The sequence below is a fragment of the Nycticebus coucang genome, chromosome 15 (assembly GCF_027406575.1).
Source record: "Nycticebus coucang isolate mNycCou1 chromosome 15, mNycCou1.pri, whole genome shotgun sequence".
Lineage (NCBI taxonomy): Eukaryota > Metazoa > Chordata > Mammalia > Primates > Lorisidae > Nycticebus > Nycticebus coucang.
In genome coordinates, this window is record NC_069794.1 from 34923355 (window position 1) to 35211712 (window position 288358).

The 288358-nt window shown below is 39.0% G+C and overlaps 1 protein-coding gene and 1 non-coding gene across 4 annotated transcripts; both read left to right on the forward strand.

Moving 5' to 3' along the window:
• The first annotated feature begins 13127 nt into the window (after positions 1-13127).
• TBC1D4 (TBC1 domain family member 4) lies at positions 13128-236769 on the forward strand. 3 transcript variants are annotated; one of them, XM_053564151.1, is made up of 20 exons: positions 13128-14188; positions 155864-156454; positions 158312-158401; positions 161761-161865; positions 168099-168231; positions 170200-170291; positions 170562-170672; positions 173221-173340; positions 194329-194403; positions 196548-196774; positions 198511-198675; positions 209095-209255; positions 211262-211471; positions 215678-215836; positions 219513-219671; positions 222946-223190; positions 227467-227626; positions 230200-230369; positions 234257-234433; positions 236303-236769. In XM_053564151.1, the coding sequence occupies exons 1-20, from the start codon at positions 13709-13711 to the stop codon at positions 236534-236536; spliced, it is 3864 nt and encodes a 1287-aa protein (XP_053420126.1). In that variant the 5' UTR covers positions 13128-13708; the 3' UTR covers positions 236537-236769. The 3 variants fall into 3 exon arrangements, with proteins under 3 accessions (XP_053420126.1, XP_053420127.1, XP_053420128.1); XM_053564152.1 differs by lacking the exon at positions 215678-215836; XM_053564153.1 differs by lacking the exon at positions 198511-198675.
• LOC128567010 (U6 spliceosomal RNA) lies at positions 222687-222793 on the forward strand. The gene has a single exon (XR_008374687.1). It is a non-coding gene; the product is annotated as a U6 spliceosomal RNA (small nuclear RNA).
• Positions 236770-288358: the final 51589 nt, after the last annotated feature.

Consider the following 288358-nt stretch of genomic DNA (forward strand, 5'->3'; position numbering starts at 1 on the left):
TGGCCGGGGCTGGGTTTGAACCCGCCACCCTCAGGTATATGGGGCCGGCGCCCTACTCACTGAGCCACAGGCGCCACCCAGTTATTTGCTATTCTTTTCTATTGTTCTCCTATTCTCTATTTTCCTGCTTTTGAAGTTAACTTTATTATTTCCTTTCTTTTCTTTCTTTTCGTATTTAAATATAATAAGCACAGTCCTTATTTTTTTAAATTGACAGATAAAACTGTAATGTATTATTGTATAATATACATATACATTGTGAAATGGCTAAATCAAGAGAATACATATGCATTATCTCACATAATTGTCATTTTTGTAGTGAAAACACTTAAAATTTACTCCCAGCATTTTTCAAGATTACAATATATTGCTGTTACTGTGTTGTATAATAAATCTCTTGAATTTATTTCTCTTATGTAACTAGAATTTTGTAATTGTTCACTAACATCTCCCCACCATTCTGCTCCCTATTTCTATGAGATCAACTTTTTTTTTTTCGATTGCCTCCTTTCCTAATATTCTTTTTTCTCCATGCCATTTAAAATGATGTTGAGTTGAACTCTTAGATGATTTATTTTGTTCTTTTTTTTCTCTTGACCAATATACTTTCATCAATATGTTTACCGGTATTCAAAAGGGTTGACATAAATCACTTCTGTTGTCATTTAATTTTATGTATTTTAACATATCTCTTATAACTTCCTTTTTAATCAAGGATTATTCAATACCATGTGCTTTACTTTCCAGATATATGGATTTTTAAAACTACGGTTTTGGTATGGCTGGGATTACAGGCACCTGTCACAACACCTGGCTATTTTAAGAGATGGGGGTCTCATCAGGCTCAGGTTGATCTTGAACTCCTGAGCTCAAGCAATCCATCCACCTCGGCCTCCCAGAGTGCTAGGATTATATGTGTAAGCCCCTGCACCCAGCCTGGTAGAAATTTTTTAGAATTTATGAGTTTCCTGAGTGATGTGTAGTATATAGTCATTTTTTGTGACACTTTTATGTACTTCATTAAAATTTTGAATTCTCCATTTATTTATTGGAGATATATACATTAAAAATACCTAATTATATAGAAATTTATAAATTGTATTATATTTCATTTACTTGATCTTATATAAATAGTATCTGACAACTAAATGCCAACCAATGCCAATTAAAAATGTTGATGCATTTATTTTTCCTGTAATTCTTTTAGTTGTTGCTTTGTATATTTGGAGCATTATTACTTGGTAGACACACAAACATTTATGTTTAAATGATAATATCTTCCTTATTCTTTCACTGGTAACTATTTCCTCATAGCCCTATTTGTTAGCCTTAAGTTAAATTTAATCTGATAATAGAACCATTATCTTGTCTTTCTTTTCATTCATATATATCTGATGTATTTTCTTCTGCTTATTTTTCACTGTTCCTGTGCTCTTTTGTTTTGTGATTTTAAAACAACATATTCCTGCATCCTTAAAACTCTATCTTTTGGTTGGTGAGAGTCACTAATTTATATTTATTGTAGTTACTTCAGCCTTATCATCATTAGTTTTATTTTTACTACACTTACTTTTGTTTATTTTCTCTCCTTTTTTCCATTAAATAAATCAAATATTCTTCTGCTAGTTTGAGAGACATACATTCTATATCTGATTTTCTAGTGATTGCTTCTTTTTTATGTGTGTGTTTTTTTTGGCCGGGGCTGGGTTTGAACCTGCCACCTCCGGCATATGGGACCGGTGCCCTACTCCTTGAGCCACAGGCACCACCCTAGTGATTGCTTCTTAATAAGACCTTAATTTGCACTAGAATGTTTATTGCAGCTCAATTCACAATAGTCAAGATGTGGAATCACTCCAAGTGCCCATCAACCCCAGAATGGAGTAACAAACTGTGGTATATGTACAAATATTCTTCTGCTGGTTTAAGAGACATACATTCTATATCTGATTTTCTAGTGATTGCTTCTTATTAAGATCTTAGTTTGCACTAGAATGTTTATTGTAGCTCAGTTCACAATAGTCGAGATGTGGAATCACCCCAAGTGCCCATCAACCCCAGAAAGGATTAACAAACTGTGGTATAAGTATACCATGGGATATTAAGATGGAGATTTTACATCTTTCTTATTAATCTGGATGGAGTTGAAGAATATTCTTCTTAGTAAAGTTTCACAAGAATGGAAAAGCAAGTATTCAAAAAACTCAATATTAATATGAAACCACATATCCACAGGGGAGAAAAACATAATTAAAATAAAGTGATGAAGTGGACAGGGGAAAGAGGGAAAGGGGCGGGGAAGGAGAGGGATTGGTGTGCTCTCACCTAACAGGCACAACGTAAGGGCATATGGCATACCGCCTGGGTGAAGGGCTGAACTACTACTTGGACTCTTCCTAATAAATGCAAAAGTGTAATCTAATGGTTTGTGCCCTCATATTAATCTGAAATAAAAAAAAAAAAGATCATACTTGGGCAGCGCCTGTGGCTCAGTGAGTAGGGCGCCAGCCCCATATGCCGAGGGTGGCGGGTTCAAACCCAGCCCCGGCCAAACTGCAACCAAAAAATAGCCGGGCGTTGTGGCGGGCTCCTGTAGTCCCAGCTGCTCGGGAGGCTGAGGCAGGAGAATCGCGTAAGCCCAGGAGTTAAGACGTTGCTGTGAGCCGTGTGACGCCACGGCACTCTACCCGAGGGCGGTACAGTGAGACTCTGTCTCTACAAAAAAAAAAAAAAAAAAGATCATACTTAGGTTTGTTTCCTTACTAATTTCTTAAATCTATCAGTCTCCGTGACTTCTCTGACAAGGATGCACGTGCTCACCTTCCTCTGACTGACTCCTGACTCTCCTCCTCATGTTCTCATCTAGAACTTCTCAAACTCTAATGTGCATCTGAACTGCCTGATGGTCTTGTTAAAATACAGATTCTGTTTCTCAATGTTGAGGGGAGGCTGAAATTCTGTATTTTCTTTTTTTTTTTCTTTCTTTTTTGTAGAGACAGAGTTTCACTTTATCGCCCTTGGTAGAGTGCCATGGCATCAGACAGCTCACAGCAACCTCCAGCTCCTGGGCTTAAGCGATTCTCTTGCCTCAGCCTCCCGAGTAGCTGGGACTACAGGCACCCGTCACAACGCCCAGCTATTTTTTGGTTGCAGTTTGGCCAGGGCCGGGTTTGAACCCGCCACCCTCGGTGTATGGGGCCGGCGCCTTACCGACTGAGCCACAGGCGCCGCCCCGAAATTCTGTATTTTCAACAAGCTCCTTGATCGATGACAATTTTGTTGGTCTAAAAATTATATTTTGACAAACAAGAATGAATCTGGAATTTTAGATTTGTGTATATTAGTAAGTATTCATTATTATTATTTTAGTGAGAGGAAGGAGTCATATATTTTCTTACTTATGTTACAGACAACTATATTAAGTTATTAGGCCTTCTTCCTTCCCATAATCTATTTTGGTAGTGCCTTGGCATCATAGCTCACAGCAACCTTAAACTCTTGGGCTTAAGCGATCCTCTTGCCTCAGCCTCCCAAGTAGCTGGGACTACAGGTGCTGGCCATAATGCCCGGCTATTTTTAGAGACCAAGTCTCACTCTTGCTCAGGTGATCTGCAACCCTGAGCTCAGAGGATCCACACAGCCTCCCCCTCCCAGAGTGCTAGAATTATAGGTGTGAGCCACAGTGCCTGGCCCTATTTTGGTAGCGTAAAAGTAAAAGAAATTCAAAACTAGACTTAAAAAATTATTATTTGCTTTTAGAGACAGAGTCTTGCTCTGTTGCCCTGGCTAGGTTCATTGGCACAATCACAGGTCTTGGTAGCCTTGATCCTCCGGCCTCAGCCTCCCAAGCAGCTGGGACTACAGGCATACACTAGTATGCCTGGATAATTTATTTGATAAAACTTTTTTTTAAAAAATAGAGATGGGGGTCTTGCCAGTTAGCCAGCCTGATCTTGAACTCCTCAGCTCAAGTGATTCTCCCACCTCAGGTCCCCAAAGTGGTGGGATTGCAGGTGTGAGATACTATATACAGCCAAATACAGATTTTTATATCCATCTAAAATATAATTAAATGTTAAGTAGGAAAAAAGATATTCGCAAGCATACAAAGCCTCAAAATCTTCATCAAACAAAAATCACTTTTGAAAATACTCTCAGAGGAAGCACTCCAGTAAGAAAAGAAAAAACTATCAAAAATATAAAAAAAATTGCAGAAAGCTATTATAGTGAGAAATTTACATACAATTCTTTCACAATCGCAGATCAAAATAATTGAATGTATAGATGAATTGAATAATGTAAACATATTTAATTTAAAAGGTACTGAATCATATATTCTTCACTTGGGAATGAAATAATAGTTTCCCTACATCCATAATATGTACCAGGGTGGGGGTGGGGAACGAAAAGTCTTAATAGAACAAAAGCCAAAGGGACAGCAAAGTTTTAAGGAGGAAGTGTCATTTCTGAAAAGTTTCCACTGGATTTGGCAATGTGAAAAACCCAGTGGATTAAAAGGCATTTTGCCAGACTACAGTTACTGATCTACAAACCCGTACATACATAACAGTACCCTGGCACATGCCACAAGTTTTGTAATCTCCAATTCTAGTTGAAAGAAACTACCAAAGTGAAGCTACACAGTTTCTTGCAAAGACCATAATTGTGATAAAATTGAATAAGAAGTCAGTATAGCTAAAGCAGTATCTAAAACAAATGCTTATTTATTTTACAAACCCTTAATTTGATTAAGAAGAGTCCTTTTCGTCTTTGGTCCTTAATGCCTAAGTCGTGAGAAACGCTAAATAAATATTTGCATGTATGCATAAAATATTTGAATGTATGCATAAAATGAGTAGAAGTCTCATGCCAAGTCTTCGTGAATATTTTACATTACTATCTCCTGTTTGTAATCAACTAACACGTTAATTGAGAAACATTTTGGTAATTCTTTATCTTTTTGTTACATAAATTCAAGAGTGCATAACCATTAGAAAAGTTCGAAAACTATAAAATTTCATAGAATAAAAAAGCAAAATGTCCTCTTTATCAATACTTCATTTTTCCAAATTTATGTCACTCAATAGAGGTCACCACTGCTAATATAGTTTGTTGTGTACATTTCTGGGTCTTCTACCGTGAATATATCTAGTAGATTGATATAATGCACATATATTGTCTTTCAAAAGGAAAATATAAATGGAATCATATGCATTGTTCTGCAATTTGCTTCTTTAACTTTTTTTTTTTTTTTTTTTGTAGAGACAGAGTTTCACTTTATGGCCCTTGGTAGAGTGCCATGGCATCACACAGCTCACAGCAACCTCCAACTCCTGGGCTTAAGCGATTCTCTTGCCTCAGCCTCCCGAGTAGCTGGGACTACAGGCGCCCGCCACAACACCCGGCTATTTTTTTGTTGCAGTTCGGCCAGGGCTGGGTTTGAACCTGCCACCCTCGATATATGGGGCTGCGCCTTACCGACTGAGCCACAGGTGCTGCCCTGCAATTTACTTCTTTTTCACTTGATTATCTTAATTTCTTTTTTTCATTAAATATTAATCTCCCTCATTTATTTCTACTTGCCTTAAGAATTTCAAAGATGGATGTACCATAATTTGTTTAATTATTATTCTGTTGATGATCACCGAAGTTTCTAATTTTTGGTCCTTCTATTAATGGATAAAGTAAAATGTTTCATCGTTGGGCATGATGTTTGTTGTAAGTTTCTAGGAATCACCTTTATTTATCAAGGTAGGAGAGTTTTCTTCTATTTCTAGCTGAACTACTACTTATATATTGTGGATAACTATTGAGTTTTATTTAGCAAATGCTGCTGGAGACACTTTAGATGATGAATAGCTTTACCTTTTTGATCTTTTAAATCTTTTAATGGAGTAGTTTATATTAATATATTTCTTAATATTAAAATAAGTATGTTTCTGTCTACATTTATATATGGGTATATATGTATCTCATATATATGTATTGCTGTATTTAATTTGCAAATTTTATTATGGGATAATGCATCTATACTTACATATGAGATTTGGTTAATAATTTCATTTTTTTTACAATTGTTTTCCACTGTTAATTTTGGCTATGATAATGTCATAGTAGAGCTCAGAGGCTTTTAACTTTTGCTCTACTCAAGAATATTTAAAATAAGGCTGAGGCAGGTGTATCATTTGAGCTCAGGAGTTCAGGATTAGCTTGAACAAGAGTGAGACCCCATCTCAACTAAAAATAGAAAAAAAAAACCAAACCAAAACTAGCTGAGTGTTGTGACAGGCACCTGTAGTCCCAGGTACTCCAGAGCCTGAAGCAAAAGAACTGCTCAAGCCCAAGAGTTTGAGGTTGCTGTGAACTATGATGCCACAGCACTCTACCCAAGGTGGCAGAGTGAGACTTTGGCAAAAAAAAAAAAAAAAAAAAAAGAAAACAAGAAGATTGAAAATAACATAAGTAATTTTCTTTTTATTGAGCAGTGTTAGAACTTACCTAAAACTGTTTTCATAGGTGTCCATGGCCAGGGCTGGCCAATCCATGTATTAAAATATCTTGGTACCATGATTTCTTTAGGAAAAGACATTTGATTAAGCTGAACCAACCAAGTCCTTCAAAACTAAGTCTAAAACTTTTTCCCCAAGCCATTAGGGTGGAAGCCAAATACAACAACTTTTCTGTTGTATTTGGTGCTGGAAAAATATTAACCTGGAGCTGCTATAAGCTTTTGCTACCTCAGGGAGAGAGGAAAGAACCTGGTTGTGGTAGGGTTGTGGCCAATCTTGAAGAATGCCTGTTGACACACAAAAGGAGACAGAATTTGCTAGTCCCCAACTGTGGAGCAGCAAGATTTTCTTTTAATGGCAATGATGCCTTGGGATTCTAGGAATCTATGATTTGTTTGATTCCTCAGGATAGACTGGCTGCGTAGAATATCCAGTTTAAGACACCTCTCGGAGTATGTACTACTGACTTTACAAGGTGTCCTTGCTGGCTCAGTGATCAAAGGGAAAACAATGTCAATATTGCCAATATTGGAACCCAGACCAGCCTTTGTGGTCTAGCCTATCTTATTATTTAAAAATGGGGCCAATAGAGGGGAAGGCCGAACTGAGACATGAAGACTGGGAATGTAAAGATCGGAGACTGATTTGTGGAGAACCCCAGACAGAGCTTCCTTTTCAATAATTCAGGGCTGATTTTTGTTATTTCGTAACCTGACTTTCTCCCACAATGCACATAAAGTTACTTCACACTATGCCAGACTCCTCACTGCTTGCCCAGGATGGCTGATGGTAGTCTTCTACTCTTTGTTTTGTAGACAGAGCTCAGTTTCAGCTCCCAGATCCTATTAGCTTTGGTCCCAGAGCCCAGGCCCATTCCTAGATCCAGCAGCCTTGTAAGTCATTGGTTTTCAGCCTTGTAAGTCAATGGTACTACTTACCATTCTGGATTTGGCGTAACATTTCATTTCTGGCATTTAGAAATGTCTCTTTCTTGTTTTCATAGTTATTTAAGTTTTTTTTTGGTATCTGCATTTTTTTAAATGTGTATGGACTGTGAGTGCATGGGGAGCCCTTGTAAGTAAAGCCAGTCTGCCATATTAACCTGGAATTCAATTATATCATACATTCTACGTAATCTTTGCTCTACCCTTCCCAACCATAAATACTTCTTTTCTTCTTTCTTTTTTGAGAATTTCCTTTTGGAGATGTCTGTCTTCCAGCTTTAGACTGGACAGGATGATTTCTGGACTGTCCTCTCCCGTATAGCCCCCAACACAGTAACTGCCTTGCCCTCCTCGTGCTGACTGCAAGACCTCTTCACTTTGCTGACTCTGGCTTGTTTCTGCATTCTTCCCTTAGCCGCATGAGTAAATAGCCTGGATTCCCTTTGCCATGCAGGGCACACAGGTCCTTCCCAGAGGCTGTTCTAGGTCTTCTGTTCATATGCTCTCTCCCTGTTCTGCTCTCTCTCCAGAATGGGCATGGGAGTGTGCAAAGGTCTTGTAGGTTTTCTGGGCTATCCCTGGGAGAGGGCAGTATAGTCTTTTGTTCTGGGAGTTGTTGGTCTCCTTCACTGGCTCAGCCAAGTGACACAGAGCCCAGATCCCCTCTGGAGATGCACAGCACCCAAACCCTCTTATTACCTCTTTCTTCTTCTCTATCTTCCAAGTTGGAGGAAACTTCCTTTAGTATCTAGAGCAGGAGAAATCGACTCTTACAGCATATATTCTAAATCTTTTGCCTTTGCCAGGTCCTTGGCTTGTGAACCCTGAGAGCTCAGAAAGGATTCTTTTGTTCTCTGTTTTCTGCTGTGTCATCCATTCCCTGAAGCAGAAGATGGCATGCCCCAGCCAGCTGCCTGGGCTAGGGGAAGGTCACAGGGAACAATGGAGAAAATCTTGTTAATAGTTCAAAATTCCATTCAGTTCAGTTACAATTGCTTGTGGTTTATTTGTGACCTCCAGTCAGAAATCCTTCACAATTTTGGGGGAGCCATTCTATTCTATTACTTTCTAGTATTTTATAATTAGCTGATAGATATAGTTAGTATGTCACCTGAAATTAGCTCATTAAATCATTTGATATGTCCCTTCTGTGGTATTAAAACTCTTTCCTTAATCTTTAGTTTCTTAAATTCTAATTTTCTATCTATTCAGCTCCATGTATTCATTCAACATTTATCAAGTAGTGAGTAAGTGAGAGCTACTGTGCTTTCTGCCAGAGGAAACTACAAGACAAAACAAACAGTCCTTTGTTTCAAGATGGTCTGGATTGTAAGTAGGAATGTAGACAGATTCAAATTAACCCCAAATTATATAGAATATGATGCAGACGGAATGCATAGAAAAGGGGGCAAAGAAGAGAAGGCCACTAACTGGCTAGGGAAGCAAGAAGTACCTTCAGAAAAGGATTACTCTCGAGTTGGACATTCAGGCAGTGAAGGATGGAGAAATTCATGTTGTAGGGCATTGGGAAGAGAAAGAAATCAGGGAGAAGCCAGTGAAACCCAATAAAGATGTGAGCATGTAACATGTCCGGGAGTGAAGAGATTGTCTGTATGTGAGAATAGGGGAGTGGGGGGAGGCAAATATAATTAGAAAGACCTGAGCTTGGTGCTTAGGAAATGTACCTTTATTTAGAGGTTTTTTTTGGTAGAGACAGAGTCTCATTTTATCGCCCTCAGTAGAGTGCTGTGGCATCACAGCTCACAGCAACTTCTAGCTCTTGGGCTCATGCGATTCTCTTACCTCAGCCTCCCGAGCAGCTGGGACTACAGGCACCCACCACAACGCCCGGCTATTTTTTTTTTGTTGCAGTTTGGCTGGGGCCAAGTTCGAACCCCCTCAGTATATGGGGCCAGCGCCCTACTCACTGAGCCACAGGCGCCGCCCTATTTAGAGATTTTTAAGCAGAGAAGAAAAGTGGATGTGGGGATGTGGAAGGGCACGGAGGAAGGAGAGAGGGGGAAATAGGGTACATTTATGATTGAGAGCACAGAAACAAGGTCTGAAACTGCAATAAACGTTTCAAATCTTATCCCATCAACCCACCTCATGCCCTTACATTAAAATTTTGCAGGTGGTATAAACTTTGAAACTAAGATTTGACTGCATCTTACAACTTTTAGTTAATATTAATACCACAAATTTTGACTGGCATGTTATTAACTTCATTTATTTAGAGACAAGTGTCTCCTGTTGTCCAGGTTGGAGTGCAGTGGTATCATCATAGCTCACTGTAACCTTGAACTCCTGGGCTTAAACTATTCTCCTGCCTCAGCCTCCCAAGTAGCTGGGGCTATCGATAGGTACTACCATGCTCAGTTAATTTTTACAGAAATTTTTTTTGTAGAGATGGGTCTTGCTATGTTGCCCGGGATTGTCTTAAACTCATGGTCTCAAGTGATCCTCCTCCCATCTTGGCCTCCCAAAGGAGGTTGAGACTACAGGTCTGAACCATGGTGCCCATCCATATTTTTAAAAATTCACTTTTGAGCTGGATGCCTGCAGTTTAGGGGTTAGGGCGCTGGCCACTAATCACTGGCAGGTTCGAACCTGCCTGGGCCCGCAAAAACAATGATGACAATTGCAACAAAAATTAGCTGGGTGTTGTGGCGGGTGCCTATAGTCCCAGCTACTTGGGAGGCTGAGGCAAGAGAAAAGCTTAAGCCCAAGAGTTAGAGGATGCTGCGAGCTGTGACGCCATAGCACTCTACCAAGGGCAACATAGTGAGACTCTGTCTCAAAAAAAAAAAAAAATTCACTTTTGGATATCAAGAAGTACCTATAAGACTGCTCAAGTGGCTGGGCGCAGTGGCACATGTCTGTAATCCTAGCACTCTGGGAGGCTGAGGTGGGTGGATTGCCTGAGCTCGTGGGTTGGAGACTGAGGTGGGTGGATTGCCTGAGCTCGTGGGTTGGAGACTAGCCCCTAAGTGAGAGTGAGACCTCGTCTCTAAAAATAGCTGGGTGTTGTTGCAGGTGCCTGTAGTCCCAGCTATGTGGGAGGCTGAGGCAAGAGAATCACTTAAGTCCAAGAGTTTGAGGTCGCTATGAGCTGTGACACCATAGAACTCTACCCAGGGTGACAAAGCCAAAGGCCTGGGGGGCTACAGGTTGATTTATTGTCTCACCAATTGGTAAACATTATAGACTTGCATATTTTAGATCACATCCGCTAAATATTTTTTAGTTGTAACTTGTCCTCCTATTTTCTAAAGTCAAATAATCACGTGTCAGTACTTTTTATGTCACATAATTCTGTAAAGTTCTACAGCTGATACAATGGTGGTAAGCAAATGATAGCTTCAATGGTTTGCCATCTAGTTCATGTAAGTACTAAGTCAAGGGTATAAGTGATTATAAAATAACTTATATCAAACATAATTGCATACTCGAGTATAACAATTTTATTTGACAAGATAGGATAGCTTAATATAAGGTGGGGAACAACACTGTAATCTCAGTGTCGTAACAGAACAAAAGATTTTTTATTTTTAAAATTTTTAAAATTTTTGTTGCCCAAGCTAGAATGTGGTGGCATCATCATAGCTCACTGTAATCTCAAACTCTTGGGCCAAGGGATCCACCTGCCTTAGCCCCCTGAGTAGCTGTAACTACGGGCACTTGCCACTCCAGCCCAGCTAATTTTTTCTTTTTGTAGACACTAGTCTGGCTATCAAGACTTATCTGGAACTCCTGGCTCCAAGTGATCCTTCCACCTTGGCCTCCCAAAATGGTGGATTACAGGCATGAGTGAGTCACTGTGTCCAGCCAGAAGTTTATTTCTCACTTAGACTTTAGAGACTGCTGGGGGCCTGGGAGATTCTCTAGGACAGCTGTCCCACATGTGTTTGCTCAGCATTCTGGGCTGCTTCTGTACGGCTATATTATTCTCCTGCCACTGCCAGAGGAGAAGAATGGGCTGGAGAGCAGAGTAAGCTGGAGCGTGGACTATAGGCAATTCTTAATACATGTCTCTAGGCAAGTCACTTCTCTTCATACTTGACTGTCAAAACAAGTCACCTGATGGGGCTAACTTTGGGGGGAGGGGTAGGAAAGAAATATCTGCCCATGTGCCAGGATGCAGATGGCATCAGATATCGATAGTTATCATGCTTACAAACGTTAGCTAAGCTAAACATCACAGAAACATTACAAGGAAAGAGCAAGAGTGTTTCAGAGCAGAAAGCAATCATACTTCACATGACGTGTAATAAAAGATAATTCCTTTTTTTTCTGTCAGTAAGTGAAAGCCTGCTCTTCATTACTTTATTGTGCCAGCAGAAACCGGCCTGCTGGGGGCTCCACATTCAGTCTCAGCTCATGACGGTTGATTTGGTAGAATCTGCAAGACTTTTGTGCCTTCTCTGGATCTTTGTTCTTTCCTTTCTCTTTTATATGTCTCAGATTACGTGTAGCCCGAGGAAATAGGATCTGTGTAAGAGAGTTTCTGTGTAAAAGAGGTTCTGGAAGGTCTCATTCTACGTTCTAAGAACTTGACGTTGCTTCTTGAATACATTAGTCTATTTTGCACAAGGGTTTTCCAAGAAATTTAACCAAATGATTTACCCCAATCAATTAATGTCTCAGGCTTGAAGCTTAGATGCTTATTAACAAGAAAGCCATCAGAGTGTCCACCAGAAATTCAGTAGCAGTAATGGCAGTTGGTCATATAGATCTTACATAAAATAAGAAAAAATGGTCCCAGGGCTTTATAGAGAGTGAGAAACACCATTGAACTAAAAAACAAGGAGAAACTTGAGTTTTCATTCTTCCTCTAAGCATTGTGGAAGTCAGGAACGTGTGTTTTCTCATTTATTTTGTGTTTACCTCTTATTCAATTCTTACCATTCAGAAAGAGTAAAAAGAGACAATGAGTTCTATTTGCCAAAATGGGAAAAGGAATACTTCTCTGTTTTAAAATCAGAACAGTCAAATTATTAACATGTTTTTTGAGTTCTTTGGAAATACCCATTACCATACATAGAAAAATAAATCTCTACATTAGCTCTGACCTGAAGATATATAACAAATAAAATATAATTTATTTCTATTTAAAGAAGCTGTCTCTACTAAGAACCAGGAAAAGTCATGTTGTGAAACGCTTCTATATTTTAAAGTGAAAACAGGAATTAGAAGTATTTTATAAGATTGTGACTTAAAACACTTTTGTTTTTTTTGGAGGTTAGGATAGATAACTCGGAAATTAAGGTGCGGGCTTCAGAAGGAACTGAAACCAAACAAATACTGTTTATAAAAAAAAAAAAAAAAAATCCAAGCGCCTCTTTGCCAGCGGGCCCCTCTCCAGGGGGCAGCAGAGATGCCCGGGAGAAGACGGAGAGCGAGGCCACCGAGGGGAGCCGGGCTGGTGCGGGCACTGCCCGCCCTCGGCTCGGGACCGCTGCCCCAGGGGCGGAGGTCGGAGGAAGAGGCGGAGAGGCGACTTCACAGATAAGCTGCTGCCGGCGACGCGGGCCGCCCGCCGGACGGGAGGCGGGGTAGCAGCCCGATTAAAGAAGCAGTCTGGAAGGAAGGAAGGAAGGAGCGAGGGAGGGACGGGAACAGCGGGAGGAGGAGCAGCGGAGCGGGCTGCAGCGACGGCGGGAGGAGGAGCGGCCCCGCCAGGCCACGTTTTGTTTTTGTTATTTTCCATCGGAATAGTTCTCGAGGCCCTTCCCGAGGACTGGCCGCGCCGCAGCGGGCGGCCCGAACCTTCCAGGTGACAGCCGGTCACCCGGGTAGGAGTCAGCTCCGCCCAGAGTCACCCCCTCCCGCCCACAGCCCCACTCACCGCCCAGCCCGCCAGCGCCTGCCCGAGGGAGCGCGGCGGCCGCGGCGGGGCTGCAGCGCTCGAACAGGCGGCGGCGGCAGGGACCCTCGGCCTTGTCCTCTGACCCAGCAGACCCGCCGCCGAGGAAGGGAGGGGTCCGACACCCGGACGCCAGCCGGAGAACTGAGGATGCCCATTTAGTCCGCCCTCTGCTTCCCGTCCAGCTGCCGGGCTCTCGCCTCGGTGCCGGTTGCCCGCGCCCGGGGCAGTGCCGCATGGGGCAGGGCCACTGAAGACCGAGTGCGCGGCGGCGCCGCTGCGAGGCGGGCGCGGGTGCCCGGTGCAGCAGTTGGCACAGTTTCGGAAGCGCCCTCGGCGCGGGAGTTGGGGGCGCGGTGCGCCCGGCCGGCCCTCGCGAGGCGTGAGTTATGGAGCCGCCCAGCTGCATTCAGGATGAGCCTTTCCCGCACCCCCTGGAGCCCGAGCCGAGCGCCGGGAAGCCGGGCGACAAGCAGTTCCGACTGTGGTACGTGGGGGGATCGTGCCTGGACCACAGGACCACGCTGCCCATGCTGCCCTGGCTCATGGCTGAGATCCGCCGGCGCAGCCAGAAGCCCGAGGCGGGCGGCTGCGGGGCGCCGGCGGCGCGCGAGGTGATCCTGGTGCTCAGCGCGCCTTTCCTGCGCTGCGTCCCCGCGCCGGGCGCCGGGGCCTCCGGGGGCACCAGCCCGGCGGCCGCGCAGCCCAGCCCGGCCGTGTTCATCTTCGAGCACAAGGCGCAGCACATCTCGCGCTTCATCCACAACAGCCATGACCTCACCTACTTTGCCTACCTGATCAAGGCTCAGCCTGACGACCCCGAGTCGCAGATGGCTTGCCACGTTTTCCGCGCCACAGACCCCAACCAGGCAAGACCCGGGCTCCGAGGCGCGGGGGCGGGCCGGGCCCGGGGGATGGGAGCAGGGCCAGAGGGGCAGGGGACTCACTTTAAGGAGTGACTGTGGTGGGGCTGCTGGCGCGCGCGTTCCACGTGGCGCGCTGGATCGCCGGCTTGTTTCCCTTTCAGGGACCTGGGAATGGGACAGAAGGTGTCCGGGGGCGGGAGCAGACGGCTGGGAAAAGCAGGGGACAGGGAGAGGGACGGAGCGTTGTCCCGGGACATGGGAGGAGCTGGAGAGTCCGGAGACACCGGGAGAAGTGTGCGTCCCGGGAGGACCGCGGTGTCTGGAGTGTGACTGGAGGTGGCTTCCCGGGCCTTAGCCGGTGTGTGCGTGGGTGTATATGCGTGTGTAAGAGGGAACGCGGGAGAGGGTTGGCTTCCTCAAGGCTGGTCGCTAGTTCCCAATCTCCGCGGTGTTCTGCACCTTAATCCGTTTGGCGGGTCGGGTCTAAGTCTCGGGGCACCTGCAGGGCAGGTCTTCTGTCTGGGAGGCTTAGGAAAAAGTTACCATACGCTGTCAGATGGCCAGCAAAGTACAATTCTGCATTTGGGTATTGAATGGGAAGAAGTCCTTTTTTGCAGTTTTTTACACACTTACTGGAGGCAGAATCAGTATATACTTGGGTGATTTTAAATCAGTGTAGTAGAAGAGGTTTCTGATATTCAAAAAATGATTATTTCATTCTTGTTTCTAATATTATTTTTTAGTTTACTAAATGCAAGTGTTCTGTTACTGAACAGGGAACTTTTACTTACATAAAAACAGATGCAGTTCTTTTCTAACAGCGGGAGGAAGACTTTACTGCAGTTACTGTGCCTTTGAAAATAGGCTTTTTTCCCCTTTAATGTGTAGAGTTTTTCCCTCATGTCAAAATTTCCCAAAATACTGTTTTAAAAATGGCTATTTGACGTTTGTAAAGTGCTTTAGGTTCTGTGGAAAAAATTAGTGTTGTCTAAATAAAAATAAATAAATTCTCAGGTTGCACCATGTGGCTTTCTTTTGGTAGCTGAGAAATTAATAATAGTCAGATGAGAAAAACATCCTGTAAATAAGGCTTTAATTTCTTCTTATATCATAATTCTTGAGACTGTATTTGAAAGACGTTCTACTAATCCAGCAGCTGTTTCTCAAAAGGCCTGTTGCTGAATTAAAGAAAGTTTGTCTGAGATTTCATCAGTTACTTTGTAAAATAATTTAATATCTTGATGGTGAGAACTCCCAATGTGAAGAGAAAAATTCTTATTTGTGAACATTGTTATATTAATATTTATGGCAAAATACTAAAAATTATCTCAAAGTCCTAATCATGATTAAATCAATTTCATTTTAATGTTATTTGCTCAAAACTCATTTTTAGCTCTCACATATGTTGAAACTGGAAAGTTTCTGAAAGTTAACATCTTTATCGTATCACTTTTTTCTGGTTCTTGTGTTGAAAAGGAACAAATTGCATTTTTCCAGGACTTTAAGGAATGTTTCATGACTCTCACTAGTGGCTTATCTTAAAGTTATTTTCTTTAGAGCTGACATATGACACATTATTGCTGGTTTCATTGATGGTCATGCACCTTGAATTCTCCATAGAGGCTGTTGAGCCTCACTAGACTCGCTGGTAAGAGGTCAGTTAAGAACATCCATTAGGTATTAAGTGTTTGAGGCTGAATGTGCTTTACAAATATTAACATATAGTATTTAGGCTCATTTTCCTTCTTTAGTCCAGGGGGAGCAGCAGAAGCCATATGTCTTTTTGATACAAGGGAAAGAAACCCCAACTTTCCTGTTGATTGCCATTTCCCAGATGAATCTTTTTTTTTTTTTGAGAGTCTCAAGCTGTCTCTACCCTCGGTAGAGTTCCCTGTTGTCACATCTCACAACAACCTCAAACTCCTGGGCTTAAGAAATTCTCTGGCCTCAGCCCCCCAGTAGCTGGGACTACAGGCACCTGCCGCAACTCCTATTTTTTGGTTGTAGTCGTCATTATTGTTTGGTGGGCCCGGGCTGGGTTTGAACCCTCCAGTTCTGGTGTATGTGGCTGGTGCCCAGATGAGTCCTTGATAGAAAGATATGAATTCCTATTTGCTCTGAATAGAGAGAATCCCTGACAGAGGCTCATTGATATGAAGGTCCAGATATAATTTCCCAAGGGATTACCTCTAGCCATTAATCAGGTATTACAAACTCAAAAACCTCAGAGGAGGACAGGTGAATGAGGACCATCGAGAACTGGATAGTAGATGTTCTTTCTCAAGGTGATATTTAGCTCTAGTTGGAAATTATGTGAATGGAATGCAAGCCCAGTGTTGCCAGAGCTTCTGGTTTCCCAAGAGAAAGTGGCAATCTGAATATACAACTCCACATTTTAAAATATTGGCAGATATTTTAAATATTTAAGAATTTTCTCCGAGCCAAAAAATAAACATCTGAGGGTTGGCTTCAGAAATCCATGGGCTGCCAAATTTAATCTTTGGCTTGAGGGTTTGTTGAGTGGTCGAGGGCAGTCATTGACACTGGGTACTATTTGCCGCATTTCCTTTTGAGCATCTGAGTTCACTTGATATGGCTCTCATAGTAGAGGAGTTGGGACCATTGTTTTTGAAGCATTTATTAATGCAATTGAGATTCCCAAAAGTGATGATTCTGCAGCTGATTGTGTGAAATGCATCAGTTCAACATATTATCATCTAGGAATGTTCTACATGCTTCATAGAGAGTAGGTTCTGCTGGTTATGGGTACCCTTGAAATCGGAAGGAAGAAGACCTGCTGTTTGCTTTGTCCTGAGTTGTACAGTTAAAGTGCAGGATTATTTATTTGGACTTAAGATCATTGTTAAGAGAGTCTCCTAAGTATTTTCTGCAGTCATGGAACAAAGTCTGGAAGGACTGCAACATATCCAAACATGCTTGCCTCTGGTTTGTCTGTCAAGCCTGTTCCTTTTCTGCAATGGGCTCGTCTGTGGGATGACCGTATAATTTATTATTTGATCTGGGCTGGCTTTTATTGCCCACTCCTAATTAATAATACAAATCTAACCCACACAGTCCAGGACAGCTGGGACATATGGTTACCATAGCTAAATGGCAAAATTTGTGATGCAGAAACACACTGAGTTGGAGGATTATTTCTGCTATAAAATGATCATGTTTTAAAGAATATCTATTCACATGTCTTTTTCAAGGATGGATTTACATGCGACCTCAGAGCTGGGACACAATGCTAATAGTTTGAGCCTGTTGTGGGCAGTCGCCAAGGGGAGGTGCTTTCTGGCTCCGTGCCTTCCTGGTGGGCCAGAGTGAACTTAGGGTTGTGTGTCAGAAGCCTGATGTCAGCTGTTCCTCCCAGGTGCACAGAGAGGTGGAGGTGGGGATCAAATGTTTGTCAAGAAAGATTCGTCTGTATTTATCCAAGTCTATGTTTTAAATAGGAGGAATTTCAGGTTTAGCGTACTTCAGCCAAACTTGGATATTTGAACTAGGAAAAGGGCTTAAATATACAGACTCTGTAAAACTCCACTGTCATAGAGTGGATTTTGAAAACCGAGAATATTTGATTCTCTTCCTAAGATTTGGGGTAGGTAACTAATATTCTGCAAATATTAATTTTTATCCGCTTTCCACAAAGAGACTGCATAGTATTATCTCAGTGAAAAAGAAGTTGGTTTATGCTATGCATATTTCACTGCAACAAAAAAATAAAGCAGGAGTTATTATTTTATTTATAAATATTGGAGATTAAAAGTGTTAGTTAACATTTGCAGGTGACTTTAACAGCATGATTATATTTCATAGAAGATGAAGAATCATTTAAAAGAGAAAAATGATTATTACAATTTTCATTAGTTGTGTTTGCATGTATATTTCTTGAAGCTTGCAAGAATGACTTTGAAGCAGCAGTTCTCAACCTGTGGGTCGTGACCCCTTTGTAACAATGAAAATGCATCCTGCATATCAGATATTTACAGTATGATTCATAACAGTAGCAAAATTACAGTTATGAAGTAGCAACGAAAATAATTTTATGATTGGGGGTCACTGCAACATGAGGAACTGTAGTATAGGGTCAAGTCATTAGGAGGCATTAGGAAGGTTGAGAACCACTGCTTTAAAGAGACTTCACTAACGGGCGGCGCCTGTGGCTCAGTGAGTAGGGCGCCGGCCCCATATACCGAGGGTGGCGGGTTCAAACCCAGCCCCGGCCAAACTGCAACAAAAAAATAGCTGGGCGTGGTGGCGGGTGCCTGTAGTCCCAGCTGCTCAGGAGGCTGAGGTAAGAGAATCGCGTAAGCCCAAGAGTTAGAGGTTGCTGTGAGCCGTGTGACGCCACGGCACTCTACCAAGGGCGGTACAGTGAGACTCTGTCTCTACAAAAAAATAAAAAATAAATTAAAAAAAAAAAAGAGACTTCACTAACTGCGTTTAAGAAATGAATTTAATGCCAGTGTTTTCCAGCTCTCAGTTCTCTGAATCTGCAGTTTTATTGTTCCTTTTAAAATATTTGTTGTGGCCTGAGTTTTACTTAGGTAACCAGTTTTCAATTTAATTTTTGTCAATATATTTTAACAAAGTCATTTCTCAGTTATGCTTCATAGTCGGTCATTTTTTCAGGAATACCAATATATTAGTCACAATACCATAGGAACAAAAATCTGAAAGTTTTCACTGATTTCTGTCTTTGAAGCAGTTTGTACTATAGACAGGTAGATTTATCACTTTTTAATTTGCTGTGATCATTTTTTGTTCTCTCTCCTCCCCACAGTCCGAGGTGGAAGTCAGTCTGCCTTGGCTCTATGGTGGAATCTTGCCTGTATATACGAGGGCAAGGTAGAAACATGTACCCAGAGGCTCCCGGCTGCCAGGGAACATGTTATGATGGAAGCTATATGCTGGACTCTACCCTCAATTTCTGATTCTAAGAAGTTCCCTGGTGATGCTCTGACTACTGGCCTGGGGACCTTGGTTTCAGACCCACTGCCCTACATAATTTTGTTCATTTGGTTGGTTATGTGACTATTTCTGTTCCCTTGGTTATGTTTGCAGTAATTTTCATACTTGAAAGTTCAAGGTGAATATGAGGAGGAATACTACTTGACTACAGAAGATTTCCAGGAAGCTCTTTTCCTTCTAGCTTGGTGGCTTTGCGTAGCCTTCCTGTCTGGAAAGGCATTATTCTGCCAGGCATCATAAGGCCATCTCTCACAGGACAATCTGAAATCTAGAGTGCTCCAAAGCCCAAAACTTTGTGTGCCAACATGACACCATCAGTGAAAAATTGCACACTTGACCTCATGCAATGGGTCAGCAAAGACACACAAAATTATTAAAAATATTCTGTAACGTCAGGGCTATGTGAACAAAGTGTTTGTGACACATAAATGAATTTTGTGCTTAGATTTGGGTCTCACCACCAAGATATCTCAAATATTGCACATATTCTCAAATCTGAAAAAATCTAAAACCCAAAACATTTCTGTTTTCAAGATTTTTTTTTTTGTTTTGGAGACAGTCTCCCCCTGTTGCCTGGACTAGAGTGCAGTGATATCATCATAGTTCACTGCAAGGGAGTGAGCTTAAGGCTCAAGGGATCCTCCTGTTTCAACCTAGGTGGGACTACAGGCTGGTGCCACTATCTCCAGCTAAATTTTTCTATTTTTAGTAGCCCAGCTCAGACTGATCTTGAACTCCTCCCCTTAAGCAGTCCTACCACTTTGACCTCCCAGAATGCTAAATGCTAGGATTATGCCGGTGAGCCACTGTTTTGGATAAGGGATACTCAACCTGTATATCCTAATATCAAAATATGACAGTTCTTGTAACAATTAAAGCTTTGTTTATTTGCTTTCTGAGAAGTAACAGCATTCAGTAAGAAACACTCTATTAAATGCCATCTTGTCAGTTTAGAAGGAGTAAATTAAATGCTTGGTGAGGAAACTAGAATTTTCTAGATTATCTTGTGGGTTTATTTGCCTCATGGGCAAAAGATATAAGTCAGAAAAATATCGGTGTGCTTGATATACTTACGAGTATTTAAGAAAATAAGGCAAAAAAAAAAAAATGGAGTTGGGACTGGGCGCTGTGGCTCACTCCTGTAATTCCAGCACTTGGGAGGCCAAGGTGAGTGAATTGATGAGCTCACAAGTTTGAGACTGGCCTGAGCCAGAGGGAGATGCCATCTCTAAAATTAGCTGGGCATTGTGGCGATTGCCTGTAGTCCCAGCTACTTGGCAAGAGAATCACTTAAGCTCAAGAGGCTGAAGCAAGAGAATCACTTAAGCCCAAGAGTTGGAGGTTGCTATGAGCTGTGAGCCAAAGCACTCTACCAAGAGCAACAAAGTGAGACTTTGTTTCAAAAAACAAAAAAACAACAAACAAATGAAAAAAGAGATAGAGTTGGGCAATTTGGTGAATGAGGTGATGACCATCCTGAATAATTGCGGCAAACAATTTTCCTTTTTTTTTTTTAAATCCAGATGTTTTGTTACAAACATCTTGATGGTTGTTTTAGAGTCCTATTTTCTTGTGGAAACGTTGGCATTGCTGAACCACACCAACATCCAGTTACTTGGATGTGCCCTATTGCAAAATGAAAGATCAATTATGATTTAATTTAATAGTATAGTCAGAATTATTTGACCAGAGAAAGGATTCTGCTTGAAATATGGTCTGCATAGGCTGGGTGCGGTGGCTCACACCTGTAATCCTAGCACTCTGGGAGGCCAACGTAGGTGGATTGCTTGAGCTCAGGAATTGGAGACTAGCCTGAGCAAGGGTGAGACCCTTCCCCCGCCCCCACACCTGAGTCTGTACTAAAAATAGAAAAACTGAGACAAGAGGATCCCTTGAGCCTAAGAGTTGGAGGTTGCTGTGAGCTATGACAGTACAGCACCTCTACCCCGGGGCGATAGCTTAAGAATCTTTCTCAAAAAAAAAAAAATGGCCTGCATAAAATATTAATATGAATTTAATAACTTATTGGGATGTGTCAACTAAGGATGTGATTGACTTAATTTAAGGGTGTAACATATGTCTGCATTATGCTGTGTAGTTGCCTTTAGCTCCTTGAGGCATTTCCTCAAAAGTGAACATTTATTGAGCTCCTGCTGGGTAACTGTATTACTCTCACTGCTTCTCCTAGATTATCACATTTTAGCTTAACAGTAACTGTGAAAATTATGTACCACTATTTCCCCCATATTAGAAATGAGAAACCGAGGTGTAGAAAGGTTAAATGATTTCCTCAACATCACAAGGCTTGTAATAGTAGAAGCAAGTTCCAGTCTAAAGCCTGGTCTCTTACCTGTGACGCCGGAATGCAGTTGTTGAAAATTAGGTTTTAGTTGTCAGTCTTATAAAACTTTATGCTATCACGTTTTCCTGTTCATATTAAAAAATCTCCACACTTAAATATGCTTATTAAATTTGTGAGATAATACTGAATGCATGCTTGAATATAGTTATGCCAGCATGTATTTTTAATGGGAACTAAAAGAGTCTGCATGTTTTTTTAGGCTAGTAAAGCTGAATTCTGGTTTTTTTTTTTTTTTTTTTTAATTTAGTGTCTTTAGGAATGGCAGGAAAATAAACTAAGAGTCAACAGTGCTCAAAACCCTTGTAACTTTAGCTTAGAATAAAAACATCATTAGGATGCGTGTTTAAGAACAAGTACAGCCATGTGTTTGAATATATTTTATTGAATTATATAAGCACTACAAAATACAAGTGGTAAGTTATTAAAGTATACTTATATAAATTATATAATTAAATAATATAAAGTATAAAATTATAAAGTAGAAACATGATATATCTTAACTTCATTATATAAAACACATAATATATAAACTTTAATAAGGCAGGAAATACTAGCACCAAATGGTGCTGTCTTCCTTATCTTGGGTAAAAGAGGAAAGAACAGAGGTGGGTGTTAAAGTTAGGTACAGCCCAGAGGCCTGGTGAGATGCCCTGTGGTTTTGTGGGAGTTCAATTAGAGAAATGTGGTTCAGAAAAAATCACAGGGTCCTCAGCTGAAACATTGCCTGGAACCCATGCTGCAGTTTGCGTTTTTTTTTTTTTTTTTTGCAGTTTCTGTTTCTGGCCAGGGCTGGATTTGAACCCGCTACCCCTGGCATATGGGGCTGGCGCCCTACTTCTCTGAGCCACAGGTACTGCCCTGCAGTGTGTGATTTTAAAAACGAGTATCCTTTGCCACATCAGATACTGGTTTTAAACTTCTGTTTGTGGTTATCTTGTAAATTGATTTTTGTGTTAAGAGTTGTTTAAAAGCTTAGAACCATAGAATATGAAGTTTATATCTAGATTTTTGTGAACATATTTATTTTACAATTTTTTTAAATTTCAGGTTAATGTGAGGGTATAGATGACCAAATCACAATATTTGAATTTGTTAGGTAGAGTGCCTCTTGCAGCTATGTCCTGCATCCAAAAGGTGTGACATACACCCCTACATTGTGCCCATTCAGTGGGAGCTCCCCAACCTCCCTTCCCTCTCCCTTAGGCCCCCACCCCCAGTTTGAATTGAAATGAATTTTTCTCCAATGAGGGTGTGAATTAGATCGTCTACTGGCATCATATTAGTATTGAGTACATTGTGAACATATTTAAATAAAATAATAAAATAGTTATGTTAGTATCTAAATTTACCTTTAAATGGGTTCTGAACACAAAATTGGAAAGCTCTAGGTTTAAACTTTCTGATGTTATTTAATATGTTTTTCATATGGGATTAAAATTTTGCTTGGCTTTAATATCAGATAGTCTTGACATAGGTTTGTGCAGCAACAGAGGATATTGGGGCTAGTATTATTTTTTAAGTTACTGATCTCCAAGTTTCATTTCTTGCAAGATGTTGGAGTGGGAAAGAGGATCCCCAAGTAATGAAATCTTCTTGGCTAAAAATAGGAGCCTAAATCTGCTGCCCTAGTTCTTTCATTTTGTGATGTCTTTAGCCAGTTGAATAGTCTTCACTTCTAAATTGTGTGAATTTTCATACACATTTCTGAAATTCTCCAGGAACCTTTGTACTATCCCTGTTCTATACCTTGTGAGTAGTTTATTACGAATTTCAGTCAAACACCATGCTTCTGGTTGAGCAAAGCCAGTAATCTTTGTATCTCAGAATTGTGTCTTCTTTTGTAACTCACAATTGTATCTTCATATACATTTTTAGTAATAAAATGTATAACCTGAACAAATACATTTATGGCTTAGACCATTTGCTAATCAATAAAAGAATTGTTTTCAGGTCCCAGATGGCCTTCACTTGTTTCAACTCACCTCTTGGCCTTGGCTTCACGACTTAATTTCCATTGGCTGGGCAGTGGGAGAGATTTTCCTAAGTTTACCTGAATTAAGCTGATGGTCTTCCTACTTGGTTGTGCAGATATTTCTGGCTTCTAGGTTTCCAGGAGCAAGTTCTTTGGAATACCCGTGGGTTTATGTCATTATTGTGTGTTTTAGTCCTCCCTGATCGTATTGTTCCCTTTGAAGACTGTCCAGTGCCTGTTGCTTCCTTTTTAAATATTGTGCACTGACCAGCCTTATTGGATTTCTTTCCAGTCATGGAAACTGGTCTTCTCTTTTCTGAAAGAGGGTCTGGTGTCTGCTTCTTGCACCTTCCTGTTAACTCTTTGCAAGGCTGTTAACTGTTTTTGTACAGATTTTATTTTGGTTTTTCATATGGAATTTTGCAAAGGCCTATTGGCATGAAAATGGTGATGGTGGGCTTGGCCCTTTATATCCATCCATAATTCCTTTATCTAATTTGAGACTAGTAGGCAGATCTTTGTCTAGTTTCTTACAGCAATATTAAAACCATACCAAAGTGAGTGGTTGTGTATTCTCTTTGTGGACAGTTCTTTGTATTTTAACTTCTTCCTTTGATCCTAAATCCTTCCAGTGACCAAAATACTCTGTTCAAGTAATAATGGCATTTGATAAACTTGTTTATTCTTTGTTCATGTAAATAGAGAGTACATTAGTTGTAGCAATAGCTTATTTGCCATTAGGGATCTGGAAGTTCATTGGTATATAACTTTTCTATTTGAAACTTTACTGTTCATTTTAATAAATGGAGTGTGAACATGACAAAATTAAATCTATCTTAATATATGAGAAAGTAGAAGAGTTCTTTGGACTAAGGAGTATATAAAAATAACTTTTAATTTCTCAACTATTCTCACCTAAGCCCACCTTATGGTCCAACTGAGGTTGTTATTTCTCTTTTGTTTGATATACCATAATTACCTAGCATTTCATTTTATCTTTAGGAACCATACTTTGAACTTCTAGGAGCCAGGTTAACTGTAATAATAATAGTAACTGCCATCTTATATTAATTAATTAGTTAATTTATTTATTTATTACAGACAGTCTCGTTCTCTTGCCCTGGGTAGAGTGTCCTGGCATCATCATAGCTCTCAGCAACCTCAAACTCTTCGGTTGAAGCGGTCCTTTTGCCTTAGCCTCACAAGTAGCCGTGACTACAGGTGTGGGCCACCATGCCCAGCTAGTTTTTTCTATTTTTAGTAGAGACGGGGGTCTTGTTCTTGCTCAGTCTGGTCTTGAACTTGTGAGCGCAAGCAATTCACCTGTTTCAGCTTCCCAGTGTGCTAGGATTATAGGTGTGAGCCTGGACACCTGGCGTATAAATTTATTTTTAGACCAGAAATTATCAAACTTCAGCATGTATCACCTGGAGGGTTTGTTACAATACTGATTGCTGTGATTATAGCAATACAGATCCTGTTTCTGATTCAGGAACTCTGGAGTGAGGGCTTGAATTTGCTCCCAGGTGATATTGATGCTTCTTAGTCTGGGGACCACACTTTGACAAGTACTGTTCTAGTCCACGTGTTGGCAAACTATTTTGTAAATATAGTTTATTTGAATACAACACAGTCCAGCTCATTTGTTTATATATTATCTATGCTTTTGTGCTACAGTGGCATTGTTGAGTATTTATGACAGAGACCTGATGGCTCCCAAGCCTAAGATCTTTATTATATGGCCTTTTACAGAAAAAAAATTTGTAACCCCTCTTCTAGACAATCTTGTAAAAAAAAAAAATGTTTTTTCCCTATTTTACAGATGAGGAAACTAAGGCTCAAATAATTTTACTAAGGACTGCAACCAGTAAGTGGCAGATCTGGGATTCCAAACCCCTTAACTTTCTAAAAACTACTTTGTAAATGTCTATTGATGACTCCCAAATTTGTCACTGTGGCCCACTCCTTTGAGGCTCAGTGTTTTCCAGTATCTAAATGCTTGCTTGCCCATCTGCCCTTGTGAACATGTTAAGTGTTGCTGAAGTTGCTAACATATTTGACTTGTACTTTTTCACTCCCCAGTTTCAGTCCTCGAGGCAAGTCATGTGGACTCTCCCTCCAAAACTCATTTTTTTGTATGTCCACATCTCTCCATTTCTGCTGTCACCACCTAGATCCTGGAATTGTTAATACTACCTGTCACTTATTCTCTCTGCTCTCATGGTGCCCTCCCATCAATCTCTAATTCCAGGGAACGATCTCGAATTCCGGGGAACGGCAGGAATGGTTCTTGTCAAATTCAAGGAAGTTCAGGTTCCCTTTGCACTCAGAGTAATATGTAAATCTCGTGTCATGTGATCCTTTATGACCCCGCCCCCTTTTGTCTCCCTCCTCTCATTTGGTTCTCCCGCGGTCCTGCGTACTTTACAGCCCTGTGAGGCTACTCTCCCATACTTACACAGGCCCAGCTCCTAGATCGCATCAAACCTTTTGTATGTCTGGCTCCCATTTGGGGAGTTTACCTTTTTCCCCAGGTTTCAGTTCTTTGCTTAAATGCAAATGTCACTCCCTCAGATTAGTCTCTAGTGAAAGTGACCTTCTACCTAAAATAGGTAGGTATCTCAGCTTTTCACTTCAGCCTCAGCCCTTTTAACACTTACAACATTAAAAATTAAGTTTTTTTTTTTTGTTTGTTTGTTTTTTTTTAAGTTTCTGTTTTATACCTTCTGGGGAGACTGTCATCATGTCTGGAATGTGTGCCCAGGACAGAATTCACAGAAGTTCATTCCAACCAATTGAAATTAAGTTGAGTCAGAACTGATCCCTGCCCTCAGGGAATTTAAGTCTGCAGGTGAAGGTTAAAGTCTGCTGGCAAGGATACATGTATGTTTTCCTATTTGTTGCCGTCTCTAACAAGGGGTGATTGTATTCTGTTGCATAACGTTATTTTTTGTTATGGATACTTATATCTTGCTTATAATAGTAAATGGCATTATAAAGCAAGCATTTTATTTATTTATTTATTTTGAGACAGAGTCTCACTATGTCACCCTTGGTAGAGTGCTATGGTGTCACAGCTCACAGCAACCTCAAACTCTTGGGCTCAAGCAATTGTCTTGCCTCAGCCTCCCAAGTGGCTGGGACTATAGGTGCCCGCCACAACGCCTGGCTATTTTTGTTGTTGTTGTTGTTGTCCCTGTTTAGCAGGCCCAGGCTGGGTTCAAACCCACCAGCCCCAGTGCGGGTGGCCAGTGCCATAACCACAGAGCTACGGGTGCAGAGCAAAGCAAGCATTTTAAAGTAAATAACTTGTGTAGTTTGCTAAAATATTCTGTGGACTATTTGAGAAGGGTTCTTTTGGTCACTTCTCGTCAAAACATGAGAAGCTTCCTAAAGCTGCCAACAAGAGAATGGATGTCTCTAAGGTTTACATGAGAGGGTTGGGACTTAACCAGCCAGAGTGGTTTCATGACTATTATCCTTGCAATAATTTGATCATTTTTCAGTGTCAGTTCAGTTCTTTAGGTTTCCCAGTGGAAACATCTCATTTGGAAGGCTGCTTAGTTACACAGTGCTTGAGACTGGCTTCTATAAGTTTTTAATGCCTAGTCTAAAACTCACCACTCCAGCTTATGGGGCCTGCGCCCTACTCCAGGAGTCTCACATTCTTTTAAAATCAAATTACGGAAATGAGTGATTGAAGAGGAAATCCACCTGAATGAAGCCAGGATTGGGGAAAAAGAAACAAAAACCAAAACAAACCTATGGTCAATGTCCATAGTGAGCTATTGACCAATTATAAGATGCAAGATTTGCCTACTGAATTTCTTTATTTGCCAAAAAAAGCATGCTTTTGTGACAGAATAATCACTGCCCTTGCATTTATTTTTATTTTTATTATTTTTTTTATTGTTGGGGATTCATTGAGGGTACAAAGAACCAGGTTACATTGATTGCATTTGTTAGGTAAAGTCCCTCTTATAATTGTGTCCCACCCCCAAAAGGTGTGTCACACACTGTGACCCCATTCCCCCTCCTTCCCTCTCTGTGCTCTCCCCTTCTCCCACCCGCACCATCATTAATTGTCCTCAAATCAGAATTGTACAGGATTCTTTCTTCTCCATTTTTGTGATGCTTTACTATGTCCTTGCATTTATTTTATCTAATCCTTGCAATAAGATAGTAAGCTAGATTGATTATAGTTTTCAGTGTCTATTGGAGCGTGAACCAAACTGCAAGTAAGATGGTATTCATGCTCTAAGATTGGTATTCCCACGGGCTGGGGTTGTATTTAAAAGAAAAAAACACACAAGGAAAGATGACTTTGTTTTTTTCTGGGAAAAACTAAAACATGCCCTAGTCATGTGTCTTTATAAATACAGGCTCCCTGCCTCCAGCACTCCTCCTCCCATCCTCCAAGGGCCTTTTCTGCTTCTTCACAGTCTGTTTATGGATGAGCACCACTGGTCCCAACATATCTTTAATGTTTGGTCCCTTGCATGGGGTTGGAGACTCTCTTATAGTATTGAGATCTGAATAGCTTTTATTCCGTTGATGGAACAGTATATGGTTTATATATGCGCTTTTCTGTTTTGTCATCTAAAAAAATAATAATTGAGACAATCTTTGAAAACATGCTTTCCATCGTGTGCTTGGCCTGGAGACATAGCTATTGCTGATGGTGCGTTGTTCAAAACAGCAAATATAGCTGCTTATTAAGGCAAAAGGCAAACATGTAATAGAGAGCTTCATAATATGTTTGCCTATCTACTAAGGGTGTTTTCTTTTGCTCTGGGAGGGGAGGATAAACTCATAAATCACTACTGTGGAGGGACAAGCTGTAGTGTGCTTATCGAGTGTGAGAGTTGGTATTTGTTAGCTTTGAATTTGAGGAATAATACATTACCTTGTTTACTTAGGAACCATTCAGGTTAATAGCTTTTTTGATGCGTGTGATTGTTCCAATTAATCTTTTCTCTGTAAATCTCTTCACTGTGACTTTTCTTTTGAGAGCAGAAGCCATTCTGGACATTGACATTGGAAACTGACATATGTATATAGTCTCCTAATGTTTTTTTAGCTGCCTACATTTTTCAGATGATTTATTTTTAAAAACCGTGTTACCACCATAAAAGAGAATCACAACAAATGCTTTGCATACACTTCAATTTCCATAATTTAAGTGGAGATTTTGAACTGATTAATTTATGCAAAAACTATTGATTAAAAACATGTTAGTTAAATTTGTCCATGTTTGCAGTTTGGGCTTTTGCTATGAATAAACAAAATGTCCATTTGTGTAAGGCAGATAGAGTTAATGCAGGAAAAGCCCCTGCTTGACTCAGATCTTTCTCTGTTTTGAACATGTTCGCTGTGATCTGTCTCAAAAGAGGTGAATAACACCCACTTGAATTTCCATTTGCTGTGTGGTGGCTTTGCAAAGGAGGGAAAGACCACTTATTATTGACTATGCAGGTGTGACCATGTCCATCAGGGGTAGCAGACCTTAGGCGACAGAACCCAGCCTGCACGAGAGGGCTAGACGTAAGCAGTGATTTGTGAACTTCTCCTGTTTCTGAGCTAAGATACCTGAGAGATAAGATATCTTTCCGTCAGGGAATCCAAGCTCTGGAACCTACTCTTCCATAATTAGTCATGTAACAGATAATCTGTCCATCTGGATGGTGATTTCCTCCTGTTCACTCATTCATTCATCCCCTCAACCAGCTCTTCTTTATACAGCAGGCTGAATGCTTCCTGTGCGCCTGGCACTGTGTTGGACCCTGACAGGGAGGGGTGAATAAAGCAAACGCGTTCCTTGTTTCATGTGTCTTACCATTTTGTGGAGGAGTGAGAAAAAACTAAGTAGAAAACTGCATGATGTAGTAGCTGAGTGTCTGGCTCCAGAGGCTGAGGGCTGGGGCTCCAGGCTCCCCGACCACGGCCCTGGGCAAGTTCCTGCACCTGCTGTACCTTCCTCCTCTGTGCTGGGCGATGGGCAGACTGTGCCAACTTGGCAGGGTTGTGAAGAGGGAGGGAGTTCATCTCTGAAGAACTGAGAACACTGCCCCATAGTAAGTGCTTTGTATGTTTAGAGCCAATCTCAAACCGTGGTTAGGGCTGTTAAGGAAAAGACCGTGTGTGACGTGAGGAAACTTACTCTAGATTGAGTTGTGTGGTCTGTACGTTCTTCAGTTCTCTTTTCCTACTAGTCTTAAATTTTGATGCAGTTCTCTCTCCCTCTGCCGCTCAGCACATTTGTTTTGCTACAGGAACGCTGGGCTCGCCCCTAGCTCTATTGATTTGTCCAGGAACTCAGCCCAACCCAGTTCTTAAGTTTGTACCTGGAGAACCACTGGTTCCAGGGCATGTGGCTCTGTTTGTACCAAGGCAAGACAAAGGAAATTAGCTACAGGCTCCAGAAAAAGTTTTCTCCTTGGTTATTGCCTGTAGGTTTAAAGCCTGAAACTTTTATGGTTATTTCAGTGCCAGAGGGATGATGAAATCAACACATTGGGGAGGATGTTGTTGGGAGAACTGGAAAAAACCGTACCCAAATTTGATTAGAAACAAACCTCATCCCTGACTTCTTGTATACTTTTTCAGTTTGCCTAAGTTCAGTTTATTTTTTTGCCACTTGTTGCCAAAAACAAGAGATGAGTCAGAGAAGGTCCCTTAGGGTGATGACAACTAACAATGACTTTCAGATTTGCTTATTTTTAATTTCAGATTGATTTTTTTAATTCCTTTTATTAAGTAATCTTTTTTTTTATTAAATCATAGCTGTGTACATTAATACAATCATGGGGTACCATGCGCTGGTTTTATATTGGCAATATTTTCATCAAACTGGTTAACATAGCCTTTCTGACTTTTTCTTAGTTATTGTGTTAAGACATTTATATTCTACATTTAGTAATTTTCACATGTACCCTTGTAAGATGCACCATAGGTGTGGTCCCACCAATTACCCTCCGTCCACTCTTCCTCCCCCATCCCCTCCCCTCCCTTTCCCCATATTCTTAGGCTATAATGGGGTTATAGTCTTCATATGAAAGCTATAAATTAGTTTCATAGTAGGGCTGAGTACACTGGATACTTTTTCTTCCATTCTCGAGATACTTTGCTAAGAAGAATATGTTCCAGCTCCATCCATGTGAACATGAAAGAGGTAAAGTCTCCATCTTTCTTTAAGGCTGCATAATGTTCCATGGTGTACATTACCACAATTTATTAATCCATTCATGGGTCGATGGGCACTTGGGCTTCTTCCATGATTTAACAATTATGAATTGGGCTGCAATAAATATTCTGGTACAAATATCTTTGTTATAATGTGATTTTTGTCTTCTGGGTATATACCTAGTAGAGGAATTGTAGGATCAAATGGCAGGTTTGTTTTTACTGTAAGTGTTCTCCAAACATCTTTCCAAGATTGATATGAGGGTACAGATGTTTAGGTTACATTGTTTTCATTTTTAAGGTAAAGTTTTTTTTTTTTTTGTTGCAGTTTGGCCGGGGCTGGGTTTGAACCCGCCACCATCGGCATATGGGGCCGGTGCCCTACTCACTAAGTTGTAGTCAGGCCCCTCATCCAGAGGCTTACTGAACACGCTCACATTGTGCATATTAGGTGAGATCTGGCCAATTGCCCTCCCTCCTGTCCCCTCCCCCTTTCCCTCCTCTTCCCTCCTTTCTCCCTCCTTGTTCCTTCCCCTGGATAGACTATACTTGTGTTTTTCTTTTGTGTGGGTGTATAGTTTATATAGTGGTTTAATATTAGTCTCACTATATTGGATACTTTTTTCCCTCCATTCTTGAGATACTATACTAAGAAGAATGTATTTCATCTCCATCCAGGTAAACACAAAAGATAAAAAGTCTCCATCTTTTCTTATGGCTGAATAGTACTCCATGGTATACATATACCACTAATAGTGGGATTTGGTACTATTTATAGGCAAGAGGAAAGCTGGTTGGGAAAGAGATTATAGGAGAAAAATTAAGATTTCTTATTTCAAAAATGAGAGGGCTAGATGTAAGCAGTGATTTGTGAACTCCTATTTCTGATCTAAAATACCTGAGAGATAAGACATCTTTCCATCAGTAATTGTGATTTTTATTTTTATTATTTTTATTTTATTTAATTTTTTGAGACAGAATCTTACTTCGTCACCCTGAGTTGAGTGCCATGGTGTCTTAGCTTGCAGTAATTTCAAACTCTTGGGCTTAAGTGATCCTCTTGCCTCAGCCTCCCAAGTAAGTGAGACTACAGGTGCCCACCACAACGTCTGGCTATTTTTAGAGATGGGGTCTCTTTGTGCTTAGGCTGGTCTTGAACTTGTGAGCTCAAGCAATCTACCCCTTCAGCCTCCCAGAGTGCTAGGATTACAGGTCTGAGCCACTGTGCTGGCCAGTAATTGTGATTTTTAGAGAATCAGCAACTATTTCACCAACATTGAGGTTGGAATCACAATCTTGGTAGAGTGTATGGGAAGGGTAATATTCCAATGTTTTTTGACTTGATTGTACATAAGAACCATGTGGGTAGTTAAAAATATACATGTTTACTAGTTTCTTGGGTCCTTCTGCAGATAATTTTGAATCAGAATCTGTAGGGTGGGCTCTGGGAATCTCTGTTTAAAAGTAGGTAATTGGGATGGTTTAGTTTAGTACTTCTGTATAAACTGGATTGGGTAACCACTATATTAGGGAACTCAAGCTCCTTTCCTGTACAGGACTTTTTAATTTCAATTCCCAGAACCAATTCCAGTTAACTTAAGCTCAGAAAACAGTAGGAGCTATAGGATTTACCACTGTACATTCTTGTGAAAACTCTGTGAGTGGCACCGTTACACTAGTGCTTCTTGACACCACCTGTGGTTACATTGGTATGACTTGTTTCTTTTCTATAGTGGTAGTCAAAATGCTATTTCTGACTACTGGCATACTGGCAATATTGTGACTGTATTAATAGTTACTAAATGCTTGGGTATTTTATTGATGGGTGGTAGATCATCTGTCACTTAAACAGCAGTCAAAATACCACTTTACCCATCAATAGTTGGGCAGTTTCATAAGAAGTCAGGTAGTAATCAGCCTCTAATCAAGGTTCTGTTCTGCAGTCACTGCATGGTGGTTAGTGCCTTTGTGGAAGCTGGATCATACCAATGGATGGCGTGTTGTCAGACAGGGAGAAGTGAGTCTAGGACACGCTGAAGAGTAATTAGCAGCAGAGTTACAGCCCTGGGGAGTGAGAGGGTCTGTGATGTGATGACCCAGGGAGGGTACTGCTCCAACCAAGGCCTAGACGAGGCCCACAAATAATGAGGTGATCTCCAGGAAGTGGTTTCTCTAATTAATGCAATTAAGACTTGTGGTCATTTGAGGCTACATTGGCAGCCAGCCAATTTACCCAAGATAGTAATGATTCTCTCACCTTTGGAAAATGATGCTGTAGGCATTTGGGTGGAGTAAGGGGGTGATTTAGCTGTGCCTTACCAAACCTAACTCCCTCCCTTCTTTCCTTCTTTCCTCCGTCCCTCCCTTCCTTTTCTTTCCTTCTTTTATCCCTCCCTCTCTCCCTGCTTTCCTTTCTTCCTTCTCTCCTTCCCTCCCTTCTTTTCTTTCTCTCTTTTTCTTTCTTTACTTTCTTTTCTCTTCTTTATCTTTTCTTCTCTTTTTTTCTTTTCCTTCCTCCCTCCTTCCTTCTCCTCCCTCCTCCCCTCTCCCCCTCCTCCCCTCTCCTCCCTCCCTCTCCTCCCTCCCTCCCCTCTCCTCCCTCCCTCCCCTCTCCTCCCTCCTCCCCTCTCCTCCCTCCTCCCCTCTCCTCCCTTCCTCTCCTCCCTCCCTCCCCTCTCCTCCCTCCTCCCCTCTCCTCCCTCCTCCCCTCTCCTCCCTTCCTCTCCTCCCTCCCTCCCCTCTCCTCCCTCCCTCCCCTCTCCTTTCCCTCCTCTCTCCTCCCTCCTCCAGTCCCTTTGTTCTTTTCTCCACCTTCTACCCTCACAGATTTACCAGTGCTGGAAGCAGCACATGTAGCCCTGGAAGGAGACAACACACTAAATTGCCTAGTAAGAGACAGGTTTCTGATTTGACTACTCCAGAAAGAAAGCCATTTGGAAATGAAGCATTCTTCTCTTTGCTTAAAAAAAAATAATGGTGTCGGGCGGCGCCTGTGGCTCAGTCGGTAAGGCGCCGGCCCCATATACCGAGGGTGGCGGGTTCAAACCCGGCCCCGGCCAAACTGCAACCAAAAAAAAAAAAATAGCCGGGCGTTGTGGCGGGCGCCTGTAGTCCCAGCTGCTCGGGAGGCTGAGGCAAGAGAATCGCTTAAGCCCAGAAGTTGGAGGTTGCTGTGAGCTGTGTGACGCCAGGGCATTCTACCGAGGGCAGTAAAGTGAGACTCTGTCTCTACAAAAAAAAAAAAAAAAAAAAAAAAATAATGGTGTCAACATAGGATTTTTAAAGGGTAATTTTTGATTACGTATTAGACCATGAGAGCCATGAGAATCTTGTCTTTGTGGCAGTGTTTTAATCATATTTGTTATCGCCATTGTCATCAGCTCTGCCTTGGCCATTTCAAATATTGCTTGAGGCTAATCAGGTGTGAGATTAACAGCCTAGCAACTGGGAATAAGAAGTGTAAGTGATTTTTGCAGAAACAGGTAAACACTGGTTGTGACCTAAGATCGCCTTGATTATAACCAAGGAAGCTGTCAAAAGAATACACATCAGCTGGGGCACTCAGTATTCCCTCCCATGAGATGTGCAGTTGTTCTCAAGGAATGTGGAAGTTTGAGGACCTGGTTCAGAGTTTATGGTAAAATGATGCATAATTGACATTTAAGTTTTATGAAGGTTTTCATTCTTTAAGGAAATTTCTCCCCTAAAAGAGACTTTCAGGAGTCAACATAGCTACTTGTAGAACTCAGTGATTAGGACATTTTAACAGTAATGCTTTTCTTGCTATTCTTACATTTCTATAAAGAATGTGGTTTTTATGGATTGAATCAGGTTAAACATTTCTTGAAATGGCTTCATGGTGATTTCCAAGTTGCTTGAAAATAGAATCATATCCCTTTGAAGGAGTATTTGGTTGAGCTGGGGAGTTTGTAGCAGCTAGCAATTTTTTGAAGCTGTAATATTAAAATAAATTTATAGCTCCATTGTAGATGAAATGGAGCTGGAGAGCACATGATAACTGAAAGTCACAGATAGCCTTCCACTTGGAGTTCTTAGGTGAGGAACAAAAAGAGATGGATTTTCAATTGTTTTTTCTTTTACGCTATTACTTGCATTTCTTTCACGTATTGTAGATTCTATGAGGTTAAAAAAAAATGGCTAACCTGAATTTGGGCTCCTGATTATTTGCTGGTAGACACTCAAGAGCTCCCAAACATCCAGCAGAATAATCAGATTCCCTCTTCTGCGAGCTGGTGGCCTCAGTGGCCAGGATGGTACTGAAGGTGATGATGAGCAGTCACGAGTCATGCTGGCTGTTGATGGAAACACACTGAATGGGCGCAGGTTCGTCGTGGGTCGTGCCCGTGTCCCATCTGTGAGACTCACTGAAGGGGTAAATTGGGTTCAGTTATTTACTTAGCCCTGGTCTCTCTCCCTTCTTCTGCCTAGTCCAGTTACTCAGAGAATGCCCAAGCTCCTTTCCATGCCTAGTGGTTCTGAACTCCTGAACTCCAGCTCAGCTTTCCAGCTCTTTGGAATTTCTCACACTCATGTGGGCTTCCACCTTCCTGTCCGCACGTGCTGGTCTTATCCACCATCCTGGTCTCCTGGTCAGACTTCACCTGGAAGTTCCCCCGTTTCTGTAATCTTCCCTGCCTTCATCTGCCATCTTCCAGTGGAAGCTTGCTCCTTCCTTTACACTCCCTCATTTGTAGCTTTATCATAGCAGTTGTCTAGTATTTTTATTGTTGCTTTGCAAGTGTCTCATTTGTAAACTCACTGAAGATAGAGACTCTGCCATTTTTGCATCCTTAGCATCTAGCACAGTGACTGATGTATTCATTATATGCTTTGTTGAAATAATTTTAATAGAATATTTGTTTTCGTTGTTATTATTTTTGAGTGTTTTCTTTCTGAGTAGGACTGCGCTATATATCCAGGAGATAGAAGAAGTATGTCGAGGCTGGGCATGGTGGCTCACACCAGTAATCCAGCACTTTAGGAGGCAGAAGCAGGAGGACGGCTTGAGCCTAGGCGTTTGAGACAGGCCTGAGAAACAGAACCAGACTTTGTTTCCAAAAAAAGTGCAACAGTTGACTTGGGCATTAAGAGGTTCATATTATAGTTGGAAGAGAAAGCACACAGAGGGAAAATGTTCAGTAATTAAAGACAGTGAAATGGTATGGCCACTGTTTTAAGAAAGAGAACACAGAAAAAACATATAGATCCTCAATAGAGAACCGGGTAAAATAGATCCTATTTGTACAGACAAGGAGGGACAAAGGGAACTGGGGTAGAGAATATGCATATATTTTGCAGGAGGACATGCAAGACCAGAGTAGTGCCAGTGTACAGGGGCTAGATGGCACTGGGACATTTAGAAAATTACTTAATCTCTTTCTCTTGTTTGTGAAGTAGCAATATTAGTACCTATCTCACTATAAAAAGGAAATGAAATAATTCATGTAAAACATGTAGCATAATGCCTGAAACAAAGGACATGCCCACGTCCTTTATATGCCCATGATACCATTATTATTATTAGAGATCGAGCCTTGCTCAGTCCTTCAGGGTGGAGTACAGTGGTGCCATCATAGCTCACTGGAACCTCAAACTTTTGGGCTCAAGAGATCCTCCTGCCTTGCCCTCCTGAGTAGCAGGGACTGCAGGCATGCGTCACCATGCCTTGCTAAGTTTTTAATTATTTTATAGAGATGGCGGTCTTTCCATGTTGCCCGGGCTGGCCTCCAACTCCTGGGCTCAAGCCATCCTTCCACCTTGGCCTCCCAAAATGCTGGAATTACAAATGTGAGCCACCATGTCTGGCCTCATTTTATTATTATTTTTAAAGTTGTTGTCATTACACAGTAGCAGCAAGGCATAAAAACACACCTTTAAAGCCAGACAATCAATCAGATTGGGACTATGGGTGCTACAGGCATCTTCACAGAGAAGATGAAGGTTATGATAATAAATAGGTGAGCAATTAGATGAGTCAACAGGAAATTGGAAATGAACAGGTGTCAGGTCTGTCTGGGCAGGGGAGTGGGGAGGGAAAGGCAGGCAAGTTGGAGAGTGGTTGAGAACAAAATACAAAAAACTAGTGAAAAGAACAACCTTGACGCTAAGGCATTGCTTGCCCAAGGCTGGTGAAAAATGATCTGCTTCCTGCTGGGCCTGGAGCCGGAGTGTGACCAGCCCCAGGCCTGCTGTATAGAGCAGAAAGTGGAGATTGCTGCAAGGGCAGAGTATGGCGAGGTAGATCAGTGGTAGAGGCAAAAGAATGGCTGAAAGGACTTGAGAAACAAGATGCCAGTTTGAATTTGCCTAGGGCTTTTTCTTTCTAAGGCCCCAGGTCTGTGGTCAGTTTCACAGGCCCATAGGAGCTCTCACCCCACTAGCTTAACTTGTCTTTTGCCTTTACGAGCCAGCTCCTATGTTCAGATTTCAGCTGCAGTAGATGTACTTTTTGTTTTTTAAGATAAAAACAGAAAACTTAAAAAATTATACTTAGGAGAATTCAGGATTTTTATCATGGTAATATTGTCAGAAGTTTTTACCTAAAAGGTACAGATTAGATGAAGTGGTCTTAGGCACTGTTTTCAGATTTGCTTGTTTACAAAAATCACTTCTAGTGCTTGTTGGACAATAGAGGTTTCTAAGCTTCACCCCAGACCTACTAAAACCAAATTTCTGGGGTTAGCACCTAGGAATTCATGTTTATAAGCATCCCAGGTGCTTGTGATTAGGCAACTTGGAATAGATTTTGCCTGTGTCAAATGAAAAATTTTTAACTCCTCATAGGTAAAGAATGGTAGTACTTAATTTCTAGATCATGGCCTGATTATACTCTGGTTCCCACTGTGAGAGGTCATGGGGAAAATTTACCATATTCTCCTGTTTAGACCAGTAGCTTAACATAAGAGTTCTTGACCAGAGGTGGGCTTATCCCCCAAGGGACATTTGGCAATATCTGGAGACATTTCTGGCTGTCCTACTGGGACTGTGGGTTACAGGCATCCAGTGTGTAGAGAGCCAGGGAGGATAATAAATATTCTGCAGTACACAGGACAACTACCTACAAAGAATTATCTGGCCCCAAATATCAGAAGTGCCAAGGTTGAGAAATCTAAGTTAACCCCTAAGGTCTGTCTGTAATAATGAATGAAAGAGTGAAGTCTTACCCTGAGGTGTGATGTATATCATTAAGACCACCATCCATATTAAGATGTAGAATATTTCCATCACTTGGTGCCCACTAGAAGTTTTTTCCTGATTTCTGTCACCCTAGATGAGGTTGGTTTGTGTCTGAACTTTATGTAAATAAAATCACACAGTATTCACTCTTTTATGTCTGGCTTCTTTTGCTAGTCATTATGTCTGGAGGTACATTCATGTGGCTGCGGATAGCAGAGGTCTGTCCTTTTTGTTCTTGTGATATGTGTACCAGTTTAGTCATTCATTTTACTGTTGATCGACTTCATGTTGTTTCAAGGTTTTGGCTATTAACAATAATGCTATTATGGACATATTTCTTCTATGGTTGTTTTGCCTAAACTTGATTGGACTTTTTAAATTTTGTGTCTTACAAGACTTTTTTTTCCTTTTGAACTCATTTTATTGGTTTACTTTACATTTGATTAGTTAAGTGTAATTACAGTAGCTGTACTGTGAATGCAAAAAGGACCAGGGACACAAGAGACTTATACAGGCATAGGATTCAATTCAGGTGGCAGAGATGCTTTGGGATATGGAGGGGGCCTGTAGGTACCTGTTGTGGCCCGAAAGCAGTGGGCACATAGAGCATGCGTATTTCACAGAAGCATGGCAGAGCAAGGGGGAAGTCAGCTACTCATTTACAGGAGAATTGATCAAGCCTCTCCACTTCTTAATGTACCCTGTCATTGAAAGATAGGATGGGGCGGGAGAGGGGGGGAACCAGATACTCTGATCTTTTGTTCAGTTGCATGGAAACTATTTCTGTTTTCTTTAAGTTAAGAAAGAATCAGAAGCAGATGACACATACCCATATATTTAGCTGGTGAAAGCGCTTGTGTATTCATGTTTGAATTTTTCCTGGAGAAGTTAATTTTCAAATTTGAAATAATAGTTTGGGGTTAGATAGAGAAATCTGTCATCTGTAAAAGGTGAGTTATATTTGAGTACATTTCCAACGTAGTTATGTAAAGTACTTTACAGACCATATTTCAAAAGAAAAATCTATAGCTTTAGATTGAATCATTATAAACTCTGGGAAAAAAGATGGGGAACTTGCAGGTTCTTGTAGGTCTCGCCTGTTTGTTTATAGAACCATCCAGGTACTAACATGCCAAGATCCACCCTCTACAGTCTCTTGGAAAGCAATCTGCCAATTTGAAATTGCCTATTAAGAAAGTCTGCTGGCTTCTATAAGTTTTCTGTGGAATCTGAATCAAATATAGCAAGGTAGAATCTGTGTTTCATTTTGGCTATGATAGCATCTTTTACTTAAAAGTTGGAAGCATTTTTCCATGCAGCTCTAATTCTATGTGAATAGTATTTTTATATATTACAGAAGTTTTAGGAGAATTTAAAATGGAACATCTGTGTTTAACATTTGTATCATTCTTTATATTAAAGCCTGAAAAGAACCCTATAAATAATAGGAGTAGATATTTTAAACGAAATTTCAGAATGTTAGACTATCTGCTTCTTATCTAAATAGCAATAGAGATGTATTATAGCATAAATTGTTATAAATGATTGTATTTCACACATTATTTTTCACATATTATTTTTCTTTTTATTTATTTATTTTTTTGAGACAGAGTCTCACTATGTCACCCTCAGTAGAGTGCTATGGCATCACACCTCACAGCAACCTCAAACTCTTGGGCTCAAGAGATTCTCTTGCCTCAGCCTCCTGAGTAGCTGGGACTACAGGCGCCTGCCACAACACCCAGCTACTTTTTGATTGTAGTTGTCATTGTTGTTTGGCAGGGCTGGGCTGGATTCAAACCTGCCAGCTTTAGTGTATGAGCCACACATAATATTATTTTATTTTCATTTTGGCCTTTTTTATTATTGGTAATGCCGGATACCAGGATCCTCACATGTTTTTCCTTGTTCAATATGATTAAATAAGAATTTTTTTAGAAGTAGGGAAATGTTTTCTCTTGGTGGTAGATACATATGCAGGGTATCTTGACAGTCGCCCCTAAAATCATCATACACATACAGGGAAATTGTAACTAAATGTACCTTTATTTACAAAATAGTCATACAAAATTTTATGGAAAGGTGGCTAACACATGGAGAATATTTTATAAATGTGTTGCAAAGTTTTGTAATGACTGTTTTGTAAATAAAGGTACATTTATTATCTAAAATTTCCCATTTTACTGATAATTAATATATTTTGAAGGAAATCAAATAACTTGGTTTAAATATGTTTGAGTGGAATCCAAGTATTTGTCAGTATTTGGGAGAAAACCCTGCCTTGTTGACTTAAGTTTTAATTGTATAATTTAATTACTGTATTGAAAATAAAAGCTATAACATATGAAATGTATTGCTTGTTAGAGAATCTTAAGGAATTTGAATTTGAATAGCTAGGAACACCTTGTAACTGGCTTAATTTCTAATGTGCTGCTCAATGCTTAAGGATACTTAGAAACAAAGAAAAAATCTACCTAAAAATCTCATTTATACAATTCATGAAGCAATATGATACTGTATTTGATTTAATTAATCCAACAGTCATTTCTGTTGATCAATTTGTGCTAGGTACATTGGAGATACAAAGAATAAAATCTGGGAAAAGCTGGTAAAGATTTCAATGCATTTGAAAATAATTAGCCTGAAATTTTGCTTATTTTTTGGGGAAAAGATTGAAATCTACCAATGTCAGTATTTTCATAAATGTCACTTTATGGGTTTGCTAAACCTGTATTTCTTGAACTCTTACTTTACATGACAGTGGCCGTTGTCACCATTCATTTCTTTTGCATCATTTCTCTTGTTTTTCTTCATTATTATGTAGTCCCAGAGTTTTCATTTTCCTCTAGACAGGTACTTCAGTTAATGTAATAGCAATATTCTAGAAAAAAATGTATGTATCAGATTTTGATGTTGTCTATTCATTTGCCTTATATTTTGAGAAAGAGGTGTCAAGCCTTTAGCATTAAGCCTTTTGATAGCACCTTTGACATTTAAATTTTAACAGACCCAGAGAAACATATGCAGATACATTTTTTTCTGGCTTTTTTCCAGGAAATTACAAATGGAAAGAATGAAACTAATAGCTTTTACCTCCGCTTACAAGTATATCTTGTGTTTATACTTCCTTCCAGGTAAACTCACTGCTTGTTTTTTTTTTGTTTTGTTTTGTTTTTGTGGTTTTTGGCCGGGGCTAGGTTTGAACCCGCCACCTCTGGCATATGGGACCGGCGCCCTACTCCTTGAGCCACAGGCGCCACCCTCACTGCTTGTTATAGTTATTTTACAATCAGTTTATAATGCCTAGGACTAATCAGTGAATGCCCAGAAATTTGAAAATGAGATTAACTTTTTGGTCATTTTGGAGTTTATGACCAAAAAATAATTAATATTGGGAAGCTCCATATATTCAGAAACTGTGAACATATGATATGAGTATATCTTTATAAATCTGTGAGCATATCTTTTTAAAACTTGTCACATTGGTTGACAAAAATGAGTGAAATGGAAGACTGAAGTGGTTGTCTGGGTCACAGGAGAGGGATAACATTTTAGTTAGGGTTATCTAGACATGTTACATGTAAGTCTTTTTCTCTTTGTAAACTGGCCCTATCCACATGTCATGTGGCTTGTTGGTGTGACATGGAAACCTGGAAAGACACTTCTTCGACCAGAACAACTGTTTTTTTTTTTTTTTTGTAGAGACAAGAGTCTCACTTTATCACCCTCAGTAGAGTGCCATGGCATCACACAGCTCACAGCAACCTCCAACTCCTGGGCTTAAGCGATTCTCTTGCCTCAGCCTCCCGAGTAGCTGGGACTACAGGTGCCCGCCACAACGCCCAGCTATTTTTTGGTTGCAGTTCAGCCAGGGCTGGGTTTGAACCCGCCACCTTTGGCATATGGGGCTGGCGCCCTACCAATTGAGCCACAGGCACCGCCCGAGCAACTGGTTTTATTTGATTTGTATACTGGTCTTTGTATGAAAGATGTCCTTGGAAAAAAAGAATTCTCTGAGTCCCTAGACCAGGCTGGTTTGGAAACCACTGGCCTAATAGAATGTTAATGTATTTTGACGTAAGCTGAGCAGGGGACTACAGACCGCACGCAACGGGCAATACCCATGGCAGGCGACAGAGTAGTTTTCTTTCCACACACTGCAGAGAAAATTGGAAGAACGTGATAGGATTATTTGTTTGCTAACCGTACACTATTTGCTGGAATTATGATGTACTCTTTTAAACAATGCAGGTAAAATTTTTATAATATAAAACTATTTTAAATAAAATGTACATACAATTCAGTATAGCATTTAGTACATTCATAATTTTGTGCAACCATCATCTCTGTGTAGTTCTAGTTGTATTTTTATCGCTATGTTGTACTTTTAAATTTATTTACTGAGTTTATTTATACTGTGCTTCTCTCTCAAAAATGCCTGGAAGTAGCTTCTAATTAAGCTATTAATAAAATAGAAATGGAAGATCATAACCAAGGAATGGAGAGAGAAGTTGACATGTAGTCTACAAGCTGTAATGTAGTTGTTACTGAGTGTCAGCTTTGATAATTACGCTTTGCAGCAGCAGAGAATCAGGGCATGTCTGATAAATTTTCTGAAAGTAGAGAATTCCAGCTCTTCAGAGGAAACAGTTCATTTTGACACTCAGTTCTAAATGAAATTTCTCAATTGAGACTTGCTGTGGCCTTGAGCAACTAGAGTTTCCCAGTGTATATTGGAGCATTTTCAATATGGCCTTTTCTGTAATAACCTGCAAAAAAAGCAAATTTTAGAGATAGCAGATCCATAAATATTTGACGTTTATTTGCTTGATCTCAAATTAGTCCAGATAGCGTTTTTAACTACACACCGATAGAATTTAAGGTTAGAAGAAAACCCTTAAAGTCACATTCCAGTGGGGGTTAGGGACTGACCCCACCAATGGTTTGTTTTCCCATGTTCTGTTGTCCCACTTAAACAGATGTGTGTGTGTGTATATATATATAAAATCCCCTTTGGTGGGGGTCAGTCCCTGATACCACCTGCATTGGCATACTATTAAGAAGGCCTGAGTCAGCAGGGGCCATGGTGGCCAAGGCAGGGGCCTCAGCAGGTCCCAAGGGGGTGGGACCAGTTTGGGGCAGGGATATATATTTTGCAGTCAATAGTGGAATATTATGGATTAGAGTCTAAACTCATTTTTTGTATGTTCATGCAACAAGGAATAGACGTTACAAAGTATAAGCCTCACTGTACACAACTATTGCTTGTGGCTATAGGAATTCTTTTAGTTAGTGTACTTGGCAGGTGACAACTAACACATGTGGAAATAGTAGGAGGATTTTATTTTTGAGGCAGAATCTCACTTAGTCACCCTTAGTAGAGTGCCTTGTTGTCATAGCTCACGGCAACCTCAAACTCTTGGGCTCAAGCAATGCTCTTGCCTCAGCCTCCCGATTAGCTGGGACTACAGGCATGTGCCATGATCTCTGGCTAGTTTTTCTGTTTTTAGTAGAGATGGGGGTCTTGCTCTTGCTCAGGCTGGTCTTGAACTCCTGAGCTCAAGCAGGCTACCTGCCCCGGCCTCCCAGAGTGCTAGGATTACAGGCGTGAGCCACTATGCCCCACCTAATAGGAGGCTATTTATAGTCATAAATTACTATATTGGATACATTTATCACCAACATTAGAAGTATGGAAGGTTTAAGGTAGATTTTGTTGGTTCTTTATGCCTACTTTCAAGTTGCTCTTCCTAATAGTGTTGGTAGTGTACAGCACTACTCACAGTTTAGAACAGTTCCAGTTTCAGTGCATACTTGAAAGCACTGGGTGTAATCATTAATATTTTTTTCTAATATAATGCTAAAAGGAGATTCTTTTTTTTATTTTTATTTTTTTATTGTTGGGGATTCATTGAGGGTACAATGAGCCAGGTTACACTGATTGCAATGGTTAGACAAAGTCCCTCTTGCAAGATTCTTTTTTAAAACATATTGAAGTGTAAGTTTATTTTATCTTAGAAAGAGAAGGTGTGAGAGAGGGGAAGAATGTGGGGAAAGAGGCAGGGAGATAGAGTGACATTCTAAAGAGAGAAAGAAAGTGAATCTACAAGGAGATTCTTTTTTTTTAAATTAAATCTTAGCTGTGTACATTAATGCAATCATGGGGTACCATGCACTGGTTTTTTATTTACGATTTGAAATATTTTCATCACACTGGTTAACATAGCCTTCCTGGCATTTTCTTAGTTATTGTGTTAAGACATTTATATTCTACATTTAGTTAAGTTTCACATGTACCCTTGTAGGATGCACTGTGGGTGTGGTCCCACCAATCACCCTCCCTCCACCCATTCTCTCCTCTCCCCTCCCCTCCCTTTCCCCATATTCTTAGGTTATAATTGGGTTTAAAAGGAGATTCTTATTGTTTATTTTTATGGATGAAGCTACAGCTGTGATGATACAGTTAGTAACATGGAATTATGAATTGATGGGTATTGTACATATGTTATTTACATATCCCTGAACTTTTTATTCAAAAAAATTCAAGCCTATGACAGATAGAAAATAGTATAGTATATGGACGCTGTACTTTCTTCATTTAGATTCATGTTACATGTTAAGATTAAAATGCACGCGGTAGTTGATGCCTATAATCCTAGCACCTCGAAGGCTGCAATGGGAAGATTGCTTGCGCTCAGGAGTACAAGACCAGCTTGAGTGAGAGCAAGGCCCATATCTATTAAAAATAGAAAAATTAGCAGCATAGTGGTGAACACCTGTAGTCCCAGCTACTTGGGAGGCTGAAGCAAGAGGATCACTTGAGCCCAGGAATTTGAGGTTGCTGTGAGCTGTGATTATAACAGTGTAGTCTACCAAGGTGACAGGGGGAGACTGCATCTCAAAAACAAGATTTTGAGACATTTGCAGTATTTCCTTTTTTAAATGCTGAATCATTTGAAAGCTTTAGACCAGGCGTCCTCAAACTTTTTTTTTTTTTTTTTTTTTTGTAGAGACAGAGTCTCACTGTACTGCCCTCGGTAGAGTGCCGTGGCGTCACACGGCTCACAGCAACCTCTAACTCTTGGGCTTACGCGATTCTCTTGCCTCAGCCTCCCCAGCAGCTGGGACTACAGGCACCCGCCACAACGCCCGGCTATTTTTGTTGTTGTTGTTGCAGTTTGGCTGGGGCTGGGTTTGAACCCGCCACCCTCGTCATATGGGGCCGGCGCCCTACTCACTGAGCCACAGGCGCCGCCCTGTCCTCAAACTTTTTAAACAGGGGGCCAATTCGCTGTCCCTCAGACTGTTGGAGGGCTGGACTATAGTTTAAAAAAAACTATGAACAAATTCCTATGCACACTGCACATATCTTATTTTGAAGTAAAAAACAAAACGGGAACAAATACAATTCACACCGCTTCATGTGGCCCACGGGCCGCAGTTTGAGGACCCCTGCTTTAGATATATTATTTAAACGTGAACTTTTTAAAAGATAAGGACCTGTTCTTTCCATAACTGCCATATCATTATTACAGCCAAGAAACTTAACGTTGATACAGTTGTCTCACTTGCAGGCTAGAGTCAGATTTTCCAGTCGTCTCAGATATGTTCTTTCAGCTATTCCTTCCCCAACCCTTCAGTCCAGGATTCAAGCAGGAACACGCCTCACTGTCGCACCTCCTCAGTCTCCTTTAATCTCGAAAAGCCTTTGTTGGTGCCTTTTATCTTTCCTAATGTTGGGAGGTTTGAGGTGTACAGATCAGTTTTCTCAGAGAGTGTAACACGCTTTGGTTTTGTCTAACAGTATTTCCTGCTAGATCTAGGTTAAACACCAAGGCAGAATGTTAAAGAAACATCACATAGACGAGGTTGTGTTCTTTCCCCTTCATTGCACCGAGGAACATAGATGTTATTTGTTCTGTTATTGGTGCTGCTGCATTTGAGAAACAGATCTTTGCTTCTACAAGTAACTTTCTCCTTTGTAATTAAAAATGAAGCTATAGGATGATACTCTGAGATTATGTGAAGATCCTTTACCACCACTGTGGTTCCCAATCCCGGGGCCGAGGTACTGGTCTGTGGCCTGGTATAGAAACCATGCAGTACAGCATCACTGCCTGATGAAGTCTATATATACTTTTTTTCCCTATACATACATGCCTATGATAACTTCTTTTTTATTTGAGACAGCATCTTGCTCTGTTACCTGGGCTAGATCACAGTGGTGTCCATAGCTCATTGCAACCTCAAACTCCTAAGCTCAAGCAACTCTTCCAACTCAGTCTTCTGAGTAGCTGAGACTACAGGCATGTGCCACCATGCTTAGCTAACAAACTGAGCACAGTAAGGTTGGGCACAGTGGCTCGTGCCTGTAAGCCTCGCACTCTGGGAGGTTGAAGCGGGTGGATCACCTGAGCTCAGGAGTTCGAGACCGGCCTGAGCAAGAGTGAGACCCCTGTCTCTACTAAAAATAGAAAAACTAGCCAGGCTTTGTGTTGGGAGCCTATAGTCCCAGATACTCAGGAGGCTGGGGCAAGAGTATTGCTTGAGCCCAAGCGTTTGAGGTTGCTGTGAGCTGCGATGATTCCACAGCACTCTTCCCAAGGTGACAGGATGAGACTCTGTCTCAAAATATACACGTATACATAACAATTACAGCAGTATTTTGTAATAAAAGTTACGTAAATGTGGTCTCTCTCAAAATATCTTACTGTAATGTAATACTTTGGAACTAGTATTGAACTAGGGTAACAACCATAAAATAAAACAGGGTATAAAGGGAGACTACTTTAATTAACACAGTCTTTAGCCTTAACTTAAGTTTTAACATAGTTTTAACATTACATAGTCCTGAAGGTTAGTGGTATGATGGTATTTTGAAATTTTGATGATTCCAAATAAACAGACTCTGATACAGTTTATATTATTTTATTTGAATATATAATATAAACAGTGTGAACTGAATGTGGCATTAGTTAGGAGTTACTGTGGGGAACAGATACCACTCTGGTTTTCCCTAGAGCTGGACACGAAGTAAACTCAGGAGGCAGCATTAGATGTTGGCATTCATTGTTTTACCACTAAGGTTGTGATCAAGACTTCTGGAAAATTCTGCATGGGAAGGGAAAGGACATGAACTTCCATGTCCCCAAAAGAGAGGTGGCAGAGCAGGCAGTGTGAAAAGATAAGGCCAGTGCTTGCTAGGCAGAGACCCAGTCCAGGCTGGTACATATTAGGCACTTGTGTGTGTGTTTTTGTATGTGCACACACGTGTGTGTGCAGATCCTGGTGAGAGTTATTTAAGTTATTTGTTCTTAAGGAAGTGATTGTTTGGAGGTGTCAAGATTACTTGGGAGAAGCAATGTAAAAACATTGACAATAGAAGAATTTTAAATCTAGAAGGAACTTTAGAAATAGTCAACTTTTGTCCTGTCTCAGGTCACAGATGAAATAATAATTACCAGAGTGTGATGACTTTCTTAAGGTCACATAATAGAGGCCTAGGCTGAGAAGAATTTGAGTAGAGAAAATCTTTCAAAGCCTGACCAGCTGGCCCTGATATTATAAATGACCCTTTATTTTGACAACGAATAAGATCGATAGTGTAGTGTGTTTCTCCAAAAATAGTTATAGTAACCTGATCTGATTATAAAAGTACAAACAAAACAAGATTTGTTTCTGATTTATTTTAAAAGCATGGCATGTCCAGAGATGTGAATAGATTGTACAAACAAGCACAGCTACCTTGCAACTAAATGAAGTGCTCTCTAGTGGTCTGGGTTATCCTAAAACATAGGGGTGAGTCTGCAGTTTACCTCTATTTCATAAATTATAACATGCACATTTTCTTCCCAATTCGATCTCTATAGTATAAATGTGTCCTACAAAGTATGGCTACCTAGGTTTGTTAAGGAAAGTAATTATATGAAGGAGGGTGTACTGTAGCAGTTCCAAAAGCCACGATAACTTAGAAAGATCTGAAATAAGTTTAAAAACAAAGATTTTTAGGCTCTTACTTAGGCCTGTTGAGTCAGCAGACATCACACCAGATGATGAATGTGATATTAAAGTGTTTTACAGAAATATTTCAGAACTTTTTATCTGTTTACATTTTTTAGGGAGTAGTGAGTGGTAAATTCCATTTAGACTTGAAACATTTTCTGTCTTCAATCAACATACATTGATGTTGGTCAGCTGTAAGCTCTGCTAATCCAGATTTTTTTCTTTCCTTTTATACCAATACTAGATAAATAATTAGCTGACAGGAGTATTGCCACTACTAAGCGATACTCTGTGTGGGATCACTGATTTTCATGCTCTAGGACCTTATATTTATGGAGGATTATACAGTTTAGGAGGTACTTGGCATGTACTGTCTCCTTGGGTCCTAACAGTAGTTTTGAGAAAAATACAACACCTGTTATTATCCTTTTGGTGTAAATGAGAAAATAATGTGCCCAAGTCCATAACTAATTCATATTTGAGTCTTCACAAGTCCAGTGTGTCATGTAGACAAGGAAGTGTGCTGTTGTACATATTTTAGGTTATAACTTATTCAGTAACTTGAACATTTTTGAGAATAGTTCCATGCACTATTCTTTCTTTATAGAATACAGAGATGTACAGTGTATACCTGTAGATTGTTTAAAACTCTGTAAAGACATGGATCTGAGAAGTGGCAGTTATCTATGTGATTATATTCTCCGATGTCTGCCTAATCCTATTAGAAAATTGCAGTTTCCGTGTAAGAAAAGTCAGGGGCTCTGCAGTTCACATAGACCTGGAGCCAACAGCTAGCTCTTCCAATGGCCCAGTGTCTGTGACCTTGGTCAAGTGTCTTCTTTTGGAATGTTATTTGGAAAACTGAAGTGATTGCATCCATTCACAGGGATTTTGTGATGGTTAAAAGAGAGAACGTTCCTAGAAAACTGGCTGGTCTATAGTTAAGTTATGAAAAATTATAGCCATTAATATTTTCTTCCAGGATTGAAATAAAAAAAAATCCATGTCATAATTCATTTATGGTATAAATTAATATAGTAATAATGCTAACACAAAACTTGAAATACAAGTTCGGAAACAAACATCGTCATCCTCAGAGCCAGGGGCAGTTTATTTTATTTACTCTTTCTCCTTAGAGTTGCTTAGTAAGTAAGTCTCAAGGTGGCTCAGAGAAAAGCTGTAGCACAGTTGTTTTAAATCCAAGTTTCCAGGGTTCATCAGGTGTGCAATAAAATAAAGACACGAAGCGTGAACCACAATTGACTTCTTATTTAGGATGTGAAATTATTAAATTTTTGATCTACTTCTTTTTTTGATTTCCTTGTACTTTTTTATTCTCTTATCTAAATTGATGACCAGAGTGTTAAAGCTTTTACTGAAGAATATTATTTCACTTCTACAGCTACATTGTTTCACCTTTCCCATAAGAACCAAATTTATTTGCTTGAGCTTTTGAAGATGTTCAGTGTCAGCAATTTTGTGCCTTTGTTCTCTGTTACTCTGGCATCTAGAGCTTTTTTTCAGGTTTTGTTCTTCTACTACTTACAAAATGCTTTAAGCAAACTATGAAAGTTCCCCCATTGCCTTGCCTCTGTCTTCTTCTATTTCCCACAACCTGGTTTTCAAAGTTGTTGATTGTCTAAAGTGCTTGGCAAGGCGGGTGGAAGACATGGCAGACAGCCATGGTGCCAAGGCTGCTCCACCTGCTTTGTGCAGTTGCAGATAGCTCTGCTTCTGAGTCGGGACAGGGCTCAGTGGCAAATGCAGACCAGTGTTCTCAATATATTGTCTCTTTAGGGTGAAGGAAAGCCTCTCTGTTGATGTGGGCTGACATTCTTCCTTCCTCCCCTCACTGAGAATCACTGATGTAGAGAAAGGGAAGGTAGAACCAGTCCTCTCTGGCTTCAGAGGTAGCGTCAGCTTTGAGTCGGGGTCTGGAAGGCAGTGTCTGATGGATGTTTATTGATAAGTAAAGCCGGCTCCCTTCTGCACTAGACACATTACCATGAAAACTGGTCTAACAATTTATCTGAATTTGCTCATGCTTGAAAGTATCCTTTGATTGACATATAATTACATTTTGGTAGTATTATTATTATTGTTACTGATACTCGGTCTTGCTGTGCTGCTGAGGCTGGAGTGCAGTGCCATCATCATGGTCACTGTAGTCTCAAACTCCTGGGCTCAAGAGACGCATTCATCTCAGCCTCCCAAGTACCTGGGTGTACCTAGCTTACAGGTGTAAGCTACCACACTGGTTAATTTTTAGATGTTTTTTAGAGACAGGGTCTCGCTATGTTACCCAAGCTGGTCTCCAATTCCTGGCCTCAAATGCTCCCACCTCAGCCTCCCTTGGTGTTGCGATTATAGGTGTGAGGCAACACCTATAATCCCACGCTTTTGTATTATTTAATGCTACCTTTAGTATTTTCAGATGATTATGTCCAAAATACTCAAAACTTTACATATTTATCTGAAGAACTCAAACATCGATCGGTTAAGAAACCAGATATTTGGCACATCTAGGTGCCCTTATGTCTCTTAATTCTTATTTGTGCATTCCTTTAGTAAACCTTAGAAACTCTCTGACAGACCTTGCCTTTTAATTCTTGGTGGCTAACCTCAGTGAGGAGGAGGGGAGGAAGCAGAGACACAGTTAGTTGTCAGTCAAGCACCCTAGCCACTGTTAGCATTCACTTTTGCATCTGGCTGCATCCAACTGGGGGCCTCTTAAAGTGAAGTAATAATGACTTACCTATGCCCAGAGGGGCTATAAGGCACTTCATAAACTAAACAGAGCAATGATCTACATAGCAGTTTACCACGACTGGTGTTTTTCATCAGGTTAAGTGGATGATACTTTGAGCATAGAGGAAGCCCAGAGAAGGATTCTCAGCCCAGGCAAGATAGGAAGCCCTGACTGTATTCTGTTCTCCCCCCCCCCCCCCCCGCCCCCCGTCAATCCTTCACTGTCTTTTTCTTCTTTCCCCCCCACCTCTTGCAAATCAGTCACACTGAAATTTAAGTGTTAGTTTTAGATTATATTATTCCAGAACCAGAGTTAAGTGACTTTAAACTTGTTTTCTATTTTGTGATATCCATAGCATTGCCTTGTTTTCTTACTATTGATTTATGAGGATCTTATGACTATTGATTTGTTAGAATCTTTTTTTTTTTTCTTTTTTTTTTTTTTATTGTTGGGGATTCATTGAGGGTACAATAAGCCAGGTTACACTGATTGCAATTGTTAGGTAAAGTCCCTCTTGCAATCATGTCTTGCCCCCCTAAAGTGTGACACACACCAAGGCCCCACCCACCTCCCTCCTTCCCTCTTTCTGTTCCCCCCCCATAACCATAATTGTCATTAATTGTCCTCATATCAAAATTGAGTACATAGGATTCATGCTTCTCCATTCTTGTGATGCTTTACTAAGAATAATATCTTCCACGTCCATCCAGGTTAATACGAAGGATGTAAAGTCTCCATTTTTTTTAATGGCTGAATAGTATTCCATGGTATACATATACCACAGCTTGTTAATCCATTCCTGGGTTGGTGGGCATTTAGGCTGTTTCCACATTTTGGCGACTGTAAATTGAGCTGCAATAAACAGTCTAGTACAAGTGTCCTTATGATAAAAGGATTTCTTTCCTTCTGGGTAGATGCCCAGTAATGGGATTGCAGGATCAAATGGGAGGTCTAGCTTGAGTGCTTTGAGGATTCTCCATACTTCCTTCCAGAAAGGTTGTACTAGTTTGCAGTCCCACCAGCAGTGTAAAAGTGTTCCCTTCTCTCCACATCCACGCCAGCATCTGCAGTTTTGAGATTTTGTGATGTGGGCCATTCTCACTGGGGTTAGATGATATCTCAGGGTTGTTTTGATTTGCATTTCTCTAATATATAGAGATGATGAACATTTTTTCATGTGTTTGTTAGCCATTCGTCTGTCGTCTTTAGAGAAAGTTCTATTCATGTCTCTTGCCCATTGATATAAGGGATTGTTGGCTTTTTTCATGTGGATTAATTTGAGTTCTCTATAGATCCTAGTTATCAAGCTTTTGTCTGATTGAAAATATGCAAATATCCTTTCCCATTGTGTAGGTTGTCTCTTTGCTTTGGTTATTGTGTCCTTAGCTGTACAGAAGCTTTTCAGTTTAATGAAGTCCCATTTGTTTATTTTTGTTGTTGTTGCAATTGCCATGGCAGTCTTCTTCATGAAGTCTTTCCCCAGGCCAATATCTTCCAGTGTTTTTCCTATGCTTTCTTGGAGGGTTTTTATTGTTTCATGCCTTAAATTGAAGTCCTTTATCCATCTTGAATCAATTTTTGTGAGTGGGGAAAGGTGTGGGTCCAGTTTCAGTCTTTTACATGTAGACATCCAGTTCTCCCAACACCATTTATTGAATAGGGAGTCTTTCCCCCAAGGTATGTTCTTGTTTGGTTTATCAAAGATTAGGTGGTTGTAAGATGTTAGTTTCATTTCTTGGTTTTCCATTCCATTCCAAGTGTCTATGTCTCTGTTTTTGTGCCAGTACCATGCTGTCTTGAGCACTATGGCTTTGTAGTACAGACTAAAATCTGGTATGCTGATGCCCCCAGCTTTATTTTTATTACAGAGAACTGCCTTAGCTATACGGGGTTTTTTCCAGTTCCATACAAAACGCAGAATCATTTTTTCCAAATCTTGAAAGTATGATGTTGGTATTTTGATAGGAATGGCATTGAATAGGTAGATTGCTTTGGGAAGTATGGACATTTTAACAATGTTGATTCTTCCCATCCATGAGCATGGTATGTTCTTCCATTTGTTAATATCCTCTGCTATTTCCTTTCTGAGGATTTCATAGTTTTCTTTATACAGGTCCTTCACCTCCTTCGTTAGGTATATTCCTAGGTATTTGATTTTCTTTGAGACTATGGTGAAGGGAGTTGTGTCCTTAATTAGCTTCTCATCTTGACTGTTATTGGTGTACACAAAGGCTACTGACTTGTGGACATTGATTTTATATCCTGAAACATTACTGTATTTTTTGATGACTTCTAGGAGTCTTGTGGTTGAGTCTTTGGGGTTCTCTAAGTATAAGATCATGTCGTCAGCAAAGAGGGAGAGTTTGACCTCCTCTTCTCCCATTTGGATTCCCTTTATTTCCTTGTCTTGCCTAATTGTATTGGCTAGAACTTCCAGCACTATGTTGAATAGTAAAGGTGACAGAGGACAACCTTGTCTGGTTCCAGTTCTAAGAGGAAAAGCTTTCAGTTTTACTCCATTCAGTAAAATATTGGCTGTGGGTTTGTCATAGATAGCTTCAATCAGTTTTAGAAATGTGCCACCTATGCCTATACTCTTCAGAGTTCTAATTAGAAAAGGATGCTGGATTTTATCAAATGCTTTTTCTGCATCTATTGAGAGGATCATGTGATCTTTATTTTTGCCTCTGTTAATATGGTGGATAACGTTTATAGACTTGCGTATGTTAAACCAGCCTTGCATCCCTGGGATGAAGCCTACTTGATCATGATGAATGACTTTTTTGATGATAAGCTGTAATCTATTGGCTAGGATTTTGTTGAGAATTTTTGCGTCTATGTTCATGAGTGAGATTGGTCTGAAATTCTCCTTTTTGTTTGGGTCTTTTCCTGGTTTTGGTATCAGGGTGATGTTTGCTTCATAGAATGTGTTGGGGAAGATTCCTTCTTCCTCAATTTTCTGGAATAATTTCTGCAGTACAGGAATAAGCTCTTCCTTGAAGGTTTGATAGAATTCTGGAGTGAAGCCATCTGGACCAGGGCATTTTTTGGTTGGAAGCTTTTTTTATTGTTTCTTTGATCTCAGTGCTTGAAATTGGTCTGTTCAGGAGCTCTATTTCTTCCTGGCTGAGTCTAGGGAGAGGGTGTGATTCCAAATATTGATCCATTTCTTTCACATTGTCAAATTTCTGGGCATAGAGTTTCTGGTAGTATTCAGAGATGATCTCTTGTATCTCTGTGGGATCAGTTGTTATTTCCCCTTTATCATTTCTGATTGAGGTTACTAGAGATTTTACTTTTCTATTCCTCGTTAGTCTGGCCAATGGTTTATCTATTTTATTTATTTTTTCAAAAAACCAACTCCTTGTTTCATTAATTTTCTGAATGATTCTTTTGTTTTCAATTTCATTGATCTCTGATTTGATTTTGGATATTTCTTTTCTTCTACTGAGTTTAGGCTTAGATTGTTCTTCTTTTTCCAATTCCATAAGATCTCTTGTGAGATTGTTGATGTGCTCTCTTTCAGTTTTTCGAATGTAGGCATCTAAAGCGATGAATTTTCCTCTCAAAACTGCTTTTGCAGTATCCCACAGGTTTTGGTAGCTTGTGTCTTCATTGTTGTTATGCTCAAGGAAGTTAATGATTTCCTGTTTTATTTCTTCCTGCACCCATCTGTTATTCAACAGAAGATTGTTTAGTTTCCATGCCTTTGGGTGGGGCGAGCATTTTTGTTAGAGTTGAGTTCCACCTTTAGTGCCTTATGGTCTGAGAAGATACAAGGTAAAATTTCAATTCTTTTGATTCTGTTGATACTTGTTTTGTGTCCCAGGATATGATCAATTTTGGAGAATGTTCCATGGGGTGATGAGAAGAATGTATATTCTTTATCTTTGGGGTGGAGTGTTCTATATGCGTCTATCAAGCACAGTTGTTCTAGAGTCTCATTTAAGTCTCTTATATCCTTGTTTAATTTCTGTTTAGAGGATCTGTCCAGCTCTGTAAGAGGAGTGTTAAAGTCCCCTGTTATGATGGTATTATCAGATATCATATTGCTCAGACTGAGTAAGGTCTGCTTCAAGAATCTGGGAGCATTTAAATTGGGTGCATAAATATTTAGAATTGAAATGTCTTCTTGTTGTATTTTTCCCTTGACCAATATAAAGTGACCATCTTTGTATTTTTTGACTTTAGTTGCTTTAAATCCACATGTGTCTGAAAATAAGATTGCAACTCCTCTTTTCTTCTGAATTCCATTTGCCTGAAAAATTGTCTTCCAACCCTTGACTCGGAGCTTTAATTTGTCTTTTGAAGCCAGGTGTGTTTCTTGCAGACAGCAAATGGATGGCTTGTGTTTTTTAATCCAGTCAACCAATCTATGTCTCTTCAGTGGGGAATTCAAGCCATTAACATTTATTGAGATAATTGACAAGTGTGGTAGTATTCTATTCGTCTTATTTTGTGAGAGTCCATTGCTTAGTTTTATCTTTTGCATCAGTGTGGAGGTTAGGTTCTGTCCTTTAATTTCTGAGTTCTTACTTTGCTGCTGATCCATTGTGGTGGTCAGTGTGCAGAACAGGTTGAAGTATTTCCTGTAGAGCTGGTCTTGTTGTGGCGAATTTCCTCAATGTTTGTATATCCGTAAATGATTTGATTTCTCCGTCAATTTTGAAGCTTAGCAGGGTACAGAATTCTGGGCTGAAAATTGTTCTGTTTAAGTAGATTAAAGGTAGATGACCATTGTCTTCTTGCTTGGAAAGTTTCATTAGAGAAGTCTGCGGTCAATCTGATGGATTTGCCCCTGTAGGTCAACTGGCGCTTACTCCTGGCAGCTTGCAGAATCTTTTCTTTGGTCTTGACTTTGGACAGGTTCATCACAATGTGTCTTGGAGAAGCTCGGTTAGAGTTGAGGCGACCTGGGGTCCGATAGCCCTCTGAAAGCAGTGTGTCAGAATCTTTGGTGATATTTGGGAAATTTTCTTTTATAATATTCTCTAGTATGGCTTCCATTCCTCTGGGGCATTCTTCTTCCCCTTCTGGAATTCCTATAACTCGTATGTTGGAACGCTTCATAAAGTCCCATAATTCTGACAGTGAATGTTCTGCTTTCTCTCTCTTCTTTTCTGCCTCTTTTACTATCTGAGTTATCTCAAAAACTTTGTCTTCTACCTCTGAAATTCTTTCTTCTGCATGGTCTAACCTGTTGCTGATACTTTCCATTGCATCTTTAAGTTCCCTGATTGACTGTTTCATTTCCTTCAGCTCTGCTATATCCTTTTTATATTCTTCATATCGTTCATCTCTTATTTGATTCTGTTTTTGAATATCCTTTTGGTTATTTTCCACTTTATTAACAGTTTCCTTCATTGTTTCCATCATTTCCTTCATTGTTTTCAACATGTGTATTCTAAATTCCCTTTCTGTCATTCCTAACATTTCTGTATAGGTGGAATCCTCTGCAGTAGCTACCTCATGGTCCCTTGGCGGTGTAGTTCTGGACTGGTTCTTCATGTTGCCTGGAGTTTTCTGCTGATTCTTCCTCATGGGTGATTTCTTTTATCTGTTTACTTGCCCTAATTTTCCTTTCAATTCCTCTTGCTCTTTAAGTTCTTGTGCCTGTGGACTAAGGGTTACAGGACCAGAAGGGTGAGAAGGTTTAAGAGCAAAAAAGCGATGAAAGAAATGAGGACCGAGTGATAAGAAAAAAAAAAATGAAAAAAAAGAAAAATAGAGAAAGGAGAGTGGTTGGGTGAAAGGAATATTGACAAAAAGAAGAGAGGCACAGAAAGAGGGAGACAGAGCAATATAGGTGTACAGTAGGGTACTTTGATACGACCTTAAAAAAAAAAAAAAAACACCTTCTGGGGGTGCCAAGTGGGGTGGTTCCCTTGAGGTCAGCAGCTCTTTGCTAACCTGATCAGACACAGTACCCCACCTCCACCAAGTAGAGAGGAAAGACAAAAATGCTATAAATCAAACCAAAACAAGCAAACAGAAAACCTTACGGGATAAAATTGGCTGGAAAAACCAAATAATAGTGGTAGAAACACTAACAAAAATGAAGTTCTGATTATTGAAATAGGCAGCAATGGGAAATTATAATTAAACTAGAAAAATTGAGAAAGAAAAAGGATCTGTATGGAAAAGGTTGAACTTAAAAAACAAAACAACAATCTAGAACGTCAAAGTAAACAAAAAAAACAACCAAACCAAAAAAAAAAAAAAAAACCAAACAAACAAACAAAAAAAAACACACACGCAACCAAAAACAAAGCAGTATGTATATGGAATTGAATATTGTCTGGGCAACACGTGGTCTTCTGGGGTATGAGATGTTAATCACAGTTCTGATACGACTGGAGGCTGCTAGTTTCTCGAACCCCAGCAGGTAGACACCCTAAATCTCTCTTCAGCCCACTTAAAAGGCACTTTGAACTTGTTCACTTACTGAGCAGAAGCTTTCTCAGGGAAGTGCTTGTTGCTGGAATCACTGCTGAAGTGGCTATCCACTTACCCTGTGTGTCAAAACTGGCCTCCCTCTGCCCCCGAGGGTTAGGGCTGCAAGGCGGCTCAGACCCCGCCCTTAGGCTACTTGGTCGCTGGGTTACCAGCTCCCACCCAATTCCAGCTCTGCGACCCTGAGGGCGGAGCTTGCCAGGGCAGATCGCTCACAATGTCTGCCTGTGACCCAGAGCCAAACTCTATTAGCTCCGTCTGGCTCAGCGGCTCAGACTGGGGCCCTAGACAAAGTCCAAAGTTCTCCGCACTCCCGCTCAGGCTCTCCCCAAGGCAGTTCAGCTGAGTGCCAAGTCCAAAGACACCAAAACAGTTCACAGGTAAGGCCTTTCTGGTTTGCAGTCTCGCTGCTACTGAACTTACAGTTGCGGGCGGGTTTAGGCGGATTGAACACACGCGACCACTTGCCGGTTTTCCACTGTTTTAGTCCTCCTCTTGGGGTCCAGAAGTCTCTCGCTGACTCCCTGTATCCTCTCGGGGTGATGATAGGCAGATCCCACCAGCCAGAGATGCCTGGAGTCCTATATCCCCAGACTCACGGTGCCCAGATGCAAGGAAGCTGTTACTCGGCTGCCATCTTCGATTTGTTAGAATCTTATTAAAGACATTAGTAATTATAACCACCACTACTGTTTATTGAGAACTGATGATTTGCTAGATTGTTTACTAAAAATTTAGTTCCAAAATGATCCCCTGGTAAGTTTTGTTAGTAGCCCTATTTCACAGATGAAGAAATGAAGGTTTTAAGAGGATGAATGTCAGGAGTCAAATGCTACTTTTTCCCTGTTGGGACCTAACGTATAGCTACACCATGCCAATAGATACAGAGAAGTACAAGAGAGTTTACCTTTATGAAACAGACATAGATGCACTTACGCTATAATACCTATCAGACTGTGATCACTGCTGTAATTGAGGGGAGGATGAGGAATGAGGGGAGGAATCAGAGAGAATGACGTGATGGACTTTTACTGGCAGAATTGGGAATGCTCTATAATTGTCATTCTGTTTCTGGGTTTAGCTGGTCCTTAAAACTTACAATTTTAAATTGGTTCAGATTGTTACAACTATATAATTTTGCAACAATGTAGGTGCTATATACAGTCTGTACAGGTGGTGTGTAGACATCATTGGGCTATGGAAGATAAGTTCATTCACTTGTAGGTCTCTTTGGAACTACTTGAAGGTGGAGATTTGTGCTTTGGTATATTTATATTATTCATCTTTTAATTATCAGTGATAGTAGGTGGAAAAAATGCTTGTCTTACGATTGTGTTCTGTCCTCAGAGTCCTGCAAAATTATTATACTTATTAAATATACAAGAATTCTTTAGTAAAACATACTGTTTAAAGTTAGATGTTAATTTTAATATTTATTATATTATGTCCAAGTAGTTTAGAATATTGCATGTATGCCAGTTAATTTTCATACTGACCCAACTTAGTCTTATAATTAATAAAATTATTAATTTTATTAGTTTAGTTAGTTTCATACTGCTGCTATAACGAACTTGTGGACATTTAGTGGCTTAGTTTAGTTTCATACTGCTGCTATAAGTTAGTTTAGTATTAGTTTCATACTGCTGCTATAACGAACATTTAGTGGCTTAAAACAACATAAATGTATTACCTTACAGTTACAGAGGTCAGAGGACTGATATATATTTTATGATTCTAAAGGCAATCATTTGGCAAGACTGCTTTCCTTCTGGAGGGGAGAATCTGTTCCTTGCTTTTTCTAGCTTTTGGAAGCTGTATGCATTCCTTGGCTTGTGGCCCCATTCCAGCAATTGCATCACTCTGACATCTGTTTTCATGATTGTATCTCCTTCTCTGATTCTCTCACCTCCCTCTTTCCCTTATAAGGTTACAACGATTACATTGAGCCCACTGAGAAATCCAGGATAATTTCGCCACTGTAAGATCCTTAATTTAATTACATCTGCAAAGTCACTTACACCACTTAATTTGTCAAGGATCAGGACATGAACCTCTTAGAATACGAGGGGCATTATTCTGCCTACTACACTGATTAAGCTATCCTAAAAATTTGTTCTTCTAAATAGTAAACTTAGCAAAATAACAATTGAAAGAAAGAATCATAGATTGAGGGATCTATGTGTATTCTAAACAGACACAAGTAAGGTATTTGTTGATGCCGAGATTTGAAGAGGCTCGGTGGTTTAAAATTTCTGTCAAATACTCAGACATTCTTGTTGTTTTGTATAATTAGTGAAGTATCTTTGAGTGGGCATTGTGATTTGCATTTGAGAAAGAACACAAGTTTAAAAGAGCAAAGGTATTAGACTTACTGAATTCTAAGTATGTTCAGGCAGATGATAAGAGTATTAAATTTGAACTTTGAAAAGTAAAAATGATGAATTTTATCACAACACTTGGCCTTAAATTAATCAAAACAAATAAGAACAAAAATTTACATCTAAAGTTTAGCATAAAGAAGTTTAGATGTAGCAGATTATTCACTTACAGTGAAACTAGAATTATCTTTTGGGTGAGCAACTAGGCAGTTTTTCTGGAAATTTTCTCTATAGCAAAAATATTTATAGAACTTCTAAAGAGAAGCATTAATAGTTTTGTTGCTTGAACTTATCGTCAGCTGCAGCAGCTAAGCTCTTTGCTTTCAAAATATATGGTCCATATAATATTATACAAAACATTTGGTACTAAAGGTATTGCTTTATACTTAAATTACCTTAAATGGTAAATACTTTTATCTTATATGCCTTTTTTTTTTTTTTGTAGAGACAGAGTCTTACTGTACCGCCCTCGGGTAGAGTGCCGTGGCGTCACACGGCTCACAGCAACCTCCAACTCCTGGGCTTAAGCTATTCTCTTGCCTCAGCCTCTGGAGTAGCTGGGACTACAGGTGCCCGCCACAACGCCTGGCTATTTTTTGGTTGCAGTTTGGCCGGGGCAGGGTTTGAACCCGCCACCCTCGGCATAGGGGGCCAGCGCCCTACTCACTGAGCCACAGGCCCTTTTTACTATATATCTAGGCACATATGTGTGAAATTATTTCTAGATTTTCTAAAATATGAGTCCAGGGGCTTTGGATTAGCCACTGTTTATCTGTAGTACATGGGTTGACCTTAAACTACTGGAAAACATAGATGAAAAGACATGCTGTGTTTTGGGATAAAAAGTCTTAATATTGTAAAAGTTTTTCATTATGGTTTACTATTTGTAACCTGAATTATCAGTGTCAGAGCCTTACAGATTCTTTTCATAGCTATTATTATAGCATTTAGCTATAAGTTTGCTTAAGATGCTTGGAGAATTTTGATTGGATTTGCCCCCCCACTTTTATATATCTAGGATGGGGCTCTTTTCTATTTTTTCATTTCTCAGCATTCACAAGTGACTTTCTTTTGTTAAGGTGGAAGCTACTTGGAATATTTCGGGAGCTGATAATATTCAAAGGCACAGTTAATGAAATGTCTTAGAGATAGTTAAAAAGCATTGATCAAGTGAATCATTTGGAGTTTTTTATTTAGCATAATGAGATTAAACAGATGCTTCTTTGCTTCATTCTTTATTAGTTACAGGTTTCTAGGAGTTAGTGGAAAAATCTAATTAGTGGAATATGAATAAGAGGGGTCTGCTTCAAAAGGGAAGCTTGACTCTGAGAATTCAAAAATTGGAAGATGTCTCTTGAAAGAGCAGTTTCATCATCGTATTAATTACTGGATAGAGAGAGCAAGAAAGTAGTCTATGAGATTGGAAAGTGGGGGTGTGATGGGAGAATCTGCAGATTTTCTTTTGGCTGTAAATGTTTAGCTTTTTGAGTATCTTCTTGGCATTTGCCTCAATTGTAGAAATTGCAAGTACTTTTTACCCAAACGTTTTCCAGAAAGGATTGTTTTTGAAAAATAAAATAGTTTTATTAATAATATCAAGCATAGCTCTACTCTTTAGGTAGCTCTCTGCCCGCAATCAGAAAGAGTTAGTGCGTCTTCAGATAATTCACAGTGAATAGCAGCAACTTCTCACCAGGAAGGTCAGGGCACTTAACAGCATGCCCAGTTATATAGAGGAATTAGCTGCTACTGGTGAGTTAGCTATTCTCTGAAGTCAGTTATTTGCTGGAGAACTGCCAAACTTTTAAAGCCATCAGCTATTTCTTAGTGCATCAAATGTAAAAAGTTGTATATTTGTTGTATATACTGAGGAATAACCCCCCATAGAAAAAAAATGTTTATTCAGAAAATTTACCCCAAGAAGAGACTTTTCATACTTGACTTAGGCAGTGTGCATACTGTGCAATGACAATGCACAATAGATTTAAACAAATTTTTTTGTTTTAAAATAAGTTCAGAATTTTAGCAAAACATCAAAAGAATAGTACAAAGACTTCTCTAACTTCTGTAGCGTCGGTTTCACACTTGCTAACATTTTTTGGTCATTTTTGCCTTATAATTCTCTTGTGATACAGTTCTACATGTTACTACCCATTTTTAGAAGTATTTGAAAACAAGTTGCAAACCTGATATTCCACTACACTCTTAGTGCTTAATTGGGATTTTTCTAGGAACAAGGACACTGTTAAATAAGCACAGTACAAAAATCAACACCAAGAAGTAAATAGCAACCACTTATTACCATTTATTTAATCCATAGACCTCCATCAGATCTCACCAGTGAGCTCAAAAATACCCTTTTTGTTCTAGGATCCATATCCAGTGTATTTGTTTGTTATATCTCTCTCAGTCTCCCTCCATCCAGACGTTTCTTAGCTGTTTCTTCTCTTTTGTTGCCTTTTTGGACAGTTTTGAATAGCTCCAGTTATTTTTGAACAGGTGTCTTTAGGATCGCCCACACTCAAGTTTGAGCGATGTTTCCTCATTGTTAGATCCAGATTATGCATTTTTGGGATGAACCACAGAAATGTGTTCTCCTGTGGGCATGATATAAGGGGGCCTGAGATGTTGCTTTATCCTATTACCGGGGACGTTAACTTTTATCACTTGATTGAGATGGTGTCTTTCAAGTGTTTGCAATGTCAAGTTGATAAGAATTGAGCACTTGTCAATTAATAATAAGTATTTTGTGGAGAGACAATTTTTGAACTTTTAGCATTACTGTTCACCGATGATTCTTGCCTAAATCCACCATTGTAACACTACTATGGTTATGAAAGGGTTAAATCTTTGATTCCCATGTCCCTTCTTCGTGAATTAGTTGACATAGAGCTTTCTCTTCTTTGTTTGTTTGTTTATTTATACCATTGTGGGTTTATAGATTCTTATTTTGGTCAATGGGCTATTATATGTTATGGTCGTTGTTATTTTGGAAAGGCAAAAATTCCCAGATCAGGCCAATGGAAACTCCATTACTCTGACTTCTGTATCTTTTTGCAATACTCTCATTCTTTGAGCACTTCCTTCTGGCACGGAAATAGGTTTCAGGCTCATTTTATACTTACCTTGCCTCAGTTTGTCAATTGCACATTTCTTCAAGGAGCCCAGATTCTTTTAGTGGAAGATAGTGTTTGGAAATCAAGACCTGGACACTTTGTAGGCACATCGCCATTGGGTGTCGTAGCTTCTGGGGTCTCTCAGTGGACAGACTCACAAAACATATACATAAAACATTTTTACATCTAGAAATAGCATATCCTTGCAATAGAGATTACTGCTTGGTTAGTATTTTAATATCTAATATTTAAAGTTTGTAACAATTAAGTTAGAAGCCCCAGTGACAGAGTCGTTTATTATCAGTAAAATCTTTTGACGTTATCATGAATGAATCACATTATGTCTCTCTTTGAAGATGTTTTGTGTCACTGATATCAGTGTTTTCTTCTTTTAGTTGTTAATTGTGTATATTTTAGTTGAACTATTTTCCTCCTCTTAATGTGGCACATATACTTAGGAGCCATGGTTTCACAACCATTTTTTGGTCTGTGAAATTCTCATAACTTTTTTGTTTTATAGATTTTGAAATATGCAATTTATGTGATTTTTTAGGTTGAGTCTGTTGTTAAAACATTTAAAAATCTTACATATGAGGTATTTTTTATCTGTTGTAAGCTTTTAAATTTGCCATTGAGTCTCTTTTACTTTAGTTATAAATCAGTATAATAGGGCACAATATGAGTGTTATATGTACTATTATATGAATGTACTATGTGTACTATAATGTTAGGAAAGGTCTGTCTCTCTGCAAGTAATTTATTAAATGGTTTAAAGAACCCTCATTGCCTTTACCTTACATTCATATGCCTCAATGTTGGTCATAGGGAAAATCATCCTGTATTTCTATTCCTTAACAAGGGAAAGTAGATTGTTTTTATTTTATGACTTAAGCTGTGTCTTGATGCTCTGTGTGGACGGATTAGGACAGAATAGGAACAAATTCCTACTTGGTAGGACAATATGGTTTGAAGGACATTTTGGATAAGTGGACAGGAGCAGCTGCCCATGCTCCCCACAGCGGGTGAGACAACAGTCTGAAGAGTGCCACTGGTCCTTGAGATGAATCTGATGAATGGGCATACAAGTCACCGTGGTATGACAGGGAAAATGACTCATCCAGAGTAGATACTCAGTGTTTATTGAATGGCATGGAGTGAAGAGTGAGACCTGGGGCGGATGAGACTTGGGGGAGTAAGTAGAAATGAAGTAGACTCTTCAGTGTTGTGTTTTTTCCCCCAATTATTCACTCTAATCCTATGAAGGGCAGCATCAAAGAACGTAAGAACCATGACAAGACAGGCATGATTTTTATTTTATTTTTTTGAGACAGAGTCTCACTCTGTTGCCCTCTGTAGAGTGCTGTTAAATCACAGCTCACAGCAATCTCCAACTCTTGGGTTTAAGCGATTCTCTTGTTTCAGCCTCCCAAGTAGCTGGGAGTACAGCTGCCCGCCACAACACCTGACGATTTTTTGTTGCAGTCGCCACTGCTGTTTTAGCTGGCTGGGGCTGGGTTTGAACTTGCCATCCTCGGAATATGGGGCTGGCACCCTACACACTGAGCCACAGGCGCCACCCAAGACAGGCATGATTTTTAATACCAGCTCCACATCTTAGCTTTTGTATGCCCTTTGCGGGCTGTTTAAATCTTCCATCTAAGTTTACTCATCTATAAAATGAAGATGATAACAGAAAGTCTATCAGATACTCAACAATATTAGTTTGCCTCTTCTGCTTTTTTACTTGTAGATGCAAGAGAAGCTCCATGGTTGACCACCTCCCTACATTGATCACCTCTTTAAGTTGACCTAATTTTCACAGACCAGACATGCCCCACATGTGTGAGTACAGTAGGCCTGGTTCCTTATGTTAATTGCCTTTGTAGGGTGACCAGTGTGTTGTAGTCCCTTGGGTGGTCAACTTACAGAGGTTCTATTGTAGTTATTCTGTTTAAGTATTAGTACACATTTTGAGTTGCTTTCTCTGTGTCATTTCACTTTTTATCTGACAGTGCTTATAAGTCCCCATGCCCCCTAGTCACACTTTACGTTTCCATAGTGTGCTAGTGGAGTGTCCTCTGTCTAAGCCTTAACACCCCTCTCTGCCCCACCATGGTGTTTCATTTACCTGTGTGGTTGCTGACCTACTGTGTCATGGTTGTTATTGTTTGGTTTGCTCAGGACCAGTCTCTCTAGGAAACTGCGGTCCCCAACATGTAGTTTCCATGGAGCTTTTAGTTATAGTCCCAGTGGTCCCTGGGGCCAGAGAACTTTACCTGAGCAGGTAGTACATTCACTGGTGTAGGTACTAGCTCCAGGGGGCCACCAGGCTATGTAGAGCCCTTCCCTGGAGATTTTACACTTGAGTCCTCCCAGTCACAGAGCTGGAAAGGGTGCTGGCTTCAGCTGTAGAGTTAGTTGCACGCAGGTTCCTTCTAGTTACAAAAAGGTGCTCTTTATTTGCTTGAGCTAGTTTGAGTTAGGTGTCTGTTACTTTTCACCAAAGAATATGAACTTTGCTTGGAATCCTTCTCTTTACTGCTTCAGTTGAATAAGCATCATTTAACTCTTAGGCTCAGTTTCAATTTTTCTAAATCGTTTCGTAGTTCCTCTTAGTACTTCTTTCTTAGAATTTAATGGATCATTTTAAAACTTATATGTGCACAAATCTCCTACTATGTGTTTTTTTTTTGGCTGGGGCAGTTTTGAACCCGCCACCTCTGGTATATGGGGCCGGTGCCCTACTCCTTGAGCCACAGGCGCTGCCCTACTATGTTCTATTTTTCTTTTTCTTCTTTTTTCTCTCTTTCATTTATTTGTTTATATATTTTTTCTGTGTTCTATTTTTAAAACATAAATTATCCAAAACCTTAGTGCCAGTACAGATTAAGGCATGCTATAGATACTCAATAAAAGTTTGTTTAATTCACTAAAAAAGGAATAACTTGCCTCCTTTTGAATTCCATGTAAATAGTTTCTTAATAAAAATCTTTGGTAACAAGAATGCAACATAAAATTCCTTCTGCTCACTCATTACAATTGTTCTAACTCTAATGGTTATAGTAGTAGAGATCATTTACACAATTTAGAAAATAAAGGAAAATTTACAACAGAGTTTCCTATAATTCTACCCACGTACTTGACAGACGTATGACATCTGTTTCCTCAAAGTTTTTAAAAGTGAAAATCACATAGAATCAAAGCCAAAACTCATTGCTCATAATAATAAGGTGCATGTGTTCTTACTAGCTTCTACATATCAACTAGAAAATAAGTGATTTCTAAATAACCTTCTATAATCAGTTGTTTAAAGGAGTTTAGTAAAGCTGTCGTAAAGCCCATTGACAGCCTGTTTTCTCTTTTACTCTCTGTTGGACACTCCCAGAAGGAGCCTAGATTAAGTTTGCTGGAATGTTCATTTGTGGGTCACCCTCGGGAACTGAGTTTGAGTGCAATACATTTTAAGCCACAAAGCTTTGTTTGACCTTGTCCTTGAAGGAGATGAACACAGTTAGGGATGGACCTGCATCGACTATATGAAAAAGAAGCGATGGTGGGTGGCGCCTGTGGCTCAGTGAGTAGGGTGCCGGCCCCATATACTGAGGGTGGTGGGTTCAAACCCAGCCCTTGCTGAACTGCAACCAAAAAATAGACGGGCGTTGTGGCGGGCGTCTGTAGTCCTAGCTGCTCTGGAGGCTGAGGCAGGAGAATGGCGGAAGCCCAAGAGCTAGAGGTTGCTGGGAGTCCTGTGACATCATGGCACTCTACCGAAGGCGGTAAAGTGAGACTCTGTCTCTACAAAAAAAAAAAAAAAAAAAGAAGAAAGAAAAAGAAGCGATGGATAGTGAGTGAGCTCCCATGCCAGAGGAGCCCTCAGCCCACACAAAAAAAGCCTTAAGGGAGCAGCTGTTCATATCCACACAAATAAATGGGGAACTAAAAGAATGGAAGACTCAAAACAGAATCAGCCATCTGCATGTGTAATAAACGTTTGGTAAATTGCGATTTCTCCATCTGTCTCCTAATAAGCCTAGAGTAGGAAGCTGATGTAAAGCAACAGCACTAACAGAAGTCCTAGCAATGTCCTCTCCGTATTTACTCTAGTTTCTCATTCTGCTTTGTAAATTCAAGTAGTGACCATTTGGTCATGTTTGGAAAGAGATAAGGATATTAAGAAAGAAAAGATATTTTGAAGTATGTGTTTGGCACGGGGCAAGGGACTCGTGGGGATTGTTCTAAAAATGGTCTGTTTAAATTGAATTCACAAAAATGTCATTTGTTTAAGTTTTGAATGGAATGAAACCATGCAAAACTTCTTTTTTCAGGGTAGAAAGCTGTCATTCTTTAAAGCTATGTGTGTTTCACAGTGAGAAAGGGAAGTCTTCCAACTTTAAAGTTTAATTTTTGTCATCTCTCAGTCAACATTACAGAGTAAATTTTATAATTTCCTATCACTGCGTGAATCTATGGTGAGATACAACTACAGATACTGTGAGACTTTTCCGTGTAAGCTTGGATTCTCAACTGTCACATATATTCGTCATAAATTTTTTTTTAAATGTTCACTGCCTGCTTGCAGTAGTAAATGTCCTCCTTCAATTCATCCGTCTCTGGAGACTTTGTGTTCAATAGCTTTATCTAATCTTATTCTATGTGCACTACTTCTATCTAGTTTTCTTCCTTTTCCAGATTGGTGTATATGTACATACATACATATTTATTTGTTTATTTATTTTTTATTGTTGGGGATTCACTGAGGGTACAATAAACCAGGTTACACTGATTGCATTTGTTAGGTAAAGTCCCTCTTGCAATCCTGTCTTGCCCCCAAAAGGTGTGGCACACACCAAGGCCCCACCCCACCCTTCCCTCTCTCTGCTCTTCCTTTCCCCACCCCACCCTCCTCCTTTCTCTTTCTGCTCTCCCCTTCCCCCATCCCCACCGTGAGCTTTAATTGTCACTAATTGTCCTCATATCAAAATTGAGTACATAGGATTCATGCTTCTCCATTCTTGTGATCCTTTACTAAGAATAATGTCTTCCACGTCCATCTAAGTTAATACGAAGGATGTAAAGTCTCCATTTTTTTTAATGGCTGAATAGTATTCCATGGTATACATATACCACAGCTTGTTAATCCATTCCTGGGTTGGTGGGCATTCAGACTGTTTCCACATTTTGGTGATTGTAAATTGAGCTGCAGTAAACAGTCTAGTACAAGTGTCCTTATGATAAAAGGATTTTTTTCCTTCTGGGTAGATGCCCAGTAATGGGATTGCAGGATCAAATGGGAGGTCTAGCTTGAGTGCTTTGAGGTTTCTCCATACTTCCTTCCAAAAGGGTTGTACTAGTTTGCAGTCCCACCAGCAGTGTAAAAGTGTTCCCTTCTCTCCACATCCACGCCAGCATCTGCAGTTTTGACATTTTGTGATGTGGGCCATTCTCACTGGGGTTAGATGGTATCTCGGGGTGGTTTTGATTTGCATTTCTCTAATAATTAGGGACAATGAACATTTTTTCTTATGTTTGTTAGCCATTCGTCTGTCTTCTTTAGAGAAGGTTCTATTCATGTCTCTTGCCCATTGATATATGGGATTGTTGGCTTTTTTCATGTGGATTAATTTGAGTTCTCTATAGATCCTAGTTATCAAGCGTTTGATTGAAAATACGCAAATATCCTTTCCCATTGTGTAGGTTGTCTCTTTGCTTTGGTTATTGTCTCCTTAGCTGTACAGAAGCTTTTCAGTTTAATGAAGTCCCATTTGTTTATTTTTGTTGTTGTTGCAATTGCCATGGCAGTCTTCTTCATGAAGTCTTTCCCCAGGCCAATATCTTCCAGTGTTTTTCCTATGCTTTCATTAAGGATTTTTATTATCGCTTCTCAGCCTTTTGGCTAAGATCAAGTGTGAGGATTTTTATTGTTTCATGCCTTAAATTTAAGTCCTTTATCCATCTTGAATCAATTTTTGTGAGTGGGGAAAGGTGTGGGTCCAGTTTAAGTCTTTTACATGTAGACATCCAGTTCTCCCAACACCATTTATTGAATAGGGAGTCTTTCTCCCAAGGTATGTTCTTGTTTGGTTTATCAAAGATTAGGTGGTTGTAAGATGTTAGTTTCATTTCCTGGTTTTCTATTCGATTCCAAGTGTCTATGTCTCTATGTTTGTGCCAGTACCATGCTGTCTTGAGCACTATGGCTTTGTAGTACAGACTAAAATCTGGTATGGTGATGCCCCCAGCTTTATTTTTATTACTAAGAACTGCCTTAGCTATATGGCTTTTTTTCGGATTCCATACAAAATGCAGAATCATTTTTTCCAAATCTTGAAAGTACGATGTTGGTATTTTAATAGGAATGGCATTGAATAGGTAGATTGCTTTGGGAAGTATAGACATTTTAACAATGTTGATTCTTCCCATCCATGAGCATGGTATGTTCTTCCATTTGTTAATATCCTCTGCTATTTCCTTTCTGAGGATTTCATAGTTTTCTTTATAGAGGTCCTTCACCTCCTTCATTAGGTATATTTCTAGGTATTTCATTTTCTTTGAAGCTATGATGAAGGGAGTTGTGTCCTTAATTAGCTTCTCATCTTGACTGTTATTGGTGTATACAAAGGCTACTGACTTGTGGACATTGATTTCATATCCTGAGACATTACTGTATTTTTTGATGACTTCCAGGAGTCTTGTGGTTGAGTCTTTGGGTTTCTTTAAGTATAAGATCATGTCGTCAGCAAAGAGGGAGAGTTTGACCTCCTCTGCTCCCATTTGGATTCCCTTTATTTTCTTGTTTTGCCTAATTGTATTGGCTAGAACTTCCAGCCCTATGTTGAATAGTAAAGGTGACAGAGGACAATCCTGCCTGGTTCCAGTTCTAAGAGGAAAAGCTTTCAGTTTTACTCTGTTCAGTAAAATATTAGCTGTGGGTTTGTCATAGATAGCTTCAATCAGTTTCAGAAATGTGCCACCTATGCCTATACTCTTCAGTGTTCTAATTAGAAAAGGATGCTGGATTTTATCAAATGCTTTTTCTGCATCTATTGAGAGGATCATAGGTCTCTATTTTTGCCTCTGTTAATATGGTGGATAATGTTTATGGACTTGTGTATGTTAAACCAGCCTTGCATCCCTGGGATGAAACCTACTTGATCATAATGTATGACTTTTTTGATGATAATCTGTAATCTATTGGCTAGGATTTTGTTGAGAGTCTTTGCATCTATATTCATGAGTGACATTGGTCTGACATTCTCCTTTTTAGTTGGGTCTTTTCCTGGTTTTGGTATTAGGGTGATGTTTGCTTCGTAGAACGTGTTGGGGGAAGATTCCTTCCTCCTCAATTTTTTGGAATAATTTCTACAGTATGGGAATAAGCTCTTCCTTGAAGGTTTGATAGAATTCTGGAGTGAAGCCATCTGGACCAGGGCATTTTTTGGTTGGAAGATTTTTTATTGTTTCTTTGATCTCAGTGCTTGAAATTGGTCTGTTCAGGAGCTCTATTTCTTCCTGGTTGAGTCTAGGGAGAGGGTGTGATTCCAAATATTGATCCATTTCCTTCACATTGTCAAATTTCTGGGCATAGAATTTCTGGTAGTATTCAGAGATGATCTCTTGTATCTCTGTGGGATCAGTTGTTATCTCCCCTTTATAATTTCTGATTGAGGTAACTAGAGATTTTCCTTTTCTATTTATCGTTAGTCTGGCCAATGGTTTATCTGTTTTATTTATTTTTTCAAAAAACCAACTCCTTGTTTCATTAATTTTCTGAATGATTCTTTTGTTTTCAATTTCATTGATCTCTGATTTGATTTTGGATATTTCTTTTCTTCTACTGAGTTTAGGCTTAGATTGTTCTTCTTTTTCCAATTCCATAAGATGGGTTGTTAGTTTGTTGATGCTCTCTCTTTCTGTTTTTCGAATGTAGGCATCTAAAGCAATAAATATTCCTCTCAAAACTGCTTTTGCAGTATCCCACAGGTTTTGGTAGCTTGTGTCTTCATTGTTGTTATGCTCAAGGAAGTTAATGATTTCCTGTTTTAGTCATTCCTGCACCCATCTGTCATTCAACAGAAGGTTGTTTAATTTTCATGCCTTTGTGTGGGGTTGAATGTTTTTGTTAGATTTGAGTTCCACCTTTATCTTATGGTCTGAGAAGATACAAGGTGCCGCGGACCACCCTGTCGGTGGGCTTCAGTCCGAGGGAAAGCAGGGAAAAGGAGTCAGGTTGGTTGAAAGGTCGACGCAGGAAAATGACAGTCTGCTACACAGCACTTGGTGAAGTAAGCAGCTGCAAATTTTACTGAGAGTATATGTTGGTATTTATACATTTTCTTTTCAAGGTTCAAACAATGCAATCTTTATTTTGCTTATGCTTATAAATTATCTTTGTGTCTGCATATGCGGTTTATCATGCATTACATGTTTTCAAGGTTTTGCTCTCTGGAGGGAGGTGGTTTATCAGTAACACCTGCTTACTCCTTCTTTTCTCAGGAATGTCAAGGTTTGCAACTTCTCTTAGTTCTGTAACTCTTTTCAGTTTCTTATGATCTTATTTTTAAAACAGCTTGATATATTCCTTTATGTATAATGCTTGACTATTTCTATATATATTTTCTATATATTTTTACTCTTATTAGTAACTATACTTTGATTCATAATTGATTGTTTGTCAAACATTAAACTACTCTATTGATTTGTATTACATATGAAAATTAGTGAAGCAAGATGTTTTTCTAAGTAAAGTTTTACTGCAGGTGGTGATAGTGCATGTCGTGTTGGAACATCTTGTTTGCTGTGCCTGCATTGTCTCATTTCACTGACATTCATGGTGGGAACATGCTGTTGTGCAGGCTTACTTGGAGCCACTGAGTCTGGCACAGTCATACTTTTTGTGCTATATCTGGATCAGTAAACCATTGTGTTCATTCTTTAAAACCTTATTGATTACTTATCAGGACAAACAGACATTCAGTCTAACATGCACGTACACTGTAACAGAAAGCCATACCCTTAGATTAATGCGATAGAAAAACAGCATGCTGGGCAACATTTCTGTTGCTGCGCACACTGGGGGTGCTGGGGGCTTCGCTCCGGGGAGCACAGACCTCCTTTCCGTCATTTTACAATGCGGACAGCGCCACCTCGCTGCGGCCTGATGCCGAGGGTGCGGCAACAAGGTAAAATTTCAATTCTTTTGATTCTGTTGATATTTGTTTTGTGTCCCAGGATACGATCAATTTTGGAGAATGTTCCATGGGGTGATGAGAAGAATGTATATTCTTTATCTTTGGGATGGAGTGTTCTATATACGTCTATCAAGCACAGTTGTTCTAGGGTCTCATTTAAATCTCTTATATCTTTGTTTAATTTCTGTTTAGAAGATCTGTTCAGCTCTGTAAGAGGAGTGTCAAAGTCCCCTGTTATTATGGTATTATCAGATATCATATTGTTCAGACTGAGTGAGGTCTGGTTCAAGAATCTGGGAGCATTTAAATTGGGTGCATAAATATTTAGAATCGAGACAGCTTCTTGTTGTATTTTTCCCTTGACCAATATAAAGTGACCATGTTTGTCTTTTTGACTTTAATTGCTTTTAATCCACATGTATCTGAAAATAAGATTGCAACTCCTCTTTTCTTCTGAATTCCATTTGCCTGAAAATTTGTCTTCCAACCGTTGACTTGGAGTTTTAATTTGTCTTTTGAAGCCAGGTGTGTTTCTAGCAGACAGCAAATGGATGGCTTGTGTTTTTTAATCCAGTCAGCCAATCTATGTCTCTTCAGTGGGGAATTCAAGCCATTAACATTTGTTGAGATAATTGATAAGTGTGGTAGTATTCTATTCATCTTATTTTGTGAGAGTCCATTGCTTAGTTTTATCTTTTTCATCAATGTGGAAGTTAGGTTCTGTCTTTTAATTTATGAGTTCTTACTTTGCTGCTGATCCATTGTGATGGTCATTATTTAGAACAGGTTGAAGTATTTCCTGTAGAGTTGGTCTTGTGGCAAATTTCCTCAATGTTCGTATATCAGTAAATGATTTGATTTCTCCTTCAATTTGAAAGCTTAGCTTAGCAGGATATAGAATTCTGGGCTGGAAATTGTTCTGTTTAAGTGGGGATTAAAGGTATATGACCATTGTCTTCTTGCTTGGAAAGTTTCATTAGAAAAGTCTGCAGTCACCCTGATGGATTTGCCCTCGTCGGTCAACTGGTGCTTACTCTTGGCAGCTTGAAGAATCTTTTCTTTTGTCTTGACTTTGGACAGGTTCATCACAATGTGTCTTGGAGAAGCTCAGCTCGAGTTGAAGCCACCTCGGGTCTTATATCCCTCTGAAAGGAGTATGTCAGAATCTTTGGTGATATGTGGGAAATTTTCATTTATAATATTCTCTAGTATGGCTTCCATTCCTCTTGGGCATTCTTCTTCCCCTTCTGGGATTCCTGTAACTCGTATGTTGGAACGCTTCATGAAGTCCCATAATTCTGTCAGTGAATTTTCTGCTTTCTCGCTCTTCTTTTCTGCCTCTTTAACTATCTGAGTTATCTCAAGAACTTTGTCCTCTACCTCAGAAATTCTTTATTGTGCATGGTGTAACCTGTTCCCTTCAGGACATACAAAAATAGTAATTCCTTATACATTGAATTGCACAACATACTCTGAGTTTACTATTAATTACAATTGAGAACCATGAATATGAAGGTATGGTTAGTGAACCCTCCTAGAAATGTTTGTCTTGAGATTTGATTTGTTTTTTCATCATCATACAGATAATTTAAAGAAAAGTACTACTTAAAAACATGTGTCTCCATTCTTTAGATTCTTCTCTTGGGATTCTGATTTCCAGTTTCATCCAAATTTTTGCATGTATTCATGATTAAATTGGAATTAACCCATGAGCACACGACTGCACATAGGGAAGTAAAACTTACTGGAAATTAAGCAGGAGAGATAGAGGAGGAGCTTATGGGTGACAACCCACCTACTGGGTACAGTGAACACTATTTGGGTGACAGGCATACTTCCAACCATGACTCAAGCATTATAAAAGTTATCCATATAACCAAAAATATTTATACCCTATAATATTTTAAAATTAAGAAAAGAATATGTATCAAAATGTAATTGTCCTAAACATTGTAGTAATAGTTTGCTTTATTTTTGTACTGTTGTAACTCTTGATGTATTTTGCATGGTACAATTTTTCTTCTCTTTTAGAATTATATTCGAAATAAGAAGGTCTTTTTACATAAAACAAAACAATTGTAAACCAATGCTATAATCCATAGGAAGTGGGTTTAGAGGAGTTATCACTGTAGATTAAACTGAGAGAAGACTTCTGGAGATGGTACCATTTGACTTAAATTTTGGCAAATGATGAATTGAAGGGAACAGTTATGATTGAGACGGTGTCTTTAAAGACTGGCAGTGCCATGGTATTAGTGAGCTCCTTCTAAGGAGCTTTCCTTTGCGAGGAAAAACATATTGTTTAGCCATTTTTTTGCAGTTAAAATTTTTTTTTAAAATATCACAGATTACAAATGTTTTTGGTTGCATGTATCAATTTTGTCATGCTTGACTCAGCATTCTAAATGTGCCCATCACCCCAATAGTGTTCATTGTACTCATTAGGTAGGTTTTTGCTCCTGTGCTCCTTTTCCTACCCCTGCTTGAGTTCCATTAAGTTTTACTTACCTGGGTACACATGAGTGCTCATTGGTTAGTTCTAATTTATTTATTTAGAGTCTCACTTTGTTGCCCTCGGTAGATTGCCATGGCATCACAGCTCTCATCAACCTCCAGCTCTTGGGCTTAGCTGATTCTCTTGCCTCAGCCTCCCGAGTAGCTGGGACTGCAGGCATCGCTACAATGGCTGGCTATTTTTTTGTTGCAGTTTGGCCGGGTTGAAACCTGCCACCCTGATGTATATTGGGCTGGTGCCCTACTCACTGAGCCACCGGCACCGCCCTGGGTAGTTCCAATTTAATAGCGAGTATTTCTGGCATTTGTTTTTCCATTGTTTAGATACTTTATTTAGGACAATGGTCTCCAGTTCCATGATATACCTTTCATTAAAATGAAAAGTGTGATGCAAAACTCAACACTGGCCATTAAACAGAAGAAAGAAGATTATATTTTATATTTTATGCACAGGCTTTGCAGATAGTGATCTAAATTCTTGAGCACCATGAGGTGGAATTGATTCTTCAGCATCGTGAGGTGGAATTGATTCTTCATACATCATAAATTGAAAAAACAGGACAGGAAATGTATAACCAGTAGCAAGAAAGAGCCTGCTGATGGAGAGCCTGGTTTCAGGAGAGGATGGGTCTATTTAGCAGTCTGAAATACAGATATCTCTAGTTATCAAAGCATATTTTTATCTAGACTCAGGAAGTTAATAGATTTGAATAGGCAAGGATACTTGTAGATCAGTTTGTGTGATGGTCGGTAAATGATAAACCTATGGAAGGATACTGATAATTATGGATTATGTATCTGCTTTTTACCATCCATGACCATGATAATGTGTGTGACTCTTACTATGGGTAAATGCCAGTGCCAGTTGGTATTGTTTTCCTCTGCCATATATAAATGCATTTATGTAAACATGCCTATATCTAAGCATGCATTGACATATACAAAGAGGCATAAAATACTAAATTTAAGCAAATTGCTGTTGTGATATTTCTTGATTCTCATAACCTATGAATAGAATACTGGTGTCTGTTGTAGGCATCATTCTTTTCTCTGGCACATGATTTTGTGATATAAACACATAAATTTGGGAGTTTTAATTTCTCACCGATACTTAAAATCCCCAAACACTGCTTTTGCAAAGTTAGGATTGCCTCCACTGCAACTCTGTGTGATGATAACCTGGGTTTGTGGTATGAGAAATTTTGTGGTGATTGGGTGGTTGCATGTTGGCAGTTGCCACAGTGAATTCATTCTTATTTCCATAGGATGCAGGGTGTGTGTTATATATATAAAGGTGTGAGATAAATGTCTAATTTTATTCTTCTTCATGTGGGTATCCAGTTTTCCCAGAGGCATTTACTGAAGAGACTGTCATTTCTCCCTGGCATGTTCTTGGCACCTTTGTTGAAAATCAGCTGGCCATAGGTGTATGGATTTATTTCTGGGCTCTCTATTCTGTTTCAGTGTTTTATGTTATCTGTTTTTTGCCAGTACCATGCTGTTTTGATTACTATGGCTTTATAGTAGGTTTTGAAATCAGGTAGTATGATGTCTTTGGCATTGTTCTCTTTGTACATGATTGCTTTTGGCTATTCAAATGGAAAGCTAATTTTCCATTTGAATAGTTAAGATTTTATTTTCTATTCACGTGAAAATGTTATTGGAATTTTGGTAGGTTTGAATTGAGTTTGTAGGTAACTTTGGGTAGTATGGAGATTTTGATAATACTAGTTATAAAATGATTTTTTAAGGCAATCATGAAATAATAGTATTCTTAGAAGATTTAAAATTCATAAAGTGATTGTTTTCTTAGGGCAATTCCCTGACCATAATTTTTTTTCAAATTGTGTTAAAATATACACATTAGGAAATGTATCATCTTAACCATTTTTAAGTACAGTTCAGTAGTTTTTCATTGTTATGTAAATAATCTCCAGAACTCTTTTCTTCTTGAAAAACTGAAACTCTATATCTGCTCAACAACTTCCCATTCTCCACTCACCTTCCCCGTGATATTTTAAAATTACTTTTTTTTTTTGAGTGAAAATAAAACCTTTATATATATGAGCCCTTAATGAATTATCCTAGGAAGACCTTAAAATGTAGACTAACAGAAAAGTAGTGGTCGAGTTACTCTCTAATGGATGTTTCTGTTTATAGACTTAACAGAGAAGTCTTTCTTCTCCTGCCTTCAGTACCTAGAATCAGGAATTAAGATGTCTGGAATTGATTGATGTCTTCACCTGCTTTGCTTTGTCATTTCATCTCCTCTGATTTGCTTTGTTATTTAATCTCCTCTTTTTCTTTTACTACTTTACCATCTGCCCTCCTCCACTTTTAAAGGACTCTCTCTCTCTTTCTTAAAATAAATTTTAATTTTTATAGGAAGGTGTTGGCCCTAACAAGCCATCTGTTGTTAGAAGCAGTACTTCTTTGTGTTTTTATTGCTGTAATACTGGGCGAAAGCACTGGACTTTTAGAAAATTATGAAGTGAGTGTAATGGAACCTAGGAAAGGCAGTGCTCCACTGAAAGCATCAAGCTTGCACGTAAGGCTGAGCAGCATAGTGGATTAATTATTGAAATGGAAAGGCTATCATTGGTTTGGTTAGAAGATCAAAATAAGTGTAACGTTTGTATTAGCCCAGTGTTGAGTCAACATCAGGTGTTAACCTTTAATATTCCTTTTTGAAATTTCTCCTATCTCCTGTCTAAACTTTTTGTATGAGTTTGTTTTTATGTTCTGTTTCTTTGAATGAAAAGAAAGAGCACAATTGTTTCTGCAACTTATTATTATAATACCCGGGTATTATTCTTTTTACAGTATTACACCGTCTTATTACTGCACGTGAGCCATTATTTTTATTGTCATTACTGTAAATGTGCTTTTCATCAGGGATCTGAGCTACATACAAATCTGAATAAAAGACTTTCTCAGAAACATATTTTGTCCATAACCTGGATACTGCCTGGATTTAAAATGAACTTCCAATTTTTTTCTATGATTCAAAAGTTAATTTTCCATTTGAATAGTTAATTACTGACACAGAGGAAATGTGCTTCCCAAAGGTTTTTATGATGGAGATAAATAAATTAGTATCTGGGATTGTGTGTTATAGATTTTCATCTTGGTTCTGAAAAAGAAAAGACAGTCTGATTTCATTCTGCAGTGGCTTTCTAAATTCAGGCCAGGATTATTATTATTACTCTTTTTTTCTTTCACAGTTTCTTTTTTTTTATTTTTTGTAGAGACAGAGTCTCACTTTACAGCCTTCAGTAGAGTGCCATGATGTCACAGGACTCACAGCAACCTCTAGCTCTTGGGCTTCCGCGATTCTCCTGCCTCAGCCTCCCTAGCAGCTGGGATTACAGGCGCCCGCCACAACGCCCAGCTATCTTTTGGTTGCAGTTCAGCCGGGGCTGGGTTTGAACCCACTACCCTTGGTATATGGGGCTGGCACCCTACTCACTGAGCCACAGGCGCCACCTCTTTCACTGCATTTTTTGTCAGCTTGCCAGGGAACTCTATGAGATTGGGGGGCAGGCAGGTGGGTTTATTTTATTTTTGCTTGATATTTCACAATATGGGTTAACAGTACTAACTTCTTGGAGTAAGATTTGTGGGTGTTACAATAGGTGACATTAAAAACAGTCTTCAATGGACTAAATGTGCATTTGACTGCATAATCTCTGTATATCTCTGTATATCATAATCTCTGCCTCACAGAAAATGTATTTATAGAACTTGATAGGACGGAAGAACAAGAACTTAAGAGGTTGTTTCATCCCATTATCAGTGATTAACTCACAATAATTAACTATAAAACAAATATATTTTATAGATTTAGAATATGGCTGTCCTTTGCTAAGAAAGTACTTCCTTGTTTTTAATATTAAAGGGAATGAGGTGCATTTTTAAGCCTAAAATTGTTTTATTGTGAACATAATTTTATTAGGTTCTCTTTGCCCAGTCTGTAATATGCTGATTCATATCATGTTTTTCTTCCAAGACTCTGCAGAACCCGTAGAGTGCCCCTAGCGCTCCTTTGAAGTGTAATTGTTCTTAGCAAAAATAATTATTGTGGAGTTTTTGTTATAGAACGTTTTGTAACAGGAAAGCATGTATAAATATACTCCAGAGAAATATTTAGTAACACAGTTTCCAATCTATATAAGAGGTTAAGGAGGACGCTCTCTACCATCAGAGGTTGCCGAGGTGTTTCTGAACTCCTTATCTTCAAAAGACTTCTGTGAACTCAGCTGAGGGACGTGATCTTGCAGGTAGCGACACTGGAAATGGGATAGGAGAGACTTCAACTAAGTACAGTGGTGCTTCTGAGGACAGAGCAATTGTCTGTGGTTAAAGGGCCAGAAAAGGCTTTGTTTGCGAAGAAGGTGGTTTGTTTTATTGTCATTGTTCTGAGATGTCATCTGTACCTTAGTGAGCGAGAAGCACTTTATTTATTTAATTATTTATTTATTTATTTTGAGACAGAGTCTCACTATGTCACCCTCCGTAAAGTGCTGTGGCATCCCAGCTCACAGCAACCTCAAAGTCTTGGGCTCAAGTGATTCTCTTGCCTCAGCCTCCCAAGTAGCTGGGACTACAGGCGCCTGCCGGAACGCCCGGCTATTTTTTTGTTGCAGTTGTCATTGTTTAGCTGGTGTGGGCCAGGTTCGAACCTGCCAGCCCCGGTGCATGGGGCCTGCACCCTAGTCTCTGAGCTGCGGACAGGCACCGAGCCGGGCAGCACTTTAAATATCTGTATGGTGGTGGAGCTGCCATATTGTTCCTCTGGTTCTCCCTTTTCTGAAGAAACTTGGAAAGTAAATTTAGCTTTTTTTTTTAAGCAGAGCTTTTATCAGTGCTTTGTTGTAATAAGTGAATAGGGTTTCTGTTGATAACTTATCTCTAAAGCCACGTCCCCCGTTCCTGGGCTGTGGTCTGTTAGGAACCAGGCTGCACAGCATCCCTGTCTGAGCTCCGCCTCCTGTCACATCGCTTCCCCCTCCACTTCCTGTTTGTGGAAAAATTGTCTACCATGAAACCAGTCCCTGGTGCCAGAAAGGTTGGGGAATGAAGCTCTAAAGTTTAAACCAAGAGAGATGTTTTGATTGTAGATTGAGTCCGACTATCCAAGGTTGGGGGCTTGATAACCAGATGTACATCTGCTTAAATCATTCCCACTCTAATAACTGCTTTGCACTCAAGGTCTATCTTCTGAAGTCCTCGTTGGCTGTTATAGATGGGACATTTCTTCTCTAGATTTGTTCGCCTTTCTCCCTTGAATGATTTCCTGCTTTAGTGTTGAAACTGTCATTTAGGAAATTCATAAAGGGTCACAAGGTGGGAACATGGTAGAGAAACACACTGTGTATATGTAACTACCCATTGTTCCCTAGCTCAGTTTCCTATAATTGCTTACTACTCAGGAGTCACATAGTTGATGGTCATAAAGATTTTTAGCTTTCTTCATTGCTCCCTTAGATAACATCACCCTTGTGAAACCAAAGCCTAGTTTCTGAGATACCTTCCAGGACTTGCATTCCCGTGGAACAGCTGATCACCCAGACCTGTGGCCCATCCCGAGGAGCTGACTCAACTGGGTTTGTAGCCCCTATCCAAGTACTGACTCAGTAAAGAAGACAACTTCTACGCCCCTACGGTTCTTTCCCAAACTCAGCCAATTAGCAGACCCACAAACTAGCCTTTTGCCTATAAACTATCTTTAAAAACTCTTTCTCCCAAATTCTAGGGCATATAGATTTGAGAACTTCCCCTTGTCTGCCGGCATGGCTCCTGCTATGTTAAACTCTCCCTCTGCTGTGATTCCTGCTGTCTCAGGGGATTGGCTTCCTCTTGAGCAGAGGGCAACGAACCTGTTAAGGCTGTAACAATGTTTTCTTGGACTGTTCATTGTCTTCCTGTCCCCATGGCATCTGCCTACCCCATTCTATTAGGCCCAACTTGGTAAGTTATTGTTGGGCAGAATTCATAAGGATCTTGGAAAGCATAATTGCATGGTTTTTTTTTTTAAAAAACCTTTATTATTTCTGATTTCAAGAAGCTTTAATAGAAATTTGATTATGACTTCTGCTTTTCTTCTTGAAAATAGAAGCATCTGCATTTCAGGTTGCTTTTAGCGCTTCTAAACTTGCTTATTTGCCCCATAAAATTCTCACTTGAGGCCCCGATAGTTTCAAAGTATAGAAGGATATATGGGAAGATTTTGTTGGTTAGTTAACTGATAATAACCCTCTAAAAAGAAATTCAGACCTTTTGAAATGTACAAATCATGCTGACCCATGATGTACTGCTGTCAATTAACTCATCTGTTTTACTACTACCCTGTTTCCCCGAAAATAAGACATCCTCTGAAAAATAAGACCTGCTTACAGGAAAGATAAGACGTCCCCTGAAAATAAGGCCTAGCGCATCTTTGGGAGCACACCTTAAAATAAGACACTGTCTTATTTTCGGGGAAACAGGGTATGATTGCTCTCTGAATAGCCGAGGCTAGCTCCAGCTAAGAGCATTCACTGGAGCTCCTCTTTTCCTTTCCTGTTTCCACTGCTCTGCCTGCCTCTAACTCCCCACCCCTTCCAGAAGCTTGCAGCCTCTGACTTCTTAATGTGCTGCTTAGGAATCTCCCAGATTCAGGCACGTGGAGGTTCTCTCACCTGTTTTCTCTTTGTCAAAATGTGCTACTAGCCCTTCTTCAGATAACATCTTCCCTCTTCCCCTTCTGCTTGTTCATGCAGGGTTCTTCTAATTTCTGCCCCATGAGACCCTACTCTTAAGTCTCCCTTTAAAATCCAGCCCCCATGCCACTTTCCACATGAGCCCTTCTGCTCCTGCCAAAAACTGTAATCTCTGCTAGTGGCATAGTGTTCTTTCAGCGCTTATCGTATTTGGCATTTTACTGTGGTTATCTGTGTCTGTCTTATCGCTTTGCTGCCTGCATTTTCATAATGCTGGTAATGAACTAGTATAACTAGAAAGCTGGTAAAACCTTAATTAGATACATACATTGTTAGGCAGAAAACCAGGGAATGGGGGAGAATTAGTAGCTTTTCCTTTTCCCTGCAGCAGTGGAATGGGAAGAGGAGAGAACTATAAAGAAGCCCAGTGATTGCTAAAAACATCTCTTAGATTGCAACAGAACCTGACCAGCAAAATAACCTCCTGCAGAGCTTGCTTAAGCAATTATCTGAGGGAATTGTAAAAACTGGTTGCTTATTGTAAAGAGGCTAAGTAAAGTCATATTTAAAACTGAATTATTGTAAAAGTGCCTTGAGTTATATAATCTCTATTTATGTGTGAGTATGTGTGTGTGTGAGAGAGAGGATGGTTATAGGAATCGGTATCTCAACCAACCCTTTTGAAGTGTGACACCCAAGTGACCCTATACGTGGCTGGGTCGTTGGACAATGGCTGCCTCTGGCTTGCCATCTTCAATCCTTCATAGCATGACCAGAACTGTTGCTGTGAGAATAGGGTCTATGTTTTGTTTTTGGGAAGGTGCAACAGAGAGAAGGGAACGAATAAAGAGCACAATTTAAAGACAGCATTTGGAGTTTTTAGAATTTTTTATCTGTGAGTTAAAAATGGAGAAAAGACTGACTTTTTTAAAGGAAGTGTTTAGTAGAGCTGGCCTTTCGGAGATAAATTATTAGCAATTTCTTACGTGTTGCCTACATTTCAGCATTGCTTGGAATACTGTCAATTAACTATTTGTTTAAGTATAAAGTATTCTACTTTAAAAATACAGATTTATTTGAAAAGTTTAAAGGAAAAGCTCTTGGAACATTATTGAGGAGTGCTGGCTGACAAGTTCAAGGTATGTCTTTCATTGCTTACAGTCTTTCCTTTGTTAGAAATTCTCTTCTGCCCTTGTTCACCTGGCAGATTGCCACTCATCCTTTAGGGCTCAGCCCAGAGGCTGCATGCTCCATGTAACTGTTCCAGATCTATCTCCTTCTGGGTGGGGAAGTAATTATCTCTCCATCTGGATTATCAATTAAACAGGTCACTTGACACATTTTGTTACAATTTTTTCTTAATATTCTGACTTCCTAATAGTAGGAATGAATACCATGGCATACTCAACACGGTGTCTGTGGGGATTAGTATTGACATTAGCAAAAAGCAAGTGCTCAAACATTGGTTGATTAAAAAAAAAGTTAGAAATTACATTACCTTAATTTCAAATGAATCTCATTAGAAGATTTTCAATTCCATCATTGCCAGGTCTAAATGTTATAATTCCCAGAAGAAATGCTTAACTTTTAGTCATCAACAATAATGGTAAAATAATAATAATAGAAATATATTTAGCATATACAGTAGATTTATTATATTCCACATATTGTGATTTATATTTACTTTCATTTAATTTTAACAACAGCCCAACCCTGGTGTTAATGTTATTATCACCAATGTGGAAGAAATTAAATGACGTAGTCAAGGTCACATACCTAGTAATTAGCAAGATTTAAACCTAGGTCTATCTGATTGCTGAGCTTACCTATTTGTCAGTAGAGTTGGAACTAACAGGTGAAAAGCCAAGCAGCTATCTGAGGAATTTATTTACAGGAGTTACTAACACATGAATCACTGGAATAAGAATAAATACAAGCAGTTAGAACAGGTTTCCTTATGTTAATTCTTAACTATCTGAAAACAAAACAAAACTCAATTGATTCCCTGAGGGAGGCCACAGCCTTGTGAGCTTGTGTCCCTCTTCCCACTCCTGGTCCCACCCGCCTCTCCACAAAAAAGGCCTTTAATTAAAGCTGTCCTGATCAACTTAAGTTTACAGAAGCAGGAGTAACATCCTGTTTTGAAACCATGCAGGATTTTTGTTTTTATGGCTCTTTTTTTCTCTATCTAGTGTTCTGATTTCAACAGGATGATAAGATGGAATTAAGTTTTAGCTGAGGTCCTCAGGCCGTCCACTCTTATACTCCAAAGGGTGGTGTTACCCCCTCCTAAGTGGGACTATCCAGGTAGTAGTGAGGAACACAGGTTTGGAGATGCCAGCTCAGTGCCCACCTTCAGCCTGAAACGAGGCTGAAAGAAGATTTGGAAGTAGAAGTTGGAGATGTCACCAGGGCAAGCAGCTAGTGCACTGTGAGCCCCATCCCAGTGAGAAGGCAGCCAGGAGAGAGCCTGGCACATGGGCTCTGAGGTTTGGAGGACAGAGGATGGTGTGTGAGACATTCAGGTGGCAGAGACTAGAGGACAGTGGATGGGAAGTCCCTTCCTGTTGACAGTGGCCCAGAGGTGTTGGGTGGAATTGTCAGTGACCAGCTGGAGTCCATGTGTTCTTGACCAAGATGGTGGGGGGTGGCTCACCTCGGAAAGAGGCATGCACCGTTGAGCGTCTGCACGGCAAACCTTTGTAGGGATTTGCAGGGGATTTGCAGGCCGGACTTTCCGGCCGTTTTATCCTGGAGTCAGAAGTGACTGCTGTTCAGCCAGTAGGGGCTCTAGGGCTGGGCGAGTGGAGAGAGGAAGCCCAGCATGCCCCCTGCCCCGCAGCAGAATGAAGTCCACTGTGTGGTTATTACATGGAGACTATTTGGGGAACTTTTTATTATCTAACACCTGGCACATAAATGTGGGGCCTGTCTTAGATTTAATCCAAGGCCAGAGGAAGATCGAGCCTGGTGGACTAGGTTTTCAGGGCTGGATGTGGAGGGAAAATGTTGTTTTATGACTTTTGTATAACACTCTTTCAGTGTCCTTGGGTCTTACTTTCCCCCTCCTGGACTTTAAGCTCCTGAGTGAGCAGCTTGGTAATTAGAGGGAGATGATGTCTCAACCTCCAGGACTTAGTGATTTTCATAAATTGTACAGAGCTAAGCACCTGTTTGTTCGATACTTACTTGTTAAATATGAAATTAAGTCAAGTAATGTCTTGTACTAAAAGGTTTTAAAGTGATTTTTAAGTGATTATTTTTTCAAAGGCAACTTTCAATTTCAGAGTAGTTGTTTTATATATAGAAAAGTTACAAAGATGGTATAGCGCTCCCACCTTATTGCCTAGGTTCCCTTATCGTTGACATCAATATGTCATATTGTTACCATCAATGAAACAATGATTGCTTTTTAGCCATACAAATTATGCTTCTTATAGTATAAGGTAATAACGGAAAGAATGCCACAGAATTTGTTTTCAAGAGTAGCCATTTTGATTTCTCGATCAGGTTTTATACTATTTGTTTAACTTTTTGTGAATTTATTTTCTACAGTTAATGTGCTTCCTGATTTCAGTTGTGAATCAAAGCGTACCTTACAGTTTCCAGTGAATCGTATTGCTCAGTCTGTTGACTCTTGAGTTTCATAAAGTAGCTAAGCTTTTCTTTAAAATGGCCATAGAGACATTGCTATGTATGTGGTTGGTTGTCTGTAGTCTACAATGGCCGGCTTCGTATTAGTGCCAGAAATAACAGGAATCAACAGTAAAGGTCATTTTTAGTTCAGGTCATTTTGTACAAAATCAGACTATCAAGAAGGGATGCAGTAAGACTTTTTTTAATCCAAGAAATTTTCTCCTACGTACAACCCAGCCTTTGTATCTCTGATTCAAAGAAATTTGGTGGCCTCCCTCCCAGGATAATTAGAAAGGAAAGTTAATACCAAGTATAAGAAAAACATTTGAAAAGCCAGAGGCCCTACATAAATTCAAACTACAAAATCAATTTTGTATTAATGTAACCTAGACTTATCACTATTTGCTAGAACCACATTTGTTGGTCTGTTATTTAATACTTATGTGTTCACAAGTACAGTTTAAACTATTAAAGCAAACAGTGCTGAGATTAGAGGTACTCTCAGATGGTATGCCTGTTGGAAAATGGCTTGATAAACTTGTCTTTGCAGACAAGTTAATCACCTGTACTGGAAATCTAATTAACCCAGTATTTTTGCAGAGTCATCTGGTCTCTGCAGCACTGCATTCACTGGAGCTCCACAGGTTCCCAGCCATCAGCGCCATGGTCAGTGCCTGCAATTGGATGTCTGGGTCACTCCAAACTCAGTATCTCTAAAAGCAACTCATCTTTTTATTTTATTTTATTTTTTTTTTTTAGCAACTCATCTTTTTTAAGTCTTGAGAGTTTCAGTGTTTCTCCTAAAATTCTCATTTGAATTTATGGTAATAATCCAGTGACCTCTATTGTCAAGCTTCGTAGGAGTATTAAAAAAGAAAACAAAACTATGTTTTGTTCTAGTCATTTGAGATCCTGTAGGATTGCAGTCCTCAGCACCTGGGCTGAAGACTGGTAGTGGACCGTGGCATGCTGGAAACCACGCCACACAACATCCGTCACTACCTGAGCTTTGCCACCTGTCCCATTTCTTCCCCCTTATTTCTTCTCATTGGTGGAAAAATTGTCTTCCATGAGACATGTCCCTAGTGCCAAAAAGGTTGGGGACTGTTGCTGTGGGGAAAAGGAAGCCTTTTAAACATTGAAGTGCATCACTCGGGAATGCAAACCCCTGTAGGATAGACCCGAGGTACCATGGATGGGTCTTCTTATGCTGATTAAGTGACAGGTCATACAACTGAAATCTTGATAGTGTAATAAAAGGTGACTCATGACACTTAGTGGCAGAATGATCTCCATCCTTTGAAGACTAATTGTCTGGTCTTACCTTAAAAATATCATATTTACACATGTGGTCAAAGGTTTAATACATGCTCACAAAAATCAAATAAAACAGTAAGCGTTTGAGGATTGAAAAATAGACTTTCTTTTTTTTTTTTTTTTATTTTTGGCCGGGGCTGGGCTTGAACCCGCCACCTCCGGCATATGGGACAGGCGCCCTACCCGTTGAGCCACAGGCGCCGCCCTGAAAAATAGACTTTCTATAAGCAGGAGCACACTTAGCGAATATTACTGTACGATCAATAGCTTTCATCCTAGTTTTCATTCTTCTATAAAATAGCCAGTACCCAATAAGGAGGTCAGTTCTGGCTGGTTGTTTTCCTAGAGAACTAGTTTTGAAGCTGAGATCAGTTTCTTCATCGGCTAGTGGGATGCGGTGTGTGAGACTGGTTGTCTTCTGAATGTGGTCAGTCACACCAGCTCACCCAATCCTAGGGTACCTGTTACTGGGGAACAGGGGTGTGTTAGGTCACATCTGTGGACAGGACTTAACCTTCCCTAAGCACAGTAGCATTGTTCTTGATGTCTTTACCCATGAAATCCTAAGTACTTTAGTTTCCATATTTACATTTCAATACAAACCACCCTGTTTGTAGGCAATTACTTTCTCCCCCATCCAACTAAAAACAGCACCATTTTTGGCTGCCAGTGTTTCTGGATAGTCCTCCCTGTTTTCTTCTCTGACCCTCCTCCTTCCTTTGTGCTCTGACAACACCTGTGTTTCTCTCCCTGTGGTGTCTGCCACAGTGTGCTGCACTCTCCTGTCTGTAGTCTGCAGCCCATGTAAGACCGTAAGCTCTGTGGCGACAAGGGTCCATCCCATCTCCTTCATCTTTTCTGCCCCTGAGCACAGTGCCTCGCAGGCTGTAGGTCACAGAATAAAGATTTGTTAAGGGAATGAACTTTATAAATTATGTCTTTTATCCAGGAATTGGCTCTGTAGCTTAAATGCGGAGTGTGAAACCTACCTTCTCTGCAGCCACAGGTTGAAAATTGAGTTTGTTAATAGGTTGGATATTAATTCTAAAACTCTTCCATTGTATGTTAAAATAAACTTCCCCTGGTTGATAGCTTTTTCTGATAATGGGCTGGGAGAACCTAATGACTTCATTCTTTGGTTTGCTTGAAATCACTGAATACATTTAGAGATAACTTATTTTGCTATTTGACTTTAGTTAGGGGGGACAGTAAAAAGGCCTTTTAGACCACTAGTGCCTTTAAAGCCCATAAAGGTTTACTTACCTAACTTACCCTTTATTTTAAAAGCAAGCCATTGTGTGAGGTGGAAAACTGTTATCATACAGAAATGCTTTTTGTGTGAGGAGAAGCAAATTCAGGGAGAACCGAGAGAGGACAGCCCAAATTAATACAGGCATTGCAAAATTTCAAGCCCTCTCTTCGTTGTAATTATAAGCTTGTCTTCCCCAGGCATGCTAACCAAGCCCCGCTGTCCTCAGGCGTGCCTCCAGTCTGAGTTTCGATTGCCTGTTTATTATTTGGAGTTAGACTAATGACATTTCAGTTAAGTGACTCTTGATTCATCCTTAGTCTTTTTTTTTGTAGAGACAGAGTCTCACTGTACCGCCCTCGGGTAGAGTGCCGTGGCGTCACACGGCTCACAGCAACCTCTAACTCTTGGGCTTACGCGATTCTCCTGCCTCAGCCTCCCGAGCAGCTGGGACTACAGGCGCCCGCCACAACGCCCGGCTATTTTTCTGTTGCAGTTTGGCCAGGGCTGGGTCCGAACCCGCCACCCTCGGCATATGGGGCCGGCGCCCTACTCACTGAGCCACAGGCGCCGCCCGATTCATCCTTAGTCTTATGAAAAATTATGGGATTAACTAAAGCTAGAACACATATTGCAAAAGGAGCCAATGCTTTTTGAGCCCTAAGGGTCTTAAAAGGCTCCGCAGGCATCTGAGTTTACTTGGCTCGTAAGTAGGGACTATTGCTGCAGCTTCATACAACAATTTATTATTATTCTTGGAAACACTGTCACCAAATGGTTCTTGCCATTGGAGCATTTTGCAAAAAGTCCTTTCCCTTCAATGTTAGTGGGGTTAAGAGGTATCCTAAAGGCCCACCCAGCAGACACATGGATGATCTTATTTGGGTTTTATGTAAGACGTTCTTTTTCTTACTAAGTAGTATCTACTTCTGTTGGATCACATTACATCGTGAAGAGGGAAGCAATGGTATGTATTTCGTTTTACTCTAATTATCTGCATTACAGTTTGAATTATTGTTTTATTTCTCCTATACTTGCCATTGAATTATTGTTCTATTTCTCATATACTTGCCATTGTAGTCTCAGTGAAGCAAAGGAGCAGTTGGGGAGAAGAGCATTTAAACCATTTGTCGCAACAGATGTGGCACAATGTTGGGGTACTTTTGGCTTCTTTATCTCTGTGGCCTGATTTAGCTTCTGCCACTTGGATTCATAGTCTGTGTGACATGTCTGGCATTTTAAATTAGTTGAAATATTTTATATCTGTGCTTAGAATATAGGTCATGAATTTTCCCCTAATTTTTAAAGTAGTTATTTTCACTTTCAATTTCCTTGTGCTATCTCTGAGAAAAAGACAGGTGTCTAATATTTTGGTGACCAAACACAGATCTGCACATCATGGAGGGTGTTAATTTCTTTCAGCGTGCCCTGACCCACCTTTTTCAGCAAATATAGCATGTGTGGAGTTTATTTATAGTTTTGACCTCTAGTCTTCATTGGCTTCTAGTTCTTTGGATGTAATTCATTAGGGTGATGGGTTGTGCTATTTAAGGGTCACCCAGAGGAGGAGGAGATGTTTTGCATAGCAGGAGGCCTGTCTGCAGCACCTGTGTGATTGTGCCTCCTGGGGGGTGTAGTTTAGGCAGACCTTAGTGGAGGGCAGATTGAAAGAACAGGAGCTTTTTTTTTCCCCCCAGGTTAATTTGAGGGTACAATGAATTAGGTTATAATGTTTGTATTTGATAGGTGTAGACCCTGTTGTAGTTGTGCCCTGCCCCCAGGGGGTGTGCCATATGCCCTTACTTTCTGCCCCACTAAGTGAGAGCACAGCAATCCCCCACCCTCTTCCCCTCTCCCACCTTCCTTCTCCTCCCCTATCTTGAATTGAATGGAGTTTTTCTCCTGTGGGTGTGTATTAGGTCATCTACTGGCTTCATAGTAATATTGAGTACTTTGGATTCTTGCTTGAAAAAATAGGAACTTTTAGTGAAGGGGGAGATGGCCATAGAATGGGAAAGTTTTTAAATGGGATATGATGAAATATATTAAATTTTGCTAATTGTAACTACCGTTTATTGAATGATTATCATGAGAATACACTATGTTTTATATGCATTAGTTTATTTGAGCCTCACCAACAATTCTCTGAGAACTCTGTTATTTTATTTGTACCCAGTAGGCAACTAAGGTTTAAGGTAAGTGGCATTTCAGAATAAGGTAAACAAATTTGGTGAACAAACTTAAAAATCCTGAAGCTGAAGAAATCCTTTAAAACTTATATCAAGTGGGTTAGAATATTTAAAAGGAGTTTTGTATTCAAATTCATTTCCTCCAGAGGTGACAGAGCTGGACGAGTATAAATTAACACTAGTATCTTTTTTTTTTTTTTTTTTAACACTAGTATCTTAACATCCTAAGATTAGAAAGAATTTTTATAGCTATCCAGAAAAGAGATTGCTAAATTTAATTGAAATTACATAAATGTCTAAAGAGAAGATAGGATTGCAGAGAATATTTATTGCCTCCTTGAGGGTTTTTGATCACAACAGAATATTAACTCATTAAGGGGATTTGTGTTTTTCATCCTTACAATTATATTTGGGATTTTGTTTGCTTTACTGAATTAAACTGTGGAATGAACTAATTTTAAAAACTTCAAGAGGCCCCCAATAGTTAAATTACCTATTAGCCAGGCGATTTTGATGTCGGGGAGACCCTAATGAGTCTTTGTGAATAAATCCACACTGGAAAGGAATAGAAGGCTGATTCAAAATGGACTAGTGAATAGAACAATTGTGAACCCAGCCATTATTTTCCTATTTTTAAATTGAGGCATTTGAACATCCTAAAAAGAGGAGAGAACACACTATTTAAAGTGAATACAAATTTTAAAAAAGTTCTAAAATTTTTGTTAGAAAAAAATGTATTATAGAAAAAAATTAAAAACAAATTCAGCAAATGGAAAAAATATGCCCATAACCAGCCATCAGTGTGATACAAAAATTGTTGAGATTCCTGTATATGTATTTCTAGCCTTAAAAAATAAAATATGTGTTGGGCGGCACCTGTGGCTCAGTGAGTGGGACATCGGCCTCAATTTGAACCCAGCCCCAGCTAAACTGCAACAACGACAAATAAAATAAAATAAAATAAAGTAAAATGTATGTATATCATTATGTAAAGACACATTATATATTCAGAGTATAAATCAAAGTTTCTTTGGCTGGGGCTGGGTTTGAACCTGCCACCTCTGGCATACGGGGCTGGCGCCCTACTCCTTTGAGCCACAGGCACTGCCCCAAATCAAAGTTTTCTTAAAGGCAAAACTGGTAAGTGACCAATGGCTCTTTCTGAAAAATGGGACATACACACTTATTTGTAGAGTTATTCTAGGTGAAATGCTTAAGATCTGAAACTTTTATCTGATATTTATGATTTTCAGTGATCCTATCAGCCTCTTCCTTCTTTTTATAGGTTATTTTACCTCTAGATTGGAAAGAAAGAAATAAAACTATCTCTGTTCATAGGATACATAATCATATAAGTAGTGTAAATCCAAAGGAATCAACTAAAAAAGTTATTACAACTAATTAATGAGTTCAACAAATTTGCTGGATACAAAGCAACATATAAAAATCAATTGCATTTTTATGAACAGGCAAAAAATAATATTAATAAAAAATTCTAATAGCATCAAAATAATAAAATACTTAATACATTTAACAATAGTGAAATATTTATACACTGAAAACTATAAAACATCTTTGAAGAACATTAAAGAACATATAAATTAATAGAAAGACACTATGTTCATGTAGAAACATTATATTTTTTAATAAAATGGCATGCTCAAGTCGATTTAATGAAATTCATACAGAATCCCACCTGGCTTTTTTTGCAAAAATTGACAAGCTTATCCTAAAATCTATGTGGAAAGTCAAGAGGTCTAAAGTACCACTGTCTGCCTCAACATCTTAAAACATATGAACAAAATTAGAGGACTCAACTTTTCAATTTCAAATTTTACTACAAAGCTATGGTAATCAAGGCAGTGTGGTACTCTCATGAGGATATAGAACAGAGGCCTGGCGTCATGGCTCCCACCTGTAATCCTAGCACTCTAGGAAGCTAAGGCAGGTAGATTGCTTGAGCTCACAAATTTGAGACCAGCCTAAGCAAGAGCGAGACCTCGTCTGTCAAAAAAATCTATCTGGGTATTGCGCTAGATGCCTGTAGTCCCAGCTACTTGGGAGACTGAGGCAAGAGGATTGCTTGAGCCCAAGAATTGGAGGTTCCTGTGAGCTATGACACCACAGCATTCTACCAAGGGTGACAAAATGAGAATCTGTCTCAAAAAAAAAAAAAAAAATAAATAAATAAGAATATAGAATAGAATTGAGAGTCCAGAAATAGACCCTTGCATTTATCACCAATTGATTTTTGATGAGGGTTCAAGACACTTCAAGAGGGAGAAAGTCATCTTTTCAACAAATAGCGCTGAAACAACTGGATATCCACATGCAAAAGAATGATTTTGTACCGTTTCATAAAATACACAAAAATTAACTCAAAGTTGATCATAGATTTAAATGAAAGAGCTAAAGTGGTAAAAGTTCCAGACAAAAACGTAGGTGTAAATCTTCACGAGCTTGAGTAAGTCAATGAGTTTTTAGATATAGCCCCATAAACACAAAGGAAGAAAAAATAATAAGTTGTGTTTTATTAAAATTAAAAACTTGTGTTTTTAATTTTCATTATTAAGAACATGAAAAGACAACCCATATAATGAGAGCAAGTATTTTAAAATCATATATCTGAAGGGACTTGTAAACAGAATACATAAAGAATTCTTACAACTTAATAATAAAGAAAAGCTTGTTAAAGAATGAGCAAAACATTTGAATGGACCTTTTCCCAAAGAACACATGCAAATGGCCAATCAGCACATTAAAAAATGCTCAACATCATTTGTCATCAGAGAAATGCAAATCAAAATCACAATGAAATGCTACTTCACACCACAGCTGTAACCAAAAGGACTGAAAGTAACTAGTATTGATGAGAAAGTAGAGAAATGGGAACCCTCATACATTGTTTGTAGCAGCGTAAGATGGTGTAGCCACTTTGGTAAACAGGCAGTTTTCAAAAGGTTAAACGTAGAGTTACCAGTGACTCAGGAGTTCCACCCACAGGTGTCCACCCAAGAGAAATGAAAACCTAACTCCACATAAAAATTTGTATTTGAATTTTCATTACAGCATTACTCATAATAGGCAATAAGTAGAAACAACTCAGATGTCTTATCAGGTGATGAATGGAAAAACAAAATGTGGTATATCTATACAGTGGAACATTAGTTAGCAATAAAAAGGAAATGACGTCCTGAAACATACGACAACATGGATGAACCCCAAAAAGTGCTGAAAAGAAAGAAGGCAGGCACAAACGACTACATATTGTGTGATGCCATTTATATAAAATTTTCAGAGTAATCAAATCTATACATGGACAAATTAAATCACTGGTTTCTAGGACTTGGGGAAGATGGTAAGAATGAGGTGTAGTGATGTGATTGGTGGTGGGTACAAGGGCTCTTTTTGGGGTAATGACCCTGTTTTAAAATTGGATGATGGTGATAGTACACAACTTCATAAATATACTAAAAGCCAGTGACTTGTATAGATGTTTTAAAAAGGTGGGGTCTATAAATTATATATTCACAAAGCCATTAAAAAATCATGGTGGACTACAGGGCATCTTACAAGGGTACATGTGACATTTACTAAATGTAGAATACAAACATCTTAACACAATACTAAGAAAATGCCGTGAAGGCTATGTTAACGTGTTTGATGAAAATATTTCAAATTGTATATAAAACCAGCACATTGTATCCCATGACTGCATTAATGTACACAGCTATGATTTATTTAAAAAATAAAAAAAAAATTACGGTGGATTGTTTTCTGAGATTTTCGGGGTTGTTTTCCTCTTTCCCTTTTATTTGGAACTGCTCTTTACTTTTTTTTTTTTCTATTCTCTTCTCTGTCCTTCTCAAGTTTGATTGCACACCCAGCAGTTTGTTGTTAGTGTGGGTTCCTGTCTTTGATGAGTGTTATGGAGAGTTGGTCTCCAGAGGTTGGGCCCTTAGACTGCTGTGGGCCCGTGATTTTTCAGCCAAAGGTGATTTTTCAGCCTGCTCTTTGGAGTAGCCAGACCCTGTCCATCTCAGGTAGTGCACTTGAATTGCGAGGCCAGGATTTGCTGCCTTGGATTCCTCCTGTTCTCTGGGCCACTAGTGACCTCATCATTTCCCTTTGCTCTTATCGTCACCGATACTGAGACTCTGCAAGTCCTGTGTGGGGTTTTCCCAAACCCATGTGTACTGGTATATTCCAAAAGATGCTCTCTCTCCTAATTTTGTTGTGAATGTTGTCCATGGGATTTGGTTTTGCTGTTAAGTATTCTGCTTTTATGTGGAGATTTGGAAAGATCCAGAAAATTATGTTTCTATTGATACTGTCTACCTTTCAGAAGCATAATCTTTTGGACAATTTGAGGAAGAGGTTTGGAAGGAATTGGTCTGATGAAAACAGAGGATATGTTCTTAGAGAAGTTAGTGTCCTTCAGCAAAGAGCTACTGGCTTATTCATCTTTTAAAATCTAACACCTAATGCAGACCCTGGCATTAGTAAAGACCCAGCAAAACATTTCTTGAATGCTGTTGAATTTGTGGAACGTGGATGTGCAGAGGGATGGATGACTGCTTGAATGAGGTGGGTTGGAATTTATAGCTGGTACTCACTTTCCAGTGCTGACATCCAGGGGCCTGGATGAGCAGTTTCTCTTCCTTACTGGTACAGATCAGAAACACTTCTGAAACTGTGGTCAGCTCGTCAGCATTTGTTTTACATTCATATGTGCCTCTGTTTATCAAGAGCTCCTGAAAGGACGCATAACTCTCAAATTAGGTTTCCAGTCTCACTAGGACAGGGATGATCTAAATTGCTCAGGTCCTAATGCACTTGAATGAACCGGCTACCCCCTTCATTGACCCTTAGATGTGGGGCCTATGTTTTATGGTTTTTGATTGACTTTTTTTTCCTACCCTAAAGGACCCTGAATGTTGCTTGTGGATAAATAAATCACATACAGTGTCTAGTCATCTGGGGCCTTTCCAATCTGATCTGGGGGGAAATTGCCTGATTTTTCCTGAGCTCTCTGTTTCTCTAATAAATCACTTTTGTTTCTTCTACTCCCCCATGGATCATAAAAGAGCAAGTAGAACTATATATCTCGTGGAGATGATTCCCCAAAGGCCCTGTGTTCTGAAACTACTGCAGGCGTGTCTTGAGCCTGCGACTGTGATGTGCTGAATTCTTCCTGACCCTGATCCTCACCCACACTTAACCTGCCGAGGCATCACTTCTTTGCTGCTCTGTTCTGCTACATTTCCTTTGAGAAAATTGTGCTGAGGTAGAAATGAATGCAAAAAAGTTGAGTAGGGTGGACATTTGAATTCCTTTGGTGATTTTTCAGCCAGTATACCATGGCATCCTGGTGTGCCATGAGAGGATCTTAGGTACGCTGCGAAAAATTTTAAAGATCATTAATGAAATTATTTTCAAAAGAGGTTCAGAACACAGTCAGTATATTCTTTTCTTTACTCTTTTATTTGATTGACATAGTTTAAGTGTGCTATGGAAGTTTAACTGTAGGTTCAAGTGTGCCATGAGATAAAAAAGGTTGAAAATACACTGCCTATGACATTTTTCAAATTCAGATGATGCCCAGTGAATGTTGGCTGTAAGTAAAGTATGGAAATGATAAAACGTAAGGAGCTCAGTCTGAGTGGCTATGACGATATTGTCATGTCTGGGTTGGACTCATTGGAGGCTTTCTTAACAAACTCTCTAGAGATAGGTGTGTCAAATCAGCTTGTTAAAAAGCAAAGAAACATTGAAGGCGAGTAGCCCTCGGTTGGATGCTCTCAGATACTGCAGCTGTTTGAAAGGCCTGAGAGAACTAATTCAATTAAAGCAGAGAAACCTATCCCTCCCCTGTCAGTGCTTGTTGTGAACATCCTTCTTAAAATACAGTAGCCGAGGGAAGAGAATTGTGTAAGGAATACCACAGCTTCATTTAATTTCAGTTAAAAAAAGAAACAAAACACACAACAAAGAATTTTAAAAGGTAAATAAAGAATTCCTATCTTGGTATACCATACTTGAAGTTCATTGAACCTTCCTTTTATTGGTCTGCTCTTTGGAACTGTGCCTTATTTAGTATATGATGGTTAATTTAATTCTTTAAATAAAGGAGTTTCTGGCTAAAGCTTTTTATGTATTATTATTTAGCCCCCTTTTTTCGTAATAGTAAAAGATGATTATGGTAAACTTTATACAATATAAAAAATAAAAAAATCTCCCTTTCAATTTTTTCTCCTCTGAGGAAATTATAGGCTAATGTTTACTTTTCTAGACTTAAAAAGTACATATATATGATTCATTGTGATGTATAAATGTATCTTTTTATAAAAATACTATCATACTATGTTTTTCTATTCTGCAACTTGTTTTATTTTTCACTTAAAAGTTCACGGTCTTCTATCCACATCGATGCGATTTAATGAGCCGACTTCTCCCTTTTTGTATTAACAAGAGTGTTAGATACATGATGGCTCATATGTAAGAAAGGTGTCAGGGGAAACTGTAGCCCTGCTCAAATGGTTTGCCCTTCTTGACCCTTAGCTTAAAGGATGTGCCATTACACAGAAGTCATTCAACAGTTGTCAAATCAATTGCACGGTTGCTGATGACGGGGAAGCAGCGGCAGCAGCTGGTGGGCAAGTGTGGCCACCTCCATTTCTGTGCACAGGAGGAGGGACAGCAGATGGCCGTATTTCTGCAATTGTTCCATTTGTCACTACAGGGCTTCACGTTAGGTATTTCCTTTTGAAAACATAAAAAATGATTTTAGTGAAATATTTTTAAAAATTACTAGATATATGTACAGAAGAAAGAAATTGTTTACAGTCCCTCATTACCCAGATATAATTATTGTTAACATTTTATTATATTCCTTTTTTTTTATGGCCTTCTATGAAATCTTTTATTGGAAATGGTACTTCACCTGTGTAGTCTTCCTCCCTAAAACTCATTACCCTAGTATGATCATGAGAAAAATATTAGACAGATTCCAATTGAGGAACGCTCTATAAAATGCCTGATGCTAGCCCTCAAAACAGTAAAAGTCGGCAAAAACAAGGGAAGCCAAAGAAACTGTCACCACCAAGAGGAGCTTAAGGAGACTTGATGACTAAACAGCATGTGATGTTCCCGATGGGATCCTAGAACAGAAAAAGGACATCTGGGGAAAAACTAAGGGCATCAGAATAAAGTTTGGACGTTAGTTAAAAATAATGTATCAATATAGGTCCATTAATTGTGACAAAGATACTATACTAAGAAGGATGTTGACCATAGTAGAAACCGGGTATAAGGAGGAAACTTTTTGTATTATCTCCACTTTTTCTGTAAATCTAAAACTATTCTAAAATAAAATAAATCTTTAAAAAGTGCGTAATTTCAGATCCAAATGGCAGTATAACGAGTAAGGTAATTTTCCAGGACATGGTTTCCGTATGTATATTTCCTGTGAGCTAGATTATGATCTCTTCTGCCTTTCACAGGCTGTAATTCTACTTCTAACAGAAGTTTGAAGGAGTCTTGAAAGCTCTTCTAACATATGCAGGATTATTCTTTTTGTTAATAAAGAGGACAATTACCGTATCTCGATGCGTAAGGCATGCTCACAAAATCACATAATAGAAGCAGCCATTCACAAGACCAGCTAGAGTTCCATCAAGACAGATTATTTCTAAGCCATAGGAGATGGACAGTTGTGGCATAAAGGTTTATGGTGTGAATCCTGTTAGAATGAACAGAATTATGTCTTGGAGGAAATTGAAAAACAGATGAGAACAGCTGACCATGAAACATAGTCCTTGAGATAAAATTTTCCCCTATATAACATAGTAGAAAAGTCTTACTGTTAGTAATAGTGAGAATTCTGGTATTTGAGTAAATATTTTTTAAAGAATAGTTTACAAGAGGAAGATGGAACGTGGCTAAAAGTCATTGGAAAGTGACCAAAATACATTGGATATGCAAAATCTACTCATCAGAATTTAAGTGCAGAATTTTCTACAAAAGTATGTGTTATGTTCCACATGTGGCTTGTGTGTTTTTCAGAAAATTTGGGAAGGGACAACTTTCTCAAGGGGTGTAAAGTATAAACTGAAGCCTGTATAGTAAATGCTAAGTGCAGTTGACTGCAGAATATGTTGTGAATCTTCATTTGTTTCTTTTCTTGTCATATGCAGATCTGACAGGTTCAAGAACTTGCCACCGTGTGCTTTCGTGGGCAGCACTGTACAATCAGCTCAGCGAGGTTTTATAACCTTGGTGTATCAGTATCTCACAGTTGTGTTTGTGCCGATGTATAGCAAGGACTTGCTGACTGATGTTCGTTTTTGTTGTTGCCTGTTTTTGTGTACTGTTGCTAGAATGCTGGATCTTGAATTAGAGCAATGGATATGCTTTCATAGTTTTCTTGTTAAACTTGGCAAGAGTGGGAATGAAATCAGGGATATGTTATTCCAAGTTATGGGGATAATGCCATGAAGAAAATGGCAGTGTACAAATGGATGAAACATTTTTCTGAGAGGTGAGGAAGTGTAATATCATGGATGACGAGAGCACAGGGCAGCCAGTAATGAGCAGAACTGACAAAAACATTGCAAACATTTCTCAAATTGTGCGTCAACATCATTGGCTGACTATGAGAAGCATAGCAGACTGAGTAAACATTGATAGAGAAACAGGCAAATCTTGGCATGAGAAAGTTGTGACTCTTGCACTAGCTCACACAGCACCGTCTGTGGTTGAATTTTTAGCCAATAAACAAATAACTGTATTGGAACACTCTACCTCCTCACCTGATCTGGCCCCCCAGTTACTTTTTTCTTTACTTGAAGATAAAGGTAATATTAAAAGGAAGACATTTTTATGAGGATGTCAAGGGTAATATGCAGCAGTTCTGATGGTCATTCCAGAAAAAGTGTTCCAGAATTGCTTTAAAGGGTGGACTAGGTGTAGGTGTTGATGCATAACTTCCCAAGGGGGTTACTTTGAAGGTGGCCATAGTGATATTCAGCAATGAGGGATATAGCACTTTTTCTAGAGTGAGTTCATGAACTTAATTGACAGACCTTCTACAGATTAAAATTGTTCAACATGGTCTTCTTTACAATTGAAAGAAAAGTGTAATGATAATACTATATACACAATTTTGAACTCTTCTTTTTCTTACTGTATCTTCTAAAGAAATTTAGTTATTATTTACTATTTCTCAGAACAAATTGGCTTTAATTCATGTAACTATTTCTTCCTTGTGGCATATATATATGCTATATATATATATAAATTATTTCATATAAATTATTTCCAATAACTAGTAATGATCTGCTTAACAGGTATTTATTTGTGCTCTCTTTTTAAAAGGATTTTTAAAAATTTTTGAAAAGAATTTTACAAGTTTTTATTTTTGAAAATTTAAAATTTATAGAAATATATTTTTCTATAAAAGATAAAGGTAATATTAAAGATTACCTATAATGGCTGAATAGTATTCCATGGTATACATATACCACTATTCAGCCATTAAAAAAAATGGAGACTTTACATCCTTCGTATTAACCTGGATGGAAGTGGAAGACATTATTCTTAGTAAAGCATCACAAGAATGGAGAAGCATGAATCCTATGTACTCAATTTTGATATGAGGACAATTAATGACAATTAAGGTTATGGGGGGGGAAGCAGAAAGAGGGACGGAGGGGGGGTGGGGCCATGGTGTGTGTCACACTTTATGGGGGCAAGACATGATTGCAAGAGGGACTTTACCTAACAATTGCAATCAGTGTAACCTGGCTTATTGTACCCTCAATGAATCCCCAACAATAAAAAAATATAAATAAAAAAAAAATTACCTATAATATTAAAGATTATTTCTATAAAAATATAGAAAAATATATATTTAATGTATAGAATATAGAATATTAAAATATAATATATATTTTTAATATATTAAATAATATAAATTTTGTAATATATAAAATATATATATTTTTATTGAATCATAGCTGGGTACATTAATGCAATCATGGGCATCATACACTGGTTTTATATACCATTTGACACATTTTCATCACACTGGTTAACGTAGCCTTCCTGGCATTTTCTTAGTTATTGTGTGAAGACATTTATTTATATTCTACATTTAGTAAGTTTCATATGTACCCTTATAAGATGCACTGTAGGTGTGGTCCCACCAATTACCCTCCCTCCACCCATCTTCCCCCCTCCCCTCCCTTCCCTTTCCCCTTTCCCCATATTCTTAGGTTATAATTGGGTATAAATGAAAGCTATAAATTAGTTTCATAGTAGGGCTGAGTACATTGGATACTTTTTCTTCCATTCATGAGATACTTTGCTAAGAAGAATATGTTCCAGCTCCATCCATGTAAACATGAAAGAGGTAATGTCTCTGTTTTTCTTAAAGGCTGCATAATATTCCATGGTGTACATATACCACAATTTATTAATCCATTCGTGGGTCGATGGGCACTAATTTTATAATATATAAAGTATATATTATATATAGAATATATTTTTTTATAAAAAATGTAGGTGGAGTAGATTGCTAAAAGTTTCATTACAGGGTCAAATTGTATGAAGGTTTTAGCCAATGGCTTTACCAAAAGGGTAGTCTAATTTATAAGTGTACCATCAATGTGTACAAATGCCTGGTTTTCCTGAACCTTCTCCAGTGTTGTGTTATAATCTTTTGTTTCATAATCTTTTCCAAAGCTAGTGTCTTCTTGACTTAATCTGTATTTCTTTAATCATTTTCTGAATTTAAACATCTCTCTTATATTTATTTTAGTACTTCTCTTAAGAATTATCTATTTATATTCTCTTGTCCTACTTAAGTCTGTGTTTTTCTTGTCAGTTTTCTTGACCTCTTTAAAAAGTAAACATAAAACTTACAATAATAAACCCGAAAGGAGATAGAAGGTTGAGCTTAATAAGTACTCTTTTATAATGATGCTAGAGAATGCAACTAGGAAAAAGAAAAATATATAATTTATTATAAAAATTACTATAATTGAAATTTGTATTATAAGAAAATATGGAATAATAGTACATAGAAAATAATTTTCTTTGTGTATGCATTAATTATTTTGGAGCAGAAGGTGGATTTTGGAAATACTGGAGTTAAGAATTAATTATTCACACTTCCTGCCTTTATTTTTTAAGGTATTTGCTAAATCAAAAATAGTAAGTTTTCTAAGCAGATGGCAGTATACAAGAAAACCCCACAACATTTAGAATGTAGTTGAAGCAATGTGAATAGAGCCAATAATAATAATACTTAGTTTAGTAATAATGAAGACTAGTTTTTAGCAAGTGATTTTATTACTAGCTGTGAAATCAGAAGTAATGATTATCTGAATCTTTTCCCCCCTGCACAAAAGCCCCATAAACTTTCCCCTTAATAATAAAATGAGTAATGTTGTGAAGCTGAGGATCTGCTGGGTGGTGAAGGATGAGACTTGCATTGACCCTGGCTCTGTTGGACCTGATCACGTGCAGGTCTTCAATCATGGGTGAAGGGTTGTTCTGTCTCCTGGTTGGGTTTATTTTGGAATGGCGTGCCTGGAACAGTCCCCCTGAGAGAGGGGCTGGGCAGCACGGGGGCTGCTTGTTCTTTCCTCATGACTGCAAATGCCAGACATACTGTGAAACTGGCCTGCAGAGCTCATTAACCTGGGGCCTGATGGCCGGCAGCCTTTGCCACTCTTTCTGATTTGACAGGGTGCAGAAGATGTTCAGTCGCCTTGTCTCTGTGTAACTTTATCTCCCTGTGAGCTCCGTTTTCCCCTTTTGTACTTAGGCAGTGTATGGTTTTAGATGTATCTCTCTTACTTTTATTTTCTTCATAAATTTTACCTTTTATTCTCTGAATTAAAATATATATACAAAACAATTTATTAGAAATGTTTTCATCACAGATCATGATACATCCTTTTTGTGTGTGTACCTCTGTGTGTGTTTATTAAGGGTGAAGGACTACATGGGAAATTAAATGATACTTATTTAGAGACAGAGTTTTACTCTGCCACCCTGGGTAGAGTATCCTGGCATCATAGTTTACAGCAACCTCCATCTCTTGGGCTCATGCAATCCTCTTGCCTCAGCCTCTCAAGTAGCTGGGGTTATAGATGCCTGCCACAATGTCCTACCTAATTTTTCTATTTTTAGTAGAGATGGGGTCTTGCTCTTGTTCAGGCTGTCCTCCAATTTGTGAGCTCAAGCAGTCTACCACCTCAGCCTCCCAGAGTGCTAGATTTACAGGTATGAGCCACTGCACCCATCACAAAGTGATTTTTAATGTAAAAGTGTATGTACCTAATAAAACATATGAATTGAAGTAGACAAGTGACTTTTTAAATAGGGAATGTGATCAGAACGCTCAGCTTTAAATATTTTATCTGTTTCTTTGAAGCTATTATCTGAGAATGGAAGTATTTATTATACTACAGTCACTATTAGAGAAATGGTTGGTCCTTGTATTAGAAGAATGGTGAAAGTTTCTGTCAAATGATTTACTTAGTCCTTTGGCATGATCTACCCAAACCTTATGGGCAGGGAAGAATGTGGGTTTAACTTGTGTATTTTAATATAAAAATGTTCTTAATTTCTTCCCAGCAAAATTACTTAACCCTTCCTCTCCTATTGAGAAGTCCGAATGATCCTTCTGGAATTCTTGACTTTGGGGCACTCTTTGCAGACTCTTACCCATCCTACAGAGTACACACACCTGAGTTTAAACAAATTTGGATAAATGGGGGAGAAACAGTTCAAGATCTGTGTGTTTTAGGAGATTTGTATTTGAAGTGTTGACTTGAGCAAAAGTCTTCCAAGTTTCAAAATTTGAATAATTCCTCATTGCTTCACGTTCCCTGTTCATTAATTCAGACATTCCTTTTTTCATTTGACAGTATATTGTTCCATCATTCCATTCTCTAGGACTAAAAAAGTGTTTGTCTTCATGAAATTTACCCCCTAGTTTTTCCTACGATTTATAGTTTGATAAATATATGCTAAAACTAGTTGAACTTGTTGCCTTTATTCTCGAGTAGCTAAACAACAACAACAACAAAATTCAAACCAAAAGCATTTTCATTATCCGGAGAATAATCCTACTGCATTCTATCCGTGAGAGAATGCCCATTAGTCTATATGGTCTGTTAGTTATTGCTTTAAAAAAAGAGACACTTTCATATTGCCAGCGTATTGTATTTTTTATTTTGTATAGAACTCTAATAAGAAAGAACTGATTGTTGCAATTCTTGTGTGAAGGTGAAGTCCTATGTTCTTTCTGATTAGACTTTACCCGTTGAGAAAGCTGCCCAATGCCAAGATTCCTTAGTTTTAGGCACTGACTGAAGATAATTGTACAGGTAACCTTGACTTTGAAGTTCCTGACTCAAAACAGCTCACACAGACCAATTACAGCAGTTGTCCTCCAGCACTCTAAATCCCCCCTGTTGTGGGAGCTATCATGGCCAGGAAGTTTGGGGTTTAGGAAGATGCTATGACTTTAGAAAAATTAAGAACAAATGAGGAAACCAAGCCTGGAGGCAAGCTCTAGTGCAGGCATAGGGGTAGAGCTGGGCAGGGAGAAGGAGGTAGGTGGAAGGAACTTTGAAACTTATTTTCCTTCTTTTGTGACTCAGTTTTTTTTTTTTTTATTGTTGGGGATTCATTGAGGGTACAATGTGACTCAGTTTTAAAAGTATTTTGAGAATTAGAGCACATTGAGATGGATGAGAGATCATGAGGTCATCTTGTTTTGGTGTATCACTAATGTTACCTAAAGGAAACTGATGCTTGTCTTAATCAGTGGCTGCGTATCTGCATTTAAATTCTGGAAACTTGTTCAAGGTTTCTCCTATGAGACATTCTCCCTTTTTAGAGTTCTCTTTGCCTGAGAGAGATGGTGGAACTTGAAGATGGATGTGCTGGAGGGCTTTGTGTGCTGTGCTGAGGAATTCAAACTTATCCTGCCTGTGACAGAGAGCTAGTGATGATTATAAACGTGGACACGGTGTTAGGTTCGCATTTAGAAAGAATACTTTGTGATTTAGAGAATGGATGTTGGGGAATTGGTGTTGGTGAATGGGTGAAAGGCTATATTAGGAAGCTACTGGGAGTAATCCTTGCAGGGAATGATGGGAGAATACACAGTGGTACTGAAAAGAAGGGGAAACTGGTTAGAGAAATATTAAAGAGATAAGAGAGATTTGATCTAATGATTATTTGCATATTGGTGTTACAAGGGAATGAAAGGAGACAGAGAAATGAGGTGTTTTGGTTTCCTAGGGTACATAACAAACCACCTTTCCAATTAACAGCGTCAACCAACAGCAGTAGTTTATTTGCAAACTGTTCTGCAATTTTGGGCAGGGCTTGGTGAGGATGGCTCATTTCTGTTCCAGGTAGCATCTACTAGAGCTTCAGTTTTCAGGCTGGTTTTTTCACTGGTTGGTGCCTCAGCTGACCTTGCTGTGACATTCAGAGGTTGAGCAGGAATCTGTCTTGATGTGGCCTCTCCCCGAGCCTGGCCTCCCCTGCCTCTCAGCATGTCAGTCTCATGATAGTCTGACTCTTTGCGTGGTGACTAGCTTCTCCCTAGAGTCAAAAATAGAAGCTGAAGGTCTTCCTCCTACCAGGGTGCAGAAGTCATAGCACATTTGTTCCGCTGCATTCTGCTAATCAGAGAAGTCACAGGGCCAGGTTAGACTCAGAATGAGGGGAAATAGTTCCCCACAAAGTATGTAGGACTCATATTCATCACAGTCTGCCCTCTTTCCACAAATTATTTTCATGCCTTCACAGGCAAAATATACTCACTAACGCCCAATATACTCAGCAGTCTCATTTCATACAGCATCAGGCTCAGACTCAAATACTGGAATTTCATGCATTAAATCGTGTCTAGGTGAAGATGAGGTGGGTTGAGTATGGTTTCTCTGGTGCAGAGACTCGTGAACTAGGACAAGGACAAGTTATCTGTCCCCACCTCCACTCAAACATAAAATGGGAACATAGGGACAATATAAGCACAGTAGATACACCTGTTCGAATTGGATGTGTGGGAGTGGATTATAGAGCCCTGTAGCAGGCACTGGTCCACAGCAGTTCTGAAATTCATCCCCCTTTTCTGGGGGGCCAACAATATACATTCCTTGAGTAGGACTCAGTTCTTCCTGGGAATGGTTCTCTTTGGTTCTTGGCTCCATCCTCTGTGTTGTCCTTCCTTTCCAACAAGAGTTGGCTGATGTTTGCAGCTGAATTTTTTTAACCTGCTCTTTGCTTATAGAAGTTGGGAGTCCAAAGGTCTCTTCATTTTGGAATGTCTCATTTCATTCATTCCAAGCTGGAGTCCTAAGGGCTTTCTGTACATCAAATTGCAGTCTACTCTGCTTGAAAAGAATCGCACCTAGAATATCCTTGAGATAGATGAGTTCTTTTCTACTGGAGGCTGAGTGTCAGGTTGCTGTGGGACAGCCCTCTTCAGAGCCGAAGAAGCCCTCTCGTCTGGCTGAGCGGTTCTGGGCTGTGGGTTCTCAGATTTGAGCTTTTAAGGAGTCCAACTTCCTTGGATAGTATTCTAAGGCCATTGTTACTGGCAGAGCCCCACTTTGGTCTTTGCTCTGAAACAAACTTTTTTGTTTTTTTAACTTTCAGAGTCTTTTGCTGTGAGAGATTGCAACTTTACTTTTAGACCCATGAAGTCCTGAGCCCTTTATATTTCCTCTCATTTCTGCTGGAAACTGAACAGTGCCCTCTTAGCAGAAATTCTCTTGCCTCCTCCATACTTTATCTTAGGCAGCTAAATGAAGCCAGTTCCACTCAGCTTTCTGCTTGGAAATCCTTAAGTGATCTCCAAGTTCATCAGGTACTCTTTCTGTTCTGCACATTACTGCAAACATCAGGTCCCCTGGTTGCTTTGCCAGCTCACAGCTTGTATCTGGTTTTCTCCAACATTCAGTGGCAGTCTGCACTGCCAGCTTCCACTTCTGACTCCCAGTAGCAGTGTCCTTGAGGCCCTTCAGGCCTGCACGGTGCCCACTCCCGAAGTCAGTGGCACATGTCTTAGGTTTTGTTAATGTCAGCATGCATTTGGGGATTCTGATTTTTGTCATATTCGTGGTGTAACAAACCTCCCCCAAACTTAGTGGCTTAAAATGATAGCATCATTTATTTACTCTCTCCCCTGCAATTTGTTAATTTTAGCTTTATTTATTTTTTTTAATTGGCTTTCTCAGGTTGACACTACCCTACAATTTGGATTCTCCTTGGTAAGAACCATTTATGTCTGCTCCTCATGGCATGAACTGGGATTAACATATTCAAGGTGGCATCTTCACAATCTTGTGTGGAGCCTCAGCTGTATGGCTGACATATCTCTTTCCCTCCATATGGCCTCTTTCTGCTGCTAGCTTGGGGTTCCTCACAGCATGGTGGTCTCCTGGTAGTCGTGACTTCTGTGATAGCTGCCGCCTTGCTATCAAAGGGGAAGCAACAAGGTCTTCTTAATCTTTGTGCGCAGAGAGCTCAGAATGTTAGGTTAACTGCATGTGTTGGTCAAGGCAGCCAGAGGTCACCAGCCCTGATTCAAGAGGAGGCAAATAGCCTCGTCTTTCACAGGAGAACTACAGAGAATTTGGAGCCTAATTGACTATACAAGCATAATTCCTAGGCTTTTCTGATTTAGATAACTTTGGTAGAATATGATATTCACTCAAACTGAGTTTTCTGGGAAAGGACATGGTTCATTGATAGAGACATTTCAAGATGACAACTCCAACACAATACAACACAAGAAAACAAAAATGAAAAAAAGGGACAGAAACTGAATCCTGCCAAAGTTATAGACTGATGGAGCCTCCCTCTCCTTGCCAGCTCCTCACCATATAGGTACTCTTTTCATATCTTCTACTTGTTTTCAGTTTTTTCTTTTATCAGATAGATACAGTCTCTTTTAAATTTCCTTGTCAATTTTATCACCCTTCCTTTTATCTCTTTTCCTCCATTTCCACTTTGCAGTGTCTGGTATCTGCCCTTTATCTCTTATTGCTGAAATTGTATCATTAGATTGTGATGTGTCCATAATTAATTTCTTGCTTTGTAGGTGGATTTTAGGAGTTGATCATTACTAAAGCAATAAGTTTAATGCTATTGTGACTGGGGAAGTATTCACGGAAGAGTCCATGTGCCATGATTTTGCTTGTTTTGATTTGCAGCTTTTTATTTTCCTTGGAGCCTCTCTTCACCGTTTTTCCCCCTCGTTTTCTCTATTTTAATCAGACCCTTAAATTTCTTCTGACACCTAAAGCATACTAACTAATCTGTGAAGTCATTTGTTTCCTGGAAACTCCTCAGCTAGAGCGCTCTGTTATCCCGTTTCAGCGGGGACTGATGGCCCAGAGGCCTCCAGGTTAGACTCACTATTTCTTAGATCCTTTGGCTTCCTGTTTCTGAGCTTACTCTCTTGCTTTGTGCCGGCATAGCTTTAAATGATTTCTCCAAAATGTCTTGATGTGTAAACTTCCAGACTCCTTTCTCATCTGAAAATGTATCTATTCTGTCATCAGAATTTTTTTTCAGCATATTAGGAAAAGAAATACTTATAAGTGCTCAGGATATTTTCTATTAAGGATGCTATAAATAAATGTAGGGGAGAGCAATTACCTGGTTTGTTTGTTTTCCTTAAATATATTTTACAATCTTACATTTCTGTTGTTTAATTTTTTTCTTTTTGATGTTCATATTTTTTAATTTTAGAAATTGCATGCAGACATTAGCTATTGGGTTTTAAAAGACTGATAATTACACCAGATGGCAAACTTGTGAAATTCTCCTTAAGTGACTTTCCTAGGGAATCATTACCGTGAAGCAATAGAAAGGGCTCTTAGAAAAAACAACTGTAAAGTGTTTGGAGTATCTATCCCTTTTAGTTCTTATTTAAGAATCTCTTTACTACTTTTCCTGGTGCGATAAGGTTAGATTGCCGAAAACCATTTCAGGAAGGTTTGTCTCTGTCAGTGAACTTGAGCTTTATCTTTTAAAATTCAGTAAGAAGATCCAGAAAGAGTTTAGGCCTTTGGACAGTAGTGCTTTTTAGGTCAATCTGTTTGTTTACCCCTTCTTTGAAATAACCACGGAGTTGAAAATGTTGAGATATAAACTCCATTAACAGTATTCATGTCTGGAGAAAAGCGTGCTTTATAGTTTTAGTATAATGAATAGAACTATCCAGGAGGCCGTAGGGAGTTTTTTCTTCCTTGGTGGAGATGTGAGATTTGTCACTTGTGATTTTTAATGAAGGAAACTGGGTTAAACATTATCCTTTACATGAATTACAAGCAGATGAAATAAGGCTGTGGAAAACATCGCTTGAAAGTGGGGAGGTACATTAATAGCAGGTCATGAGATACACAAGGTGCCATGCAGGGAAGTCCAGGGCCAGCGGGTTGCAAAACCAACCTGATCCTGTACCGAAATAAGGAAGCTTAAACCAGGCAACCAATAAAAACGGAAGGAGCCCCCAAACTAACTGGTTCTGGGGTCATAACACCTAGCAATGTATCACTTACTTACACTCACAGAGAGGAACAAGGAATCTTTATAAATTGTCTTCGATAGTATACAGGCCTTTTACTGTAACACTGGGGGAACGGATTTTGTAGTATGACTTTTGTCATTTACTATTCGGTTTTTTAAAAAGTTTGTAAATGAGTCTCTTCTTTTGAGTTCAGCCTCTTATGTGATTGCTCCTGGTTAGAAAGTCCACAAAGTTAAGAGACATGGCCTCCGAGGTGGGGAGTGAGGGAGGCGGGCATATCTGTGTTACGCCTCTTCTTACCCTCTGCTGATTAGATAACCAACCGTACATGTCAGGGAACTTCTACCTTGGTCCTGAACTTCTGTCTCTGGACTATTTTAACACATACAATAATGGTGATACTCTTTTTAGGAAATGTATTGGAATTGAATAACCTCTTTTTTCCCTACATAGTTACACAGCAAACACACTTCTGTATTTAGTGCCTATGCTCCGATTGTAAGCTTTTGTGCTTGGTACCTTCTGTACAGGATGCGTTCTCTACAGGGGCAGTGATTTCCCCCCTCTACTGTATATTTTGCCAAATTCTAGCAAGTGTTGTGCACATTGTAGTTGTTCAATAAATGTTGGCTGAATGGTGATAATTAGCTGCAGTTCTGTTCTGGTGGTTGTTTCTCTTCAATTTGAATCTGCCTACTTTGCTGTACTAAAAAAGCACAGTAACATTGCTGCTGTTGCTCAGTCATTGCCAAGAACATATTTGATTTGCAGCTTATGAGAGGTAACAATGAAAATATGAGTGAACAAAACACAACAATTAGCCACATACTTTTTAAATTTGATAAAATATTGCTTGGCAAATCTTGCCTTTATTGTATTTGAAAAGGAAATATAAATATTTACACTATTTAATAATAAGATTTATATTCTGGCAAGTATTTGGCATGTAGGTGGTTCTCTCTCAACATTCTTTTTCTTTTCTGTGTTTTCCCTATTTTTCTTTTAAATTATACAGCTGAGAATGCAGAATATGATTGTCTTAACACAACAGCTAAGAAAATGCCAGGAATGCTATGCTAACCAGTGTGATGAAAATGTGTTGAACTGTTTATAAAACCAGTGCATGGTGCCCCATGATCGCATTAATGTACACAGCTATGATCTAATACTAATAAAAAAATAATAATAAAAAAAGAAAAATAATAAATTATACAGCTGAAACATCTGGCAAATCTGATTTAATACACAGCCAAAATTACCCCATTTTGTTTTTCATGGATATTGGTGATTTTAATGATCTGTTGTGCTTATTAATGTTCTTTTCATTTTTAGAATTCTCAAGGGCTGTGAAAAGATCTGAAATCTGTAGGCTCTAAATGATACTTCTGCAAAGCCTGTGTTAATAAATAAGAAAGTAAAGTGGTAAGATGAATTTGAGCTGAAAGTGAGTGGGTCTGAGGTGACATTTGCGTTTTAAACACCAGGGTTTGCGTTTCAGCTCTGTTTACTAGTCGCATGACTTTTCCTTTTCTAACTTAATTATGCTTATTCTGTCTCTCTCGTAAGGTAATTTTAACAGTCAACTTAAAATCAGTGCAAAAGCGCTTTATAAACTACTAGCTCTATATGTAAGATTATAATTACCAAGTCGTATTATGTAATCCCCATTTCAAAGCAACTCATGTAGACATTTTCAGAAAGCAAATCACTGTGATAGACTGACTCATATTCTTCCCCTAGGAAAGTAACTATATTATTCAAGGAAGGTTTTTATTTATACCTTATAAAAAATTGTACCCAAGAGTATGGAACCTCCCAGTTTCCCAGTTCTAAGCAACTCCAGCCTGCTATGTTGTTGCATTGGAAAGTCTACTTCTTGTAGGCTTGGCCTATGCATGGCAAGCCAGGTGGCTGTTAGAGGATAGTCTATTATCTGGTCAATCTAGGCACAGGGATGGATGTCTGTCATCCACTCATACTTGTAAAATGTTTGGAGTGGGGCCTGTGGACAGTATGCCCTAAATTATTTTTATTATATAAATATTAAAAACTGAGATGTTATTAATTGTTCCAGTAAAAAGATAGTTGAATGTAACATTCCAGAGACCAGCTTAATAGAATGGGGGTCAAAAATGAGAATGCAAGGGTTTCATTAGTGTCTAAATAATGAAGGTCTACTTCACATTTAGAGTGTTTGGCAGCAAAAGAAAGGAAAACAAAACCAAGCAGCAGTATGAACAAACATAGGCAGCGTGTGTGTATTTTAATTTAAATTAATTTTTTTTTTTAAGTTAGAAAAGGGATGAAATCCACAGGGAAGAAATGATTATAGGTCTCAAAGAAGAGAGTCTATTGTAGGAATTGGAGTCCCAGTGAGAGATGGTTTGGGGCTCTGTAAAGATGGAAAGATTCTAAGAAAGAAAAGAAACAAGTCTTTAGTGGTTAGAGGCAAGTATGAGAAGGTGGGTATAGGGACAGTGAGACACTGAAGTGGGAGAGGAACACAGGAGAACATTCATGCCAGGTGCCAGTCTGTGGATTAAAAGTGCGTTGACAGTGGCAAGGACTCTCCCTTCTATCTTCAGATTCAGGCGACTCGCTAATAAACGAAAACATAGCAAATGATCCTTTGGTGTGATGGAAAATGAATGTTGGTAATTAAGTAGAAATAAAGTGTGAAAGAGAATATGGTAACATTTCTGGTAATAGTTGGCGCATCGAGTTTGGAGTTGTCAAAATGGTCATTTTTGTGCTCCTTTTGTATGCACTTTAGCATATGGTTTTTCACTTGTTCACGCCACAAGTATTTGCTTATTTAGTTAACAAATATTTGGTGAAAATCTAGGCCTTATATTTTAGTGTGGGAAGACAGATACTGGGAAGATAAAGAAATATAATATACGTGGGTCATTATGAAAGTTTTGAGATACACAAAATCAAGACACATAAAATCCAGGTGAATGGAAACAAATGAAGCCCTCCCACCGTTACTGATAAGCTGAACAAGTCGAAACTTGCACAGGCAAATCAGAAAGGATGCTGGTGACTGTGTTTCTTAGAAGTGAAATAATAGACCCTAACGTAGTCTGTCTCAAACTTTCACAGTGACCTACGTATAGAATGCTAAATGGGGAGACATGCTCAGAGAAAAATTTTTCAGAAAATGGAAAGTGGGCGGGATGGAGGGAGGGAAAGAGAGAAAGAATGAATAACGGAGAAAGAATGAGAGATTAAGGAGAGAGAGAGTTAGTTTTAGGGAGTGTAGCCAGGGGAGCTCTCACTAAAAAGATGACAGTTGAGTCATGGTCTAAGGGAGGTGAGGGAGAGGGGCAGGACTTTCTCAGCCCCAAGGAGAAAGAATTGCTCTGTGGAGGAGCAGACAGGAGGCCACTTGGCCACAGCAGACTGAGTGATGTGACGGGAGGCCAGCAGGAAGGATGCTCAAAGGTGGCAGGGGATCAGATTGAGAGCCGTGAGACTGGATGAGCTGGCTAAGCGCAGTGAGAAAAGAAAAGACAACCAGACGCTGAGCCCTGGGCCATCCCAAGGTCTACAGTTCTGGGAGATGAGAAGACAGAAAAGAGGGAGCCAGAGAGGTAGAGAAAACCAAGGACAGAGTGTGGTGTCCTGGAGGCCAAGGAGAGAAAGTGCCTCAGAGGTTGGGAAATGATCTTGTCTGTCAGCTGCATCTCATGGGTCTACTAAGATAGGACCCTGAGAGTTAACCAGGGGATTTAGCAGTGTGGCCGTCAGAGCCGCTGCTTTGTTGAGGAGATGGAGCAATTGACTGACTGATCTGGGTTTTAGAAGGAAAGACAGAAGAGAGATCTGAGCCAGCAAACGAATGCAGGCAACTCTGGCAAGGAGTTTACTTGCAACTAGGAGGAGAGCATTGGTCTGAGAGCTAGAGAGAGAGGGAAGTGGGCGCAAGAGAATTCTTTTACTATGGGAGAAAAAAGAAACCAGCATGTGTATAAACTGATGGGGAAGATTACAAAATAGAGAAGGAAAAGTTGATGATGTAGAAGAGAGGGGGGGATTGCTACAGCTATGTCCCTACATATGCAAAAGGGGATGGCATCTGATGAAACAAGTTCTATGTTGGGCCGGGGGGGGCCTTAGGTAGCGGCACATTCCTTCACACTATTAGGAGAGAAGGCAGAGCGTGAGGACAAAGGTGCAGCTAGGTGATGTGATGTCCAAGTGAGAACGCGTGGAAGTTCTCTTTGGGTATATATTCCAAAGGTAATATGTATTTTGTCTGTCTGTCCATCTGTCTGACCTCACACACACATCCACACACCTACACAGTGATTCTGACAAACTAGATAGAAGCGGAAGGTGAAGTTTTGTGTTTTGGCAGTTGCTGACGCGTCCCTTGAGGTCTGTGTCATTGTCTGTCTTTTTGTAAATCTCTCCGAAGTTCCCATGCAGCATCCCTCCTTACGCATTCATCACCCCACGCGTGAGGAAGTGCTGTTGTAATGGAAAGGTAGAAGCTCAGAGTCCAGTTCCCCTTCCCTTCTTGTGTTTTAATTCTGGGGTTGCTGTTGCACATTGTTAAATGAGAACGGGAACTATCAGGTGAGTGAAGATTGGTGAAGTTGGTGAGGAAAAGAGGCAGAAATTAGTAGCGGTTTTAGCCCAATTCATAATTGCTAAGTCATGGAAAAAGCCCAAGTGCCCATTGATCCACGAATGGATTAATAAATTGTGGTATATGTACACCATGGAATATTATGCAGCCTTAAAGAAAGATGGAGACTTTACCTCTTTCATGTTTACATGGATGGAACTGGAACATATTCTTCTTAGTATCTCAAGAATGGAAGAAAAAGTACCCAATGTACTCAGCCCTACTATGAAGCTAATTTATAGCTTTCATATGAAAGCTATAACCCAGTTATAACCCAAGAATAGGGGGAAGGGGAAAAGGGAGAGGAGGGAGGGGGGAGGTCAGTGAAGGGAGGGTGATTGGTGGGATTACACCTGTGGTGCATCTTACAAGGGTACATGTGAAACTTAGTAAATGTGGAATATAAATGTCTTAACACAATAACTAAGAAAATGCCAGGAAGGCTATGTTAACCAGTGTGATGAAAATGTGTCAAATGGTCTATAAAACCAGTGTATGATGCCCCGTGATCGCATTAATGTACACAGCTATGATTTAATAATAATAATAATAATAATCATAGTAATAAAAGAAATTAGTAGCAGTTTTAACATCATTCTGTAGAAGCCCAGTGTCAGGTGAGGGAGACAAAGCCTTTTCTCACTTGGTTCTGTGTCCTAATTACTCTGGATTTAGACTTTTACCTGACCTGGACCTGGACCTTTTGATCTTTAGAATTTGACTGTCCATTTAATCTCTCTTCTAACCTTTTTAATTTAAGTTTCTGGTTTATTCATTTGTCTTTGGGATTTATTTTTTCTCTAACGTCTGGGGCCTAGACTTGTGATTTGCTGGTAATTTCCCACTGCCTTTTGTGTTTTAACTTGTTAATGTTCTGGCTATTTCTGCCCGTGTTGTCTCCTGGTCCTTGTCCCCATCTGACTGTCACAGTTGTCTTGATGCCTAGAATTGGTGTGCAGCTAGCCAACCACTATAACATAATGGACTGGATGTTTTTATTGGGCTTATAAACTGTAATATAATTTCCTAAACTTATGGTATGATTTAATTAGTCAAAAATGATTTCTTAATCATGTTTCTATATATTTAAATAGCACTTTATATAAATTCTATAATATTTATATGGCACTTTAACTACCTTTCATAATAAAGCAAAACCAAAAACCGACTTTGGAAATACAGTAGTAAGTCAGATGAAAGTAAATATTTCTACAAACTAGTCTGTTTTTACATATGGTGCTTTCCCGAAGAAGCACAAAAGAAAAAAAAAAAACCTGTAGTAGTAGCCTCTGAAGTAAATAAAACTACATAGAAAAGATGTGTTGTGATTTTAATAGGAAACACAGATAGCATGATTGCTGCTTTGTCTTTGTTCCAAATCTCCTATGAAGGTTGTCTATAGCCCATTTTGACTGCAGGGTAGCTGACAGAAGCAGGGTCAGTCTGTGGAGTGAGTGCTCCTGGAATATATGGGAGTCAAGTGTGCACAGTGCTGTCCTATTTTAAGCATTATAAGAAAAGTCTGGAATATTGTGGTCTTTTTTGGGGGGAGTTATAAACAATATTTATTTTCTGTTATCAGCTGGGGAATATTGTAAAACTTTTTGTGCTTGTTCCTTTTTTGATCATTAGAGAATATTCTGTGTTGCTTTTTGTCCGCTAAATGGGTGGGCCTCCTCACAGGGGAAAAACAGATACAACATTTTCTTGTCTCTGAGATGTTGGTCCAGTGGGTATTGAGAAAACTCACAGAAATTTAAGCTGTAAGGGAAGAACTGCCCTTGGGAACGGAGAAAACAGGCCTTAGACCTGGGATGGGGTCTAGGAGGAGGGACATGAAGGAGATTCTGGAGAGTGAGGAGTGGACCATCCAACAGGGGAGGGTAGGAGAAGAGGAAAAATTCTGTCCACGGCACAGACCAGTGGACTGGAAGGACCGCTGGAACCTGCCATGTGTGAGGACAGCAGGAGCAGGAAGGGAGAAGACCATGCAGGGCAGGAGGGATGATGGGGCAGCTCTCCGAGGAACCCATGCTGGTGCTGGGGTTTGGAGCGCCTGTGTTTTGTTCCTTGAAATGGTACCATAGCCCCTGTGGACTGCCTGTCTCAAAGGAAGAATGAGTAAGGACGGTCTCTGAATACTGGGCGGGTCCCTTGGCATTACCAGGATGGGCTGGTTCTGGGGAGAAGAGAAGATGGAGAGGCGGAGAGAGGACATGATGGCTGGAGGACTTGAAGGTGCTTTGGCTGCTCCTGTTTTCCTTCCTTTCTCCTTTGCCCAGACTTCCCACACCACCTCGAAAACAGGTGTCTGTATCGCAATGACTTTGCAGGTGTAGGAGGGACGCACAGATCAGGAAATTCACAGCGTCTTTCATCTCATGTCTAACTGGCTTCCATCCCAGGAGGGATCTGTTTAAAAAAAAAAAAATCACATGCAAAAAAATTTAATCCCAGAATAGTTGGTGAGCAGCAGTGGCTGCCATTTTAGTGAGCACTTACTTGTAATGTGCCAGTCATATATACTCCCTCATTTAGTTTCATACATAAATCCCTATAGTAATCTTTTGAAGTACTTAACAGTAAACCATTTTATATATAAAAAACTTGAAGTTGGAGCAGTTAATAATACATTTTTATAAGGCTACAAATCCAGTAAATTGGAGGGCTGGCATTGGAGCCTCTGTAAACAAATTTTGGAAAACATTACATTCTAACAATAACCTCTATGTTCATAAGTTTAGCAAATGATTGAACAATATAGAGGTAAGTTAGGTCAGTGATATAATACTTTCTTATTATGGTCATGGCAGAAGACTTCAGAACCATGGTTTTCAAGTGTGCTTTACAGAATTAACCAAACCTCAGCAAATCAAAACTATTTCCATCATAATGTTAAGATGTTAGGCGTCTTTTCCACTATTTTGACATTTGCACTGCTAGTGCAAAAGCCTTGGTGGGTAAATATCATCTGCATTTTAGCCTATGCAGTTGGCCCCAAACTCTGCTAGTCATCATTGCGTTCTGCACCTTCAAGAATTAACAGTTTTTTAAAAAGTCAGATCTACTGAAGAATGTCCTTGATGAATCAGAAACTATTAAGTGTATTGAAATTTGACCCTTGAGAACGTATTTTTGCACTCGATCTTAGACAAAAGGCTGAGAAGCAATAGAGAACATATTTTTAAATATATGACAAAATGGGAATTGGATAGCAGATACACCAGTTGTGTAGAGAAAAAGGCCTTTGGACAATTGTGTGAGGTGTGATAGGCGGAGTAAGGGTTCCTTAGATATGTTCATGGTTGAATCCAAGAAACCTGTGGATGAGCTACCTTGCATGTAAAAAGTAAACTTTGCAGATGTGGTTAAAGTTAAGGACCTTGGGATGGGAGATTATCCTGGGTTTTGAGTCCTTAAAAGGGAGGTAGTAGATGAAACCAGAGAGATGTGATGTGAGAAGGACTCCGACCCACTGTCACTAGCTTTGCAGATGGAAGGAGACCCCAAACAAGGGACTGTGGATGCCTTTTAGAAGCAAGAACAGCCCTCAGCTGTCAGCCAGAAAAAACGTGGAGACCTCTGTCCTACAACTGTAAGGGAAATTAATTTTCTGTGCAGCGGTTCTCAACCTGTGGGTCGTGACCCCTTTGTGACTATGGAAATACATCGTGGCATTAGGAAGGGTGAGAACCACTGCGAGGCTCCAGTAAGGATCACAGTTTGCTTAGCACCAAGACTTTTGTCTGGTAAACGTTGTGCTTAATTTTTTATTTTCTGAAGTACCCAGAAAGGCATAATCATTGGACCTGTGACCTATAAAACTGGAAAGTAAAGAAGTTTGTGGTAGCAACAGAAAATGAATACAATTTATGAGCTGAACTCACCTCTTTTTCATAGAACACCATTTTTACTTGAAAGACTCGTAATAATTAGTATAGACGTATGCTTAGTCGGTCTGGAGTGTTTGGCAGACATTTTCGTGAAAATGAACAAAGTGATCTTGCACTTCGAGGAAAACAAGTGATATTTAGAATTTTGGAAAAACCTGCATTTGTACTGTAAGCTTAATAACTTGCTGATATTAAAGATTTTGAAGAGATTAGTGGTAATATTAACAAATGTGATATTTTGATAATATTTAAATAAGTCTGTCAAAACACAGTGAACCAATATTTCCAAAATACCAATCTATGAGTCACAAAGTTATGCATCGTTAAAAGATCCCTTTCAAGTGCAAGATGAAGAAATGGATTTTAATGGAACAGAGTAGAGATAGACTGTTCACTGACACAGGTTCAGATTTCACATTGTCACAACCTTTAAGACACTATCACTGGTTGGGCTTGGGTATAGCATGAAAAGAGAATATTAACTGTTACCTAAAGAGGGATCTTAAAATCCTCCCTTTATCATTTGTCTCTATCTGTGTGAGGCTGGACTGTCTGCTTATCATGGCAAATTGAGTGTAAAAACAGGTAAGAGAACCCAGCCATGTTTTATTAAGTTAGAGATAAAGAGATTTTTAAAAATGTAAAAGTGGTCATCTCACAAAATTTTTTGTTTTCAAAAATGAAGATATTTTTATTTTTATTTTTTTCTTGTTTTTTTTTTTTATTAAATCATAGCTGTGTACATTGATATGATCATGGGGCATCATTCACTAGCTTCACAGACCATTTACCAAGTTTCACATATACCCTTGTAAGATGCAGCACTGGTGTAATCCCACCAATCCCCTTCCCTCTACCCCCCAACCGCCCCTCCCTTTCCCCCTTCCCCTATTCTTAGGTTGTAACTGGGTTATAGCTTTCATGTGAAAACCCTAAATTAGTTTCATAGTAGGGCTGAGTACATTGGGTACTTTTTCTTCCATTCTTGAGATACTTTACTAAGAAGAATATGTTCCAGCTCCATCCATGTAAACATGAAAGAGGTAAAATCTCCATCTTTCTTTAAGGCTGCATAATATTCCGTGGTGTACATGTACCACAATTTATTACTCCAGTCGTGGATCGATGGGCACTTGGGCTTTTTCCATGACTTAGCAATTATGAACTGGGCTGCAATAAACATTCTGGTACAAATCGCTTTGTTATAATGTGATTTTTGGTCTTCTGGGTATATACCTAGTAGAGGAATTACAGGATTGAATGGCAGATCTATTTTTAGATCTCTTAAGTGTTCTCCATATCTCTTTCCAAAAGGAATATATTAATTTGCATTCCCACCAGCAGTGCAAAAGTGTTCCCTTTTCTCCACATCCATGCCAACATCTCTGGTCTTGGGATTTTGTGATATAGGCTAGTCTCACTGGAGTTAGATGGTATCTCAAAGTAGTTTTGATTTACATTTCTCTGATGATTAAACATGATGAGCATTTTTCATATGTCTGAAGGCCGTGCGCCTGTCTTCTTCAGAGAAGATTCTCTTCAAATCCCTTACCCAGCCTGCGATGGGATCCCTTGTTCTATTCTTGCTAATGCGTTTGAGTTCTCTGTGGATTCTGGTTATTAAACCTTTGTCGGAGACATAACCTGCAAATATCTTCTCTTGCTTTACTTACTGTATTCTTGGCTGTGCAGAAGCTTTTTAGTTTGATCAAGTCCCAGTAGTGTATTTTTGAAGCTGCTTCAATTGCCCAGGCGGTCCTCCTCGTAAAATACTCACCCAGCCCGATTTCTTCAGGGGTTTTTCCTGCAGTCTCCTCTAGTATTTTTATAGTTTCATGTCTTAAGTTTAAATCTTTTATCCAGTGAGAGTCTATCTTAGTTAATGGTGAAAGGTGTGGGTCCACTTTCAGTCTTCTACAGGTTGCCAGCCAGTTCACCCAGCACCATTTGTTAAATAGGGAATCTTTTCCCCACTGAATGTTTTTAATTGGCTTGTCAAAGATTAAATAACAGTAAGTAGCTGGATTCATCTCTTGGTTCTCTATTCTGTTCCAGACATCTACTTCTCTGTTTTTGTGCCAATACCATGCTGTTTTGATCACTATTGATTTGTAGTATAGTCTGAGGTCTGGTAGTGTATTTCCTCCGATTGTTTTTATTTCTGAGTAATGTCTTGGCTATTCGAGGTTTTTTCTGATTCCATATAAAACGAAGTATTGTTTTTTCAAGATCTTTAAAGTATGACAGTGGAGCTTTAATAGGGATTGCATTGAAATTATATATTGCTTTGGATAGTATAGACATTTTAACTATGTTGATTCTTTTTTTTATAGTCCTTCCTCTTAGTGCTATTTTTTTTTCATTTTTTTTTTAGCATTTGTTTTTTTTTTTTTTATTTATTTTTTTTATTTTTATTTTTTTTTATTATTGGGGATTCATTGAGGGTACAATAAGCCAGTTACACTGATTACAATTGTTAGGTAAAGTCCCTCTTGCAATCATGTCTTGCCCCCATAAAGTGTGACACACACTAAGGCCCCACCCCCCTCCCTCCATCCCTCTTTCTGCTTCCCCCCCATGACCTTAATTGTCATTAGTTGTCCTCATATCAAGATTGAGTACATAGGATTCATGCTTCTCCATTCTTGTGATGCTTTACTAAGAATAATGTCTTCCACTTCCATCCAGGTTCATACGAAGGATGTAAAGTCTCCATTTTTTTTAATGGCTGAATAGTATTCCATGGTATACATATACCACAGCTTGTTAATCCATTCCTGGGTTGGTGGGCATTTAGGCTGTTTCCACATTTTGGCGATTGTAAATTGAGCTGCAATAAACAGTCTAGTACAAGTGTCCTTATGATAAAAGGATTTCTTTCCTTCTGGGTAGATGCCCAGTAATGGGATTGCAGGATCGAATGGGAGGTCTAGGTTGAGTGCTTTGAGGTTTCTCCATACTTCCTTCCAGAAAGGTTGTACTAGTTTGCAGTCCCACCAGCAATGTAAAAGTGTTCCCTTCTCTCCACATCCACGCCAGCATCTGCAGTTTTGAGATTTTGTGATATGGGCCATTCTCACTGGGGTTAGATGATATCTCAGGGATGTTTTTTTTTTTTTTTTTTTTTTTGTAGAGACAGAGTCTTACTTTATGGCCCTTGGTAGAGCACCGTGGCCTCACACAGCTCACAGCAACCTCCAACTCCTGGGCTTAAGCGATTCTCTTGCCTCAGCCTCCCGAGTAGCTGGGACTACAGGCACCCACCACAACGCCCGGCTATTTTTTGGTTGCAGTTTGGCCGGGGCCGGGTTTGAACCCGCCACCCTCGGTATATGGGGCCGGCACCCTACCGACTGAGCCACAGGCGCCGCCCACTCAGGGATGTTTTGATTTGCATTTCTCTAATATATAGAGATGATGAACATTTTTTCATGTGTTTGTTAGCCATTCGTCTGTCGTCTTTAGAGAAAGTTCTATTCATGTCTCTTGCCCATTGATATATGGGATTGTTGGCTTTTTTCATGTGGATTAATTTGAGTTCTCTATAGATCCTGGTTATCAAGCTTTTATCTGATTGAAAATATGCAAAGATCCTTTCCCATTGTGTGGGTTGTCTCTTTGCTTTGGTTATTGTCTCCTTAGCTGTACAGAAGCTTTTCAGTTTAATGAAGTCCCATTTGTTTATTTTTGTTGTTGTTGCAATTGCCATGGCAGTCCTCTTCATGAAGTCTTCCCCCAGGCCAATATCTTCCAGTGTTTTGCCTATGCTTTCTTTGAGGATTTTTATTGTTTCATGCCTTAAATTTAAGTCCTTTATCCATCTTGAATCAATTTTTGTGAGTGGGGAAAGTTGTGGGTCCAGTTTCAGTCTTTTACATGTAGACATCCAGTTCTCCCAACACCATTTATTGAATAGGGAGTTTTTCCCCCAAGGTAAGTTCTTGTTTGGTTTATCGAAGATTCGGTGGTTGTAAGATGTTAGTTTCATTTCTTGGTGTTCAGTTTGATTCCAAGTGTCTATGTCTCTGTTTTTGTGCCAGTACCATGCTGTCTTGACCACTATGGCTTTGTAGTACAGACTAAAATCTGGTATGCTGATGCCCCCAGCTTTATTTTTGTTACTAAGAACTGCCTTAGCTATACGGGGTTTTTTCTGGTTCCATACAAAACGCAGAATCATTTTTTCCAAATCTTGAAAGTACGATGTAGGTACTTTGATAGGAATGGCATTGAATAGGTAGATTGCTTTGGGAAGTATAGACATTTTAACAATGTTGATTTTTCCCATCCATGAGCATGGTATGTTCTTCCATTTGTTAATATCCTCTGCTATTTCCTTTCTGAGGAGTTCATAGTTTTCTTTATAGAGGTCCTTCACCTCCTTCGTTAGGTATATTCCTAGGTATTTCATTTTCTTTGAAACTATGGTGAAGGGAGTTGTGTCCTTAATTAGCTTCTCATCTTGACTGTTATTGGTGTATACAAAGGCTACTGACTTGTGGACATTGATTTTATATCCTGAAACATTACTGTATTTTTTGATGACTTCTAGGAGTCTTGTGGTTGAGTCTTTGGGGTTCTCTAAGTATAAGATCATGTCGTCAGCAAAGAGGGAGAGTTTGACCTCCTCTGCTCCCATTTGGATTCCCTTTATTTCCTTGTCTTGCCTAATTGTATTGGCTAGAACTTCCAGCACTATGTTGAATAGTAAAGGTGACAGAGGACAACCTTGTCTGGTTCCAGTTCTAAGAGGAAAAGCTTTCAGTTTTACTCCATTCAGTAAAATATTGGCTGTGGGTTTGTCATAGATAGCTTCAATCAGTTTTAGAAATGTGCCACCTATGCCTATACTCTTCAGTGTTCTAATTAGAAAAGGATGCTGGATTTTATCAAATGCTTTTTCTGCATCTATTGAGAGGATCATGTGATCTTTATTTTTGCCTCTGTTAATATGGTGGATAACGTTTATGGACTTGCGTATGTTAAACCAGCCTTGCATCCCTGGGATGAAGCCTACTTGATCATGATGAATGACTTTTTTGATGATAATCTGTAATCTATTGGCTAGGATTTTGTTGAGAATTTTTCCATCTATATTCATGAGTGAGATTGGTCTGAAATTCTCCTTTTTGTTTGGGTCTTTTCCTGGTTTTGGTATCAGGGTGATGTTTGCTTCATAGAATGTGTTGGGGAAGATTCCTTCTTCCTCAATTTTTTGGAATAATTTCTGTAGTACAGGAATAAGCTCTTCCTTGAAGGTTTGATAGAATTCTGGAGTGAAGCCATCTGGACCAGGGCATTTTTTAGTTGGAAGCTTTTTTATTGTTTCTTTGATCTCAGTGCTTGAAATTGGTCTGTTCAGGAGGTCTATTTCTTCCTGGCTAAGTCTAGGGAGTGGGTGTGATTCCAAATATTGATCCATTTCCTTCACATTGTCAAATTTCTGGGCATAGAGTTTCTGGTAGTATTCAGAGATGATCTCTTGTATCTCTGTGGGATCAGTTGTTATTTCCCCTTTATCGTTTCTGATTGAGGTTACTAGAGATTTTACTTTTCTATTTCTAGTAAGTCTCGCCAATGGTTTATCTATTTTATTTATTTTTTCAAAATACCAACTCCTTGTTTCATTAATTTTCTGAATGATTCTTTTGTTTTCAATTTCATTGATGTCTGATTTGATTTTGGATATTTCTTTTCTTCTACTGAGTTTAGGCTTAGATTGTTCTTCTTTTTCCAATTCCATAAGATCTCTTGTGAGACTGTTGATGTGCTCTCTTTCTGTTTTTCGAATGTAGGCATCTAAAGCGATGAATTTTCCTCTCAAAACTGCTTTTGCAGTATCCCACAGGTTTTGGTAGCTTGTGTCTTCATTGTTGTTATGCTCAAGGAAGTTAATGATTTCCTGTTTTATTTCTTCCTGCACCCATCTGTTATTCAACAGAAGATTGTTTAATTTCCATGCCTTTGGGTGGGGTCGAGCATTTTTGTTAGAGTTGAGTTCCACCTTTAGTGCCTTATGGTCTGAAAAGATACAAGGTAAAATTTCGATTCTTTTGATTCTGTTGATATTTGTTTTGTGTCCCAGGATATGATCAATTTTGGAGAATGTTCCATGGGGTGATGAGAAGAATGTATATTCTTTATCTTTGGGATGGAGTGTTCTATATGCGTCTATCAAGCATAGTTGTTCTAGGGTCTCATTTAAATCTCTTATATCTTTGTTTAATTTCTGTTTAGAGGATCTGTCCAACTCTGTAAGAGGTGTGTTAAAGTCCCCTGTTATGATGGTATTATCAGATATCATATTGCTCAGACTGAGTAAGGTCTGCTTCAAGAATCTGGGAGCATTTATACTGGGTGCATAAATATTTAGAATTGAAATGTCTTCTTGTTGTAGTTTTCCCTTGACCAATATAAAGTGACCATCTTTGTCTTTTTTGACTTTAGTTGCTTTAAATCCACATGTATCTGAAAATAAGATTGCAACTCCTCTTTTCTTCTGAATTCCATTTGCCTGAAAAATTGTCTTCCATCCCTTGACTCGGAGCTTTAATTTGTCTTTTGAAGCCAGGTGTGTTTCTTGCAGACAGCAAATGGATGGCTTGTGTTTTGTAATCCAGTCAGCCAATCTATCTCTCTTCAGTGGGGAATTCAAGCCATTAACATTTATGGAGATAATTAATAAGTGTGGTAGTATTCTATTCGTCTTATTTGGTGGGAGTCCATTGCTTAGTTTTATCTTTTGCATCAGTGTGGAGGTTAGGCTCTGTCCTTTAATTTCTGAGTTCTTACTTTGCTGCTGATCCATTGTGGTGGTCAGTGTGCAGAAGAGGTTGAAGTATTTCCTGTAGAGCTGGTCTTGTTGTGGCGAATTTCCTCAATGTTTGTATATCCATAAATGATTTGATTTCTCCATCAATTTTGAAGCTTAGCTTAGCAGGGTACAGAATTCTGGGCTGAAAATTTTTCTGTTTAAGTAGATTAAAGGTAGATGACCATTGTCTTCTTGCTTGGAAAGTTTCATTAGAGAAGTCTGCGATCACTCTGATGGATTTGCCCATGTAGGTCAACTGGCGCTTACTCCTGGCAGCTTGCAGAATCTTTTCTTTTGTCTTGACTTTGGACAGGTTCATCACAATGTGTCTTGGAGAAGCTCGGTTAGAGTTGAGGTGACCTGGGGTTCGATAGCCCTCTGAAAGCAGTGTGTCAGAATCTTTGGTGATGTTTGGGAAATTTTCTTTTATAATATTCTCTAGTATGGCTTCCATTCCTCTGGGGCATTCTTCTTCCCCTTCTGGAATTCCTATAACTCGTATGTTGGAACGCTTCATAAAGTCCCATAATTCTGACAGTGAACGTTCTGCTTTCTCTCTCTTCTTTTCTGCCTCTTTTACTATCTGAGTTATCTCAAAAACTTTGTCTTCTACCTCTGAAATTCTTTCTTCTGCATGGTCTAACCTGTTGCTGATACTTTCCATTGCATCTTTAAGTTCCCTGATTGACTGTTTCATTTCCTTCAGCTCTGCTATATCCTTTTTATGTTCTTCATATCATTCATCTCTGATTTGATTCTGTTTTTGGATTTCCTTTTGGTTATTTTCCACTTTATTAGCAGTTTCCTTCATTGTTTCCATCATTTCTTTCATTGTTTTCAACATGTGTATTCTAAATTCCCTTTCTGTCATTCCTAACATTTCTGTATAGGTGGAATCCTCTGCAGTAGCTACCTCATGGTCCCTTGGTGGGGTTGTTCTGGACTGGTTCTTCATGTTGCCTGGAGTTTTCTGCTGATTCTTCCTCATGAGTGATTTCTTTTATCTGTTTCCTTGCCCTAATTTTCCTTTCACTTCCTCTTGCTCTTTAAGATCTTGTGCCTGTGGACTAAGGGTTACAGGACCAGAAGGGTGAGAAGATTGAAGAGCAAATAGGGGATGAAAGAAAGGAGGACCGAGTGATAAGAAAAAAAAAAAAAAAAGAAAGAGAGAGAAAGGAGAGGGGGTGAGGATAAGGAATATTGACAAAAAGAAGAGAGGCACAGAAAGAGGGAGACAGGGCAATATAGGTGTACAGTAGGGTACTTTGACACAACCTTAAAAAACCCCACCTTCTGGGGGTGCCCCAGTTGGGTGGTTCCCTTGAGGTCAGCAGCTCTTTGCTAACCTGATCAGACACAGTACCCCACCTCCACCAAGTAGAGAGGAAAGACAAAAATGCTATAAATCAAACCAAAACAAGCAAACAGAAAACTTTACGGGGATACAATGGGGTGAAAAACCAAATGATAGCGGTAGAAACACTAGCAAAAATGAAGTTTTAGTTATTAAAAAAGGCAGCAATGGGAAATTATAATTAAACTAGAAAAATTGAGAAAGAAAAAGGGATCTGTATGGAAAAGATTGAAATTAAAAAACAAAAGAACATCAACAACGTCAAAATATACAAACAAACAAAAAAAAAAAAGAAAAAATACACAACCAAAAACAAAGCAGTTTGTATATATTATTGAATATTGTCTGGGCAACACGTGGTCTTATGGGGTATGAGATGTTAGTCAGAGTTCTGATACGACTGGAGGCAGCTGATTTCTCAAACCCCAGCAGGTAGACACCCTAAATCTCTCTTCAGCCCACTTGAAAGGCACTTTGAACTTGTAAACTTGCTGAGCAGAAGCTTTCCCAGCTTTCTTGCTGGAATCACTGCTGAAGTGGCTATCCACTTACCCAGGGTGCCAAAACCCGTCTCACTCTGCCCCTGAGGGTTAGGGCTGCAAGGCGGCTCAGACCCCACCCTTAGGCTACTTGGTTGCTGGGTTACCAGCTCCCACCCGTTTCTAGCTCTGAGACCCTGAGGGCGGAGCTTGCCGGGGCAGATCACTGACAATGGATCCGTGTGACCCACCGCCAAACACTATTAGCTCCGTCTGGCTCAGCGGCTCAGACTGGGGCCCTAGACAAGGGCCACAGTTCTCCGCACTCCCGCTCAGGCCTTCCCCAAGGCAGTTCAACTCAGTGCCAAGTCCAAGGACATCAAAACAGTTCACAGGTAAGGCCTTTCTGGTTTGCAGTCTCGCTGCTACTAAACTTACAGTTGTGGGCGGGTTTAGTCGGATTGAACACACGCGACCACTTTTCCACTGTTTTAGTCCTCCTCTTGGGGTCCACAAGTCTCTCGCTGACTCCCTGTAGCCTCATAGGAGTGATGAAAGGCAGTTCCCACCAGCCAGAGATGCCTGGAGTCCTATCTCCCCTGACTCACGGTGCCCAGATGCAAGGAAGCTGTTACTCGGCTGCCATCTTCCTCCGCCTCCCAACTATGTTGATTCTTCCCAGCCATGAGCATGGTATGTTTTTCCATTTGTTAATATTTTCAGCTATTTCTTTTCTTAGAGTTTCATAGTTCTCTTTATAGAGATCTTTCACGTCCTTTGTTAGATAAATTCCCAAATATTTCATCTTCTTTGGCACTACTGTGAATGGGATAGAGTCCTTAACTATTTTTTCAACTTGACTGTTGTTGGTATATATAAAGGCTACCGATTTATGAATGTTGATTTTGTAACCTGAGACGCTGCTGTATTCCTTGATAACTTCTAGGAGTTTTGTAGTAGAGTCCCTAGTGTTTTCTAGATACACAATCATATCATCTGCAAAGAGCGAAAGTTTGATCTCTTCTGACCCTATATGGATACCCTTGATCGCCTTTTCTTCCCTGGTGGCTAAAACTTCCATTACAATGTTGAAAAGCAATGGAGACAGTGGGCGGCCTTGTCTGGTTCCTGATCTGAGTGGAAATGATTCCAATTTAACTCCATTCAATATGATATAGGCTGTGGGTTTGCTGTACATGGTCTCTATCAGTTTAAGAAATGTCCCTTCTGTACCAATTTTCTTAAGTGTTCTGATCATGAAGGGATGCTGGATATTATCAAAAGCTTTTTCTGCATCGATTGAGACAATCATATGGTCTTTGTTTTTTAATTTGTTTATGTGCTGGATTACATTTATAGATTTATGTGTATTGAACCAGCCTTGAGATCCTGGGATAAAACCGACTTGGTCATGATGTATAATTTGTTTGATGTGTTGCTGGATTCTGCTTGTTAGGATCTTGTTGAATATTTTTGCATCTATATTCATTAGTGATATCGTTCTATAATTTTCTTTTCTTGTTGGGTCTTTTCCTGGTTTGGGGATTAGGGTGATGTTTGCTTCATAGAACGTGTTGGGTAGTCTTCATTCTTTTTCTACCTTTTGGAACAGGTTGAGTAATATAGGTACTAATTCCTCTTTAAAGGTTTGGTAGAATTCTGACATGAAACCATCTGGTCCCGGGCTTTTCTTTTTAGGGAGGTTTTGTATAGTTGATGCTATTTCCGAACTTGATATGGGCCTGTTCAACATTTCCACTTGATTCTGGCTAAGTCTTGGAAGGTGACGTGCTTCCAAGTATTGGTCAATTTCCTTTAGATTTTCATATTTCTGAGAATAAAGTTTCTTGTAATATTCATTAAGGATTTTTTTGATTTCTGAGGAATCTGTTGTTATTTCGTCTGTGTTGTTTCTGATTGATGAGATTAGAGATTTTACTCTTTTTTTCCTGATTAGGTTGGCCAGAGGTTTATCTATTTTATTGAGCTTTTCGTAAAACCAGCTTTTTGATTTATTGATCTGTTGTATTATTCTTTTGTTTTCAATTTCATTTAATTCTGCTCTAATTTTGGTTATTTCTTTTCTACTACTGGGTTTGGAAATGGAATGTTCTTCCTTTTCCAGATGCTTGAGATGTGCCATTAAGTTGTTAACTTCCTCTCTTTCCGTTCTCTTGAGGAAGGCTTGCAGTGCTATAAATTTCCCTCTTAGAACTGCCTTTGCGGTGTCCCAGAGGTTCTGATAGTTTGTGTCTTCATTGTCGTTTTGTTCCAAAAAATTGGCGATTTCTTTCTTAATCTCATCTCTGATCGAGCTATCTTTCAGCATAAGGTTATTTAACTTCCATGTTTTTGTATGAGTATGAAGGTTCCTGTTGTTACTCAGCTCAAGTTTTATTCCATGGTGGTCCAAGAAGATGCATGGAATAATTTCTATTCCTTTAAATTTACTGAGGTTAGACTTGTGATCTAAGATGTGATCGATTTTGGAGTGAGTTCCATGGGCTGATGTGAAGTATGTGTATTCAGTTTTGTTGGGATGAAATGTTCTGTAGATGTCTGCTAAATCCAAATGTTGGATGGTTAGGTTTAAATCTAAGATTTCTTTGCTTAGCTTCTTCTTGGAGGATCAATCCAACACTGCCAAAGGAGTGTTGAAATCTCCAACGATTATGGAGCTGGAGGAAATCAAGTTGCTCATGTCTGTTAGAGTTTCTCTCATAAATTGAGGTGCATTCTGGTTGGGTGCATAGATATTAATAATTGAGATCTCATCATATTGAGTATTACCCTTAACAAATGTGAAGTGACCATTCTTATCCTTCCTTACTTTTGTTGGTTTAAAGCCTATTGTATCTGCAAATAAAATTGGAACACCTGCTTTTTTCTGATTACCATTTGCCTGAAATATGGACGACCATCCTTTCACCCTGAGTCTGTATTTGTCTTTTAAGTTAAGATGTTACTCTTGTATGCAACAAATATCTGGCCTGAGTTTTTGTATCCTGTAAGGTAACCTATGCCTCTTTAGAGGACAGTTTAAGCTGTTCACATTAATGGAGAATATTGATAAGTCTGGTGAAGTTTTGGGTATCGAGTTTTTCAAAAGTCCAGTGGGCATTTTAATCCTTTCACCAGTGTGGAAATTGGAGTTTGATCCGAAGTTTCTGAGTGAGTTTACTTTTGTGGTATAGGATTGGGTTGGTCATTATGGAGGATAGGTCTGAGAATATCCTGAAGAGCTGGTTTTGTTATGGCAAATTTCTTCAACATATGAATGTCATTAAAGTATTTAATTTCTCCATCATAAATGAAACTCAGTTTAGCTGAAAAGAAGATCCGGGGTTGAAAGGTATTTTGCTTTAGGTGATTAAAAGTCGGTGACCACCCTCTTCTGGCTTGAAAAGTTTCAGCAGAGAGATCTGCAGTCATTCTAATATTGTTCCCTTTGAAGGTAATGGTTTTCTTTCTCCTGGCAGCTTTGAGGATTTTCTCCTTCATATTAACTTTAGTGAAGTTAATTATGATATGCCTGGGGGATGTCTTATTGGGGTTGAGTCGTGCTGGGGTTATGAAGCTGTCTGCTATCTGAATTTCAGAATCTCTAGGCATGTCTGGAAAATTCTCTTTCATAATTTTATACAGAAGGGCCTCTGTGCCCAGCGAGGCCACTTCATCTGTTTCTGGAACTCCTATGATTCGGATATTCGCCTTCTTCAAATTATCCCAGAGCTCTCGGAGAGAATTATCCATTTTTGCTCTCCATTTCTCTTCCTCTTTGAGAGTTTGGGAGCGTTCAAAGGCTTTATCTTCGATGTCAGAAATCCTTTCTTCTGCTTGCTCCATTCTGTTGCTGAGGGATTCTACTGTATTTTTCTTATCTTTGAGGGCTGCAAATTCTTGCTTCAGTGTGTCTAAGTCTTTGGTGGCTTCGTCTTTAAATTCGTTAAATTCATGAGACAACTTTTGAATTCGTCCTCGAATTCCTAATTCCACTTTGTTAATCTTGTCTGCAATCCAAATTCTGAATTCGATTTCTGACATCTCAGCCAGTTGTTTATGAATGGGATCTTCAATTTCATCTGCCATATCTTTCCTTGGGGGGGTTGATCTATTCTGGTTATTCATGTTACCAGAGTTTTTCCACTGATTCCGCCCCATGGTTGTTTTACTCCCTCTGATTTTTTCCCCGGGAGCTTTGTCGAGGGCCTGTACAGTATTGTGGCCTGAGAAACTGGGGCCCTGTCTGGTGTGGTGGGGCTAAGTGGTTCTGTCTTGTTTTCAGCTGGTTTCTGTTCCACCCTAGTGAAACAGATACTCTGGATTGAAGTCTCAGCTGTGGAGAAATATCAGCAATTAAGTCACCCCGCCCCCCACTGGCAAACAATTGGAAAAGAAAAATCAAACCTTCCTACCACTGTGCACCCAGGGCACCACCTGATTTGTCCTCAGGCGATTGGTTCAGTTCAAAAAGTTCCAAATCAATTGTCTCAGTCTGCACCTGTCTCGGGTGGAGTTTAAGAGGTCTCTGGGAACTGAATCACAGGGGTCTGGTGACTACTCTGGTATGTCTTGCTCTAGTGCTGCGTGGAGTCAGGAGAAGCCACCCAGCCAATAAATCAGTCTGGGAAGGTTGCTGCCTCCTTCCCCACCGTGCACCAGTTCACACCTAGTCACTGATAGCCCTGCAGTTGGCTGACCCAGTTGCCTGTAGTGAATCGGTACTCCAGGAGTTTGTACCTGCCTGAATCACAAGGAAGTCTGCCAGGCCCCTGCTCTCTGCCTCTCTCCAGCAGGAGGAGGTGAGACCTGACAACCTCGGGCGCTTGATGAAGGTTGAGGGGTTTTCACTCAGGTCCAGTTTCATCCCTGATTAATGTTACTGACAGAACAGAACAGAACAGAACAACTCTGCGGTTCCGCTGCAGAGGAGAAGCTGAATTGAGATCCAAATCAGCTTGTCTTTGCTCTTGTATTGTGTAGGCTCACGATCCCCGGAGGGCCAGGTGTGTCTTAGGTTTAGTAAAGTGGACCTCTGGGTCAGCCCTGCCCTGGGAGTTTCCCTGGTTTGCAAGTTGGAGTTGCCTCAGGCAAACTCAGAATCTCTGGTTGCCCAGGGAGACAGCGGGTGTGACTTCAGAATATTCTGTAGTGAGCCGTATTGCTAATAAACGAGGGCTGCTGCTTTATGGCTCAGGCAACCGCTGCTCCGGTGTAGCTCCCCTCTGGCCATCCGTCCTCTCTCCACTCCAGTACCCCAGAGTCTGCATCGACTGGCTGCAGCCCAGCACTGTCAACACCCCTCGAGCAATCGCCCAAGTGTCTGGACCCCTGGGGAAAGGCCTCCAGACCTTGGAGCGAGAGCAGAGGGGAGTGCGGGGAGCACGGGGAGCCTGGGGCTGTGGGCAGAGAACACACACAGCTTTACACAGTTCTATGCCTGGCCGTATTGACACCAAAAGATGGCTGTCGCACTGTGCCTCAGGGAACTGTCACTCTGGTGCAGTCCCCTCTCCGCCGACCTACCGGGACTGGCCTCCAGACCCCAGTGTGAGCGAAGGGGAGTGCTGGGAGCTCAGAATTCCAGGTAGAGACTATATACAGTCTATACAGTTTTATGCCTGGCAGGAGGACGCCGTGGCACCCTAGTGGGGAGGTAGGTCCAGTTTTTAGAGGGTCTCTCCCGTGGAGTGTAGTGTGAGGACCTTTGAACTCTGCCCGGTTGTTTGTGGGGCACTCTGAGCCGTTCTCATGGGGGAGGGGACTCCCGTCTGCTTGGTGATGGATTTTGTACCTTTTGTTTGTATCCTTGTGGTCGCAGCTCGCCTCAGCGGGGTTGACGTGTGTTCTACAACCTTTTCTCTTAGTGCGGCTGAAATCCACCAGGTTACTTGCTGAATTTTTGTCCTTTAACTCTCCTTCTGAACGGGAGCCTCTGTGGAAAGCTGGCTTCTTCTCCCCCCTTTGAAAAATGAAGATATTTTTATAAGAATATACTATTTAGGCTCATATGTAATGTTTATTATTTTAAATTACTTAATAAATATTTTAAAATTTCTTAATTAGGTAATTTCTAAAATGGTAAATATTGATAGATATAGCCACACTTACAGAAGCTCTTTGGGGATCTGTCAATAATTTTAAGAAGTGTGAATCGCTGTTGTAGAAAGGACTTTACACATGATGATATAGACCAAAATTATGTACCTGGGAAAATGCCTAAGCCATGATTTCAAGCACCAAGAAGGTGGCAAAACTTTGTGTTTAGAATATTTTATATCTATATCAACTATTTTTACATTTAGGGATTGATGGAGGAGCGTTCATTAAAATTTCAGTAGTGGTTTTCTGTGAATGAATTTTTTTTTTTTTGGAGACAGAGTCTCACTTTGTCACTTTGAGTAGGGTGCCCTGGCATCACAGCTCACAGCAACCTCAAATTCTTGGGCTTAAGCAATTCTCTGGTTTCAGCCTCCCAAATAGCTAGGACTACAGGCGGCCGGCCGCCACAATGCCTGGCTGTTTTTAGAGACCAGTTCTTACTCTTGCTTAGGCTGCTCTGGAATTGGTGAGCTCAGGCAGTCCATCCACCTCAGCCTCCTAGAGTGCGAGGATTACCAGCATGAGCCACAGTGCCTGGCCCTGAATGAGTATTTTTATATTTGTATTTGTCTTCATGGTTTTATTATTGCACAGCGAGCATGTATCATTAAAGAAAACAGCAAAGCTGTATGAAAGAGCATATTTATTATTTTTATAACAAATGTTATTTGTATAGGAACTGGGAAGCCATATAAAAAGCATATAATGTGTTCATAAAAACTGCTCTCTCAGTGCATTATTTTTTAGTCATGTTAAGGAATAGTCAAGGTTTTTGATCCAAATTTATTGCCCAACAATTTAATGTGGTAGTTCGAATGTATGTGTTTAAGAGGCTGCTATCGGTAGCTTGGCCCAGTAGACACTGATAGACATACTTGCTAATGTAGAAATGAGCTAACAATTTTCTAATCCTTTTGTTTCTGCTCAGTATTTATGAATAAGCCTCCTAGGGCAGAATTAAACTGATGATGTTTATAAAAATATTGTGAATCATTCAAGATCATAGTGGGACATGGAGGCTTTATGGCACACACAGTTAATCATAATAAAGCACTGTTACAGAAACCCAGCGTTTGATGTCTGTTTTCTGGTGTAATCACACAGCCTTTGATCTCATCTTTCTGTCAAGATTGGAAAACATCATATTCATTTTCAGTGAACGTGATTTTATGAGTGGGTAAAATAAATCAGCAGAATCTAGGACAGTTTTTTTTTTTTTATCAGTAAAATGAGGATAATAATAGAATTACCTCAAAGGATGGTTAAGAAGATTAAAGGAGATAAAATATATAAAGCATTTAAAACAGTGCCTACCACATAACAAGTACTCAGTATAATAATAGCTTTTGTCATCTAAAAAGTGTACGCAGTAAGTCCATAGCAAATACTATTTACAAAAAGTGGACTTTCCCAAGTAGTTAAAATGGTTCATGTATTTATGTTAGCAATTGTCATGTGAAGACTATTACCAGCTTCTCTTTTTAAAGCAGGCACCTGCTTTTCGGGTGGCACTCTTTGTAAAAAAAAAATTTCAGATGAATATGAGGGTACAAATGTTTAGGTTATATTGTTTTTAATTCTAAGGTAAAGTTCAAGTTGTAGTTGACCCCCTCACCCAGGGGGCATACTGAACACCCTCATATTGTGCACAGTAGCTGAGATACTGCCATTCCCCCTCCCTCCTTCCCCTTCGCCGCCCCCTCCCCTCTTCTCCCCCTCCTCTCCCCTCCCCCTTGCTAGACTACTTTTCTTTTGTGTAGGCATGTCATTGTTTATATATTGATTTCGTATTAGTATTGAGTACATTGGATATATTTTTTCCATTCTTGAGATACTTTACTAGGAAGAATGTGTTTAACTGCATCCAGGTAAACACAGAAGATGTAAAATCTCCATGACTAGCACTCCATTGTATACATATACCATAGTTTGTAATCCATTCATGGGTTGATGGGAATTTGGGTTGCTTCCATGTTTTGGCAGTTGTGAACTGAGCTGCAATAAGCATTTGGTGCAGATGTCCTTGTGGTAAAATGATTTTTGTTCTTCTAGGTAGATAACCTACTAATGGGATTGTGGGATTAAATGGAAAGCTAACTTTAGTCTTTGAGAGTTCTCCATACTTCTTTCCATAGAGGCTGTTTAGTTTGCAGTCCTACCAGCAGTGTACAAGTGTTCCCTCCTCTCCACATCCTTGCCAGAATCTGTAGCTTTGGGACTTTGTGGTGTGGACTGTTCTCAGTGGGATTAGGTGATACCTCAGACACTTTTAATTTGATTAGTACGGTTTTCTCAAATGAAAACGTTGGGTTCAGGTAAGAACCTGTTTAGTATTGTGATCTAGGAGGGTGAGCAGAACCACCATTTTTCTTTTTGATTCTTTCCTCATTCATTGGCTCATTCATTTTGCAAAAACATACATTGAGTGTGAGCCATGGGCTATGGCACATGCTAGGGAAAGGTAAGAGGCGGGAGACACATCTGTGGGAGAGACAGACACCATTAGGGGACTAAATATAGTTCCTTCAGTACTTGTGAGACGGGAGCACTGGGTGCTGTGGGAAATTTGGGGGTGTGTGTTGCTGCTATAAGGTAGGGTGCCAGTGGGAAAGGCCATGGAAGGAGGTATTGTAGGCAAAGGCTTACCAGACTGAAGAGCAGTGCAAGCTTTGTTCTTCTCAGTTGTTCCAGGTTCTCTGAGGACACCCTATCATCAACTGATTGATATGCTGTAGTTTGCATGGAAGAGATTGTCAGTTACATGTGAACATTTATATGTTCTTCACATTTTATTCAGTAGGCTAAAAGAGAGTAGATGTGTTTATGCAATATTTATAGGTCATCCAAAATTTTTAGGAGTATTTAATAAAATCAAGAAAGTTTCTGAAAGATTTTTCTTAAAATTCTTTTAACCATGACTGGATTTCTTAAAAAATTAAGGATTAGGCTGGATGTGATGTCTCATGCCTGTATTACCAGCACTTTGGGAATGCTGAGTGAGATGGGAGAATCTCTTGAGGACGGGAGTTTGAGACCAGCCTTGGCAACATAGCAAGACCCCCATCTCTACAAAAAAGGTGTTTTAAAAAAATCAGCTGGGCATGGTAACATGCACCTGTAGTCCCTTTTACTTGGGAGGCCAAGGTGGGAGCCTATGAGTTCAAGATTGAAGTGAGCTATGATCACACCACTGCACTCTAGCCTGGGTGACAGAGTGACCCTGTCTCTAAAACTGCTTAACTAAATAAATTTATTTCAAAAAATTTTAAAGATTATATTTTTCTTTATTACAGTGATGTTGATTGAATGTGTAGTCTTTCCCCAATTCTTTTTTTCTGAATCAGCTCACAAATTTATTGATTAATTGTAAGAAACTATTTAACTCCTATTTGTGTAAAGAAATCTTTTATTGTTATGAGTTTTTTTTGGCTGTGGCCGGTGCCCTACTCCTTTGAGCCATAGGTGCCGCTTGTTATGAGATTTTTAAATCTTTGGGCTCCTATCCTTATTTATTTTGCAGTAGCATCTTTTCATTTTTCTTTCTTCATCTTTTCACGTTCCCAGACTGAAGTAGAGATTTAGAGAAACTGGAAGTTACTGTCAGATTGACTGGATGCAGTGCTGCAGGGGTGTCCAGAAAGGAGCATGGAGCTCGCTGGAGATGTGGTTTAGAAGTGGTGTAAGAGCTGGAGAGCAGGAGAGGAGAAGGGATAGTTCAGGGGAGCTGACAGACTGTGTGCCCAGGAAATAGATAATGAAGTAGGAAAGGTTGTTAAGCAAGAAATCTAAAGTCTTGTGGAGATACAAGGCAAGAAGACAAATTACATACAGTAGTCTCACCTTATATGTGACGGATATGTTTCAAGACCCGTGGCCGATGCTTGAAACCATGGATAGTGTGGAACCCTGGGTATACTATGTGCAGATGTGCCAGTGATGAAGGTTAATTTGTCAATTAGACACAGTAAGAGATTAACAACAATAACTAAGAGTAAACAACAATAACTAAGAGTAAACTAGGACAGATAAAAGCTATGTGAATGGCGTGTATCTCATTCTCTCAAAATATCTTAGCGATTTAAATTTAAATCCTAAATTTGAGGAATAGGTTCCCATCCAGACTAGTCCTTAAATTTTTAAAAGTCCTGGTTAAAAGAATACGAGGAAAAATCTTTCAGAAACCTCCTTGACTTTATTAAATATTCCTAAAAATTTTGGATGAGGTATAAATATTGGATAAACACATCCGCTCTCTTTTAGCCTACTGAGTAAAATGTGAGGAACATACAAAGGTGACTGATGAAATCTTCCATGCAAACTACGGCATGTCAGTCAGTAGATGATAAGGTGACATCACCTTGTCAGGAGGTGCTTATAGAAGCTTACTACTTCTATAACTGAAGCTATAGAAAGTGAAACTGCAGAAAAGAGGGAACTACTATATAAGCCAAAATATATTAAGGACAGGAAGGAAAAACAAAATATTTTAGCTATTTATTTTGTAAATAGCTAAATATTTATTCAGTAAATGTTTATTGAGTCCCTGCTGTATGCCATGGCTGGGGTGGAGGTGAGAATATTTCTATTTAAAGAACAGGATAGGTATTTAATAGAGTTCATGACATTTTAACTTGACCTTAAAGAGTACATGTATAAAGATAGAATTCTAATGCAATGCTGTCCAATTACAATTTACTGTATTTAACATATAATATATTATAACATAGTCTGTGTAGCTTAAAACTTTCTACTAACTACATTTTTCGAGGTAAAAAGAAACAAGTGAAATTCATTTTAATTATTTGTTTCATTTAACTCAGCATGTTCAGAAGATTCTAATTTCAGCACATAATTAGTACAAAAGTGATTGAGATATGGTACCTTTTTTTTTGGTACTAAGTCCTTGAAATCTGTTACGTATTTTCTATATCCAGCGTATCTCAAATCAGGAGCTAACTTTTCCACTGGAAATACTTGATGTACATGTGGAGTTGATAAAACTTAACAATTGAAAAAGAAGATTTACACACATTTTGTTCCAATCATACTTTAAAGTTTTTCAGTAACCAACTAGGACACCTTTTAAAATTTGAGTGTGTATTAATTAAAATTGATTAAAATGTAGAAGTCTTTTCCCTATTCATACAGGGCTCATCTTCATCTGTGGCCAGAAGCTACCCATATTGGATAATAACACTTTCAAAGTTGTTGAAAAGAAAGCTTTGGTGGGCAGAAGGACCCGCGTATGCAAGAGTGTAGAGAAAGAAGTCTAGGCAGTCTAAGAAGCAGCAGGGAGCCTGTGTAATGTATTTGGAATGAGGTAGTGAGGGAGAAACCTGCAGTGATACTTGGGAGCACTGAATACACAGTCCTCAGATTAGAACTTCAGTTAATAGACGTTGGATAAACTCACTGGGAAAACATTTACACAAAGAATGAGAGGCTATATATGTTTTTTGATTTGGGCTGATAAATCTGGCTTACGTTGGTTTAAGGTGCAAGTGGAAGGAGGGAGACTGGAGTTGAGGGTAATACCAGAGAGTTAATCTTAGTTAGAAGTAATGAAATCCTGAAATAGAAAGACGCTCAAGCGATCCCCATCCTAAAATGATTCCCTTCTAAGTCAGTCTCACTCAATGAGTTTCTTAACATCAACTATCGTTATCTTCTGTTACAAATATTATTAATACGTGTGTCTTTAGTATATTGTTTGCTGTTTTCTTTATTAGTTTCACATCCATAGTCATAGGTATTGAACTGTAAACATCGAGCGATGCAGCTCTTATTTCACTGTGTGGTTGTGTATTTTGTGTCTGTATTTGTATTCATTTTGGAGTTGGAGCTGTTGGTGAAGAGGGACTGTCTCATTTTCATGTTTGTATTCATAGAGCCTAACACATAGTATCTCTCGTGTTTTTAGGGCACTGAGAGGGAATTTGGCAAATGGTTTTTGATTCAAGTGGACCTGGAATAATGGCGATTTATAAATGGCACAGATTTGGGGATGCCAATACCCTTGACTTGCACTGGGCAATGAAGAAGTTACCGGGGTGGAGATTTCATTTCAAAGTGAATTGTCAAAGATTTCAAGTCATATTTGACCTCAAAATACAAGCAATTTCTGATATCCTCATGTTTCTTTTTAAGCATACAGAAGAAATCTAAATCACTTGAGAAATCCTACAACTTGATATTGGTAATGTATGTTGTTACTCCTTGTAATTTATTTAAAATTAGGAGTACTGAGGTTAAAGATGGAAACCAGGTACAGTTATTAAGACAGTAAGATAAACAAGTGATTGGCATTTTTCAGATGATGATAGTGAAGTTGAGTGGGGTAAAAAAGTATCCCTAAAAATCATACAGCTGGTTAGGGATTGAGCTGGGAATAGAGCCCAGATATGTCCTACTGCAAAGCCTGTGACCCACTCATAGTTGGGCAGAGTAGATGTTATGGAGTAAGAGACATTTTGGAGTGAAAAATAAAGGGTAGGTGGAGGGGAAGGGATCGTTTTTTAGAACAGAAATTCTCCTCTATTCCATTGGATGGTGATAATAAAAATTCTTCCAGTCGCATAACACCAGGAATTTTAGGGACTTTGTTAGTCTTACTTCATTAGAACTCACTTGGAGATAGTCTTATGGAAACCATGATCAAGAATAAGAAAGTGTAGATTGACTTGGGGAGCTTTTCTTCCTTCTTCATAAGTGGAGTTAAAGTATAGAAACAAACACCGAGGAGGTGGAGAGCAGAGAATGGAGAGTTGATATCTGTAAATTAAACGTTGTAGTCCTTGAAGATTTAAGAGAATTTTATTTACTTCATTAACATTGTAGAGATAGATTAAAAAGCATCTGCCTTTTATTTTCTTTTTTTTAAAAACCTAGGATTAATATGAGGATAGATATGATTAGATTACATTCTGCCTTTTGATAGAGTGTCGGATGAACAAAACTGACATACTTAAATACTAGCTTTCATTTGGATATCTTAATTTTGTGAATAATGGTAAGTGTGTTGTTTAGTTGATGTACAGTGAACTAAAACTTGGTGTTTTGGCTGACCAGTGAGAGGAAAAGGACTCTCTTGGAAGCTGATAAATCATTTTCTGAAATGATGCTATGGAAAGCCTCAAGGACTTGTAATGTCTATTAACCATAAAATATTTTTTATCTGTGTTTATCTTGGTCTGTTCTTTGTTTGTAATTGATGTAAGGCAAGTACACATTTTGGCCTTTGAGATTCCTTATTACATAAGAGGCAATAGACATCTTCCCGCTGTTATATTCCTTAAAATTTAGTAAGCTGGCAGACATTAAACAGATAGTTGCATAAACAAATATACTCTTGTACATTGTGATAATATTTGGTGTGAGGGATGTTGATTTCATTCAACGTTAGAGATTTATCTTCTTTAAATAGATGTAGCCGAAAACCTATGTGTGTGTGTTTGTATGACTGTATAAAAATTCACATTTATCGATATCAAGTAGTAATTTAGCTTTGTGAGTTGGAGCTAGTCATTTAGCTTCTCTGGCTTTTCGTTTCCTTGCTTATTATATGGCAGTTTGTAGAGAATATTTGTGTAAGTTTCTGATGTCAAATTTCATCATTGTGATATATGATTGAGATATTTATATACTTCTTTTTAAAATTTAAATTCTCAATACTTAAATTAGTTCATTTTGCCCCTGAAAGTAGAAGTAAAGACTTGTTAAATAATGAATTTACCCAGTTGGCATCCATAATTTATAAAGCTTCCATATTGGAAATGTTGAATGTTTTGCAGAAACTTAGATGTGAAGAAGTTTTGAAAGGTTCTGTAGCAATTCTAAAGTATATTAAAAGTCTTATTATTTTAAACTACACATTCATTTGATGTGAATCTTCTAAATTTGATCATCAGTTTTCCAATTTATTATTTTTAGTAGGCCTTTTTCAGAACATGTTTAAATTTACCTAACAATTGAGAAGATAAACGAATTTATTTTTGCAAGTGGGATTAACAGGGTCTATCTCAGAGAGTTATGAAAATAAGAATCATTGAATGTGAAATTCTTAGAGCATGTCCTCATTCTTAAGCAGCTGTCGTTATTGTGACCAATTTGTTTACTTCATCTTTGTATTTACTCCTGCATTGAAGGAGAGCTAGTTATCTGTTTACTTTTTTAATGAAAGAAAGACGTTATTGTCATCCTCAAATTTCTAGCTGTATCATTAATTGCCACCACAAATCTGTTTTTCCATTCAATGTTTTCTGGTACTGTTTTGAGAATTAGCTCAATGATTTCTTTTTGTTTCTAATTATGGAGTTTTATGAACATCTAGAGATTATGAGAAAGCAACATAAGAAAAGGGTGATTTTTATGGGATTTTTCATATGATGATCATTTTAAAACAAAACATTTGAAAATAGCTTCTAATTATTAATGTAGATTTAGTATGTGTTTGAAGACTTTTTAATAATTCCAAACAACTTTTAGTAAAGTAGAGTTTTAAAATATATTGATGAATGTTTATTATACAAGTTGGCGTGGGGAGAAGGTGGCCAAAGTCAAACAAAGGCTAAGGAGTTAAATCATGTAGGTGGATTTTACACTAACAAATGCCCCATATAACTAGGGTGGTAATGCACACAGCTCTTTAGCACAGTGCAATCATTGTTATTTATGGCTTTGAAATTTTAAACTATGAAAACCCCAAATTATAAGTTTTTGGTATTTCAAAACAAAAACTTAAGGCAACAAATGGGTTCTAGCAGTTAGAAATATATTTGCATGTCATTAATATATAATATTATTGCATGCCACTTTTCTGTATTTACTGCAGCAGTAGAGTTCCTCAGTGAACTCTATTAGGCTTGGTTGAAGGTGTGCATAGATATGTAAGATACATACAAATTGCACATGAACTTTATGGCCATGCTGTATATGTGTGCCTGTATATACAGAGGGTGCCAAAAATATGTATACACATTTAAGAAAGGAAACAGCTGTATTAAATGTGTAATACTCAAGTCACATTTGACTTCTGCAGTTTCAAGAGGTGGTTAATATGACTTGTATTCATCGTTCGTTATCAAAATATATTGAGTATTATAATATTAATACAGTTTTTCCTTTCTTAAAATGTGTATCATTTTTTGTCGCCCTCTGTGTATGTATTATACATGGATACATATGCTGTACATAAATACAGTAGAATATAATGAAATTTTTTTATAATTTCTGATTGGTTTTCATAAGTGAAATAATTAAGTAATAGTAGAGTAACTAAACATCTTTATTTTTGCTCATTTGTGCTTGAGCTTACAGTTGTAGTGTCCATGGGATAATAGGCTGTTATTTGCATGGTGTAATTGTTGCAACTGGCCCTTGTTGTTTCCATTGGCTTTTAGGGTTCTTTGAAAGCCTTCATTAAAGAGAATTTCTGAGACATTTTCTTCTAGAAATAAGCATGGTGTTAGTAAAGAATCAGAAAGTAATTTGTATGTCAGACTTCTCCTGTCATTTTAGAGAGCCAAGGCTGTGTGGATAGATAGATGGCCATAGATGTCAGTCAAGTAGGGCTCCAGCTTTCATAAAGAGGTATTTCCTGGAGATAATCTGGGGCCTATTTGACATTTAACTGCCTGTCCCTGATTGAAGTTTAAGGTTCTCCACCCTACTATGCAAACAGTTTTTAATATTTATTTAGCTGCTGGGTAGGAACTGGAGAAACTTACTCTGTTACACTGAAGGCATGATGTTCACATTTTGAATCAGATAGAAAAAAAATTACATTATGCCTTAATATATGCTATTTGTGAATAGAGATGTCTATAACACGTACTCCTAACAGCCCTCAGTTGCTCAGTAAATTCTTTTAATAGGATAAATGCTGATTTAAAGAGATGAAGCTGTTTCCTATTTTTAGCCTACTGAAATGAATTAAATCTGTATTTTCAAAGCTAAAGGTAATTAAGAAATTCAGTTTATATTAAGTATGTTTGTTAATTAGTCATTTTATGTTGGGATGGCACTGGAATAAAACATACAGAAGTGTATTACTGGTTGAAATAAGTTTTGTGGGTATTTGTGGGTCATTACCGTATTGCTGTCTCTGTTGAAGCATAAACATTTACTTAAAGGCCATCAGCCTAACTTAGTCCTATTTGGAAAAAATATAAGTGTCAGTAATGTGTGTAGATCAGTGGTTCTCAACCTTCCGAATGCCGCAACCCTTTAATATAGTTCCTGTGGGTCTCGACCCACAGATTGAGAACCGCTGCTGTAGCTGTAAACTTACTGGTATCACCATCAGAAGTGTGCTGTTATCTTTGGGTGAAAAGGACTAGTCCCATGCCTATCCTATGACCTTAGGATAGTTCATAGGTTTCTGTTTCTTCAATGTGGGGGACCTTTTGAAACATCTAGTTCAGTCTTATCTTTATTAAATACATATTTCAACAGCTTTGACTTGAATCCTGAACCATAGAATGATTTAAATAATTTGACTTGCATCTATCCCCAGCTTTTGTTTGTTGAAGAGCTCAGACTAACGTGTTTTCTCTAAAACATCAGTGATAATTCTGACCAGAATACGGATTCTTCCTGATGTCCGTTCTTTCTTCTTCAGTAATGGTAACTAGGGACGCGGGTCTCAGGAGTCAGGACGGTGTTTCTTAGCTTCTCCTGGATAGGTGTTCCTGGCCAGTGGGTGTGTGACTAGATTTGTTGTGGGGCGGCTTCTCTAAGAAACCTTTCTTAAATAAAAGAGTGTCCATTAGGTGTGTGTGGTGGGCGGGGGTGGGGATGCCCTCCATTCTCTTCTCCTTATTCATTCCTTCTAAATATCCTTCCCCCTGGAAGACAGTTGCAACCATCTGGAGCCAAGTGGTTGAGGGTCCCAAGACAGAGAAACAAGATAGGAGAAATCTGAGTGTTTTGTTATTAAATGATGTGAAAAGTGAACCAAACAGCCCTGAACCCATAACTGCACTTTTATGTGAGAGGGAAATGAACTTTTGTCTTGTATAACCAATTGGATGTGACCCCACCAGGACTTCTCTGCACATCTTGGTTCGAATTCCGTTTTCCTCTTGCTTTCCTTTTGTGTTACTAAAGAGTGGGTTTCTCCAGCCAAGGAAGCAGCCGCCAGTGGTCCGGGACTAACTTCCTCAACGACTTGAGACTTCACATGGAAAACAGCTGTGGTCCCATCTGCCCTTGGAGTAATGTTAGGAAGCAACTTAGATTCCCCAGCTTCATTCACTTGCCTCCTGCTCCTTTATCTGTTCACTGGACTCACTTGGATTACTTGCCCGATTCTACTTTGTGGTGGGTAGGAAGGTAGAAAAACGGGGAGGATGCAAGGGTTGGCAGCATCCACTGAAACCAGTTGGTCTAAGTTAAATAGGCAGAACAGTGTCTGCTAAAGCTGATAACTCACTTGTAAATGATTTACAGTTAAGATCATCTTTCTCTTTCTCGAAAGCAGTACATGTGTGAAAAAAAGCAAGGGCTGCTAGTTTGCTTTGAATTTGATTTCCCACTTTGAAGCTGTGAAATTTGGCTCATATAGATCCCTTGTTCGGGAATGTTGACGGAAATGATGAGTAAAAATGGTTATCACATTATATGGGCTAATTATTAGTAACCATTGAACAGATTTCCTTATTTTCTTTTTTCTTTGGTCATGTTGATTATAATGGAGGCAGTGCTGTCACCCCTAATCTTTTAAAGGTAAACCTAAGGAAGTGTTTGGATATTAAAGAATCAAGGCTATTATACATCCTGAGAAATATTTTAGTGCCACAAATTCTATGTAAAATTCTAAAATGAGTATTTCTTTTTTGCTTTTTTTTTTCTGAGACAGAGTCTCACTATATCACCCTAGGTAGAGTGCATGGCATCACAGCTCACAGCAACCTCAAACTCTTGGGCTTAAGCGATTCTCTTGCTTCAGTCTCCCAAGTAGCTGGGAGCCTGCTACAATGTCCGGCTATTTTTTTGTTGTGGTTGTCATTGTTGTTTGGCAGGTCCAGGCTGGGTTCAAACCCGCCAGCCCCAGTGTATGTTGCCGGCACTCAAGCCCGCTGAGCTACAGGTGCTGAGCCAAGTGAGATCTTCTTTAAGGAATTAAAATCGGACAGTTATATGTTTGGCATGCATAAATTTGATAAGTAAAAATATTTTTTTCAGGGGAGTGCTTTGTTACACTGAGTTACCAGAGTATATTTGAAATATTAATGTACTCATGATAGAGCAATTGATTGAAAGGTAATAGTATCATGGGTTTTTCAGTTCTGTTGAAGTGGGGAAGGGATCTCTGTCCATAGTACATGCACACAGCAGGTGGGTAGGGCCTGGCTTGGGCTGGGCACAGGTTAGTCATGACACAGGACATGCTTCCAGGAGCCTATCATGCAATATAACATTTCAGAGACTTCATAGATAGAGCTGTATTGCTTATGGAAGTATTATATTTATTTATTTTTATTCTTTATTTTTTGAAAAGTAAATTCATTTCAGGTTGATGTGAGGGTACAGACAACCAGGTCAAATATTTGATTTTGTTAGGTAGAGTCCTTGTGGTTATGTCCCACACACAAAAGGTGTGCCAAACACCCCCACCCTGTGCCCATTCGGTGGGAGCACCCAACCCCTCCTCTTCCTCCTTCATCCTTTCCCCCTCCCCCAACTTGAATTGACATGAGTTTTTCTCCTTTGTGGGCATGTGTTAGATCGTCTACTGGCTTCATATTAGTATTGGGTACACTGGATACTTGCTTTTCTATTCTTGTGATACTTTACCAAGAAGAATATGTTTCAACATTTATTAATCTGGTTTCAAGTCAGATGTATGGGGGATGCACAGAAGGCAAATATACTTTCTCCAGGCTCTTGCAAGTCTCCAGCTTTTCATTGTTTTTGGCAAAGATGGCAGGAGAGTGATGTCATCTAGGCCCTCTAAATTGTTACACACTTTCCCTGGGTATCATTTTGCCAGGCCATCCAAGAAAAAGGGAGAGGATGAGAGCTTTGATATATAATGAATGAGGAGATGCATATTTTAACAGCCAGCATTAGCTCTGAAAATGTCTTTTTGATTGCTGGTGATGTTCACTATAGTCCCAGACAGGAAGGAAAAATGAGGGCCAGAAAGTAATCTGGGTGGGCTGCAGGATGTCATAGTGTAAAGTTTTCACTCCCTAAGAGGAGCCGGATCAGGCACACTCCCTTGTGACTCAAGCTGTTGCAAGCAGTTTGACTCTGCTATGAAGGCTGGAGAGCGTGCAGATAGAGCTCCCGTGTGAGTCGCCAGCATGTGGAGACCAAACGCTTTTTCCTTCACCCATGAAAAGTGTACGTCTGGGTCAGAGATGAAGCCTCTCTTTACTTGCTATTGTCCTTTCTTCTGGCCTAATCTCGGAGAGAGGTGAATGTGGGTTTTCATTTTTATCTCTTGTGTCCGGCAGTTAAGATTTTTCTTTGAAGAAGGAAGACTTATGTTCCTTCAGTGTTAATGATGTTTACAAGTAACTGAAGTCTCCAAAGAAAAGTTCAAGAATGGCATTTTATTTTCACTTGCAAGGTGAAAAATCTGTTCTGGTAGTATAAATATCTGAAGTAATGTGGAAGGTCAGGACAAAAATAGATTTCTGAGAAATGCATGCCGTTTTTTGTTTGCTGATAATATTACAGCTTTATCTACTGATCTCAGCTGGAGTTCCCAGGGTCCAGATCCCTTTGGGTTCAGCCTTCGCTCTCTGGCCCCTTTTTCCAAGGCCTACTTCATTGCACAATGAAGCCTTGCTCAAAAGTTTCTCTACTCGTTTCTTCAGACATTTCATAAGTTAAAACTGCTTATAAGTGTGCAGTTTTAGCATTTTGTCTATAGGATTTTATACTCTTGAAGGACCAGGATAAGAAAAATATGTTTTCCTACTAGGCTTACTATGTCCTACTCGAAAATATCAAGAGCATTAAATGTCATCAAGACTTAATTTTTCTGTACTCTAATTTTTTCAGTCTACTTTATTAAATTTATTGCCAGTCTTGCCTAGTCAGTAAAAATTCCAGCTACCTTAATTGCCATTTGTTAATTTTATGAGCTTAAAATGAGAGGAGTAGTAATATTTTATAAACAGTAGGGCATTTTTTTCATTATGATAAATTTTTTTGCCTTTTTTTGGCTTAAACTAGTTTATGGGAGAAAGCGCCCTCCAGTGTTTTTTTCGAGCAAATACAACTGGTATTGAACTGTGAATATTAAACAGATAATAGGACTGAAAGCATCCTATTAGCTAGTAAGTTTATCTCACCTTAAAAGTACTTTGTGACGGGAAAGAGGGATATGCTGGATTTGAAACCACAGGTATAATGGGGTCAGCATAAATAAATAAACATTCCAAGAGTATCTCTCCTAGAAAATGGAGATTAAGGGCGGTGCCTGTGGCTCAGTTGGTAAGGCGCCGGCCCCATATACCGAGGGTGGCGGGTTCAAACCCGTCCCCGGCCGAACTGCAACCAAAAAATAGCCGGGCGTTGTGGCAGGCGCCTGTAGTCCCAGCTACTCGGGAGGCTGAGGCAAGAGAATCGCTTAAGTCCAGGAGTTAGAGGTTGCTGTGAGCTGTGTGAGGCCACGGCACTCTACCGAGGGCCATAAAGTGAGACTCCGTCTCTACAAAAGAAAAAAAAGAAAATGGAGATTAACTTTCTTGATAACATGTTTATGAGAAGTTTTTTTTTTCTTGCTTCAGTGACTGTGTTTCTTATTTCACGTTTCTGAAAGTCATGTACCTATAAATGTACGTATTCCAGAAATGAAATACAGAGTTATTTTTCATAAGCGACACACATACTTTGTAATCAAACTATGTTTATTGTGTGAAAGTACAGAATCGTGTTGTTTTCTCTTTTCCCTAACCATGTGCAAACTTTTCTCAAAATTTATACCCTGTATTGATATTGCTTTTATAGCAATATTATTGCTCCCAGTTTCTTCTTATGCAAGGAAAGCACTTCTCCTTCATGGTTCCATTTCAAGGTGCAAACCTATCTTCCAGTTATTGGCTGGTTCTTGAGTTTCACCTACAGTTATTGGCTGGTTCTTGAGTTTCACCTAAGATACTTGAGCTCTCTGGCTAAACTTAGATTAAAATTCAGATGTATCCGTGTAGGGGTCACATTTCACCATCCAGAGAGCATAGAAAGGGGAGCCTGTGACGTGTCACGAACTATGTACCTGATCTTTTAGGACTAATCTTCATCCTTCAATCTGTTTTACTTCCTTTTTTCTAATTCCTCTGTCCACAAACCCTGAAGTCATCCTTGCTTCCTCTCGGTCTCCTACACTTCCTGTTAGATCTGTCAACAAATCACTGTGTGAGCCACCAGTGGCTTACCCTGCATCAGGGCAGTGGGCTCTACCTGTCACCCTTCCCATGCAACAGCCAAATCACATCATTTCTCCACTCAGCACTGTTCAAGTGACTTTCTGTCTCGACAAGATAAAAGCCAAAGTCCTTATAAGGCCTGTCTGATTTAGATGTCCCTTGCCCCCACAATTGCCTTTCCCGTAGCCCTGTGCTCTCTCAGTCATAACCAGCCACACTGAGTGCGTGCAATTCTCAGAACACGCTGGGCAAATTTATTCTTCAGAGCCTTTGGACTTGATGTTCTGTCTGCTTGGGAGGTTCCTCCCCCGGATATTTGTATGTGTATGGCTCATAACCTTGCTGACTTCAGGTTTTTACTTAAATGTCATCTTACAGAGTCATTTCTCTAAAATGGCAACTATTCTTTTCCAAATTTTCTGACCAGCCAAATTTCCCTCTTCCCTGCGTTCCTTTTTTTGTCAATTTTCACCAAAATCTCATACATTTGACTTATTATTTTTTCTGACCTGTCCCTTCCCCCTCCTAGTTAAATTTTATGAAGGCAGGGATTTTTCTTTAGCAATAGCTTCTTCTTTCGTCTCCTTAAATAACACAAATCAGAATTGTATTTTGATCTAACTAAGTAATATTGAATGTATTCACTATCTCCTAGCACTGTGCCAGGGATATCTCACATTTAATTGGTTTTTCCTCCCAGTTACTTCTGAGATAAACATTGTGATTGCTGTTTTGAAGATGGAAAACTTGAGGCTGAGAGGGCAGTGTCTGTTTTACAGATAATCAGAGATACTTGAGTAGCGTTTTAACAGAAGCCCTCTAACTTGGCATGCTTCCCTTTAAAAACAATTTTGCTTTTGAAAAGGAATCTGAAAGCCACTGTCCTTGCTACTGTTTTGCCATTCTGGCTACTTACCATATGCCCATCTTCTTTCTTGTTGCATTTATATTCCCCTCTAGCACTAAATTTAGCCACTTCTAAGCAGATGTCCATTCTCTTAATCCAATGACACGATTGTCCAGAATTTTTTCCTGTTAGTTGCTCCTATCTATTTCATATGTGGTCAAGTTGGCAAATTTGTAGTGGTCAAAGAGTGAAAGGCACATGTCATATCTTTCATAGAAAGAATTCAGCAGTGTGAACGGTGAGACAGAATGAGAGGGGAGGACGTGGTAGAAAGGCTGAAGGAATTTCTCTCTCTGATATTTGCTCTGTCTCAGAGGCCATCAAGGAAGCAGCAGTTAGGGAGACCTGAACCATAAATGAATTTGGGCAAAGTGGCTGAGAATATCTAAGAAGTAAAGCCTGCTCTGAGAGGAAACTGTCTCGGCCCAGAGCCTAAGGATCAAAAACAAAGCTGCTTGTATGATTCTGGGTTCAGGCACAGAGATATTCTGCTTCCTTTGGCCCCAAATACCCTCCTCTCTTGTAATCTTGCCGGTTTCCTCTTGATTGATTTAGCTTTTGATGTAAACAGCTGGTTTCTACATCTGCAAAAGAAGATCGTGGGGACCAGCAATTTCTTAAGGTCACCTTTCATTTTACAATTATATGATTTGAAATCACTGTATTACTCTTGTCTAATGTGAACCTAGACTCAGTCAAAATTAGACTTCATTTCACTCTGGACAATCTACTTTAAAATAATAATTTAGTTTTCTAACTAAACATAGACTATCCGTGAAATATTTTAGGATAAAAGTTGAGATGAGATTGTCAGATAGCTTAAAAATGATAGCATGGCCTGGGTGTGCTTCCCAGGCAACTGGGGCTAGAAAAATGGTTAGGAACAATTAGTGTTCTCTTAATAGAAATGAACTATTTTACAGCATCAGTATGCCTTCCCATGTTTTCCATTATTTGAAGATGAGATTTTTAAAAAAAGCCAAATCCAAGTTACAACATTAAATGACTAAGCCCACCATTTCTCAAAATGCTGGGATTTAAATCATGCTGTTCTATTTTCAACATCTTCCCCACGTTGCCTGGCCAAGTCTATGAACTAATCTTATCACTTCTTAAGCAAAGCAGAATTGTAGAGGAAATCTGTCCTTCCACTAAAAGCATACATTACTTCCAAAGCAAATATATTTCTTTTTTTTTTTTTTTTTTGGAGACAGAGTCTCACTGTACCGCCCTTGGTAGAGTGCCGTGGCGTCACACGGCTCACAGCAACCTCTAACTCTTGGGCTTACGCAATTCTCTTGCCTCAGCCTCCCGAGCAGCTGGGACTACAGGCGCCTGCCACAACGCCTGGCTATTTTTTTGTTGCAGTTTGGCCAGGGCTGGGTTTGAACCCGCCACCCTCTGCATATGGGGCCGGTGCCCTATTCACTGAGCCACAGGCGCCGCCCAGCAAATATATTTCTTTCCCATACTGTCTCTGTTTGAGTGAAAGTAGTTTAAATTGGTATTTCTTCATATTATGAAATCTTCCCAGTTTGCTTGAAATGTCCCCTAATGTTTTCCCTCAACTTGTATTTTTTTATACTTGTCTAAATCTTGCCGTGCCTACTATAATTACTACAAAAAGATTAATAATGAATTAAGCAGTTCAGAGAATGGTTATCACAATGAAAATTAATTTTTCAAGAAAGCTAAAGCTTTTGCTTTTTCACCCTAAACAATCTGTGTATTTCCTGATTGCAGAGTCAGGAAATACTTAACTTTTGAAGCAATAACGGTTGCTGGGGGATGTTTTATAATTGGCTGAACAGGGATAATGTGGACTTTAACAAACACAGTGAAGTTACTGCTGGCTTATTTAGAAAGAAAGAGAACTTCTTAAGTGCAACCAAGGGCTAATACTGAGGACTTCAACAGTTTGGCAAGATCATTGCTCTTCGTGAACAACTCCAATTTTCAACTCTCTTCCCGATCAAGGTATCATGTTTCTTTCCTTAGTGCATTTTCCTATCCAGACTTTTCTCCTGTGTTTGTTTAGGCCTTTAAGCGTTAGCGTTAGTGGTAGTTTAGAATTTGTTTTCTTTTGAAGTCGGGGGAAATGTAGTTTTAAAAATACCAATGAGTTTCTTGGAGTATGTTAAATAATTATGATTATTAACAATAGCATAACCTCAAGGAATCTAGGGGCAATTTTTTTTTTTTTCCCCGTCAAGAGTGAGGAATTGCTTTACCGGTCTTGAGTCTTGGTACTTGAATCTAAATTGTTTCATTGAGGTCACTGAAGGTGTAACAACGTATTAGCTAAAGGTGGCGCTGTACTCTTTCTGAATATCATGAGGTGCTTGAAAAAAACCCTGTTCAGTTTTTTGTTTGTTGAATTGATTATTGTCTGTTAATAGAAATGAATCATTTTAACAGATTATGCTATTTGTAGTTTGATAATAAAGATGATCTTCTTTCTCCTGTATCTCTCTCCTCTATTCATAGTGATCCAAAAATAAAGTCACAAAATTTGGGGTAACTAGATGAAACAACTCTTCCCAAAGGTCCTGAGCAGAAAATGTTGGCTGAGCTGGGGATAGAACATCAACCTCTCAAAGCCTAATCTGATGCAGTGTTTTCAGTATTGTGGTTTTGAGTTAAAGATTAAATGCTGCCACGGAGTGAAAACCTTGCCTCAAATTGGTGTAAATCCTCATCAGGCTCTGTGGGGTGTAGAAAGATTCTGAGCAATGGAGTTATTTGTAGCTAGAATATGAAGAACTGGGGTATGTAGCTACAGCGTGTAGCTCGGGGGGCTCTGTAACATGTGGAGACACTCTAACACAGCCATTTCCTAGTTTGAGTGAGCTCTGAGCAGAGGGAGGAGCCATGGCTTTCCCTTTTGGTGGGTGGCTGATCTCTAGAGTCATCGACAGGAATTTACTAAACCTGTCTCAATCCTGGAGCACTTTTATCAGGGTTCTAGGTAGTTGTTCAATACTATTTATATGCCTCTGTTTGTTGGCAGCATTCACTGAGGTTCTTCTGAGCATAGACCATTAATCCTGGTGGTCACGTGGAAGAAATAAAATCACTCAAAACCAACTCAGGTTTTCATTTAGAAGCTTACAGTACAGGAAAAAAAGATGTTGAAAAGATGCAACACATACGAGAGGGATTCAAATTCATTTATATTTATGAATGTACTGATGAATATGTGTCACTGAACACTGTGTAATAGGAGAATGCTGTTATTCCAAAATATTAAATATGAGCAAGTGCTGGATAGAGTTTTATTTTTCTTGTGTTGCTTTTGCTGGATTCCCTAAATAAATGTTTCAGTAAAAGTTTTTCATGGTTCTCTGATAGCTCATTTCCCCACCAGGGATGTTTTATTATTTTGCATAATTAGTGGGTCCTTCTTCTGTGGACTGTATAATCCTAAATTTTGTACTGCGGTCTTTCAGGTGAAGATAAGCAATAACAGAGCTGCAGGGTGTTAGATTGGTTTTATAGTTAGAATCTCTGCAGCCCCTGTCGTTGAACTTGTGGCTAGTCATAACCTGAGAGAAGGGAGTAGTAATGATAATTAGAATTGTTTATGGTTTAATGCTGGTATTTCAGGTTATTGGAAGATCAAATTACTTATTCAGTTTAGAGCTAAAGTTGCTTTGCTTATATAAATTGGGTCATTTACTGAATTATATTTAGGTGTCTAACCTTTACCTGTGGTTGTAGGGAAGGGTCCTGGGAAACTATAAAAATTCAATCACTATTGGTTTTTCACTTGAAAGCCCTCAACTAATGGCAGAGACCTACCATTTGATCCTGCCATTACTGGGTATTTACTCAAAACAAAAAAAGTCATTTTACCATAAGGACATTTGCCCTTGAATGTTTATAGCAGTTCAATTCACAACTGATGTGGAAACAACCCCTGTGCCCTTCAACCCATGAATGGATTAGTATACTGCGGTACATCTATACCATGAATACTAATCAGCCATAAAAGATGGAGATTTTGAATCTTTTGAACAACCTGGAAGGTTTTGGAGAACACTCTTCTAAGTATCACAAGAATGGAAAAACAAGCATTATGTGTACTCAATACTAACTTGAAACTAGTGTATTAACAACCATGGGATCACATGAGAGAAAAACTCAATTAAATTCAAGAATGGGGGAGATGGTGTTTGGTAAGTTTCCACCCAACGGGTACAATGTATAGGTATATGGCACATTTCCTGGGTGAAGGTCAGAACTATAACTCAGACTTTACCTGACAAATGCAAAGAATGTAACCTATCACATGTACCCTCATATTAATCTTAAACTTAAAAAAATTGTGATTTTATAGTTCATAGAGGCACTTTTAGAGATTTAGGAGTAGGGTTAAACATCAGATGAAAAGTATTTAATGGAATACAGTTAGTGAGCATAGAAATCATTCTCTTAGGGCATTGCCCAACTCATGAGAATCCTTTTACTTTTCCCAGGGTTGAATGCTGCGTAGCTCATTCTCTGCAGCTGTGGCCCTTGTCAGGAAAGGTAAATCACATCCTAAGACAAGAAGAAAATGACAGAGGGCTAAGGTTGCTAGTCATGGGACGAACACCTGACTTTGTCCCTGAGACACGTCAAATGTCCAGGGTGAGTGATTAAAACTATAGCATGTGGTCTTTATCTTTTCATAGGATATACTTAAGACTAGTAAGCTGAAATTCTTAAGATTTTTAAACTATGAATGCTCTATCAGATATAATTATAATGGTCCTCCACTTTTCCATGGTTTCAATTACCTGTGGTTAACCATGGTTTGAAAATATTAAATGGAAAATTCTAGAAATAATTCATAAGTTTTAAATTGTGTGCTGTTTTGGGTAGTGTGATGATGTCTCGCACTGTCCCACCCTGTCCCTTCTTCATCACAAGAAGAAGGATGATGACAGTACAGTATGAGGTTTTTTTTTTTTGGGGGGGGAGTGGACCACATTCATGCAACTTTTATCATAACTTTTATTACAGGATGTACATATGATTAGTCTATTTTATTATTAGTTGCTGAATTCTCAGTTGTTTTATTTATAAATTAAATTTTATCGCAGGCATATAATTATAGGAATAAACACAGTGTGCCTAGGGTTTGGTTACCATTCCCAGTTTCAGGCATCCACGGGGGATCTGATGCAGCCCTTTCAGATAAGAAAGGACTACTGTGTGTGAAAGAGAAGAAATTCTGTTTTTTCTTTAGGCATACTATATATGTCTGAATATGAAGCAATCTTGAATATAAGATAATCTTCCCCTTTTTTTACAAAAATAAAAATTACCAGAAAATATTTTTTGGGAGGGAGGGGAATGATATATTGAGAACCTACTGTGTATCCGGAATTATTATTTTAGGTACAAGTGAATATATTTAGCTCTGGGGCTATGACAAGGAAGAGAAAAGAAAATGACTACATTCTACCCTTTTAGAACTTACATTCTAGTTTACATAATAAATAAGTCATATAGAATGTAAAAGGAGGTAAGTAATATGAAGACTAATAAAGCAGGGAAAAATCTAGAAGAATGCTAGCTGAGTGTAAGGGTGTATGTGTGTGTGTGTGTGCAGGCACGCACATGGGGTGGGAAGTTGGCTAAGTGTATGTGTGTGTGCATGCACGCATATGGGGTGAAAAGCTGGGTGAGTGTAAGTGTATGTGTGTGTGTGTGTGCATGCATGCACATGGGGTGGGAAGCTGGCCGAGTGTATGTGTGTGTGTGTGTGTGCATGCACGCATATGGGGTGGGAAGCTGGCTGAGTGTAAGTGTGTATGTGTGTGTGTGTGTGTGCATGCATGCACATGGGGTGGGAAGCTGGCTGAGTGTATGTGTGTGTGTGTGCATGTACGCACATGGGGTGGGAAGCTGGCTGAGTGTAAGTGTGTATGTGTGTGTGTGTGCATGCACGCACATGGGGTGGGAAGCTGGCTGAGTGTAAGTGTGTGTGTGTGTGCACGCATATAGGATGAGAAGCTGGCTGAGTGTAAGTGTGTATGTGTGTGTGTTCATGCACGCACATGGGGTGAGAAACTGGCTGAGTGTGTGTGTGTGTGTGTGTGCACGTACATGGGGTGGGAAGCTGGCTGAGTATATGTGTATGTGTGTGTGTGCATGCATGCACATGGGGTGAGAAGCTGGCTGTGTGTGTGTGTGCATGCATGCACATGGGGTGAGAAACACGTGGGGGACAGGAGTGCATGGATTCAGATGAGACAAGGGAGTGAGTCCTGCAGTATCTGGGCAGGAGCATGGAGTCAGAGACCTCACGGGAGGAATGTGCCTGGCATGTTGAAGGAACAGCAGAGAGGCCAGTGTAGCTAGAACAACAGGAGTGAGATGGCAGTGCCATTGGAGATAAAAGTCAGAGGAAGGGAGATGAGAATGGAAGATTAAAATCCAGATTGTGGCTCACAACTGTAATCCTAACACTTTGGATGGGTGAGGCCTGAGGCCAGGAGTTCAAGACTAGCCTGGGTAACATAGCAAGACCTTATCTCTAAAAGAAAAATAGGAAAATTAACCAGGTGTGTTGGTGTATGCCTGCAGTCCTAGCTATTTGGGTGGCTGAGGCAAGGAGGATCACTTGAGTCCAGTGAGGCTGCAGTGAGCTATGGATATGCTACTAAACTCTCATATGGGTGACAGAACAAGAAGACTCTGTCTTGAAAAAAAAAAAAGCAAGAAAAGAAAAAGAAAAAGAAAATCCAGATTGACTATCTGAAGGTCATAGGGAGGATTTGTCATCACAGTACAGATTTAGTCTATATATCTGTCATCTGCAGGTGGTGAGGGCCGCACAGGATACTTGTAAGGATCTTTGTTTTTAATGAAATGAGCTATCGGAGTGTTTATAGGTTAGTAATGTAGGGAGGTGAGATTTATCCTCTATCCTTTTAGGGTCTCTGGCCGGGACTGAGGTGAGACAGATTACTAGGAGCAAAGCAAACCAATTTTATTTAGCAATTTTAGCATATGGATAGGAGCTCTTGCACAGGATAAATGAAAACCCAAAGAAGTAGCCAGGGCCAAATGCTTATATATTAGGTTGAGTATACAAAGAGCAGTAAATTGTGATAATGTGACAAGACAAAGGGGTTTGGGCCAGGGCGTTTTTAATTGTGTAAAAGTGATTAGGAAGATAAAGATTAGTTTAATAACTAGTGAGGATGTCAGGTTACTCTCAACCTCAGCGCCCTGTCTCTGGTGGTAAGAATGTCTTCCTTCTTCCTTGGTATGAGGAGGGCGCCTTTTCCTGGCGAGTTTTATCTCCTGCTTTCAGGAAGAAAGAGAAAGGTCAGAGCGCCCTTTTTGCATCTGCTGTTTTTTCAAGTCTCTTTGACTCAAGATAATCAATATACCAAGGCAGCGTATTTTTGGGTGGTGTATTTTGATCCCCTACATTAATAGGACAAGTTTAAAAAAGGGTCATTTTGGATCTTGAGAGTCGATTGAAGGGGGCGAGGGAAACTAGGTAAAAGCTGTTGCAGTAAACAGGGTGAGCAATGATGAATAGTCTTCTCAGCCTATGAATGTACCACATTTTGTAAATCCATCCTTATGTTAATGGACATTTGGGATGTCTGCAGTTTTTGAGTATTGTGACTAAAGCTGCTATGAATATCTGTGTAGAAGTCCTTATATGGACACATCTTCCAGTCTTCTAGATAAATCTTCAGGAGTATAATGGCTGGGTGGTGAGGCAGGTCTTTATTTAACTAGTAAGAAAATGCCAAGCAGTGTTATACAGCTGTGCTATCACTTTATGTTTCTGCATGCCATGTTCTGGACGCTCCACAGCCCGTGGGCACTTGGTCTTTTTCTGATGTTAGACATATTAATAGTTATGTCCTATCTTATTGTGGTTGTAAGTTGTGTTTTCCCTGATGGCTAATGCTGATGAGTAGTGTCTAGGTTTTAATCTCTTCATCCAAAACACTTATTTTATCCTCATTGTTGGAATTTTAATTCCTTTTAGCTGAGGCTAATACTTCTAAAAAATAATCAAAGGATAATATATTGTGACTTAAAGGTTGACAGTGGCTTATGTAGTCTTGTGGTTTTGTTTTTTTTGGAAACTAAAGGGGAAAGTATAACATGGCTATTCAATTTCAATTAATTTTCATTAAGTGTCATTAAATTTCGATTTTTACCTTGAAGTCATTTATGTCAGGTACCGTAACTGAGGTTTCTGCTCTGTCTCGTGTAGGAGCTACCACTTTCTGCATGTTTTTTGGGTGAAGATGCGTTCCATATGATGATACTTGGGCCTAGGTAAACGTAAATAATCTCAAAACGTTCAACTAAAACGAGGATTTGAAATTGTTTTCCAGGTTCCTGATGTGATCAGCAGCATACGGCAGTTATCTAAAGCGGCCATGAAAGAGGACGCCAAGCCCAGCAAAGATACTGAAGATGCCTTTTACAACTCTCAGAAGTTCGAAGTCTTGTACTGTGGAAAGGTGACGGTGACCCACAAGAAGGCCCCGTCCAGCCTCATCGATGACTGCATCGAGAAGTTCGCCCTGCACGAGCAGCAGCGCCTGAAGATCCAGGGGGAGCCGCGCGGCGCGGAGCCCGGACAGGACCTGGCCGTCCTGGAGGAGGCGGCGGCGCCCGGGTGTCCCCGAGACGGCCTGCCCGGGGAGGCGGACAGCGGGGTCGTCGGCTCCCACCCTGGCCTGCCTGGCGGGGCCAGCCAGCCTGCTCTGTTTGGCTCTCGGGTGTGCTTCCCCGAGCGGATTCTGGAAGATTCCGCCTTTGATGAGCAGCAGGAGTTCCGGTCTCGGTGCAGCAGCGTCACCGGAGCGCAGCGGAGAGTCCCCGAAAGCAGCCAGAAGCCGCAGCCGCGCCGCAGGCACGCGAGCGCCCCCAGCCACGTGCAGCCGTCGGACGCGGGCAAGAACCGCACCATGCTCTTCCAGGTACCAGCCCCGCGGGGCGCGCTCCGGGGGTCCGCGGAAACTGGGGGACCGAAGGTGTCTGGCCCCTTGCAGGTCCTCGTCCTGCTGACCCCCAGAGGCACGTCTCCATAACCGATCATCCAACTTTTATTTGAAACTAACATGGGAGAGTCCAGCACTGCTCTTAAATTTCAGTTAATTTTCATTAAATTTCAATTTGAACCTTGAAGTCATTTATGTCAGATAAATTTATGTCAGGGAAACAAATAACATTCTTCCTTAAATTCACATAGGGCAGGTGGAGAGAGAGAGAGAAAACAGGACGGTAGTAGGGGCTAGAGGCTGGCTGAAGTGTGGATTGTAAGGAATCAGGGAGCAGCGAAGGAGGAGAAAGAAGCCCTTCATTCCGCGTCTTGAAAACCTGTAGAAAGAGGGAGAATAGAATACAGTCCATCACAGGCATTTGCCTTGCATGGATTCTTCAATAAAGGCCTAACTGTAGAAAGCCAATCTTGCAGAGGGTTTAAAGGTATAGATTGGAGATAATGTGATTTGGTATGGAGAAACAAAGGCAGGAATTTCTAGAAGAAAAACAGAAAAGTCCAGAGACTCAGAGGTGCATTCTCAATTGAGAATACACCAGTTTTTACTCTGTGTCACACAAAAGAGAAGGTTAAAGGATCACTGTTGGCCCCGAAAATGTACTGTCAGGCTGTTAAAATAATTTCGTACAAGTTATGTTACTGGAAAGATAAGTATTAATTCTAAAAATATTTTTTGAATGATATACAAGGTATAGAATATGTCAAGTTCCACTTAAAAGAACTTAATGCAAAATAATGCCTTGTAGAGAAAGTCTTCAATTCTCAGTTTGTAAGATTTGAGGTTTCTTGACCAAAATAAATAAATAAATAAAAAGAGTGCCTGTTCTTTTATCCTGTTACAAAGAACTCCTGAAAAGGAAATTCCACAGTGTACTTTGGTAAACAGCCCCAGTATGTAACATTTGCTTTACCAGAAGTTCATGTTTTTTTTTTTGTTGTTGTTGAGACAGAGTCTCACTGTACCGCCCTCGGTAGAGTACCGTACCGTGGCGTCACACGGCTCACAGCAACCTCTAACTCTTGCGCTTAGGCGATTCTCCTGCCTCAGCCTCCCGAGTAGCTGGGACTACAGGCACCTGCCACAACGCCGGGCTATTTTTTGTTGCAGTTTGTCCGGGGCTGGGTTTGAACCCGCCACCCTTGGCATATGGGGCCGGCGCCCTACTCACTGAGCCACAGGTGCATGTTTTTTTTTTCTGTGCTATGGCTGGGCATGTATCAAGACTCATGAGAGACTGTTTGCTGATAAGTTAACTGAGTTTCGCTTCTTCATTGGTCTATCAGATTTGTTCTTCTCAGCTAGTCCCAGTCCTTGCTGTTAATTTTTCTGAATGGTTGTTTATTTTCAGAAATGTTAACGTATCAGCCCAATTACCTACATATCACTTTGCTCACCATTTGGGAGAATATATTTATTGATAAGTTATCAATAACTAAATAATTTATCAATAAATAACTGAGATTTTAATAAATCATAAATTGAGCAAAGGTTGCACATTTTTTTGAAAAAGACAGTTGTTTCTAATCTGAGAAGAGATGGTTTTGTATCTTAAAATTGAAGACTAATTTAATTTTCATGATTTTCTGACGAAGGGAAGAAATGTTTTAAGGCAGCTGCTGTTTGGGGTTAAATTATTGGTTGGATTGAATGTTGGAAAACATGTGATGTATAATGGGGGTATAGCATTTGAACCTGTATTCGTAGTTGAATAAGTAATTGTGATATAGTAGACGCTTGTGAGTTGAAATTAATTAGAATGCTTTTATTTTTAAGGTTGGACGATTTGAGATTAACCTTATCAGTCCAGACACTAAATCACTTGTGCTAGAAAAGAATTTTAAAGATATCTCCTCTTGTTCTCAGGTATGTGTCAAAGTAAATTACAATATTTGAAGGAACCAGCTAAAGCTATAATAGGGCTTAAACCCCTTTAAATTTTTAATATTTTTTGAAATATTAATTTTTTTAAAGAGAATTTTGTCTTAAACTGAGTGCATTTAAGTGTCCCGATTTGAGTCAACTCTCTTCATAATGCCACTTCATCAAATCTTTTCCACTGATGGAATTTTAGTGGTGGTGAGTTCTTTTGAAAGTAAGTTCACACTTAGTGTTCCCCAGAATCTCAGGTTGTGGGACCCGTGGGTGTGACTGAGTCATGTTTGCTCTTTATACCATGGTAGGTCATAAAAGGAGAACTGGTAGCTTCAACTTATTTTGATGCTCCAAGCTATTTTAATGCTAAATTTTGAAAATATGGTTTTGGTATTTTTGTTCTTTGATCTGTTTTTAATTCACAAACTATGTATTTGAATGCTTTAAAAATAATTAATATGGTCAGATATGTAGAAGATTATCTGAGTAGGCATGAAACTAATGTCCTTATGGCCGAAGTAATAATTTCAAAATTTATCTAGAAGTTTAGAGCTACCTAGCTATATTGTAAGCATAAAAAATAATTTTTGAAAATCAGGATAAAAGAAGTAGCTCAATGGAAATGTGGGAAAGTTAAGTTTGAACCTCTGAGGAGGTCCTTAGAATTGAGAATTAACTCTTTTCAAGCCTAGTGACTTAAGATGCCTTCAAGGAGCTGAATCTTGCCATAGTTTCTACTTATATTTTAATGTTGAAAAATCATGACTGCCTATTATTTTTTCTTTGTTTTCCTTCTTTAAAAATTTTTTTTTAGAGTTAGCATTGCCATAGATACAATATTCTTTTTTTTTTTTTTTTTTTTTTTTTTTTGAGAGAGAGAGAGAGAGTCTCACTTTGTAGCTCTCAGTAGAGTGCTGTGGTGTCACAGCTCACAGCAACTCTTAGGCTTAAGCAATTCTTTTGCCTCAGCCTCCCAAGTAGCTGGGACCACAGGCACCCACCACAATGCTGGGCTATTTTTTTTTTTGTTGTTGTTGTTGTTGTTGTTGTAGTTGTCATTGTTGTTTAGCAGGCCGGGGCCGGGTTCCAACCCACCAGCCTCGATGTATGTGGGCGACGCCCTAACCATTGAGCTACAGGTGCCAAGCCTAGATATGATATGAAAAATGTCAGGAGAATTATCTGTCTTACTGCTTTCCTTAGTCTCAGGCAATAGGGTTTACTTCTGATATTTTGTTTTAATGTTTTCTATTATATGGAGACATTAAATTTTGTCGTGTAGATAAAAATTTCTTCTCTAATAACTTAGAGCAGAAGCAGTTGAATATAGAAATTTGGTAGAAAGATTATTTTCTCTAAGTAAAAAAGAATGTATTCAGCATTCTTGTAATTGCCAGTACACTTGGGGTCCCTGCCAGATCTAAGCTGTATGAGGGCAGGTGTCTCAGGCTGCATTGTCTTATTCTATAGGATGTCAGAGGCAGATCTGCTGAAATAGCTCCAACTCTGAGGTGGTCGATACGTGTTCAATAACTGAGCACTTTGTACGTGTTGGGCCTTGTGCCAGGTACTGCAGAGAAAGTGAGTGAACCAAACGCAGGTTCTGCCCCCCAGAGCACCAGGCGACATCCTCAAAACCTGTGCCTCCCGCCCCATGCTCCCAGTCTCCCAGTCCCAGTGCGAAAACTCACAATGCTCCCCTAGCATCCAAAGGAAAAAAATAATAGAAAAAAGAATCAGTCAAACAAAATATATAAAATTGGGAGCTGAAATATGAAATTTTGCTTTGAAATTGATTTTTGCAGTTAAAATATGATTTTTGCTTTTTAAAATGTTATTTAAAGGTAAGCTTTGGATTCGGATATTCTGGTTCAACAAAGAAATGAAACAAAAGCATGAGCGAAATTTGTGCAAGGCCTTTCTTTAATCAGAATGATTGTCACGTTAACCATCTGCTCCTCTCTGAGTGGCCCTGCTCTTTTATGACTTCTTGCCCCAAAGCTGGACTGGCAGAATGTGGCTGCATTTGGGAGCAGCCTGCTTTTTAACACTGCACACCTAGAAATGTTTCTTTCTTCAAAATCTGTAGGACTGTTTGCCTGGCAAGCATGTAAACAGGAAGGGGTTTTCTTTACTGGAAACATTGCCACTGACTGAGCTAATGAGGGCCTATGAATTTTTCCCATTTAGTACTAAGTTAGTAAAAGATACTCTTAAGTCATTAATGGGTTGTACCATATTGAGGCCCGGGTGGTGGAGTGGGGGGAGTGAGGAGGGTGTTCAGTAAGAGCAAAAAGTCAGAGGAAGAGATTAAAATCCAGGTTGATTATCTGAAGGTCAAATGTGGGATTTGTGGCCATATTTGATCCTTATGTCTGTTGTATGTGGGTGGCTTACTTCTATCTCATAAATTACAAACTTACTCCTCCTTACTAGGTTTTTCTTTTCGCTAGAGTTGATTTCCTTTTTCTACATCCACTGGATATAGTGAGCTTATTATAACAAAGGTAGTGGTTACCATTTATCCAACTTTTCAGCAACTATATTTCTTAATTCTAAATCTCAAACATTCCTGACCATAAGTGCTGTTACTCCTTAGTGTCTTAGAATGAAACATGGATGCTCAGACATAATTATTATCAAGCCAACACAATATTTCACACTTGGCAGATAAGTTCAACCAAGATCTAAGCACAGACCTAACTTGAAAGTTTTTTTCTTTTCACTTGAATTTAGGTGACTTCAGGGCAGCTTTCAATTTTTTGCTTACGAGACTTTTTCAAGTATTTTGCTTGCTATTAAAATACCACGGTGTTGTCTACATACTGGTATATTTGTATTCTGATTGAATGAAAGTCACAGATGATTCTAAATTTGTTACTTAATATAGCTGAGGTTATTTAGCCTACGTTCAGGAAGTACACAGACAATGATTTGTGAATATCAACACCTGATTGGCACCTGCAATGATTTCTTTAACATATCAGCCTTTGAGCAGTGTGGTTCCTTGAGTGTCTATACATAGACGGATATTCTAGTATTTTTATGCATACTTTAGGAATTTGCATGCCATTTAATTCTAATATTGTCAGCATTAGTTTTTCTCAGATCTAAGCCTTAGCCTTAGAGTTGTCTGATAAAACTCTGTGACTCAGGGCCACAGGAGGAAAAATACTGATGGTATAATCCACTCTATCTTATAAGAAAACTGGTACTCCAAGTTTGCAAAAAATGGAGTTTTCAATTTATTGTCTTCTTAGGCAGTCTGAGGAGTCATCGTAAACCCTGTTCTTGATCTGAGAAAAACAGATCCCATTACTCCTGTCTTGCCCTTCTCTCCTGCCATCTAGGGTATAAAGCACGTGGACCACTTCGGCTTTATCTGTCGGGAGTCTGCAGAGGCTGGGCTAAGCCAGTACACTTGTTACGTGTTCCAGTGTGCCAGTGAGTCGCTGGTAAGTGGGATTACTGCTGTCCGTGTGCTCCAGCACATCCGTTAAACAGAAGATTCATCTCTTAGGAACCCAAGTTTGAAAATAGCTATCAGTGGGCAAAGAAGAAAACATCTAGAAATAAGTTTTTGCCCTTCAAAGCTGCACAATGGTAGAAAAACAAAAACAAATGGTCATGGTAATTTTTAAGCTTAGATTTTTTTTTTAGCAAAAGTGTCTGAGTTTAGTAAACCCAGTCATGTTACCGGAAGTATTTTTAAAAGGTAGGAAAAGATGAACAGGACAAAAGCTGTTGTTTTTCCCATTGCTCATTTAAGACAATAAGGAAGTCACTAATCTCTTATTTTCTTGTTACAGCATATCTCAGAGGAGATAATATTTATATTCACAGGGTAAAGAGCTAATTTTGTTCTTTTCCTTTATTTTATTAGCTCCCGTCTTCATTTCTTAAATACTTTGTTCTTTGTGGTCTTATTTTAACCTTTATTTACTTTCTTGGGAATTTCTGTTCAACAGTGTCCCCTCCTGCTTTCTATCATGGGGACAGTTGGAGTTCAGGAGGAAATATGTAAGGCAGGTTTGGAAATGTAGCTAAGCAACTAATGTTGATCCTCCTCCCCCGCCCGGGTCTTTATTTATTCTTCCACCCGTGGTGCTCCCTTAACCATTTTAACACAAACCTTCAGATAGATACATCATTGTTATTTGAAAAGTTCACATAAAGTATTTTCTTAGACATATAATCATTCCACCAGCATTTCTCCCTGGGAGACATATACAGTTTAGACGAATATAAACCATCCAGGCAGCATTGTCCTTGAGTCCTTGGTTTGTGCTACAATCGTCCCTTTCCAGGGTGGACCCTGAGGTTAGGAATGATAAAGAATTGGGAGGAAAAAAAAAAGTGGGAGAGATTTGGTCCCAAGGCACCCTGGTGGTCTCTACCTTTTCTCTCAGGAATGTAAAATTCCCATCCTTCACAATTTCCTCTCCTAGAGAATTCCATCTCCTTTTCCTTCTCCCTCTAAATGATTAACCATACCCATGAAATATCCACGCATTGATATCAAGGTGACCCTTGCTAAATAGGTTCAGTTTAGGACTTGGAATGGAAATTTGAGGTTGTCATTATGTAAATGACAGTGAAAGAGCTGGGAGTGGATGAGCACCTAAGGGGAAGAAAGAGAAAGAAAACCAAAGAAAGCCAACACCCCAACACTGGGAAATGCCAGCCAATTAAGAGGTGGGTAGAAAAAGTAGTGTATTTTTTCACCCACACCCATGGCTCCCTACCCATGCCCTGCCCCCCTCACACCTCCCTGTGAGCGTCTTCCTATCTAAGGTGCATCCTTCTACTGTGTTTGGGATCCCTGATTCTCCTGCCCTTCCAGAACCTGCCACGCATGTACATCCCATGTTTTATTTTGGCTGCATCATTTACTCAGCTTCCTTGTTTAGAAACCCAAATGCGTTCTTTTTCACCTACGTCCCATTGTTCACCCAGTGAATCAAAGATAGAAATGTCTCCCTCACCTATTTATCCTCCTCTTCCTCTTTGCTGGCGTTCATCTTCTTTACTTGAACTCTGTGTCAGTGTCCTAATTAGTCTTCCTATCACTGATTTAAACTGCTGTCTATTCATTTTCTACATTATATTATTTTATTTCCCACAAGATTTCCTCTGCAGAACCTATTTCATGCCTCACCATTAAGAGAAAACATCTAGCTTATCTGGCCAACCCGAGGGGTGGCGGGGGGCATCTTCTTTCTCCTGCCTTCTCTGCTGTAGTTGCACACTCAGCCCTGAAGGCCTTGCCCTTTTGTGACGTCGTCACACACGCTGTTCTGTCTCACTAGCTGTTCTCTGCGTATGACCACAAAGCCAGGTGTGATGGTTGGCATGACGCTGCTTTTAGTTTGGTTTGCCTAGTGAAAGCAGCACAGGGGACCCACCCGCCTGAGCTCCAGGCTTCCACACATGGCTGCAGCTCTCTGCAGGCCCCAGTGGCTCACAGAAGTGCAGCTGGAGCTCAGAGCTGGGTAGAAAAGCATGGTGTATTTTTTTCACCCACACCCAGGGCTCCCTACCCATGCCCTGCCCACCTCACACCTCATTCACAGAAGTGCAGCTGGAGCCCAGAAGTCACCATTCAATGCTTGGAAGGAGGAGTCTGCCTTGTCAGAGGATGCCAGGACGTGCTGCCTTTCACATTGTCAGGCAGGTGGGGAAGCGGGCCAGGTCAGCCTTAGCCTTCACATGGCCCTGAACAGGGCGCTTGTGCGGTGCCTTGCTAATCTTTCACATGCATTTTCTTACTGCTCGATGGGAAGTAAAGCTGGCCTGGTCCTGCTCTACTATAACCTGAGTACCCTTCCTCTTCTTGTTTTACTACGTATGTTTCAGGACCCATCCAGAATAGCACATCCTACAGAAGCCTCTCGTGACCCTTTCCCCCCGGAATTGGCTTCTTTGTTTGCTCTGTGGTCACTGTCTTACTACACCTGTTCACAGTCGCTAACCTGCTTGCCTGTGCCCACACTTGCTCATGTGTTTGCCTAACTATCTGCTCCTCTAGACTGTGAATGTCACAGCTGGGATCAGCTCTTATTTATGCCATGTCACTGGGGTTTCTAGGATCACAGGTGTTTGAAGTTTTTGTAGTTTGAATGATTGATTGACTGCCTTGCTCTTCCCTTCAGGCAGTCACGTTCTAGGGCGGGTTAATCTCTGATCACTGGATAGCTTGCACTAAAAGGAAAACTATGTAAAACTGTACTTCCAGTCTATTTCACAACAGGTTTTGTTTTGCTCTTAGTTTTTAGTATTTTCGTTTTTCCTTCATGCATACAGAATGAGTTTTGGAAACAGAGGCTCACAGTGGACGAGTCTGGGGACATGCTGCATTTTCCCACCTAACCTGCTTTGTGACTACGGCAACAGACCAGACTGGTCATGAATGCTTTTCTATTTCTTGAAGCTGTCAGAGTCTTGAGTTTTGGCATCATTTCTTAGTAACAGGCCTATGCTAGGATCTTTCAAACCCTGTTTACTCTGATTGTATCAGTAAGCATCTTAACTGAATAGCGAAGACACCTGAACTTTAAAAGCAAGAAAAAGCAAATGTAAATTTTCTGCATAACAGAGAGTAGCTTAAGCGGCTGACTTACAGATAAAATAATACAGTCAATTGAATACTATCAGTCTGAGCAGTGTTAGGATTGATGCTACTTGTGTAAAACAAAGTATTGCCAAACCTAGTATGTGGATTTATCTTCTCTGAATAGCAAGAACACACAATTAGTATTTTCTTTGCTTCTTTGTAACAATATGAATTTGTTAGCAATATAGCCTTCTGATGGGCCCTGGAAGTTACACTGAAGTTTAGAAGGCTCAGTTCTTTCTTTTCTCTTCCCTTCCCTCCTTCCCTCCCTTTTTCTGTTCTTCTCTCTTTTAAAAAATAGGTGCTGGCAGGTAGCTTTTTCCTGTTTAGTCAACTCTTGAGATCTGTAGAAAATATTTCTTCAGCAGTGCTTTTTCCAAAATTAAAGCATGTGAAAAAGGTACAGTTTACTGCTACTTGTAGACAAAAGAAAGTAAACTCCATAGATGCAGACAAAAATATTCAAAGAAAATAAGAGTGTAACTAAAAGAAAAAAAAAATCCAAACTACTCAAGATCCAGAATTTGCTTGTCGTTAATAGTTAATGAAATAAACATAGTATTTACTAGAAATATTAGCATATTGATAGAGGAATGAGGTATAAAGTCCAGGAAGTTATCTCTTCCATCCAGTGTTGAGTATACTTGTAAAAGTAAATCTTAGAAAGCTAAAGAGAAGTGGAGAGGGTAGCAGATAAAGAGTCAAGTTCAGGGTTTAGACCTACATTTTGTAATAATGCAGAAAAGTTGCAGTTGTTTCAGAGAAGAGCAGTAATCTATGAAAAGTTTATTACCTGAAGAAAAATGGACATAACTGACATCATTTAGCTTAGGAACAAGAAGTATAGGAGCTGATTGCAGCCATCTGAACAAATGTGAGAATTCACACACAGTATAGAACAAATCAGATGGGCTTAACATCTCACAAACGTGAGAACATTTCAGTATGTGGGTGAAGGAGTAGACACTGAAGCAGACCATTGCCTTCTTGTTAACTATAGTTAAAATAGGGATGAGCTGTTGTTCTTTATTGGATAGTTTGAAATTTAAATTTTCCTGGAGAATTAGATTAGATCGTCTCTTGAAGTCCTTTCACATTCTGAGAGCCTTAGATTTATTCTAAAATGCCATAAAATACGTGTTTGGTATATAATGTAAAAATGTAAATGTTTACATATTTATGTGATGTAAATGTTTATGAGCATTGTTTTTTATTATGGATTCCCCCCACCCCAGTATCATAAATTGGCTGCCTCTATCCCATTTCATGCTTCTCATTGGGAATTTAATTTTGCCAAAAATAGCAAACTTTCTGTTTGCATATGTTGATTTATCTTTGCCTTTTCATTGCTTTTAATCTTTTGATATATTTATGGTTTTGTTGTTGTATCTAGACTAAAATTACTAAGTTATTCATGGTACACTAACATGAACTTTTAGTTGCACTGATCCCACCACAGAATTTGTGCGTCATGTGGAAAAGTGGTGGATTTTAGAAAATAAGACATTTATAATTTTAGAATTCAAATAAAATTTTTAGTAATATTTTTGGGCAGGAGAAGTTGGTAGCCACATTTCACACCATTGAAATTGCCTCTTCTTGTTTCATCTAGAAATAGGGAAGAAAACACCCAAGTGTAACATTTCTACTGGAGGCCTTTTACAAGGCAGTATTATTAAATAAGAAAGCTATTTATATTATCAGGCAGATTAGTAAACCCTTCAGTGTCTTAAATAAATGAGAAACAAGAAAATAGAAATAAATGAACATCCGAATAATAATTAAAATAGCTTTTGGGTACATAACAAGGCAAATGAAATCAAAATGCAAAGGCATTAAACATGTAGTGTTTTTATTTATTTCCAAGAATTAGAAATCGTTATGTTTTGGTTACAGACTAAAATAGTTCATGAATAATTCATTATTCACAGAGGAAGGTGAAATTATTTATAAGCCTTTTTTTTAAAGGTTATTATATAATAAAACATGACTGAATAATGCCTCACTGCTTAGTGTTTCATCTCTCTTTTCAGGAGTATTAGAAGAGTGAAGTTTCCTTTTCTCTTAGGTTCTTCATACACTCAAATGCAGAAGTAGATTAAATCCTTAAAATAATGACTTATTCTTAAACCAGGCCATAGGGAAAGGGTAAAAAGAGAATTAAAAACATGGTTTACCAAGCATGGTAAATGATTTTGAATATCAAAGCCAGTTTGGATGAGTCCCTTCCTGCTCAAGTAGCTCTGCCATGCAAGTTTCGTGATTTGATCTAAGTCCATTGGAGGGTGGAAGAATCACACCTTCCATTGGTGATCGGGTCACAGAAAGGGAAATAACAACCTAAAGTTGGTTTAACAGTGCGTGAGGATGAACCTGTTTGGTTTGAAAGCAGCAGCTGGATGAGTCTCGATTCGCATTTCTTGACTATGTCAATGGAAGAGCAAGAAAGAAGCTGGCTGGTTGCTTCTCAGCTGTGGGCTGGTGGTGGGACCCAGCTCAGACATCATGATGTCAGGACTTGTCAGTGTCACAAATCAGAAGGGGACTGATGTAAGAACTGTTACTCATTTGAAGTTAGAGTTTGTAAGAATTCATTTCCCCCCAGAACATCACTTAAACACATTTTGTTTTTACACTAAAAGTAATGTAGAAGAATAAAGTAAATAGGATACCTATTACCAGAAGTGAGTGTTGAACCTATCCTGTTGCTCCTTATGTGTGGCAGATGAAACTTCCTAAGGGGTCTTTATCCGATAAACCAGTTAGTTACACAAAGACCTGATGGACTAATTAAACTGGAATAGCGTGGCTCTCAGTGGGATTTGAAAATAGCATTCGAGTAACAGATCGGTATTTTATTACACATATTGAGACTTACTTCATCTAGCTTTGAGTTATATGTATGAAAAGTCTACCTTTAAGCCTTAATCTCTTCCCTCTGCCAGCTCCGTAGTTATCAACATTCAGTTATTGATTATTTAGTCAGCATCAACAAAGGCTCACGGAGCTGTTGAGTTTTTAGCACTACCATGAAAGCAAACGTTCATGGACCTGAGTTTTGTTTTCTTTTTGTAGGTGGATGAGGTCATGCTGACTCTGAAGCAGGCTTTCAGTACAGCTGCCGCCCTGCAGAGCGCCAAGACCCAGATTAAGCTGTGTGAGGCCTGCCCCATGCACTCTTTGCATAAGCTCTGTGAAAGGATCGAAGGTACAGTACGATGTGGCCTTGGCAAAAGACAGAGTTTGCTTTGGCATTTGGGAAATGAGAAAATCCTTACTGTCCTTGAATGGTTCTTTGTTTCTATGTGAAACAAGAACCCAAAGAGTCATTTCTCATGTCCAGTCAAATTTAAGTGTGCTGTCAGTCTCTGCAGTGTGCTTGACTTTCTCTCTCTGCCCTTCTCTTTCTTTCTCTTTTGAAGACAAACTCAAGAAAGAGACTTATATTTCCCACAGTTCTTAAGACTGCTATGTACATAGTGAGAATTGGCCAGATATTTGTTGGATGAACAAAGAGAGGCAAAACCATCACAGAATGTCTACTGTTTATTTAATATCCCCCCCTTCCCCCCAGTTAACTGGTGATGCGTTCCTTTTTTTTAAAGTTCAGAACTGTAATGAAACTTGCTTGGTTTTTGAAAGACACTTGTAAATGAAAGAGATAATAGAGGTGATATTATAAAGGTTTCCTTTTCTTTCCTTTGCTTTTCCTTCTTTTTATGGAGAGAGAGTCTGGCTCTGTCACCTGGGCTAGAGTGCCATGGCATCAGCAAAGCTCACAGCAACCTCAAATTCCTGGGTTCAAGAGATCTTTCTGCCTCAGCCTCCCAAATAGCTGGGATTATAGGTGTCCATTGCATTGTCCAGCTAATTTTTTCTATTTTTAATAGACATTGGGTCTCACTCTTGCTCAGGCTGGTCTTGAACTCCTGAGTCCAAGGGATCCACCTGCCTTGACCTCCCAGAGTGCTAGGATTATAGGAGTGAGCCACCACACCCAGCCCTTTTATTTTTCTTCCCTAGATGGGGTCTTGCTCTATCGCCCACACTAGACTGCAATGATGTTGTCATGCCTGAATATCTCATTGCATCCTCAAACTCCTGGGCGCAAATGATCCTTTGGCCTCAGCCTTCTGAGTAGCAGGGACTATGATACGTGCCTCCAGGCCCAGCTAATTTTTTCTATGTTTAATAGAGATGGGGTCTTGCTCTGCTGCCAAGGCTGGAGGCAGGATTTTTAAAAAAATGTGTTATAAAGGAGGAGGAAAGGGTTTGAGGAAGAGGTGACCCTGAGATTCAACTTCCCTTTCTTCTCATTATTTCTTACTAACAAAAGACCTTGGAAACAGCTGCACAAGAGAAGAAATACAGGTTTATAAACATTTGTTAAATGTCCACTCTGGATCAGGCATTGTGCTAGGTGCTAGGAGACAGAAATGATGGAGATGTGAACTGTGTCTCCCAGGGGCTTCCAGTCTAGAGTGGAAGAAAGAATGGGCGGTAACAAATGCAATTCAGTATGATACGTGTTATAATGGATGAGAAGAGTGCAAATTATTCATAAAAAAAGAATGGTCTAGAGACATTGCAAATGAATCTGAATATTACATTGAAATAGTTCTTGATCGCACAGTTGTTCAAACACACAATAAATATTGCTAGTCATCACTGATTTCACCATGTGCCTGTGATTCTGCCTATTGAATAGAAAGTAGCTGGGACTAAAGGCACATACCACTGTGCCCAGCCTTATTCTTTCTTCTGAAATACCAAGTTGTAAGCTTCTAAATTTTTATGATCAAGACTAGCATTCAACCTTTATTTCCCTGCCATGTTCTAGGATAATGTTAATTAACCTGTGCGTATCTAGGGTGGCTAAGTTTATTAGCACCTTAAGTGGTATCTGGTTGTGCTTGGCATCATGTAGAAATTTCTTGTTAGTAATTCTAACTCCAGGGTCACTGCAGGGAGCTGTTGATTTTGGTAGAGAGATTTTTCATCTAGTTTTAATCATTTCAGTGTAGGACTTCCAGGTTTGTTGTAGGCAGGAACATGTCTCCTTGAGAAGATTTAAATTCAGAGCCTGCTGGGGAAGGGATGAACTGTGGCACATTACCAGCCTAGACCTTTGCTGCTGGGCTCTGTTTAATACTTCCCCTCATCCTGTTTTCCTTAGGTCTGTATCCCCCAAGAGCCAAGCTGGTAATTCAGAGGCATCTCTCATCCCTGACAGATAACGAGCAAGCTGACATCTTTGAAAGAGTGCAGGTAACATTGTTCGCGGGTCTCATAAATAAGATATAAACAATGAGAACTGGATTGTGTTTTTATGAGTTACTTTCTTCACTCCTCTGCTTGAAGTTAAAGATGTGTGTGCTGTAGTACTCTCTGGGAGAACGAGAGTGCCCCTGTTACCTTAGCTTCTGTGTGCGGACAAAACCCTTAGCTTGCTTTACATTTGTCTGCCAGACAAGGTAAAATAAAAGCAGAGAAGCTGCGTCGCCTTACTGTGCTTGCTTTGGTTTGTCTGTTGAACAGAAAATGAAGCCAGTCAGTGACCAAGAGGAAAATGAACTTGTGATCTTACACCTGCGGCTGCTGTGTGAAGCCAAACAGAAGACGCACGTGCACATCGGGGATGGCCCGGTGGTGAGGAGATGTTTCCTCCTTGTTTTTGTTTATGGATCTAGTTAAATATCATGGAAGATGGGAAAGGAGTTTTTTCCTTTGTTGCTCACATCTTCTCTGGGACTAAAGTACTATCAGAATGTTTTCTTTTTCTTTTTTAAAAGCATTCTACTTGTTTTATAGTAAATTTTAGCAAGTACTGACACATTGAGCTAAAGAAATGATGGTTTTAAAATGTAAAATAGACCGCGTGAGGTGGCTCACGCCTATAATCCTAGCACTTTGGGAGGCCAAGGTGGGTGGATTGCCTGAGTTCACGAGTTCCAGACCAGCCTGAGCAAAAAGCGAGACCCCATCTCTACTAAAAATAGAAAAAGTGAGGCAAGAGGATTGGTTGAGCCCAAGAGTTGGAGGTTACCGTGAGCTATAATGATGCCATGATAGTTTATCCAGGCTGACAGCTTGAGACTCTGTCTCAAAAAAGAAAAAAAAAAAAGTAAAATAATTTGTTTTTGGTAAAAAAAGCAGTATAGGACAAATGTTTATGATCTAGAATGAACATATATAGCCAGTCACAGTGGCTCACAGCTGTAATCCTAGCACTTTGGGAGGCTGAGTTGGACAGATCACTTGAGCTTAGGAATTTGAGACCAGCCTGAACAAGAGTGAGACCTCCATCTCTACTGAAAAAAAATAAAAGAAAACCTAGCTGGGCATTGTGGTGGCCACCTATAGTCCCAGCTATTTGGGAGGCTGAGGCATGAGGATCTCTTGAATCCAAGAGTTTGGGGTTGCTGTGAGCTGTGATGATGCCATGGCACTCAACTCCAGGGCAACAGAGCGAGACTCTGTCTTAAAAATATATGGAATGAACATACATTTAAAAATTATATTAATCTATTATTCTATTTCACATTCTTCTGAGCATTTTATTACCACCCAAAAACTTAGACTGCACACATGAAAAGAACCAAAGCAGCAGTAATATTGGGTAAATGGCACCCGAGCTGCAGGCTACAGGATGACATTTTTGTGAACTTGGTTTAGAATTCATTCCTGGCTGCATATTTAGGTCAAGAAGGACCAGCAGAAGAAGTGTCCAAAGGGGATCATGATGTATTTACATCTTAATAAGACTAATTCTGGTTATGTCTTTATTTCACTATATATATAACAAATCACATTTGCTCATTGAACAGCACTTTTATATTTATTTATTTATTTATTTTTTGAGACAGAGTCTCAAGGTGTCACCCTGGGTAGGTACTGTGGCGTCACAGCTCATAGCAACTTCAAACTCTTGGGCTTAAGTGATTCTCTTGCCTCAGCCTCCCAAGTAGCGCTGAGGGCTACAGGCGCCCGCCACAATGCCCGGCTATATTTTTGTTTTAGATGTCATTGTTGTTTGGCAGGCCCGGGCTGAGTTTGAACCCGCCAGTCCTGTTTTATGTGGCTGGCGCCTTAGCCCCTGAGCTATAGGCGTCGAGGCTTCTTAACTGCCTGCTGAGTGTACCAAGCTTCACGTTTAGCTTGGTCTTTCAGTCTCTGATTTCTCTATCCTTTAGATGTTTTGTGAACACTCATTACAGATAAATCTCCCTGTGACATTACTTTCATAGTAATTCCCCTCTTCTTGTGAATTCAGACAAGTAATTTTTCCTATTTAACTGACACTTAAAAACGTTTGGAGTTTTTCTTCTGTCTTAGTTTCTTGTGTAACCTTCTATTTTAACAAATATATGCACTGGCTCCCTAACCCTTAAGCAATCCAGTCTGTGATTTTGCCAACACTCATCTCTACTTTTAGGGAAGACTTTTTTCTCCGAGTCTGAATCCTGTATCCTTTTCTTCCTATCCACTGAAACCTATAGTCCATCTTCAGACTTTGACATTTTATACCCACAGATGCTTTAAGTTGTTATTCCCTCCCCGAGCAAATTACAAGATTTCTTTCCTGAAGGTTTTCTGGCACTAAAGACCGTGTAATATACTTAGTAGTTGCTTGCTTCAATGAGGTAAAATCAATACAGAAGTTAATATAGTGGACACATCCTAAATTCTCATGTACTTTGGTTCTATCAGTGAATACTTGTTGATCTGAAAGATAAATGAAAATTAAAATAGAATTTTAGCAGAAGAATTAGCAGAATCCAGTTTTATTTGGAAGATGCTTTGTTTTTTACAACTTGTGTTCTTCATATTTTGACATAAAATATGTGCCTTAGAAAGTGATGGTTTTAGTTGTAGAGTAGCAGCAGATTTTATCCAGAATAACAGCAGTAAAAATTGACATCATAAGTTTAATTGTTGTCAAATGCAGCACGAATATATTAGTGGAAAGAAAGGGAAGATCTTATATATGTCTTTATTACTTATAATATTAAAAAAAACCTTTTCTTTATAATCTTTGTGTTCACATCATAGAACTTAACATCGTTACTTCTTATTAGGACTACTAAAGAATTTTTGTGTTTTTTTTTTTTAATGGCTTAGTGAAAAGCCTGTATTCACAATTTCATTTAACCTTGAATATTTCCAAATGAAAATTTATTTGTTTTTCTTTCTTCAGACAATTTCAAATAGTATAGTCCCGGAAAATGCGACAAGCAGCGGAAGGTTCAAACTTGACATTCTGAAAAATAAAGCTAAGAGATCCTTAACGAGCTCCCTGGAAAATATCTTCTCAAGGGTAAGATTAAATTGAGGATTTTTAAAAAAGTATTTATGTCTGTGTTTTCTAACTGTTTTGTTTCATTTTCAACTGAGTCACAGAAGATTTCCTTTTTTAAAAAAGGAAAATTACTAATATGACTAAATTAGTTATCACTTGTTTAAAATGATCTCTCAACATAAATTTCCTTCTGAAATTTAGGTATCTTCTAGGGCCTCTGTTATGTGAATTTGGCCAACAGAGATTTAGTAGCAGAAATAGGTGTATAGAAAAGGGGAAATACAATGTCAATGCCTGATACTATAAAACTTTTTTTTTTTTACAGTGAGCTAAGTTTAATTAGCACTTAAGAAAAAAATATATATATTTGCTTTTTGCAGTTTTTTTTTATTGTTTGGGATTCATTGAGGGTACAAAGAATTAGGTTATATTGATTGCGGTTGTTACATAAAGTCCCTCTTGTAATTGTGTCCTATCCTCAAGAGGTGTGCCACACACAATGACCCCCGACCCCCTCCTTCCTTCCCTCTCCCGATACCTCACTACCCTAACCCCACCTTGTATTAGTTCATCTACAGCCTTCATATTAGAATTGAGTACATTGGATGCTTGCTTCTCCATTCTTATGATGTTTTATTAAGAAGAATATGTTTCACCTCTCCAGGTTAATACAAAAGATATAAAGTCTCCATCTTTTTTAGTAGCTGAATAGTATTCCATGGTATACATGTACCACAGCTTGTTAATCCATTCCTGGGTTGGTGGGCATTTGAGTTGTTTCCCAACCCAAATTTTGGAGATTATAAATTAAGCTGAGATAAACAGTCTAGTGCATGTGTCCTTCTGATAAAAGAATTTTTTGCATTCTGGGTAGATGTCTAGTAATGAGATTGCAGGATCAAATGGGAGGTCTAATTTGAGTTCTTTGAGGATTCTCCATACGTCTTTCCAAAAGGGTTGTATTAGTTTGCAGTCCCACCAGCACTGTAAAAGTGTTCCCTTCTCTCCACATCCATGCCAGCATCTGCAGCTTTGAGACTTTGTAATGTGGGCCATTCTCACTGGGGTTAGGTGATATCCCAGGGTGGTTTTGATTTGCATTTCTCTGACAATCATGAGGGGAAAAACTTTTTTTTTTTTTTTTTTGGAGACAGAGTGTCATCCTGTCATCCCGGGTAGAGTGCTGGGGCTATAAAACTTAAAAAAAAAAAAAAAATTCCCATGTAAAGTTATAAAGAAGCCCTTTTTTGCCCATTATTAGGGGCTGATAAAAAATGCTGGAAATAGTATAAATTAATGGAAATTTATTTCGTTTAGTAAATTTATATATTGCATTTAAAACTAAATAAAATGCTTCCTTTGCACTCATTTTCATGTTCCTAATTCAATCTTAAATCTGTCAGGTAAGATCATGCTAGGCAGGGGGGAAATATTGACTCAGAGAAGGGAGACATTCCCCTACAGGGTACAGAGTGGAGGGGTGGCCTGATGCAGAGTATGGGAGCCCCATATGGTGAGGAGGGTAACAGCAGAGGAGGACACCTGGTTTGGGAAGTCAGAGGAGGTGGGGAGGCTCGGTGTCGTCAGAGCCAGAATGGAGGGGAGAAGGCATTCAGGGAGAAGGGTTCCCAGTACTGCAAGTGGCATCTGAGCAGGGTGAAGATGCCCATGTGTTGGGGTGGCAGCCCCAGTGTGGTGTGGGGCAGCCTGTGTGGGGCCAGGAGAGTGTCCATGCAGTGGCAGTTCTGGATCTTGGATACACATAGGGACTGATCAAATAAATAAATAAATTAATTAATTAAGGGTAGTGGAATCCAGTGTGTATAAATGTGTACATATAGTCTCGCCTCTGTCCACCAAGAGAACCTGGACACAGCTTTTGTATAAACACCAGATGATAACCCTGGTTGAGTGACGTGTAGCATCCAAGTTTTTGTTTCTATAAATCTTTCTCCACTGCTTCTCCCAGGATTCTGAGAGAACTGGCTAAGACCAAGATAGCAGGGAAAGTACAAGATAAAGATGGTGATATGTCATAAAGACATAGACACCTTAGAAGGGCTCCTGCTGGTGACATTGGAGACAATATAAGCATTAAAATAAAAGATAGCAACAGACGATCTAACTGGTTGCATAAAATAGGAAACCATGAGTCCATTCTGATTGGAAAAATAAATGAATACATTGGAAGTTTGATCATCAACAGGATATTTATTATATGTAGTTAATATTCATTCATTATGTAGTTACTAATGAAGAAACAGTAATTTTACAGTGGAGAAGGCTGGCACACACCACTTTCATCAAGTGATCAAATTGCATGAAATTAGCTTGGGACAAATTGAAACTCTCTGCCACCTGATCTAAAGAACCCAGCATTGCTTTTGTGGTACTCCTGACAGAGGTGGCACCGGCACCTCATTCTAATTATGCAGAGATAATCTACAAACCCCCCATGGAGGTGCAGTCTATAAAGTAACAACCCTGATATCTTCAAAAGCGTCAAGTTCAGGGGCAAGTGTGGTGATTCACACTGGTAATCCTAGCACTGTGGGAGGCTGAGGCTGGAGGATCACTTGAGCTCATAAGTTCAAGACAAACCAGATCAAGAGAAAGACTCTGTCTCTACTAAAAATAGAAAAATTAGCCAGGGGTTTTCGTGGGTGCTCCCTAGCTACTTGGGAGGTTGTGAGCAGGAGGTTACCTTGAACCCAGGAATTTGAGGTTGCTGTGAGCTAGGCTGATGCCACAATACTCTAGCCTGGGCAACAGAGTGAGACTCTGTCTCAAAAAAAAAAAAAAAAAAAAAGTGCGTCAAGCTCAAGAGAGTCAAGAAAAGACTGAGAAATTATTTCAGATTGAAGGAACCTAAAGCAACTGAAGTGGAAACAGATTCTGAGTTGGATCCTTTTGCTTTGAAGGCCATTATTGGGACCAGTGGTGCAGATGGAATGAAGTCCGAGGATTAAATGATGTTATGCTATCCAAGATAGTTTCCTGGTTTTGAAAATTGTATTTTCGATATATAGCAGAATGACCTTGTGTATGTACACACTAAAATATTTCAAGATGATGGAGCTTATGTCGACAACTTACTTGCAAATGGTTTTAGAAAAAAAGATCTTTGTACTATTACAATTTTTCTCTACATTTGAGATTGTTTCAAAGTGAAAAAAAAAAACCAAAGTGATTCTTGTAAACTTGCTTATCACACACACCTCATAGAACCCACTCAGTGTGCAGTGTATTTTCCCCTCATATTCCCATGTTGATGGGAATAAATATCTCAGACTATTGATGGGTCGGAAATCCGACTGTGCACTCCTATCAGTAAGGCTGGTGTTTTGTGTCTAGTGTCTCTCATGTGAATACCTGGTAGTAAGGCAGGTTGGGTGGCAGGTGTTTTTGCTTCTTTGAACAAAGTTTTAAAATAGGCTTTTGCGGGGGAGGCGGAGCAAGATGGCAGCCGAGTAACAGCTTCCTTGCATCTGGGCACCGTGAGTCTGGGGAGATAGGACTCCAGGCATCTCTGGCTGGCGGGAACTGCCTATCATCACTCCTATGAAAATACAGGGAGTCAGCGAGAGACTTCTGGACCCCAAGAGGAGGACTAAAACAGTGGAAAGCCGGCAAGTGGTCGCGTGTGTTCAATCCGTCTAAACCCGCCCACAACTGTAAGTTCAGTAGCAGCGAGACTGCAAACCAGAAAGGCCTTACCTGTGAACTGTTTTGATGTCCTTGGACTTGGCACTGAGTTGAACTGCCTTGGGGAAGGCCTGAGCGGGAGTGCGGAGAACTTTGGCCGTTGTCTAGGGCCCCAGTCTGAGCCGCTGAGCCAGACGGAGCTGATAGTGTTTGGCGGTGGGTCACACGGATCCATTGTCAGTGATCTGCCCCGGCAAGCTCTGCCCTCAGGGTTGCAGAGCTAGAAACGGGTGGGAGCTGGTAACCCAGCAACCAAGTAGCCTAAGGGTGGGGTCTGAGCCGCCTTGCAGCCCTAACCCTCAGGGGCAGAGTGAGATCGGTTTTGGCACACTGAGTAAGTGCATAGCCACTTCAGCAGCGATTCCAGCGAGAAAGCTGGGAAAGCTTCTGCTCAGCAAGTTTACAAGTTCAAAGTGCCTTTTAAGTAGGCTGAAGAGAGATTTAGGGTGTCTACCTGCTGGGGTTTGAGAAATCAGCAGCCTCCAGTCGTATCAGAACTGTGACTAACATCTCATACCCCAGAAGACCACGTGTTGCCCAGACAATATTCAATAAGATATACAAACTGCTTTGTTTTTGGTTGTGTATTTTTTTCTTCTTTTTGTTTTTGGTTTGGTTGTTTTTTTTTGTTTGTTTATTTTGACGCTGATGTTCTTTTGTTTTTTTAATTTCAATCTTTTCCACACAGATCCCTTTTTCTTTCTCAATTTTCCTAGTTTAATTATAATTTCCCATTGCTGCCTTTTTTAATAACTTCAACTTCATTTTTGCTAGTGTTTCTACCGATATAATTTGGTTTTTCACCCAATTTTATCCCCGTAAAGTTTTCTGTTTGCTTCTTTTGGTTTGATTTAAAGCATTTTTGTCTTTCCTCTCTACTTGGTGGAGGTGGGGTACTGTGTCTGATCAGGTTAGCAAAGAGCTGCTGACCTCAAGGGAACCACGCAACTGGGCACCCCCAGAAGGTGGGGTTTTTTAAGGTTGTGTCAAAGTACCCTACTGTACACCTATATTGCCCTGTCTCCCTCTTTCTGTGCCTCTCTTCTTTTTGTCAATATTCCTTATACCCACCCCCTCTCCTTTCTCTATCTTTCTTTTTTTCTTATCACTCGGTCCTCCTTTCTTTCATCCCCTTTTTTTGCTCTTCAACCTTCTCACCCTTCTGGTCCTATAACCCTTAGTCCACAGGCACAAGAACTTAAAGAGCAAGAGGAAGTGAAAGGAAAATTAGGGCAAGGAAACAGATAAAAGAAATCACTCATGAGGAAGAATCAGCAGAAAACTCCAGGCAACATGAAGAACCAGTCTAGAACAACCCCACCAAGGGACCATGAGGTAGCTACTGCAGATGATTCCACCAGTATAGAAATGTTAGGAATGACAGAAAGGGAATTTAGAATACACATGTTGAAAACAATGAAAGAAATGATGGAAACAATGAAGGAAATTGCTAATAAAGTGGAAAATAACCAAAAGGAAATCCAAAAACAGAATCAAATAAGAGATGAACGATATGAAGAATATAAAAAGGATATAGCAGACCTGAAGGAACTGAAACAGTCAATTAGGGAACTTAAAGATACAATGGAAAGTATCAGCAACAGGTTAGACCATGCAGAAGAAAGAATTTCAGAGGTAGAAGACAAAGTTCTTGAGATAACTCAGACAGTAAAAGAGGCAGAAAAGAAGAGAGAGAAAGCGGAACGTTCACTGTCAGAATTATGGGACTTTATGAAGCGTTCCAACATACGAGTTATAGGAATTCCAGAAGGGGAAGAAGAATGCCCCAGAGGAATGGAAGCCATACTAGAGAATATTATAAAAGAAAATTTCCCAAACATCACCAAAGAGTCTGACACACTGCTTTCAGAGGGCTATCGGACCCCAGGTCGCCTCAACTCTAACCGAGCTTCTCCAAGACACATTGTGATAAACCTGTCCAAAGTCAAGACAAAAGAAAAGATTCTGCAAGCTGCGAGGAGTAAGCGCCAGTTGACCTACAGGGGCAAATCCATCAGAGTGACCGCAGACTTCTCTAATGAAACTTTCCAAGCAAGAAGACAATGGTCATCTACCTTTAATCTACTTAAACAGAACAATTTTCAGCCCAGAATTCTGTACCCTGCTAAGCTAAGTTCAGAATTGACGGAGAAATCAAATCATTTACGGATATACAAACATTGAGGAAATTTGCCACAACAAGACCAGCTCTACAGGAAATACTTCAACCTGTTCTGCACACTGACCACCACAATGGATCAGCAGCAAAGTAAGAACTCAGAAATCAAAGGACAGAACCTAACCTCCACACTGATGCAAAAGATAAAAGTAAGCAATGGACTCTCACCAAATAAGACGAATAGAATACTACCACACTTATCAATTATCTCAATAAATGTTAATGGCCTGAATTCCCCACTGAAGAGACATAGATTGGCTGACTGGATTAAAAAACACAAGCCATCCATTTGCTGTCTGCAAGAAACACACCTGGCCTCAAAAGACAAATTAAAGCTCCGAGTCAAGGGTTGGAAGACAATTTTTCAGGCAAACGGAATTCAGAAGAAAAGAGGAGTTGCAATCTTATTTTCAGATACATGTGGATTTAAAGCAACTAAAGTCAAAAAAGACAAAGATGGTCACTTTATATTGGTCAAGGGAAAACTACAACAAGAAGACATTTCCATTCTAAATATTTATGCACCCAATTTAAATGCTCCCAGATTCTTGAAGCAGACCTTACTCAGTCTGAGCAATATGATATCTGATAATACCATCATAACAGGGGACTTTAACACACCTCTTACAGAGCTGGACAGATCCTCTAAACAGAAATTAAACAAAGATGTAAGAGATTTAAATGAGACCCTAGAACAACTATGCTTGATAGATGCATATAGAACACTCCACCCCAAAGATAAAGAATACACATTCTTCTCACCACCCCATGGAACATTCTCCAAAATTGATCATATCCTGGGACACAAAACAAATATCAACAGAATCAGAAGAATTGAAATTTTACCTTGTATCTTTTCAGACCATAAGGCACTAAAGGTGGAACTCAACTCTAACAAAAATGCTCAAGCCCACCCAAAGGCATGGAAATTAAACAATCTTCTGTTGAATAACAGATGGGTGAAGGAAGAAATAAAACAGGAAATCATTAACTTCCTTGAGCATAACAACAATGAAGACACAAGCTACCAAAACCTGTGGGATACTGCAAAAGCAGTTTTGAGAGGAAAATTCATCGCTTTAGATGCCTACATTCGAAAAACAGAAAGAGAGCACATCAACAATCTCACAAGAGATCTTATGGAATTGGAAAAAGAAGAACAATCTAAGCCTAAACTCAGTAGAAGAAAAGAAATATCCAAAATCAAATCAGAGATCAATGAAATTGAAAACAAAAGAATCATTCAGAAAATTAATGAAACAAGGAGTTGGTTTTTTGAAAAAATAAATAAAATAGATAAACCATTAGCCAGACTAACTAGAAATAGAAAAGTAAAATCTCTAATAACCTCAATCAGAAACGATAAAGGGGAAATAACAACTGATCCCACAGAGATACAAGAGATCATCTCTGAATACTACCAGAAACTCTATGCCCAGAAATTTGACAATGTGAAGGAAATGGATCAATATTTGGAATCACACCCTCTCCCTAGACTTAGCCAGGAAGAATAGACCTCCTGAACAGACCAATTTCAAGCACTGAGATCAAAGAAACAATAAAAAAGCTTCCAACTAAAAAATGCCCTGGTCCAGATGGCTTCACTCCAGAATTCTATCAAACCTTCAAGGAAGAGCTTATTCCTGTACTGCAGAAATTATTCCAAAAAACTGAGGAAGAAGGAATCTTCCCCAACACATTCTATGAAGCAAACATCACCCTGATACCAAAACCAGGAAAAGACCCAAACAAAAAGGAGAATTTCAGACCAATCTCACTCATGAACATAGACGCAAAAATTCTCAACAAAATCCTAGCCAATAGATTACAGCTTATCATCAAAAAAGTCATTCATCATGATCAAGTAGGCTTCATCCCAGGGATGCAAGGCTGGTTTAACATACGCAAGTCTATAAACGTTATCCACCATATTAGCAGAGGCAAAAATAAAGATCACATGATCCTCTCAATAGATGTAGAAAAAGCATTTGATAAAATCCAGCATCCTTTTCTAATTAGAACTCTGAAGAGTATAGGCATAGGTGGCACATTTCTAAAACTGATTGAAGCTATCTATGACAAACCCACAGCCAATATTTTACTGAATGGAGTAAAACTGAAAGCTTTTCCTCTTAGAACTGGAACCAGACAAGGTTGTCCTCTGTCACCTTTACTATTCAACGTAGTGCTGGAAGTTCTAGCCAATACAATTAGGCAAGACAAGGAAATAAAGGGAATCCAAATGGGAGCAGAGGAGGTCAAACTCTCCCTCTTTGCTGACGACATGATCTTATACTTAGAGAACCCCAAAGACTCAACCACAAGACTCCTAGAAGTCATCAAAAAATACAGTAATGTTTCAGGATATAAAATCAATGTCCACAAGTCAGTAGCTTTTGTATACACCAATAACAGTCAAGATGAGAAGCTAATTAAGGACACAACTCCCTTCACCGTAGTTTCAAAGAAAATGAAATACCTAGGAATATACCTAACGAAGGAGGTGAAGGACCTCTATAAAGAAAACTATGAAATCCTCAGAAAGGAAATAGCAGAGGATATTAACAAATGGAAGAACATACCATGCTCATGGATGGGAAGAATCAACATTGTTAAAATGTCTATACTTCCCAAAGCTATCTACCTATTCAATGCCATTCCTATCAAAGTATCTACATCGTACTTTCAAGATTTGGAAAAAATGATTCTGCGTTTTGTATGGAACCGGAAAAAACCCCGTATAGCTAAGGCAGTTCTTAGTAACAAAAATAAAGCTGGGGGCATCAGCATACCAGATTTTAGTCTGTACTACAAAGCCATAGTGCTCAAGACAGCATGGTACTGGCACAAAAACAGAGACATAGACACTTGGAATCGAATTGAACACCAAGAAATGAAACTAACATCTTACAACCACCTAATCTTTGATAAACCAAACAAGAACTTTCCTTGGGGGAAAGACTCCCTATTCAATAAATGGTGTTGGGAGAACTGGATGTCTACATGTAAAAGACTGAAACTGGACCCACACCTTTCCCCACTCACAAAAATTGATTCAAGATGGATAAAGGACTTAAATTTAAGGCATGAAACAATAAAAATCCTCAAAGAAAGCATAGGAAAAACACTGGAAGATATTGGCCTGGGGGAAGACTTCATGAAGAAGACTGCCATGGCAATTGCAACAACATCAAAAATAAACAAATGGGACTTCATTAAACTGAAAAGCTTCTGTACAGCTAAGGACACAATAACCAAAGCAAAGAGACAACCTACACAATGGGAAAGGATATTTGCATATTTTCAATCAGACAAAAGCTTGATAACCAGGATCTATAGAGAACTCAAATTAATCCACATGAAAAAAGCCAACAATCCCTTATATCAATGGGCAAGAGACATGAATAGAACTTTCTCTAAAGACGACAGACGAATGGCTAACAAACATATGAAAAAATGTTCATCATCTCTATATATTAGAGAAATGCAAATCAAAACAACCCTCAGATATCATCTAACCCCAGTGAGAATGGCCCACATCACAAAATCTCAAAACTGCAGATGCTGGCGTGGATGTGGAGAGAAGGGAACACTTTTACACTGCTGGTGGGACTGCAAACTAGTACAACCTTTCTGGAAGGAAGTATGGAGAAACCTCAAAGCACTCAACCTAGACCTCCCATTCGATCCTGCAATCCCATTACTGGGCATCTACCCAGAAGGAAAAAAATCCTTTTATCATAAGGACACTTGTACTAGACTGTTTATGGCAGCTCAATTTACCATTGCCAAAATGTGGAAACAGCCTAAATGCCCACCAACCCAGGAATGGATTAACAAGCTGTGGTATATGTATACCATGGAATACTATTCAGCTATTAAAAAAAATGGAGACTTTACATCCTTCGTATTAACCTGGATGGAAGTGGAAGACATTATTCTTAGTAAAGCATCACAAGAATGGAGAAGCATGAATCCTATGTACTCAATCTTGATATGAGGACAATTAATGACAATTAAGTTTATGGGGGGGGGAAACAGAAAGAGGGATGGAGGGAGGAGGGTGGGGCCTTAGTGTGTGTCACACTTTATGGGGGCAAGACATGATTGCAAGAGGGACTTTACCTAACAATTGCAATCAGTGTAACTGATTTATTGTACCCTCAATGAATCCCCAACAATAAAAAAAAAAAAAAAAAAAAAAAAAAAAAAAAAAAAAAAAGAGATGAACGATATGAAGAATATAAAAAGGATATAGCAGACCTGAAGGAACTGAAACAGTCAATTAGGGAACTTAAAGATACAATGGAAAGTATCAGCAACAGGTTAGACCATGCAGAAGAAAGAATTTCAGAGGTAGAAGACAAAGTTCTTGAGATAACTCAGACAGTAAAAGAGGCAGAAAAGAAGAGAGAGAAAGCGGAACGTTCACTGTCAGAATTATGGGACTTTATGAAGCGTTCCAACATACGAGTTATAGGAATTCCAGAAGGGGAAGAAGAATGCCCCAGAGGAATGGAAGCCATACTAGAGAATATTATAAAAGAAAATTTCCCAAACATCACCAAAGAGTCTGACACACTGCTTTCAGAGGGCTATCGGACCCCAGGTCGCCTCAACTCTAACCGAGCTTCTCCAAGACACATTGTGATAAACCTGTCCAAAGTCAAGACAAAAGAAAAGATTCTGCAAGCTGCGAGGAGTAAGCGCCAGTTGACCTACAGGGGCAAATCCATCAGAGTGACCGCAGACTTCTCTAATGAAACTTTCCAAGCAAGAAGACAATGGTCATCTACCTTTAATCTACTTAAACAGAACAATTTTCAGCCCAGAATTCTGTACCCTGCTAAGCTAAGTTCAGAATTGACGGAGAAATCAAATCATTTACGGATATACAAACATTGAGGAAATTTGCCACAACAAGACCAGCTCTACAGGAAATACTTCAACCTGTTCTGCACACTGACCACCACAATGGATCAGCAGCAAAGTAAGAACTCAGAAATCAAAGGACAGAACCTAACCTCCACACTGATGCAAAAGATAAAAGTAAGCAATGGACTCTCACCAAATAAGACGAATAGAATACTACCACACTTATCAATTATCTCAATAAATGTTAATGGCCTGAATTCCCCACTGAAGAGACATAGATTGGCTGACTGGATTAAAAAACACAAGCCATCCATTTGCTGTCTGCAAGAAACACACCTGGCCTCAAAAGACAAATTAAAGCTCCGAGTCAAGGGTTGGAAGACAATTTTTCAGGCAAACGGAATTCAGAAGAAAAGAGGAGTTGCAATCTTATTTTCAGATACATGTGGATTTAAAGCAACTAAAGTCAAAAAAGACAAAGATGGTCACTTTATATTGGTCAAGGGAAAACTACAACAAGAAGACATTTCCATTCTAAATATTTATGCACCCAATTTAAATGCTCCCAGATTCTTGAAGCAGACCTTACTCAGTCTGAGCAATATGATATCTGATAATACCATCATAACAGGGGACTTTAACACACCTCTTACAGAGCTGGACAGATCCTCTAAACAGAAATTAAACAAAGATGTAAGAGATTTAAATGAGACCCTAGAACAACTATGCTTGATAGATGCATATAGAACACTCCACCCCAAAGATAAAGAATACACATTCTTCTCACCACCCCATGGAACATTCTCCAAAATTGATCATATCCTGGGACACAAAACAAATATCAACAGAATCAGAAGAATTGAAATTTTACCTTGTATCTTTTCAGACCATAAGGCACTAAAGGTGGAACTCAACTCTAACAAAAATGCTCAAGCCCACCCAAAGGCATGGAAATTAAACAATCTTCTGTTGAATAACAGATGGGTGAAGGAAGAAATAAAACAGGAAATCATTAACTTCCTTGAGCATAACAACAATGAAGACACAAGCTACCAAAACCTGTGGGATACTGCAAAAGCAGTTTTGAGAGGAAAATTCATCGCTTTAGATGCCTACATTCGAAAAACAGAAAGAGAGCACATCAACAATCTCACAAGAGATCTTATGGAATTGGAAAAAGAAGAACAATCTAAGCCTAAACTCAGTAGAAGAAAAGAAATATCCAAAATCAAATCAGAGATCAATGAAATTGAAAACAAAAGAATCATTCAGAAAATTAATGAAACAAGGAGTTGGTTTTTTGAAAAAATAAATAAAATAGATAAACCATTAGCCAGACTAACTAGAAATAGAAAAGTAAAATCTCTAATAACCTCAATCAGAAACGATAAAGGGGAAATAACAACTGATCCCACAGAGATACAAGAGATCATCTCTGAATACTACCAGAAACTCTATGCCCAGAAATTTGACAATGTGAAGGAAATGGATCAATATTTGGAATCACACCCTCTCCCTAGACTTAGCCAGGAAGAATAGACCTCCTGAACAGACCAATTTCAAGCACTGAGATCAAAGAAACAATAAAAAAGCTTCCAACTAAAAAATGCCCTGGTCCAGATGGCTTCACTCCAGAATTCTATCAAACCTTCAAGGAAGAGCTTATTCCTGTACTGCAGAAATTATTCCAAAAAACTGAGGAAGAAGGAATCTTCCCCAACACATTCTATGAAGCAAACATCACCCTGATACCAAAACCAGGAAAAGACCCAAACAAAAAGGAGAATTTCAGACCAATCTCACTCATGAACATAGACGCAAAAATTCTCAACAAAATCCTAGCCAATAGATTACAGCTTATCATCAAAAAAGTCATTCATCATGATCAAGTAGGCTTCATCCCAGGGATGCAAGGCTGGTTTAACATACGCAAGTCTATAAACGTTATCCACCATATTAGCAGAGGCAAAAATAAAGATCACATGATCCTCTCAATAGATGTAGAAAAAGCATTTGATAAAATCCAGCATCCTTTTCTAATTAGAACTCTGAAGAGTATAGGCATAGGTGGCACATTTCTAAAACTGATTGAAGCTATCTATGACAAACCCACAGCCAATATTTTACTGAATGGAGTAAAACTGAAAGCTTTTCCTCTTAGAACTGGAACCAGACAAGGTTGTCCTCTGTCACCTTTACTATTCAACGTAGTGCTGGAAGTTCTAGCCAATACAATTAGGCAAGACAAGGAAATAAAGGGAATCCAAATGGGAGCAGAGGAGGTCAAACTCTCCCTCTTTGCTGACGACATGATCTTATACTTAGAGAACCCCAAAGACTCAACCACAAGACTCCTAGAAGTCATCAAAAAATACAGTAATGTTTCAGGATATAAAATCAATGTCCACAAGTCAGTAGCTTTTGTATACACCAATAACAGTCAAGATGAGAAGCTAATTAAGGACACAACTCCCTTCACCGTAGTTTCAAAGAAAATGAAATACCTAGGAATATACCTAACGAAGGAGGTGAAGGACCTCTATAAAGAAAACTATGAAATCCTCAGAAAGGAAATAGCAGAGGATATTAACAAATGGAAGAACATACCATGCTCATGGATGGGAAGAATCAACATTGTTAAAATGTCTATACTTCCCAAAGCTATCTACCTATTCAATGCCATTCCTATCAAAGTATCTACATCGTACTTTCAAGATTTGGAAAAAATGATTCTGCGTTTTGTATGGAACCGGAAAAAACCCCGTATAGCTAAGGCAGTTCTTAGTAACAAAAATAAAGCTGGGGGCATCAGCATACCAGATTTTAGTCTGTACTACAAAGCCATAGTGCTCAAGACAGCATGGTACTGGCACAAAAACAGAGACATAGACACTTGGAATCGAATTGAACACCAAGAAATGAAACTAACATCTTACAACCACCTAATCTTTGATAAACCAAACAAGAACTTTCCTTGGGGGAAAGACTCCCTATTCAATAAATGGTGTTGGGAGAACTGGATGTCTACATGTAAAAGACTGAAACTGGACCCACACCTTTCCCCACTCACAAAAATTGATTCAAGATGGATAAAGGACTTAAATTTAAGGCATGAAACAATAAAAATCCTCAAAGAAAGCATAGGAAAAACACTGGAAGATATTGGCCTGGGGGAAGACTTCATGAAGAAGACTGCCATGGCAATTGCAACAACATCAAAAATAAACAAATGGGACTTCATTAAACTGAAAAGCTTCTGTACAGCTAAGGACACAATAACCAAAGCAAAGAGACAACCTACACAATGGGAAAGGATATTTGCATATTTTCAATCAGACAAAAGCTTGATAACCAGGATCTATAGAGAACTCAAATTAATCCACATGAAAAAAGTCAACAATCCCTTATATCAATGGGCAAGAGACATGAATAGAACTTTCTCTAAAGATGACAGACGAATGGCTAACAAACATATGAAAAAATGTTCATCATCTCTATATATTAGAGAAATGCAAATCAAAACAACCCTGAGATATCATCTAACCCCAGTGAGAATGGCCCACATCTCAAAATCTCAAAACTGCAGATGCTGGCGTGGATGTGGAGAGAAGGGAACACTTTTACACTGCTGGTGGGACTGCAAACTAGTACAACCTTTCTGGAAGGAAGTATGGAGAAACCTCAAAGCACTCAACCTAGACCTCCCATTCGATCCTGCAATCCCATTACTGGGCATCTACCCAGAAGGAAAAAAATCCTTTTATCATAAGGACACTTGTACTAGACTGTTTATGGCAGCTCAATTTACCATTGCCAAAATGTGGAAACAGCCTAAATGCCCACCAACCCAGGAATGGATTAACAAGCTGTGGTATATGTATACCATGGAATACTATTCAGCTATTAAAAAAAATGGAGACTTTACATCCTTCGTATTAACCTGGATGGAAGTGGAAGACATTATTCTTAGTAAAGCATCACAAGAATGGAGAAGCATGAATCCTATGTACTCAATCTTGATATGAGGACAATTAATGACAATTAAGTTTATGGGGGGGGGAAGCAGAAAGAGGGATGGAGGGAGGAGGGTGGGGCCTTAGTGTGTGTCACACTTTATGGGGGCAAGACATGATTGCAAGAGGGACTTTACCTAACAATTGCAATCAGTGTAACTGGCTTATTGTACCCTCAATGAATCCCCAACAATAAAAAAAAAAAAAAAAAAAATAGGCTTTTGCGGACTTTTTTCAGAGTCTTTTGGCTCTTTTGTTAATACAGAAGATTTCATCCTCAGTCCATAAATACTTTCTTCTTCACTGATCTTTAGATGCCTTTAAAGAGGCAAATGGGTGATACAGATTCTTAAGATTTTAAGTAACCACTTAACTCTATTTGCTATTGCTATTATTATTGTTTAACTATTTGCTATTATTATTGAAAACACTATTGAGGTCTGTTTCACATTAATAGCATTCTGGGAATATGTTTGGTCAAATACATTTTAGATTATTCCATGTTTGTACATTAGGGCTTAAAGACACTGTAGCTTCTGATGTCTGGTGTTCTTACTTTTATTTCTTTGCTGTGGCTGAAAATACTTTTATAGGTATTTCTGTTAATGACTGAGATTCTTCTGATTTTATTAAAAGCCCTGGAGCAGGCATGGTTGGCTGTAAATGCCATTATTTTATCAGGGGAAAGCAGAATTTCTTAAAGAACATATGGAAGATTTGTCAGAAGTGTTAATGCAGATTTTCATACAATTTTTATGCTTTTTCTCCTTCAAAATCTATTAATTACTAAAATCCTGGCCCTCATCCCAGACCTATTGAATCAGAAAGTTTGGGGGTGGAGTCGAGTCATTTAGGTTTTAACAGGCCCCGAGGTGGTGCTGGTGCAGCTGAGACTCCTTCCTTGGGATAAGTTTATTCTTAACGCACCAGCATCATAAATAGCATTTGGGACCTGAATTGAACACAGTGTTTAATGAGAATTTTAGTAGAAAGACCATTCAAATAGATGTCAGGAGACCGGAATGCCAGACTTGGCCCTCACGGGTCTTTTCTGTTTTTGATCCCGGATGAATGATTTGCCTTTTCTGAAGAGTGGTTTCCCCATTTGTGATGTGGACATGCTCACACCCACTCACTTCCCATTACTGGGAGGGTTCAATGCCACTGTTAGGAAAGTATCACATGGTCGTATATCCAGGGATAAGCTCAAAGCCACTGTCATTTACAAAATGGCAAAGGGTATTTTGAGTGTCCCCTTATCTCCATTTGGTAGGGTGGCACCCTGCCTAGTACTTGCCTGGGTAGCTTTGGTGTAGCGTTTCCGCAGGCCTGGATTTCTGTGATGACTCTGTCAGCAAGGGCGCGGCCAGTCTATTTTAGTCAAGGTGCGCACTCTAGCTTTTGTGTCCCAAAGTGATGCCAAATGCCATAAATGTTGGGACCTAACAAGGTCTTGCTTGTGCTATGGTAACCGAGTGCACTTGTTGGGCAGTCTGGCAGCTTCCCATGTTGTGTTAAAGGTTACGCAGCAGAGGAGGTTTGCACACTGCTACCACGTGTCAGATGCCTTTTCCCTTCTCTGAGTGGCATAGTAGAAAATTTACCCTCCAGTTATGGAGTGTAGCTCATTTTGTAGCTCATAATTGCTGCTATTTTTAAATGTTGAAATCACTAATTTAGCTAACTATAGTTGTTTATGAAATAGGATCCATTTTTAACATGCTTAGAAGCTCAGCTCATTAACCCTTAAAAAGTGGGCTGAAAGGAAAGGGCCTGATGCGTGAATTACCAGGTCATAAGGTAGTAAAACTGAAAAAGCTGTCTGTTCAAAGGTGAAAATCAGAACCATGGATTGTGGTTGTTGTCTGTTGCTTTTTCTCAAGTTAAACTGTTTCAAAGGAGAACTATTCACTAGTACAGAGAGCAGGACTCTGGAGAGTGGTCCTCACCTTGTGCTTTCTTCAGATGGAATAGCCATTGTCTGACTTGTTGGGATGTGTGAAGTGGTAGAATATAATTTTAGGGTAGGTTTGTTTATCTTTGTGCACAAAAAAACACATACAGATAAAACACCACTGTGAGTCAATTGTGCAATTAAGTTGCCTTTGGGGGATGGAAATGGTTTAGGAATCATCTGATTACTTTCCCTGCTGTGACCAAGTAACCCTATTTGAGATAACCAGGCACCTTGGTGTGGAAGTCACAGCTAAAATAGCAGAAAGTCACCTGTTTTTCACTCTTAGGCACATACACTAACCCAGATTTGCTACCAATGTAGTTTATTATTGAAATATTACAGGGATAGGACAGAACTGAAGCCACGAAAAGATCTCGAGGAGGTTCTGTGACATTTGCAAAATGCCACTTAACTTACATGTATGCTTTTTAGCTTTGTTTGCAGTTTTTCACAGGGCTCTTAAGGTGGTAGTAGTGGATATGAGCTCAAGAACTTCACTTTTTTTTTTTTTTTTGGCCTGGGCCGGGTTTGAACCCACCACCTCTGGTATATGGGGCCGGTACCCTACTCCTTTGAGCCACAGGCACTGCCCAAGGACTTCACTTTTCAATCGTGCTTCCCACGTTCAGTGTGCTGCTCTTTCCTTTACCTGGCTATGTGAACTTGGGCAACATCATCTATCAGCCCTTAGTCTTCTTACCTGTGAAGTTGAACTAAATAACTATCAGAATTGTTGTAAAGTTCAAATGGGATAAACCAGTGTAAAATGCTTAACATGGGGTATGAAAATGATAAACATTTGATAATATTAGATGCAGCTATTAATTTTGTTATTGTTATGTTGTTACATATTGAGATAATTTATGCAGGTTAAGAATAAGTAAATACTGCTTTTGTGAAAAAAACAGGAGATCGTTGAATTAAGAAGTCATCTGAGAGCAAGCAAAACCCTGAAAACTTTCTGATGGTAGACGTAAAAAGAAAAATCTAATAGAAGGCTAGGGAACTAGAGCAGAAAATAGAGCAAAATGACAAATGGAAACTAGGAGAACAAGGTAAAAACGTAAAGGATCAATCTGGAGCCAAACAGAGCTCCAGGAAGAACAAATGCATGAGGAACTTTTTCAAAGAAATAATTTTAACTGTTTCTCAGAGCTAATAAGCATGAGTTTCCAGATTTAGGAAACTCAGAAAATGCACAATAGAAGGAATGAGTAAAAGTCATGGTTTGGTACATTGTAAAATTTCAGAATGCCTAAGGGCAAGGTTCTGTTCCAAAGAGAAATCACAGGTTGTACATCCAGGCTTCAGAATTACAATGGCATTCCACGTCTGAACCAAAGCACACGTGAGCAATGCTAACATATTCTGCAGGAAAATTTCTACCAGAATTACATACAGTCTACAGCCAAACTATTCATAAAGCAAAATGACATCTATAGATGTGTAAATTTTTTTAAACATTTACTTTCCATCTCCCTCATTCCTCTACCCCTTACCTTATATTAGCTCATCTACTGCCTTCATATTAGAATTGAGTACATTGGATTCTTGCTTTTCCATTCTTGTAATGCTTTGCTAAGAAGAATGTGTTCCACTTCCATCCACGTTAATACAAAAGATGTAAAGTCTCCCATCTTTTTTAGTGGCTTAATAGTATTCCACGGTATACGTATGCTACAGCTTGTTAATCCATTTCTGGGTTGGTGGGCATTTAGGTTGCTTCCACATTTTGGTGATTGTAAATTGTGCTGCGATAAACAATTTAGTGCAAATGTCCTATGATAAAATGTTTTGTTTTGTTTTCTGGGTAGATGCCTGGTAATGGGATTGCAGGATTAAATGGGAGGTCTAATTTGAGTTGTTTGAGGATTCTCCATGCGTCCTTCTAAAAGGGTTGTATTAGTTTGCAGTCCCACCAGCAATGTAAAAAGTGTTCCCTTCTCTCCACATCCACTCTAGCATCTGTAGCTTTGAGACTGTGATGTGGGCCATTCTCACTAGGGTTAGATGGCATCTCAGGATGGTTTCCTCCTGAGGGCAGGACACAGTTATAAGAGGGGCTTTACCAAGCAATTGCAATCAGTGTAACCTAGTTCTTTTTACCCTCAATGAAACCTAAATAATAGGGGGAAAAAACCCTGATGTAATCATTATACAGCATATCCATATAACAAAAACAGTTTTACCACCTTATGTTTGGAAATTAGATAAACATTAGGCCAGACGCGGTGGCTCATGCCTGGAATCCTAGCATTCTAGGAGGCCTAGGCGGGTGGATTGTGTGAGCTCACAGGTTTGAGACCAGTCCGAGGCAGAGCAAGACCTCCTTTCTAAAAACAGCCTGCTGTTGTGGTGGGCGCCTGTAGTCCCAGCTACTTGGGAGGGTGAGGCAGAGAATCTCTTAAGGCCAAGAGTTTGAGGTTGCCATGAGCTGTGACACCACAGCACTCTACTGAGGGTGAGAAAGTGAGACTTTGTCTCACAAAAAATAAATAAATAAACATAAAAAAATTTTTTTTCCGCTCTCTCCCTTTCTCAGAAAGCACCTGGAGAATGTCCTCTATCAAAATGAGGAAGTAAACTGTAATAAAAGAGGAAGACACAGGATCAAGGGAACAGAAGTTCCAACAGAGGAGAGATTCAAAAAAAATTCCCCAGACTGATAATGAGGGAAAGTACTAGGAAGATCTATAAAGCAAGTCTAAATTGCAGTGAGGTCAAATTGGAGGAGGAACGCAAAGTTCTCCATAATGGGCAGCTCAAAGAAAAAGAAAAAATTGTAATGGATGGATTGTGTCATGTTTGACCACATTGTCATCTGTTAGAGAATTTTGTAATGAATTTGCTATTGCTGAAGCAAGTCATTAACTCCATGAAAAACAACAAGTACGAGATAACGAGCAGATGTAATCGTAGTAAAATGTGTAGCCCAGCTGCGAACAGCATTTGAAAAGTTATAATGATCTAAGCACGATATACTGATTTAACTGAAACTCGAGATGTTACTATTTTGAAGAAAGAGGGAAGAGAGAAGTGTGTGTGTGTTGGGGAGGAGGCTGAGGGATGGATGGTGTGGGTTAGAAAGTCAGTAGGTGGTACCTGAAATGGAAAAATTGAAGAACAGGGATATAGACTGAAAACCAGAAAGATCAATATAAATAGTTTTAAGGTTTGCTTTTGGGAAATGAGATTCAGTGGGAGAGATGGTTGATCACGGCCATTTTTCATTATAAGCATGATGGTGCAGTTTGACTTTTGAAACTTTGTACAGTTATTACTTTGTTTAAAAATTAAAATGAAATTTAATCTCCTTCTCCCCCCAAAATAAACCCAAGAATACATGGAGACAAACTTTAAAGCAATAAAGTACAATGCAGATATTATGCACTTTTGTTTTTTATTCTGCACTGCCACTGTCAGGTCGATCTGACTTGTATTTGTAGTCATTTGTTTAGGAACTTTTCTGTGTGTTTTAGAGTTGTGTAAAGCTCCTCCTGCTGTGTTTTGTCTCTTAAGACCTTGGTAATGCTATTCCCAACCTACCTTGCTGCCCTTTTCCCTTAAATGGTTGGGTTGTTTCCTCTCACATAAAATTAGAACAGACAAGATGATCTCTTAGGTCCCTTGTCGTGAGATTATCTATGAAGTCCACACAGGAAAGGATTAGGTGGAAAGAAAATCAATAACCAATTCGCCAATGTTGAAGCAACCTGATATTTAGTCTTCTAAAAGGAAATGACTTTACTGAAATAGTTTTGTGTTATGGAAGAATGAATGAAGAAAAATCCATAAATTTTTGAATACCATTTTCTATTTTGTTTTTAACCTGTATTTATTATCTTATAATGTGAATTATGATGTGTGTAGTCTCGATTGTATGGAAGTTCTATATATTAAACCATTTTTATTATAGCTTTTTTGTTAGTTTGGCTATATCTTCCACATCTATAGTTATGTGTGTGAGCCACAGAGCAAATGGGGCTTTCACTGACCTTACAGATGAATAATATGGCAACTGTTAACCAAAATCACTTCAAAAAGCTTGGTATGAATATCGAATTATCTAATAGATGATTTAGAAATAATGAAAACAGAAAATAATCCATATATTGTGTTATAATGGCCGTTAATACATGTATAGCCAACGAATTTGAGTGAATCACAAAAGGATCAATTCAATGCTAACATAAAGAGGCGACCTGAAACTGATTTTTATAGTTTTGAAGCAAAAAAATTGAATTGCATGAAGGATTTACTTTATTCTTCTCACTCAGGGAGCTAACAGGATGAGAGGTCGGCTTGGAAGTGCGGACAGCTTTGAACGATCTAACAGTCTTGCTTCAGAGAAGGTATCTCATGAAAGCTCTCTCTTGTTTACTGCTCATTGCCACTTAGCAAACTAAGCAGCCCTGATATAGTAATGTGCATATTTAATTATTTCATTAGGGAATTTTTATGGCTTTCTTTATTTCAAATTAATATGAGGGTACAAATGTTTAGGTTACATTGTTTTCAGTTCTAAGGTAATGTGTAAGTTGTAATTGAGCCCTTCATCCAGAGGACCTTATGACTTTTTTGTTTGCAGTTTTTGGCTGGGGCTGGGTTCGAACCCGCCACCTCCAGCATATGGGGCCAGCACCCTACTCCTTTGAGCCACAGGCACCACCCAGACTTTTTAAAAAAGAAGTTGTGTCTGGGAGGACAAGGCAAGTGAATCCCTTGAGCTTAGGAGTTTGAGACCAGCCTGAGCAAAAGCAAGACCCCGTCTCTACTAACATAAATAAATAAATAAATAAATAAAACTAGCCAGGCATCATGGTAGGTGCCTATAATCCCAGCTACTTGGGAGACTGAGGCAAGAGGATCACTCGAGCCCAAGAGTTTGAGGTGGTTGTGAGCTATGATGCCATGACACTCTACCCAGGGTGACAAAGTGAGACTCTATCTCAAAAAAATAAAAAATAAATAAATAAAAATAAAAAAAGAAGTAGTGAAGGCTTTATCATTTTAAATAAGAAGATTCTGGATAGTAACATATAGCTCTTTATTCAGCTAAGCTTTCTCATGTTGGGACAGAATTCATCCCTCACAGGGTAATTGTGCTCTGCCAGGCTGTTTATTTATTTATTTTAATTTTTTTTGAGACAGGATCTCACTGCATTACCTGGGTTAGAGTGAAGTGGTATCATCATAGCTGCAACCTCAAACTCTGGGCCTTGAGCAATCGATCCTCTTGCCTCAGCCTCCTGAGCAGCTGGGACCATAGGTGTACACCACCATGACCATCTTTTTGTATTTTTTTTGTAGAGATGCGGTCTTGCTGTATTGAGCAAGCTGGTCTTGAACTCTTGGGCTCCAATGATCCTCCCACCTTGGCCTCCCAAAGCGCTAGGACTACAGGCATGAGCCACCACACCCAGCCTCCCAAGCTGTTTACTATTTGGAGCTAGTATGCTTTGGAGGAGCAACTGTTGATCCAAAGTCATATAAAAATGAGCCATGTAATAACTAATTACTGTACTTTTGCCATGATCTTTTTTTTTTGTTTTCTTCCCATATTCCTGTTCCACTCATTTTTTATGTTAACTGCAACATTAGGATGTTCTTTATCTCAGAGACAGCTCTCAGTGGGCTTGGTTTCCTGTTTCCGGTACTGTGCAACATGTAACCTGAAGCATATGCAACTAATTTTTTTCATGGTGGAAAAATATTAAAATATTTTTATTAAACTTTTTATTGATAGAATGGAGGGCTTAGTCCAGCTGTGAGTCTGTTGTCTGTAACCCATGTTCATCAAGCTAATCATTGCTACTGCAGTTCCTGTTCTGGGCAGTACAAACAGCATACCTGTCTAAACTGAAAGATTTATGATGTCCACCCTGCCATATGAGATGCATTCCAGCATAGCTCACTTTTCATTCATTTCCTGTTTTTCATGGGTTATAAAAGAAATTTACCTCAGGGAATGTATAATTGGACAGAAACATCCACAGCAAAAGAAGATACTTAGCGGGCTTTATTTTATTTTCCCAAAGGCTTTGCCATGAGACTTGGACACTTAGGCATGGTGATATTGTTTTGCCAGCACAGGAAGCATGCAGCTGATATGTCATGGAAATTAGGTGACATGCAAACACAGACTCCGCCCTCTTTTGGTCCTGATCTCTTTTCATCTTTCTGACAATGAAAAAAAGTAGAGTAGCTGTCGCTTTTACCACAAAGTGTCTGGGGAAAGAATACCTTTTCTTATCATCCCTTTCACTTTCTGGCCTATCTTCACGGATGTTGTCTTACAGCTGCTTATCAGAAGAAATGGGTTGTGGTGATACTGATTAGCCTCCAGCATGGATTGAGTAAAAGGGGGGGAAAAAAAACAGTTTTGTCATGACTCAGGAGGAAGATGAGGCCCACTGTCACCTCTGAGCTCTGTGTTTTGGCAGTCCTGCCATGACCCACGGAAAAAAAGAAGACCTCCTTTCTGCTTCCATTTCAGGACTACTCACCAGGAGACTCGCCACCAGGGACACCACCAGCCTCCCCACTGTCTTCGGCTTGGCAAACGTTCCCTGAAGAGGATTCTGACTCACCGCAGTTTCGAAGACGGGCACACACGTTCAGCCACCCACCTTCAAGTACAAAGAGAAAGCTGCATTTCCAGGACGGGAGGGCTCATGGCCTGCGCTCCCCCTTGCTGAGGCAGAGCTCCATCGAGCAGTGCAGGTGAGTCCCAACCTTTATCCAGGCGGTGACATCAGATTCTCGTGTTACTGTGTTTGATCCCTCTGGAGTCAGGATGGGTGTGATTTCACATTGTAACCAACTTTTAGTTTTTAGAAAATGCCATAAAATTATGTTGATTTACCTTATTTACTAAGGGAAACAGGAAAGGTCAAGGCACACTCAGAGAGGAGTGGGTGGAAAGTTTTTTTTTTCTTTCAGCAAAATGGAGAAAACAAGATACCGTGTGATTGTTCTGTTTGAAAACCCACTGACAACACATTACTCAGTATCTTGATGACCGCCCCAGAGAAACAAAGTCAGCAACTTTGAGGATAACAACAGTAGAACTTCCTGTTAGCCTAGAATAAAATAGCAGAGTTTAAAAAAAGTTGCCTAATTTACTTTGACACATGAGATCTTTGGCTGTATTTTATTACATAATAAACTAAAGCTAAATATGAAAATTGTTACAAAATTTATATAAAATCAGGTAATATCTATAATGATGACTATATACACAATAATTGACAGGTATTGTTCATTAGAAATGATCTTACTTGGTATTTAAAAAATAACTTGACAAAGTTGTTTGACATTCGGTGAGAAATATTAAAGGGAGTAAGCTTGGTATTAAAGAATGATTTACTCCCTACCTTGTAGGACAGAGGGAATTTGTGTCTTGGAACTAATTTTGTTTCTCTTCTTTACCTTTGAGTTTGATAACAGAAAACAGGGTTGGATAAGGATGGTGTTTGGAAAGAAAAGAAAAAGCAGAAATTGAAGTGAAACAAGATGGCTGATTTTTATATCAAGTGTTATCAAAATGTACCAGCATCCCTTTTAAGGATATAGTTTTATTCTCATTGCTGTTTTCAGCATTATTTGAAATTATACAGTAAGATATTATGATAAGATAAAGTTAATTAAGAGAATTAATTATCCTCAGATTTTATTTTTGTATGGGAAGGAGATTAAGTATTCATTTGCATACCAAGGTTTTGCTAATCACATGGCAATTAAACTTTTTATTTTTTTTCTCTAAAAATGATTTTAAGAATGAAAGTCATGAATTATTTTAGACTATAAGTGATATCTCACTTTTTTCCTGTGTTTTCCACATTTTGTTATGCATAAATTCAAACAGTTTCTATCCATATAAAAAGGTGCTATTTGTCTTACTGTGAAAACGTGCCACACAAAGAATTTCTAGATCTTGGGCTTTGGATTAAACTATAGTGGAACAATTCCAGTCTTGGGGAAAGAACATCAACATTCGTATTTGTTAAGCAAAGGTATTATGATGGCTTTTAACAACCAAACATGTTGTTCTTAAATATTTGGAAAGGTTTATATCTTTAAAAAGGTCAGTCTTTGAACTACTGATAATCAGTTTTTCCTTTTGGAAACTTGTTTCCTGTAATTATTTGTGCTTTGCTACTTTTTTTCCCTTGAAGTGTCTTTTGCATGTAAAAACAAACGCTTTTTGTCCTAAAGTTGTTAAAAGGTTTTTAGAGACAAACTCAGATGCTGTAGAAATATTGCATAAATGAGGAATGCAATTTGTGAAAGAGTGAAATTAGATCATAGTCATGGACATAGAGATGGCGCGGTGCTTCCAGCTCTGAGCCTTGAAAGGAAAGATGAATAGCAAGAACCTGTTTATATGCTTTTTCATAGTAATGAAGATTTTGCAAAAATATAAATTAAGACAAATCTGCTGTGTTTTCTGTACTCAGCATTCTTCCTTCCGTTCGACGCATGCACTTGGAGAGTAATTCTTCCTCCAGTCTTCCAAGTCTTCACACTTCCTTCTCCGCCCCTTCCTTCACTGCCCCCTCTTTCCTGAAAAGCTTTTACCAGAATTCAGGTAGACTCTCCCCACAGTATGAAAATGAAATCAGGTGAGATCAGTGTTGTTGTGCAAAGCAAACTTTTCTGCAGTGATATGCTGATGTGTTACTAAAACGTGGCTGATTAATTCTGAAGTGACATTTATACATCCTGGTGTTGGTTGTGCATCTTCTAATCGGTTTCTAATATATTGGTTTCAATTCCAATTCATTTTATTAAGAAAACTTTTTAAACCAGTAGTTTCAAAGCTTCTCGATGACATGATTACCTTTGAAAATTATATTATTTTGGATTATGTGTGTGTTTCTGTGCCTTGGACACCAGAGTGTAAATAAGCTTTATGTTGTGTGGAACAAGAATTCGTTCTAACACATACTAAGCAAACCTTCCCTGATAATGCCTGTTTTTTTCCTTAGGTTCTTTAGATATATTTTATGGTACCCAAAAGCCACTGATTGAAACAACTGTACTAATGTAATAGATACAATATATCTTTAAGTATATAGAATATTTCCTAGGCATTGCTTTGATTTTTCAATGGCAGAGATTTAAAATTTCAATGTAAGTCACATAGTTGGTACAGGATCATGTTGATAGCAACTTTCAGATAGCATTGAGGGTCTATTGAATCTTGTAGAGATTCTATATTGTTTTGTTTTTTTTCCCCAGTAGGGAAAATACAGCTTCTTAGATGTAGTGATTTTTGGAGAATTGCCTCTTTTTAAATTTGAAATTATGCATGATACTATGTTAATCTTTCAAGCTCTTAGTGGACTGTTGGCAGCCTCTGGAAAGTAGTGGGCTAAGTTGAGAACCTTTCTAAGGAAGGGGGTTGTTGTTAGCTTAAAAGTTTCTGAGATTCATTTCTGTTTTTTTTTTTTTTTTTAAGTTTTTGGCCGGGGCTGGGCTTGAACCCACCACCTCCGGCATATGGGGCTGGCGCCCTACTCCTTTAAGCCCTAGGTGCCGCCTGGTTCATTCCTGTTTTTGAGTCTAGCTTGACTCATTCATTATTGATGCACAGGGTTCCATTAAATACACTTCAGTTTATCCATCTTGCTGATGGCCTTTTGAGTTGTTTTTGGTTGTTTGATAATTGGCAATTCTTATAGCCAAGGGTAAAATACAGGTTTTCAGCCAGCCTCTGTGCCACTAAGACCTTCTTGACATTCTTCTGGCCTATTTTCTTTTAGATGTATGAAATTCTGAAAATTGGCATGGTAACTGTGTGACTCTCACTAACTAGTTAAATCTTCGAATTATCTCTGAGCATCTTTTGTTCACATGTGCCTATTTTTCCACTCCAAGGAACATAAATTACACTGAATTAATATAATTTTGAGTCTGAACTTCCCTCTGAATTAGCACAAAGTCATGTTCAAACATTAAATTTGAGTTCTAGTGAAGAAAGTAGGTGAAAAAAATCTGATTTTGAGGGCTTTCAGAGACAACCTAATGGGAGAAGAAAGGAAGTTAGCTACAAAAAGGGTAAAATATATATGGAATATGAAATGAATTTAGAAAATGAAGAATGCAGATATTTATATATATAAATAACAGTTGGCCGTGTCCCTGTCATACTGCCTACTAAAAAGAATACAATACTTTGAGTCAAACCTATTTGTGGTTTATTATTATGTTAACATGAACATATGAAGAACCCCAGTTTCCTTCCTGAAACAGAACTATTCCTGAAAGTGACAATTACAGATAGCCATTCGGAAGGTCACAGGTTAGCCAAGAATAGGATACAGAGTACAAAAGTGGTGACTTCTTTTTAAAAAGATTATTTATAGTGTTCAATAGAAGGTTATTCATTTGCTTTCACAAGTCCCTGCTTAGTTGTACGTATAATTCTTGCCAATAGCTTCCCAGAGCTCTCTGTGCCCTGTTCTAATAGAAGGATATTGAAGTCAGAGGGCAAATACCTGTGAATTTGGGGTTGAAAAATTACACCATTTTATAGCTCTGTTATTGAAGTGCTATGTGGAAAACTTTTAAATTTGTGAGATCATTAGATATCATTCTATTTTCTGTAGTTTTAAGTGTTTCCTGGGCTGTGTATAATTCCGAAAATAAGAGAGTACTTTTTTCCTACACTTAATTATACTTTTTAGTTTGACAGCATAAACATAAGAACTTAAAAAAAAAAAAAACGTTTTCTGTGTGCAACCACACCAGTCCTAAATACACAGTTCAAAGGATTATCACAGAGTGAGCAGTACCCCTGTTTCTCCACTGCCCCAGGGGACAGGTGGAATGCCACTAGCACACCTGTGCTTCCGGTTTCTTTTCAACTACCCCCATGTTGGCCTCAAATATTATCAATTAGTTTTGCCTGATTTTGAACATTATATAAATGGAAAATAATATATATTTTTTAAATCTGGCTTCTTTCACTAGTTTGTGTGATTGGTTCCTGTTTTTATGGGCACTTCATTTCATTCATTTTTATTGTCATATAGTATTTCATTTAATATAGTGCAATTTATCCATTTCTTGTGAACGGGCATGTGGGTTGTTTCTAGGTTTTTGGCTTTGAAAAGAGTATTGCTTGCCCTCTGTACATGGCTTTATCTTTTTAATATTGCCTAGTAGACTTACTTGCAGAGCACTGAAATGGTAGCAGTAAAAGAATAAGTACATTTTTTGTTATACCTTACTTTGAATTAATTTTTCAAAATGTGATGTTATTTCATTGTTTAGTAAACTATAGTTTTATGTGATATGGTTTATTTTTATAATGTATTTTATGTTTATGAAATATATTTTTATCAATAGGCATATTTGTTACTTATAATTGCTCTTCAGATTTTAAGCTTATATTTAAAAAAATTGTTTGTAGCGAAGTTCATTGCTCAAAAGTAAACGATGGTGAAGAAAAGGTAAATGATAGTCATTACTTCTATTCACTTACAAAACTTTTTTGTTGAAAAGATATTTGTATTGATAAAGTACTTTGTGATAAAGTTTTGGTTCTAGTTCTCTTGTATGCACTGATACAACTAGTCATTGTGGTTCCTTATTGAATTAACTTTACCATGACTTAATGATGACTTGTAGGAGCGACTTTTTATTCTAAACCCTGGTTTTGAACATATGTCTGTGTGTGCTAATGCATTCCTTGTTTTCCTGTTGTCCTAGACAGGACACTGCTTCAGAATCAAGGTGATTAGAGGCCTAAATATTTTCATTAAAAAATTCACAGATTCTTACAATTGAATATCACCATTAGTTTAAAAAGCAATTTTGGTTGTCTCCTAAATGCATGCCATCTTTCTGGGTGCTCAGAGGTCTATAGTAGGGAAGATGTGATGCCTGGTATAAGATCATGAGTAACCATATAAAATGTTGATTGCAAACAAATCCTGTTTCTACTCTATTCCACACTGAAATTTCCTTAGGGTTGTGCTGTGGCCTTCAATCAAAGTCTAACTTTACTATTAAATCAATACAAGTTAATTTGCTAGTTGGGAGCTGCGTGTGTCCATATGAGAACTTTATTCCATATGCTGGGAAGATGGAGAAATGAGCATCTTGCAAAAAACATACTCATGAAATTGAAGCTTGTTTTCAGCTGAAGAGGATTAATAATCTGTTTCTATTCATCTTAATTCCTCTCACACTGGTCACTTTGAGACACTGCTAAAGCCTTGCTGACCTCCCCTTTCTCTGGACACAGGAAAACTCTTAGTACCTTATTATGGAAGGCTAACCACATCTCTTCTCTTGACTCACATGCTTTTTTGTGATAAACATCGAGAATCACTGGTGAACAACTTAACTGCAAAGGGCTATTCTCTGCCCTTGTTCTGGGTTCTACACTTTGATTATATCACCAGCCAAATGGAAAACATACATGCCCACCTTCCTATTTCAGGATGCTAGCATTTAGATTTCTTTGCAGCTGGAGTAAAAACACAATATTCAGGATTGGACTAGAAAGAGATGTTCAAGGAAAAAGTCCTCAGAAAATTATTTTTGGCACATTGATAAGACAAAAAGTGACCTTTTTAAAGACTTGTGATTGACCTATACTTTTTTGTAATTAGGTATGAGACCCTTTAAATAATACTTCTTGCCTGTCTTTCAAACCCTACCATAAATGTCAGTATAACCCATGCCCTTTAGTGTGCCCACAACAGGTGTAGAATTAGGTCTGTTTATTACTAAAGAGGTCATCAGGCCTATGGTTTTCTTATTGTACATATGGTTAGATTGAACCTCAGAGAGATTTTATGTTTCACTTGATACTATTTTCTTTATCTTAGGTTATGAGGATGTGTGAATAAACCTATGAACTACCCAAAAATACTTCAAATTTTGATGTACAGAACTTTTTTTTAAAATCTGCATTTTGCATGTAGATTTCAGAAATAAAACTCCTTGTTCTCATCAGTTTTTTTTTTTTTTTTCTACACATTATTCCACTTGCTGATCTGTCTCTTTTAACTCAGAGCTCAGGCACGATATATGGATTTCCACTGGGATAATTTAACCTCAGTTTTATTTAATTAGCAAAGATCTTCCTTGGGATAATAGACATGTACCTGATTGAAGCCAAGACTGATAGTATAAACTACTAGTGCATCTGCTTCAATTATGAGTTACATTGTACTGTGAATTCTTCAGGGGGAAAAAACAAAAACAACTGAAGTTCTGTCACTGTGTTGTTCCATTTAGCCTTTCTTAAGGCCATTTACAAAGAGAAAGCTTTTCTAGCTTTCTGTTAAATAGTTGCTATTGCATTAATCAAGTGTTGTTATCTATTCTGACTTGTAATCCATTGTGATTTAGATATGGATTTAGTCAGTGTGCAGTTAGTTATTTGGACTTTACAATGCTGAGAGTTTTAATTGGGTGTTTGAAGGTTGGGGGACAGAAGGCAGTTTGCTGCTCAGCCGAACAACTCTGTAAAACTGGTTCTGGCAAAAGAGTTTACCTTTGTGCAAAGTGTATCTACATTGCCCTGGCAGGAAATTACAATGACTGCATCCTTCTGCAAGTTGAGTCTCTGTGAGTGGTCATTAGGGCGAACACCTTCCTTCTGTACAGGAGCCTGTAAATTAATTCTTACCAAAGCATGCAAGTATGCATTAAAAATTCTGTGTTAACATAAGAAGTATGATATTAATTTAATATTTGATGTAGTAAAGGCTATAACTACTTGTTCAAGGATATATTAAAAAGCTGCCTTAAAGGTTTGATGGGATCATAGCTGTGTGTAGAGATGGGGTCTCACTCTTGCTCAGGCTGGTCTTGATCTCTGGGCTCAAGTGATCATCTCCTAGCTTTTGATTGATGCTGTGCATAGCAGACTTTGAAATAGCTCTCCCAACCCACATGGTGATACATACACCATTTTCTGTCCTTATAAAGTTATTATTTGTTCACAGATTGTGGTTCTTGATTAATTGGTAAATGGTAACAGGAAGCATTTCTGTTATATATACAGGAATATGCCATTAAAAAATGGGTGGGAGTTCTCCAAGTTGTATTTCCTTCCTAGTTATTAATCTCTAACTTTGTAAATTTAGGAGAGAAGTAATGCTGGCACATAGTACTTTTTCTGAACATGTCTCTTGGGCAGGAATTTTATAACACACAGAAGAAAAAGATTATATGGAAAAATAAGAGAACGATTATATTTTATTTCATAATTTTTGTAGAAATGATTAAAACATGTATATTTCATGTTAGTGCATTTTTTACTTTGGTCCTCTTACTTTTTTTGAAAAAGGATATACATTTTGGAATGCAATTATTTCAAGGCAAAGAAAAGGAAGTGATATGTTTACATAAATGAAGCACCTAGTAGTACTTTGAAGTTGTTTCTATGCTGAAATAAATGAAATTATTCCATTAAAAATAGAGAAAGAAGTACCCGACTAAAAGACTTAATGCCAATTAGAGGCTGGTTTTCCCAGAAATACAAAGGATCCTGGAAGTCCTGACAGCTTTGTTTTCGTGGGCCTATGAGCCTAGACAGAACTTCCATAAAGAGTATATACATTGGGGGTGGTACCTATGGCTCAGTGAGTAGGACACTGGCCCCATATGCTGGAGGTGGCAGGTTCAAACCCGGCCCTGGCCAAAAACTGCAAAAAATAAACAAATAAAAAGAGTATGTTGGCCTGAGAAACTGCAGTGTCCAAGGTTCTGGATCTTTTGGGCTTGACCCCTGGCTCTTTCACATATTATCCACGTGACTGTGCTCAAGTTTCTTAGCCTCTTTCTACCTTAATTTTCTCAGTAAAATGGCAATAGTAATTAATGCCTACCCTGTAAGGTTGCTGTGAAGATGAAATGAATCCATACTTGTAAAATGTTTAAACACTCGGAATCTGGAATGAAGTATGTGCTTTTTTGAATCTTTATTTTTATTATTATTTTGAATGATTCAGCCAAGACTGGATGAATCCTCTTCTTCTTTTTTTTTTTTTTGTTTGTTTGTTTGGGATTCATTGAGAATACAAAGAATTAGATTATACTGATTGAATTTGTTAGATCAAGTCCGTCTTATGATTGTGTCCCTCCCCCATGTTGTTTTGTTTTTATTTTCACTCAAAAATAAGCCAACTATAGCACAAGACTATGGGGAAAGGGTCAAGGAAGGGGAAGGGAATGGGGAGGTTTTGGTGAAGGGAGGGCAATGGGTGGGGCCACATGTACAGTGCATCTTAGAATGGGTACAGGCGAAACTTACTAAATGCAGAATACAAATGCCTACATACAGTAACTAAGAAAATGCCATGAAGGCTACGTTGAACAGTTTGATGAGAATATTTCAGATTGTATATGAAACCCGCACATTGTACCCCTTGATTGCACTAATGTACACAGCTATGATTTAACAATAAAAAATAAAATAAAATAAAATAAAAAAGGAGACATTATGCTTGCGTGCCTACTAAGTTTAATTAAAGGAGAAATTAAAGTGATAACTAATGTTGTAGTAACAAACCACCAAACTAAAGACACCTTCCCTCTTCATCCCAGGGCAGTTTATGAGAGAAATTTGGATTCAAAGTGTTTCATGTGGTTTTGATTCTTGAAATGACCACCTTAAGAATGTCAGATTGCATACTAAATGTAAATCAAGCAGTAAATTGCTGTAAGTTGCACTGACTAGTTAAACCCTTACCTGGAACCTGACTTCTGAATACATAGCTTCTCTTACTAAATGAAACAGAAGATTTTGCCTTATTTCAGCAACCGAACTGCTTTTTTCAGGATTTTTTTTTTTTTTAAGTAAAAAATGAAAGGCCAGGTGTCTGTTATGTAAGTCCTTCCTTTCAGTGTATTCTTACCTTATATTTTGACTACTAATTCTTGGCTTGTTACTGGCCATTCAGTTCAAAACGTCGGAGGAAAATTTGTCATTGGTCAGTTTATTGATATTATAGGACTAACCATTTAGATATAATGAAAATTTCAAATCTCTATTGGTGGATTGATATCCGTAAGGGTATTGTAGGCGCCTTTTTTATTTTTTATTACAAATAATATGAAGGTACAGATGTTTAGGTTACATTGTTTCAATTCTAGGGCAAAGTTCAAGTAGTACTTGAGCACTTCACCCAGGGGGTGTGCTGAACACCCTCACGTTGTGCTCCTTAGGTGAGATCCTCCCAGTTGCCCTCTTCCTCCCCCAGTAGGCCTTCCTCCTCTCTCCTACCCTCTCCCTCCTCAATCCTTCCCCTTGCTAGACTTTGTGTGTGTGTGTTTTTTTTTAATGTGGAAGTAGGCACCTATTTTCATAACCTATTCCCCCAAAGCTTGTATTTTACAGGTAGTCATGAAACTGATATGGGTACTTCCCATTTTATCTTGAAGGCTTTCTAAACACTTGATATGTCATTAGCAGTTAATTAGAAGGTGATTTTTAAAAGATGTTTTAATTTCAGCATTAAAATATGAACATTTCAGAATCTTTACTATAGTTTTGTTTGTTAGAGTACTAGAAAAGTCAAGAGAAATTAATATTTGTTAAAATGGGGTGGTGCTTGTGGCTCAAAGGAGTAGGGCACCGGCCCCATATACCAGAGGTGGCATGTTCAAACCCGGCCCCAGCCAAAAACTGCAAAAAAAAAATTAAAATGTTACCCCTCTGAGACATTGGAGTAAGTGCTTTTGTGTAAATATATCATTTAACTTTCAAAGCTTAAATGGTAAATTAGATGTGCTTATATAGGAAGGGAACAACACCTAGTAGGAAAAAAAAGATGCCTTTTCCTGCTTATTAACAGTATTTCCATGGTTAATATCTATCACTGTCATTAAGAACTCAGTCCATACTTTTGGGAAACCATTAGGACTTTCTGTCAAAAAGACTTAAATCATGACTACCAATAAAGTGTTTTAAGAAGGTGGATTTTTTATTTATTTCTGACATATTAGCCTACTCAGGTTTTTTTTTTTTCCCATTTCACTTAACCTTCTGAGTTAGTAAATATTTTTTGGTTTTATAAAGTACTCATTTATTCATTGGGTTATTATTTGTTGAGTGCTTACTCTTTACACATTACTACACTAGAAACTAGAAATACACCTATTAACCGGGCAATTAGCAAATACCTGCCAATGAAATAGTGTTACCAAAATGAAGATACTAAGTACTTCAAGACTTAACTGTTATATAGAGAACATTTGAATCACAGTTTTTTTGTTTTTTTGTTTTTAAAGGGTCTTACTATGTTGCCCTGGGTAGAGTGCTATGGCATCGCAGCTCATAACAACCTCAAACTCTTGGGCTTAAGTGATTCTCTTGCCTCAGCCTCCAAAGTACCTGGGACTACAGGCACCTGCCACAACGCCTGGCTATTTGTTGTTGTTGTAACTGTCATTGTTTAGCAGGCCTGGGCCAGGTTTGAACCCACTAGCCCCCGTGTATGTGGCTGGCACCCTACCCACTGACTACAGGTGCCAAGCTTGAATCATAGTTTTTAAAAGGGAAATAACTTGCATAAATGCTTTCCAAAGTGGAAATGAAGGTGAACATATTTCATATTGCAGGGAGTTTTGAACAGGGAGGGGACACATTAGGGTTGTAATTTTTCCAGGAGACATTAGAGAGGCGGGTTGACTCTGCTGAGATGTCTGTATCGGCAGTGGTACTTTCTGAAGCATCATAACACATCATGATACTAGCTGTTTACATAGCAGCTCAAGGGTGTGTCCTTTTCTTAACGTAGCTAATCTAGAGGTCGTATTTCTCGAAGGTAGATCCAGAATAGAACCGAGCTGCCTGATACCTGTACGTGTGGACACAGAGGGTAAATGAGGACATGGCAGGCAGGTGTGAAAGTGGACCTCTCACGATTACCTGCCTCAGCCCTAGGGAGTCCTTTTGAGAATCTCAAAGAAAGCTGTGTCTTTTCTGGCTGGATGTCATTTCCCACCTAAGTACTGAACTTCTTTATTCCATCAGAAGTCCCATGTGTACTTTGTCTTGTTGGTGTCACTGCTTGTAAATATTGGTGTCTTCATCATTCTCTCAGGAAAACTCAAAGATTGTTCAACTTAAAAATGTAAAGTACCCCTACCGCTAACAGCACAATTATATTATGTAGTGTCCCAGCTGCAAACACAGTTGATTTCAAAAGTAATTTTGACCTTGTACAGCAGATACTCCTAGCATAACTTTCAGTGGTCTTTTCTAGGAAATGAAATTCTTAGAGCAGAGGTGCATTTCCCTATGTGAGTTTCACAAAGCACTAATGCGGAAAGACAGGCACGACACCACCTTCCCCTCAAAATCGGGGGAAGTGATTTTAGGGTCAGTTAATTTAAATAAGGGGATTTCTATGTGCTATTTCTCTTTTGGAGAGTCACAGTACATGTCAGCATATTCAGTCTTTAAGAAGTGCTGCTATAAAGAAATCTGGTTACTACTTTTACATTTAGCCAATCCAATCTTATCTGCCCCTACATTTAAAAATATGGCACTAACAGTAATCCCAAGGTTGACCATTATGCCTATATTCTGATTAATTTTTGTCATGATCCAGCTATTTGTAGCTAACAATTTGGAGACAGATCTTCTTCTGCCTCACAGGCAGTCAGAAGCTGTCTGTATCAACCTGTAAAAGCTATAAGAAAAGCTCTTTATGAGCCTTTCATGGAATATTTACGTGGTCTGAAATAAGCTATTAATTTCACTTCTTTAGCAAAGCGCTAGGTTATTCCTTAGGCATCCTTTATTCCTCCCTGTAAGATATTCTGTTCCTTGGATTAGAAGTAGAACTGGTTGGCTACTAAGGAATGAGTAGAAACAGGTGAGCTGCTTGTGACTGGGCTGTGGCCTAGACTGCACTTTCCCCAGGCCCTGGTGACGCACTGTTCCATGTTGCCTGTGGCTTCTGCTTGCCTGCTGTGGAACTTGTGAATGGCTTGTGTTCCTATTTCATTGGCAAGTGCCATGTTATGCAGTTCTCCTTATAAGTGACGCATTTATTTGCTCTCTACAGTGATGGGGAAGGGAGAAAGAGGACCTCGTCGACCTGCAGTAATGAATCCCTAAATGCTGGAGCGAACTCTGGCACCCCTCGCCGCGTCTCCTGGAGGCAACGCATTTTCCTCAGGGTTGCGTCTCCCGTGAACAAATCTCCCTCAGCCATGCAGCAGCCAGGTCGGTGTGGTACTCCCTAAGGAAGGACTCCTCATGAGAGGCAGAGATTAGGCAGTAGAATGCAAACACGTTGCATATAAGGAGATGTGAGTGATGACGGGGGAGATACAGGTATCTCTGTACCTGATACAATGGTTTACTTCGCAGGTATCATTAGAACACACTAGACATTCAGTACCTGCCTGTCGAATGAATGAATGAGTGGGGAGCTTTCAAAAGCCTGTGTTTGGGCCTGCTTCACAGTGCATAGGGAACTATGATAGGTCAGAAAGGAAGTCCTAGGTATTTTTATGATTGGAAAAGCAACAGAGTCTTTTATAAGAGTCACACATGAAACAAAGTGACAGAAATGTTGAACAATAAATGGATACAATACACTAGGCAAATGTCAACCAGAGGAGGGCATAGGAACCTGTCTTTGAATATTAGACCTATTAGAAATTAAAGCGAAAGCATGGAAAGGGGCAAGGTAAGGGCACAATAAACAAAGATAATGACAGTGAGAACAGATATGTATAATGATACAGTCTTGAGAGCTAGAAAATAACAGAATTTTGGAGAGAGGTAAATAAATTAAAATCTCTTGTGGGAGGTCTTAACAAATTCCTCTCTGGAAATTTAATTTAGAGAAATGGAATAAAGATTCTATTTGAGCAACACAATTGGCACAAGGTTGTTCTAATATTTATACAGAAGTTTGTCCCCTTTAGAGAAAACTCATTTTCAGAACATGTGGGACATTCCTAAGATGGAATTATGTACTTGGCTACAAAGATTTTTTAATAAATCCCAGATAATCATGACCATTTATGCTAAAATTCTATGACCACAGTGCTAAAAAAAAAAAAAAAAAGAAATCAAGAATTAGAGAATAATCTAAAAAGAATGATACAATTGGAAACTGAAAACTGTACCCTTAGAAACTAGGAAGAAGAAAATACAAAGATCAGAGCCCCACATATCAAAACTGAGTGGGTATGAGGGGCAGTGAATAGCTGTGAATGGCTTTATCCAGCACTCTGAAGGCCCCGAGTCAGTTGTACTGAACGTTCAACTGAAGCAGCTAGCCCAGGAGCCATGGAGTAAAAGTTTAAAACAACAAAACTTAAGGAAACAAATAATAACTGTCAGGTCAGAGGTCAATAAATTATAAAAAAAGAAGATTACAAGTAGTATTACCAAAGATAAAATTAACTCTGCCTAGAGGGGTCAGACGATGCTTCACAGAAGAACTGAGTATTTATTTCAACTCATTGCTGGGAGAATTATGCTTAGAAGGAAGGAATGGCAAAGCTCTGGAGTCATTTGAGCAAATTTTGCAGATCAGAGAATCATGAAAAATTCACTGTGGTGGGGGTGGGCACGGAGAATGGGAGATTGAGAGATGAGGCTGGAAAGTTTACTTTAGGCCAGAATCTGCAGGGATTTACATGCTATACCAGTCATCTGGACTTTGTTTTTAGGGGATGTAATTAGCCTCTGAAATGGCTTAATAGACGTGGTCATGTTTGTTAAGAGGGTGTGTTGCTGGAGGAGAGAGCAGAGGGAGTGTTTTCCTCAGCCAGGAGAGGAGGAGAGGCAGAGGGGAGCTGCTTTCCTATTGACAGGCTCTAATGGTAGATGTAGACCTTAGGAAACACCTACCCACTTAATCTTCTTGTTTTGCACAGCCAGAGAACATATGTAAGCAAATTGCAGAAGTGTTAGACTCTGAGGACAGGCCAGTTCATTTTGGAGCACCTATCTTAACAGATCTTTTCGTGCAGAAAGAAGAAGTGGTGAAATGACCTATGGTTTTATTTCACCATGAGAGGGAAATCTGGAAGGGGAATTCAGTCTAGTGAATTTACTTAAAACATTTGTTCCAGAAACTAGTAGCTGCTGGGAAAGTGGCTTTGTGAGAACCTTTCGGTGTGGAAGATAAGACGAGAGAGGGCCAGTTCAAGAGAAGCGTCCGCAGTCGGGTTGCAGTTAAGGAATGCCGCTCACTCTTTTCTTCTTTGCAGATGGACTGGACAGGAATGAGCTGCTGCCGCTGTCCCCTCTCACTCCGACCATGGAGGAGGAACCAATGGTTATATTCCTGGCTGGTGATGATGATCCAGACAAGATCGAAGAACAAAAGAAATCCAAAGAGCTGAGGAGTTTGTGGAGAAAAGCTATACACCAACAGATCTTGTTGCTTCGGATGGAGAAAGAAAACCAGAAACTTGAAGGTTAGCCATTCAGACAGGACAGAGTGATATGCTGCTGTTATTTTAGGGGGTAGGTTAAACCTCCCCCTCAGCCTCACCCATGCACACATGCTCATCCGTGGACAGTGGGCTCACTTTAAAAGAACATCTCCTTGTTTATTTTCATTTTGCGAGGTGGTTATGACCAGGAAAGGTCAGCTTATGATATTTGTGTTTTTGTTTCATATAGGTTTGCATTTTAAACAGATTTAAAACACAAGAAGCCCTTCCTTAGAGTATATTTTTATAATATAGAAGTTAGGTGATATAGAATCAATGTATTTGATAGGACTAAAAGTTTAAGAAAAAAAATCCTTAAATATGAAAAGGCAAATTTTCTTCTTTTTCAGTATGATTTTCCATTTTCAGGTTGATTATATTCATAATGGGAGTAATATGTTCATTTTAAATAAATTATATCCAATTCAACTGTGACATAATCAGAGTTCCTATTTTTTATTAATGCTGTATAAATTTCCTTTGAACAAAATCATATTCAAATCTTTGGATTTATAATCAAATAATTTTTAATGGCTGTTGAGTAATTTGTAGTACTTTTTTGCTAAGTTTATGACTACTGAATGCTCTAGAATGCATTTTTAGCCTTTGAAAGAATGGTGTAATTCACCTCAGTACTGACAAAACTACATGCGCAGACGTGCCTAGATTACTAAAATCTGAAAAACGTATAGATGTCATTATCTTGGGCAAATCACTTAACCTAAAAGGGCCTCGTTTTAGGTATTTCATCTGTTAAGTGAAAGATTTTGGACTAACACTTAAGTCAAACAAAAATAAAAAGAAGAAAAAATAAAAGATTTAGCTAAAAGTGGGCCAATTGACTTTTAAGAATGTTGGCATATGTACAATCTAGGTTTTTCTCTCTTTTATTTGTTGCTTTTATTTGTTGTCTTTCAAAGAGTTTTTTAGTGTAAGCATTCATGTTTCTGAGTTCATCATCTGGCCTAAGATTTCTTTTTTTTTTTTTTTTTAATTTTTTGAGACAGAGTCTTACTTTGTCACTTTCAGTAGAGTGCTATGGTATCATAGCTCACAGCAACCTCAAACTCCTAAGCAGCTGGACTATAGGAGCCTGCTACAACACCCAGCTGTTTTTAGAGAGGAAGTCTTGCTCTTGCTCAGGCTGGTCTCGAACTTGTGAGGTCAGGCAATCCACCTGCCTCGGCCTCTCGCAGTGCTGGGATTCTAGGTGTGAGCCACTGCGCCTGGCCCTACATTAAGATTTCTCTGACCACACCTATTATTCAATTCAGTTTTTTATTTTAACAATGTTTGGTTTGTAAGAATGCAATTTTTTAAATTCCTATTTTCTAAGCAGAATGAAAAGTATGTATGATTTTCTTCTTTTCTTTAAAATTAAAAATTCAGGTGTTATTGATATAGCTTTTAATAGTTCAGTGTGATTAATCTTATGCCCACTTAATCTTTCAAAGATTTTGAAGGAAAGTGAATTTATATTTTTAAGCAGTTGGGTACAGCCTTAATTTACAAACAGAAATAGAGGTTTAAAAAAGATGGTCAAGGGTGGCGCCTGAGGCTCAAAGGAGTAGGGTGCCGGCCCCATATACCGGAGGTGGTGGGTTCAAACCCAGCCCCAGCCAAAAAAAAAGAAAAAAAGATGGTTATCATTCCCTCAAAATTTTACACTGTGAAATTGTATGTATTTCAGTTGGGAGTATGTACAAATAAAATCTTATATTAAATATCAAAGGATAGTTTTAGAATCATAGACAATTTGAAGTGGCAATGCCCTGAGAGATTATTCAGGTAGATTCTTTTTCTTTGGCTGCGTTAGCGAAGGGCTCGGTGAGGTTAAGGTTAAGGCTGTTAACATAAGGTCAAATGGTGACGGACTGGCAGAGTAAGTACCAGAACTTAGGTGCATTCATCGTGGCTCTTGGACTCTTCCCAGTAAGCCACATTATTTATTGGGTATGTATGTTAATAGAAAGAAATGTAATGTTTTAATATAAACAACTACATGTGTATTCTGAGGTCAGTTACACCATACTATTTTACTAGGATAAGAAAGGAGATGTCATTTAAAATATATTCTTGGAAACCTTTATCAGTTTTATATTTTTCTCTGCTAAAGTAACAAAAGAGGAAAAATAGCTTAACATATTGTAATTCTAACCAATGAATGATCATGTCTTGTCTAGTTAACAAGTTGAGGGCAGATAGTAACTGTTCTTACTTAACATTTTATCCTCAGGGCTTACGATTGTTGGCTTATGATTATTTTAAATGAGCAATAATTTAGAGAAGATTAGCTGAAAAAAGATTTGAGGATGTATCATGCTTTAGCCCTCGCAAAGAAAATTATTAGTAGAGCTACTATGTTGGGTGTCTTTGTTATTAGGTTTAATAAAACCACCCCTTTGAAAACACCATTTGGTTATCACAGAGAAATGCATATAAAATACAATGCAAATACCGAGAAGCAAGGCTGCCTTGTGTTAGAAAGCCCTCTAGTGGTGTCCAGGAGGAATATTTTGTAGTGTGATTTGTCTTTTGATTATGTCTGGACTTTTAAGCGGGAAATTTTATTGTTTCGCTTGAATGACAGTTTGTTATAAGATACTGTAATTCTTTGGAAATGGTCTGAAACACTAAGTAAAGAGTAACATTGGTTCTGCTGTTGTTTTTGTGCTGTCGAGGACTTTGGATGCATGACAAAGATTTGTGTTGCAGAAGGTAAGGTGGTTGAACACTCTAAACTTGAGTGAATATGTGGGTCACTACAAAAGTTTTGAGACAGACCATGCTATAGTTCATTATGTCATTTCCAAGAAACAGTCAACAGCATCACTATAAACGTTTTGAGACAGACTGTGCCATAGTTCATTATTTCATTTCCAAGAAACACAGTCAACAGCGCTCTGCGTGATACACCCATACAAGTTTCAGCATGCTCAGCTTATTGGCTTTTTGGTGTCACTGTGAGGGCTTTGTTGGTTTCCATCCATGCTTGATTTTTGTGTATCTCAAAAGTTTGGTAATGACCCACAGGCAGATCGCTTTGAGAAATTCCTGTCTATTGTGATCTTGATGAAAGAGAAGAAATATATTCATGTGTCTGTTCTTCCTTCTCCCCTTTTGGAATCAATTTCTTATGATAAAGACCAAATCAAAATACTGCTTGCTTCTATAGGCATTTCTTTGAATGAGATTTGGGCCTGTATTTTAGATAATCAAATGAAAGACAATTCTATATTATTTAAAAAGTACAATTAGTGTTAACTTCAGTAAGAGGAAATTTTCTTTTTAGATTATAAAAATGAACATAGGAATATATAATCTAGTGTTGTTAAGGACAGTATGAATAATTGCAGGAATAGTTATAAATATGTATCAGGTTATCATGGTCAAAGATTTCTCAAACCAAGGTTAGCATGAGGCATTGTCTTCTGATATATGTGATATATCAAATATTAGCACTTTAATTATATTTAAGATGATGTAAGACATCATGTCTGAGGCTATTACGTTTGTCAAAAAATTGAAATTTATAGAATAGTCAACACGGTTCCTTTATTTCTTTATTTATGTATGTATTCATTTATTTCAGACAGAGTTTTGCTCTGTCATCTTGGCTGGAGTGTGGTGGCATCATCATTGCTCACTGCAACCTCAAAGTCCCAGCCTCAAGCAATCCTTTTGCCTCAGCCTCCTGAGTGGCTGGTTCTACAGGCACAAGCTACCATGCCTGGATAATTTTTTTTTTTTCTATTTATTGGCTATTTTTTTTTTCTCTGTTTTTAGTAGAGATGAGTCATGCTCTTGCTCAGACTAGTCTTGAACTCCTGGCCTCAAGTAATCCTCCCTCTTCAGCCTCCCAGAGTGTTAGGATTACCAGTGTGAACTATGGCATTTGGCCCTGTTTTTTTTTTTTTTTTAAATACCTAATGCAATAAACATGTATTGATACATAGTAGAATATCCCTAGAAAGTTACTCCTTCTATTTTTTTCTCATGAAATGACTTAAAGCTTGAAATCTTTTCATGTAGCCTCAATGTTTTTCAAGTTTTCTTTTTGAGAAAAAAGTTAGCCCGTTGATTCCTAAAAGTCATGTTGTATGATTTCACAAATATGATAAGATGTTGAAAATACCATGTTTTAATAACACAGTGGTCTTACATAAATTCTCTTTTTGTTTTTCTTAGCAAGCAGAGATGAACTGCAGTCCAGAAAAGTTAAATTAGACTATGAAGAAGTGGGTGTATGTCAGAAGGAAGTCTTAATAACCTGGGATAAGAAGTTATTAAACTGCAGAGCTAAAATCAGATGTGATATGGAAGATATTCATATTTCTCTTAAAGAAGGTATTCTGAATAATCTCAATTATCTTTTGTTTAAGAAAAGCCTCAGAGTTTTTTGATTTGTGAAGCTCAGTCATAGTTTTTCCTTTGTGTTTTTGCTTATTAAAAGAAGGAAAGTAATTTGTTTCTTCCTTCAGTTTAGTGACTTGATGGGTAAGAAAATGGTGCTAATGGGGTTCCTATCCCTGAGGAGGTAGCAGATACCTTTTCTACAGACTGTTCTGCTTACTTCCAGCTGCGTGGTGTTGCTTTCAAGGAAGAAGTTCATACATTTGTACAAATCTTTGATCACTGCCATGACTTGCAAACCTGACTGATTTCAATCATTCTGTCAAAAGTATGTATATAATGTATATATACATATACGTATTTTATGGACAGATTTATATTCTAATTAGTTAATTGTATTTCCTTCATTTATTTTGGAGAAATTGCTTTTATTTAGCCATATATTACGTTTTTTATTTCATTGTTGCTATTCCATATCAAATGCCTGATATTTAAGCATTTTACACTTAACATTAAAACTAATATATGACTATGTTGGTTGCAATTTCTGTGATATAAAATAAATGTATTAAAATGAGAACCTTCATGGCCTGCGTAAGCCAGGTAGAAAATGAAAATCTACAAACACCCAAAGAACTCTGACGATGAATCTTAGAATTTAATAGCCTCGCTAATGTGTGACACTACTGCACAGCTAAGTTTAGATTAAGGGAAGATGTATTGGGTAATATGCTATCCTGTTTCCCTGAAAATAAGACAGTGTCTTATTTTAAGGTGTGCTCCCAAAGATGCGCTAGGTCTTATTTTCAGGGGACGTCTTATCTTTCTTGTAAGTAGGTCTTATTTTCGGAGGATGTCTTATTTTCGGGGGAACAGGGTATATTGAAGATTCGGAAATCCTAACAATTTACATTGCATGCATTATCTGGGACACAAATTTGTGACTAAAAGAAAGTATGTGGATATAGATCATCCATCCCTTGGCATGACTTTTAAAGATACTTCACGGGTGTTTATCTGCCCTCTTCTTACGGAACACAGTTAAAACTTTCTAGCACAGTGCCCAAGGCCTTCCATAATCCCTCTCCTTCTATCTATCTGACCTCGTTTTTCTGTTTTTATCTTGCATTGTACACTCTGGAGACACTGAACTATTTTGGGTGCCAAAGCCTCTTTCTTGCATGGAATGTTCCAGCCCTCCCTCCACTCCTTTCTTTTTTCCTCACCTTCTTTTCATTTCCGTTTTCCTTTTCTTGTCCCATCTTCTCACTGCTCTCTCTTCTTCCCATTCCTCTGCTCCTCTCAGGCCTGTCACACATCCCTCTTCCTGAAGTGACTGCCACCCACACTCCCAGCCAAGACAACCCTACTCCTTCAGGTCTCAGCTCAGACCCGATTTCCTCAGAGCACCACACCCAGCCTCCCCCAGATCAACTCGTTTTCCTTTTGTCATCCTTTCTCATGATGAATTGTATTTATCGTAACTGATAATTTTATATTTATGTGTAATTTGTTTAATGTGTTTGCTGCACACCTACTATGTAAGGTAGAATCTTGCACATGTTATTTACTGAATGGTTAGACGGGATTTTCCTGAGAATGGATTTATTCTTTACTCAGTGATGAGATACCCTGAGTGCCTTCCTTTATACTCTGCTGCATAGTGGATGCTCAGTAAATGTTTAACTAAAGTGAATGAACTTTTTGTGAATTTGTTATTGGATTGATAAGAAAACAGCCCACTGATGTTATCAGTTACCCATCTCATGGGGTAATGAAAGTTACCCTGCAAAAGTGACATTTGACAAGCTGTCATTCATTTCTTCATTCAACTAATGTTTAAGCAGCAAAAGTATATCTTGGATTTCTTCATACAGAGATGGAAGTATGCTTAGTACTTCTTGTTCTCAAGAAGCTTATGATCCAAGTGTGGAAAATAGACAAAAATAGAGTATAAAGATAACTGTGATCCAATACGTTAATGTTATAATATGAATCAAACTGTACGTGCAAAGGGATTATACCTAGAGAGGACACCTCCTGATTACACCTGCAGTCAGGGAGAACTTTGACAGAAACGTGATATTCAAGTTCATTCATAAAAATGAGTAGAAATGAGTGAGGGAGCTTAGAATTCCAGAAGGGCACGAGAAGGAGCAAGAAACTGGAAGAATGAAAGTAACCTCAAGCTTCATGTGGTAGCGACTGGGAGGTAATGGTAAGGTTAAAGCAGGCGATTTGGAGCTGTATTGTAGAGGCCTTGTACACATCATGCCAGCAAACATGAGTTTCACGTTTTGAATAGTGATAGTTTTTCTGCTTAAAGAAACTCTGGTATTTAATTAGGAGAGATCACTGCAATGCAACCTTTGTTAACCGGCTGGAGCTTGGGAACCTGTTCCCGATGGGATCTTTCTGAACTGAACACTCTTCCTGAATGAAACAAAGGTGCCTGCACTGTACAGAATTGAACTCTGTCCCTCTCAGTGCTTCCTTCATGTCCCTTGGCATAAAAAACATTGTGACAGTGTGCTGCGAACTGCTCCTGGTGTCCTTTGCTTATCAAGCATAATAAAGTTAATGTATCATTATTTTCTGCTAAGTATTTTCTTCTTGAAGGCTGAAAGATGTCTGAAGCACCTGAATTATGCTTTTTTATTGTTTAACATTTTTATTATTTCAGTCTATTATCATCATATAAGAATTCTTTTTGACATTGGTGGGACCACACCTACAGTGCATCTTACAAGGGTACATGAGAAACTTACTAAATGTAGAATGTAAATGTCTCAACATAATAACTAAGAAAATGCCAGGAAGGCTGTGTTAACCAGCGTGATGAAAATATGTCAAATGGTATATAAAACCAGTGTATGGTGCCCCATGATCGCATTAATGTACACAGCTATGATTTAATAATAAATTAAAAAAAAAAGAATTCTATTTGTTTTTGGTGACAAATACTTATAAACTGCTGATGAAAACTAGCCGAGCATTGTGGTAGGCACCTATAGTCCCAGCTACTTGGAAAGCTGAGGCATGAGGATCACTGGTGCCCAAGAGTTTGAGGTTGCTGTGAGCTATGACACCACTGCGTTCTACTCAGGGCGACAGAGTGAGTCTCTGCCTCAAAAAACTATAGAAACTGTAAATGAGGTTTAGCATCTATTGGTGTCTTTAAGCCAAATCAAAGGTGAAAATAGGCAGTCATACACTTTGGGATTTCAGGAGTTAGCCAGACTTTTGGGTTTCTAATTCTAAACTGTCATGTACTAGTTGTGTGAACTTGGGAAATAACTTAATCTCTTTGTGCCTCAGCTTTCCATCTGCAAAATGTGTGTAGTAGTAATTGCCTCCCCTGGGTTGACTGCTGAGTGCATGTACTCAGCTAGACAGCCTCAGTAAATGTCGTAGAAAGTGCTTAGTTATTGTTGGCTGATGTTACCCTTAACGTTGCCGTTATCGTTATTCTTTTCTTTCATAGATATGAAGAGCTTCAGGATTAACCTCGTCACAGTTTGCTCCTGTCTTGGGTTGTACTATGTGATCCTAGGGTGGCGTGTAGTATGTGCAGCTGCCCAAGTTCCAGAATCATGCAGTTAATCAGCTGCCATTTAACTAACTTCTTTCCAGAGTTCAAGACCGTGCTTATTTATCTCTTTGATTGTAGGAGTTCCCAAAAGTCGTCGGGGAGAAATTTGGCAGTTCCTAGCTTTACAATACCGACTAAGACACAGATTGCCTGATAAGCAGCAGCCTCCTGACACGTCCTATAAAGAGCTTCTGAAGCAGCTCACGGCTCAGCAGCACGCCATTCTCGTGGACTTAGGTGCGTTGGTCCTAATTCATGATAATTTATAAGAGTGAACATCAGTTCTTTTGGGGAGTGTTTTGGTTTGGGGTTTGGTTTTTGATGTTGATAAAGAGGATCTGTTGGGCATATGCAGAGCTGCTGATTCTGTCCTTTTATTTATATTTGATTGAAGATACCACATGTACCTGAGTATAAAATGAAGTTTTCACCCCTAAATTTCCCTCTGAAGAGGGAGTCATCCGAAACGGGATGCTCTTAGCTACTACATTTTGAACAACTGACTTTTATTTGGGATAGACAATTATATCTTAATCAATTCTGGTTTTGAAATAGGTTGGGAAAGGTGAAAAGGGGAGGCCAAAAACTTCAACAAAGATGTAGCAGCCCGTATAGTCTATGGCCAGGAGGAGTGAGAGTTATAAGAAATACCTGTATAGCTCAATAATGGAACACCTTGGTGGAAAGGGCATGGAGAGGGATTTAGCTCTCCTAACAAGCATGAGAGCTCCCGAGATGAGAGCAGTGCTGAATTGGCAGTCTCTACACCTGTGGTGTTGAGAGGCACGAGATCATCCTTACATTAGGCTGGAGGGGAAGGCAGTTGGGAGCATGTACATTCTATCATGGATCTGCTTACTCTGTCTCCCTCCTGCCTGCAGAACACCAGCACGGCATCTCTCTGCTGAACATGACCAAGCTCTGCTAAAGACTAAGAGCTATCTATTCTAAGACTGCTTTACTCGCTCTAAGACACTCTCTCTCTCTTGCTAAAGTAGATAGCACTCAGGCACCTAACAGACCTGAGCAGGGTAACTTAGCGGTCCTTGTCTGGAACCTAGTTAAGCAGGCGGAGACCTGGCCGGTCCAGGGCCCTGACAAGTGGTGTCAGAAGTGAGGTGTGACACAAAGGTATACCTAGTATTATTCCTGGATGTATTGCTAAAAACAAACTGTTAAATAGTAATGCAGTGGTTGTTTGCCCCTGTAGTGTGAAGGAAAATTCCACTATTCTGATGTTACAGGAATGAATACTAATGACCTGCAGGAGAATTTCCAGTGACAGCATCAGAAAGCAGTGTTTTAAATGCTGAATATCAGTGTATAGAAAGTAAAACTAGTCTGTTTTAACAATTATTCTGTCTCTTAATTTTTCTAAATTAATATATTTTATCGTTTTAAAATAGCTAAATTATTTGATTACCTATTATACATTGGCATTTGACGATTTCATTGGTACTCCTAAATGTTGATATAATTCAGGTGGCCAGGTATATTATTTGAGCTCATTTGGAAGTTAAAGAATAACCAAATTAAATTCTTTAATTCTTCAAAAATCACTGGCCCAAATTTAGTTTTTACCTCTATATTCCTTGTGGATGAGAAATAGCTTTTGTTGGGAAAGGGTCTAGCTCAGTTAAATACTTTTTGAGCCTAGCATAATTAAAAAGATTTTTTTTTTTTTTTTTTTGTAGAGACAGAGTCTCACTGTACTGCCCTCGGGTAGAGTGCCGTGGCGTCACACGGCTCACAGCAACCTCTAACTCTTGGGCTTCCGTGATTCTCCTGCCTCAGCCTCCCAAGCAGCTGGGACTACAGGCACCCGCCACAACGCCCGGCTATTTTTTGGATGCAGTTTGGCTGGGGCTGGGTTTGAACCTGCCACCCTCGGCATATGGGGCCAGCGCCTTACTCACTGAGCCACAGGCGCCGCCCCATAATTAAAAAGATTTTATGGAGAAGCTGATAGTTGAGTTGTTGTCCTGATTCTTTTACCCCCAGCTGTGGGGTTGGATAAATTACTTTGCTTCCGAGTGTTAGTCCTGTCTGTTAAATGGAGTCATTGAACTAGGCATTCCCAGTGACCTCCAGCAGACCTATAAATTGGTGATGAAATCGGTCTTTGTCAAGATGTCTTAGTAAAGAGAGAGGGGATGCAATTGCATTACAGGAAAGGCTAGTCAGACAGAAATGGAGCTAGAATCAACCTTGTGGGTAAATAATGTATTTATAATTTTCTTTAGCAAAAATTTTAAGTGAGTAAAATGGTAATTTACAAAATTGCTTATTTGGCTGTGCTTGTAGCCATTTCTGTTTCTTCAGCATGTTATTCCTTTCTCATTTCTTCTCCTTACTTGCTCTGTAGAATTAATCTTAATCAGTTCCTAGAAGGTAAAATCACTTCTAAGCGTATATGGAAGAAAACATTTTAAAATGTGGCATTCTTGCAAGTTCTGTCTTGAGGAACTTAATTTCATAAGGAAATTAACATACTTCTTACTTTTTGTGGCATAAGGCAAGTTCCCCACTACTGTATGTAGCTTTGGTGGGGATGATGGCTTTATTTCAATGTTTATTCCTAGTCAGTGATACAGGACTGACCTTGCTAGCTAAAGTGTCTCTATGGGAATTTTATACCCAGAGGTATATTTTCGAGGGAAATTATTTAAAATTGGCTTGACCCCTTACTGTCCTCGTAGTTTTTGGATATATTGAAAAAAGACAAGTGGTTTACCTAGCTCATAGAGGTATTTTAAGAAACTGAGAGCAAAGGATATTTTAAAAAGAAATATTATCCTGATTGGTAGTCTGTATATAAAAGCAAGACAAACTCAAAGAGCCTCTTCAGTTTCATTTGGCAAGAAAAGCAAGAATAATTCTGTTTTTGCATTGCAAAGATTTCCTTTTAAATAATGTGATGCCTCTCACAGAATTCTGTTTTCATTTAGAAGGTGATCTTTATATAGTTTACCATCAGAATAAATTTTATGTTTCATTCTCCTGATATCTCTTCTGAATACATCATAAGTTGGTTTGTGAGTTTTTTCTTATTTTAATTTATATGATTTTATATTCTGTTCTAATTTTATTGATTAATTGCTAGAAAGAAGTGCTGATTAGCATAAAATGTTTGCTCCCATGTGGAGGTGGGATGGTAGCCTGGGACTTGGTAGGACTTGGTAGTTTCCTGAGGAGGAGAGAGAGAGAAAGGGAGAGCCTGACTCTTAGATGGGTCTTTGAAACAACTCTCCGGTGCTCGCTTCGGCAGCACATATACTAAAATTGGAACGATACAGAGAAGATTAGCATGGCCCCTGCGCAAGGATGACCTGCAAATTCGTGAAGCGTTCCATATTTTTATTTGTATCAATGGTTCGGGAAAAAAAACAAAACAACAACTCTCCGGCTTGTGAGTGCTCATTGATTCCTAAACGTCACTGAATTGCAATTTCACCCTGGTGTCTGAGGCATCAGGACACCTCAAAAATATTTCTCTTCTCTTCCTTTGCAGGAAGGACATTTCCTACTCACCCTTACTTTTCAGTGCAGCTCGGGGCAGGGCAGCTGTCACTCTTTAACCTCCTGAAAGCTTATTCCTTGCTGGACAAAGAAGTGGGTTACTGTCAGGGGATCAGCTTTGTGGCCGGGGTCCTGCTTCTGCACATGAGTGAAGAGCAGGCCTTTGAAATGCTGAAGTTCCTCATGTACGACCTCGGCTTCCGCAAGCAGTACAGACCCGACATGATGTCACTACAGGTGAGGAAGTTGTTCTTCCCCAGGAACCATAAAGCCATTACCAGAAGTCCGGGGCCTTTTCTGAACTGCAATTCAGATATAAGGAAATTTGGACCCGTTGTCTGAGAATTTGGTAAATGCAGGGGTATGTGTCAGTTCAGTTGGGATTTAGGATTTCAATAAACGTCTAAATGTCTGAGACCCATAGACAGGATAACTTTTCCATCAAGTTCTTGAGTAAATAAGTAATTTAGGAAAGGTAGGTGATTGCCACCCAAGCCTTTATCCCCTAACTCTGTGGGTTACCTGGAAAAAGTATCAAGTCATCTTTATTTACTTTTCCTGACTTGTCAATGAACAGGCTCATATATCTTTTGTTTAAAATCTGAAAATATCATGTCTTTATCCATTTACTTTGAGTGTCGTGTCCTGGCTTTTCATGAACTTACCACATATCCTAACTTTATTTTAAGGTGAGACAAACCCTTACAAAGGAACAGGGTGAGAACCAGTGCTGCTTTTCCAGTTTGTTTTTCTGAGCAGGCTCTGATGCGGCACCAGGATGCTTTTCAGTTATTTTAAGTGCAGTATTTACTGCCACTGCTGTCCTCCACCCATTCCAAACTCCCTGTGTACATATTTCTCCCCTAGTTGAAATTTCACTTCTGTACCTGGCTTTGTTGCTAACAAGTAGTTTAAATTTTGTCTTTAGATAAATATTTCAAACATCTGGTAGAGGGAAGGGGATTGGTGGGATTACACCAGTGGTGCATCTTACAAGGGTATATGTGAAACTTGGTAAACGGTCTGTGAAGCTAGTGAATGATGCCCCATGATCATATCAATGTACACAGCTATGATTTAATAAAAAAAAAGAAAAAAAATATTTCAAACATCCACCACCTTGCAATTTCAAGCTTTTAGTAGCAAAAATATAAAGGGAGACTCCAAAGAGGACTGTCCAAGTTCTTCTGCCTTGGAATGATACAAATATGACTCCCAGGTAGTCATAATATTATGCTTTAGATAAAAAGGAAAATACTTTAAATACTTTATACTTTAAATACTTAAATACTTTAATATGCTTTTAGAATATACTCTTTTTCCTGGTTTTCAATGATCAGTCTTTACCTTTTAATATTTCAGTTGCCAGTCTTAAACAAAAAAGCTGTGTATTTACCCTATGAGTTTTACAGGTAATGGTATTTTCTTGAGAATACGGGTAGAGAAGTAGTATTTCAAATTTCCTCACTTCCTCAAGATGAAATTTTGTCTAGGAAAAAAAAAAAAGAAATTTTGTCTAGGGAACTAGGGCTTTCCCCTCAAATTGGGTTTTCTGGTTCTTATGCTGAGTGTTCAGCAGGATATTGTAATTACAGCGATTTGATTCCTAGTTGGTGACTATTCATAGTAAACAAGTCAAATAATGACTACGAAAGTTTTTAGTTTTTATTTTCTTTCTAAATGGTTTATCTGTGTCTTAATATCTGTGAGGAAGCATTGGCACCCCTGCAAAGAGTTAAATAACCCAGATTTCCAAAAATAACAGTTCAGTAGCGAGCACTAGAATTTTAAGGAAGGGGAAATATTTGACTGTAGTGTTTGATTTTGGTCCACAGATGTAAAGCCATAGGCATCAGCTTAAAAATGCAATGATTCTTCTTTTTTTTTAATTTTCTCTATACATATACATGTGTTTATTGATGATTCTTTTTGATTTCTTTTTTTTTTGTTTTGAGACAGACGCTTTCTCACTCTGTCGCCGTGGGTAGAGTACCATGGTATCATCATAGTTCACAGTAACCTCAAGCCCTTGGGCTCAAGCAGTCCTCTTGCTTCAGCCTCCCCAGTAGCTGGGACTACAGGCACCTGCCACAATGCCCACCTAATTTTTCTATTTATTTTTTTAGTAGAAATGGGATCTCATTCTTGCTCAGACTGGTCTCAAATTCCTGAGTGCAAATAGTCCACTTGCCTCAGCCTCCCAGAGTTCTAGGATTACAGGCATGAGCCACCATGCCTGACTGAAAAATGCAATGATTTTTCAATTTAAAAATTCTTCATCAATTTGACATTACAGAACTTCATGTAAAAATTGGATTTGTGCATTAATATAAACTCCCATGACCAAGAAATATTTTATATCTATAATTTTGCAAATGCAGATATTTAAAAATCTTTGGCAGCAGTATTCTAGTAGGCCACAGCATTGGGGAACTTGTTTTAGGAAAATAGATCTTTTTACTTTATAAAGTGAGATTTAATGCTTTTCTACTTTCTGGAGCAGGTGGTTAGTGTTTTGGGTCCATCACTAGACTTTCAAAAGTGTGTATAAATGTCTCTTGCAGTGGGTTTGCAGTATCTGATAGGATTTCTGGTTTCTTGCTTCACTCTTGCTGAGCCTGGGCACTGGAGGCCTCTGCTTTAGTTACCTGGTCTGTAAATGAGGGGGCTGAGCTGTCTTTCCACTTTAGATACCTCTGTCTCATCCTGTTTGTGTCTGCTGACTTCCGTGGTAAGCATAAAAGCATTGTATGCTTTTCTCTGAGTCTTTGGTCTCTACTTTTTTGCATCTTCTTTCCCCCACTCTTCTCAGCTCTCTCTGCATCCTTCCTCCTCCAATTCTGCCTCTTTCATCTGAAGGTCTGCCATGTTATCTTTAAGGTAGAATTGAAGAATTATTTTTCCTTAGCCAATGGGGTTTTCTTAAGGCTTCCTTTGTGGGAAGCCAGAAGGGTGTTTTCATTTGCCAGAGTATACTTTGATGGAAGAAAATGCTCTCAACCCCTACTTGAGAACGTAGGAGGAAAAATTAAACTTTGAAGTTCGCTTCTACGCTACAATCACAAGTGCACAAGAAGAATAGTATGCCTTTGATGGTGTGCTGTTTTTTTTTTATTCTGCTAATTAGACTTGTTTGATTTTTGTGCTTACTAAAATTCTAATTCTTCTCTGGGTAGATGCCCAGTATGTCTCAAATGTGAATGGCCTAAGGGAAATGTATGTTTTTTTTTTTTTCAACATGACTTATTGAGATAATAATCTCATTTTTCGCAAACTTTCATGTTTGACTCCAGCCAGGCTTCTGCTACTTCTTTTATAACTGTGACTTCCTGTGGTTCTTTTTTTTTTTTAAAAAAATTGCTGGTCTGTGTGAAAACTCAGTTTCCAAAGATATTTGTTGTAGATAGGGGTCAAATAAATAATTTGTGCATTTATGTACAGTACTTAATGATTTTCTTCCCTTATGGAGTCTCTTGAGTTTTAGTTTTGTGCTCTGAAAACAGTTGTTGAATTTACAACTCAATTGGTTATTTTTATGTATTTTCATGAAGTTTTGAAGGTGTTATTTTAATGATTTCTTCTAGTACGAGAAGTTCTGCTAGACTTAATAAAATATTGTACAGATTTCATACCCAAATATTAAGCAGATGAAACTGATCAGGGAATCACCACACACCTGTTATTTGTGCAGGTAAAAAAATAAGATTAAAGTACATTTCACATAGTTGTTTATTATTAACTACTGCCTTATCTTTAGTGTCATAGACGTAAGAGTTTAAAAGTTTCCATATAGTGTTTTTATAATGGTTTTTGAAATGCCAGCAATTAATTCAGTAGTCAAATGAAATCATTTTTTCTTTTAATTCTAGAAACATTCAGAAACAGCTGCACGTTTGGCCTTCATCCCCTCTGTCACAAAAAATACTCAGTTAGAGTAACTTGGATATTAGAAGTAACAACTCTAGCTTCTAGTCCTAAAACAATCTAAGCCTTACTTCTGTCCTAGCAGTGCAGATTATCTGGTGGATATAAGCTAGAACTCTTATCATAAATCAGATGTTGGACCCAACAAATGGAAAGAAGCTTTGCTTCTATTCTGAATGTAGTAGATTCTGTAGAATGGAGGCTTTTCTGGAATTAGTCTGAAATTAGAAGGGACTGTCCGTGGGAATCTTGAGCCAGGACAGTTCTGATGGAATTCCAAAAGCAATGCCTTCTTACAAGAGGGAAAACATATTTCCTTGTATATGTGATACGCAAACCCACATGATGGAGAAACTTGTTCAACAGTCTTAGATGGACTTTCAGTGACTTGCTTATGACTTGAGTTAAATTGAATTTTAATATCAACTTTGAAATAATAATAAAAATAAACCAATACTACTTTTCTTGTGTATTTAATATATGTGAATTCATTATGAAATGTTAGAGCAATAAAAGTAAAGTTAGTGTATTCTATGGACACGCAGACAAACATATAATATTTTATTTTTCTTCTCCAAACTAATTTTAGATTCAAATGTACCAGCTGTCCAGGCTCCTTCATGACTATCACAGAGATCTCTACAATCATCTAGAAGAAAATGAAATCAGCCCCAGTCTTTATGCCGCCCCCTGGTTCCTCACACTGTTTGCCTCTCAATTTTCACTAGGATTTGTAGCGAGAGTTTTTGGTAAGAGATGCCTGTGAGCAAAAGGAACAGTGTTATTTATTTCAAGGACTATAATTCTAGCCATGTCATGTCCTGATTATTTTTATCATGTGTTAATACAGAATAGCAGATTGCTAGTAGTAGAATTTAATAAATGTGCCTGGCTCCATTCTGATGGTCACCTGAAACAGTATTGGTCCTAAGTAAAAGGAAATTAAAAGAGAAAGAAGAATTGGGCTTCTATATTTGAGTAAGCTTTAAGCTGTAATGGGAGCTCTTATTTTCATTTTTATATTGAATAAGAATTGGAGTATACATTTTTAAAAATCTGGACTAAGGACATCCTCTTTGTAATTTTCCAAATTTATATATACATCTTTCCCCCTTCCCTTCTCCCCCCTCCTTTCTCCTCCACTTCCACTCCCCTTTCCTTTTCTCTCTCTCTTTTTTTACTGTTTGCCATTATCCTCTTCAAGTTAGATTCAAACAGAAACATGTTCTTTGGATCAATGAAAGTATTTAGATCAATGTTGTTTCTGATGGCATTTCTTAATTTGACTTTTTGTCGTTAACAGAGTAACTTTAATTTCTGTTTCACTGCTTGAGTGGCTCTTCTGTCATGCTAAAGACACTCTCCAAGACTAGGTGGCTCCGGGGTGGGGGGGTGGGGAAAAACACTAGGTGCAGGCAGCAGGGCCCAGGGCAATTGACAGCACAGTCATCTTGCTCCAATCAGTGTTTGGTACTGAGGATAAAAAGCGAGTATGATGTAACACTTTCTTTTGGGACTCTTAAATTTTTTCACTAATCTTTAAGTTTGCTTAAGTCTATTATTTAAAAAGCAAAAATTAAAAAACAACTATTCTGTGGAGGTTTGCTCTTAATGTTATTACAGACCCTCCATAATTGATCACATCCCTCTGTTGACCACCTCCTTAAATTGACCTAATTTTCATTGACCAGGCACACCCCACATGTATGAGTACAATAGGCCTAGTTCCTTATGTTAATCACCTCTGTAGGGCCACCAGTTTATTACAGTCCCTTGGGTGGTCAACTTACAGAGGTTCTAGTGTACTTAGGGCTTCAGTAGCCTTAGGAAGAGCCCACTCCATCTTTCTGTTCTGTTCATCTATCTGTTCATTCATAACTGTGCTTTTGCTAATTTGGAGCTTTTCATCAGTTTCTCAGTATTGGCCCAATCGTAGATCATTAAAAAATGAAACAGAATAGAATACAGTGGAGATATCAGGGAATATTACAAATAGTAAGGAAATAACATTGTTTGGAGAAACTTCCATTTTGAGGATTTATGTGTAATGTGTATACACATACCATTTGTAGTATGCATACATATGTTAGATTACAATGTATGTGTTTTTCTTATTAGGGGCTGTGGTTTAAAAAGTTAAACACTATGTTAGCAGTAGAACAATCTATAGACAATATCCAGCAAAAGAGTAAAATCAAGATGCACTAAATCAAATGTTCACTGATTTCTCATGTATCATTTATTATTGTTTTTCTCCAGTGACACTGACGTTTTCTCTGGAGCTTGGTTTTCTATCAATGAGTCTTCTAGAAATCATACACACAGGCTCCTGGGGACATTTGTTTCTTGAACTCTGTTGTCAAGTTTATATCACACACATATATATATGTATCTTCTCAGAATAATCTATCAAATCTACATGATATTTTAGGGTATCTCTTAGACTTACCCTTGGAAACTTGATAACAGCGTTCAAGAAACAGATATCCTCAGTAGCCTGTTACTTGTTACGAGAATGTGAATGATTCAGTAGCTGCTCAACCCTTTTCTTTGAATTTAGACAAAAGAGACTGTCAGGAAAGGGAAAGATGAGCAAGAATAATGACCATGTTTAAAATAATTCTTCTATAGTTACCTATTTTTTAAGACTCCCATTGTGTTATCTGTTATTGATTAAAGATTGCCAAAGATTGAGAGAAACATTTACACACAAGTATTTTGGACTTTTCGACACTACTGCATGTTTGCATTTGTAAGAAAGTAGAGTTGAGAGTTAGGGTAGCTTTTCTTTTTCTCTCTGACTTAGGTCAAACACTCTTCTTCCAGTGATTCAAATGAAGTATATTTGTTTTGATTTTTCTTTTAAAGGTTTTAAAAAAAATTTCCTTCTCTGATATAGGTTTAGTTACATATCACCTGGTTTATTTGCTTTTTAATTATGGTAGCAGAGAGTTTGAATAACACGAATTAATTATGTTGACTTGTTTTTGTGTTCCTGGTATGAAGAAAAATGTAAATATCAGTTGAATAAGCATCTTTGAGGTTTGCCTAGTCTGTGTTAAATTTGCCATTAAAAGTTATAAATAATACATAGACATGTAATTTGCATTTTTTATGTGGGCCTTATCTGAAATTCTTAATAAGTAAGGGGAAACATTTATTTAAGTCATACTAAATTTAAAAAAAAAATTCTAGATGGTTTTGGCCAGCTTTCTTTTACAAAATATATGAAACAAATAAATAAAAACCTTTAGGACAGAGAACATGCTTTTGGTAATAGTGGATGCATAATTTTGACCATGAAAATCATCTCTTCTTTTAGATATTATTTTTCTTCAGGGAACTGAAGTCATATTTAAGGTTGCACTCAGCCTGCTGAGCAGCCAGGAGACACTTATAATGGAATGTGAAAACTTTGAGAATATTGTTGAATTTCTTAAAAGCACGCTACCTGATATGAACACCTCTGAAATGGAAAAAATTATTACCCAGGTATGACTTAAATGCTAATAGTAAGCTATAAGATTATATAATAGTTTCTCTACTGGTTAAATATTAAGTATTTTAGCATAAAAACACAGTTTTGCTGGACAGGTACAATTTTTTTCAAGTTTTCTTCACTTTAATTAGATATATTTTATTTAGAAATGAGACGATTGTGAAATTTCTACATTGTGATATTGTTTATCTCCCTATGTATAGAAAATGTGTTTTAGTCTACTTAATGAGTTTTTAAGGAATCCTTTCAATTTTAAACCAATCTAAGACTTAGAATAGAACTGAGGGAGTCAGGGAGACCTGAGAGTCAGATGAGACCCACTTGCCTTTGTTATATTCCTAATTCTATTGTAAAATATACAAGAAGGTCATGTGGCAGGACCATAGGCTTTGGAATTAGAAAATAGTGCCTTTATATCTTCCTATACATATTTTATTAGTTGTTTGGCTTGTACACATCACCATAGTGTTCTGAAACCCTAGTTGTCTCAGCCCCCTAATGGGATCACACTGATGGGAGAGGTTTTGTGAAACTTAAATGAGCAGACTTCACTTACAGTCTTAGACTCTACAGGAAACACTCTTCTTGCGTTGATTCAAATGAAGGAACCATTTACACAGATGTGGTCAAGGTGAAGGAAACCCAATGCCCATGTCCAGTTGCCAAGAAACTAGTAATGCAGAACAGAGCCTTTCATACCCCTAGTGCTAGGCGGGCGTGGTGGTTCACACCTGTAATCCTGGCATTCTGGGAAGCTGAGGCAGGTGGATTGCTTGAGCTTACAAGTTCGAGACCAGCTCTGAGCAATAGTGAGACTCCATTTCTACCAAAAATAGAAAAACTAGCCTAGGGATATGGTGGATACCTGCAGTCTCAGCTACTCTGGAGGCTGAGGCAGGAGGATCACTTAAACCCAAGAGACTGAGGTTGCTTTGAGCTATGAAGATGCCATGGGACTCTACCCAGGGAGACAGAATAAGACTGTTTTGAGAAAATAAAAACAATCCCCAAACATACCCCGAGTGCTGAGGGGGCAAGTAGAGGGTATGATGGTGTTACCAGGCCAGTGAGAGCCTGAGCTGTGGAGGAGGTCTCTGGTGGTGGTTGTAGTCTTGGTAAATGAAGCAGAGAAGGATCAGGGAAGAAATACCCAATCTCTTTTTCCTGCCCCTTCTCATCTCCTATTGGCATCTTCCATCAGCCAAATGCAATCAGAGGCCAGCCAGGAAGGAAGCATGGGGACTGCAGTTCACAGGGCTCTGCCTGCCAGAGTAGAATGAATGAAGACAGAGAATGGATCTAGGAAGCAAAAGGAGAGTAAACGACACATCATGTATCTAGTTCCTGACTCCCCATAGGGACCAGGCGAGTGGTACTCACGTGTTGATGCTGTTTGGGCGAAATGGATGTGCTTGAGGTCAGATTTGTAGGTAGCACAGTCATGTTTTATGAGCTTTGATAATGTTGACCACTTTCCTGGAGGTACTTGGGACAGTTTAAAGAGAGCAAAGGAGTTTGGAATCTCGTTCTGGTGCCTGCCACTACTAGCTCCTGACTTTGGGCAAGTTACAACCTCTCTTAAGTCTCAACTTCCTCCTCTACAAAATGGGGATAACAATAACAGATCCTAAGACATTCATACTATTTTTAGGAACAAATATAACGAATGGGTTAAAGTATTTTGTACACTGTAATTCACACTGTAATGCAAACTCTTACTATATTATTATACATAAAAATTCCTTTCCACTACACAGAATCAGGGGTAGATGAGTAGATTATTCAGCATTTATCTATGAGTAGTTGTTATTTCTTAAAATGTTCTGTAAACTTAAAGTATAGATTTTATTTCTACATTTACTTGTTTCTTCGTTCTGCAGAAAGTTCTTATTTATTTATTTATTTTTTTACTAGCAAATAGTCAGGGATCATGGTTTTGGAAATTTGACAGGAGACATCACCTCCCTTTTAAAATCAATGAGGAAATCTCCTGGCTTTATAAATTACTATTAGGATTAATGGGTATAATTTATAAGCAAGTAGGTTTGAACTTGATATTTGACAGAATTTTTTAGCAATTAGAGCTGTTTGGGGAATGAACTGCTGATCTTGAAGGACACCTTAGTGAGTTTTATTTATGGACACTGTAAAAAATGGAAATAATGCAGAAAAGAACAAGGAAAATATAAAAAGTAGCTATAGATCCCAATATCTAGACATAACCTTTGAAACTTCCTATTACATGACTCTTTGCTTTTATAGACATTAAAATATATGCAGTTATACATAGGTGAAATCATATTACATATGCTTGTTCAACTTGATTTTTAATTAAACTATATCTAGAGCAGTGTTTTTCTTTTTCCTTTTTTTTTTTGAGACAGAGTCTCACTATGTTGCCCTCCATAGAGTGCTATGGCATCACAGCTCACAACAACCTCAAACTCTTGGGCTTAAGTGATTCTCTTGCCTCAGCCTCCCAAGTAGCTGGGACTACAGGTGCCTGCCACAATGCCTGGCCATTTTTTGGTTGCAGTTGTCATTGTTGCTTAGCAGACCCGGGCTGGGTTCAAACCTGCCACCCTAGATGTATGTGGCCGGTGCCCTTGACAACTGAGCTATGGGTGCTGCCCAGAACAGTGTTTTTTAACCTTTTTATCTCATGGCACACTTGACCCTATAATTATACTTCTACAGCACACTTAAATTACATTGATTTCAAAAAAGAGTAAAAAAAAAAAGAATATACTTATTGTGCTTTGAACTTCTTTCAGAAATAATTTAATTAATGATCTTTAACATTTTCCACAGCATACCAATGTGCAGAGGCACATGGGTTGAAACTCACTGATTTAGAGTTTTAGCTATTTAGTCATGACAGTAAATACAGATCCAATTCCTCATTTTTTAATGGTTGTATAATAGTGCATTTGTATCCATACACACTAGGTAAGAAAAAAGTGATAGTTACTTGAGAGGGATGACCAGGTAGTCTAGAAATATCCTTATTAAAATTTTAATATTTGGTTATAGCTTTCTTAATTAATGTACACAGCTATGATTTAATAATAATAAAAAAAAGTTGCTTAAAAAATAAAATTTTAATATTTGATTATCTTTAAAAGTAGTAGAGTAAGTCAATTTGTGTGTGTGTGTATATGTTTTTTTTTTCTTCACAGTGTTCATATAGCTGCTTGAATGGCAGCTGCTACCCCTCTTTTCCCCCCAAGCAATTTTAGACTAGGGAGAGGGGGTGACCTCTCTTCCAACTTCAAAGAGAACTGCCTTCCTGTTTGGGGGTAATATGGGGTAGTGGCGGCAGCCCTAATTAAAACTTACAGCTCAGGACAGTGCTCAGGCTCTGCAATTTTGAGAATTCTTCGTGCAGTCAATTACTCCTAAGAGTGTTCATACAAAAGCAGTGCATGAAAACATTTATTTCTGTTCTGCTGACAAATTTGAAATGTTTTGGATCTCTTAATAATACCCTGTGCAATTTTGTATTCTGATGACCAGCAAAGATTATCTCTAACATAGGTTATAATTATTCAATAACAAATGTTGTTTATCTGGTATACTACTTAGGAGATAGTTTACTAGATTATGAATATCTTGGTTTCAGAATAAGGCTGGATATTTCCAGTAAGTAACATGGTATCCTTATGAGAATGTTTCAGTTGCATGGAAATAATCTATCTGTTCTTATGTTGACAGTCTAATTGATATCGAATTTGACAGTCACACATGTTTCTGTTTTCCTTTTGTATGCTTTAATGTCTTTCATTAATAAGTATTTAGAAATATGTGTGAAGTACACCAAGGCACACAGACTGTATACAAAACCGAAGGCCCGGCCTAACCCAGGGTGCTTTCACGGCAGGTTTTTGAGATGGACATTTCCAAGCAGTTACATGCCTATGAGGTGGAGTATCACGTGCTGCAGGATGAGCTGCAGGAAGCTTCCTATGCCTGTGAGGATAGCGAACCTGTGGAGAAGCTGGAGAGGGCCAACAGCCAACTGAAAAGACAAAACATGGATCTCCTCGAAAAATTACAGGTAAAGAAAGAAAGATATAACCGTGGAAGCACACCCATGTGCAGAGCTGTACTGGGCATGGCAGGGGTGTGCACAGAATGAATCATTGCTGACCGAGGCCCCTGTGTATCAGATTGTGTCCAAGTGTTCCCTGGGCTACAAATGACATATGAATTTAAATGTCAGGTGGAGGAAACAAAACAGTTAAGTGTCAATTCAAAGCAGAATCTGGTTGAACGTCTATTGCATGCCGTACATATTTGGCTAAGTTCAAGGGAAGAAGAAGGGAATGGGGGAAGTGGGGAAAAGAGGAACTTGAGCTGGAATCCGAGGGGTGGGCAGGAGAAAGGAGTGACGAGGGCCCTAAGTGTAGGGGGAGTGATATCAGTAACAAGGGTGTGGCAGAGCAGCAGAATTAGCTCGGTGTCGGCTAACGGAGCTATGTTATGTTGAAGAGAAGTGGAGTAAGTACGATGGAGGCAGAATTGTAGATGATTTGTAGTGTCAAGCCAAAGAGCATGGCTTTAATCTTGTCCAGAGGAGATTTACTGAGAGCTGTCGAGCCATGCTTTAGAAATACCAATCTGGAAACCTTGATGGGGATAGATTAGGAGCTGGAGAGAAGGGTGGAGGCCATCTAGAAGACATTAGCAAAAATCTGAATAGGGATGATGAGAATTACCTAGAGTAGAGCAGAAATGGAAAGAGAAGGAAACGTTTCTAGGCAAACTGAATGGAAACATGTAACACATAGTTCTCTGCTATCAAGGAGTTCACAATTGTTAGGGAACATAAAAAACTATATTTATTAGCACATACTTGTAAATGCCATTTATTATAAAGTAAAATTCTGCATGTGCAACTCGTATGGAGTGTGGTATGAAGCCAAGCCTGGAGGGGCGTGGCTCAAGAGTGTTCAACAAGGGAGGCTGGCAAGTGACCCATCTCAGGGGAGATGACATCTGAGTTAGACCTGAAGTGCCTAATAGCTCCTTAGTTTCTGCTTGTCCCTTAATACTGCACATGTCTGCAAACTAGAAAACACTAAAACTTAGCTTCTAAACCATGAAGTCTCTGTTCAGATAAGCTAGGAAATAGAAAAAGGTTAGAAATGAGGGGCGTCTAATGGAACTGTTCCCCAAGAATAGGAACACTTAACTTGTTCACTTCGGCTCATAGAAAATTTGATCTCTTTTCCTAGTCCAAAAAAGTCAACATGGGCTGTTTCCAAGAAGAAAATAGACTCTTGATAAACGATCCCTCATTACTTGGGTATTTCAGTGATGATTAACTAGAGCATTTCCTTATTGCAGTGGTTCTCAACCTTCCTAATGCCACGGCCCTTTAATGCAGTTCCTGTGGGTCGTGACCCACAGGTTGAGAGCCGCTGCCTTAGTAGGAAAGGCAGGTTTGCATTTGTTCGACTTTGCAGTGAGTTTTCTTAACTGTTACAGATGTTTTCTTTGACAGTTCAATATAGTTATCCTCAAGTTACTTGGGCACCCCTGACATCCATAAAAACTAATGGAATCCCAAGTATAAGTGTAGAGAACCCTGCATTTCCAGTCAGAGAGTGAAAATCCTCTTTGAGCACTGCAGGATAGTGTCAGGAGTCTCCTGTTCTTCTTCAGCCAGGCCAGATCCCAATCACTCAGGTGGGGTGAGGACCCCCACCATGGGCAGGGGGTGACTTAATATTGCATTGTGGGTGTATTCAGAGAGAAGGGATGGATCGTGTTAGTACCATAGTTATGTTATTGAGAAATCTTCATTTCGTGGAGAGTTTCAGAGTAGTATTTCCTTCACCTACTGTTCTATCAAGTAATTTTATAGGGCCTACTTTCATGAAGAACCAGACTCTTCCAGTTTCTTTTGTTGTTGTTCAAACAGGTGGCTCATGCTAAAATCCAGGCCTTGGAATCAAACCTGGAAAACCTTTTGACCAGAGAGACCAAAATGAAGTCTTTAATCCGGACTCTGGAACAAGATAAAATGACTTACCAAAAGACGGTGGAGCAAATCCGGAAGCTGCTGCCCGCGGACGCTCTGGCCAGTTGTGAAGTGCTTCTGCGAGATCTCAACTGCAACCCGAACAACAAAGCCAAGACAGGAAATAAGCCATAATATAAGAGGTGTGGCCTCAGCAGAAAGTGCTTCTTAGAATACTACGGAAAGGAAGGGCCAGCCTGCCACTGGCCCGAGGCTGGACCCTGACACTGATGGAACCACCTGTCATTGGTGCTGAGCCCCTAGTCACAGCAGGTGGACCTCACTGTCCTCAGAGATGCCAAACTTAAGCCATTGTATATATGTAGACTGGTTTTTGTTGCTGTTGCCATGTACATATATATAAAATAGAAGAGTTCATGCTTTCAGAAAAGAGATGAGTAGATGTATATTTAGAGCAATTTTTTTTTAGTTAAAACTTCATGAAATCCACACCAAAGGGAAGTTAACATGGAATTCCCCTTGGACACATGTGAAATCTTTTTGTCTTTATAGTGAAACAAAGCTAGAACATCTTTGTATATTGAAATATACTTGAAAAAAATGAATGTATTTTTTTTCTCCAAAGAACAGCATGTTTCACTTAGTGGTGGAAAGGTGGAAACATTTATGTAACTTTATGTGTATCTGTCTTAAAATCCACTGACATTGTCTATATGAGAAAAATGACTGATTGCTAGTCACGCTCCTATGGGTTTTCCATGAAGGTGGGGGGTACTCCCCGGCCTGCTTTGTGCCAACTAGCATGTTGCATCTACGTGCATTTTGAGTCTGGTTAGGCATGACTTTAGACTCATGTAAGAAGACAGCAGCATGTGGCAGCGACATCTGCCCAGCTCAAAGTAACGGAGAATGTTGCTAATTTTCTAGCAAATCCGACCAGTATTTTTACTCAAACCAAAAATATCATGCCTCAAAAGTTTAATTTAGGACCTGAATTATGTAGGTTCTCTTTCTACCTTCTATATGACTCCTACGGTTATCCACAAAATCCCCTTCACTTGGTGCCACAGTCACAAATGATAAGGATTTGCCATTTCCCCACCAAATTGTGAGAGCTGGGCATCCTCTACCTTAAATTTAATGTAAGAAAATGCAATTATGATCGATTTTCCAAAGATGACAAGCTGTATGGAGCTACTTTTGTTTCCTCTTTTCCTCCTTCCTCTCCTCCTCCCCTTCCCCTCCCCTTCCTCTCCGCTCCCCCTACCTTTCCTCCCCCTCCTCCTCCCCCTCCTCCTCTCCCTCCTCCTCCCCCTCCTCCTCCCCCTCCTCTTTCCCCTCCTCCTCCCCCTCCTCCTCTCCCTCCTCCTTCTCCTCCTTCCTTGCCAATTGACAGAATCCAATGAGCTATTAGTCATCTTCCACTTTCTTGTGAAAATTTTTGAAAACTGAAAAGTTTAGGAGGAAACTGTTGAAATCCACTAGAATAGTCAGGGAAAGTGGCACCAGCTCAATTAAAACCTGCAATTCTGCGTTTGGACACTCTCCTTCTTCAGTCTCTAGATAGCTTGTTAGAGGACATTTGCCCATGCTGGATGTATGGAAGGAAGGTAACGTTCAAAGTACTCATGAAGTTCTCTTAGAGATGAGTCTCTCTATGATAGTGCCTCTGAAAGTTGATGCATTTTTGCCTTTCCAAACAGTTATTTATCATCACTGCTGTCTGCAGGGCTTGTGTTCTCACAGATGGATTATCTGGAGTAACTTTCTTCAAAGGGAGTTTATTATACACAATCTAAAATTCATTATAGAGTCAGAGAGTAAAACTCTAAAGGTTTTAGAAAACCTTGCTGAACAGATAATAAACATCTGAACCCCCTGCACCTGACACCCAGTGTGAGTAACTCCTTACACATCATACTGACCTTAATAGATCAGCATGCCTTTGAATCCAGGCAGTTCTTAAAAGACAATAAAATCTTATTAGTAAAATGAATGTAACTTCCAGGTTCTGGAAAATGCTGATTCTGGGTACTCCATTCAGTTGGGAGCCTCCAATTGATTTGTTCCTTGGATTTCCTGAACATTTCTCTGTAGGTTTTGTTCCCCCCCCCCCACCAGGTATATGATAAATATCTTTTTACTGTCTGGTGATGAGAATTACCTTATGGGTGTGATACACAGGTGGCAGCCAAGGCATCTTTAACTTGAGTAAAGAAACAACCTTTTTCTTTCTGTTTCTCACCTTAAAGTAAACTTTATTCTGGATGTTTAGAATCAACATTATGAATTGCATTATAGTGTTCAGAGATTAACGTGACTTGGATACAATATTTTCTTTTGAAAACAATTTTTTTCATTTGTGATTTTTTTTTTTAAATGTTGCACTAGTTAAGCTTCATGCATTGTTACATCTTTATCGGGTGAATGTAATGTCTAGTTCATTTCCAATAAATCCGTTGCTGCAGTTTGCTTGGCTTATTGGTTTTACTTTAGTTACTTTTGGGCAGAGAAGATGCTCTTGATTGGAGTCCTTTTACAAGATCTGCCTGGTGGATTGTAGTTAAGATCACTACACTAATAATTCTGCCTGACAGAATCCAAGACAACAAAGATGATAAAAGAGACATTCAGGAAAGCACATTGTCACCGGTTCTCAATCTCTTTCCCAGTGGAGACTTTTGATGATGACTATGGAAAAGAAGAGCACTCACAATGATAGATCTGCATTCTCCCCCTTTTATTTTCTGGGTGCCTTTATAGATCTGAAGGGAGAGAAAGAGGGTAAGGAACCACCAAGTTTTTCAATTGGATTTGCTCCCAAATGATTAAGAATTAAGGGCATCTACTGATGGACATATTGTGAATGTATGTGGGTCATTACTAAAGTTTTGAGATTCACAAAATTCAAGAAATATGCCATCTGTGTGGACAGAAACAAAGGAAGCCCTCTCCGTAACATGGATAAGCCGAGCAAGGTGAAACCTGCATGGGTGAATCAGAACGTTGTCTACTGTTTCTTGGAAGTGGAATAATAGACCATAACACGTCTGTCTCAAAACTTAGATGGTGACCTGCATGCTAGTATAGTACAGGTATAATTGCAGGGTATAGTGGGACGTGAGTTCCTGACAAACAAGGACTCTTATCAAGGTCTTTGTAGGCCATGGTAGGAGTCTGACTTCTGCTACCAGGGGAAGGAATTGCAGGGTATAGTGGGACGTGAGTTCCTGACAAACAAGGACTCTTATCAAGGTCTTTGTAGGCCATGGTAGGAGTCTGACTTCTGCTACTGTCCATTAGTGGACAGTAACAGATTTGCTCCAGTGAATTTTATACATTTGGACAAAAACTAGGGAGCAGGAAACTATAATTAGGTGAATACAATAAAAATCCAGGTTAAAAAAAAAAAGTACAAGCCTGTTCTAGGACTGCGCCCTTTGGAAAGCTCAGCTTGACTTCTCTCTGATGTGAAGCACCAAAACCTGACAGTCTGTTTGCAAAATATTTGCACATTTTTCCCCCCAAGAACTGCCTTAGTTCATCCATGTTCTTACTGTAGAACAGGGTTTTTCAACCTTTTTTTTTTTTTTTAATCTCATGACACATTTGAACTGATAGTTAAACTTCCACAGCACACTTAAATTATGTTGATTAAAAAAAAAAAAAAGAGTAAAGGCTCAGTGCTTGTAGCTCAAGTGGCTAAAGCTCCAGCCACATACATACACTGGAGCTAACGGGTTCGAATCGGCCAGGGCCTGCCAAACAACAATGACAACTGTAATCAAAAAATAGCCGAGCGTTGTGGTGGCGCCTGTGGTCCCAGCTACTTGGGAGGCTGAGGCAAAAGGATCACTTATGTTCAAGAGTTTGAGGTTGCTGTAAACAGTGATGCCACAGCACTCAACCCAGGGCAACAGCTTGAGACTGTCTCAAAAAAAAAGAAGAGTAAAAAAAGAAAATACTGTGCTTTGAACATACCTTGAAAGTACTTTAATTAATGATCTTTAAAAATTTATGCAGCATGCCTAAGATCCTCTCTTCAACCCGTGTGCCATGCGTTGAAAATGGCTACTGTATTGGGTGACTGGAGGCCATTCTCCATTTCTGGGGACAAGCTCCTAAACCACAGATACTGAGCTACTTAGTTTTTGTTTCTCTGGGTGAGAAGTGCAAGCTCAGAGTGGGGCTGAGTGACTCAGTTGAAGAGAGGGGAAAGAACTAGAATTGAGAGGGCATTTGCTGTAAGTATAGGAAAAAAGCAATAGAAAAGATGTTAAGTGGGGATTTGGGAAGCAAAATGCTGTTTTTCTTCCAGTTTACCTGTGATGTTCAATACATGTCCAATCTGGGTGCTCCATGCTATAGAAACGGATCTCTTTTGATACAAGTGCTATTGCAAAGTGAACGCAGCATCAGAGGACGTGCCAAAGGGAACTTGTCCAAACACGGGCTCATCCCTGAACCCTATTGTCCCTTGCCCTTAGTGCAACTCCCCTAGGGTAAAGGGGCCTTCCTAAAACATAAATCTCATCAACTCTATGCTCAGCCTAAAATCTTTCAAAGGCTTTTCCTTCTGCCCAGGATCAAGTCCATCCCCTAAAATGACACATTCATCCTTTGATGAGCGGGTCCCTGATGACCTATCCAGCTTGATTTCTCATCCTGTGTTCCAATTGCCTACATTCCATCTCATTTACTTTTTGCTTTGCACAGGCTGCTCCCTCTCTGGAGGCCTGTACTGCCCCTTTCTTCCTGCCTGTGTCTGACTCACTCCTGTAGGACACCCTTGGGTGTCCGTGGTGGGAGGAACAGCCACACCCACCACTACAGCCCAAGGAGCTGTCGTGGGTCATCTGACCAGCCCCCAGATGAGATTATGCATACTTTTAAAAAAGGTAACTTCATCATTAGCCTGTTAGAAAAACATACCACCAGGTTTTGAAGAGGTAAGTATGGTTTTATTCAGCATTGTATATTTCTTGATGGCCTGCCATAAGGCACATGACCAGATATTGGGGCCTCAAAAATCTCTCTCCAACTCTCAAGTCAGTTCTTGTCTGATAAATGTACCATTTTTATGAAAAAATGACAAATTCACTGTTTTTATGAAAAAAATCAGAATTTACACTTTGTAAATTCTAAAAGCATCCTAGAGCTCTGCCTTTCATTGTAAACATACCCAGAGGTTGCCAAAAAATGTATACATATTCTTTTTTTTTTTTTTTTTTTTTTTTTTTGTAGAGACAGAGTCTCACTTTATGGCCCTCAGTAGAGTGCCATGGCCTCACACAGCTCACAGCAACCTCCAACTCCTGGGCTTAAGCGATTCTCTTGCCTCAGTACATATTCTAAGAAAGGAAAAAATAAAATTGTAATACTCAATATATACCAATAACAAAAGAGGAATACACAGGTTATTACAAAAGTTTTGAGAGACACAAAAATAAAAAATAAATAAAATCCATATGGAAAGAAACAAACAGAACTCCCCCAGCAACACTGATAAAGCCCAACAAGTTCAAGCTTGCATGAGTGAATCAGAAAGGATGTTATTCCTTGGAACAGAAATAATGGACCATAACACAGCTTGTCTCAAAACTTTTGTAGTGACCTACAAATCACATTGGGTACCTCTCATAATTGCAGAAGTCAAACATGACTTGAGTATTACAAATTTAATACAGTATTTTCCTTTCTTAAAACATGTATGCATTTTTGCACCATCTGTGTATTAGATATTGTGTACTATGTACGAGTTATTTAATATATCATATGCAGTATAATATACCATATCTTACACTCCACATTAAATATATTGGGATACATGATATGAATAATCCAGGAATATCATTTATATATTATGCAGATGATGCCCCCTAGAGTTGTGTAATGTAACAGCTGATAAAATACATATTATGTAGTATATATATATATATATATATATGTATGTATATACACATAGAATATTGAGAGCTGAGACCAGGTATCCTACACAGATTATGGTCTATACTAACATCATCTTAACTATTTCACTGTCTACATTGCATAATTTTGTAATTCCAGGAGACTCCCATCCTGTATTGTTCATTACAAGAACTTCCTAAAAGACTCATGACCTTTTCAATGGAAAGTGTATATGCCACGATTCTTTGAACCCCTCATCTTGAAATTTTCACTTGCTCCCTCCACCCATCTAAAAGTATTATATTCCTGGTATTTTCCCCATCTTAATCAAGCACCACATTAAATATTCACCTTAAACCAAACTTCCTGCTCTGAGACACAACCAAAGCTCTTAGAGTAGGCATTCTAGCCTACTATGATAGGCAATAAACTCAGTCCTACCTTAAAACGAGTTGTGTTGGTGATATTTGAGAGCCACTCAGCATTTGGCAATACCTATAATATCCGTTCCGCACATGTATGCTTTATAACAAACAGTTGCTTTCCCTTATCAAAAGGAGATACGCGGCAAGACCCTCAGGCATGCCTGCAACCTCAAATCGTCCCCAATCTGATTGCCTTCAGTTGGAACACGTTTTTGGTCTACATGCAAATATTGTGCCTTTTCCTTCTTAACTAAGCCCTTATCATCTAGTACGGCTGTAACTTTTGCAGTTGGGGGTGTATGACTTTCTTTTTCCTTCTCAATTTCACAGATAGAAGATTCCTTCTTACTGTAACATCTTAGCGACCTCAGCAAACAATTTTTTTTTTCTTTCCTCCTTATTAAGTCAAGAACTTTAACTCTTTCACTTAGAGGTAGAACTTGACTGATTGTCTTTAGCATTTCCAAATTGCCAGCATCACAACTGTCATGCTTTAGGGTCATTATTAACTCAAGTAAGGGTGAGTTCAGTAGAAACACTGTGACGGCTGGACAGTTGATCTGATAACTGAGATGGCTGAGGGGCCCCTGGGTTGGGAATGTAGACAGTGTGGAGATGCTGGAAAAACGGAGGGTTTGTGTGTAGGCGAAGCAGAGCGGAATGGTGTGAGATTTCATCACACTGCTAAGACTGGTGTATGATTTAAAACATAGCAATTGTTTATATCTGGAATTTTCCATTTAATATTTTTAGACTTCAGTTGACCACAGATAACTGAAACCCCAGAAAATAAAACCACAGATAAAGGTGATGATAGTACATGCTGCTGTTTTCTCATTTTCCTTCTTTCTGTGTTTATCTTATACTTACTTTGCATTTTCTCTCTTCAGTCTGCTTTTCCTGAATACATATCTATCTCATATCTCTCAGTAATTCCCATCATTTCCTATCAAACTGGGGGCTCCTAGGCATTGAGTCAGTATTGACCAATGACACAATGCAGAAAAAACTGGGTTTGAACTAAATACAGTATTTTATTTACTATCATGTGGATAAGGTATATAATAATTATTAATACTTGGGCACTACAATTCGATGTCCTCCAAAACCACATAACTAAGGGAAATATGAGACTCTTTGAAATGAAATTAACAATTTTTGTTCTCATCTGTAAGGTCACTTTAGACAGAATACCTCCTGAAGCTGAAAGCTTTGACTATGATCTAACTGAATACATCTGCAGATCTAAAGAAAGATTATGGTAATCAGAAAAGGATTGATCAATCTTAGAAAGATAGAAGAGAGAAAATCAGGCAGGTTTTGGCAGATTCAGCTGGAGGTATCCTTAGCCAAAAACCCAGGTTGGCAAAGTTATTCTTATGGTTACAAGGAATATACCAATATGGAGAGTCCTGGCCTTCTATCTCCCGTGACGCGTCTCTCCCCATTGTGAGACTGACGTGTCATCTGTGTTGACAGGTGTCCTAAACATCCACCTCATTGTAACCCCCCCACCCCACTCTGATTTCAAGTGTAGCCCTCAGAGCAGTGATCCACTGGACACTTTAACTTTTCTGTTTCTCATTGGGAGAGGTTAAACTGGTTACCAAACTGCAAATATTCAAGTCTACATGACAGTTCTGTTTTGTAGATAAATTAAAAACTGGGATTCCAAATTTTTGAAATCATAGTAACTATACACAACATAAAATATACCATCTTAACCATTTTTAAGGGCACACTTCAGTGGCACTAACTACATTGACATTGTTGGGTAACCTTCACCAGTATCATACCCAGAACTCTTTTCATCTTGCAAAATCTCTTTTCATCTCTATACCCATTAAACATTAACTCTCCATTCATCCCCTTCCCTACCCCTGGAAACTACCATTCATTCTGCTTTTTGTCTCTATGAATTTGAGTACTCTGGTTACCCCAGATAAGTAGCATCATACAGTGTTTGTCTCTGTGACAAATCAGTGACTGGTTTGTCTTACCTGGCATGTCTTCAAGGTTCATCCACGTTGTATCATGTGTTAGAATTTCTTTCTTTTTAAGGCTAAATAATATTTCATTGTACGCATCAATATCCATTTTGTTTTTGCATTCCTCTTTACTGAGACACGGGCTGCTTCCACCTCTTTGCTACTGTGAATAATGCTGCGACAAATACGAGTGTACAAATACTTTAGTCTCTGGAGCTTAGTTTTTATAAATCCATCTATGAAGAATGAATTTGTGTGCTGATGAATTCAAATTGCCGAGCCTTCCAAGGCCCAGCCTGGAAAAACTCACCAGGGTAGATGACATTTTGAGGTGATTTATTGTTATTATTATTACATGGAAAGAACCCTAGAATGTACAAGTCTGATGTTGGGCAAATTGGTTTTCTTAATAATAGTGCTGCTTTTGCAAATACAGGAGAAAATTATTTTTTCTAAGAGCTATTCAAGTGTTGCTAATATTCAAGATTCTTTTGTAAAGTAAAATCCTTATGTAGTCTGATGTTGTTTGCCTTCTCAAATGGAATTAATTTTCAAATTCACAGATGTTATTCTCCAAAGAACATGCTATAATTCAGAAAGAATCATTTAAAATACATGTTAAAATACATCCTCCTTCTGAGGTCGCTCAGAAACAAGATATCTCAAAATAAAGTGAGGGCATTTCCTGTGTTAACTTTTACCAACTTGGGCATTTTCAATTTTTAAAATACAATGATGTTCTATTTTGTCTAGCAAACAATTAATCTGTTCCAGTCCTCCCTGCTCCCTAATTTAGCTTTTGTATATTAAATTGGGTACTTACAGAGAGAAATCACTGTTCTCTGTTTAATAAGTCTATTAAAGTGTGTGTAATTAGAGCATGTGTAATGAGTCCTTTAATACTACTTATATTTAAAATCACAGGGCAAAGCAGAAAGGGAGGTACCAGAGACTTGCATAAGTTAATATGTTTAATTTTCTTTCCATTTCTCTTGAAGCTAAACTTATTATTAGTTATTCATGCCCTTGGATAAACTGTCCCCCTCATTCAGAGAATCAAAAGAATACACTTCCCATTTTCTATCAAAGGATTACAAAACATAATATGAGTGCAAATTTGGAAAATAGACTCGATTACAATTGTATTTCTTCCATTCCTCTGCCCTTCCAGAGCCCGGAGGAAGTGGACAAAAGAGTTATTAAGAGCAGAGTCCTCTGCCTGGAAGGCACTGTTGCAATTAAAACACCACTCTCTGTGAGACGGTGCTAATCCTTTGTCTGAAGAATTGTGTGAAGGAATAACAGCCATTCACTGTTTCACTGTGCAGGTTAAGTTTTCCTGTGACAGGCGAAGTCAGATAGCATGAATAAACTCTCTTGCCTTTGTAAGTATTTTTTTGAGTTGGTTTATCATAAGGCCTGTCCTGCAGACCCCAACCTGGGTTGGGAGTTGACAGAGGAAATGACGCTGGGGAAATCAGGATTCTCTACACCAGCTTAAGTCATACAGTCTGAGAATGCCTGAAAAAGGCATACTGAGGAGGCAGATTGGGACACTTGATCTCTAACACAAAGGGTATATGCAAAATGCAAAGGTGCCCAAAGATAGAGTTAAAAGAAACTCAAGTCCTCAGAAAGCTCAGGAAGACTGGATAGAGATAAGGCTGGGTAAACAGGAACATAGGGTAGGGGGTTGTTAACAAAATGCCTACAGCTATTTAGAAAGGAGGAGGGGAAAACCAGTTGCATCCCAGCAAGGCAAACAAGCCAGGCTCCCTAACCTAACTACAGATCAGGAATTCAAGGATTTAGCTTTGCTAAAGGGCTCAGTTCTGGCCCCACCTATTGAGTTTTGGTGCACAGGGATAGTGAGGACTTTTATCATCTGGTCATGATGAGCCCCCAGGGATGGCATGTCTGCGAGCCTTCCTCTCTATTGAGATGTCCCCTCCCCGCCCCCAATCAATCTACCTCCCACAAAGCCCAAGCTTATTTGTGTACATGGTAAGTTACATGGAAGAACTGGTTCCAGCCATTGGAGTTTTGGGTCGATAACCACGTGAGTTGTTAGTAGCATTTTGGGACCCTGTTTCAAATGGCTCTGTAGCAAGGATAATTGTATTACCTTACCTAAAATTTACTCCTGGAGAATGCCTACTGGTGCTAAAAGGTGATCAGGATCTATGGCCAAATAAAGTTGGGAAAATATGGATTAAGCTACATAAACTTCTATCCTGCTGTATGTTTTGGTTAGAATCAAGTCTCTAAGGTGACCGCAGGTACATTGAAATGGCTTAAAACTAAGAGAATGCAAATGAGAGAATGCAAGTGTTTCCTGTTTGTGCCTTCAGTGGTCACGTCAGGTAAACCTTTTAAAGCTGTGCTTTCTACCCGGGACGCTTCCTACTCCACCCCCAGCCTCTTCATCACATACTGTGCTGTTGAAAATAAGTAACATCAATGACCACGAAAAGTCTGCAAATACACTCTTTTCCTAATCCCAAACCACAGAAACAGAAGAAATCCGTGAGTCATAAATACAATTTTGTTAAATACAGTTTCAAATTATGTAATGTTTCTAGTCTGTCCGATATCTAGACGGCCTCCCTGGCCGTGACTGACTCCTTGCAGCACTGGGCTGCTGTGAGTCTGTGAGAAAACACAGAAGGATGAGCCGAGCATTGAACCTGCCATTCAAGTAGAACATGAAAATAAGAAAATGATCATTGCTGAGGTTATCCAAGAACATCATCTTGCAAAGCTTTCTGTTTAGCCAGTCTGCCTTCCTAAAATGGCATCAATTCATTAGTTCTAACTGATATGAAAGTGGAAGGCGTGAAGAAAGTTTCTGACATAGTATCAATACCAATAGTAACCAACCATAGTTAACTATCACTTATGGATAACTTATTAGAATGATACATTTGTACATGAACTATCTTATTTAATTTGGGGGATAATTCTATGAAATAAAGTATACTTTCATCCTCACTTTATAAATGAGAAAATTTAAATGACACAGCTAGTAAGTGAGGTTAGTTGGGTCTTGAATGTTGCATGATCTGACTGCAAACTTGGTTCTTTCATTGACTTTGCCATGCCCCCGTAGACATCCTGGGGAAGCAAGTTAGCGCCAAATTTACCTACCAGTGTTCGCAACCTGTGGGTCACCCATTTGTAACAATGAAAATACATTGCGGCATTAGGAAGGCTGAGAACCACTGAGCTACCTTGTATCATCTTCAAGTCCAGGGAAAGTCTTACAACATGTGTTGCATTTATTCAAGAGTGCATTTCCTATTGTTTCTACTGAGATAAGCAATTTAGGAAAGAGAAAGGGAAAAATGTTTAAAGATTAAAAGACTCAGAAGTGTGGGGTATGAATGAAGAGAGGAGAAAGAAGAATCTAGTTAGAATTCTTCTGGTCCTTAAATAAAGCCAGAAAGGGGCCATAAACTCCTGTTGATTTCTTACTGGATTTCCATATCTAAACTAATATATAGCATTTAATTTGTTCCTTGTTGCCCAGGCACAATGTATTAGGAAATTTTCAATTTCTATTTCAACAGATTTATTCTAAAGACTAAGGAAATCCCTGGATGGGATTCAAATTTATATCCTCCAAGCACCACCTACAAGTCCACACATCAGACCAGTTTGGGGGCCTTGGGGCAGTAAATAAGGGGAGATGTCTCGATGGTCCTCAGCTGAGCGCCTCATCTCTTTCTCTAGGCTTACATTCAGCTCCTACTGGAAAAGATGACCATTGTAGGAAAGGAACCGGAGCTATCACATGTTGTGGTCTAATGGGCTGAGGGAGGAACAGTGTCATCACGCAAACATTTTGAGTATGTCTGCTCATGATGGACCACAAATCAGGTTTGTCGGTCATGATTTCAAGGGTTTCTGACTAAAGGAAACCTGTGTGACTTGATTGAACTCTAATCTATTTAGGGAGGAGTTTCCAGGGACAGGCAAGTGGTATGATAGAAAACTTTTTATTTTACTTTGAGAAGCAATATGGGGAAAGGAAGGACAGGGTAGATTGAAATTAAGGATTCCTGACGTTAGACCTACGCTTAGCATTGCACTGAAATGTTGGCTGGATGGATGACTTGGTGAGTAGATAGAAGAAATCTTAACATTTTGTAGCAATACTATTTGATAAAGTAATTGTCTTAGTTTGTTTTCTGTTGCTATAACAGGATACCATACACTGGGTGGTTTATGAAGAAAATACATTTATTTCTTACAGTTCTGGACGCTAGGACGTTCAAGAGCATGGTGCCTGCAACTGCTGAGGGTCTTCTTGCTGCGTTATAACAGGACAGAGGGCATCACACAGTGCAAGGGGGGAAAAGCAAGCGGGCCAGCTCACATCTCTATTCCTCATGTTATAAAGCCACTAGTCCCAGCATGGGGGTCCTCACTGATGACCTTAGCTAATCATAATTATCTTCCTAAGGCCCCATCTCTGAACAACATGTGAATTTTATGACACACATTCAAACCATAGTAGCAATTAAGCAGCATCATGTAGGAGACACCTAAAAAGTAACAACTTGGTAATAAAGGAATGGGGATGGGATTGGTCTCTCGTTAAAAAGCATGAGAGCACTTAAGAGCACACGATGAGAACACTGATGTTATTGCATAGCAGTCTCCACACTGTGGTGTATCACTTCTATAAAGAACCCCAGGAGAAGCTAGTTGAGACTCCTCCTACTAAGACCGAATGCTGCACCTTTGAGGTGCTCAAGCACATTTGACCTGACCCAGATAACAGGCTCCACCTGATGGGAGCCTTACCAGAAAGACACTGGGCTCCCCAGCATGCAGAGGCAGCCATTCCTAGATAACAGGCTCCACCTGATGGGAGCCTTACCAGAAAGACACTGGGCTCCCCAGCATGCAGAGGCAGCCATTCCTAGAGCCAGCATGTAGCATGTACGGTGGTCCACGTCCTGACGGTTTCTTGGGTTGGGCCAGTGGCCTGGCATCCTGACTCTAAGAGTATCATTAGAAAAATTAGCGTTGAGCGGTGCCTGCGGCTCAAAGGAGTAGGGTCCCGGCCCCATATGCTGAAGGTGGTGGGTTCAAACTCAGCTCTAGCCAAAAACTGCAAAGAAAAAAAACTAGAGCTATTTGCCCCTGCTTGAAATGACCTAAGACTTACTAGGATATGGGTTTCCTTTTTATTGGGAGAATACAAGGTGGAAAATGACTCATCATGGATACAATTTCTTTGTTACTATCACTTACATGAAAACCATTTTAGACATTTTATAGCTATGTTTGGTTCTCTGCTACTTGCTTTCTCAGCTCAGAGTTGCATGACCTCCTTCGATTTGGGAGAATTTACTTTATTAGATTAACACATGTATTGTACGATGTAAGATTAACATCTATAGAATTCAACTGGAGAGACAGTACTTCTTTTGTATTAATAATTTCATTGTCAGAACTTTGAATAGGAGGAATAATCAGTCACCCACAAAGTGTGATTTGAAGGGCGCTGACTAATCTCAGGCATGTCTGAAATTTACATTGTTTAATTCAATTAAATTTATATGACATTTTACTGAGTACCTGATGTGCATGCTGTTTTAGGAAAGAGAGGCACAAAGGGTAGATTGGATCTCAAATTACTGGCACCTACGGTTTCTAAATGTAAGTCGTATATATTCTTTCCTTGAATTCTTTAAGAATTCTGTTTATCCCAAGTTTGTTTTTTTTTTTTTTTTAGACAAATTTGGCCTTGTCTCCCAGGCTGGAAGGCAGTGGAGTCATCATAGCCTACTGCAGCCTCAAACTCTCTGGACTTAAGCGATCCTCCTACCTTAACCTTCCGAGTAGCTGGGACTACAGGTATGGACCATCATGTTCAGCTAATTTTTTTTTTTGGTAGAGACAAATGGATGGATGTCATAGGCTAGCAAGTTAACCCATGTTAACCAGGCTAGTCTTGAATTCATGGCCTCAAGCAATCCTCTCACCTCAGCCTCCCCAAGTACTAGGATTATAGGCATGACCGACCATGGCCAGCCCTGAGTAAGTTTTATTGGCGTGAAGCACTCCTTATGAATCTATGTATTTCTGGCTGTTCTGAGAAAGATAGGTGTTTGGATCCACAGTGAAGAAGACCACTGACTATAATGGATGTCTCTCCTAAGACTAAGTCTCAGAGGAGTCATCTAGAAGGGACCAGAAGGATGGCAGCCAAAAGGGTCTGCCAGTCCATTTAGCTGGTGATTACTAACTGGTAATTGCCTTTTATCTTAGCACCAGGGATTTGTACTTGACTTCGAATATGGAAATCTCAAGACATATATTAGGAGTGTGACTGTTAAGAATTTAATTAAAACATTCTAGTTCTGTTGGGTTTAGCCTATAAACTGTGACTATTGAAATTCTTATGCTATAATCTGCCATTTCCCTCTGGAGGGTTCAGTTATCAATCAGCCTAATGATTTAGGGATTATTTTTCATGAATGTATCTGAGGCACAAATGGTAAAATACAATCTTGAAACAAGTTTGCATCTAGATTTTAAAATATTAATGAGTTTTCATATTTATACAAGGTAGAGATTTATTTAATCGTTTTGTTCTACAGAGTGTTACTACTGAGTTCTCCACTAGATGGCACTATTGTTTCAATTTAATTACATTGATCTTTGCTTTCTGCTTGAAGGGATGTCATAGGATAGCAAGTCTACTTGATGAAATTATGTAGTTCCCTATTCTGCTTCCAGGTAAAATAGCTCCAATATAAATGTAGCTTATTTATAAATGCCTTAGGGAAGGTATTTAAGTGTCCCTTGGTAACATCCCTAACACCTAATTCTTTTTAGTGCAGGAAATTGTTTTATATCAAATCTATACTTTTAATATTGCTATTGAAACACATTTCTTGTTACTCTGTTCTCAGGAAGATGAAGAGAAATACATAATCTTTATATATATATTTGCATATATAATGTTATATTATAACGTTATAACATCTTTAAAATACAGAAGAGCAACTACACATTGTTTTTTATCTGTCTTTCCCCAAGGCAGAAATAGTATGATTTCCTTTAATTTTTCATCGCATTTCATCGCCAGTCATTCTGCCTAAGTTTTGATGATTTTTGGTGAGATATAGATTCTACATTGACTCCAAAATACTCCAAGGACTTTAAATTTGTTCAAGCCCAATTCACTGAGTTTACCAAAGTTTCAGCAATGTGACCTAAAGACAATTTCATGGGCTCATACAAACACAGAGAATGAAGCTCATAATGTTCAGGTCTTCACCTTCAGTCTGATGTTGATGACAGAGGTTAAATGGGAAGATGTTTATTAACTCAGACTTGTCCTGCCCAAAGCATCTTTGAGCCTACCGTGCTCTTTTCCATTCTTTGACCTTGGTACTTATTATTCCCTGTCTCTGGGGTGCTCAAAAATTTTCCACCCTCTGCTCTTCCCTCTTGTACAGATTTTGCACATCTTCAACCTCAGGTTAAGCACCACTGTGAGCAGTTCCATGAACAAATTTCAATGATCCCTATTTATTATTTATAATCCTTGCTCTCTCATGTTTTAGATTCTCAGGCCAATATCAGATCCCTGTAACTTTTAACTAGTTATTTGACATTTTGGGGTTGTTTGCCAAAATTGGCAGAATTTCTGCAAGACGAAGGAGGTGAGATTCCAAAGGCCCCTGTGCAGACTTCCTGGCTCCAGGATTCACCATCCCTCCCTGACTGTAGCCCTTAGTTCAAAGACCCCACTTTCTCCTATCAGGAAGAGGAATTTCTCCCAGCTGATGTCAATTATAATAGAACCCTTTGTTCCCTGGCCATACTCATCATCTAAATCATTGGATGTGTGATGAGCAACGTGGACCCCCTTTGAGTTCAGTAATACCATTTTCTCAGGCGCTTCCCTGTGCCTGCACCATCTGATGCCCTGCACACCAGGTCAGGTACCCCAGTGTCCTCTCCTCCTTATCTTTTTGCACATATGTAGCAACTTAATTATTTGTATATGTTTAATGCCTTCCCCAATTCCCATTAGACTTTATCAAGTTAAGGATGAAGTCTATTTTATTCCACTACAAATTCCTGGCACTTTGCTAGGGATGTAGTTGGCACATAGGCCCTCAGCAGGTGATTTTAACTGACTTCTAGATGAATTCCTGACTTCCTTGCATCCTTTTCTTTTCTGGAGAGATAATGATTCTTAGCAGGATAGTTCTCAGGAATCAGGAGTTAGACAAGAACCTGACTCATTCAAAAATCGGGGAGAAAAAACCCCCCAGGACATATATGGAGAGGGAGAGAGCTATAAATACCTATCTGGGAAAGGAGGTCAGACCAGACTTTGGACTTGGAACTATGGGAAATTCAAACTATTGATGGACATTTGAAGAAGGCAATGATATGGTCAGATGATCACAGTTTACCATGAATATTGTCTTGTTCATGAGGACAAAGGCCATTTGTGCTGATAATCATAGCAGTAATCATGACATTGAGCCCACTCTTCCTTTGTAATTTTATTTCTAGCTGTGATTTTGTGACTTTTGAGGTTATTTTTACCCTGCTTTAGAAGCTAGTCACATAAATGAGCATGAGGACAATGATGTGAATAATCACAACATAACATCCAACATATGTTGACCTTTACTGTGTGTCGAGCAGTGGTCTGATCACTTCATAAGCGTTACATCAGTGATCAAATTTGAGCACGTGTAAGAATCACCTTGGTTGGCTTCTTGTTAAATACTGCTAGGCCCTGCCTCAGAGTTTCTGATTCCCCATGGGTAATCAGAATCAGGGGTGTCTGGGGCCCAAAAATTTGTGTGTTTCTGACAACATCATAGGTAATGCTGATGCTGCTAGCTCGGGGAACACAACTTGAGAACCTGTATCATTTCATTATTGAGACAACGGTAAATGGTAAGTACTATTATTTTCTCTTTATAGATAAAAAAAACTAATGCTTAGGTTAAATAAGTTGTTTAGAGTCACACAACAAATAAATGGCAGCACTGTCAAATCCAGATTCATCTTACTCAAAAGTGATCTTAACCCCGAAAGCAAAGCTTCTCAAACTTTGTGTGAATTGGAAGCGATGGGGTGGGGAGGCTTGTTCAAAGGTCAACCTCCTAAGTTCTCTCCCTGTCTAATGAATCGGATCTTCCACGGTGGGATGGGCTGTTTGTTATTTGACAAGCTTCTCAGGGGATTCTAATGCCCAGCAATTTAGAGAAACACTGCATTTGGCAGGACACTGTAATCTCTTGGGAGTTGAAAAATTACTGACATCTGGTTCCACATGCAGATCATCTGGTTTATTTGAACTAGGGCTTGGCTTGAGAAGCAGGAGATTTTATGCTCCTCAGGTGATTCTAATGTGCAGCTTGGGAAGTGTAAGAATCACTGCACTGAGGTTCTGTCTCTTGCATTTTTCTCAAAATACTTGAAAATGAATTTATTATGCAAAAGAGAGAATAAAGCCCCAAGAGAATCAGTAGGAGGCGTCAGCGGGGAGAGGAGGTGTTCTGAAGGTAGGAGACCCAAGTTTATGTTATTCTATCACTTACTAACTCTCTGTAACCTTGAATCACCAAAAAATTTCTTTTCTTTCTTTCTTTTTTTTTTTTAGAGACAGAGTCTCACTTTATCACCCTTGGTAGAGTGCTATGACGTCACAGCTCACAGCAACTTCCAACTCCTGGGTTTAGGTGATTCTCTTGCCTCAGCCTCCCCAGTAGCTGGGACTATTTTTTTTGGTTGCAGTTTGGCTGGGGCTGGGTTTGAACCCACCACTATCGGTATATGGGGCCGGCACCCTACTCACTGAGCCACAGGTGCCACCCACCAAAAATTTTCTGAGTCACAGTTTCCTCATATGTTAAAAAAAGAATAATGAGGGTGATGCCTGTGGCTCAAGGAGTAGGGTGCTGGCCCGTACACAGGGGTAGTGGGTTCAAGCCCGACCCCAGCCCAAACTGCAAAAAAAAAAGAATAACGATAAGAGAGTGTGCTCTACTATTGCATAGTGTTACTGAAAAAAACTAAAGGAGATTATGTTGCTTTAAGGCTTTTTTTTTGGAGACAGAGTCTTACAATGTCACCCTCGGTAGAGTGCCATGGTGTCCCAGCTCACAGCAACCTCAAACTCTTGGGCTTAAGTGATTCTCTTGCCTCAGCCTCACAAGTAGCTGGGACTACAGGCGCCTGCCACAATATCTGGCTATTTTTTTGTTGTTGGCCCGGGCTGGGTTCAAACCCACCAGCCTCAGTGCATGTGGCTGGCGCAGTAACCACTGTGCCACGGGTGCCGAGCCTGCTGTAAGGTTTTATGACTGTTGAATACTAAACAAGGTTGGAGTATTATTATTGCCCATATTCCAGAGAGGCCTTTCTCCAAGGATCTATCCTAGCTGGTGATAAGTGAGGCTCATTTACTTATTTATTTATTTTCTACCTGAAGAAGTCCAGCTCATATTTGGGTAATTATGTCAAACATATTTCTTTGGAGGGTTTTTTATTTTCCTGGCAGGCATGATCAGAGACAAAATCTTTTTTTATATTATTGGTATGCTATCCTGAAAGCACTAAATTATGGGCAGGACTAATGTGTCGAGAATGCGTAATGCCAATTTATTGTGGCTTGCTTCTGACATAAGCCACATCATCTGAAAAGCCATCACAGAGGAAAAAAAAATCATTCACAGTCTCATTTAAATAATGGCTGTATCTTTGCAATGATGACAGATGGTGACAGCTTATAGGTTTTAGATGGCGACTCCTTCACTTTGTAAAAATAGATCATCTGCCGGTCGGCCTACAATTATTGCCCCACACATATTTGTAAATTTGTAAAGGGAAATTGAGTGGGCAGCGGCCATTACAGCCAGGTAAATTTAGACGAGTGAATGTATCTATCAAGTGACTTAAGAAAATCCGCTTGTAAAGCTTCAACTCCTGGAGCCCCATTTCTCGTTTTTAAGTTCTTTCTTGGAAAAGAGGAAGAAAATAATGGAGAGAAGCTGATGAAGTATCTCTTGGTGAGGATGGAATTGGACGAATTGGAGATGGTTTTCTTTCTTCCTCATCCTCAGTCTACGAGCCAGAGAGGCACAGCCTACAGAGATTGGTTGACAGGGAAGAGTGGTGACAAAGTGAATTAAAGAGAGAATTCCCTGTCTTTTTCAAGGAACGCTATCAACCCCTTGCCTCCATAGTCAGCGTCTTCCTGACCATACATAATGTGTAAGCTAGGAAGAGGGAACCTGTGCCCATACTTTGTTTACCTCTATCTACATAGAGGGGATGAGACACTCTGAGTGGGGTGAAGATAGTATTCCCTGTGTTCTGGGATAAGAGAGAGTTTCCAAAAGTAAAGGGTTGGGTTATTCTCTTCACTCAGAATCTAAAGGGGACAGAGGTCCAGAGTTGGAATCACAACTACCGTTTTTGGAATACTCTAAATGATTAGCAAATTTTCTTTATTATTTTTTTTTTTGGAAATGCAGAAATTTTGGCTTCCTTCATTGTTTTTGGAAATTCTGTTTTGGTTTATAAAACATAGAAATAGCCAACACTTAAAGCAAACATTCAAAAGCCCAATGTGACAAATGATTGACGTTTTGTGCAATGAAGAATACATATATGAATTTAGGCTACCAAATAGTGTTATTACAATGACAGTTCTTTAGTGCAAACCCTGTTGTGCTTGTGTAATATATGTACTCTCATGTATCAAAAAACAGTCACTGTGAATGTATAAATGACAACTGAATTCAGTCAAATGTAGCCAAGACTCACAATAAAGTGAACTGCTGTTAATTTCCCTAATTAACGTTAAAAAAAAAATCCCTTGAGAAGTTAATCCCAGGTAATGATCTTTCCATATTTCTACATCCTAGAATTATTTTGGCTTATCAAATCCATTTCATAGAAATCAAGTAGCATTATGCTATAAGAACATTTATTTCTCTCCATTTCAGTAAGTACCCAAGTGTATCTACTCCCTTAATATTTTTATTTTTATTTTTTGAGACAGAGTCTCACTTGGTTACCCTTGGTAGAGTCCTATGATGTCTTGGCTCACAGCAACCTTAAGCTCTTAGGTTCAAGTGATCCTTTTGCCTCAGCCTCCCAAGTAGCTGGGGTACAGGCACCTATCACAACGCCTGGCTATTTTTAAAGACGGGGTCTTGCTCTGGCTCAGGCTAGTCTCCAACTTGTGAGCTCACGCAATCCACCTGCCTCAGCCTTCCAAGTGCTGGCATTACAGGCAAGCCACTGCACCTAGCCCTCTCAATATTTTGAAAGACATGCTTTGCCTGAGAGTTTATTTTGGGGGGGAGAAAAGCAAGTTAATCATGACACGATTTTTTGATATGAAAACTGTATTAAAAATCCATTGGCTGTTACACACACTGGGCAAGTGGTTCAGTGAAGATAAAGTAGTTTATTCGGACATCACAGTTGAGCATGGTTGACCCAGGTAAGTCTTTCTTTCTTGAAATGCTTTCTTCACTGTTGAATCTAAGGTAGATTTTTAAATAACCCCTGGGATGGGATGGAGGGAGGGAATCTGGTCTGAAGAACAGGGGCCGAGAGCATTCTGCTATGGTGAGAAGCCATTGGAGACTCGGCACCTGTGCCGTTCTGAGTTGGCTGTGTCCTTTGGTTTGCTGGAACCTTACGTCCAACAGGAGGAAGAGGGGACTGTGGAGAGGAGCATGTTTCATAACCCTCACGATCAGAAGGGCTGTGTAAGTGCCTGTGAGGTGGGGAAGGGTTGATGGGAGGGATTAAAAAAAAAAATCTCTGGTCTGCTTGTGACATTCTCCAGCCAGGACAGTTGTTCTCATTTCTAAAGGGACAGCTTCCCTCTTGTACACTGTACTCTTAAGAGCAGCAGACGACTGTAGCATTTGCAGCAAGTAGCAGAGGTCTACAGGGATAGCAAAGTCCTAATCCCTTGCTTAGAAAAATAGGGAGACAGAGAAATTTTAAAACCACCTTTTCTTTATTCTGCCAAAAAGCATCTTCACTTTGGGTCCTAACTTGATGAAATGTAAATAATGAAATTTTTTTTAATGATTCACCGTGATCTTCTAAATACAAAATCCAATGACATCTTCAGAGTTCATATGACTTGACCATTTGCCATTAGTGAGCATCTTACTTGGCCTTTTATGGCTTCCCTACCCTACAGTCAAAGTAGAAAAAAGTATGAAGGATGTTCAAGAACGGTTGGCAAAATAGGAAATAAAACCTCTTATGTGTAGTATGTATTATTCTAGCCTCCCATAATGCTCTGGTTGTTTCCCAATGATTGCACTTTTTACCAAGTTGTGTTGTAATTTATTTTTCCCTCCTATTAAAACTATGAAACCCTTGAGAGTTAAGCCATGCGTTACTCTACTTAGGATGCATTGTGCTGGTAAATAACAGGCCTTTGATAAATGTTTATTGAATGAATAAATAAATATTTGAGTCATCATATAATAAACCTAATTAAAAATTAGCAATTTATAGGAATTTATGTTGCATATGATATTCTGTAGTAAAATGCACATATATTCACACATGCTATTTTACCAACTTTAGTTAGAAATACAACTGCATCCATCTCATTTGCTAAATCCTCTGAAATCACAATTATGTTTTAGGAGAAAGTTCCATACTTTTCCTGAGGCCCATTCCACCTTGAATTGTTCAAGAACTCCCAAACTGGCTTGGTGCCTATAGCTTAGTGGCTTGGGTGCCAGGCACATACACTGGGGCTAGTGGGTTCGAATCTAGCATGGGCCTGCCAAACAACGACAACTACAACCAAAAAAAAAAAAAAAAAAGCTGGGCATGTGTGGGCACCTGTAGTCCCAGCTACTTGGGAAGCTGAGGCAAGAGAGTCACTTATGTCCAAGAGTCTGAAGTTGCTGTGAGCTGTGATGCCTCAGCACTCTACCCAGGGTGACAGCTTGACACTCTGTCTCCAAACAAACAAACCACAAACCTTATTCTGAGTGAAAGGGTCAGTACACAATCTGATCAGTTCAGTGGTGGGTGCAGTTTCCAGCAGTCTTTTCTCTGGTTGGTTGAATCCATATCATTTCTTGCCTGCCGTTTTCCCTTTGTTGAATTCTTTCTCTGGGCTACACACCATTGTAGGAATAGTAGCTGATGTGTCTCTGTCCCCTGCTGCAAGGAGGCAGCAATCTGTTGACTACTTCAGATCCCTACATTGGCCACCGAGGGGCTCCATGTTCAGAATCTTGTTTACCTCTTGTGTTTGCGTAGTCAGACTCGTATAACAGATTGGGCTTGAAAATCTGCTAGATTCAGTCACATATTGTGTGAAGACAAGCCCTTTTCTCAGACTTCAGCCCTTTACTCTGAAAACAAACAAACAAACAAACAAAAGGACAACAAAAGAATCACCCCAGACTTCTAACCTTCTGGAGAGCTTTACTTGGGGCTCTTAGTGTTTCTTTTTTCTTTTTCTTTCTTTCTTTTTTTTTTTTTTACCTTTGGGCCACTGTCAAAACCATCCTAAATATTTGAAAACACATCATGTTGAACTTCAAGAAAGGAAAGAGATCAGGCTCATCTTCCTTTTTCCAGGAAACTCCTAGACCCTTATTCAAATTTGTCACCTTTTCTGCAGCTGCTCCCTCTGCTCATCAAGGGATATAAGCAGGAGGAGATTTTGTCAGGTTCTGTAAGGTGATTTTATCTTTCCTCCAGGTAAGAAGTACCTGTTAGCTTTACTTTTGTGCAACTAAAAGGAGTTGGTCAAGTGAGTTGTCCTTGTAAAGGAAAAGTCTGCTCCAAAATGCCTTGTTATGTCCATATATAGATACAAAACTTATTGGAATAAATGCTTCTGTTAAAATTTCTTCTTAACATACACTCTCTGTTTATCTTGTAGTCCATGGACAATGTTAATAATAACCATTTATAGATAATATTGTAAAGTATGACTTTGTTTCTTCTGATTTTTCTCAATAAATACATGCTATTTGAAAAAAATAAAATATTAAAATAAATAGATGCAAAGCAAATAAATTCATAGCTTTAGAGTGAAAGAGCAATCTCATGTGCCCAGAGATAGAATTTTTCTTTGCGAATAAAACATGACATTGTCTACAAGGTTATCTTTTGTTACTTCAAGCCCAATTATAGATGACTTTATAAAAATATCCAGTCATCTGAACTATTTTCTTTCTGAAATGTGTGCTCGTGACAAGCGTTGCATACAATATAAAGACATTTGCTCTGGTTTTTTATTTAGTATTCTTTAAATGTATGCTTTATATCTCTGCAGAGTATATATATATATAAACTTAAATTATATTTCATCCTCTAAAAAATAAATTTTTTTTTTTTATTAAATCATAGCTGTGTACATTAATGCAATCATGGGGCACCATACACTGGTTTTATATACCATTTGACATATTTTCATCACACTGGTTAACATAGCCTTCCTGGCAGTTTTTAGTTATTGTGTTAGGACATTTATATTCTACATTTACTAAGTTTCACATGTACCCTTGTAAGATGCACCGTAGGTGTAATCCCACCAATCACCCTCCCTCTGCCCATCCTCCCCCCTTCCTCCCCTCTCTTTCTCTTCCCCATATTCGTAGGTTATAACAGGGTTATAGCTTTCATATGAAAGCCATGAATTAGTTTCCTAGTAGGGCTGAGTACATTGGATACTTTTTCTTTCATTCTTGAGATACTTTACTAAGAAGAATATGTTCCAGCTCCATCTATGTAAACATGAAAGAGATAAAGTCTTCATCTTTCTTTAAGGCTGCATAATATTCCATTGTGTACATATACCACAATTTACTAATCCATTCATGGATCGATGGGCACTTGGGCTTTTTCCATGACTTAGCAATTATGAATGGGGCTGCAATAAACATTCTGGTACAAATATCTTTGTTATAATTTTTGGTCTTCTGGGTATATACCTAGTAGAGGAATTATAGGATTGACTGGCAGATCTATTTTTAGATCTCTAAGGGTTCTCCAAACATCTTTCCAAAAGGAATGTATTAATTTGCATTCCCAAGGGTGGAGACAAGATGGCTGACCGAAGCCAGCTTTCCACAGAGGTTCCCGTCCAGAAGGAGAGTTAAAGGACAGAAATTTAGCAAGTAACCTGGATTAGAGCTGCACCAAGAGAGAAGGTTGAAGAATGCATATCAACCCTGCTGAGGTGAGCTGTGACCCCAACGGTACAAATAAAAGGTACAAAATCCATCACCAAACGGACGGAAGTCCCCTCCCCAATGAGAATGGCTCGGAGTGCCCCACAAACAAATGAGCAGAGTTCAAAGGTCCTTCCACTCCACGGGAGAGACCCTCTAAAAACTGGACCTAACTCCCCTACTAGGGTGCCACGGTGTTCTCCTGCCAGGCATAAAACTGTATAAAACTGTATATATTCTCAACCTGCAATTCTGAGCTCCCAGCACTCCCTTCCACTCTCACTCTGAGGTCTGGAGGCCTGTCCCCCAGGAGTCCAGATTCTTGGGTGATTTCTCAAAGGGTATGGACAGGGCATAGACTGCAGCTGGCCGGTGCTGATTCTGTGGCATGGGAGTGAGGAGAGAATGGTCAGCTGAGAGGGAACCACTCCAGAGTGGTGGTGCCCCAAGGCACAGAGCAGCAGCCATTTTTGGCAATAAAAGGGCTCACTCCCAGATATTCCAAAGCCACACCCCCTGTCTCCCTGGGCAACCAGAGGAGGCTGGGCATCTTCTCAGGTGGCAACCACTGCAGAACAGATCTGGGACTGAAACACAGGCCCCATGAGTAAAGGGTTTGCCTGAAGTGGTACAGGCCTGGGTGGAGTGGAGGGACTAGAAAACACACATGCAGAGCTGGGAAATTCCCAGGGTGGGGCTGACCCAGAAAACTGCTTTACTAAGCCTAAGATGCATGCAGCCCTCAGGAGATCGTCAGCCTATAGACAAAGAAGATAGGAGGCTAGAACTGACAGCTAACCAAGTACAAACCTGCATGAGCAAAGACAGGGCCTGAGGTGCAGGCTCTGGGAACTCAAAACAGCTTCTCTTCTGTAGGGGAATTTAGCAGGGACAGAAAGAAATTCCCACAAAGTTGTTCTGTTCTGTCAGTAACATCAATAAGGGGTGGGGCTGGAACTGAGTGAACATCCCCCAGCCTCCATCAAGCGCCCAAGGTTGTCAGGCCTCACCTCCCCCTGCTGGATAGAGGCAGAGTGCAGCGGCCTTGCTGAGCAGATATAAATTTGCTTGTTATTCAGGCATTTGCAAACACCTGCACTATCTGTTCACTAGAGGCAACTGGGTCACAGCCCTGTGGGGCTATCAGTGACTGGGTGTGACAGAGGTGCAAGGTGGGTAAGGAGGCATCAACCTTCCCAGACTAATCTATTTGCTGGGTGTGTCCTCCTAACTTCACGGAGCACCGGAGCAAGTCATATCTGAGTTGTCACCAGACCCCTGCAATCCAGTTGCCAGAGACCTTTTAAACTCTCCCACCTGAGACAGGTGCTGACTGAGACAATTGAATTGGACCTTTTGAACTGAGCCAATCGCCTGAGGACTATTCAAGTGGTGCCATGAGTGCGTGGTTGTAGGAAAGTTTGATTTTCCTTTTCCAATTGTTTCCTGTGGGCGTGGGGTGACTTAATTGTTGGTATTTCTTTACAGCTGAGACTTCAACCCAGAGTAACTATTTCACTAGGGTCGGACAGAGACCAGCTGAAAACAAGACAGAACCACTTAGCCCCACCACACGAAAAAGGTCCCCAGTTTCTCAGGCCATAGCAATGTATGGGTCCTTGACAAAGCTCCAGGGGAAAAATCAAACGGTGTAAATAATCATGGGGTGGAATCAGTGGAAAAACTCTGGTAAAATGAATAACCAGAATAGATCAACCCCCCTGAAGGAAAGATATGGCAGATATAACTGAAGATCCCATTTATAAACAGCTGGCCGAGATGTCAGAAATCAAATTCAGAATTTGGATTGCAAACAAGATTAATAGAATAGAGGAAAATTTGAAATTAGAAATTCGAGGAGGAATTCAAAAGTTGGAATTAGAAACTTGAGGAGAAATTCAAAAGTTGTCTCAAGAATTTAACGAATTTAAAGACAAAACCACCAAAGATTTTGATGCACTGAAGCAAGAATTTACAGCCCTCAAAGATCTGAAAAATACAGTAGAATCCCTCAGTAACAGCATAGAGCAAGAAGAAGAAAGGATTTCTGACATTGAAGACAAAGCCTTTGAACGCTCCCAAACTCACAGAGAGGAAGAGAAATGGAGAGCAAAAACGGATCATTCTCTCAGAGAGCTCTGGGATAATTCAAAGAAGGCTAATATCTGCCTCATTGGAATCCCTGAAAGTGATGAAGTGGCCTCACAAGGCACAGAGGCCCTTCTCCAGAAATTATGAAAGAGAATTTTCCAGACACGCCAAGAGATTCTGAAATTCAGATAGCAGACAGTTTTAGAATCCCAGCACAACTCAATCCGAATAAGACATACCCCAGGCATATCATAATTAACTTCACTAAAGTTAATATGAAGGAGAAGATTCTGAAAGCTGCCAGATGTAAGGAATCCATTACCTACAAAGAGAAGAATATCAGAATGACTGCAGATCTCTCCACCGAAAATTTTCAAGGCAGAAGAGGGTGGTTATCGACTTTATCTCCTAAAACAAAATAAATTTCAACCCCAGATCCTGTATCCAGCTAAACTGAGTTTCATTTATAATGAAAAATTAAATACTTTGATGACATTCAGATGTTGAAGAAAATTGCCATAACCAAACCAGCTCTTCAGGATATTCCCAGACCTATCCTCCATAATGACCAGCCCAATCCTCTACTACAAAAGTAAACTCACTTAGAAACTTTTGATCAAACTCCAATTTCCACAGTGGTGAAAGGATTAAAAATGTCCACTGGACTTTTGAAAAACTCAATACCCAAAATTTTATCAGACTTATCAATATTCTCCATTAATGTGAATGGCTTAAACTGTCCTCTAAAGAGGCACAGGTTAGCTAACTGGATACAAAAACTCAGGCCAGATATTTGCTGCATACAAGAGTCACATCTTACCTTTAAAGATAAATATACTCAGGGTGAAAGGATGGTCGTCCATATTCAGGAAAATGGTAATCAGAAAAAAGCAGGTGTTGCAATTCTATTTGCAGACACAATAGGCTTTAAACCAACAAAAGTAAGGAAGGATAAGAATGGTCACTTCATATTTGTTAAGGGTAATACTCAATATGATGAGATTTCAATTATTAATATCTATGCACCCAACCAGAATGCACCTCAATTTATAAGAGAAACTCTAACAGACACGAGCAACTTGATTTCCTCCAACTCCATAATAGTCAGAGATTTCAACACTCCTTTGGAAGTGTTGGATAGATTCTCTAATAAGAAGCTGAGCAAAGAAATTTTAGATTTAAACCTAACCATCCAACATTTGGATTTAGCAGACATCTACAGAACGTTTCATCCCAACAAAACTGAATACACCTACTTCTCATCAGCTCACGGAACATACTCCAAAATCGATCACTTCTTAGGTCACAAGTCTAACCTCAGTAAATTTAAAGGAATAGAAATTATTCCTTGCATCTTCTTGGACCACCATGCAATAAAAGTTGAACTCAGTAAAAACAGGAATCTGCATACTCATACAGAAACATGGAAGTTAAATAACCTTATGCTGAATGATAGCTGGGTCAGAAATGAGATTAAGAAGGAAATTGCCAAATTTTTGGAACAAAACGACAATGAAGACACAAATTATCAGAACCTCTGGGATACTGCAAAGGCAGTCCTAAGAGGGAAATTTATAGTACTGTAAGCCTTCCTTAAGAGAATGGAAAGAGAGAAAGTTAACAACTTAATGGGACATCTCAAGCCACTGGAAAAGTAAGAACATCCCAACCCCAAACCCAGTAGAAGAAAAGAAATAACTAAAATTAGAGCAGAGTTAAATGAAATTGAAAACAAATGAATTATACAACAGATCAACAAATTAAAAAGTTGTTTTTTTGAAAAGGTCAATAAAATAGATAAACCTTTGGCTAACCGAACAAGGAAAAAAGGAATACAATCTCTAATCTCATCAATCAGAAACAACAAAGATGAAATAACAACAGACTCCTCAGAAATTTAAAAAATCCTTAATGAATATTATAAGAAACTTTATTCTCAGAAATATGGAAATCTGAAGGAAATTGACCAATACTTGGAAGCATGTCACCTTTGAAGACTTAGCCAGAATCAAGTGGAAATGTTGAACAGGCCCATATCAAGTTCTGAAATAGCGTCAACCATACAAAACCTCCCTAAAAAGAAAAGCCCGGGACCAGATGGCTTCACATCTGAATTCTACCAAACCTTTAAAGAGGAACTAGTACCTATATTACTCAACCTGTTCCAAAATGTAGAAGAAGAAGGAAGACTATTCAACACGTTCAATGAAGCAAACATCACCCTGATCCCCAAACCAGGAAAAGACACAACAAGAAAAGAAAATTATAGTCCAATATCACTAATGAATATAGATGCAAAAATATTCAGCAAGATCCTAAAAAACAGAAGTCAGCAACACATCAAACAAATTATACAACATGACCAAGTCAGTTTTATTCCAGGGTCTCAAGGTTGGTTCAATATACAGAAAGCTATAAGTATAATTCACATAAATTAAAAAACAAAGACCATATGATTCTCTCAATTGATGCAGAAAAAGCTTTTGATAATATCCAACATCCCTTCAAGATCAGAACACTTAAGAAACTTGGTATAGAAGGGACGTTTCTTAAAGTGATAGAGGCCATCTACAGCAAACCCACAGGCGATATTGTATTGAATGGAGTTAAACTGAAATCATTTCTACTCAGGTCAGGAACCAGACAAGGCTGCCCATTGTATCCATTGCTCTTTAACATTGTAATGGAAGTTTTAGCCATCGCAATTAGGGAAGAAAAGGCGATCAAGTGTATCCATATTGGGTCAGAAGAGATCAAACTTTCACTCTTCGCAGATGATATGATTGTATATCTGGAACACACCAGGGATTCAACTACAAAACTCTTAGAAGTGATCAAGGAATACAGCAGCATCTCAGGTTACAAAATCAACATTCCTAAATCGGTAGCCTTTATATATACCAATAATAGTCAAGCTGAAAAAACAGTTAAGGACTCTATTCCATTTACCATAGTGCCAAAGAAGATGAAATATTTGGGAGTTTATCTAACAAAGGATGTAAAAGATGTCTATAAAGAGAACTATGAAACTCTAAGAAAAGAAATAGCTGAAAATGTTAACAAATGGAAAAACATACCATGCTCATGGCTGGGAAGAATCAACATTGTTAAAATGTTCATACTACCCAAAGCAATATACAATTTTAATGCAATCCCTATTAAAGCTCCACTGTCATACTTCAAAGATTTTGAAAAAATAATACTTCATTTTATATGGAATCAGAAAAAAACTCAAATAGCCAAGACATTACTCAGAAATAAAAACACAGCAGGAGGAATCATGCTACCAGACCTCAAGACTATACTACAAATCGATAGTAATCGAAACAGCATGGTACTGGCACAAAAACAGAGAAGTAGATATCTGGAACAGAATAGAGAACCAAGAGATGAATCCAGCTACTTACCATTATTTGATTTTTGACAAGCCAATTATAAACATACAGTGGGGAAAAGATTCCCTATTTAACAAATGGTGCTGGGTGAACTGGCTGGCGATCTGTAAAAGACTGAAACTGGACACACACCTTTCACCATTAACTAAGATAGACTCTCACTGGATTAAAGATTTAAACTTAAGACATGAAACTATAAAAATACTAGAAGAGAGTGCAGGGAAAACCCTTGAAGAAATCAGTCTGGGTGAGTATTTTATGAGGAGGACCCCACGGGCAATTGAAGCAGCTTCAAAAATACACTATTGAGACCAGATCAAACTAAAAAGCTTCTGCACAGCCAAGAACACAGTAAGTAAAGCAAGCAGACAACCCTCAGAATGGGAGAAGATATTTGCAGGTTATACCTCTGATAAAGGTTTAATAATCAGAATCCACAGAGAACTCAAATGTATAAGCAAGAAAAGGACAAGTGATCCCATTGCAGGCTAGGCAAGGGACTTGAAGAGAAACTTCTCTGAAGAAGACAGGAGCACGGCCTACAGACATATGAAAAAATGCTCATCATCTTTAATTATCAGAGAAATGCAAGTCAAAACTACTTTGAGATATCATCTGACTCCAGTAAGATTAGCCCATATCACAAAATCCCAAGACCAGAGATGTTGGCGTGGATGTGAAGAAAAGGGAACACTTCTACACTGCTGGTGGGAATGCAAATTAATACATTCCTTTTGGAAAGATGTTTGGAGAACACTTAGAGATCTAAAAATAGATGTGCCATTCAATTCTATAATTCCTCTACTAGTTACATACCCAGAAGATCAAAATCACATTATAACAAAGATATTTGTACCAGAATGTTTATTGCAGCCCAATTCATAATTGCTAAGTTATGGAAGAAGCCCAAGTGCCCATCGATCTACGAATGTATTAATAAATTGTGGTATATATACACCATGGAATATTATGCAGCCTTAAAGAAAGATGGAGACTTTACCTCTTTCATGTTTACATGGATGGAGCTGGAACATATTCTTCTTAGTAAAGTATCTCAAGAATGGAGGAAAAAGTATCCAATGTACTCAGCCATAGTATGAAACTAATTTATGGCTTTCACATGAAATCTATAACTCAGTTATAACCTAAGAATATGGGGAAGGGGAAGAGAGAGGGGTGGAAGGGGGAAGATGGGCGCAGGGAGGGTGATTGGTGGGATTACACCTGTGGTGTATCTTACAAGGGTACACGTGAAAGAAAATGTGTCAAACGGTCTATAAAACCAGCGTATGGTTCCCCATGATCGCATTAATGTACACAGCTATGATTTAATAATTAAAAACAAAACAAAAAAACACAAAATTAAATGACTACACTTAGTAGATTAAAAATAAAAGTTTACTTAATGCCACCTTAAAAAAAATTTGCATTCCTACTAGCAGTGTAGAAGTGTTCCCTTTTCTCCACATCCACGCCAACATCTCTGGTCTTGGGATTTTGTGATATGGGCTAATCTTACTGGAGTTAGATGATATCTCAAAGTAGTTTTGATTTGCATTTCTTTGATGATTAAAGATGATGAGCATTTTTTCATATGTCTGTAGGCCGTGCTCCTGTCTTCTTCAGAGAAGTTTCTCTTCAAGTCCCTTGCCTAGCCTGCGATGGGATCCCTTGCTTTTTTCTTGCTAATGCGTTTGAGTTCTCTGTGGATTCTGGTTATTAAACCTTTGTCGGAGACATAACCTGCAAATATCTTCTCCCATTCTGAGGGCTGTCTGGTTGCTTTACTTACCGTGTTCTTGGCTGTGCAGAAGCTTTTTAGTTTGATCAGGTCCCAGTAGTGTTGTATATACCTATTCTGAAGAGGATCCTATTTAGAAGAGGATCCTTGTTATTTAAAAATGTAAATTTTAATCTCAAACATATTACCAAAGTAAAATAATCAAAGAGCAACACTTTACTCTTTAAATGCAAAATGGAGTAGAGGAACACTTTAAACAGTGTATTGGTTTAATTGTCCTCTGTCAGTTACCCTGTCATGTGCTAAATGCCAAACGTTTGAGAAAGACTACATATGCAGAATGTGTCCTTGGTTGGCTAAAATATGAAATCCCCTCTTATCAGTTAATATAATGAGAGGGCAGCTTATTTACTCCCCTGACTTCCTTGGACCTGAGTTATGACAGTGGGAACTGTGACAACTCATACTCCCTGCATAGCTGGGAGGATGAGAAAAATGATTTCATTAGGAAGAAGATTCCAAATTGGAAGTGAGTTGCTTTTACAAATTTCATATAAAAACTGATTTTTGTACTTTCTGAATGCTTATTCTGCAAATGTGTGGTGCATTTCTGTCTGCTAGTTTAATTTTCTAATTTGGTTCTGGTTCGTATGTAAAATTGATTTGAGTAACCCAGAGGGAGGTTGTTAAGGTTTCCTTGGTGGAAGGTCAGAGCGCTCAGTCATAAGAACTTCATTATCCTCTTTGGGCTATTTGCGGTCAAATGTTACAGAATTCAGTGGGCAAGAGATCCCTTGTATCATGTGATACCTGTTATATTATTTTGTGTTTCAATGAGTCATAAAATCAGGGATTGTTTTAGTTGGAAAGAGCCGTGGTGATTTATCTAGTCCTGCAGTTCTAAACTGGCTGGAAAGTGTGGTGGAGGATGAGGTGGGGACCAGGGTTGCAGAACATGGGATTCATCTGGGAACTTTGTCAACAGCCACAAGGCAAACTCCTCTTCTGATCAGCCCCATCCTTTATCAGTCATGGCAGGTAAGAATTCTCCAGAAGTAGGAATGCATATTTTCAGAAACTTCTCAGGGGATTCTGCTAGGATTGTCTGTCTGAGAACCATAGATTTCATATTCACATGTAAGAAAAAGTTACGCGGGGGGGGGGGGGGGGAGGAATAAAATAAAGATATTCCAGAGAAATAAAGTAATACCCCTCAGTGACAGACTGAAGGCCGGATACCTAATTTTCCGGCCATTTGTTTTAAATCTATTGAAGTTGTTAAATAAATATCTTCCAAGTAATCTCTTTTCTGTTACTCTTCAGAATAGGTATATAGAGTGCAAGTGTTGATATAATCGTATTTGCTTCTTTCCTGATTTGTGAAGGTGTTGGGACAAGCTGTAGCCTGTTCAGATGGAAACAGGCATCAGGCAGAATTCTTTAAGAGGGACTGTTTATTTGTTTTTTCCTATTATGGTACCAACCCCTATTCTTAAGAGGAAGAGACCACTCCATCCCTGTATCTTTCTACAAATGTCCCTTGATAGGTTGTTCAGATTTTCTTAAAAATGTTAAAGTTTTAAGTCTTGAATTCATGAACTCGTATTATTGAATGAAACCTCCTTTTAAAGTTTCTAGATAATAACTGCATAAAATATATACCCACCATGAATAGTTTATAGTGAATTTTAACATAAAATTCTTATTCTTTTTTTAACTAAAGAAGTGTTGGCAATACTTAGCCAGTATGCCTAACAGAATTGCCCTGCTCCTGGATCTGGGCCAGTCCCTTTTTCTTTGTGATGTTGTATATCCTGTTTTATGGATTCATCACAGTTTATGCTAGACTGGCTGTTTCAGGATTCGTGTTACAAAATGTGGAAAGTTGACCTTTGCTTATGCACTTTTTTGAGTTGTAATATCTCTATATACATAATATCTGTATAGTAAGTCCTATTCAGGTATACTGACTTCTGTATGTAAAATGTAAGGCAGGGGTCCACCTGCTTCACTGTAAGTATCAGGAATATACTTTTTGTCCACTTTTTCTGTCCTAATATCTGTGTTCTTTTTATCTGCATCCTTTCTGCCAATTTTGTCAAGTTTAGTGTCAGCAGATGACTTTGATCTTTTTGGGTGGCAAGAACCATTTCCTGCTTGAGATCTCCACAGAAAGTTAATGACATTGAATTAAAAATAATGCCATTTCACCCAGGCTTGGAGGTGTTCCTTTTTAAATATTTCCCATCCCAATATGTATTGGTCACATAGCAACATTCTCAAATGCACACTCACATTCACTGCTGTCCACATCTTAGGCCATATGTATCATTGTAACTTTTCTAGTGGCCATCTTAACAAAATTAAAAAGGAACAGGTAAAATTAATCTTAATGATATAATTTATTTAACTGGATATAGCCAAACTATTACCATTTCAACAACAAATATAAATATTATCAATAACAAATTTTACATTTTCTAGTCCTAAGTTTTTGAAACCTGCCTTGTTTTATACTTACAGCATATCTCAGTTTGGATGCTAAATGCAGTTTCATTGGCAATACTTGATCTGTATCCAGATTTCATAAAAATTTCCAGTGAAAATAGATGCACATACCCAAGTTTTTCTAAACATATTTGAGGTTTCCCAATAATTAATCAAGTATCAAAAATCTTTTTTCTTTTATATTTACATTCACATTGATAAAACTAGTTCTCTCTCTCTTTTTTTAGAAGCTTTAATTTGACTTTGAAACCAAGTGTGAGTTTCAAAATTGTATTTGTCTAGGTTAAGTAAATTCACTAACTCTTATCTCAATACAGTATTTTTAACATTGAATTCAAAGGGGGTACTCAGAAATTGAAAAGCAACTTTAAATTTATCAGGATTTATTTATTTTTTTTACAGTAGCCTTTTATTTTTAATAGCTATTATGGCATGAATTCATAAGGAAAAATCCAGCAGCTCAAAAGGGGTCTTTTCATTGAGTGTGACAAAGCTTGCTATGCTATTAGGCCATGAATTCATGGGGAATGGGTTCCAGCACTGTATGCTCCTGGTCCATTGGTTCTCCTGGTTCTCCTGTGTGCTTTGCTGTGCACCTATTATGCCATGAATTCATGGGGACTAGGTTCCAGCACTTAATGCTTCTGTTCATTTGGTTCTCTTGGTTCTCCTGTGTGCTGGGTTATACACTTATTATACCATGAATTCATAAGGAATGGGTCCCAGGAGCTCAGGTTCCTTTCCATTGGTTCTCACAAAGTGAGCTCTGGGTGGAGCAGACTGGTGATTTGGTTGAACCCAGGTACCTTTCTCTTTAGCTTCCTTCTTTTTCTGATCATTTTCCTTCATCCACTTTAGGAAGCTATCTCGGCTCTTATTGTGCTTAATATGCTCAATATGAACATTAATCCTCTTGGTAGAATCTTGTCCTTAACTTGTATGTTTACAACAATGCCACCAGCATGCTGGATAACATTGTAGACTCTTCCAGTTTTGCTGTGGTAACATCTGTGTGGCGTGCCTTTTTGCACAGTACCCATGCCCTTGATGTCTACAGTATCACCTTTCCTGTAGATTCACATATGTGTGGCCATAGGAACTAACAATTCCATGGTTTCTAAAAGGCCTAGGGATCATGTACCACAAGCCTCTCCGCTTTCCCTTTGTGTTTGTCATTTTGGGGAATTACTAGAAGATGGAGTCTCCAGTGTTTATTTTTGACTGTTATTAAATTTATTCCTCAAAATTTTCTTTTGGCCTTACACCCAGTTTATATAACATTATCACTTACAATTAAAATCTTCTGTATATTCATTTAGAGTAGAAAAGCGTGTGAAATTTACAGCCTGTACCTATGTTATGAAAACCTTCAATTTCAATATAAATCTTTGTACTTGTCTAGGTAAGTAACAAATAAGTTTTCCTTTTCTTGGTAGTTCAGATTTAGCTCAGTCACACTCAGTGGGATAGTGTTAGGTCTGTCTGGGTGCTCCCTGGTCCCTGGTTAAGCCAGTGATGGAGTGATCACAGATACAAAGCAATCCTACATGGTTTATTGTAGGGAAGAAAAAAAAGACTCTGTATGATGTGAAAGTGAAGAAGGAAGCTTCACAAAATGACACCAAGTGAAAATACATTCCACAGAGAGAGGAACAGATTAGTCTCCATGAGTGGAGAGAGACCCCAAAGTCTGAGCACAGTTAACTTTTATGTGCTCCCTCCTTAGTTTGTGCCGCTTTCTGTAGGATTGGTTGTTGTTTCCTGCCTTTGGGGAGATTGACAGGTTGGGGTAATATAATAGATTATATAATAGGTTATGAAATAGGTTGATTATACAACAGTTTCCCTTTCTAGGCCTACATGTCTTCCCTAAAAGCCTTCACAAACACTCCACCCAGGTTATGCTAATTAGATGGCAATGAGCTTTAGTTCCCTTAAAGGTCACTAGGAGCTCCTTATTGTGTTTTTCCCACCAGGACACAGTTACCAGGAGCAATTTGGTTCCTAGCTTCATTTCAATTCCTGCTCTCTGCCCTACCAACACTTTCTCCCCACCTGTTGGCTCTCCTCCAGACCTAAGAATATCTGTGAGAACTCATAAATCATATGGCCCCTTTTAAGTCTTTAATTATAAAGACTTCTATTATAATTCTATTATATTTATCTTCTATTATAAATCTATAAAATATTTAGCAAACATTCCCTTTGTTTCCAGAAAATCTACAACAGTGGCCTTACTAGGATCATTCCAATGGAGAGTCCTTAGAAATGAGTTGGCAGTTTTTGATTAATTAAGCTTAAGTTTTGTTTTCCCAGGATATCACTGTTTCCACTGAGTTGGGTTTCAGTTTGCTTATGTGGGAACCTAGGCCACTGGAGCAGCCTCATCCAAAGACCTCCCAATTAATTATTTTAGCGGGAGTTAACAGTACAATACACTTTTGTAAAATGCTTCCATTACTCAAACAGCTTTGTCAGAGAACACAAGATCTTTTAGTCTATTGCCTTCTATTTATCTTCACAATTCTATTACCTGGCAATGATTAATAATTTGCACATATTGACTGAATGATTTAAACAACTGTATCTGTGACACTTGTTATAGGGCCTGCTTCAAAAAACTGAGCACAATATTTTTGATATCTATCACACAGTGGTAGACAGCAGTAAGAAAGGAAATGTCAGTTTCTTGTTTTAAAATTTCAATAAATCTAGATTTTTAACCTCACCTAGCTGAAGCATTATCTGTCATGAGAGAAATAATTTTTTTATTTTGCTGAATTCTTTTGACAGATGTAAGAGATTTAAAAATATCTATTCTATTTTTCAGGCTGTAAATCAAACAATATTTCTTCATAAATTTGGAAGTCCTTCAGACATAAGGGGCAACTTATAAAGGGTGTGGCTTTGAATACCATCCATATGGTGATGACTTCCACATATGATATGCTCAGTTCTAGCCTCTTTTCTGAATTCTAGACTCAAATATCCAATGTCTACTTAACATTTCCAAATTCTTGATTCTCCTGCCAAGCTGCCTTTTCATTTAATCATCAATAAATGCTAACTCCAGGCCAAAAATTTGCGAGTTACTTTTGACTCTTCTTTTTCCTTCCTACCTTGTATTTAATCAATAAGTACTGTTGACTCTACCTTTTGAATGGATCCTAAATTTGACCCCTTCTCACCAACTGTATTATAACTACATTAGTCCAACATGATCTCCTGGGGGGATAATAATTAAGCCTCTAAGTAGTGTGCTTGTGTCTGTTTGTAACTTTCAAAGTCTATTTTTTAACGCAGAAAGAAATAAGTCAGATCACTCCATGCTTCTCTTCAACATCTTTCCAGTGGATTCTCGTCTCATCAGAATCAGGTCCAAAAGTCCTGACCATGACCCTTAGGGCCCAACATAATCTCACTTCCAGCCATGTGTCTGTCCTTACTTCCTACCATTCTCTGCTATTTCTCACTTGCTCCTTCCCCAGTGGCTCCCTTGTTGTTCTTCAAACATTTACATCCCTGGGTTTTTGATTTCACTATTCTTCTCTCTGGAACATACTTTCCCTGATAGCCAATAACTCATTCCCTCATTTTATTCATGACTCTGCTCAAAAGTCACTTTATCAAGGATGTCTCCCCTAATACCTGGCTTAACATATGTTACTCTCTGTCTTTTTCCCTGGCTCTATTTTTCCTTACAATATCTATCACATTACACATTTATTTGCTTTGGGAGTTATGTTTATCCCCCTGGAACATAAGTATCCTCAGAACAAAATATTAATCTACCTGTCACTGCTCTAACCTCAGTGACCAGATCAGCATCTAGCACATAAGTTGTTCAACAAGCACTTGTTGAATTAATAAATGATTTATATCTTTGATTGAAACTCTATCAGTATATCGACATCTTGGAATATCTGTTGTTTGGATATTACTGTCTTCTGAATATAACTCATTTGTCTGTGTTGGCTAAAATGCATGAAAAAGAAATTGGGCTTTGAAAATAACCAGCTGTTATTTAGATTTTATGCTGCAGGTATTTTGTGGTGGTTCACAGCCATGTAATGAGCCCTGGGCAATGTCTCTTATGGTTTGGGGGGATGGTTCAGTTCACAAAGAGTCCAGATTTTTCCATTGATTATTTATTGCTTATTCCATTCAGTTCAGTCTTACTTTTTCCACAGCAAGCTCTATGTCTGTCTATAAGAAAAGCTCAGATTTCTAGTAAGTGCAGAACTAGCTTTTTTTATCTCTGTACTAGTATAAATTTTATAGTCATAAACTTGAGTGTGCAAAAATATAACTTTATTGTCTATAACTTTTTTTCTGGGGCCCTGAACTCCCATTCTGAACGTGGCATAAGACTTAATCCGGTAACTTCCTGGGAATTTTGGTCACATCCATGATTTCTCAGTCACTTTGAACTTAGCCCTATCACAGTCAGGACTTTTTACTTTTTGGTCACCTTTTCCCCATGCACTTGAGGACTCACTGTGTGGTGGGGATGAGGGCTCAGCAGGAGATGGTGTGGGGTGGTACGAACTGTCCCCGTCTCTCTGTGGACTGTATCCCGTGCCAGCAAAGGCACTGCTCCTTCGCCCCTCAGCATGGGCAACGTGGAGGCTTTCTTGAATGCACCCAGATACCTGTAGGTCCTGACAGGACTGTTTGCAGTCTTGGAGTCCGCAGTCTTCTGACATGCACCTTGTCTCCACTGGACCCCAGCAGAGACTGCCCATTCTGTATCTTTCTAAGAGACACTCCCCTTGCCTCAACTTCAGTCTTACTTTTCTCATCAAAACTCAGGTCCCATTTAGGTTTTGAACTCCTAGGTCTTATACAACACAGAAATTTGTCTCTAATTTTCCTGTGCCTAGATAAACCCTCTGCTATTTCCAATCTATACCACCTCGATGGGGACCTTGCTCTGAAATTTACAGTTGCTCTTAACTGAATCTGGGATCCATGGTTCAGGTTCTTTGCTTGGATCTCCCTTTACTTAAAAGAGCTTCCATTGTCCTTTTCTCTACGACTTCTATGGTACTTAAGTTTATCTCTAAAAACCCTATTTCCACCCAACTCAGAGGTTTTTTTTTTCTAATCTTGAGGAAGTACAAAAGGTGTGGGGGGAAAAGTGGTTTTGACTTGTCAGAAAAACTTTCTGACTTGGAAGGAGACCAGAGAGAATACTTGGGTCCTTTGAGTGAGGATGTCAGGTCTTGTCTAACACAGTTGTTCTCAGGTGGGTGGGGGGATTTGGTAATGTCTGAAGATGCAGGCTGGAGTGCTCCTGGGATCTAGTGGATGGAGGCTGAGGATGCTGCTAGCCATCCTGCACTGGGCAGGACAGCTTCCACAGGAACGGATTACCTGGCTCAGAATGTCAGTAGTCTGAGAAACAATGGTCTAGGGAACTCTGGAGATTATACACTTCTGTAAGGGTGTGTACTTTTGATTGCTTTTCTAGACTACCCTATTTTACATCACTGTAAGGAATGAAGTTAACTTGTTAAAAATTATGGTTGTACAAATGATTCTTATCTATAGCAATGCAGATGAATTTTGACCTCTAGAGATACTGTTGATTTCTATGTATAGAAAAATGTGACCATAAATATTATATTTCATTGACCTATAAGAATTACATAGTTTTGTATTTTATTAGCAAATTTATTTCAGCATTCTTATTATCTGTCTACCTATCTATTTAATCTTTTGAGTTGGTTTTAATATGTTGCTGATTTCATCATTAATGAATGGGTTGAATAAAATCTTTTGACACATGTTAATTTTATATTGGCCCAAGAGTCATGTTTTCAATCTTTTGAAAATTATCCCTTAGCAACCTGCTCGCGTCTCCTGTATATTTGCTGTCTTATATGATAGGGACACTATGATAGTCCCTTTTGATTTTAGAGGTTAAAAATTTTGTTGCTTTTTCCCCCTACACTTATATCCCTAAGCTATGGGGTCTCATTGTTGGTTGGAGTGAGTTTCAGGGTGTAGAGTATCATATGAAGAATGAAGAACTTTTTCAATTATGACCATAACACCAATATTCGTGCCTTAAAATGAATAATAATTCTTTAAAATTAACAGATCAGATTCCCGATATTCACAAGTATTTTTTTTTTTAAATTACATCTTACATCTAACCCTCTTAAATTCCATGTATTTTTAAATTAGGATCCAAATAAGATCTGTACATGGCAATTAGCTGAGATCTCTTCTAAATCTCTTTTTAGTTTGAAGCTCTTTTTATTTTCCTTGTAATTGCCTTATTGACAAAATGCAATCTTTTATCTTGTGGAGTTTTCCTTGCCTTGAATTTTGTTGAGGACATCTTCGTGTTGTTTCCCATGTTTCTACACATAGACATTAGATTGAGAGGCTTGATTAGACTTAGATTTGATTTTTGGAGGCAACAACACTTCATAGTGGCTCTCAAGAGTCTTAAATGACTAGTTGTCTCTATTTTTGTGCTATCAGTAGCTATTGATTATCAGTGCCTACATTGCTTGCTTTTTTAAAATTAAGGATGAGCCCTGTGTTTTAAATAAATATCAATTTTATTTTCTCCCAGGCATACTCTTCACCTCTCCTTGGGCATGTTTCATGGCTGGGGTTGGTCACCTTGCGGGGGGAGTAGTAAAGATGGTTTCCCTGAGGAGGTAAATATCCTTGGGGGAAGAGTCAAGTTAGGCAGGGGTAAAGGGAGTCCAGGCAGAGAGAACTGCAGGCGCATAGGCAGGGGAAGTAGGTAGGACTACTCAAGCAATCCACTTACCTACAAGAGCTAAACCCTTGAGCTCAAGCAATCCACCTCCAATTTCTTATTGGAGTCCTTTTCATTTATTCAGTCACGTTAATTGAGAACTTAAGCATAGGAAACTTACCATGGAGCCTGAGTCCATCAAGGAATTGTGAGTGTATCCAAGTGCCTGCCTGAGGAATAGAGTCTAGAGAAGAACAGAGGGAAGATAAGCTTGGGGAAAAATGTACATTGGGGCTGCAGTACAAAAGGTTCTGGCATAAGGCATTTCTAAAATTTGAAAATCATGATTAGGTCAGATGTGGTTACAGTGCTGTGCAAGGTCCTGTGCACACATTCCTGAAAGGGAAAGGGCTCCACACAGGGGAAAACAGAAATGCCACCTGTCTTTGTTTGGGCTGCTGTAACAAAATGCCACAAAGTGGATAGCTTATACACTATGGAGATTTATTCTCACAGTTCTAGAGACTGGAAAGTCCAAAGTCAAGATGCTGGCAGATTTGGATTCTGATGAGGGCCTTTTTCCTGGTTTATAGATGGTACAGTTTCTCTATCTGCTCACAAGGCTTTACCTTGTGAGTAAAGAGCAAACAAACTTCTGCAGGCCTCTTTATAAAGGCATTAATCCCATTCATAAAGATTCCACCCTCATGACCTAATCACTCCCAGAGGTTCTACCTCCTAATCCCATCATGCTGGTGATTAGATTTAACGGATTTGGGGAAGCGCAAATATTTGGAGCATAGCACCACTAGTCCAGCCTCCTGCCCCATGCTAATGCCCTCATAGTGTTCTTCTTCCCTTCTTGGGGAATGAGTCATTGATTTTCAGGTCATGGAAGGAAACATCTGAGTAGAAATCAAATCCAACTTTGCTCTTTTCAAAGTCTTTGCTACTACCATTGAGAGAATAATCAAGAGCCTTCAGACCCCTCACCCTTACTGTGAGCTGAGAGAAGGAGAAATCAGGCATGCATCCGCTATATTATTTTTCTTGTCATTTTAAATTACTAGGTGGCAGTTTTGAAATACTGTACATGGCTGCATATGGACTGAAGTAAATACCATGTCTGCTGTTGGCAGGCAATAGATTTCTAGAGCTCGAAGCATGCAATTTTTAAAGCTCTATTTTTCTCCTCCTATTTTTTGAGGTGGAGGGTTTTTCTTTTTGACATAAAAATAATGTTTTAAGAATATAAGCATATAAAATATGTTTAAACGTTCAGTCTACACCGAGGAATTTTGCTTTAGTCTTCCCTTTTTCTCCCCCTTCCTATCATTTCAATCACTATCTTAGCTTTTTTCATCCCACTCCACTCTACTGATTACTATTTTTATATCTTTTGATTGTTCTATTTCCTCATTTGTTTTCTTTACAATGCAACTCACTTAGAGCTTGAAAAGGAACATCTCTGTTTTCCATCACTTCCTCTTCTGGATCTCAGGACTCCTAATTTCCTATTCTGTAATACATGTAGATTTAGAAGTAATTGATGTGATTTATCTGCAGTCTTTTTTTTTTTAGTAGAGATGAGATGAGGCTCTTGCTAAGGCTGGTCTAAGACTCCTGAGCTCAAACAATCTACCCACCTCTGCCTCCCACAGTGCTGGATTACAAGGCCTGAGCCACCTCATCTGGCCTTACCTGCAGTCTTATTTGCAGACTCAGCACTATTCCTGGGCACAGAAGTCCTGTGGTTTTTATGTTTTTAACCTATTTTACTAAATATCTTATTGGCATCCTTTCCATTTACTCAGTCATGTTAATTGAGAGCTTACCATCTATCAAATATTGGGACTACACACTAAAACAAGAGAAACAAGTTTCCCAATATCATGGCAATAAAAATTTTCTATCAAAACCAAATTTACCACCTTTCTCTTCCTGATATCTCTTATTGCACTCAGCTTTGAAATTATTCTTTTAACCAGACATAAGCACAAAACCTTATTTCCTTTCTCTTCCTTGGCGTCTTCCTAAATTTAGTCAGTAAACAATTTCTGCCAGCTCTGGCCAATAAATCCTATAATTTTTGATTCTTCATCTCCATTGTCACTGCAGCCCCTGTGACCTGGATCTATGCACCTTTATCTCAACTCTTGCCCAAACCTCTTTATTGATTTCTCCTTCCTTTCTCTTGGATTCTGAACTTCAGATTAATTTTTCTTTCTTTTATTTTTATTGTTGGGGATTCATTGAGGGTACAATAAGCCAGGTTACACTGATTGCAATTGTTAGGTAAAGTCCCTCTTGCAATCATGTCTTGCCCCCATAAAGTGTGACACACACCAAGGCCCCACCCCCCTCCCTCCATCCCTCTTTCTGCTTTTCCTCCCCCCCATAACCTTAATTGTCATTAATTGTGCTCATATCAAAATTGAGTACATAGGATTCATGCTTCTCCATTCTTGTGATGCTTTACTAAGAATAATGTCTTCCACGTCCATCCAGGTGAATACGAAGGATGGAAAGTCTCCATTTTTTTTAATGGCTGAATAGTATTCCATGGTATACATATACCACAGCTTGTTAATCCATTCCTCGGTTGGTGGGCATTTAGGCTGTTTCCACATTTTGGCGATTGTAAATTGAGCTGCAATAAACAGTCTAGTACAAGTGTCCTTATGATAAAAGGGTTTCTTTCCTTCTGGGTAGATGCCCAGTAATGGGATTGCAGGATCAAATGGGAGGTCTAGCTTGAGTGCTTTGAGGTTTCTCCATACTTCCTTCCAGAAAGGTTGTAGTAGTTTGCAGTCCCACCAGCAGTGTAAAAGTGTCCCCTTCTCTCCACATCCATGCCAGCATCTGCAGTTTTGAGATTTTGTGATGTGGGCCATTCTCACTGGGGTTAGATGATATCTCAGGGTTGTTTTGATTTGCATTTCTCTAATATATAGAGATGATGAACATTTTTTCATGTGTTTGTTAGCCATTCGTCAGATTAATTTTTCAGTCGTGTTTGTTTAGCTACATTCGTTTCTTCTTTCAAACTTAAGTTTCTTAACTTAACTTAAACTTAAAGCAGCACTTCCCAAGTATGTTCCCACAAAATGTGGTAATGGTCTTTGACCACAATAAAGATTTTAAAGATTTGAAAACAGTGGGGTAAAGAAAATATAACAAATTAGCTCTGGGCATAGTAGTTTTCACTGAAGGACTTCTGAGAACCTCGAATATTCTCCAGGAAGTTGATGTCTACTGTGGTGGTTCCCTTAGTAGACATTTGGCCAAAGTACCTGCCCCTTCTCATACTCACAGTTAATTCCATTTGGGCATCAGTTTGGGAACTACTACTGGTCTGTGATGCAAAGTCTAAACTCCTTGGACTGGCCATTAAGTCCTTCTACAGTCCAAATATCATGTACCTTCCCAGCCTTTCCTTCCCATGTTCCCTTGCCCAAGTCCTCTTCAGTCTGCAAGTACACCTTTTATCTCACTGTTTCTTTCTCCAGAATATTCACCTTGCCTTTTCCTCTTAAGAGATTACTCATGCCCAAAAGACAAAAAGATTACCCAGTAGCCCAGACTGCTCTGGGAGCTTATGGCAGCTGCTGTGTGCATCTGAGCTGTTTGTGTTCCCTGATTGTGGTTAGAGGAAAGGCTTGGCCTGAGGAGTGGTGAAGAGAGGGGCCCAATAGCCCTCTCTTTTCTGGAAATATTCTTGGAGCTAGAATCTGAGACAGACACAGGAGGCTGCAGGTGGTTTATTGGGGAAGTAAAGTGGAGGAGTAAAGGAAAAGAGACTGAGCTGGGGTTGGAACCTGGGGGGCAGCAAATTCAGTCAGGACAAAAGCCTGGGCTATGAATGCAGATAGTTTTACTTCTTCCTTGATAATCTGGATGCTTTATCCAGCCCTTTACCTAATCCCCTGGACTAAAACATGGGCCTAGTGCTGAGCAGAACTGTGAAAATGGCATGCTTACCCTGTTCCAGACCTTAGGGGGAATGTGTTCAAGCTTTTGCCATTAACTATGATCTCAGCCTAGGATTTTCATGAATTTTTTATCTAGCTGAGGGAGTTATTTTATACTCCTAGTTTATTGAATGTTTTTTTTTTCTTTTTATCATGAAAGAAGGTTGGATTTTGTCAAATGCTTTTTCTGCATCTATTGAGACGATCATGTGGTTTTTGTCCTTTATTCTATTTTTTTATTGTTAAATCATAGCTGTGTACATTAAGGCAATCAAGGGGTACAAAGTGCTGGTTTCATATACAATCTGAAACATTCCCATCAAACTGTTCAACACAGCCTTCATGGTACTTTCCTAGTTATTGTATGTAGACATTTGTATTCTGCCTTTAGTAAGTTTCACCTGTACCCAGTTCAAGATGCACCATAGGTGTGGCCCCACCCACCACCCTCCCTCCACCCTAACCTCCCCCCTCCCTTCCCCTTCCTTGGCCCCTTCCCCATAGTCTTGTGCCATAGTTGGGCTATACTCTTCATGTGCAAGGCACAATTTAGCTTCATAGTAGGGCTGAGTACATTGGATACTTTTTTCTTCCATTCCTGAGATACTTTGCTAAGAAGAATATGTTCCAGCTCCATCCATGTAAACATGAAAGAGGTAAAGTCTCCATCTTTCTTTAAGGCTGCATAATATTCCATGGTATACATGTACCACAATTTGCTAGTCCATTCGTGGGTCGATGGGCACTTGGGCTTCTTCCATGACTTAGCGATTATGAATTGGGCTGCAATAAACATTCTGGTACAGATGTCTTTGTCATATTGTGATTTTTGGTCTTCTGGGTATAAACCTACTAAAGGAATTATAGGATCGAATGGCAGGTCTATTTTTAGGTCTCTAAATATTCTCCAAACATCTTTCCAGAAGGAACGTATTAGTGTGCATTCTCACCAGCAATGTAGAAGTGTGCCCTTTTCTCCACATCCATGCCAACATCTCTGGTTTTGGGAATTTGTTAGGTGGGCTACTCTTACTGGGGTTAGGTGATATCTCAAAGTAGTTTTGATTTGCATTTCTCTGATGATTAAGGATGATGAGCTTTTTTTCATGTGTTTGTAGATTGTGCGTCTGTCTTCTTTAGAGAAGTTTCTCTTCAAGTCACTTGCCCACCCTGAGATGGGATCACGTGTTCTTTTCTTGCTAATATGTTTGAGTTCTCTGTGGATTCTCGTAGGTTATACCTTTATCGGAGGTATAACCTACAAATATTTTCTCCTATTCTGAGGGCTGTCTGCTTGCTTTACCTACTATGTTCTTGGCTGTGCAGAAGCTTTTTAGTTTGATCAGGTCCCGGTAGTGTATTTTTATACTGCTTCAATTGCCTGGGAAATCCTCCTCATAAAATATTCACCCAGGCCGATTCCTACTAGAGTTTTCCCTGCACTTTCTTCAAGTATTTTTATAGTTTCATATCTTAAGTTTAAATCTTTTATCCAGAGAGAGTCTATTTTAGTTAATGGTGAAAGGCGTGGGTCCAGTTTCAATCTTCTACAGCAGGCATCCTCAAACATTTTAAACAGGGGGCCAATTCACTGTCCCTCAGACCGTTGGAGAGCTGGACTATAGTTTAAAAAAAAAAAAACTATGAACAAATTTCTGTGCACACTGCACATATATTCTTTTGAAGTAAAAAACAAAACAGGAACAAATACAATTCACACTGCCTCATGTGGCCTGCAGGCTGCAGTTTGAGGACCCCTGTTCTACAGGTTGCCAGCCAGTTCACCCAGCACCATTTGTTGAATAGGGAATCTTTTTCCCACTGAATGTTTTTAATTGGCTTGTTGAAGATCAAGTAATGGTAAGTAGCTGGATTCATCTCTTGGTTCTCTATTCTGTTCCAGACATCTAATTCTCTGTTTTAGTGCCAATACTGTGCTGTTTTGATCACTATCGATTTATAGTACAGTCTCATGTCTGGTAGCGTGATTCCTCCTGCTGCGTTTTTATTACTGAGTAATGTTTTGGCTATTCGAGGTTTTTTTCTGATTCCATATAAAATGAAGTATTCTTTTTTCAGCATCTTTAAAATATGACAATGGAGCTTTACTAGGAATTGCATTAAGATTATGTATTGCTTTGGGTAGTATAGACATTTTAACAATGTTGATTCTTCCCAGCCATGAGCATGGTATGTTTTTCCATTTGTTAACATCTTCAGCTATTTATTTTCTTAAAGTTTCATAGTTCTCTTTGTAGAGATCTTTCACGTCCATGGTTAGGTATACTCCCAAATATTTCATATTCTTTGGCACTACTATGAAAGGAATAGAGTCCTTGAGTGTTTCTTCGGCTTGGTTATTTTTGGTATATATAAAGGCTACAGATTTATGAGTGTTGATTTTGTAGCCTGAGACATTGCTGTATTCCTTGATCACTTCTAAAAATTTTGTAGTAGAATCCCTAGTGTTTTACAGATATACGATCATATTATCTGCGAAGAGTGAAAGTTTGATCTCTTCTGACCCTATGTGGATACCCTTGATCGCCTTTTCTTCCCTAATTGCAATAGCTAAAACTTCCAGTACAATGTTAAAGAGCAATGGAGACAATGGGCAACCTTGCCTGGTTCCTGATCTAAGTGGAAATGATTTCAATTTAACTCCATTCAATACAAAATTGGCTGTGGGTTTGCTGTAGATGGCCTCTATCAGTTTAAGAAATTTCCCTGCTATACCAATTTTCTTAAGTGTTGTGATCACGAAGGGATGCTGGATATTATCAAAAGCTTTTTCTGCAATTGAAAGAATCATATAGTCCTTATTTTTTAGTTTGTTTATGTGCTGAATTACATTTATAGATTTACGTATATTGAACCAGCCTTGAGACCCTGGGATAAATCTCACTTGGTCATGGTATATAATTTTTTTGATGTGTTGTTGTATTCTGTTTGTTAGGCTCTTATTGAGTATTTTAGCATCAATATACATTAGTGATATTGGTCTATAATTTTCTTTTCTTATTGGGTCTTTCCTTGGTTTGGGGATGTTTGCTTTGTAGAATGTGTTGGGTAATATTCCTTCTTTTTCTATATTTTGGAAAAAGTTTAGTAATACAGGTACTAGTTGTTCTTTAAATGTTTGGTAGAATTCTGACATAAAGCCATCTGGTCCTGGGCTTTTCTTTTTAGGGAGACTTTTATACTTGATGCTATTTCAGAACTTGATATAGGCTGTTCAACATTTCCACTGTATTTTGGCTAAGTCTTGGTAGGTGGCATACTTCCAAGTATTGGTTAATTTCTTTCAGATTTTCATATTTCTGAGAGTAGAGTTTCTTGTAGTATTTGTTAAGGATTTTTTGAATTTCTGAGGGGTCTGTTGTTATTTCAGTGTTACCATTTCTGATTGATGAAATTAGAGATTTCAGTCTTTTTTTCCTGGTTAGGTTGGCCAAAGGTTTATCTATTTTATTGATCTTTTCAAAAAAACCAACTTTTGGATTTATTGATCTGTTGTATGATTCTTTTGTTTTCAATTTAATTTAATTCTGCTCTGAGTTTGGTTATTTCTTTTCTTCTGCTGGGTTTGGGGTTGGAGTGTTCTTCCTTTTCCAGTTGCTTGAGATGTTCCATTAAGTTATTAACTTCCTCTCTTTCCATTTTCTTGAGGAAGATTTGCAGTGCTATAAATTTCCCTCTTAGGACTGCCTTTGCAGTATCCCATATGTTCTGGTAATTCGTGTCTTGATTGTTGTTTTGTTCCAAAAATTTGGTGATTTCCTTCTTAATCTCATCTATAACCCATCTATCCTTCAGCATAAGGTTGTTTAGCTTCCATGTTTTTGTATGGGTATGCAAGTTCCTGTTATTATTGAGTTCAACTTTTATTCCATGATGGTCTGAGAAGATGCAAGGAATAATTTCTATTTTTTAAAATTTGCTGAGGTTAGATTTGTGGCCTAGGATGTGGTCAATTTTGGAGTATGTTCCCTGGGCTGATGAGAAGAATGTGTATTCAGTTTTGTTGGGATGAAATGTTCTGTAGACATCTGTTAAGTCCAGATGTTGAATGGTTCAGTTTAAATCTAAAATTTCTTTGCTTAGCTTCTTTTTGGAGGATCTATCCAGCAGCTCTAAAGGGGTGTTAAAATCTCCAACGACCATGGACCTGGAGGAAATCAAGTTGTTCATGTCTGTTAGAGTTTCTCTTAGAGAATCACTTAAGCCAGGAATTTGAGGTTGCTGTGAGCTGTGATGCTATGGCACTTTACCAAGAGTGACAAGTGAGAATCCAGAAAAAGAAAAGAAAAAAAAAGAATATTTTGTAAGTATTTTGTTAAATTTTGTAATGAATACTTTGTTAATAAAGGTACAAATACATTTAAAAAAAAATTGAGGTGCATTCTGGTTGGGTGCAGAAATATCAATAATTGAAATCTCATCATATTGAGTATTACCTTTAAGAAATATGAAGTGTCCATCCTTATCCTTCCTTATGTTGGTTGGTTTAAAGCCTATTGCGTCTGTGAACAGGATTGCAATGCCTGCTTTTTTCTGCTTTCCATATGCCTGGAGTATAGATAACCATCCGTTCACCTTGAGTCTATATTTGTCTTTTATTGTAAGATGCGATTCTTGTATGCAGCAGATATCTGGCTTGAGATTTTGTATCCAGTCAGCCAACCTGTGCCTCTTTAGAGGACAATTTAAACCATTCACATTAATTGAGAATATTGTTAAGTCATTCGAGAGTCTGGTGGACATTTTTATTCCTTTTGTGACTGTGGAAGTTGGAATTTGATCAAAATTTTCTGAGTGGGTTTACTTTTGTGGTGGAGGATTACGCTGGTCATTATGGAGGATAGGTCTGAGAATATCCTGGAGAGCTGGTTTAGTTATGGCAAATTTCTTCAACATGTGAATGTCATTGAAGTTATTATGGAGGATAGGTCTGAGAATATCCTGGAGAGCTGGCTTAGTTATGGCAAATTTCTTCAACATGTGAATATCCAGAATATCCTGGAGAGCTAGTTTAGTTATGGCAAATTTCTTCAAGATGTGAATGTCATTGAAGTATTTAATTTCTCTAATTAAATTTAGTTTCATAAATGATACTCAGTTTAGCTGGGTACAGGATCCGGAGTTGAAAGTTATTTTGTTTTAGGAGATTAAAAGTCTATTAACATCCTCTTCTAGCTTCAAAGGTTTCAGCAGAGAGATCTGCAGTTATTCTTATATTCTTCCCCTTGTAGGTGATGGTTTTCTTTCATGTGGCTGCTTTCAGAATTTTCTCCTTCATATTAACTTTAGTGAAATTGATTATGATGTGTCTGGGGGATGACTTATTTGGGTTGAGTCATGCTGGAGTTCTGAAACTGTCTGCTATTTGAATTTCAGAATCTCTTGGCATGTCTGGAAAGTTCTCCTTCATAATCTCATGGAGAAGAGATTCTGGGCCTTGTGAAGCCACTTCATCACTTTTGGGAATCTCTGTAAGATGAATATTGGTTTTCTTTGAATTATCCCAGAGCTCTCTGAGAGAGTGATCTGTTTTTGCCCTCCATTTCTCTTCCTCTTTGAGAGTTTGGTAGCGTTTGAAAGCTTTGCCTTCAATGTCAGAAATCCTTTCTTCTGCTTGTTCCATCCTTTACTGAGGGATTCTACTATGTTTGTCAGATCTTTGAGCACTGCAACTTCTTGTCTCAATGTCTCAAAATCTTTGTTCATTTGGTCTTTGAATTTGTTGAATTCTTGAGATATCTTTTGGGTTACTGCTTGGAATTCTGATTCGATCTTATTTGCTATCCAGAATCTGAATTTGATTACTGACATCTCAGCTATTTGTTTGTGCATGGGATCTTGTGCTGTGTCTGCCTCATTGATCCTTGGGGGAGTTGATCCACTCTGATTATTCATATTGCCAGAGTTTTTCTGTTGATTTCACCTCATGATTGTTTTTCACCATTGCCTCTGGTTGTCCTCAGAGTTGGGGAGGTGTCTCTCCAAGATTAGACCCCAGCAGGATCACTCTATTGTTGCTGGATCTTTGTAGGGAGTGACCCCATGTAGTTTCTCTGGGGATGCCCCAGCCAGGGAGTTCTGGTTGTGGAAGCAGCTCCGGAGTGTGACACACCCGGGTCCAGCAATAGGGTGGGAGGTGGTGTGCACAGTTCTGGGAGTGGCTGGCACCCAGGGACTTTGGCACAGAGAGCTCAAGGATCCAGCAGTCTCTGTCCCAGAGAAGGGCTCTGTGTAGAGGCAAGGAGGGCTCTGGAGGGCACGTGGCTACTAGAGTCCCTGGCCAGACAAGCGGGCCGGTGTGGAGGCTAGGAGGGTACAGGAGGGAGGACATGCGGTTGTGCAGCTCCCACAGTTCCTTGTTAGGGCATGCAGAGGCCTGGTGGACATGGGTCGCAGGTCGGGGGTCTTGGTGAAGCTCTTATGGAGGTCCAGGCGGCGCGAAGCCCAGGAGTTTGAGGTTGCTATGAGCTGCGATGCCACGGCACTCTACCCAGGGCAACAGCCCGAGGCTCACTCTGCCCCTGAGCGTTAAGGTTTTAAGGCAGCTCAGTCCCCGCCTTTAGGCTGTTCAGTCACTAGGTTACTAGCTCCCGCCCAATCCTTGCTCTGCGACCCTGAGGGTGGAGCTTGCCAGGGCAGTTCTCTCACAATGGCTCCCTGCTGCCCACAGCCAAACACTATTAGTTCTGTCCAGCTCAGTGGCTCAGTCTGGGGTCCTAGACAATGCCCACAGTTCTCTGCACTCCTGCTCAAGCTCTCCCCAAGGCAGTTCAACTGACTGCCAAGTCCAAAAACACCAAAACAGTTCATAGGTAAGGCCTTTTCAGTTTGCAGTCTCACTGGTGCTTGTACTTACAGCTGCTGGCAGGATTAGATTGATCGAACACACACAACCACTTGCCAGTTTTCCACTGTTTTTGTCCTTCTCTTGGGGTCCAGAAGTCCCTTGCTGACTCCCTGTATCCTCAAAGGGATGATTATAGGCAGATCCCACCT

What these genes read in the sequence shown, in the direction of transcription:
- TBC1D4 (XM_053564151.1), top strand. Translation starts at nt 13,709, where the DNA reads ATGGAGCCGCCCAGCTGCATTCAGGATGAGCCTTTCCCGCACCCCCTG. An exon ending in AGAAAACCAGAAACTTGAAG is followed by an intron (nt 211,472 to 215,677) that starts GTTAGCCATTCA and finishes TGTTTTTCTTAG; the next exon opens with CAAGCAGAGATGAACTGCAG. An exon ending in TGGAAAAAATTATTACCCAG is followed by an intron (nt 230,370 to 234,256) that starts GTATGACTTAAA and finishes CTTTCACGGCAG; the next exon opens with GTTTTTGAGATGGACATTTC.